At 55.2% G+C, this 204238-nt stretch overlaps 10 protein-coding genes and 1 long non-coding RNA gene across 14 annotated transcripts; 7 read left to right on the top strand and 4 right to left on the bottom strand.

Moving 5' to 3' along the window:
* Nucleotides 1-4943: 4943 nt before the first annotated feature.
* LOC144736284 (uncharacterized) lies at nucleotides 4944-9016 on the bottom strand. Its single transcript, XR_013588750.1, has 3 exons — nucleotides 8704-9016; nucleotides 5633-5656; nucleotides 4944-4981 (listed from the first exon to the last, which is right to left on the bottom strand). It is a non-coding gene; the product is annotated as an uncharacterized LOC144736284 (long non-coding RNA).
* A 9798-nt stretch (nucleotides 9017-18814) lies between these two features.
* On the top strand, nucleotides 18815-32934 carry PIBF1 (progesterone immunomodulatory binding factor 1). 2 transcript variants are annotated; one of them, XM_078619015.1, is made up of 18 exons: nucleotides 18816-19177; nucleotides 20351-20451; nucleotides 21170-21368; nucleotides 21464-21583; nucleotides 21948-22081; nucleotides 22545-22653; nucleotides 24236-24355; nucleotides 24954-25015; nucleotides 25854-25979; nucleotides 26320-26418; nucleotides 26823-26988; nucleotides 27819-27969; nucleotides 28528-28618; nucleotides 29048-29150; nucleotides 29594-29724; nucleotides 30619-30703; nucleotides 31010-31195; nucleotides 31806-32934. In XM_078619015.1, the coding sequence occupies exons 1-18, from the start codon at nucleotides 18956-18958 to the stop codon at nucleotides 31848-31850; spliced, it is 2250 nt and encodes a 749-aa protein (XP_078475141.1). In that variant the 5' UTR covers nucleotides 18816-18955; the 3' UTR covers nucleotides 31851-32934. The 2 variants fall into 2 exon arrangements, with proteins under 2 accessions (XP_078475142.1, XP_078475141.1); XM_078619016.1 differs by lacking the exon at nucleotides 24236-24355 and having other exon boundaries at nucleotides 18815-19177.
* Nucleotides 32935-33888: 954 nt separating this feature from the next.
* On the top strand, nucleotides 33889-44857 carry LOC144736346 (uncharacterized). Its single transcript, XM_078619014.1, has 7 exons — nucleotides 33889-34026; nucleotides 36638-36735; nucleotides 37809-37937; nucleotides 38771-38968; nucleotides 39343-39477; nucleotides 40202-40290; nucleotides 40903-44857. Exons 2-6 carry the CDS (start codon nucleotides 36681-36683, stop codon nucleotides 40243-40245), a joined length of 561 nt encoding a protein of 186 aa, XP_078475140.1. The 5' UTR covers nucleotides 33889-34026; nucleotides 36638-36680; the 3' UTR covers nucleotides 40246-40290; nucleotides 40903-44857.
* Nucleotides 44858-46717: 1860 nt separating this feature from the next.
* On the top strand, nucleotides 46718-52850 carry LOC144736317 (microsomal glutathione S-transferase 2-like). Of its 2 annotated transcripts, none has more exons than XM_078618973.1 (6): nucleotides 46718-46885; nucleotides 48944-49043; nucleotides 49261-49331; nucleotides 50966-51047; nucleotides 52428-52597; nucleotides 52710-52850. In XM_078618973.1, the coding sequence occupies exons 1-5, from the start codon at nucleotides 46819-46821 to the stop codon at nucleotides 52588-52590; spliced, it is 483 nt and encodes a 160-aa protein (XP_078475099.1). In that variant the 5' UTR covers nucleotides 46718-46818; the 3' UTR covers nucleotides 52591-52597; nucleotides 52710-52850. The 2 variants fall into 2 exon arrangements, with proteins under 2 accessions (XP_078475099.1, XP_078475098.1); XM_078618972.1 differs by having other exon boundaries at nucleotides 52428-52611.
* Nucleotides 52851-55883: 3033 nt separating this feature from the next.
* On the top strand, nucleotides 55884-88094 carry LOC144736336 (uncharacterized). Of its 2 annotated transcripts, XM_078618998.1 has the most exons (9): nucleotides 55884-56154; nucleotides 60746-60859; nucleotides 62306-62519; nucleotides 81699-81878; nucleotides 82325-82423; nucleotides 82661-82738; nucleotides 83588-83780; nucleotides 85426-85675; nucleotides 86847-88094. In XM_078618998.1, the coding sequence occupies exons 2-9, from the start codon at nucleotides 60776-60778 to the stop codon at nucleotides 87642-87644; spliced, it is 1896 nt and encodes a 631-aa protein (XP_078475124.1). In that variant the 5' UTR covers nucleotides 55884-56154; nucleotides 60746-60775; the 3' UTR covers nucleotides 87645-88094. The 2 variants fall into 2 exon arrangements, with proteins under 2 accessions (XP_078475124.1, XP_078475126.1); XM_078619000.1 differs by lacking the exons at nucleotides 55884-56154; nucleotides 60746-60859; nucleotides 62306-62519 and adding an exon at nucleotides 69621-69735.
* A 13884-nt stretch (nucleotides 88095-101978) lies between these two features.
* On the top strand, nucleotides 101979-104511 carry LOC144736252 (mitochondrial import inner membrane translocase subunit Tim8 A-like). The gene is given in 4 exon segments (XM_078618874.1): nucleotides 101979-102040; nucleotides 102042-102068; nucleotides 102185-102305; nucleotides 103431-104511. Coding segments are annotated over 4 exon segments (345 nt in total). The 5' UTR covers nucleotides 101979-101993; the 3' UTR covers nucleotides 103581-104511.
* Nucleotides 104512-110012: 5501 nt separating this feature from the next.
* LOC144736289 (gamma-tubulin complex component 5-like) lies at nucleotides 110013-138259 on the top strand. The gene is made up of 25 exons (XM_078618938.1): nucleotides 110013-110259; nucleotides 111747-111904; nucleotides 112010-112063; nucleotides 113127-113235; nucleotides 114114-114210; nucleotides 115440-115513; nucleotides 116457-116595; nucleotides 118105-118222; nucleotides 119233-119322; nucleotides 120068-120161; nucleotides 121165-121266; nucleotides 121796-121901; nucleotides 122042-122331; nucleotides 123348-123463; nucleotides 124352-124587; nucleotides 124727-125069; nucleotides 125539-125784; nucleotides 126676-126852; nucleotides 129365-129449; nucleotides 129792-129912; nucleotides 131212-131438; nucleotides 132645-132770; nucleotides 133726-133814; nucleotides 135187-135287; nucleotides 135750-138259. The coding sequence occupies exons 2-25, from the start codon at nucleotides 111789-111791 to the stop codon at nucleotides 135794-135796; spliced, it is 3303 nt and encodes a 1100-aa protein (XP_078475064.1). The 5' UTR covers nucleotides 110013-110259; nucleotides 111747-111788; the 3' UTR covers nucleotides 135797-138259.
* Nucleotides 138260-142082: 3823 nt separating this feature from the next.
* Nucleotides 142083-164258, top strand: PCF11 (PCF11 cleavage and polyadenylation factor subunit). Its single transcript, XM_078618995.1, is given in 22 exon segments — nucleotides 142083-142387; nucleotides 147213-147338; nucleotides 148338-148526; nucleotides 148950-149078; nucleotides 149410-149708; nucleotides 149839-150613; nucleotides 150615-150862; nucleotides 151311-151586; nucleotides 152061-152256; nucleotides 152613-152819; nucleotides 153361-153798; nucleotides 153997-154177; nucleotides 155298-155629; nucleotides 155631-156866; nucleotides 157455-157641; nucleotides 157969-158088; nucleotides 159056-159215; nucleotides 160657-160840; nucleotides 161825-161980; nucleotides 162144-162236; nucleotides 162462-162497; nucleotides 163020-164258. Coding segments are annotated over 22 exon segments (6243 nt in total). The 5' UTR covers nucleotides 142083-142234; the 3' UTR covers nucleotides 163542-164258.
* A 1933-nt stretch (nucleotides 164259-166191) lies between these two features.
* LOC144736288 (arf-GAP with Rho-GAP domain, ANK repeat and PH domain-containing protein 1-like) lies at nucleotides 166192-180091 on the bottom strand. Its single transcript, XM_078618937.1, has 12 exons — nucleotides 180006-180091; nucleotides 178084-178231; nucleotides 177692-177772; nucleotides 176931-177002; nucleotides 175877-175976; nucleotides 174401-174529; nucleotides 173055-173203; nucleotides 170321-170403; nucleotides 169807-169842; nucleotides 169069-169132; nucleotides 168181-168354; nucleotides 166192-167497 (listed from the first exon to the last, which is right to left on the bottom strand). Exons 1-12 carry the CDS (start codon nucleotides 180089-180091, stop codon nucleotides 167489-167491), a joined length of 1131 nt encoding a protein of 376 aa, XP_078475063.1. The 3' UTR covers nucleotides 166192-167488.
* LOC144736334 (arf-GAP with Rho-GAP domain, ANK repeat and PH domain-containing protein 1-like) lies at nucleotides 175959-186291 on the bottom strand. The gene is made up of 11 exons (XM_078618996.1): nucleotides 186161-186291; nucleotides 184973-185096; nucleotides 183641-184065; nucleotides 182574-182637; nucleotides 181740-181903; nucleotides 180835-181048; nucleotides 180006-180111; nucleotides 178084-178231; nucleotides 177692-177772; nucleotides 176931-177002; nucleotides 175959-175976 (listed from the first exon to the last, which is right to left on the bottom strand). The coding sequence occupies exons 2-7, from the start codon at nucleotides 185044-185046 to the stop codon at nucleotides 180108-180110; spliced, it is 945 nt and encodes a 314-aa protein (XP_078475122.1). The 5' UTR covers nucleotides 185047-185096; nucleotides 186161-186291; the 3' UTR covers nucleotides 175959-175976; nucleotides 176931-177002; nucleotides 177692-177772; nucleotides 178084-178231; nucleotides 180006-180107.
* Nucleotides 186292-187198: 907 nt separating this feature from the next.
* Nucleotides 187199-201274, bottom strand: LOC144736335 (uncharacterized). Its single transcript, XM_078618997.1, has 2 exons — nucleotides 201004-201274; nucleotides 187199-188214 (listed from the first exon to the last, which is right to left on the bottom strand). The coding sequence occupies exon 2, from the start codon at nucleotides 188134-188136 to the stop codon at nucleotides 187297-187299; it is 840 nt and encodes a 279-aa protein (XP_078475123.1). The 5' UTR covers nucleotides 188137-188214; nucleotides 201004-201274; the 3' UTR covers nucleotides 187199-187296.
* Between the last annotated feature and the right edge of the window lie 2964 nt (nucleotides 201275-204238).

Genomic DNA, 204238 nt, shown 5'->3' with positions numbered 1-204238 from the left:
AAGCTCAGCAGCCCCACGTGGATGGAGAGGGCGCGGTCGCACGGCGCCCCGCCGGCCGGGCAGTCGCGATCGTTGTGGACGACGATCTGGAAGGTGTTGTCGGTGCAGTCGCCCGCCAGCAGGAACGAGCAGCGCCCGTCGAAGCGGAAGATGCGCCCGTCGAACGTGCGGTAGTGGTGCTGGCCCCAGCTGGTGCAGTAGCCCGTCATGTAGGGTGGCACCGAGGCGCTCTCGAACACGCCCGACCAGAAGCCGGTGCCCGACGGGACGATGGCGCTCGCCGACACTGTTTTTCACGCGGGATGCACGCGAGCGAGCGTGAGCGCGCGCGTGTGAGCACGTGAGCGAGCACGCGCGGAAGACCGCGTGAGTTTTCGTTTCTCTATCCTGCTTGCCATCGAAGGCCGTCCGAGGCACCGTGGATTGGCTTGGCCAGCGCTCTCCGCCCAGGTGAGAGTTAGGGAGCGTGGACTCTTGATTGGTTTATCAAATTTTTGTTTGCATGTTCACCACAAGTATCTGTGGTTAATGCAGTACCATGATACCTCGCAAAAGGTTTCTGTTTGATGTTTTAACATCTTAACACAACACCTGTTTTATTGAAAGGTTAAAACCTATTGTTATATTTTGACACTGGCACGGTCCCGTATTGGGATCTATAATGTCCACGCACGCGCCCACCGCAGTATTAACCGGTGCCGCCGCCGATCCGGCACCGCGAGCCCTTGCCGCCGCGGCGAGCGGAAAACGCGATAAGAGTACCGATTCGTCGAGGGATAATCGCCGCGTCTCATTCATTGGCAAGCGAACCGATGGGATCGAGTCATCCCATTGGTTGGCGTGACGTGGCGTCGTGTGAAACGCCGCCCCCCCTTCTTTCGCGATTGGCTAATACCCGCCACGATCGGCGACTCGCTTGTGCGGTCCGTCATGGTCGCGTCACGGCGCCAGCAGCGGCAAGAGAGAGACAGAAAGAGGCGGCGGGTACTCACGGACGCAGTCGGGGATGCCGCCGGGTGGGTACCACTGCCCGCTGACGCAGCTGTAGACGGGAGCCACGTAGTAACCCTCGGCGAAGCTGTAGCTGGCGTCACAGCTGCGGAGGGGCAGGGGGGGCGCAGGAGAGGACATTGCTAGGAGGCTCGATCGGGACGCGGGAGCAGTGGAGAGGGAGGAAGGAGATCGCGCGACTCACGTCACCGCTCGAGCCCATCGGCCGACAACGTCGCCGGCGCTCTACGAGATTTCTAGGAGGCTCTACGGGTACGCGGGGAATGTGGGGGCGGAGGAGGGCGGAGGAGGTGTCGGCCGCGCTCACGTGGGGAAGCACTGCTGGAGCCCGTCGGCCGACACGTTGCACGCCATCTGGCCGTTGAGCGGCGCCAGCGGCTGCTCGCACGAGTCGGTCGTGTTGAGGCAGTCGGGGAACGCGGAGGCGTCGCCGGGCAGCTGGGGGGTCCACGCGCCCGTGGCGTGGTCGCACACGTAGACGCGAGAAGATGCCAGGCGGGTGCCGCCGTCGCACGCCAGCGTGCAGATCAGGAAGTCGCCGCCGTCGTCCAGGCAGCTGCTGCGCCCGCCCAGGGGCGAGGACGGCGCCTGGCAGAGCGCGGCTGACGGTGGGAAGAGACGGGGGGGGGCGAAGGACGGGAGAGGAGAGAGCGGGTCAAGCTACGCGCTTCCAAGTCGTCGTAGCCGTCGTACCACACGGCCGAGGAGCGTCAGCTCGTTCGCGCATACGTCAGTGACGCGAGCTTGAAAGCTCGTCTCGCGTGTAGCGGTGCACCGGTGCACTCGTTACGGAGCTGCTGCTCGTGCCGACGCAATGACTGCTGAAATTGTACTCTCCCGGAAGGCCGCGGAGGCCGATGGGTTACGTTAAAAAAAAATGAAGCGTACTTTTTTTCGTTTGTTAAGTTTTGGTTTTACGTGCAGAGACGGACACGAGCGTACACAACGGTCCGCTCATCTCCGACGTCATCCGGCGGGGGGGGGGGGGGGCGAGGTCCCGCGTCGCCGCCGCGCCGCGCTCACCTTTCTCGCACTGCGACCCCTCGAAGCCACGGGCGCACCGACACGTGTCGGGCCACACGCACGTGCCCCCATTCTGGCAGCCGTCCAACGAGCCGAAGCACAACGCTGCCGAGGGGAAGGGGCGGCGGGGTGGGGAGCAGGAGGCGGGGGGGGGCACAGAGAGGGTTGGCACCGTGGTTAGAACCCGTGGTAGGCACCTCGCCAGGATCGTCCATAGATAGGGGGGGGGGTGCGGGGCCCGGGGCAAGCCACACCGCGTGGGCACTCGCTGCTTTAGAAGGTCGCGCTCGCCACACACAAAGCACGACACCTTGGCTGATCTCGTCAAGGAGCGTAAACCATCATCATCATCATCGCGCGCGAACTCCGGTCATCGTCCCAGCGGCAGCGGCTTCTGCCTGGCCGTCGAACAATGACGGCCGCCGGCATCGCCGCGTTTTCAGACGCGCTGCTTCTGCTGGAATGCTCTTCCGCGCACCAACGATTAGCGCGGTTGGCTACGTACGGTGCGATAGAAGTTCAAAATACACACATACTGCCCATAGACTAACACTACCCATTGACTCAACACTGCCCTCTGAAAGCGCGCGTCGTGTCCTTAGTTCGATGGCCGAGCCAAAAGCCGCCACTGCTGCTGCTGCTGCTGCGAGGATGACCGGAGTTTGCGCGATGATGATGATGGTTTATGCTCCTTGACGTGAGTGTGCGTGAGTGCGTGCGTGTGAGAGTGCGTGCGCTTACGCAGGCACGACGGGAAGGTGTCGGATGGGTACCAGACGCCCTCCGCAGTGCGGCACGTGTAGCGCGTGGCGGCCGCGTTGGGGTCCAGCACGAAGCCGGTCCGGCATGCCGGGGAGCACACTCTACAAGGGGCAGCAGGGGGGGGAGGGGGGGGAGTGTAGAGTCCACGAGCACCATCAGCATCGCAACCGCCAGTAGCGCCAGGGGCACCAGATTCAGGTGCAGCAGCAGCAGCAGTGGTTGTCGTCAGGGATGGGACTGTCCATCCGTCCCTCTCTCCAGCCACCCAGCCATGTGTGTGTGTGTGATGCTATGTGTGTGTGATGCTGTGTGTGTGTGATGCTGTGTGTGTGTGAAGCTGTGTGTGTGTGTATGTTTGGCCTCTGTGGAGAAGTCTCGTGAAGGACGCTACTGGGCAGTTGGAGGCAGTCGCCCTCCAACAACAACGGAGGGCGGAGGAGCGACGCTCACAACAACGAGCGGAGCGCCGGGTGGCTAAAGCACAGCAAGTTGGTACAGTAGGGGGCACAGGTGGTGCATCAGCCAGTCATCTCAGTCAGTCGACCCGTGGCACCTGGGTCTGCCCCGTGACCTCCTGCCAGCGGGCGTTCGACACTTCACGTGGCCTCAAGGTGCACATGGCCTGGCACAAGCGTCGTGGTGACGTCACCGCCACTTAGTGGCGAATGGCGGTTGTTGTTGTTGTGCGTGATGGCGTTAGCTGTCAGCTGGAGGTCACTCACTTCTCATCGACAGTGATACGACACTGGACGCTGCCGTTGGAGGGAGGAGCCAGGTTGGGACATGATACGTCGGCTGAAAAGACAGACGGGAGAAGACCACGATGAGAAGGCCGTATCTGGTGTCGGCCAATCAGTTTCAAAGACAATGCATACATTTTTATTTGGGTCTTTCGGTAAAGTCCTCCTGATGACGATTGCTTGTGATCTTGATTTGAAGCTTTAGTGACTGCAGGAATCCAACTCTTTGGTTCTTTCGGTAAAGTCACGTGGGTAGAAGAATAATAGATCATGACGTTTCGATCGCAACACAAGCAATCGTCATCAGGTGGGACAGCCACAGCAGTTTTTGCTTGCTGTGGTAGTCCCACCTGATGACGATTGCTTGTGTTGCGATCGAAACGTCGTGATCTATTATTCTTCTACCCACGTGACTTTACCGAAAAAACCAAAGATGATTGCTTGTGTTGCGACCGAAACGTCGTAGTTTTTTGTTAATTTTTTTATTATATTTTTTTGTTCTACTTGACTTTACCGAAAGACGCAAAGAATATGACTTCCTGCAGTCACGAAAGCTTTAAGTCAAGATTTAATGCAGACATCATCAGAGCATGTCTGTTTGCATGTTCACCACAAGTACTGTGTGGTTAATGCAGACTTGATGCCTCGCAAAAGAGTTCTATTTGGTGTTCGAACATCTTAACACAACTCCTGTTTTATTGCCAGAAAGAGTGAAACAGCTATTCTTGTTATTTCATCAAGAGCAATTTTTTTCGAATTGGGTAAAAAAAAAAACTCAAATATCCAAGACGGTGTCCTTAACGAAGAACGTCGATAAGCGGTCCTTAAAGACACGAGGTCGGCTGTCGCCACCAATATAATCCATAATAAGTTGTTTGTTGTTTGTTGGGTTAGATCGCGTAAATATCAATGCGTCGTTAAACCCACCACCACCCGACACGGCCGAATCGTAAGGTTTGTCACGTAAACAGAACGTGCCCAATTCGTTTCTGGTTCAGCACTACACCAGTTGTGTGTTGGACAGTAAACCCACAACGACATTTACTATTATAGTGTAGTGTATAGTGTAGTGTATAGTGTAGTATACTAGTTCAGCACTAACCGGTTGTGTGTTGGAGAGTAAACCCACAACGACATGTACAATTATAGTGTAATGTATAGTGTAGTGTATAGTGTAGTGTATAGTGTAATATACTAGTTCAGCACTACACCGGTTGTGTGTTGGAGAGTAAACCCACAACGACATTTACAATTCGAGTAGCCGTGAAGTTTTGTGGGTAATTAGCCGCGCGCGGTTTTGGAGTCACGGGATGCCGACCTTCCTGGCTTAGGGGATCGGAGTGAATGAACGGCAAGACCGGAGTGGAACGCAAGAGTTGAGCAGTGAATTCAATTCAGAGTACTCACCACTCTGTAGGGTTGTTGTGGTTATCGTTGTAATGGATCTGCAAGTCACAGAAAATAGCAAACGATGGCAAATTAATATCTGTGGGACCTTTCTCTGCTAGGATCAATGTGATGAAAAAAATGTGTGGCGGACACAGACTTGATGCCTTACAACAGTTATCTATTTGGTATTTTAACATCTTAACACTTCTTCTTGGTTATTTCGGTAAAGTCACGTAGAAGGTAAGTAACGCAAGCAGCCGTCCTCAGGTGAATAATGTTTGTTTTCATTCTTCACCTGAGGACGACTGCTTGCATTGTGGCCGAAACGTTGTGAGAATTATTTTATTATGTTTTATTAGTATTATTTTATTACTTCCCTTCTGCGTGACTTTACCGAAAGAACCAAGAAGATGAATCCCTGCAGTCACGAAAGCTTTAAATTGAAATTTTAACACTTGTTTTATTGCCATGAAGGGTAAAGCCTATTCTTATTTTGTTCAGCAAATTAGTACACCGCTACGTATCATCATCATCATCATCACCCATGGTCAATCGACTGCTGGATGAAGGCTTCCCCAAGCCGCCACCATCTCTCGTCCAGCAGTGCACAAAGAATTGATTATAATGCCGCGTTAATTGCAGCATGGGGCCTTCACTGTGAGTGTTGTGCTGTGAAGGCCACGGTGAATTGTGGCACACGTCCTTACCCAGTGCTTGAAGAAAATGGAATGCTGTAGGGGAGACACGCACACACGCACACAGTGTCAGTGACTGTCATTGCGTAGGGAAATCTGTGGACAAAAGTCTATGGCTTGGTTCATATACACTGCTCGTCTGATTGTCGAACAAGTTAGGATGAGGTGTGATTTTTTTTTTCCATAATAGAGGTTTTTTGGGTTAGATCGCGTAAATATATAAATGTGTCGTTAAACCCACCGCCACCACCCGACACAGCCAACTAGTAAGGGTTGTCACGTAAACAGAACGTGACAATTCGTCACTAGTACAGCACTAACCGGTGTGTTGAAAAGTAAAGCCATAACATTTATAATCTGAGTACGACGTTTCACCAGTAATTACAACCAGCTTCATGTGTTAAGATGTGTGATTTTTTAAGTAAAAACCATTTTTTAAATGCCTGCGGCCTCGCGCACAATATTTATCGCGGAAAAAAAACTCTGCGGAAGAACTAGGGGGGAAAATCCAGAGGAATCTCCCCTGTGCGTTCCTCGCAGCCAGAGACCAGGTAGGGAGTGGGCAAGCGTTCGCTTTGTCCATCACATTAAGACTTGCGGGTAAACATAACGAATTTTTTTATTGCAAACAACTGAAAATAAATTCAAGATTGTCCAGTTACGGTTTGGCCATGTTTGCTTGTTGTAGTACAGAGTTAGACTGATGGCCTTAATCTAAGTTGTCTTGTGGTTGTTGTTGTTTGACTTGCATCCCACTGGGATTTTTGCACACAGTATTGGTGTACGGTGATTTTTCTGCAATATTTTGCTGTCTTTTCTTGGATTTTCTGTTTGCACATAGTCACTTTAAGATGTTTTTTGTTCATGTTTTTGTTTTTTTGTTTGTTGCGGTTGCACCCGATTCAAGAGCCGAATGGCTCACAGGGCTTTACCTAATAAATGAAACTTGAAAATTTGAAACTTGAAACCGAATCTTCAGTGCAGCGACGTGAGCAGTTGAGGCTCAGGCATGGTTCTACCTCCGGTGAGCCACGGCTCGGAGCCCACACCCAACTGGGGACTACGACGCGATATACATCGACACGAGGTGATATTCACAACGTTACAAGTGAAGTCAATTCGCTGCTGCCGACCCTGTCCAAAGGGACGTTCAGTGGGCGGCAAAAGTAATAACCACGTCATACTCTTAGGCTTTTTCGGTAAAGTCACGTAGGTAAAAAATAAAAATAAAATTAATAGAAGTAATAATAGAAATAAAATAAAAAAATCACGACGTTTCGGAGGCAACACAAGTCTCCGTCATCAGGTGGGACCATCACAGCTAAAATTACTGCATCAAGTGATGCAGTCATTTTCACTTGATGCAGTCATTTTAGCTGTGACGGTCCCACCTGATGACGGAGACTTGTGTTGCCTCCGAAACGTCGTGATTTTTTATTTTATTTTATTTATATTATTACTTCTATTAATTTTATTTTAATTTTTTACCTACGTGACTTCACCGAAAAAGCCTAAGAGTATGAATCCTTGCAGTCACGAAAGCTTCAAATCTAGAATTAATAACGACGTCGCCCTTGAGTTACCCGGGAAAGCCTCGTTGAGTCTCGAGACGTGGTTGTCAGGACGGGGTGCTGCTACGTTGGGATCCTTCCCCAAGTTCCATTTAAAGCAAAGCAGAGAAGCCGGAGAAACCCCACGGCGCTGTAACACTCCAGCAATGTCACCTCCTGGCCACACGAGACAAGCGAAGATCGCCCCCCCCCCCCCCCCACGTGTAGCCTAAACAGACTGTTGGGGCAAGTGCTGTTAGCGAGTAGCACCGACGAAGGTCGGCACGGCACACGAGGGGGTGGGTGGCCAGCACCACGGCCGAACCGCCTTTGTTACCCTAGTGATGATGTTTACACACCGCCCCAGGTACTCATTTGAGGCTGAGTCGACCTACGGGAGGGCCCAAGACCGGTTCAGATTATCCGTAATACAGATGTTTTTGTTTGGGTTAGATCGCATAAATATATAGAAGTGTCGTTAAACCCGACGACACCAGACACAGCCAATCAGCAAGGTTTGTCACGTAAACAGAACGTGCCAATTGGTAACTAGTACAGCACACCAGCGTGTTGGAGAGCTGTACTCGTAACGAATTGGCACGTTCTGTCTACGTGACAAACTTTACTCATTGGCTGTGTCGGGCGGTGGCGGGTTTAACGACACTTTTATATATTTTCGCGATCTAACCCCCACAAAAAAACCTGTATTATGGATGATATTGGTCGCGAAAGCCTACTGCGTATTAAACGGTTCAGGTAATAATCGCTGTGTTTTGCTGAAAGTGGGAATCGAACTCGGGTCCTAGACGGCGCTGACAACCTCTGCGCCACCGCTCGGCACTGCTGGCCACACCTGGCAGTGGCCGCACCTGCAACACCTGGTGGTCAAGCCATCCAGGTACGGCTGCTGAGCTTTCGCGATCCCAAGAGACGGGACGCATTCGGGGCGACATGATCATGGGGAACCCTGTCAAATGTCAAGTTTGGCTCAGCTATCGAAGCAAGGATGGTCACCGCCATCGCACGCTTTCCGATGCACTTCTGCGGCCGTCTGGAACGCTCTTCCTTCCGATATTAGGAAGCCACCGAAGCTATGCACTTTTAAGTAATCATCTAGATTGACAAACTCATTTATTTAGAACTGCTTTTTGTGTTTAGCGTTGTTGTCCTTCCGCCGCACCTCCGATTAGCACGGTTGGCTACGCACGGTGCGAAAGAAGTCCAACATACATACAAGTCGAAGTCTGTCTCGAAAACTCGCCTCTGTAAAGTGCCCGTTCACCCTGCGCAGGTTCTGTTTATTTCCTGGCTTTCCATACACGGCGGTGGCGCAACGGTGGGATCTACGGATTAAATGCGCCACCTTACAAACGTAAATTAATATTATTATTAAACTGGCGGGGGGGGAACATTCTCCCTCCTTTCCGATCCAACCTTCGGCTCTCTTGAGGTATAGTCCCTTGGCCAGTGCGTGTGTGTGCGTGTGCGTGCGTGTGCGTGCGTGTGCACGAGCGAGGCCCCTTCCCGTCTCACCTGCCCGAAGCTCTCAGCACGAGCAGCTCCAGCACCAGCCAGGCAATGGTCGCGCCACCGCGGGGCGCCATGGCCTCTTGTCTCGTCGCCTCCTCTCACCCTCTGGCTCGATCGACCTCACCACGTCTTCCAAGAAGGTCACCCGCGCCGGACGATGCTGCCCTCGTAGCTTACGCCTGCTCGCCTTCGCTCGCTCGCTCTCTCTCTCTCGCTCACTTACTCTCACGATTCACCCGACGTGGCAGGCAAGGAGATCCTTCTCTGCCTCGCTGACTTGGGTGCTCATCGCATCGAGGTTTTATACCGGCGCTGGGCAAGGTGGGCTGGCGGGACGATCGGGGGTTGGGCTTGGACCTCGAAGAGCCCTCCCACGCCAACCACGTCGTCTCGAACGTCGATACGGCGATGGCAGAGGGGGGGGGGGGGTCACCACATCCCGGGCCTGCACGCAACGCCCCTCACACGCGGCACATCCTGAAATTGATTTTCGTCAAAAAAACTTTTTTTTTCCATCTTTCCCAATTAACGTTGTCCGTTAAAGGGCCCTCTCGGTTATTCTGAGGGCGCAGAGAGACCTCCAGAGCTCTTCGCAAGTGAACGAGTGCCCTTTCCAGAGTGGATTTGCAAAAGTGCACTTTTTTTGTGTGCGAGGTTAATTGAGGTTGATTGGGACACCAGAGGAAGATAAGATGCTCCGGTCCGTGTTTTTACAGAGTTGGCTCATCCCCGTTACAAACACGGTTGCCTAGCCTGGAGTGTGGAATCACTCACCACAGTTTGCTTTGTCAGTTGTTCTGCCAAACAGCCGATATATCCGCTCAGATGTATCATCATCATCGTCATCAGCAGGAGCAGCAGCAGCAGCAGCCAGGGTCAACCCACTGCTGGATGAAGGGCTCCCAGAAGCCGCCACCACCGCCATATTTCACGATCCAGCGGTGTAATAGTCCAGCCAGTGCCTGCTGCACGCACGAGCTGACCACCACGCTCCATCTCCTGTGGCAGACCTCCCCCAGCAAGCGTTCCATCCCATCGGCAGCCGCTCCGTAATCAATCTGGACATACGCAAGAATAGAGAACCGATTTTTGATTTGTTTAGAGTTGTTGTCCTTCCCCCCCCCGGCACCTCCGATTCGCACCGTTGCCTACGTATGTTGCGAAAGAAGTTCAACATGCGTGCGTAGAATAGGTGGCCACAGATTCCAAGAACACAGGATGGGATGTTACTATCCTTTGTGCAAGCACTTCCAAGAGTTCATGAACAGTGAGCCTGGTGAAATTTGGGGAGCGCATCGTCAGTAGTGAACCTTTGGTTCCTAGGGTGTTCCGGCCTTTCACACTATACACCCTCCCCAAAGGCGGCCAGCGACAGGGTGATCAATCCTATGCTTGCGTCCCATCCCAATTAGTCATAGGAGTTGCCTTGTTGTTGATAGCCAACATCCCATGGGATTAACTTAATAATAATAATTCACAATGTTCATACACTTCACAACATTTTACCTCGGCAAAAAACCCCACTTCACTATATTCTGGACAATGAGATATTATTTCTTTTTGGTGGGCTGTTAAGTTGTTCTCGAATGTACGTTGTAGGGTATCGGGTTGGAAGCTCATGTCCCCCAATTGAGCCGTGCCAAAATAAAAAAAAATCGCAATAATTTTCGTAGTCGAGTCGACTCACGATTATCCGCGTGCAGTTTATCCGATTTGCGGATTAGCCGCGCACCTGAGATTTTTGTACATGAATGAATAACCCACGGATTTTCCCTTCAGCACAATTGAACAATCTAAAAACAATTGTACGTTGTTATTCTTGGAAATGTTTATTAAAAGTCACTGGCTTAAACCGGACAAATATCTTGCATCCGGTTAAACCGAAATCCACGTGATTGCCTCTACAGTACAGTAGTTGCATATCTTTACAACTGTGGGCGCAGTTTGATTGATGTTTGTGGCGTGGCTCTGCTGCTGTCATCAACTTAGCGGTCCGAGTCTTCTGTGCGGGAGCAGGAAAGTGTTATCACTGAACGTGCGCATCGATCGCTCGATTGTTAGTTTTCGTTCTAAATGGAATGAGTACCAATTAAAAATATTTTCCTAACTTAAACAAAATTATCATGGGACTTTTTGCCAGTATCAAAGTATGAAAAGTAAGAATAGATTTTATCCTTCCTGGAAATAAAACAGGTGTTAGGATATTCAAACATCAAGTAGATGCCTTGATTTCCTTGCGAAACACCTCCTGTTCTATTGCCAGAAAGGCTAAAACCTCACCATTGGAACCTCATTTGCCAGTAGCAAAATATGATAATTTTTGTTGCCAGATAAAAGGGTAAAAAAACAATTATCAGGCTAAAACCTATTCTTATTTTTTTTATCTTTGATACTGGCAAAAAGCTATCCCATGATATCGCTGCTCATGCCGAGCTAGAAGTGCTTTGCTCGTGTTGCATGGTCGTTGTGCTGTTCGCCTTTTGGCGTTAGTCTCTGGTCTGACACTGGTGGTGAGACTGGGCCATGAAGGAGGCTGCTCTCTCTGATGTAGGCCAATCAGTCTCAACGACAATGCAAATATTATCAGAGCCACGTGTTTGATTGCATGTTCACCACAAGTAGTTGTGGTTAATGCAGACTTTATTCCTTCCAAATGATTTCTATTCGTCGTTTGAACATCTTAACGCCTCCTGTTTTATTGCCAGAAAGGGTACAACCTATTCTTATTTTTCATACTAAACATCTACATTAGTGTTTTTTGGAATAGAGATCCGCAGAAAACGGTTATATTCTTGGATTATCCGCGATTTTCAATCATCCTCCCCGTCATTAGCACGGATAATCGAGAGTCTGTCTAATTTAAAAATTAAACTTTTTGCACAACAATATAAAAAAAGACAATCTTATGCCTCTATTCCAGGCAAGGTAGTTAACATCTCACCACGGAGAGAGAGAGAGACACGCAAACTCCAAATATACAGCAGCAGGCGTCAGGGTCGGGATCGGACCCACGACCTCCTGTAGACCAGGCGAGGGAGTTACCATCTCGCCACTGCGGCGCTAACTACTTCACAAGCAGGAGAGTCCTGTATTGGGATGTTTAGCCACATGCTGTGAGAGTCAGGCTTCCCCAGAACCCCGAGAAAATGAGACCACCGCAAATACGAGGCGACGCTCAAAGCTCCGCACAGATAGATTCAACAATCCACCGCTACACTGCCATCTCGTGGCCGCACCTCGCAGCCCAAGCGGGCTCAACATCTCACAGGGCGCAACGATCTCTGCGCGATCCGTCAAACCCGGCCCTCCGAAGCATTGATTTAGCGACAAAGCACTCGAAGGTCAACATCACTTTTGAGTGCACTTGAAGATTTCGTAACGAAATGTGCCAAATTAACTTGGGTGCAAGTGAGCCGGCTACACAGTTTCCCCTGTAGGGAAAGTCCTCGCCGAACGCGCGGCGGCATTCACGCTACAACGTGCGGTGTTCGCTCTCACACGCTTCTTCCGCAAGGGAACACGTTTCGCAAAACACAGAGCGCGGGACCCGTGCCGTTATAACGCGTGACGCGCACACCGTTATAACGCAATTTCTGAGCGGTCGTTGACGAACTACTTTCTTAAGCTGCATGGCTGAGCAGTGCTGTGATGCAGTAATGCGGCGGAGTAGAGATTATCATCGTAATCGTGAATGTTGATGGTTAGTACGAACATGAATCCTCACACCCCTAGATTCGATAAATTGTCACGATTTAATTTGATTAATTACTTGTATGCACCTTGAACTTCTTTCGCGCCATACGTAGTCAACCCACCCCCCGTACATGACGCTGCTTCTGTGTGGCCACTCCCACTCTGAACTCCTCTCCTCTCCACGCCCACTGTGGAAACGGACGCCGCTCCGAGCAGCAGCGTCGAGAGGGCCTGATGCTGCCATCCATCCTCATCTCTCCTGACCCTTTGGCTCCTTTTCCTATCCTCGTCTTAGCTCACGTAGATTTATATAGCAGCGCCTTAGTGCAAGGCGCTTTACAAAAAATATAAAATTGTACACAAGATGACAGCGGTGAAAATAAAGAGTGGGGGTTGTTGTTGTTGTGTAGTTGTGGTGACAGTTGTGACGACTGCCTCACATGTCCTATCGGTCTCGTTTGTCCCATCTTGTTCGAACTGTCTCGTTTGTATTGTCTGCCTCGATAATACTGTCAGAATCATTTGTCTAGGCACGTCTAATTTTTTTACCCCATTAGCCTGATAGGTGACATTTGCCCACACCGTAATTTGCATGAATCGTAACGGTACGGACCACAACACACCCGATTTTAATCCACGAAGAAGCAATTCGTCATTACGCGCCTCCTGTCAAAGACATCATCATCGTCTCTGTCAACAACTCCCGTGCCCTGCTACTGATACCGATTCTGCCACCGCTGCCGATGCTGCTGAATTGCTCACACTTCACGCGACTCACGATCCATCTCGAAACAATTTCCACGAGCGGTTGCCGTTTGGCGTGGAGAGGGCATCGCGTGCCACCTCCAAGTGTCGAACGCCCTCGATCGCTCCCGAGGGCCCTTGCCGCGCCTGCCAAGAGCCCTTCGCCCCATCAAGAGGTTGGGGTGAAGACACCCGTACGTGGCCACGAGTGGAAGAGGCGTCTCTGCAAAGTGTCCGATGGACCACCGATCAACAAAGCCCTTGACCCTGGGTGACTCGAAGACACAGAGCTTGCCCGAGTGCATCTTTTAAATGAAGCACCCTGTTTGTTCCGCTTGTGAGCAGGCTGTTGTTTTACGATGCCGCTACGGAGCGGGTGGACTGGGCAATGCTATTAATTATTTATCTGAATCTGTTCGTGCGGCTTTAGATTTACAGCTGGTTTCTTGACTCACCGATTGGTTAAATCTTGATTTAAAGCTTTCGTGACTGCAGGGATTTATATTCTTGGTTCTTTCGGTAAAGTCACGTAGAAGGGAAATAATACAATAATATTTATATAATAATAAAATAATATTAATGTAAAAAAATTATTTTAGTATTTCCCTTCTACGTGACTTTACCGAAAGAACCAAGAATATGAATCACCGATTGGTTTTTAAGTTGGTCGAAAAGTACGCGTGCGTCAACGTTTTTTATTGTTTAAACTCACCTTGGTTTACTTTGGGTTTGCACACGATGTAGAGACACTCTCTCCCCTCTGGGTGTCTCAGCAGGGACACAGAACTCTGGCATAGCAGCAGCGCATCACAGCATGTTAGAGAACACCCCCCCCCCCCCCGCTGAAGCAGATATCACAGAACTACTTCAGAGATTCCTTAAAGTGACCTCTCATTCATTCACACCGCGAGCACTGCACTTTCCCGTACACGTTTGTCTGCAGCTGCTGTGCACTGCGTGTCAGTGAAGCGCAAACAAACACACGTGGTAGGAGGCTTTCGCGACCAATATTAACCATGAGGCTTTTTTGGGTTACATCGCGTGAATATATAAATGTGTCGTTAAACCCGCCACCACCCGACACAGCCGAATTGGTAAGGTTTGTCACGTGAACCAAATTTGGCCAATTCGTCACGAACATTTCCCTTTCACAGCTGACATATTTGCCGAAGTGAAAACCTAAGTAACAAAAATATATATACGTTTGTTTTTTTAATGCAGTTCATTCGTGACCAGGCCGAGTCCATCAACTCGCATACGCTTGAGAACCCAGTTGAATAGGTTAATCACGGGAGACTGAGAACCAAATATCGAACCCAGGAACTAAGCGGTGCTGACTCAGATACCTGGGTAGCAGAGTAGTCGGTGGAGCTACTCCAGTAGTGGGAGAAGTGATGCCACCCACCCATCTGTACCATCACAACACCTTCTCTCATCCGGTATGAACGGTCAACTACTCTAGCCGAGTGATGCCACCCACCCATCTGTACCATCACGACACCTACCCTCATCCGGTACGGATGGTCAATCACCCTAGCTGAGTGATGCCACCCATCCATCTGTACCATCACAACACCTACCCTCATCCGGTATGAACGGTCAACTACTCTAGCCGAGTGATGCCACCCACCCATCTGTACCATCACGACACCTACCCTCATCCGGTACGGATGGTCAACCACCCTAGCCGAGTGATGCCACCCACCCATCTGTACCATCACAACACCTACCCTCATTCGGGACGGACCGTCAATCACCCTAGCTGAGTGATGCCACCCACCCACCTGTACCATCACGACACCTACCCTCATCCGGTACGGATGGTCAACCACCCTAGCCGAGTGATGCCACCCATCCATCTGTACCATCACAACACCTACCCTCATTCGGGACGGACCGTCAATCAGCCTAGCTGAGTGATGCCACCCACCCATCTGTACCATCACGACACCTACTCTCATCCGGTACGGACCGTCAATCACCCTGAGTGATGCCACCCTCATCCGCAGCGCACCCCAGTCTCTGCCCAACTGAAGCCCGCTCGGCCATTCATTTCACGTAAATAATTTCATCCGTGCCACAGATATTGCCCCACCTGTGCCACCACAATCCGCCCACGACGACGATGCTGTCGTTAGCTCCGGCGGGAACACTTTGCACGGACATTCGGGTTCAATTGAAGACTCTGAACGGTTGAATACTGTGACCTTAAAAGGAAACTGATATTTTAAACTGTAAGCGATGATTCAATCTTAACTTAAAAGCTTTCGTGACTGCAGGAATTCATATTCTTTGGGTCTTTCGGTAAAGTCACGTAGATAGGTTCAAAGAAAATATCAAAACACTATGACGTTTCGATCGCAACACAAGCGGTCGTCTTCAGGAAAAGGGGCTAAAGATGACCGCTTGTGTTCCGATCGAAACGTCATAGTGTTTGTTTTTTGTTATTTTCTTTGAACCTCTCTACGTAACTTTATCGAAAGACCCAAAGAATATAAAGCGATGATTGTTTACAACTTTACACACACATACGGTGCGATGGTGGTTGTATGTGTGTTTGTGCGTTGTTAATCGATTAGTTTATGAATGTAGCGATTTGATTAAAAATCGGATGCACGCTTGCGATTTGATTATATAAAGAGCAATTGTGAGGAGCAGTGGAGTTTCGGTTAGCGCTACGAACCCGGCGACCTGAGTTCGATTCACACTCACGGCCAACACCGGTGACGATTATCTGAACCGGTCCTGAGCCTCCCCTAGGTCGACTCGGCCTAAAATGAGTACCTGGTGCGGTGTGTAGTAAACATCGCCACTGGGGAGACAAAGGCGGCCAGATGTGGTGCTGGCCACCCACCCCCTCGTATGCCGTGCCGGCCTTCATAGGTGCTGCTCGCTAACAGCACTTGCCCCGACAGTCTGTTCTTCTTCTTCTTTCGTATGGCATTGTGAAAAGTAACAGTTTTTATTTTTTCTTAATGATCGTCATAAATGAATGCAAAGGTTCCTCATCCAGTCCACTGATGTGGTTGACGCAGTGTGGATTTCAGCGATACCGCCAGAATGTGCATGGATGGAGAGCATTCATCGGTGATGCGCTTGGTGGTTTGGGACTTCTCCACAGTCGCAGTTGGGCAATTCTTTGATCTTCCATTTATTGAACGTGTACGCGCATTTGCCGTGTTGTGTTCGAGCGTGGTACAGCGTGGTCCATAGTCGTCGTGGAAGAGAGAGTCCCGGTACTTCCACCGTCGGATCGCGAATTATGTTTTTGTTTGCCACGTCTGTAGCCGCCCACGATTCAAAGCACCGAGTAGCCGTGTCTTTATTTACGGCTGCTAGAACAGAGGCACGTATCCAGAACGCTTCCCTGGATTTTAGCCTTGGGCAGCGTGGGGGTTCCTTTAGATGTTGAGCGACAGAGTGAAGTTCTTCATTATCTTGTCGTACTCCCGGATCGTCGCATCATCGCCTCGGATGTTTGCCGGAGCGATGTTCGCCAGCAAGGGAAGCCACGGGAGCGGAGTAGACTTTAGGGAACCGCCGATGACACGAAGCGCGTTGTTCATTTCGGCGTCGACAAGGTTCGTGTCAGGGCTTGCACTAGGCCTCGGCAAGGTAAGGTAAATTACCCTTTTACCTTACCTTGCCGAGACCTAGCTTGCACCCCACACCGGGGCACGGTACTCCGCAGTGGAGTGAACAAGAGCCTGCGTCGATATCTTTAACGTGCTGCCATCGCTTCCCCAGGTTGTTCCTGCAAGTTTCTGAATAATATTCACTCGTGCTTTCGTTGTAGCTTTCGCTTGTTTGAGGTGGTGATGGTAGTTAAGCGTCCGATCCAGGGTAACTCCTAGATACCGAGGGTGTTCATCATGCCTTAGCTTCGCCCCGCAGAAGTTAACGTTTTCGAAGCTTGTCTGCTGTTCATGTGGAAGGCAGAGACGACGCTCTTCCATGGGTTTTGGCTTAAGGCGCCAATTCTTGAAGTATTCATCTTCTTGGTTCTTTCGGTAAAGTCACGTAGAAGGGAAATAATAAAAATGTAAAAAATATATATATTTTTTATTTTCTTATTTCCCTTCTACGTGACTTTACCAAAAGAACCGAGAAGATGAATCCTTGCAGTCACGAAAGCTTTAAATCTTGAAGTATCCTTCCAGAGTCTTCAGATCTATTCCGAGGACTGCCTCAGTGGACGATATCGAGTGCGATATCGTCACGAAAGCTTTAAATCGAAATATGGCAATCAAGATGTCGCTGCACTGTCGCTAGTATAGAGACTGAACAGCGATGGTGCAGGACTGTCCATTGTTCAATCTTCGTGTAGCTGCTGGCAGCTTCACCAAGGTGGACGGTGAACCATCGGTTGCTCAGCATTTCGGTGATTCGTCTAATTGTCGGGCGGCAAGGCACGGCTTTCGCAAGCTTCAGCAGAAGTCCCTTCCGCCATACGGTATCATAAGCTGCTGCAGAGATGTCGGCTCGATGAAAGCTGTTGCTGTTTTGAGCTGGCGTTCGAAACCGGCTTCGATGTGACTTGTTAAGGCAAGCACCTGGTCGCAACAATTTCGACCAGATTCTGCTTACTCTTTGGTTATTTCGGTAAAGTCACTTATAAATATAAAATAATAAATTAAATACTAGCATACGACGTTTCGATTGCAACACAAGCAATCGTCATCAGATATAAATGAAATAGAAACACAAATCTAGTATACTTAGAAATGGAATGTAATACAACAGAGAGTCGGATAACATAACAGTCGACACCCTACCTGGTTGATTACGTTCTTCCTGAGAATGCTAAATTTGAGAGAGAATATAACACAGAACCAGAGACATATAGACAGACATATAAGCATACAGATATCACAGAGATACATAGAGAGAGAACAAACATAGGCACACAGAGAAAGCCACGTCTCTGTGTCGAGGCCTTAAAGCAGCAGCAGATCCTGCTTGTTCCCCGGGAACTATTTCATCAAGCGTGGGCATCATCAGCCTCTTGAGAGGAAGCCGCTCCATTCGTTTGTAGCAGACACTGAGTCGGGAGAAAGGGCGGGAGTTTTGAGCGTCCCATGCGTCCATGCCTGGTTCCAGAATGGCTATTATCCTTGCCTCTGTCCACTCCTTGGGAACGATGCTTGTGGAATGGATTAAAGTGAAGAATGTGGCTAGACATTGTCTTGCTCTTGGTCACAAGTTATTGATTAATTCTGGATAAATAGCGTCAAGACCTGAGGCTTTTCCGCATTCAGTCTGTTAAGGCTATACGGTTGATCTGTGTGATGTTAATCGATTCGTTTATAAATGTAGCGAGTCGATTAACATTCGGACGCTTGTTCTCGATTCGATTATTAAAAAAAAAATCGATTATATTTTTATCTTGTGAATGTAGCGGCCTATAATGACCGGCTGAAGGGTTGATCGTTGAACCTATTACAGTGCGAACACGCGACACAAGACGGAGCCGAACTCATCGATTGTAAAACCGCTCGAATCGATTCACGTTATCGATATCAATAATCGACGCCCAACGCTTTCACACTGCGTGTAATCTTCACGACAGTGTTTTGTTGTTCAAAAGCGACGGACGTCGTTTGACTTTACGACCTTTACGGCTGAGGACAGGGGGAGGTGACTTATTTTTTTATATAAATCTTGCTTTACGGCAAACGGTCGCTCGTCAGCTGGCGTGTTGCCCCTGGCAACCCGCGGGCGAGCCAGCGTTTGAAATCCGCGGGCGATCATCCTCGCGGATAATTAACTCGTTAAAGATTAATTAACTCCTAATTAACTCGATTAATTAGCGCGCGAGATGTCGCGCGAGGTGACGACGGCGACCTCGCTGTCGCTGAGCGAGTTCGACTCGGAGGATCTTCTGAGCCTCGAGAGCTCGGGCCCAGTAGCAGCAGCAGCGGAGGCTTCTGCTGCTGCTGCTGCAGGGCCCGAGGTGAGGGCCGCGCTTCAACTGTGCCGCGTGCGGCTCTCTCAGAGCAGGCTGGCGGTGGAGACACTGCAGGCCAGCAGGGACGTGCAGGTGAGGGGCACCACGGGGAGACACGGGGGGACACACGGGGACACGGGGGGGACAGGGATGTGCAAGGTGAAGCCACACGGGGACACGCAGGGAGGTGTAGGTGAGACCACACGGAGACACTCAGGTGAGACACGGGGGAGACCACACGGGGACAGGTGAGACCACACGGGGAGACACGGGGACACAGGTTAGACCACACGAAGACACGGGGACACACAGGTGAGACACGGTGACACACAGGTTAGACCACACGGTGAGACACAGGGACACATGGGGAGGTGCACGTGAGACCACACGGGGACACATAGGTGATACCACACGGGGACACACAGGTGAGACACGGGGAGACACGGAGACAGGTGAGACCACACGGTGAGACACGGAGACAGGTGAGGAGACACGGGGACACACAGGTTAGACCACACGGAGACACGGGGACACACAGGTGAGACACGGGGAGACACGGAGACAGGTGAGACCACACGGTGAGACACGGAGACAGGTGAGGAGACACGGGGACACAGGTTAGACCACACGGAGACACGGGGGAGACCACACGGGGAGACACGGTGGGACACGGAGACAGGTGAGGACACACGGAGACACGGGGACACACAGGTTAGACCACACGGAGACACATGGGGAGGTGCACGTGAGACCACACGGGGACACACAACTGTGCCGAGTGCATCTCTCCTGGAACAGACTCGTCGTAGCGATCCTACAGGTTAGCAGCGACGCACACGGGAGACACGGAGACACAGGGACCAGCAAGTGAGACACAGGGACACACACAGACACGTGGAGATAGGGAGGAGACAGCTGTGCAGAGTGCGATTCTCCCAGAGCAGGCTAGCAGTGGAGACCAAAGACAAAGATCCCCCGTATAGCCTGAACAGACTGTTGGGGCAAGTGCTGTTAGCGAGTAGCACCTGTGAAAGCCTGCACGGCACACGAGGGGGTGGGTGGCCGCCTTTGTCTGCCTAGCGGTGATGTTTACACACCGCACCAGGTACTCATTTTAGGCCGAGTCGACTTAGGGGAGGCCCAGGACCGGTTCAGATAATCGGCTCGCCGGGTTCGTAGCGCAGCGCGCTACCCGCTACAACTAGCACAGTGGAGACCCTACACACACTCACACGCGTGGCTGTTTATCCTCGTTGCATTGTGCAGGTGGAGGAGCTGGAGGAAAAGCTGAGCGATGCACTCAACGAGAAGAAGCTGCTGCAGGCTCGCCTGGAGAGCCAGCTCCAGCTGCAGGAGGAGGAGGCGAGGTACCGTGGTGGAGCGACCTCCTCGAGATCTCCTCCCCCCGCTCGCTGTCGCCCAGCGTCCTTGTGCCCAGTGCTCCCATCCCTACCGCATGGAAGTCCATTCCATGCGTGTGCACCGGGGCAATCTTATAGCATTCGGCCCACGAGAAAACACTCATTAATTGGCAGCTAACATCGTAATGTATCCTGAATGTAGCAGAGCAATAAACTGAACAATTTTTTATTTGAACAGGTAAAGCCTACTGAGCTGTACAGCATAGATCTTTTTCAGAAGCGGCTTGGCCACAAATGATAGTCCAACGAAGTGGCTTATCACGTGGAACTTTATAGCAGCCAAATGCTCACAACGCGTGACGTTGATTTTAAACGTGGAAGGAAAAACCGGAGGAGGACCACGGGTAGAGAGAGCGAGAGAGACATGCAAACTCCAAATATACAATGGGCGTCAGGGGTCCGGATAGAGAGGACCGCAAAGCTTTAGCAATTGTTAGCTCCGTCTCACTGCCTGGCTGCTGCTGCTGCTGTCGCCTTCCTGCTCGTGTGTCGTTCCTCCTCGAGCCTGCCGAGTCGTTCTTCGTACGAGAGCGCCGAGTGAACACCGCACGGCGTAAACGGTGACCTGAAGTCGTTCCAGAAGCGACGGCGTCGCGCCTACCCAACGAGATCCCTCACGCTGGTGCCCGCGCTCGCGCCCCTTCCCCTCCGCCACCCGCCGCAGGGTTCGGCAGGAGCGCACGCAGCGTGAGGTGGACGCCATCGTGACGCGGCTGCGCGAGGTGGAGGAGCGCAACCGCGAGCTGAGCGACCGCGGTGGAGCGCTGCGCCGGGGCCTCGTCGACCTCGAGCTCACCCCCGAGCAGCGCTCGGCGCTCGGAGCGCTGCCCGCCGAACAGCGCAACCTTCGCGAGCACATGCAGGTGCCGAGATGACACCCGCCCTCCCTCCCCACCCTGACGCTGACCGCCGCCGCCCCGACCCTAACTGTGTCGTTGCCCGTCTCTCACGGCGGCAGGTGCTGCTGTTCGACGCGGTTCACCCGCTGCGGGAGGAGTGCCGGAAGCTGAGCGAGCTGAAGAGCCGGCTGGGCGGCGAGCTGGGCGCCTGCCGCGCCGAGGTTTACAGCCTGAGTCAGGTGCGCGCGCGGGCGGGCGCCACGGCGCGCACAGCGGACGCCGCAGGAAGACGGCGGAGATCTATTTGCGTGGGCGGGGGGAGTGGCGGTGCGGCGGTTAACGCTCCACGCTCCGAGCCCGGCGACCCGAGTTTGATTCCCGCTCGCGGCCGATAACGGTGGCTAATATGTAAACTGGCTTTAAGTGAGTATCTGGTGCGGTGCGTGAATGTAAGCGCTGGGGAGACAAAGGTGGCCAGACATGGTATTGGCCACCAACCTCCTTGTGCGCCTTGCCGGCTTTCATAGGTGCTACTCGCAAAGAGCACTTGCCCCAACAGTCTGTTAGAGGCTATACAGGGGATCTGTTTATGTGTGTGGTGAGGGCTTGGAGGATGAGCGGCGTCGCCGTGGCGACCTGGAGACCCGTTGCCAGCGACTACTGTTGGAGCTGGAGGACGCCCGGCAACAGCTGGCCCTCGGGGACCATCGCCGTGACAACTACGACCGTGTCAAGCAGTGAGCACACCTGCATACAAGACAAAGACATAGTTCCCCCGTATAACCTTTAACAGACTTTTGGGGCAAGTGCTGTTAGCGAGCAGCACTTATGAAGGCCGACATGGCACACAAGTGGGTGGTGTGGCCAACCCAGTGGCGATGTTTAGACACCGCACCAGGTACTAATTTCAGGCTGAGTCAACCTTATGAAAAAATAAGCTAATAGCTCTGTTGGCGTTACCTGGTCAAATAAAAAAAATGTTGGAGTTAGTTAGTTGCTTACCTTTTCGATACTTTGCGCTCCTATCGTGTTTTTGTTGTAACTTTTTGACCCGCCCCTACCGTGGACATCTGTGAAAAAGAGCTTCATAGCACGTGGGATTCCTCCTCCAGTATAAGTAAACTTTGTGATGATACTGTGTAGCCGTGTCCGGTGACGCCGTAGCTTCCTCGCGCCGGCGGTGTCGTCCTCTCGTGCCAGCGAGCGGGACGCGCTGGAGCAGGACAGCGAGGCCTCCAAGCGGCGGCTGCAGGAGCTTGAGATGATTTCGGCGGCGGTTACCAAGGAGCGGAGCGAGCTGGCCTCCGAGGTGGGCGTCCCGGCAAGCGGTGCCGTCGTGGGGGGAGGAGGGGGGGGGGGGTCAGGGGGAGACAAATATGGTCGGGCTCCATGTAGTGTTGTCACCTTTCCTGGTTTTCCCAGCATTGCCCAGTTGTCGAGGGCAGCTGCTGTCCCGGGAAATCTCCGCGTGTTTTTCCTAGACCTGGTTTTGCCACCTTCGTATGCACGTACGTACGTTTAACTTCTTTCGCCCCGTACGTAGCCAACCCGTGCTAATCGGAGGTGCTAATCCTTCGCGATAACGACAACAATAACACGCCGCGCCAGACAACTTGTTATCTCCTCTTCCGGTATCGTGAAATATTCTCTCTCTCTCTCTTCCCATGATGCATCCTAGCTTGTAGCTCAGCGGTGGCAACCCTAGCGTTAGTGCTGAGCCTTACCAGCAGGTGTCATGGTGGTGTTCAGTGCCCATGGTTACGGATTGGAGATGCCTGCAGCTTTCCCCTTGCTGCTACGAGATGCTTCCATGTGTAGGCGCTCTTGTCAAGTAGAGTTTATTATTTTTATTCTTGCCTTAGTTGCCATCCTGCTGCTGCAGAAACGTCCGCAGTTTTTGTCCATTTGCTGCAACGCAAATGGATTGGGGGCCGTCCATAAATGACGTCACGCACCTGGGGGGGGGGGGGGTCAGACATTTGTGACGATGTGTGACGAGGGGGGGGGGGGGGTTTGAGAAATGTGACGTCACATCAAAATGCGCAACTTTAAATAAATATAGACAACACATTCTACTTAATTAAATAGACTTTTTAATAAATGTTTTCTCCTACAACATCAGAGTGCAGCGCCACATTAAATACGCACTACAATGACAATAGTTTAAATAGATTTAAAGCATGTTTTATTTTCAAAATGGAAATATGGTTTGGGGGGGGGGCAGAGCTTTGTGACGTCATATTTGAGGGGGGGTCTGACTTTTTGTCACGCCGTGTGATGAGGGGGGGGGTCAAAAATCGTCCAAAATCGCGTGACGTCATTTATGGACGGCCCCTTGTTTGCTATCGCCATTCCCGCCCATCACCTCGGCCGTGCTAGCACCGCTGTGCGCCGTCCGCTGTTCCAAACAACAGCAGCTACTGCTGCTGCCGCCGTACGACTCGCAGACCAAACGAGACGGCACCAACCAGACCAAACGATACCAACGAGACGGACAGCCACCCACAAAGGGGGCGAAAGAGAACCGGTTTTAGAATCCACTCACGACCCTGCGTCGTCACAGGTCATGCCACCTCAGGCGACTGAATCGGCGACCTTTCTCCCACCAGTGCCTGTTCTCAGGCCGACAGCACGGGGGCGATGTTTGTGCCACGTGTGCCTCTGCGTGTGCGCGTCTGCGAGTCGACTCGGCCTCGAAAAAGTACCTGCTGTGCGGTTGTGTAAAACATCGCCACTGGGGAGACAAAGGCGGCCGGGCGTGGCGCTGGCCACCCACCACCCCCTCGTGTGCCGTGCCGGCCTTCATAGGCGCTGCTCGCTAACAGCACTTGCCCTAACAGCGTGCTGAGGCTATACGGGGGGGGGGGGGATCTTGTCTTTGTTGTCTGCAGGTGGCCGCTCTGCGCCAGACGGTCTCGCTGCTGCAGAAAGATAAAGACTACCTGGCGAGGAAAGTGTCGGAGTTGGAGGCACGCAGCTCGGTCGAGTCAGAGCGAGCAGAGAGAGCACAGGCTAGTGCTGGCCATCCATCCTCTATACGCGGGCGTGTGTGTGTGTGTTTATACATCTGCCAGTCATCTCAGTCGGTCAACCCGTGGGAACCTGGGTCTGTCCCATGACCTCTTGCCGGCGAGCCTTCGACACTTAACATGATGGCCTCAAGGTGCACATAGCCTGGCACAAGCGCCGTGTTGACGTCGCAGCCACTTAGTGGCGAATGGCGGTTGTGTTATGCATAAATCTGTTGTGTTATTTTGGTTGTTTATTTAGCAAAGGCATACTGAGTCAACCTGACTCTTTCTGGACGGTCCTGCCAAGTGTTCGCAGTAGTGGCTAATGATTGAGGTGTACATCTTCTTCTAGATTTGAAGCTTTCGTGACTGCAGGGATTCATACTCTTGGGTTTTTTCGGTAAAGTCACGTAGGTAAAAAAAAAAATCACGACGTTTCGGAGGCAACACAAGTCTCCGTCTTCAGGTGTGACGGTGGGTCTATGCAAGTCTGTGGATCTGTCTGCAAGCCTGCGTCCGTGTCCCTGCATAGATACCCATAGACTCGGTGGGCTAATGCCTGTCTCGAAGTCCAACCCTGTGTCTGTCTGCGGTGCAGGCACAGCTGGAGCTGGCAAAGCACGGGCGTGAAGAGGCGTACGAGAAGTACCTGAGCGCCCGGTGGGTGTCCCAGAACCCCCCGGCGCGTGCGCGGTTCGTTAGCCGGCGTCCCGGTGACACCGGGCCCGGAGGGTTTCCCCGGACGTGGGTGTCGCGGCGGCGAGATGTTGACCGCCTCGCCTGGGTGGGGCAGCGCGGGGGGGGGGGCCCTGCTACCCTTCCGCCCCTTTCTCGTGGTTCCGCCGCGCTGCAATAGATGCTTGCGGATTTTTTGTTGTCGTTATGTATCCTGTCGTTGGGACCTTTCGGTGTGGCTTGCCTGTTGAGAAACTGTTATGCGATCGAATCGATAATCGGTTGGTAAAACGATTACTTAAGTTATATCGCAACAACAACAAAAAAGCCTTTAGGGGTGCCACGGTGGCTAGGAGATGTTAACTACCTCGCCTGATATGCAGGGGGTCGTGGGTTCGAGCCCGACCCTGACGAAGCCTGCTGCTGTATATTTGGAGTTTGTGTCTCTCTCTCTCACCGTGGACGCGTGGATTTTTCTCCTGATCCTCGGTTTTTCCGTCCACATTTAGAATCAACGTGCGTTCTGAGTCTTTGGCTGCTGTAAATTACCACGTGATGACAAGCCACTTAGTTAAGCTATCATTTGTTGCCACGTCGCTTGTGAAAAAGAGCTAATAGCTCAATGGGCTTTACCTGGTAAAATAAATTCAAAATTTTTTTTTTGTGGGTCCCATGTTCTTGAAATGCATCCCAGACAGTCCAGGGGAGCTGTCATCGTTGTCATCGTGGTCATCGTTGTCATCATTGTCATCGTTGTCATCGTTATTTCGGCGAACGGGATTTGCCCCGCTGAGGCTGCGCGTGGGCGCGGTGTCGCGAGCAGGGAGCAGTACAAGTCCGAGTACGAGATGAGGCTGCGGGACGAGATGGACGCAGTCCGCGCGCAGACCAACCAGGAGATGGAGCGGCTCAGGCTCAACGGCAAGGAGATCTACGAGCGGGAGAACAGGTGGCCACGCACGCGCGCGTTGTGACGGGAGCGGCCGGATCTTTTGGAACTCGCGCGCAGTGCCGCGTGCCGGCGCTGTCGACGCACGCCATCGATCCCGAGACGGTTCATCGCGGTTGACGTTCGCGTAGCGCTGCCCAAGCGCATCTGCGCCGTCTCCGCGAGGGGGGGAATGGCACGATATCCCTGTGCTCGTGAACACAAATCAGGACTCAAGTCTCCACTTGTACAAGGGCAGCAGCCGAGGCTGAACTGCGCGAGAACGTTCATGCACAAGGTGGTGGTGGTGGTGACTGCTAACCGGGTGTCGTGGTCGACTGTTACGGTTGACGCCCTCCAGGAGCCTGCGGGAGGCTCGTGACGGAGCGATCGCGGAGAGGGACCGGGCGCGCGAGACCGAGAGGCAGGCGACGGAGAAAAACGATGCGCTCATGGCGCGGTACGGAGACACGCACGCACGCACGCACACGCGCACAAGGCAAATACAGAGATCCCCCATGTAGCCTTAACAGATTTTTGGAGCAAGTGTTGTTAGCGAGTAGTGCTTATGAAGGCCGGCACGGTACACAAGGGGGTGGGTGGCCAGCACCACGCCCGGCCGAGTTTGTCTCTACCAAGTAACCATTTCACCATAACCCTCGGAAACGTCCAGAACCATTACAGATTTTCACGATTGTCCACGCACACACGTGTGCGTATGCGTCACGCATGCGATGACACGCGTCCGAGTTTGTGCGCGTGCGTCTCTGCATGTTTTGGGTCACGCACGCGGCTGCACGTGCCCGCGCGCACTGGTCATCGTTACGATCGTACGAGCGTGCACGTGTGTGTGTTTGCAAGCAGCCTGGCGCAGGGGCAGCACGTGTGGGACACCAAGGCGGCGGAGCTGGGAGGGCAGCTCAAGGTGAAGACGTTCGAGGCGGAGAGGGCGCTGCTCGTGCAGGAGGAGACCCAGCGGACGCTGGGCCTCTGCCAGCTGCAGTGCGACAAGTTCCAGGCCAAGGTGGAGGTGGGTGACCAGCGGAGACTAACGACGCTCCGGTCCCCTCTTCAGCCGCACAACCGATCGGCGCACGCTGCTGTTAGCGAGCACCGACTAAGGCCGGCGCGGCGCACGAGTGGGTGGTGGGTGGCCAGCGCCACGCCCGGCTGCCTTTGTCTCCCCGGTGGCGATGTTTACACAGCGCTGCGTCGACCTAAGGGAGGCCCAGGACCTGTTCAGGGCCGGATTAAGGCACGGGGCTTTAGTTGCTGCAGCCCAGGGGCCTCCGCCAGCTGGGAGGCCTCTAGAGATGAAGTGAAAAGTTATTTCATTTGTGAACGCTGAATTTTATTTGTTGTTAGCCTTGTAAAAATTCATTGTATTTTTCTTTAACTTTGTTTTCCTTTTGAAAATATCACTGGGGGCCTCACGGTACCCGTAGCCCAGGGGCCTACACAATCTTAATCCGGCCCTGGATGGTGGCCATGAGCGGGAAATCGAACTCGAGTCGGCGGGTTCATAGCGCAGCGCTAACCGTTGCACTACCGCTCCCCACACACGACACGCCACAAAGACAAAGATCCCTGTATGGCCTTTAACAGACTGTTAGGGCAAGTGCTGTCAGCGAGTAGCACCTATGAAAGTCTCCCTAGTGGCCATGTTTACACCGCACCAAGTACTCATTTCAGACCGAGTCGACCTAGGGGAGGCCCAGAACCCTTTCAGATGATTGTCACCGGTGTTGGCCGTGAGCGGGAATCGAACGCAGGTCCCCGGGTTCGCAGCGCTAAGGGCTCGGCGCACGCACGGCTCACCCGGCCGCCCCCGTCGCCCCGTGTCTGTGCGCGAGCGAGCAGCTGCTTACGAGGGAGTTCTACGCGCTACAGGCCGCCAGCGAGCGGCGCGCCACGGAGCTGAGCTCCCAGAATGCCGAGCTGCGAGCGCGCGTCGACACCTACGAGCGCCTGGAGGCGGAGCTGGACGACGTGGTCATGCAGTCGGCGCAGAGTGCGGCACTCGCACACACGGCACTCGCACACACGGCACTCGCCTGCACTGTGCCACACCGGCACTAGCAGGGGCACTGTGACACTTTCCAATACCGCGCAACACCAGTACTAGCGCAGGCATCATGACACTCGCCAACACTGTGCCACATCGGCACTAGTGCGGGCACCGTAACACCAGCCAAGACCACACCAGCACTAGCACGGCCACTGCTACACTCGCCAACACTGCTCCACACCAGCGCTAGCAGGGGCACCGTAACACCAGCCAACACTGTGCAACACCGGCACTAGCGCGGACACCGTGACACTCGCCAACACCGTGCCAGCGCTAGCACGGCCACTGCTACACTCGCCAACACTGCTCCACACCAGCGCTATCAGAGGCACCGTACACTTGCCAACACCGCAACACACCGGCACTAGCGCAGGCACCATGACACTCGCCAACACCGCGCCACAACCAGCCGACCTTCATAGGTGCTGGCTATGAGCGCTTGCCCCCAACAGTCTGTTAAAGGCTACGCGGGGGATCTTTGTCTTTGTGTGGCGTGCGTAGTGGAGAGCGAAGAGGAGGCGGAGAGGGTTCTCTTCTCGTACGGTTACGGCGCAAACGTCCCCACCACCGCAAAGAGGCGCCTCAAACAAAGGTACGGCACGCACGCCGTGTAGCCTGCGTAGACTGCTGGGGCAAGTGCTGTTAGCGAGCATTTACGAAGGCCGGCACGGCGCACAGCTGCCTTTGTCTCCCCCAGTACCTGATGTTTACACACCGCGCTAAATACTCATTTAAGGCCCGAGTAAACAATGCAGGAAGGCAACGATTGCCGACATCACTAAGATGGAATACAGCACCCAGAGAGAGTGCGAGAGAAAAACCTGAGGGGAGGCCCAGGACCGTTTCGGATAAACTCGTCGTGACCCGGCTAAAATCAATCCTGGGCCAGCGAGCGCGTAGCGCGGTGCGCCGACCGCTCCACTACCGCTCGCGGCAAAACACCGCGGTCGCCACACGGTCGCAGCGGCAGGGAAGGCACGCGGCGGGGGGGATCACCGCTCGGCGTGTTGTTGCGTTGCAGCGTGCACCTAGCCCGGCGCATCCTGGCGCTGGAGAAACAGAACACGCTGCTCCGGAAAGACCTGGAGTCTCACCAGCAGCAAGCGCAGGCCATCGCCAAAGAGGTAACGCGCCGGGACGGAGCGCCACCACCGGCACGCTAGGGGGCGCCGTTCGGCAAGCGTGTATCGTATGTTGTATGTATGTTGAACTCCATGCATACACAAGCGTGTATGCGCGTCGTACGTAGCCAATCGGAGGTTGCGCGACTGGCGTCAGCGACACGGTCCGGCGGTCACGCGCCGCTCGTCGCATCGAAGCCTCGCGGTTCGAATTCGGCGGCCGCCCCTGGCCAGACGCCACGGCGTACAGCAGCGACACGGCGCCGTCTGCTGCGCGGTGGACGTTGGAGATCCGCCCCCCCCCCCCCACGACGTCATTCGCAAGAGGAGGGCATCGTGTGTGCCTGGCGCCACGGTCCACCTTTGTGTCGTCGAGCGCCGTGATCCAGCGGCGTCGTTGCGCGTGTCCCCCCCCCCCGTCCTCCCCGTCCCCCCCACATCGCCAGCTGGAGAGCGCCAACTCGCTGCTGAGCGGGGTCCAGCAGCCGCACGCCTACCTCGTGGAGCGCCTGCGGGAGCGGGACCACCAGCTGCGGGACCTGGCCGACAGGGCGGCCAAGCTGGAGGCGCAAGTCGGGTGCGTGCGGCGTCGGCGGGCAAACTCGGCAGGACGTCTCGCGCCGTCCGGGGGTTTCCGGTTCAGTGTCCAGGGGGTGGAGACTCTTGCGTGTCGTACGCAGGCAACGGCGAGTGTCCGTGTTGCCGCGCAGAGCCGTCGAGGCACCGGGCAGCGCTAGGGAACGGTGGCTGCAGCTGTGCCGATTTTCAGAATCGCCGCAATCGGAATATTTATTTCATACCGGAGGAGGAATCCGATGAGCTTTGCAGGTCTCTTTCGCAGATGTCCAGTAGGGGGCACGAGAGTTAGAACGTTTACATCAATCAACAACGCAAAAATACGATGGGAGTGCAAAGTATAGGAAAGCTAAATAAATCGCTTAAAAATAAATACAAATAATACGAAGTCATGTTTATCTTACCAGGTAAAGGCCACTGAGTTATACAGCTCTCTTTCATAAGCGACCTGGCCACCAATGATAGCAGCTTAACGAAGTGGCTTACCACGTGGAAGTTTATAGCAACCAAATACTCTAAAAGGCGTGATGTTGTTTCTAAATGTGGAGGGAAAAACCGGAGGGACCCGGAGACAAATCCACGCGACCACGAGGCTCGAACCCACGACCCGAGTTCGATTCCCGCTCACGGCCAAACCCAGTGACGATTATCTGAACCGGTCCTTGGCCTCCCCCAGGTCGACACGATGAGTACCCGGTGCGATGTGTAAACATCGCCACCGGGGAGACAAAGGCGGTCGGGCGTGGCGCTGGCCACCCAACCACCTCGTGTGCTACTGTACCGGCCTTCCTAGGTGCTGGCGCTCGCTATAACAGCACTTGCCCCAACAGTCTGTTAAGGCTACACTGGGGTGGGGGGGTGATCGTTGTCTTTGCTTGATGCGCGCGCCGTTCAGTGACCTCCGCAAGGAGCGCGCCACCCTGCAGCGCACGCGGGACCACATGTCGGCCGACCTGGAACGACTGCTCAACCAGAAAGAGGTCGGTGAAGAATTACAAAAAAGATCCACGCACACACCGGGGTCGAACCGGGAACCGGGAGCTCTCCACCCCCGCCTGGGGACGCCAGAACAGACCGCAACAACGCATAACGACGCAACGCTCGGTCCACAGATACCAAGGAGACGTCGCAGCGATGATTCACTCCGGGGCGCCTGCTGACGCAGTTGTCCGACTTGACCACCCGAGCGTGAAATTGTAGTCGTCGTCGCTCTGCATCTACATCAGCAGCCGTACTAACCCGAGCGCTCTTTAAGCCCGTGACCCCTGGCCCCGTGACCCCTGCAGGAGCTGGCCGTGATGCGCCAGGTGGTGCTGGCCCTGCAGCAGCGTCGCGGTGCCGGCGGCGGCGGCGGAGACGCGGCCACCGTCCTCGGCGGCGCGGCGGCGCTGCGGGGGGCCCGACTCTCCGCTCCGTCCGTCTCCAGGGCCGAAGGGCCGTCGTCGCCGCACAAGCCGCGGCCCACGGTGTTTGTGAGTTCCCACGCACGCACGGCGACACCGGTTCACACGCAAGCACAGAGGTGGCCCGACCCGACTTGTACGTACGTAGAACTTCTTTCGCGCCGTGCGTAGCCGACCGTGCGGGGGAAGGGTAACAACGTCGCCTCCCCCAGACGTTTGTCGTCGCCGGCCCGGCGGATGTTTTGTTCCCACTCGTGGATATTTGGACGCCAAGGGTTAGTTGGGTTTGGGGGTTCGTTTTTTGTGACCATGGTTTGTGGTTACTGTTAGCATTAGAAAAGCTGCATTGGTTAGGACGAAGGACCAAACAGATGGTGGGTTTTCTCCGGGCGCTCCGGTTTCCTCCCACGTGTAAACACTCATTAATTGGCCGATAACATCTTACTACATAGAGGACTACAGACCTTGGGCAATCGTTGGTAGCGCTGGGTTCCTCACCACCACATGGCGGCTGCTGCTGCCTTCCTGCTCCACGTCTATGGTTTCTCCTCCCTGCACCGCCGAGTCGTCCTCTCTCTCTCGCTCTCTGAGTCGTCCCCTCACTCCCTCTCTGAGTTGTCCCCTCTCGCTCTCTGAGTCGTCCTCTCTCCCTCGCTCTCTGTGTGTGCGATGCCACCAGACGAAGCCCAGGAAGGCGCCGTCTAAAACAGCACCCACGCTGTGAGCTCCTGCGGCGACCGCCCGCTCCGCCACGCAGCGGAAGCCGTGCGGGGGCTCCCCTTTAAACCCCCGCACACACATACATACACACATACACACACACACATACACACACATACACACACATACATACAAACCCTTGCTGCGTGGAGCGTGGCACGCTCGCAACTCGCCCAGCCGCTAGCGCGGTGGCATTGACGCGGTGGGGTAGCCACTGGTGGTGCCTTACAGCCACAAGAGAGCTGAGTTCGGTTCCTGACCAGGGCGCCTTTTTGTGTGGAGTTTGTTTGTGCTCCCCCTGTTCTACAGTGTGAGTGTGGAGTTTGTATGTTACTCCCTGTTGTACAAAGTGTGTGAGTGTGGAGTTTGTATGTTCTCCCCCTGTTCTACAGTGTGAGTGTGGAGTTTGTTTGTGCTCCCCCTGTTCTACAGTGTGAGTGTGGAGTTTGTATGTTATCTCCCTGTTCTACAAAGTGTGTGAGTGTGGAGTTTGTATTTTCTCCCCCTGTTCTGCAGAGTGTGTGAGTGGAATTGTAATGTTCTCCCGCTGTTCTACAGAGTGTGCGAGTATAGAGTTTGAGTGTTCTCCCGCTGTTCTGCAGAGTGTGTGAGTGTGGAGTTTGTATGATCTCCTGTTCTACAGAGTGAGTGTGTGGAGTTTGTATGATCTCCTGTTCTACAGAGTGTGTGGAGATTGTGTGTTCTCCCCCTGTTCTGCGTGGGTTTCTTCCCATAGCTAAACCCACAAACACAGTGGAACTGGTATTGGCCACAACATCCGCAATGCTGAAACGTGACCTGCAAATCGCTCAATTGGGATTGCACACAGCAGTAGCAGCACCAATCACCGGCCCCTTACTCCGAAAACTTGGCAGGACCCTCCTGAGAAGGAGTCTCAAGGCTCTGCGATGCTTCCCGGGTGGAGCTCAGTGCTTTGTGTGTTACTCGCTTGTGTCGTCGTCGTCGGTAATGTGCTGCATCCGCCGCCTTTGTGCGTCGTCAATTCTCCGTCGTCGATTGCGATGCGTCCTATAATGCACATATTTTGTACAATCGGAATGTAATTTTTTTATTTAATAAACGTGCTTTGTATAACAGAATCTTTTTTAATTTTTTTCTAGTCCACTGTCCCAACAGAGCGGTTTCATTTCAACGTACATTGCAGTTGGAGTTACATTGTCCGTTATTCAACCATCTGGCAAGGCCATTGACGATTGATTGTCGTCGCTTACTTGCACGTTGTTCGCTCCTCACTCTCGACGGGAGAGGACGACTCTGAGAGGCGCCACGAAGAGGAGGGAGGAGGAGCGGCAAGGCGGCACCACCAGCTGCCCAAGCTTTGCGGTCCTCTATATATCAACCCTTTCCCGTTCCGAATGACGGTACGTGTGTGCACATCATCTCAGTCGGTCAACCCGTGGCACCTGGGTCTGCCCTGTGACCTGCCAGCGGGCGTTCGACACTTTACGTGGCCTCAACGTGCACATAGCCTGGCACAAGTACTGCGGTGACGTCACCGCCACTTAGTGGCGAATGGCAATTGTTGTTGTACGTCATCGGAACAGAATCGGAAGGGAAACTAAAATCAAATGACCGTATCGGGGTACGTCTTTGCGTCGGAGGATTAGCACAGGTTGGCTACGTACGGTGCGAAAAAGAAGCTCAACGCACATACGAAGATGTACCGAGGCTCCCACAAGGCCGTGCTGGGTGGGCGTGTTGGTCGAGTTTGGTGCCGGCTATCACGGGGTGAGGTCGTGTCGCTACGGTTCTCTGCGCTGTGTTCAGTTTTGTCGTCCTCTCCGCACCTCCGATTTGCACGGTTGGCTACGTGCGGTGCAGAAGAAGTTCAACACGCAGAGATGATTGCGTCATTTCTCCAAGTTGTTGCTGAAAATGGTCGGCGAAGAGGGGGGGGGGTAAGGGTGGTTGGGAGGGGGGGCGGTGAGTTGCAGTCCTATCACGAAATCGCACTTCTCGGAAAGGAAGCAGAATTAAGCAAGCGATGGCGATAGCGCCATAGGTTGAATTGTTTCCTCTTTGACAAAAACCGCGGGACTGCAGAGTCACCCTCTCTTGAGTGTTGACGCTGCTGCCCGCTGCCGCCACTCCACAACCCTCTCCTCCCGTCGTTCGCCTGCCGTGCGCCGGGCCAGCGCTCGCTCCACATCATCACCCGGGTGAGAAGCTACGCCACAGTCGGTACAACGCCCGGGGAGTGACCCAGCAGCGTCTGTAGCGTGTCGTCTGCAGCTTGACGAGGGATGCGGCACGGCTAGTGTCATTGATGTTTTGCCGGTGAACGAAATCAGTTTCGGTGGCGCGTCCGACGTCGAAACCCTGCTGAAGGCTCAGCAGGGTTTCTTTTTTATTGGGGGACCCTGGATCGTGCTTTGGTGGGTGACCGGCAGCGTGCATGGAAGATCGTGTGATACAGGGTTGGCCCAAAAGTCAGGACACATACGGGTTTTTAATAAAAATTAACTCTTATTATTATTACGTGCTCATGACTGCCGCCAGCACCCAGTGCGTGGTGCGAGTACGGTCGGATTACCCCCAGAAAACAAACCGGCGGCGTCGGGAGACCTTCATCTAGCAGTGGATTGGCGGAATGACTCGATTGAATGTGCATGACTAGTCCTACAATAACTGTGAATATTAACAAAGAGCATGCAGCTAAATGTAGCTGTGTGTGTACTATAAATATAGAGATATGGCAGGTCAACTCACCCTCAAATGAGTACCTGGTGTAGTGGTGTGTAAACATCGCCGCTGGGGAGACAAAGCCGGCCGGGTTTGACGCTGGCCTCCCACCCCATTCGCGTGCCGTGCCGGCATTCAGAGGTGCTACTCGCTACCAGCACTTGTCCCAACAGTATATTGAGGCTATACGGGGGATTTATTTCCCTTTATATCTGCCGGTTATCTGTCAGTCAACCCATGGCACCTGGGTCTGTCCCTTGACCCCGTCCGTGCCAGCGAGCCTTCGACACGTCACGTGGCCTCAAGAATGCACCTAGCCTGGCACGAGCGCAGTCGTCGACGTCACAATCACTTCGTAGTGAATGGCAGCTGCTGCTGCTGTTGTTGTGTCGGTGGCATTTGGAGCAGGGGCGGTTTCTTCATTAGGGCGATTGGGTGACGCACCACCAATGTCATTCAACCACAGAGTCACGCTAGCCGTCACTGTGCCTCTGGATATAGTCCAATCAGCGACATGTCACGTTTTGTGGAGTACCGCCTCTTTTTGGGCGATTTCACTCCGGCTGAGAATCGCCCCGAGTGGCCCCATAGACTTACATTCAAAGATGTTTTTTTTCGAACGGGGGGCGCTGCAATGCATTCTCTATGGCTTCCGGGAGGGCTCGCACTAACGTGCTTACGTCATCATACGTAAGCACGTTTCAGTCAACAATTTTATTTGTCGCCACCTAGTGGAATCTTTAATAAAAGAAACTTGAGTGGATTGTATTAATAGTGAGTATAGAAACAAACAAGATGTATTGTAAGAGTCACTTTATTTTTCATTAATATTAAAGAAGTGAAGTTGCCTTTACATGCTTAAGCTGTTAATTTATCCTTTGCATGGGTGGACCTTATCCTTATAAATCATCCAGACATTTGCCCCCCCTGAGAGATTTAGCAGGAGCCGCCACTGATTTGGAGGAATGGAAATATTTCTTGTTCACGTGCACGGACGTGACTTGGCCTTCATAGTCCAGCAGTGTGTCAACCACGGCTCACGGTGATGGTGGTGGTGATCGTGGTGATGGTGATGATGGTGGTGAAGGTGATGGTGATGATGGTGGTGAAGGTGATGATGATGGTGATGGTGATGATGGTGGTGATGATAGTGGTGATGATGGTGGTGATCGTGGTGGTGGTGATGATGGTGGTGAAGGTGATGATGATGGTGGTGGTGATGGTGATGATGGTGGTGATGATAGTGGTGATGATGGTGGTGATCGTGGTGATGATGGTGGTGAAGGTGATGATGATGGTGATGATGGTGGTGATGATAGTGGTGATGATGGTGGTGATCGTGGTGATGGTGATGATGGTGGTGAAGGTGATGATGATGGTGGTGGTGGTGGTGATGGTGATGATGGTGGTGATGATAGTGGTGATGATGGTGGTGATGGTAATGAAGGTGGTGGTGGTGATGGTGATAATGGTGGTGATGATCGTGATGATGGTGGTGAAGGTGATGATGATGGTGATGATGGTGGTGAAGGTGGTGCAGCGTGGCGTGTGGTTGGTAAGGCCGCGAACACCAGCCGAGTGTAGGTGAGCTGGTGGTGCAAAGTGCTCCGTTCTCAAACACGTTCTGACATAGGAGGAGAGAGGTTGGAGAGTGCGTCGAGGGGAGTAGAGTGAGATAAGAAGGGAGATGTGGGAGAGTGCGTGGAGGGGAGTAGAGTGAGATGAGAGGGGAGAGGTAGGAGAGTGAGTTGAGAGAGGAGAGGTGGGAGAGTGCATGGAGGGGAGTAGAGTGAGGAGAGAGGGGAGAGGTAGGAGAGAGCGTGGTGGGGAGTAGAGTGAGAGGGGAGAGGTAGGAGAGTGCGTGGAGGGGAGTGGCGTGAGATGAGAGGGGAGAGGTAGGAGAGTGAGATGAGAGAGGAGAGGTAGGAGAGTGAGTTGAGAGGAGAGTAGAGTGAGATGAGAGGGGAGAGGAGAGTAGAGTGAGATGAGAGGGGAGACGTTGGCACGGGCTAGTCCCTGGATGATCTTGCAGGCGCTGGGTGAACGCAGCTCCCTCTCTGTGACCTCACCCTGCCTCGCCACGTGCAGGTCCCAGACACTGCCGGTCGACGCGTTGAGGGGGGTTCTTGCGATGTGCGCCCTCGCCCTGCTGCTGCTGCTGCTGCTTCTGCCGCACGAGGTCCCGGGTGAGTTTCTGTGCACGTGAAGGGGCAGGGCTGGCGAAGGGAATGGGTGTTCGAGCCATCGCCACCACCACCACCACCATTGACCGTCACGTGGCACGTGCGTGAAACTGTGATTGGTCGTTACGGCCTTTGTGACGTAAACCGCTTGCTCGGGCGTGAAACCACCAGGCCCCTTCGCCCTCTCACACAGGTCACGACATCCTTGAAGGAGGGGCCAAACTTACGGTCTCATCATCACCAGCGCCATGCGCCACCACCACCACCACCTCCACCATCTGGTTTCAGGGTTTCCCCTTTGTCAGTGGCCTCTGGGTTGCCACTCCGAGGCCTGTCTCAGAGGGTTCACAACGGCCGCGGCCGACCCGACCACTCAGGGCTTCGCTTCAAATGCTGGTTGCTGCCGCCTTCCCAAGCGCGAGAGAATCGATGGACTGAATCGCCCCCACTGACGCAATGGACTGTTAACCGATGCGTACGTACGTAGAGTTGAGCTTTTTTCTCACCGTACGTGGCCAAGGGGCCGTCCATAAATGACGTCACGCACCTGGGGGGGGGGGGGGGTCAGACATTTGTGACGATGTGTTACGAGGGGGGGGGGGGTTGAGAAATGTGACGTCACATCAAAATGCGCAACTTTAAATAAATGTAGAATTGTTATAACAACACTAACTGTTATAACACTCCTACAACATCAGAGTGCAGCGCTACATTAAATACGCACTACAATGACAATAGTCTAAAGCGATTTGAAGCATGTTTTATTTTCAAAATGGAAATATGGTTTGGGGGGGGGGGGCAGAGCTTAGTGACGTCACATTTGAGGGGAGGTCTGACTTTTTGTGACGCCGTGTGACGAGGGGGGGGGCCAAAAATCGTCCAAAATCGCGCGACATCATTTATGAACGGCCCTCAACCGGAAATAGATTCTGAGGCCACGAATATCACCGGATGAGCCTGAAAATAAATCAGAGAACCACGGGGCCGTCTTTGCGATCCCACAACAGTGGGGACAAAGGTCTCTTCCGTGAAAGTAAAAAAAAAAAAATCTTCGTCGATTTAAATGTTTCTTCCAGGCACAGAATCTCCCCCGGCGGTTTGGATGAAGGCCACTTTGACAAATCCCGCTGCAGCTCATACGGACGACCGTGGACGCGGTCGGCCCTCTCCGCCGGCGTCGATGAACCATCGCCACCAGCACGGCGGTAATCGCTTGTCGCGGTCGCTTCGGATATTTGACTCGCTGGGACCGCGCTCCGTCGCTGCGTTTGGCCTCGTTTCTCGGTGGCAGGGCTAAGGGTGCAGAGGCGCTGCTTCTGTGGCCGTCTGGAACGCTCTTCCTTCCAATATTAGGAAGCCAATGGGAGCTTCGCATTTTTAAATCATCATCATCATCTAGATTGACAAACTCATTCCTTGAGAACTGATTCTTGTGTTTAGATTGTTGTCCTTCCCCCGCGCCTCCTTTTAGCGACGTTGGCTACGTACGGTGCGAAAGAACATCAACATACAAACTGTTGTTTCTATTTTAGCACGTCAGGCCCACTGAGCTATTTAGTTATTTTTCAGGAGCGACCTGCCCACAAACGATAGCCCAATTAAGTGGCTTATCAAGTGAAAATGTATACTCTAAACGCGTGACGTTGATTCTAAATGTGGAGAGAAAAATCCACACGGCAACGGGGGAGAACATGCAACCTCCAAATATACAGGTTTGTACACACACGCGTGTCGGTTCGTACGCACACACGTGTCGGTTCGTACGCACACGCGTGTCGGTTCGTACGCACGTGTCGGCTCGTACACACACACACGTGCCGGTTCATACGCACACACGTGTCGATTCGTACACACACACACGTGCCGGTTCATACGCACACACGTGTCGATTCGTACACACACGCGTGTTGGTTCGTACGCACACACGCGTGTCGGTTCGTACACCGGCAGCAACAATGATACCGGGGCGGCCGCACGAGTGATACCAACCACAACCTCTCGGCAAACGCGCCCCACCACGCGGCGATGTCACCACCAGCCCCAGATTTGGACGTGAAAAACGAAGACGATGACGACGAAGTTGAGGAGGAGAAGTTGGACGAGGCGGGCTACGACTATGGCTCTGCTGATGGTTTCAAAGTCCGAACGGACCTTCCTTCAGAGGGTCCCAAAGCAGCTCACGTGCCCTCGTCGCATCCCACACGGAACTCCTCTTACAAACCAGCTCCAGCTGACGGTGGGTATCATTCTACTGCTGCTGCTGCTGGTGATGATACTTGTGGGGAGCGGTGGTGCAGCGGTTAGCGCTACGCTGCGCTCCGAACCCCGGCTACCTGAGTTCGATTCACCGCTCACGGCCAACAACCGCTGACGATTATCTGAACCGGTCCTGGGCCTCCCCTAGGTCGACTCAGTCTTAAAATGAGTACCCGGTGCGGTGTGTAGTAAACATCGCCACTGGGGAGACAAAGGCCACTCACCCCCTTCGTGTGCCGTGCCAGCCTTCATAGGCGCGTCTACTCCGCTAACAACAATTTGGGCTGTCCGGGTGAATCTTTGTCTTTCTGAGTCTCTTGTGTTGTTGTATCGTCTGGCGCTGTGCCCGCAAAGATGGTGGCAGCTGCTGGGGGACTGGCTCCTGCAGGGCCGGCATCGCCACCTTCGTGGCGATCTCCTGCTTCACGCTCCTCTTCCTCCTCGTCTCCGTCACCTTCTGGAGGAGGTGGCTCTGCTTCGGCAACGAAGGTGGCGCGCTTCCCTCGGGCAGTCCCCACTGCAGCTCCACAAGCGACACATTCGGACGAAGGCTGGAATCCTGCCGCCACGGTGGCTTGGAGATGTTAACTCCCTCGCCTGGTGTGCAGGAGGTCGTGGGTTCGGGGATACCTGAGTGGTGGGCGGGGCTACCTGAGTGATGAGCGGTGGCTACGTCACTAGTGGGCGGGGTTACTTGAGTGGTGGGCGGGGCTACGTGCGTAGTGGGCGGGGCTACCAGAGTCATGGCGGGGGGGGGGCTACCTGCGCGATGGGCGGGGCTACCTGAGTGATGAGCGGTGGCTACGTCACTAGTGGGCGGGGTTACTTGAGTGGTGGGCGGGGCTACGTGGGTAGTGGGCGGGGCTACCAGAGTAATGGCGGGGGGGGCTACCTGAGTGGTGTGCGGTGGCTACCTGAGTGGTGGGCGGGGCTATCTGAGTGGTGGGCGGGGCTACCTGAGTGGTGGGCGGGGCTACCTGAGTGGTGTGCGGTGGCTACGTCACTAGTGGGCGGGGCTACCTGAGTGGTGGGCGGGGCTCGTAGTCGAGTGGGCGTGTCCATGTGAGGCAGAGGGAGGGGCTTGCCAGCTGACCGTGTCCAGGTTGAGCCGTCCATGAATTCGGCCGCTTTAGAAGTCCGTTCAGAAATTCGTTTTTTTATTTTTCACGAAATTATCGAACGATGAATTTCCTTCGCTTTGTTTTTGCGCCAGGGAGCTGCGCCGCTTGGAAGCATCGAGGAACAATGGTTGTGTAGCGCGTGGGGACGACGACACCTCTCCATTCATCCCACGTCACTCAGGTACCCGCACACAGACAAAGATCCCCGACCCCCGTGTAGCCTTTAGAGGTTGTTGGGGCAAGTGCTGTTAGCGAATAGCACCTACGAACGCCGGTGACGGCGGCCAGCACCCCGCCTCGGTCACCTTTGTCTCTCCAGGATGATGTTTGCCCGCCGTACTACAAACCTGTCAACCCCTTCTCAGTGCCCCACCTTATTACAGACCAAGTCAGACCTTATTGGTCACCCCGTGCCCCTTATACATCTCAACGTTCATCCCACAAAGTCCCATCACAAGGGAGAAACACAAACAAAGAGACATGTTTGTGCCCGTATTGAAACGGCTGAACGCCGTATGGAGCTGAAAACTCAATTTCCCTGTACAAGAATACGGGGTAAACCGTACGCGTTGACAGGTATGGTACCAGGTACTAATTTAAGGCTACATAAACCTAGGGGACAGCCCAGGATCAGTCCAGATAATCGCCGTGAGCGTCAATCACGACGGTGAATAATCGTCGAAATTGTTGTGGGCGCGTGCCGTGGAGATCCGCGGACGAAACTGCACGTTGGAAAGTGTGACGGGAATCCACGCAAAGGCACGATTTTTCTTCCTCGCTTTTGTTTTTGCAGGTCACGAGTGTGAGCGACGCTGGAGAGAGAAGGGGGGGGCACGGTGCCCCCCACCCAACGCGTCGTCGGATAACGTTCTTGCACTCGCGGTCACGCACGCACACACGCACGTACTCCTGTACGGACACACGCAAGCACACACAGACAAACACGCGCACGAGTACACACATGCACGCACACGTACAGACACACGCACAGACACACGCACGCACACATACGCACACGCACGCACACGCACGCACACGCACGCACACGCACGCACCCACAAGCACACGCAAAGACAAACACGCACACACGCACGCACCTCCGATTAGCTTCAAATCTAAAGTTGAACATAGTATTCACGGTAAAGTTATTTTCCTGGAAAGTCTCACGACTGAGTCTCAAGATTCGAATTCACGAGGGTCTTGCCTTGGGATGTTTGGCACCTTCCATATTTAAATTAAATGCTAAAAAACTCTTTTTAATTTCACCAGGTAATGCCCACGAAAGCTATAGAGCTCTTCTTTTTGAACTGGCCAGAAATTATATCTCAACGAAGTGGTTTGTCATGTGGAAATGTATAGCAGCCAAATACTCTAAACGCGTGATGTTTATTCTAAATGTGGAGGGAAAACCCGGAGGACCCGGATACAATTCAACGCGACCCAGGGAGAGAGACACGCAAACTCCAAATATGCAGCAGCAGGCATCGTCCGGGTCGGGATCGAACCCACGACCTCCTGTAGACCAGGCGAGGTAGTCAACATCTCACCACGGGGAGAGAGAGAGACACGCAAACTCCAAATGTACAGCAGTCGTCAGGGTCGGGATCGAACCCACGACCTCCTGTAGACCAGGCGAGGTAGTCAACATCTCCGAGCCACCAAATGGTGCTGGAGAAAACCCAGCGTACAAAGTGGATGACGCTCAAAAGGTCTGCAGGGATGTGTTTATTTAACCACGTGTCTGTCCTGTCATCGCTGAGCCACCCTGGCGCTTTAATCTTGATGGTTAAAAGTTAAATTGTGTATTTAGGTAACAAAAAAGCGATGTGGATCTTGTGATCATTATGGTCTTCATCAGAATTGGCCACGGTCTATTCACTCCTTCCTCCACACCGGTACCATTGCTCATGGCGAGACTGCAATTGTGTAATCCGTTTCGCGTCCGTGGTTTGGTCGGAGCTAATCTTATCACTCCACAATACCTCGTTTCGCGGGGGGGGGGGGGGGGGGGAATTATGCAAGGTGTAAAGTTAATCTAACGATATGCTAAATATGGCAGGTGGTGGCGGAAGCGGTTTTGCGCAGCGGTTCGTGCACTGCGCCGGGAAAAAACCTCACACGCACGAACCTCTGATGAGCGCGGTGGGTGCTACGCGCGAGAGAAGTCCAACGTGCAGACGCGCGCGCACGTACGAGGAGGGGCAGAAGGGAGCTGGCGCGGAGGAGCGGCGTCGGTTTTCACAGCGGGCCGCGGTGGGGGAGAGGGGGAGGGATTCAGAGTTGGGGGGGGGGGCACATAGGAGTCACGTGGTTTATGGGAGGTTTGAGCTGGTTTAGAGAGAGAGAGATGAGTAGATGAGAGATGTTCAGGGTGGGGGGTGGCTCACACCGAAGTCAAGTGGTTTACGGAAGGTTTTAACTTTTATATACTGTACACTATATATAAATATCATGGGACCTCCTTTGCCAGTACCAACATGTGAGAATAGGGTTCCCCTTTTTATCTGGCAACAAAACAGCTTTGTTAAGTTGTTAAAACACCAAACTGAAACCTTTTACAAGGAATCATGTCTGCATTAACCACAATGCTTGTGGTCAAAATGCAAACAAAAAACATACTCTGGTAATATGATGGCATTGTCTTTGAAACTGATTGGTCCACAACAAAGACAGCTTTCTTTTGAACCTCGTCCTCTGGTCTACGGGCAACACAAACAATGTTTGTGTCTCTTTGTTTGTGTTTCTACCTTGTGATGGGACTTTGTGGGATGAACGTTGAGATTTATAAAGGGCACGGGGTGACTAGTAATGGTCTGAAGCGGTCTCTAATAAGGTAGAGGCACTGATAAGGGGTTGACAGGCATGCGAACTCCGACTATACAGCAGTCGTCAATGTCGGGATCGAACCCACCGACCTCCTGTATACCAGGCGAGGTAGTTAACATCTCCGAGCCACCGTGATGATGATGATGCGAGATTTTTAGGGCACGGGGGTGACCAATATGCAATTGAGTCGTCACACATTGCATGCAATGCACAGCAAGTTCAGAAAACATCGCCCCCTACCGCCGGGCAGCAGACGAACGATTATTATCTGAACCGGTCGGCTGACCCTCCCCTAGGTCGACTCAGCCTCAAATGAGTAGCTGGTGCGGTGTGTAGCAAGGCCGTAGCCATGGAGTCAACATTGGGGGGGACCAAATCTTCCAGGGGGTCTGGGGGTCCCCCCCCAGAAAAAAAATCTAAATTTGAAAACGTATTTCCTGCCTAAAATATTAAAAAAATTCACTAACACATGGGATAGTCTTTTTTTATTTATTTTGTACAATAATGTCTAATAGTGTATTGTATCACATTGCTCTGTTTTTTCTTTTTTTACCTTTTCTTGTTTCATTGTTTGTAATGGCAGAGATTAGGGATGAATAAAGTACAACCATAACCACAATCATATAAACAGCAATCTATGCATTGTTATATGAAGACACGTCCAGATATTGTGGCCAAGGTTTAGCAAATTATTATTTTCATTTACATGGCATAGCAAATTTTTTTTATAGCAATATATTGGGGAGGGGGACATTTTGAGCATATTTGAATATTGGGGTGGGGGGGGGTGTGTCGTCGTCCCCCCATATATATTATGACGGCCTTAGTGTGTAGTGAAATCGCCACTGGGGAGACAAAGGCGGCCGGGACGTGGTTGCTGGCCACCCCCACGCGTGCCACAGTGCCGGCACTTGCGCCAACAGCCTGGTAAAGGCTACACGGGGGATATTTGTCCTTGCGTAGCTCAGGAAGCGTGCCCGTGGTCCATCTGTGAGGAAGTTGATAAGCGTTGGCAGCAGATTTGCGGCGAACAATTGTATATTTATTTTGTATTGTAAGTGTTTATAAAGGCGCAGCAGATCCAACAAAGGGCTTTCACAGTTCCGTACAGAAAGTAAAAAAAAAGCATTTGTAGTTTACTGAACATATCCTAGGAAATAAGAACGAGGGGGGTTTTAGCGGCTTTCTAAACGGGCAGGAATCTCAGCGGAGAGCGTTCCAAATCTGGGGCGCGACAAAAGGCGCTGGAAAAGGGCCGAGCCCCGAAACGTTTAATGTTGTCCCGAAAAGCGGTGACCGACAAGCGGCGCGAGTGACGAATTCTTGAACCGATCCTCGGGTCCCTCCCCCCCCCACCGCCCCCCCTTAGGTCGACTCAGCCTAAAATGAGTGCCCGGTGCGGCGTGTTGTTAAACGTTGCCACTCGGGGGGGGTCCAGGCTCGCTCGTCGTCATGTGCCGGTTCCGGCGGCCTTCAAAGGCGCCGCTGCTATTCGACAACGGCGCTTGCCCCCGCACGGTCTTCGTAGCCCGGGATGGGCAGCAGTTTCCGCAGTAGCAGCCCAGGAAGGGCAGCCCGGGCTGGGCAGCCCAGGAAGGGCAGCCTGGAGTGGGCTGTAAAAGCGTGGTCGAGTTTATCGGTCAAATAAATGTTGGAGGCGATTGCTTGAGCGCGTGCTTTGTGAGTTCAAGCACCGCCATTTTAACTGCACCTCAGGTTCAGGCCAATCGGTTTCAAGGACCACGTGTTGTACATTTGTGTGTGTGTGTGATCTTGGTATCACAATAAATGTGTGGTGAATGCAGACTTGATGTATTTACCTAATTGATGTGTATTTGGTGAATTGCTTGAGGTGCGCCGATGTGTCGTGGCATTTTAAAGCTCTGATTAAAGTAATAATCATTATTGGATTTCCATGAGAACTGGTGAAATCGTGAATCTGTTGTTAGCTACGCTCGCTTGCCCGGGCAGAGCCCTCGCTTACTCTGAAGACTCCTCTTCTTTGCAGCAAGGTCCTGACAAAGTGTTCGCAGTCGTGGGAGGGTGGAAGATGATTTCCTGTGCACCTACGTACGGTGCGAAAGAGGTTCAACGTACATAGCCCTCAGCCCATACGGCTTACTCCGTATTCCTTATTGGTCACCCCGTGTCCCTCATAAATCTCAACGTTCATCCCACAAAGTCCCATCACGAGGGAGAAACACAAAGACATTTGTTTGTGCCCGTATAGAAACGGCTGTACGCCGTGTGGACCTGAAAACTCAATTTCCCTGTACAAGAACACGGGGTAAACCGTGATGGGTTGACAGCTGTGATGATGATGATGATGAGACATCGTCTCTGGCTGAGTTGTGGGATGTCTGTGCAAGCCGGCCGGATGTATCGGCTGCGCCCTGGTCCACTCCCCGAGACAGATTTGCACGAATAAGGTTTTTATTCCTTCTTCCAATTCCTGTTTTAAATAATTAATTGTCTGTGTAATGACGAATTGAGATGGCACTTTATTGAAGACACTTCACTTGACATCAGGCGGAGACTCCATTGCAACAGCCCCGAGTCTCCCACGCATCTCCCTTGTATACCGACCGAGGCCACGCCCCCCTTCTCGATCATTCTCGCCAACTCTGGACGCTCGCTCCACCGGCAGACTCCACCGTCCTCTTCCGTCGCCTGACCACGCCCCCTTCTCGATCATTCCCGTAGCCACCAGTCCCTTCGCATTCACAGCTGACTCCCCTGTCACTACCTCCCGTGGCCACCAGTCCCTTCGCATTCACAACTGACTCCCCTGTCACTACCTCCCGTGGCCACCAGTCCCTTCGCACTCACAGCTGACTCCCCTGTCCTTACCTCCCGTGGCCACCAGTCCCTTCGCACTCACAACTGACTCCCCTGTCACTACCTCCCGTGGCCACCAGTCCCTTCGCACTCACAGCTGACTCCCCTGTCCTTACCTCCCGTGGCCACCAGTCCCTTCGCACTCACAACTGACTCCCCTGTCATTACCTCCCGTGGCCACCAGTCCCTTCGCACTCACAGCTGACTCCCCTGTCATTACCTCCCGTGGCCACCAGTCCCTTCGCATTCACAACTGATTCACCTGTCATTACCTCCCATGGCCACCTCTACCGCCACTTTCGGCACGTGCCCTTGTCCTGGCTTCACCCGGGATTGTTCGTCCACAATGTTGCCCCTGGGGAAGAAGAAAAAAAAACACCAAATCTGTTCAATCTTCCCAGGACGTGAGAAGTGCCGGTGGTTTTTATTTCGTCACCGTAATGACACCGCTCGAGACGATGCATTTACACGTTCGTATTCATGCACCGTATGTGGAACTTCTTTCGCGCCGTACGTCGCCGACCGTGCTAATCGTCTTGTGGCACCGTGAAATATTTCTCCATCCATGGTGTTGCCCTGGGTGGGGGGTGTGGGGTTTGTTCCTTTGTAAATCAGACGTAGGCAACCCTGAACCCCAGGGCCGCCCCGAGCGTGTGGTGGCTGGGCAGCCCAGGTGGTCACCCCACGCTCGCGCTCAAGAGGACCTCGACCCCCAGATTCACCGGCTCTGTCAAACTCGCCGATCTCGTGGTTTGGCTGTGAGGTTCACTCCGAGGATTCTTCTCGTGAGCGCGTGGTGCATTGGCAGCGAGAACATTTCCACGAAACCGAGAATTGGGCAACGCGGGTTGCCGGCATGTGGCCGCCGCAAAATTGACACACGGAGGAAGCGAGCCGGAGCGACACCACCACCACCACCCCCGCCCCGCCCCGCCAGCGATTTTCTGAGATTCGTTAGCGACCAAACGCAGCCCGTCGCAAACCAAGTCGGCTACTCGGTCCGCAGCGGTCGCAGAGCCTCTCTCCCCACCTCGTCTCAGCCGCGATGATCGCGCGGATGGAAGATGTCGCCCTGCTGCTGGCCACGTCCTTGTTGAGCTGCTGGCAGAATGGTGAGGACTGTGTGTGTGTACGTGTGCGTGTGTGTGTGTACGTGTGCGCGTGTGTGTCTGTGTACGTGTGTTTTCTCATTTCTAGTTCAACAATCGAGGGCTTGCGTGCGCTGGGGAGCTCAATGCCCCGGCGTCTGAAAGCGCCTCCCAACCATCACGCCTCGTCCCCTAGGGGACCCCCCCCCCCCCACTAATGGCAGCTGTCCCTGTGCAGCACAAGGTGGAGGTGTACAGGGCACGCGTGTGTGTGTACATTGTACGTGCGTTGAACTTCGTTCGCACAGGTACGTAGCCAACCGTGCCAATCGGAGGTGCGGGAAGGGGGGAAGGACAACAAGCTAAACACAGAAAGCAGTTCTAAAGGAACGAGTTCGTCAATCCGGGTGATGTTTTAAAAGGGTGTGTCTCCAGCGGCTTCCCAACATCGGCAGGAAGAGCGTTCCAGACGGCCGCAGAAGCGCATCTGAAAGCGCCGCGCGACAATATGCAAGAGGTCGTGGGTTGGATCCTGACCCTGACGAAGCCTGCTGCTGTGTATTTGGAGTTTGCGTGTCTCTCTCTCTCATCATCATCACGGTGGCTAAGATATGTTAACTACCTCGCCTGGTACGGAAGAGGTCGTGGGTTGGATCCTGACCCTGACGAAGCCTGCTGCTGTGTATTTGGAGTTTGCGTGTCTCTCTCCCTCCTCATCATCATCTCGGTGGCTAAGAGATGTTAACTACCTCGCCTGGTACGGAAGATGTCGTGGGTTGGATCCTGACCCTGACGCCTGCTGTATATTTGGAGTTTGCGTGTCTCTCTCTCTCCGTCGTGAGATGTTAACTACCTCGCCTGGTATGCAGGAGGTCGTGGGTTCAGTCCTGACCCTGACTAAGCCTGCTGTATATTTGGAGTTTGCGTGTCTCTCTCTCTCTCTCATCGTCATCACGGTGGCTAGGAGATGTTAACTACCTCGCCTGGTACGCAGGAGGTCGTGGGTTGGATTCTGACCGTGACGACGCCTGCTGCTGTGTATTTGGAGTTTGCGTGTCTCTCCCGTTGTCCCTTGCATGTTAGAAACGCGCGTTTCGAGGTATCAATGTCCACGCGGCGGTGAGCTGTCGTTTGTGGCCTGGTCGCTTCTGAATGAGAGCTCCGTAGCTCTGCGTCGCCTTGCGTGGTGAGATAAAAATGAAGAGTTTAGTTTTAAATAATAAATTACATGACAGGTGACGTTTTGGGATGTGGTCCTTCTTCGTTGCACATGATGGAGAAGTGAAAACACCCACGGATGCATCCGTATATGAGCAATGCTAGTCTATGGGCTGTGTTAGTCTATGGGTAGTGTTGAGTCTATGGGCAGTGTTAGTCTATGGGCAATGTCAGTCTATGGTGCAATGTCAGTCTATGGGTAATGCTAGTCTATGGGCAATGGTAGTCTATGGGCAATGTCAGTATATGGGCAATGCTAGTCTATGGTGCAATGTCAGTCTATGGGTAATGCTAGTCTATGGGCAATGTTAGTCTATGGGCAATGTCAGTCTATGGGCAATGTCAGTCTATGGGCAATGCTAGTCTATGGGCAATGATAGTCTATGGGCAATGCTAGTCTATGGGCAATGTTAGTATATAAACAATGCTAGTCTATGGGCAATGTGAGTCTATGGGCAATGTTAGTCTATGGGCAATGTTAGTCTATGGGCAATGCTAGTCTATGGGTAATGTTAGTCTATGGGCAATGTTAGTCTATGGGCAATGCTAGTCTATGGGCAATGCTAGTCTATGGGCAATGTTAGTCTATGGGCAATGTTAGTCTTTGGGCAATGTTAGTCTATGGGCAATGCTAGTCTATGGGCAATGCTAGTATATATATAAAAACAATGCTAGTCTATGGGCAATGCTAGTCTATGGACAATGCTAGTCTATGGGCAATGCTAGTCTATGGGCAATGCTAGTCTATGGGCAATGCTAGTCTATATAAACAATGCTCGTCTATGGCGAGCCGAGCCAACTCAAGCCGAGCCAGCCGCCGGCCCACGGGGATGAGAACGCTCACGTTGTGTCCCCCCCCCACAGCCTACTTCCTCCAGATGGTGGTGAAGATGCGCAGGAAGTACAACATCAAGCATCCCTTCGTGACGGGCAACACCGAGCTGGAGATCGTCTACAGGGCCAAGTGAGCCACCCCCCACCACCACCACTCCACTACCGCCTCCGTCTGCCCCCCCCACCTCCCAACCTCTGCTCTTAGCTCATTATAACAGTGCAGTCTGTTCTCCTATAAAGCTGTCGTTGCGTTCCCGTTGTGGAATAATCGCGTTGTGATGAGTGATAACACGTGGATGTAGGGAGTACAGCACAGCCCGCGATAACACGTGTGTGTGCGTGCGTAGCCAAAACCTGCAAGACTACTACCCCATCTTCCTGGTGACGATGTGGACCGCCGGCCTCTTCACCAGCTCTGGTGCGACCTCCCGACGAGCCCTGACCACCCACAGGGGCACCGAGGCCACGTGCCACACACACCACGACACCACGTGACCACGTGTCACACACACCACGCACACGACACCACGTGACCCACCTGCCACAAACACCACGACACCACGTGACCCACCTGCCACACACACCACGACACCACGTGACCCACCTACCACAAACACCACGACACCACGTGACCCACCTGCCACACACACCACGACACCACGTGACCCACGTGACCCACCTACCACACACACCACGCACACGACACCACGTGGAGGGGTGGGGAACCTTTTTTCTGCCAAGGTCTATTTGGATATTTAGAACATCATTCGCGGGCCATACAACATTATCAACTTCAAAATTAGCCCGTTATATTTGGTCAAACGTTTAATTAACTCGCCCCTAATGCGATGGCTGGAACTGCTTCTCTTTGGTGAGGCGTGATGATGTTAGCTGGTATTGACGATGTTGCTGCTACTCGCAACTGCTTTTCCAGGTTTGCTCCTAGATGTATTGAATTTCGAGTCCCGCCTGCTGTTGCCTTGGCATGGCCACACCAAATGATTTCGCGGGCATTGTACGGCCCGCGGGCCAGACGTTCCCCACCCCTGAGTCGTACGGCAACGCAGTCCGTGCCGGTGTCGTACCAACCCCATGCCCGTGCAAGGGACGTCGCGTCAATGTGTTCTTTTTGCTTGTCGCTTGAGTGATTCGTCTTCGCTTTCCGGATGCTTCGCACTCCGATCGTGTGTTTTGTACCGTTTGTGGTCGTGACCTTCTGACCCGCCCCCCTGCCCCTTCACGTAGCTCATCGGATTCCTCCGGTAGAAATCAAAGTTCCCACTCTGGTTCCATCGTCGCGTTCGCCGCCGTTGTCCGCGGCCGTTCGTGAGTGGGAATCGAACTCGGATCCGGAACCGGGTTCGCAGCTCGGCGCGCTAACCACTGCGCCGCCGCTCCACCGGATCGCTGCGTCGAATGCGTCGCATGCGTCGCGTTGACTGTGAATGGAGGTGGAGCAGAGACTGATTTGGGGAGCGGTGGTGCAGCGGTTAGCGCTACGCTGCGCTACTGAACCCGGCGACGCGAGTTCGATTCCCGCTCACGGCAAACACCGCCGGTGGCGATGATCTGAACCCGTCCTGGGCCTCGCTAAGGTCGACTCTGCCTCAAATGAGCACCTGGTGCGGTGTGTAGCAATCATCGCCACTGGGGAGACAAAGGCGGCCGGGGGTGGTGCTGGCCACCCACCCCCTCGTGTGCCGACCCGACCTTCATAGGTGCTACTCGCTAACAGCACTTGCCCCAACAGTCTGTTAAGGCTACACGGGGGATCTTCATATTTGTTTGCTGGGATTGATGGAAACGTTCATGATGTCCTCCACGTGTTACAAAGCTGACAATTCTCAATAACGTCTTCATTATTATTATATGCCTCCTTGTTTGGTCCCGAGTAAACACGCCAAAGTTGGCACCAACCACATGCCACCAACGTTGGCCAACGTTGGCCCAACTTTGGTGGCATGTGGTTGGTGCCAACGTTGGGGGCATGTGGTTGGTGCCAACGTTGGGGGCATGTGGTTGGCGCCAACTTTGCGTGTTTCCTGTCTGCAGCCGCCGCCGCCTTCATCGGCCTCATGTACATCGTGGCGCGCTACAAGTACTTCAAGGGCTACATGGGAACGGACAACAAGCGGTGAGCGTGCGACACCGCGGCCCCCAACGCACGATCGCCCCAACGTCGGGTCAACGTTGCGGCCGACGTTAAACTCGACGTTCAACGGACGTCAACCCACGTGCCAACGCAAATGACAGCTCAACGGAGCGGCGTATCGTCACCGGTTGGGAATGTTTAACAGCGGCCGCATACTCACTCCTTAGACACGCGGCGTTGATTCTAAATGTGGGAGGGGAAAACCGGGAGAAGAACCCGGAGAAAATCTACGTAACCACCGAGAGAGAGAGACACGCAAACTACAAATATACAGCAGCAGGCGTCAAAGAGGATCGAACCCACGACCTCCTGTAGACCAGGCGAGGTAGTCAACATCTCACCACGGAGAGAGAGAGACACGCAAACTACAATATACAGCAGCAGGCGTCAGAGTCGGGATCGAACCCACGACCTCCTGTAGACCAGGCGAGGTAGTTAACATCTCACCACGGAGAGAGAGAGACACGCAAACTCAAAATATACAGCAGTAGGCATCGTCAGGGTCGGGATCGAACCCACGACCTCCTGTAGACCAGGCGAGGTAGTTAACATCTCACCACGGAGAGAGAGAGACACGCAAACTCAAAATATACAGCAGTAGGCATCGTCAGGGTCGGGATCGAACCCACGACCTCCTGTAGACCAGGCGAGGGAGTTAACATCTCATAGCCACCGCGGCTCACTGCGGTGAACTCATTGGAGGGGGGGGGGGGTATTGAAGTAACTGGACCCCCCCCCCCCATTGTTTTCACAAAACTGCGAGCGCGCCGGGAGTTGGAATCGAACCCGGCCCCCGCTGCCGCCGTGCCACGTGACCGTTGCGTCACAGCGGGAGCTGTCCCTGGGCACGTGGCGAATGATCATGGTCATGATAATCATTTCGACGACGATGATGATGATGTCATCGTGATTATGATTGCACCATCATCATTACGTGTCGGATTTAGCGAAAAAGTCAACGAGCCCACAGGCGGGGAGGCAAAGCTGAGGGCTGCTCGACAGCCCTGGCCCAGACAGGCAGAGGAGGAGGCCTTGAGGTGTTGTGGATATGTTTAGTAGTGTAGTTAATAGTGTAGTGTATAGTGTATAGTAGTGTAGTGTATAGTGTATAATAGTGTAGTGTATAGTGTAGTGTGTATAGTAGGGTAGTGTATAGTGTAGTGTATAGTAGTGTAGTGTATAGTAGTGTAGTGTATAGTGTAGTGTATTGTAGTGTAGTGTATAGTAGTGTAGTGTATAGTAGTGTAGTATATAGTGTAGTGTATAGTAGTGTAGTGTATAATGTAGTGTATCAGATGCCTTGAGATGTTTCTTCAAAGTCCGAGTGTCGTCATCTCCTCCTCCTCCGTCTTCTTGTTGCAGAGTCCCCGGCTATTTCCTGGCCAAGCGGTTGATGTTCTCGCTCTCGGCTCTCTCCGCCGTTGGGCTGCTCAACTTCGCCCTGTGGTGGTACTACCAAGTCAGCCTCCTCGACCACCTGAACCTCGTGGCCAAGGCAGCCTCGGCCCTGCTGCTCTTTGTATGAACGTGGCCTCGACCACGTGGCCTCGACCACGTGGCCTCGACCACGTGGCCTCGACCACGTGGCCTCGACCACGTGGCCTCGACCACGTGGCCTCGACCACGTGGCCTCGACCACGTGGCCTCGACCACGTGGTCGAGTTGCAGAGGTCAGGGCGCTGAGACGCCAACGGGGAGGGCCCGGGTTCGAATCTGGGCGATTGCCTGCGATTAAGGGGCCGTTCGTAAATGACGTCACGCACCTGGGGTGGGGGGGGGGTCAGACATTTGTGACGATGTGTGACGAGGGGGGGGGGGTTTAAGAAATGTGACGTCACATCAAAATGCGCAACTTTAAATAAATATAGTAGGTAGGTAAAAAAATTAAATTAATAAAAGTAAAATAAAAATAAAATAATTTTACTTTTATAAATTTAAATTTAATTTTTTTACCTACGTGACTTTACCGAAAAAACCTAAGAATATGAATCATTGCAGTCACGAAAGCTTCAAATCTAAAATATAGACAACACGTTCTACTTAATTAAACAGACTTTTTAATAAACGTTTTCTCCTACAACATCAGAGTGCAGTGCCACATTAATTACGCACTACAATGACAATAGTTTAAAGCGATTTGAAGCATGTTTTATTTGGGGGGGGGGGGGGCAGAGGTTTGTGACGTCACATTTGAGGGGGGGGTCTGATTTTTTGTGACGCCGTGTGACGAGGGGGGGGTCAAAAATCGTTAAAAATCGCGTGACGTCATTTATGGAGGCCCCTAAGCCGGCTTCTCAAATTGATAGTGAGTTCATGACCTCGGCCTGGTCACGAGTGACTGCACACAACAACAAACAACAACAAACAACAACAACAAACAACAACAAACAACAACAACAAACAACAACAAACAACAACAACAAACAACAACAAACAACAACAAACAACAACAAACAACAACAACAACATATTCGGTGAAATGTAGCCGTGCACTAAATTTGGCTAAATTCCAGCTCTGAGAATGAACAATATCGACAGATTCGACTCTCACGCGACGAACATGACAACATGCACGTGGGCAAGTGCTGCCCTCTGCTGTATGGAGCAGGGATCTCAGACGTAGCTCCTTGGTGTCCACTTCCACTGGCCGCTCTCCGACACGGGAGGAGTGGTGTAACTGCTCTGCGAAAGTTCCAAAAGGTCAAACAATAGAATAATACAATGTAATAATACAAGATAACAATACAATGTAACAAGACAAACAATATAGCAATACAATAGAAGAATAAAATATAACAATACAATGTAATAATACAAGATAACAATAAAATGTAACAGCACAAACGATATAACAATGCAATAGAAGAATGAAATATAACAATACAATGTGATAATACAAGATAACAATACAATGTAACAAGACAAACAAACAAAACAACAATAGATAACATCTAAGCAAATATATATTTAAAGGAATAAAATGTTTCAAATTGAATAAGTGGCTTTTAACCCCAACCCAATGTCCCCTCTCCCCCCACTGATGCTTCGTCACATGACCACGTGGTACGTGTGCCTAAAATAAATAAATAAAAACTCTCAACACGTGTGCTGTGACGACGGTTGTTCTTGGTTCTTTCGGTAAAGTTACGTAGAAGGGAAATAATAAAATTATAAAAATTAAACATAATAAAATACAATTCTCACGACGTTTCGGCCACAACGCAAGCAGCCGTCCTCAGGTGAAGAACAGGTCTGTCGGGAAGACAGCGTCTGAATGAACACCACCAGGCTTGGAGCGTATATTTAAGCTGAGTTGGAGGGGGAAGAGCGCCTTGACAAAAACAGGTCCCTGCGGGGTGGGCTGGTAGGAACGAACAAATACGATACGAAGGGAGAGTTTGAGGCCTAGTTCTAGGCTTTAGGCCTAGCTGTAGGCTTTAGGCCGCTGTGAGTTAATTTTTAATGTCAATGTTTTAATTTAAAACTATCTCAGGGAATTAAAAAACTATCTCAGGGAATTATAAGGGAATGTTACACTTGTTTAGCCAGGAAAGCCTCACTGAGTCTAAAGGTTTTTGTGGGGTCCTGCCAAGTGTTTGCAGTAGGGGGCGATGCTGCTACACCTAATCGGACATCGGACGGACGGACGATATAATCTATTGTAGGCTGGTTCACTTCGTTCCTACCAGTATAATTTGCATCTCTTACCTTATTAGTGAAACACGAAGGTTTTGGCGACCAACATCATCCTTACTAGAGAAGAGCGCACAAGACGTGGTGGTCACCACACCGACGCCTCGATACAAGGCACGAAACAGACGGACTTCTCCACACATCTGGCTGCGGACCTCCTGATGAAGCCGGTTGTGATTGCTGGCGAAACGTCGTACACTCGGATTGCAAATGTTGTGGCGTCGTGTTGTACGAGTAACCAATTTGCCACGTTCTGTTTACGTGACAAACCTCACTAGCTGGCTGTGCAGGGTGGTGGCGGGTTTAACGACACATTTATATATTCACGCAATCTAACCCCCCCCCCCAAAAAAAAAAACAACAACTCTATTATCTTTCGATTTAAAGCTTTCGTGACTGCATGGATTCATCTTCTTGGTTCTTTCGGTAAAGTCACGTAGAATGGAAATAATAAAATAATAAAAATAAAACATAATAAAAATAATTCTCACGACGTTTCGGTCACAACGCAAGCAGCCGTCCTCAGGTGGAGAACAGGTCTGTCGATAAGACAGAGTCTGAATGACACACCCCAGGCTTGGAGCGTCTATTTAAGCTGGGATGGAGGGGGTGCTTGCGTTGTGGCCGAAACGTCGTGAGAATTATTTTATTATGTTTTATTTTTATTATTTTATTATTTTCCTTCTACGTGACTTTACCGAAAGAACCAAGAAGATGAACTCTATTATCTCACTTTTATTAATACATATTTCGAAAGTGATTTGTTTACATATCCTATACTTTGCACTCCTATCGGTTTTTTTTAGTATTGTTGTTTTAACCTCCCGCCCTATCCAGACATCTGTGATCAAGAGCTTCATGGATAATCGGATTTCTTCCTCCAGTATATCATAAATTATGTTAATGAGGCTTCCACCACACATACCATATATGGTAAGGGGGGTCTGATCGCTGCGTCACGAGCCTGCCAGCCAATCAACGCGCGCCGAATTGAACTAGCGGACGAGTCCACTTGGACCGGTAATAACAGGGGCGTTCGCCAAAGTTCAACTCTCTCGTCCGCTTCGACGAAGGCGCTTTGCGGCAATCAATCATCGCTACAAACGCCGTCGTCTTCGGCCGAGGCGGTGCGGGCGAGCGAGCGGTTTCGTGCAAGTCTCGCTCTTCGTTATCAACCTCGCCCGCTACTTGGTATCGCCCGACGCTTGATAAACAACACGGTGATCTGGAGCAAACACCCCCCCCCCGCTCAATGGAGGAGGTGGTATTGCTGCTGCTGTGATGTAAAAAAAATGTCCCTTACGCTGAAACATCATCGCTCATGAATCGCGGCCGCTCCAATCGACTCGTCTAGAAACGCCGCGAGAGAGCTTCACGCAGCGGCGCCGACTCGAACGTAGGTCGAAGCACCACGTCCGTGTTCACGCTGACAACAAGGCGGCGTCTCTCTCTTCAACACCAACACCCCCAACCACCAACACCCACCACCACCTTCACCCCGACCACCCCGGGGTGTGTGTGGTAGTCCTAGTAGGGGGTGAGAGGGGTGTAACAAGGCTCTCCAGTGGCTCTGCGTGGTGTCAAGTGTTGTGAGAGGGGTGGTGGTGGTAGTGGTGGTTAGCGGTGATGGTGTTGTGGCTAAACTGACGTGTGAAAGGGTTTAAAGTGGAGCTTTAAAAGTTAAAAGTTTTGCTCGGAACGGCCTCCTACGCGCCGTGTGCGCTCGCTGGCGACGGCTGCTGCTGCTGCCGAAGGCGCCAGGCCGTGGCGACGTGACGCTCGTGAGAGTTGGAGCGCCGTGGGCTCGGGCCGTGGGCTCGGGCCCTCGGCAAGGCCTGCGCGCTTAGGCCGCGGTCGTGTTGATGATGCGGGGACGGGGGGCGGTCGGCCCCCGGGCTCACGCTCCGGCGGGCGGGGTGGGGGAGGCCTCACGCATTGGGAGTGAGGCCTCATTAAAAGTGAGGCCTCACGCATTGAGGGTGAGACATTGTGAGTGAGGCCTCACGCATTGAGGGTGAGACATTGTGAGTGAGGCCTCACGCATTGGGAGGCCTCATTGTGAGTGAGGCCTCACGCATTGTGAGTGAGGCCTCACGCATTGGGAGGCCTCACGCATTGGGAGGCCTCATTGTGAGTGAGGCCTCACGCATTGTGAGTGAGGCCTCACGCATTGGGAGGCCTCATTGTGAGTGAGGCCTCACGCATTGTGAGCGAGGCCTCATTGTGAGTGAGGCCTCACGCATTGTGGGTGAGGCCTCACGCATTGTGGGTGAGGCCTCACGCATTGTGAGCGAGGCCTCACGCATTGAGGGCGAGGCCTCACGCATTGTGGGTGAGGCCTCACGCATTGTGAGTGAGGCCTCACGCATTGGGAGGCCTCATTGTGAGTGAGGCCTCACGCATTGTGAGTGAGGCCTCACGCATTGGGAGGCCTCACGCATTGGGAGGCCTCATTGTGAGTGAGGCCTCACGCATTGTGAGTGAGGCCTCACGCATTGGGAGGCCTCATTGTGAGTGAGGCCTCACGCATTGTGAGCGAGGCCTCATTGTGAGGTGAGGCCTCACTCATTGTGAGCGAGGCCTCATTGTGAGTGAGGCCTCACGCATTGTGGGTGAGGCCTCACGCATTGTGGGTGAGGCCTCACGCATTGTGAGTGAGGCCTCACGCATTGTGGGTGAGGCCTCACGCATTGTGGGTGAGGCCTCACGCATTGTGGGTGAGGCCTCACGCATTGTGGGTGAGGCCTCACGCATTGTGAGTGAGGCCTCACGCATTGTGAGTGAGGCCTCACGCATTGGGAGGCCTCATTGTGAGTGAGGCCTCACGCATTGTGAGCGAGGCCTCATTGTGAGTGAGGCCTCACGCATTGTGAGTGAGGCCTCACTCATTGTGAGCGAGGCCTCACGCATTGTGAGTGAGGCCTCACTCATTGTGAGCGAGGCCTCATTGTGAGCGAGGCCTCATTGTGAGTGAGGCCTCACGCATTGTGGGCGAGGCCTCACGCATTGTGGGTGAGGCCTCACGCATTGTGGGTGAGGCCTCACGCATTGTGGATGAGGCCTCACGCATTGTGGGTGAGGCCTCACGCATTGTGAGCGAGGCCTCACGCATTGTGAGCGAGGCCTCACGCATTGTGAGCGAGGCCTCACGCATTGAGGGCGAGGCCTCACGCATTGTGGGCGAGGCCTCACGCATTGTGGGCGAGGCCTCACGCATTGTGGGCGAGGCCTCACGCATTGTGAGCGAGGCCTCACGCATTGTGAGGGAGGCCTCACGCATTGTGGGCGAGGCCTCACGCATTGTGAGCGAGGCCTCACGCATTGGGGAGCGAGGCCTCACGCATTGAGGGTGAGACCTCATTGTGAGTGAGGCCTCACGTATTGTGAGCGAGGCCTCACGCATTGTGAGCGAGGCCTCACGCATTGTGAGCGAGGCCTCACGCATTGTGAGCGAGGCCTCACGCATTGGAGAGCGAGGCCTCACGCATTGAGGGCGAGGCCTCACGCATTGTGAGTGAGGCCTCACGCATTGTGAGTGAGGCCTCACGCATTGTGAGTGAGGCCTCACGCATTGTGAGTGAGGCCTCGCGCATTGTGGGCGAGGCCTCACGCATTGTGGGCGAGGCCTCACGCATTGTGGGCGAGGCCTCACGCATTGTGAGCGAGGCCTCACGCATTGTGAGCGAGGCCTCACGCATTGTGAGCGAGGCCTCACGCATTGTGAGCGAGGCCTCACGCATTGTGAGCGAGGCCTCACGCATTGTGAGCGAGGCCTCACGCATTGTGAGCGAGGCCTCACGCATTGGGGAGCGAGGCCTCACGCATTGGGGAGCGAGGCCTCACGCATTGGGGAGCGAGGCCTCACGCATTGGGGAGCGAGGCCTCACGCATTGTGAGCGAGGCCTCACGCATTGTGAGCGAGGCCTCACGCATTGTGAGCGAGGCCTCACGCATTGGGGAGCGAGGCCTCACGCATTGGGGAGCGAGGCCTCACGCATTGGGAGGCCTCATTGTGAGCGAGGCCTCACGCATTGTGAGCGAGGCCTCACGCATTGTGAGCGAGGCCTCACGCATTGTGAGCGAGGCCTCACGCATTGTGAGCGAGGCCTCACGCATTGAGGGTGAGACCTCATTGTGAGCGAGGCCTCACGCATTGTGAGTGAGGCCTCATGCATTGTGAGCGAGGCCTCACGCATTGGGGAGCGAGGCCTCGTGAGTGAGGCCTCATTGGGGAGTGAGGCCTCATTGTGAGTGAGGCCTCCTTGGGAGTGAGGCCTCACGCATTGAGAGCGAGGCCTCAAGCATTGGGAGTGTGGCCTCATTGTGAGTGAGGCCTTGCGCTTTGTGGAGTGAGGCCTTGCGCTTTAGAGAGAGGCTCACTCATTGAGAGTGAGGCCTCACGCATTGGGGAGTGTGGTCCACGCTCATAGACAAGAGGGAGAGGAGACCGGCGCTTCGTGGCCTTCTGTCTTGTAATGGTCACTTGTCAAGGCCTGTGGCTTCAACGTCTTTGGGTCCCCCACTCTTCGTGGTGTGAGATTGACACGCGTGTTGTTGCTGCTGCTGCTTCAATGAAACTCAAGTCCCCGTGGCATTGGCCTGATGTAGATGCAGAGCAACAAGAACGACAATTTCACATTCAGGTGGTCCAAGCCCAGATAACCGCATCAGCAGCGGAGTAGCGTATCGTCATCGCTGCGATGTCTCCTTCGAATTTGTGGATCGGGGCATTGGTCCGTTTACACGTTTCACGGCCCATGTTCTGGATGACCACAACCGGCACACTGCTACTGGAGAGTTTTTAATTTTGCATTTGTGCATCGTCAGGGGTTTACGCATCCGCTGCTACCATGGTTTGTGCAGTGGATGCGGTTTAGGGTGGATCCCAAGGCGTTTCGTGGAAGATCAATCCGCCGGGGATCATCTGCGTTGGGTCTTTCACAACAAGCCGGTGGTTGTTCGCGAGTTTTTTTGAACTCCATTCAGCGCTCCAGGCTTCAACAGGAGGTTGAACTCGTGTTGTTTGAGGTCAAGCGCATTGGTGGTGGGGGGGGTCCAACAGGGCTTTGCGTGACTTGAAGCGATGCCGAGGGGTGTTATCGAGGTCCTGGTGCTCGTGGAGTTGAGACTCGTCGCCGAGTCCCGTGTGGCAGTGACACCCCGCCTGGCCCATGTTGGTGTGGGCCCCTGTGGGTCCCTCTGTGGGAGGGGGAACTTTCAAGGTGATCTCGCGCATTGCATTGCAGCGACTCCTGTCAACAACATCTGTGCCAGAGGCCCCTGCGGGAGATGGCTGTGGGATGTTCACAGCCTCGCCGGGTCTACTGGAGGTTGCGGGTTCGATCCCAACCCTTTGACGCCTGTTGTATATTTGGAGTTTGCGTGTCTCTCGCCCCATGGTCGTGTGTATTTTTCTGCGGGTCCTATGATTCCCCCCCCCCCCCCCTCATTTAGAAACGACGGTGCATTTCCACGTGAGAGAAGCCACTTCCCTGGGCTATTGCTTGTGGCCAGGTCGCTTCTGAAAAAGAGATATATCGCTCGGGGTGGGCCTTACCCATTAAAAAATGTATCTTGTTTTATCTCCGTTCTTACACACGGAGAGGGAGGTTCACCCGTTGTGGAGTGAGACGCCTTGAATTGTGGGTGCTCCTGCCTCGTGCGTGTTGTCGAAGTGATATTAGTTTGTCCCTCGGACTCCCGTGAGAGGAGGAATATCAAGGAAGGCTCTCGGCTATTCTGAGCGGGACTTGCGCATTGTGGTGTCAGTCAATAGTCTAGCTTGGGCTCCTGTGGATTGGCTGCTGCGGGAGGGAAGGCTCAACTCATGCTAGGGGTGCGAGGCTCGGGCATGTATGGCGGGACTCGACACTTGTCAATGTATTATGTAGCTTCTTCCCCTGTGTGTTCCTACTGGCATTTGGATCAAGCCAGCAGTGGATTGATCATGGCTAGGTGCTGATGATGCTGTTGTGGTTGTGTTGCAGTCGTCGCCCGAAGGAGACTGCTGCCCCGAGATGGCGTCAACGTTGGTGGAGCAGGGCAGCCTGGCGTTGGAGCTGCCCAGCTCGGCACCTGCGGTGGCCGCAGAGGAAAAACAGGTTGGTCTCACGCGTTCGCTTTGGCCCATGAGTCCCAACGGGGGTCGGTCGGTACCACCTGGAGTAGAAAATTGGACCAGAGTCGGCCGCGGGCAAAGAGCCTGGCGTCTATACCACCATCAGTTTTATAGAAACATACCCTCTCGTTTCTTTTCACATTCTGCGGATCTTTCGTGTCGCATTCGTTTTCCCCAATAACCGTCCGCCACGGTGACCTTGCCAGCGTGCATATTTTTGTTCGAGAGATCACGTTCCTCGTGAGGGGCATTGTTAGCAGTTTGCCGATCGGCCGTTTGTGGCCCAATGGCCGGCGGACCTTTGTGATCTGGCCGATGCGCCGTGGCGAGTCTGTGCCGACACCAGTGCACGTCTGTCGGCTTCACAGTTAAAATCCGGGCCTACACTGATGAACCTCCAGCCACTGCCCCGGCAGTGTTGTGTATGTATCATGGCAGCCTTTATTTTGCCAGTATCAAAAGTATGAAAAAAATAAGAATGGGTTTGAACCCTTTCTGGCAATAAAACAGGTGTAAAGATTTTGATTTAAAGCTTTCGTGACTGCAGGGATTCATATTCAATTGTTTTATTTGTATTATTTTTATTATTTCCCTTCTACGTGACTTTACCGAAAGAACCAAGAATATAGGTGTAAAGATGATCAAACACCAAATCAAGTCCGCATTAACCACACGTATTCATGGTGAACATGAAAACAAACATGCTCTCATATATGGCAACTGATTGGCCTACACCAGAGACAGCCATCTTCATGGCCTTGTCTCACCAGTGTTAGACCACAGTGTTGTGTCTGTGTTATGCTTTTTGCACTAAACGAAAACCCAAATTTGATCGAGAGCGTCCTTGCCTATAAACAACTAGTAGTTCACCAGCATTTTGGGACAAGAAAGCCTGACCGCTGATGTGAGACACAGAATGTGAATGCCGATCCAGATTTTTCAACAGCATTGGGACAAGCAAGCCTGACCGCTGATGTGAGACACAAAATGTGAATGCCGATCCAGATTTTTCAACAGCATTGGGACACGCAAGCCTGACCGCTGATGTGAGACACAGAATGTGAATGCCGGTCCAGATTTTTCAACAGCATTGGGAACAAGCAAGCCTGACCGCTGATGTGTGAGACTCTGAATGTGAAAGCCGGTCCAGATTTTTGCTTGTGTTGAACCAGTGCCATTGAAATTACGCACTCCCAGAAGGCCGTGTGTGCGTGTACGTTGAACTTCTTTCGCACCAACCGTGCCAATCGGAGGTGGTGGGATGCGGAAGAAATATTTGTGTATTTTTTTTTTTTTACGTGGAGCGACAGGTAAGAGGAGGGTGGGGGGAGGCGTATCTACCAAAATATTAATTTATTTGGAAAAAAAACCATGTAAGGTGGCGCGCACGCTCCGTACCGCGACTCGATCGTTCGTTTTGCTCCCGCAGGACGATTTCCCTGCCGTGGTGGTGGAGGCCCTGCCCACGCTGGACGGGAGTCTGTGCTACGCCGCGTACAGCGGTGGCGGCGGCGGAGGAGGAGGAGGTGGAGGAGTTGAAGGAGGAGGTGAAGGAGGTGGAGGCGACTCGACCATGCCCTGCGGGGAGGCGCTCATCGTGGCCCAGGAGCAGGTCATCGAGGATGCCCTCGTCGTGTGCTGCGGTAGGGACTCGCGAGTCGGCGTGCGGGGAGCCACGAAGCCTCGCTCGGAATCGGCATCTGCCGTTGGTCATGGACAGAGGTCGCAACCGGGTACCCGATACCCGTATCCTACCCGATACCCGGCTGGGTACGGGTACGGGTAGCCGTTTGCGACCCTGGTGCGGCCGGGTACGGGTACGGGTAGGCCGTGAGTCACTGGTGAGTAAATGTTTGTCACTCATTTCGGGTAGGGTACGGGTACGGGTAGGGAACGGGTACCCGTACCCGGTCGGGTACCCGTTTGCGACCCTGGTGCGGCCGGGTACGGGTACGGGTAAGGAGTCAAACCCCGTTTGCGACCTCTGGTCATGGCGAAATCCGATGAGTCCGTGAAGCTCTTTTTCCACGGATTTCCAGTAGGGGTCGGGGTCAGAAAGTTACAGCAACAAATTGGACAAAAACAACACGATGGGAGTGCAAAGTATGGGAACGGTAAGCAAGTCGCAAAAAATAAATACGTAAAATAAAAGAAGTATGTCAGTTCAAATTGCACACCCAATTCCCAAGCTCGCGGCCACCATCATTGGTGACGATTATCAGAGCCGTCCCTGGGCTTTCCCTAGGTCGGCTCGGCCTAAAATGAGTACCTTGTGCGGTGTGCAAATGTCGCCACTGGGGGAGACTAAGGTGGCCCGGGCGTGGCGATGGCTACCCACCCCCTCGTGTGCCACAGTGCCGTCCTTCGTATGTGCTCGCCAACAGCGCTTGTCACAAAAGTCTGTCAACGGCTATACGTGGGACCTCGTGTGTTGCCTGCTTCCTCTGCTATCATTCCACTCGCGTATGGCAGCAATATGTCCAGGGGCTCGATGTCGACGTTGATCGGACTTCAGGAGAGAGAGTTTGTGTCGAACAACGGGCGTCACATCGTCTGCCCCAGCGTGCATCTTGCGCTGGTCCTACTACTCTACTCGTTTCTCGCAACTTGTTTTGAGTATTGTTATTCTATTGTAAGATATATGATGGATTTTTCCATGCGATGTGTATAAAAAAAACTGTTTGTCGCTTTCTCATTTGTGATTGTCATCACCGTCTTGGGGCCAAATATCTTCCATAGGAACGCATCTCCAATTCGGTAACGGAAGTCAATGGGTAAATTTGGGCTCGATAAAAATGGAATTTCACTTTCCAGACAACTTTTCGGGAAGGTATCTTTTGCGTCCACGTCGACGGACGCCCGTATTTGTGCGATCCACCAAACCTTGCCTCCATGTGATTTATTTGTGTGTTGCTCATCAGAATGGCAATATTTATTTCTACTACTGGAGGAATCCGATGAGCCATGAAGCTCTTTGTTGTCACATGATGCTGAAATCAGCCCAACTTTGCGGCCCGATTCAAGTTCTACAGTCATTCCTTGTCGTTAATTTCCATTGGCGTTATTACGTCGGATAAGCAAAAACATGAAACCTTGAATAATAAATAATAATTAGGGGGCTTCGTGCCCCCATGTGTTTGCAAACGACGCAATATTATCGCGTAATTCTGACTTACTGGAGTTTAATTCTTACTTCCGTGATCTTTGTCGTCATGTTTGATGCGGTTTTAAAAATGAGAAGTGTCCGATATCATTGTCAAATTTGACGGTTGTAATTGTTCTCCAGCCCAATAATAATTATCGGCGCGTTAAGCCGCGTGACAATTTCATCTGGGCGCCGTGGTGGCCGGGAGACGTCAACTCCCTCGCCTAGTGTGCAGGAGGGTCGTGGGTTCGATCCCCAACCCTTTGACGCCTCTTGCATATGTGTAGTTTGCGTGTATCTCTCTCCGTGCTTGTGTGTATTTTTGTCCGGGTCCTCGGGTTTTCCCCTCCACAGTTAGAATCAACATCACGGGTTTAGAGTTATTTTGCTGCTAGAAATCTCCACGTGATAAGCCACTTCGTTGAGCCATCGTTTGTGGTGGCCAGGTCGTTTCTGAAAAGAGATTCAAAGTCTTAGTTTTTTTCGGTAAAGTCACGTAGGTATTTAAGAACTTGCATCTTGGAATCCCTGCCTCACTTGATACAGCAAATCTGGCTGTGACGGTCCCACCTGATGATGGAGACTTTTGCTTCCTCCGAAACGTCGTGATTTATTATTGTTTTATTTTTATTAATTTTAATTTCATTGTTTACCTACATGGTGACTTTACCGAAAAAACTAAGAGCATGAATCCTTGCAGTCACGAAAGCTTCAAATCTAGAGTCATAGCTCAGTGGGCCTTACCTGGTCAAATAAAAAGCTTACTAATTTCTAGTTTTCACTACCTCGCCTGGTATACAGGAGGTCGTGGGTTCGATCCCAACTGTGAGGCCTGCTGCTGTATATTTGGAGTTTGCGTCTCCCCGTGGTCACGTGGATTTTTCTCTGGATCCTCCGGTTTTATTCCCCTCCACATTTAGAATCAACATCAACGTCGCGCGTTTAGAGTATTTGGCTGCTTTACATTTCCACATCATAAGCCACTTTGTTCAGCTACCATTTGTGGTCAGGTCGCGTCTGAAAAAGACCTCTATAGCTCAGTGGGCCCTGAACCTCGTCAAAACAATATATAGTTTGGCTGCCGGGTGGCGGGAGAGAGTCTTAACACATATTTTGTCTAAAATCGTTATATCGGTGGCTGCTAACAAAAAAACTGCATGTTAAAGTTTACACGATGTAATGTTTGGTCAAACGTCACGCGATACAATTTTTAGCTGTTCGCAAACAAGAATCGCCTTCTTGCTGTTTACAGAGGCCCTCGGACATTTGTCTTCACCGATGGTCTGCGCTGATAGACGTGCACCACCAATCGACCACTGTCTCTCTCTCTCGCTATACATGGCACACCTGGCGCATGCACAGGATAGCCCGTCCGTTAACCCCCACTGCGTCTGCCACACCCGCCAGTGCAGGTGGATGGGGAGCCACGGAAACACAGCAACGGCACTCGCGCCACGGCTGTGTGGGAATGAGGAATTTCCACCACTCGTTGAGGGCATGCTTGGGAGATCCATGTGTGTATGTGTATGTCTGTGTGTGTTTCTGTGTGTGGGAGCGGTTGTGTCGCGGTTAGCGCGTTTCGCTACGAACCTGGCGGCCCGGTTTCAATTCCCCGCTCACGGCCAACACCGGTGACGATTATCTGAACCGGTCCTAGGTCGACTCAGCCTCAAATGAGTACCCAGTGGCAATGTTTACTGTTCACTGGGGAGACAAAGGCGGCCAGGCACGGGGTTGGCCACCCACCCCCCTTTGTGTGCCGTGCCGGCCTTCATAGATGTTCACATAACAGAACTTGCCCCGACAGCCCCTTAAGGCTACGCAGGGGAACTTTGTCTTTGGCGTGCTGCAGTGAGTGGTCGGTGCACTGTGCTCCAAACCTGGACCCCCAAAGGGTCAAGTTGGTGTCCGCGGCTTGCAGTGGGCGGAAATTTATCTGAAGTGCCTCTGCTGGGTCGACACGGCCCTGAATGAGCGCCCGGTGTCGTGTGTTAATATATCGGCACCGGGGAGACAAAGGCGGCCGGGCATGGTGCCGATCTCACACACACACCTCTCATCTCACATGCAAAAAGATCCCCCGTATAACCTTAACATACTGTTGGGGCAAGTGCTGTTAGCGAGCACCGATGAAGGCCGGCACATCGCACCAGGTACTCATTTGAGGCTAAGTCAACCTAGGGGAGGCTCAGGACGGGTTCAAATAATTGTCGCTGGTGTTGGCCGTGAGCGGGAATCGAACCCGAGTTGCCAGGTTCATAGCGCGGCGCGCTAACCGCTACACTACCACTCCCCACACACGCACACACATCTCTGATCGCACATCTCTCATCGCACACACTTGGACTCTGTTTGCATGTGCAGCCTTATCGCCGCATTTTTGCGATTCGGCAGAAATGTCGAGCGCTGTGCTACATGCTGCAACAGGGCATGCAAACGGTCCACTCGGTCGTATGTGTTTTTGTTGAACTTCTTTCGCACCGTACGTAGCCGGCCGTGCTAATCGGAGGTGCAGTGTTGAGTCTATGGGCAGTGTTGAGTCTATGGGCAGTGTTGAGTCTGTGGGCAGTGTTGAGTCTGTGTAGTTGTTAGTCAATGGGCAGTGTTAGTCTATGGGCAGTGTTAGTCTATGGGTAGTGTTGAGTCTATGGGTAGTGTTAGTCTATGAGTAGTGTTGAGTCTATAGGCAGTGTTGAGTCTATGGGCAGTGTTGAGTCTATGGGCAGTGTTGAGTCTATGGGCAGTGTTGAGTCTATGGGCAGTGTTGAGTCTATGGGCAGTGTTGAGTCTATGGGCAGTGTTGAGTCTATGGGCAGTGTTGAGTCTATGGGCAGTGTTGAGTCTATGGGCAGTGTTGAGTCTATGGGCAGTGTTGAGTCTATGGGCAGTGTTGAGTCTATGGGCAGTGTTAGGTCTGTGTAGTTGTTAGTCAATGGGCAGTGTGAGTCTATGGGCAGTGTTGAGTCTATGGGCAGTGTTAGTCTATGGGCAGTATATGTGTACTTTTTTTCTTTTTTCGCACCATATGTAGACAGCCGTACTAATAGGAGTCGTCAGGATCGAGAATGGTGGTGCGATTCAAGAATGGATTCCTAATCTGCCTTTGTGGTGCATTTAGTGTTATTGAGAAATAAAAATATACTGCAGAATGTATTCTGGTGGTGGGGATTGATAGCATTGGGCAATAGAATGCACAGTGGCGATCATCTTGAACATTTATTCCATAGATTGCACATTGGTCTGAGTCTTTAGCATTGATTATATATAGTGAATATTTGACATTGATTCTATATAATCTACTGCAATGAATATTTGACATTGATTCTATATAATCTAGTGGAGTGAATATTTGACATTGATTCTATATTATCCAGTGGAGTGAATATTTGACATTGATTCTATAGAATCCAATGGAGTGAATATTTGACATTGATTCTACATAATCCAATGGAGTGATTATTTGACATTGATTCTATATAATCCAATGGAGTGATTATTTGACATTGATTCTACATAATCCAATGGAGTGATTATTTGACATTGATTCTATATAATCCAATGGAGTGATTATTTGACATTGATTCTATAGAATCCAATGGAGTGATTATTTGACATTGATTCTACATAATCCAATGGAGTGATTATTTGACATTGATTCTATATAATCCAATGGAGTGATTATTTGACATTGATTCTACATAATCCAATGGAGTGATTATTTGACATTGATTCTATATAATCCAATGGAGTGATTATTTGACATTGATTCTATATAATCCAATGAAGTGAATATTTGACATTGATTCTATATAATCCAATGGAGTGATTATTTGACATTGATTCTACATAATCCAATGGAGTGAATATTTGACATTGATTCTATATAATCCAATGGAGTGAATATTTGACATTTACAGATATTCCCCGAGTTACAACGGTCCGACTTGCGATGTTACGATAGCGATAAAATAGTAAAATATTTTAAATTTCGCGCGGCAGGCAAACGCAGCAGTGTACGAAACTTAGTGAGTACAGTACAGTATGATGCGTTACGATACGTTCAATGCATGCATGATACGTAGCTTTAGCGATTTTATTTTAGGGTTACCACGATACGATACGTTCAATGCATGTGAAAAGTGTTTTTTATACCAGATAGGATTGTTTCCTGAAAAAACGTTCGATTAAATTGCAGTTCATATAGGTGGCCTAAGAATTTACTTTGTTTTTTACTTTAAAATTTACTGTGCAATACAGTATTGCAATTAATAAATACGTACAGTATATAGTTTATATAGTACGGTACTGTAAATTGCTCTGTTTTGCTAAATGATCACCATTCTTTAAGATTCCTGGGTAGGCTAGGCCATCTTCGACTTACGTTATTTTTGACTTACGATGGGGTCGTCGTAACGCATCTCCGTCGTAAGTAGAGGACTACCTGTATTCTATAATCCAGTGCAGTGAATCATTGACATTGATTCTATATAATCCAGTGGAGTGAATATTTGACATTGATTCTATATAATCCAGTGGAGTGAATATTTGGCATTGATTCCATAAAATCCAGTGGAGTGAATATTTGGCATGGATTCTACAGAATGCAATGGGAGTGAATATTCATCATTGTTGCTAAAGAATCGAAACAAGCAAATGTCCCACGCATGAATCGATGATGTCAGTATCTTTAATAATCGATTAATCGTTATATTCCTAGCACAGGAGTTAGCGTATGCAGAGAATATAAACAAATCTCTTAAAAGTATGTGATTGATTGCCTTACGCAATAATATTAATTCGTATGTATTGCTAGAAAATAAACGATTCCTACGCTCACAAATCGGTATCAGAATCGCATGCGGAGATAATCGACGACCGTCGGAATCGAATCGAAACCATCTGTGCGGGAGGCAAAAAAATAAATAAAACCGGTGCGGCGGTGCACTTGGCGGAGCGATACACAAGTCGGAAGTGCGCTCCCATTGGCCGGGCCCCTCGCGCAATGCCGCGCTGTGATAGGTCGTCGCTTCCGGTTGAGCGCGCGCGCGCCCCCCCCGCCCGTCGCCCCCCCCCCCGCCTAACGGAAACGAAGGGGGGGGGGTGCGCGTGCCAACGGGGGCAACAAGAGACAAAGGTCCCCCGTGTAGCCTTTAGCAGACCGTTGGGGGCAAGTGCAACAACAAAGACAAGACAAAGGTCCCCCTCGTAAACCTTTCGCAGACTGTTGGGGGCAAGTGCTGTTAGCGAGCGGCTATGAAGGCCGGAACAGCACACGAGGGGGGGGGGGGGGTGGCCAACACCACGCCCGGCCGCCTTTGCCTCTCTCACCCGGTGGCGATGTTCTACGAACCAAACCGCGTCACCCATTTAAGGCTGAGTCGACCTTAGTGTGGAAGGGCCCCAGGACCGCTTCAGATAATCGTCACCGGCGTCAGGCCGTGAGCAGGAATCGAACTCTGCTCGCCGGGTTGGAAGCGAGCTTTGTGGGGGGGAGGAAGAGGGGGAATGGTGGTTTGGGATTCATTCGCGACGGCGGCGGCTGTGGGTGGTAGTGCTGGTGGGGGGCAGTGGAGGCGGTGACGCGGCCCCGCGCACGCGCACGGATACCGAGCGAGGGAGAGGGAGAGAGTGAGCGCGCGCTGCTGGGGGCAAGATGGCGGCGAGCGTGTCTCGCTGGGCGGGCGGGAACCAACTGGACCTGCTCCTCAAGGCCGGTACGGGGACCTTGGCCGACACTGGCGACCCGAGCGAACCTCGCTCGCTCGCCTCCACGCACACACACACGGGGGGGGGGGGGGGGGGGAGGGGGTCACGACGATATCGACAGCAGCCAAAGCGAGACGCAGCAGTGGGGTACATTGGCTAGCGGCGGCCGCCATAAGTCTTGCATTGCGATCTCAGTGTCGCGGGGTTTTTTCTTGTTGTTGTTGCTGCTGCGAGGGAAGGTGGTGAGGGTGATGGCCATGTTTGTGGTGAAGGCGCAAGGAGGAGAGGCATGGGGGGTGGGGGTGGATCGCGCGCGCGCCATTTGTGGCGCTGCGTGCTTTTCTTTATCCCCGTGCTGCTGCTGCTGTTGTGTTTCGCGTGGTTCTCCGTACGGCGCCGCCGTTGTTGTTATTGTTGATCACCTATGGGGGGGAGCGGGCGGGTAACAGGAATGATTGCTGGTTTAGCTTCCCCCCGCCCGCGCGAACAACCACCACCACCCCATGTGGCAGACGCGTTCGCCGTGTGGACCATGTGGGCCATGTGGTCGCGTGTGCTGCTGCTTCTGGGTTGCTGCTGCTGCTTCTGGGTTGCTGCTCCTGGGTTGCTGCTGCTGCTTCTGGGTTGCTGCTGCTGCTTCTGGGTTGCTGCTGCTGCGTGTGAGAGTGTTTGTGTGTACGGCAGAGCCCAAATAAGCCACGCACAACACTCGCGTTCTGTTACCAAGATGGGTCTGCCCTGCCAGCCGGGACGTTCGACACTTTTAAACTTTACTTGTCCTCCAGGTGTACCTAGCCTGGCACCGAGCGCTGTGGCGACGTCATGTTGTGTGGTCGCGCGCACACACGTGGCGCTTGTGTAAGACACGTGCTCGCGCCTTGTGTGCTCCGTGTGTGTGTGCGCGCTCCTTGCTAGAGTGTGTGTGTGTGCTCCGTGTGTGTGTGTGTGCGCTCCTTGCTAGAGTGTGTGTGTGCGCTCCTTGCTAGAGTGTGTGTGTGTGCTCCTTGCTAGAGTGTGTGTGTGTGCTCCTTGCTAGAGTGTGTGTATGTGCTCCTTGCTAGAGTGTGTGTGTGCTCCTTGCTAGAGTGTGTGTGTGTGCTCCTTGCTAGAGTGTGTGTGTGTGCTCCTTGCTAGAGGGTGTGTGTGTGCTCCTTGCTAGAGTGTGTGTGTGTGTGTTCCTTGCTAGAGTGTGTGTGTGTGTGCTCCTTGCTAGAGTGTGTGTGTGTGTGTGCTCCTTGCTAGAGTGTGTGTGTGTGTGTGTGCTCCTTGCTAGAGTGTGTGTGTGTGTGTGCTCCTTGCTAGAGTGTGTGTGTGCTCCTTGCTAGAGTGTGTGTGTGTGTGTGCTCCTTGCTAGAGTGTGTGTGTGTGCTCCTTGCTAGAGTGTGTGTGTGTGTGTGTGCTCCTTGCTAGAGTGTGTGTGTGTGTGCTCCTTGCTAGAGTGTGTGTGTGCTCCTTGCTAGAGTGTGTGTGTGTGTGCTCCTTGCTAGAGTGTGTGTGTGTGTGCTCCTTGCTAGAGTGAGTGTGTGTGCTCCTTGCTAGAGTGTGTGTGTGTGTGTGTGCTCCTTGCTATAGGGTGTGTGTGTGTGCTCCTTGCTATAGGGTGTGTGTGTGTGCTCCTTGCTATAGGGTGTGTGTGTGTGCTCCTTGCTAGAGTGTGTGTGTGTGCTCCTTGCTAGAGTGTGTGTGTGTGTGTGTGCTCCTTGCTAGAGTGTGTGTGTGTGCTCCTTGCTAGAGTGTGTGTGTGTGCTCCTTGCTAGAGTGTGTGTGTGTGTGCTCCTTGCTAGAGTGTGTGTGTGTGCTCCTTGCTAGAGTGTGTGTGTGTGCTCCTTGCTAGAGTGTGTGTGTGTGCTCCTTGCTAGAGTGTGTGTGTGCTCCTTGCTAGAGTGTGTGTGTGTGTGTGCTCCTTGCTATAGGGTGTGTGTGTGTGCTCCTTGCTATAGGGTGTGTGTGTGTGCTCCTTGCTAGAGTGTGTGTGTGTGTGCTCCTTGCTAGAGTGTGTGTGTGTGCTCCTTGCTAGAGTGTGTGTGTGTGTGTGCTCCTTGCTAGAGTGTGTGTGTGTGTGTGCTCCTTGCTAGAGTGTGTGTGTGTGCTCCTTGCTAGAGTGTGTGTGTGTGTGTGCTCCTTGCTAGAGTGTGTGTGTGTGTGTGCTCCTTGCTAGAGTGTGTGTGTGTGTGCTCCTTGCTAGAGTGTGTGTGTGTGTGCTCCTTGCTAGAGTGTGTGTGTGTGTGTGTGCTCCTTGCTAGAGTGTGTGTGTGTGTGTGCTCCTTGCTAGAGTGTGTGTGTGTGTGTGTGCTCCTTGCTAGAGTGTGTGTGTGTGTGTGCTCCTTGCTAGAGTGTGTGTGTGTGTGTGTGTGCTCCTTGCTAGAGTGTGTGTGTGTGCTCCTTGCTAGAGTGTGTGTGTGTGTGCTCCTTGCTAGAGTGTGTGTGTGTGCTCCTTGCTAGAGTGTGTGTGTGTGTGCTCCTTGCTAGAGTGTGTGTGTGCTCCTTGCTAGAGTGTGTGTGTGTGTGCTCCTTGCTAGAGTGTGTGTGTGTGTGCTCCTTGCTAGAGTGTGTGTGTGTGCTCCTTGCTAGAGTGTGTGTGTGTGCTCCTTGCTAGAGTGTGTGTGTGTGCTCCTTGCTAGAGTGTGTGTGTGTGCTCCTTGCTAGAGTGTGTGTGTGTGCTCCTTGCTAGAGTGTGTGTGTGTGCTCCCTGCTAGAGTGTGTGTGTGCTCCCTGCTAGAGTGTGTGTGTGCTCCCTGCTAGAGTGTGTGTGCTCCCTGCTAGAGTGTGTGTGTGTGCTCCCTGCTAGAGTGTGTGTGTGTGTGTGCTCCCTGCTAGAGTGTGTGTGTGCTCCCTGCTAGAGTGTGTGTGTGTGTGCTCCCTGCTAGAGTGTGTGTGTGTGTGTGCTCCCTGCTAGATTGTGTGTGTGTGTGCTCCCTGCTAGATTGTGTGTGTGTGCTCCCTGCTAGAGTGTGTGTGTGTGCTCCCTGCTAGAGTGTGTGTGTGTGTGCTCCCTGCTAGAGTGTGTGTGTGTGTGCTCCCTGCTAGAGTGTGTGTGTGTGTGCTCCCTGCTAGAGTGTGTGTGCTCCCTGCTAGAGTGTGTGTGCTCCCTGCTAGAGTGTGTGTGTGCTCCCTGCTAGAGTGTGTGTGTGCTCCCTGCTAGAGTGTGTGTGTGCTCCCTGCTAGAGTGTGTGTGTGCTCCCTGCTAGAGTGTGTGTGTGTGTGCTCCCTGCTAGAGTGTGTGTGTGTGCTCGCTGCTAGAGTGTGTGTGTGTGTGCTCCCTGCTAGAGTGTGTGTGTGTGTGTGCTCCCTGCTAGAGTGTGTGTGTGTGTGTGCTCCCTGCTAGAGTGTGTGTGTGTGTGTGTGCTCCCTGCTAGAGTGTGTGTGTGTGCTCGCTGCTAGAGTGTGTGTGTGTGTGCTCGCTGCTAGAGTGTGTGTGTGTGTGTGCTCGCTGCTAGAGTGTGTGTGTGTGTGTGCTCGCTAGAGTGTGTGTGTGTGTGTGCTCGCTAGAGTGTGTGTGTGTGTGCTCCCTGCTAGAGTGTGTGTGTGTGCTCCCTGCTAGAATGTGTGTGTGTGCTCCTTGCTAGAGTGTGTGTGTGCTCCTTGCTAGAGTGTGTGTGTGTGTGCTCGTGTGTGTGTGCTCCCTGCTCGAGTGTGTGTGTGAACGCGTGTATCGCTGCCGAGGGCGCGATTCGCCATTGGGCGCGAATACGGAAGAGGAAGAAGTGGGGTGGTGGGCGACACGCGGCCGTGTTGTTGTTGTCTTTGTGTTGTTGTCTTTGTGTTGTTGTTGTTGTCTTTGTGTTGTCTTTGTGTTGTTGTTGTTGTCTTTGTGTTGTTGTTGTTGTCTTTGTGTTGTTGTTGTCTTTGTGTTGTTGTCTTTGTGGTGGGCGAGGGGTCTACTTGAGCGTGCGCGTCACGTGACAGACTGTCGGGGCAAGTGCTATTCGCAAGCAGCAGCAGAAATCCCTTCTTGTGGCACATTGGGGGGGGGGGGGGGTGGCCAGCACCACGTCCGGGCCGCCTTTGTCTCCCGAATGGCGACGTTTGACGTTGACACGCAGCACCGGCTTCTCGTTTGAGGCTGAGTCGACCTAGGAGGGGGGAGGCCCAGGACCGGTTTGGGTATTCGTCAGCATTTGTTTGAACCGTGAGCGGGAATCTGAGCTTGGGTTCGTAGCGCAGCTATAACCGCTACACTCAACAACAACAACAAGCACCACTAAGTGGCGGTGACGACGCTTGTGCCAGGCTAGGTGCACGTTGAGGCCACGTGAAGTGTCGGAACTCCGGCCGGCAGGAGGTCACGGTGGCAGCAGCCCCAGCAGGTGCCACGGGGCCCCACAGATACACACGGAGTCGTGTTTGTAGACACACACGGTACAAATACCCCTCCCCATGGCATTGGGGATGTGAGCGAACGCCTAATTAGGGACTGCACACGAGGTGGTGAGGTGGCCAGCAATCCGCGGCCGCCTTTGTCTCCCCAGGTGTGCCATGTTCACACGAGGCACCGGGTTACCCACTCGAGGGCTGACTCGACCTAGTGAAGGCCCAGGACCGTGACTCTTTGATTGACTCGCACACTCGGGGCCCGACAAATCCACCACGTGTGAGTGTGTGAGTGAGTGTGGAGCGGTAGTGTAGCGGTTAGCGCGCTGCGCTACGAACCCGGCGACACGGGTTCGATTCTCGCTCACGGCCAACACCAGTGACGATTATCTGAACCGGTCCTGGTCCTCCCCTAGGTCGACTCAGCCTCAAATGAGTACCTGGTGTGGTGTAGTAAACATCACCACTGGGGAGACAAAGGCGGTCTGGCGTGGTGCTGGCCACCCACCCCCTCGTGTACCGTTCCGGCCTTCATAGGTGCTCACTAACAGCACTTGCCCCTACAGTCTGTTAAGGCTACACGGTGGATCTTTGTGGCCACGCGTGCTCTCGACTCGGCATGCTTCCGGTCTGCGCGTGCACTGCCCCGCTCTGCGTTTCTGCACTCGAGATGACTTCCCCTGCAGAGGAGGAGGAGGGAGTCCCCCAGCAGTGTTCACCAAGCCCGCAGTGTTCTCCAAGCACGCATTGTTAGAAGCGTTGTCCTGAAAACCTCATGTGAGACGTTCTTCATCCAGCAATGGATTGACCGTGCTGTACACGCTTGTGTTTGTATACGCGCCATACAGTACCGTCAGTTTAACACGTAGGCTTTCGCGACCAATATTATTATGGGTCAGATCGCGTTATTTATAAATGTGTCGTAACCCTCCACCACCCGACACGGCCAAACAGTAAAAAATGTCACGTTTTTCAAAGGACAAAATAATTCACTTCTTGAGCCCACCGGTGTGTTGAAGAGAGGATCAACAGCATTTTAAGTGAATTATTTTGTCCTTTGAAAAACGTGACACATTTTTTTACTGTTTGGCCGTGTCGGGTGGTGGAGGGTTATGACACATTTATAAATAACGCGATCTCACCCAAAAACCTTTATTACGAATACGGTACCGTGTTGCTTCTCTAACGATGCCTGCTTCTGTCTATTTGGGGTTTGCGTGTCTCTCTCCCCCCCCCCCCCCCCGTGGTCGCATGGATTGTTCTCCGGGTCCTCCGGTTTATTTCTCCGACGTCGCCACGCGTTCCGAGTGTTTGGTTGCGGTGACTGTCCACGCGATGAGAAGCCACTTGCTTGGGCCATCATTGGTGGCCAGGTTGCTTCTGAAACGGAGCTCTATTGCTCAGTGGGCCTTACCTGGTTAAAATAAAAAGTAGTTTTCTAGTTTGATCATTGTAATTGCAGGACTCTAATGATAGTGTGCATGACTGCACTGGAATGATAATGTACACGTGTGTAGGATTGTATGAGCACTGAGGCCGCCCATCAAACTCCCGAGACGGACCGATGTATGAACTGTAGACTCGGTACACGTCTGAAGTGTGTGGTATAGGCACATGCCGTTTGGAGTTTGCGTGTCTCTCTCTCTGGCGAGATGTTAACTACCTCGCCTGGTCTACAGGAGGTCGTGGGTTTGATCCCGACCCTGACGACGCCTGCTGCTGCTGTGTTTTTGGAGTCTGCGTGTCTCTCTCTCTCCTTGGTCGCGTGGATTTTTCTCCGGGTCCTCCGTTTTTTTCCCCCTCCGCTTTTAGAATCGACGTCACCACGCGATTAGAGCGTTTGTCTGCTGCTGTAAATGTCCACGTGATGATGATGATGCTCAGCCACTTGGTTGAGCTGTTAGTTGTGATGGTCACGCCGCGTCTGCACAAGAGCTACACAGCACGGTGGGGTTTACCTGGTGAAGTACAACGCAGTTTAACATAGTTTAGTTGTGTCCTTCACTACACACGTGTTGTGCTGCAGTTGGCCTCCAGTGACGCGTTTCCCTTTGCCTGCACGTTGCACTGCTGTCGGTGCGTGTTGTGGTGTTTGTCGTCGTTGTGACCTGCTGACCCCGTGGGGGGGGGGGCATCGTAGCATATCGGATTCCTCCTCCGCCAGTCTACATAAAGATTCTGGGTCTCTGTGCGAGCCTGTGGGTCTCTGTGCGAGCCTGTGGGTCTCTGTGCGAGTCTGTGGGTCTCTGTGCGAGTCTCTGTGGGTCTCTGTGCGAGTCTCTGTGGGTCTCTGTGCGAGTCTCTGTGGGTCTCTGTACGAGCCTGTGGGTCTCTGTGCGAGTCTCTGTGGGTCTCTGTGCGAGTCTCTGTGGGCCTCTGTGCGAGTCTCTGTGGGCCTCTGTGCGAGTCTCTGGTTGCCAGTGACCTCCCCCATTCCCCTCCACCCCCTGCCCAGCTGCTGCTGCTGCTCGGTCACTGCCTCCCCACCCCACCATGTCTCCCCCCCCCCCCACTTCATCTCCCACCGCCGTCTCTCCTCCCGCTGTCTCCCTCCGCCGCTTCTCTTCCCTTTCCCCCTCTCGGCCTCCTTCCACCCTCGCGAGACGAAACCAACTCCGTGTCTTCTCATCGGCTGTACCCATCGTCTGGTCCCGTGACGCCCGCTCCCCATTTACACACCCGGGCCTCCGTTTGCTTGAACAGCAGCAGCCGTGTCGGTGACCCCACGATCTCTTCATTACGTCTTTTATTTCTTGAGCCATCTCTTCGAGTCTTTCGTCACTTCCGTGCTCGCAGTTAGGACGCAGATTATCATATGAATAATTTCCCATGTGCGGTTGAGTGATTTCCCCTCCCGGTCACGAACGCGGTGAGTGTCACTGCATCACCGCTGTCGTGCCGCATATAAAAAGCCAGCGGTGGGATGTCAAAGGCCCCGGCGTGAGACTGTTTAGCGGCGACCGAGCGCGCAACAACCGCCGGCGACGATTTCAAATGGCTGTGCGCGTGAAGCCGACGCGTACCGCGCGCTGTGTCGCACTCTTCACAGAGGAGGGGGGCTAGGCCGCCGTGCATCTCGATACGCGACGACGACAAAAATGAAACCACTCGGCAAGAAGCACCTTTTGCGTAGCGTTCACAAATGACACGAGCCTCTTGGCTCTTCAACTGGCCCCCCCTGCAAAATATTCACTGTGTAGCGCCTTGTGTATTGGCGAGCCGCGCGTGTTTGTGTGTCGTGGCAAGTGTTTGTGTCGCGTTGGGGCACGCGTGGTGTGGCGGTGGGTTCGCGTAAGCTGCGCCGTCGACTCGGGTTCGATTCCTGGCCACGGCTGACGTGGGTGGCGAGGAGTGATATCTGGACAGGCCCCCCCCGCCCTCGGGCTTACCCTGGGTCCGTGCATGATGAGTAAACATCAGAACTGGGGAGACAAAGGTGCGTGACACTTAACGCAGCGCTCCCACGGGCGTTGTTTCGGCTTTAATAGGTGCTCGCTAACAACACTTACCCAATCATTTATATGCCTCTACAGGGATATTTTCTTTGTTTATATTAGAGCAGCATATTTACGTAGTTTATTTGACGTGTGTGTGCATGATCAAGGGCTTTGTTTATGCACGTTGCTACCTAAACACGTGTGCGCCTAGGTACCACAAAGCGGTGTGTGTGCGAGTGCATGTAGTGTGAACATGAGCGCTTTGGGAGACAAAGGTGGCCTGGCGTGATGGTGGCCACCCACAGGCCTCGTGTGCCGTGACCAACCCTTTTGACAAGTGGCCGCTGAGTAAAACGGCGCTTGCCCCAATAGTCTGTGAAGGGTGTACGGGGGGGGGGGGCGTCTCGGCCTTTCGAGCAGAGCGATATCTGCACGCGCACCACACACGCGCTCCTAGCAGACGACTTTCAAACACAAGGACTCTCACTGATAGAGAGAGAGAGTGCTAAACACGGAAATGTAACACGGAAGTGGATGCCCCCCCCTCCTGCACCCCCCTCCCTGCCTAGCGGGGCCTCTGCTGCCTTTCCGCCCTCCCTCGCCAGGGTGTGCTGTTGACACGTGCTGGGAGGAATGCGCTTGGCTAGCGTGCGGTGGTGGTGGTATTGGTTGGCTAGGATGCGGTGGTGGTGGTAGTGGTTGGCTAGGATGCGGTGGTGGTGGTGGTGGTCGTGATTGGCTAGCATGCGGTGGTACATGTGGTGGTGGTGGTAGTGGTTGGCTAGCATGCGGTGGTGGTGGTGGTTGGCTAGGATACGGTGGTGGTGGTGCCTGGCTAGCATATGGTGGTGGTGTTTGGCTAGGATGCATGCGGTGGTACATGCGGTGGTGGTGCTTGACTAGGATGCATGCGGTGGTTGTTAGTGATGCTTGGCTAGGGTGCGGTGGTGCCGTTACACAACCCTCGATTCACGTTCATAAATCTGTTACAAAGCTCTTCACTTTCGTATAGCTATTACACAGACCTCTTTTCACTTTTATGGAGGCCGATTATGCTGACCTATTCACTATCGTAGATAATTATTCGACGAGTATCTAAAAAGCTTAGCCAGTACAGCATGCGGTCACAAGGCAGTGGTGATCGCAGGGTGTTTCAAGTTCGTCTAATGTGGGTTCATCATGCGGCATTTTCGCACCCCTTGCGTGTGCAGGCAGAGTAGCTGGTGGTGAGTGTGCGTGTGTGTCTGCGTGTGTGTCTGCGTGTGTGTCTGTGTGTGTGAAAGGGAGCGGTAGTGCAGGGGCTGGGCGACGTTGCGCTACGAAACTGTCGATCAGAGTTTGATTCCCGCTCTCGGCCAACACCAGTGACGTTTATCTGAACCGGTCATGTGCCTCCCCTAGGTTGACTCAACCTAAAATGAGTGTAAACATCGCAACTAGGATAACAAAGGCGGCCGGGCGTGGTGCTGTCTACCCACCCCCTCGTGTGCCGTGCCGGTCTTCATAGGTTCTCGCTTAACAGCACTTGCCCCGACAGTCTGTTAAGGCTACACGGGGGATCTTTGTCTTTGGCGTGCTGCAGTGAGTGGTCGGTGCACTGTGCTCCACCCCCAAAGGGTCAAGTTGGTAGCCACGGCTTGCAGTGGTCGACAATTTATCTGAAGTGCTCCTGTGCCTCTGCTGGGTTGACACGGCCCTGAATCAGCACCCGGTGTAGCACCGGGGAGACAAAGGCGGCTGGGCACGGTGCCAATCTCGCACACACACTCACGCGCATACCTCTCATCCGCCTTGCCGGCAGTACGCGCTCGCTCACGGCACTTGCCACGATGGCCTTTGTCGACTGCGCCGGTGGTGGGGGTGGGGCGGTTGATGGCCGCGCCCGCGTCTTTTGTGCGGCGTGTAGCGGGTAGCGTATTCTGCCCATGTGCCCTGAAACAGCCTTTCGTAACGGACGCGCGGGCTTGAGGGTTTACTATCCGTCCCCCCCCCTCCACCCCCCCCCCCCCCCGCGTGTAATTTGTTGTCGTTGTGCTGATTTGTTAATTAGCGCAGGTCGTGTTGGCAGGCCGCGCTTCCGAGTATAAACTGGCATCTTGTTCTCCCGTCGCTCGGAGTTCCCATTGGACCCGAGATTTCTTTTTAACGCTCTTTGGACCAAGCGACCGTGAATGTTGGAACATTTTTTTTTCCCCCGGCGACGCCGCGCCCACCCAGCGTGTCGTTTGGGGGCGGGGGGAGAGGTGACTCTGGGTATGGGAGCGCTCAGCTCGCACCGTTTGAGTCTCTCATCCTCCACTGGTGTGGGTGGAGGTGGTCAATCGATCCTCTTGGCAGAAATGCTGCGTATGTATACTTGGCCTCCGAGCGGTAATTCTGGCTCCAATGAAGTGGCATTTAGCACCGTTTGATAATTCTTCGTAGGAGCACAGGCTGGTGCTAAGACAAGCAAGACGAGGACAAAGATTCTCCCCCACCCATATAGGACCGGGTTGACATATTCGGCGCTGTTATTGGTCGTGAGCGGGAATCAAACCGGGGTTCGTAGCGCACTGGCGCCGATGAACCACTGCGCCACCGTTCGCTGCGTGGTTCATAGACTCACAGCAAACAAACAAAGATCCCCCGTGTATCCTGAGCAGGCTCGTAGGACAAGTGCTGCTAGCGAAAGTCCGGCACGGCACACGAGGGGGTTGGTGACTAGCACCACGCCCGGCCACCATCGTCTCCCCGGTGGCCATGTTTCCTTACACACCGCACCGGGTACTCGTTTGAGGCCGAGTCTGCCTAGTGTAGGAGGCCCAGGACCGGTTTCGGATGATCGTCTCAAAAAGTGTTGGCCAGTTTTTAAAGAGGCGAGTTTTCAAGACGGCACTTAAATCTAGCTCGCGACTCCCGGCGGCCGTACGTCAGCACAGGGCAAAGCGTTTCGGAGCTCGAGAGCTGCACTTGCAAAATGCCCGGTCACCCCGGTTGAACCGTGCCGTGCGCGCGACGCCGGTTTCTTCTATCGCGAAGCCTTGGGAGCTGTTCCCGCGCCGAATGCCCTTCAAGGAGACCTGAAGGGTCTTTAATTATTACTTTTAGGCTGTGATCCAACAAATACACGTGATTAATTGGGTGATATAGCTCGTGTACTTACAACTGAAATTATTGTGTTCGCGAATAATTCGTGGGAAATTTGTGTAACAATTTGTAATGCAGACCGTACGATCGTCACGGAATTAGTATTGTCCGGTTCAACGTAACGCAGCAACCCCGACTCGTCATTTTATTTCGTACCGTACGCTCGTCTTGCTGAACCAGGCAGCAGCCTTCTTTATCAGCGGTTTGGAGTCCACCTTAGTCCACCTGAGCGCACCTGAGTCCACCTGAGCCTGCCGCCAACCGCATCAATAGAGTTGGATGGGGCCGGCGCGGTAGCGCAGAGGTGCGTCGGGCGCCGGTTAAACTTGAGAAAGCGCAAGCGGGCCGCATACACTCCAGCTGCTGCTGCTGTGCAGCTCCCGTCCTGGACGCTTGCCGTTGTCTCGAGAATCGGCCGTGTAAGCGTCGGCACCGCTTCCGTGGAGGCGTGGCACCTTCCGTAGACCTCCGTCGTGTCTACCCGAGGCCAGCTTGTCCGTGAACACTTGCCTGTGAGTTGCTAAGACGACTTGCGGTGTGCGTGACGTTGCCCTCTTGTGTGGGGAGCGGCGGCGTAGCGGTCGACGCGCTGCGCTACGGAGCCCGGCGGCCCGAGTTCGATTCCCAACACCAGTGACGAATGTCTTGAGCCGGTCCTGGGCCTCCCCTAGGTTGACTCGGCCCTGTGAGTACCTGGTGTGGTGTGTAGTAAACATCGCCACTAGGGAGACAGGCAGCCAGGCGTAGCGCTAGCCTTGTGCTGTGCCGGCCTTCATCGGTGCTGCTCTCGCTAACAGCACTTGCCCCTCCTGCGGCCTGTTCAGGCTATATAGGGGATCTTTGTCTGTTACTTGTAACCGTGTATTTCTTGGCATACCCCCCCCCCCTTCAAGCTGTGGGTGTTACTTCACCGTACTTCATGACATCGGGCAGTGCGGATTTTGTAAAGGTGGGGAGCACAGAAGTATGGTGCAACGACGTTCATTGTATGCAGTTGACGATGATGATGATGACGATGATGACGAGGACGATGACAATGACAACGATGACTACAATGATGACGACGATGGTGGCGGTGGCCGGCCGTGTCTCTGCAGTGGAGGTGTCGGCGAGCAGCCCAGAGGGCATGGAGATGAACGACGAGGTGTCCGAGCCCGCCGAGGAGGTGGTGGGCCCGAGCGAGGAGGGCGGAGGAGGTGGCGCCGAGGCTATGGAGGCAGCGGAGACGTTGCTCCACATGGAGGCCCCAGACCCCAACTGCGACGCTCACCACATAGGTGAGTCAGCAGGCGCTGAACAAGGACAACGGACGTTTCCATCGTCGTCATCGACATCATCGTACGTCCATCGCTCCATGCCCGCAGTGGACATCCTGATTCGGCGTCGTTATCTGCTTTAGCATCCACTCCATCGTTAGTCTCGACCCAGCGGCTGTAGTCCTGCCTAGCGACCTGTCAATGACTGAATCGGCATTGCACGCCGCAGCAGTCAACACCCTCGATTGGCAGCCTTCTGACGCTCCAGGTCGCTCTGGCGAATACGAGAGGCTCCCTCCGCGTCTCCCTCGAGTTCTCGCCACGGTTTTAAACAACATCAACCGAAACGACTTGACGGGCGTACGCCTTTCTACGAGTTTCAACCGCGGATTGCAATCGACCGATCGTCACTCTCCGTTCCTGCGTGCCCCCCCCCCCACCCCTCCGTGTCGTCATCGTCGCTGCAGTGGCGGCCGAGGTGGAGGTGTTTGTGCCGCCCGACTCCCCGGGATCGTTCGACAAATCTCCGTTGGACGACGGCGCCCAGTCCCCGCGGAAAAAAAAAGGTGATGCCCCCCCCCCCTTCCCCCACCTGCGTTCATCGACAGCAGTGCGCTTGCTTGCAGTTGCTTCACAGCAGAAAGGCGTTGCCAGTGATGATTGCCCCCAGCGACTGGTCGCCTCTGCAACTGCCCTGGTCGTTCTGCTGGTGTGCCGTGTGTGGTGTGCCGTGTGTGCCGTGTGTGCCGTGTGTGGTGTGCCGTGTGGATGTGGACGTAACGGCCGCGTCTTCGCCGTTTCAGGGCGGAAAATCAGGACGACTTGGCCGTGCTCCCCCTCTCTCAACCCGGACACGCCGGCCAAGAAGAAGTCGCGAGAAGGTAACGAGAGACTTGCAGAAGTTGGGTGCCCGCGATTGCACGTTCGCTCGCCCGATTAGTCGTTACGCCCGCCCGCTGACTCGCCCGCCCGCTCACTCGGTCGCCCGCCCGCTCGATCGCCTGTCCGGTCCGCCCACTCATTCGTTCGCCCCCCCGCTGTGAATGCGTACTTAGACGTCGTCCCCGCCACCGCCCCCCCCCTCCCCGTGCCTTGCCCCGCTTGGCCCCCTGGACCACCTCCTTGGCCCTGTGCCAGGTTCGGGTGCGGCACGTGAGGCCATCGCATCGTCGCGGTCGGGTACGCCCGGCCTGGCTTGGGTTCCTGCCTGACTGGGAAAATAGCCACGTGGGGGTGACCACCCCATTACCACCATACCCTGAGAGTCCTGCGCTGGCTCTCGGCGTTTTTGGAGAAGGGGTTCACGAGTCTCATCGGCACCTCCGCTTTGGCACGGTTGGCTATGTACGGTGCAAAAGAAGTTCAGCGTGTACAGGCCTTTGAAACACAACGCTGCTCTGTTCCCGTGTGTTAGTTATAGGCAAGAGGCATTTCTTAATTTGTTTATACATTTTTTATTTTGCTTGGTAGAAAGTAGTAAGGTTTTTATTTGCTTGGTATGTATGTGTGCGTGCGTGTGTTGGGCTTCTTTCACGCTCTACGTAGCCAACCGCGTGTCCGCATAATGAATGTACAGATTTGTGGGAAAGCCGTTGGCATGAATGATGCTGCTGTCTAAAATGAAAGCGTTTATTTTTGTAAGTGTTATGACCGCCGCGGAACCTCAATGATCGAGCAAACTTGCGCTGACGTGTCGACCCCCCCCCTGCCCGCCCCCCGCCTGCGCGCAGGCCACACCGTGTACCTGTGGGAGTTCCTGCTGTCGCTGCTGCAGAACAAGAGCACGTGCCCACGCCTCATCAAGTGGACCGAGCGAGAAAAGGGAATCTTCAAGCTCGTCGACTCGAAGGCCGTGTCGCAACTCTGGGGCAAGCACAAGAACAAGCCCGACATGAACTACGAGACGATGGGTCGGGCGCTACGGTGAGCCCAGGGTCGGGGGGGGGGGGGTGCCGGTTGATTCTGCCACGTCCCGTGGGCTCGGGGGAGCCTGATGATTGGTCCCGTTGGCTCATGTGGTTTTTGACAGCCGCGCGAGTGTGTGTCCCTGAGACTGCCCGGACGCTAGGCCGAGGTCGCGCAGACGTAACCCTAACCTGCACCTTAAACCCAGTCTCACACAGACTACTCGGCGGCACCACGGAGACACGAAGTTTACTACCTTGCCAGGTATGCAGGAGGTTGTGGGTTCGATCCCGATCCTAACGCCTTCTGTATATTTTGAGTCTGCACGCTCTCTCCGTGGTCGCGTGGATTTTTCTCCGGGTCCTCCGGTTTTTCCCCTCCACATTTAGAAACGACGTCACGCGTTGAGAGATTTTGGCTGCTGTGAATCTCTCCACATGATCGGCCACTTCTTTGAGCTATCGTTTGTGACCAGGTCGCTTCTGAAAAAAGAGCTGTGTAGCTCAGTGGAGCTTATCTGGTAAAATTAATAAAATACTCTGACCCTATCCATATTCTACCCCAAACCTACCCTAATGTTTGTTGTCTTGCCCTGAACCTCCGATTAGCACGGTTTGGCTTCGTACGGTGTGAAAGAAGTTCTACATACATACGTACAGCAACAACACCCGCTATTCGCCACCAAGTGGCGGTGACATCACCACGGCACCTGTGCCAGGCCAGGCGCACTTTGAGGCCACGTGAAGTGTCGAACGCCCGCTGGCAGGAGGTCACGGGGCAGACCCAGGTGCCATGGGTCAACTGAGATGACTGGCCCGATGCACCACCTGTGCCTCCTGCTGTATCAACTTGCTGTGTTTTAGCCGCCCGGCGCTCCGCTCGTTGTGAGCTCCCCACGAACTCTCACACACGCACAACAACGACCGTGGCGAGAACAGCGTCGCGATGTTTTATCGGGACATTCCCCCCCCCCACCCGACCCGCGGTGGTAAACTCACGAGGCAGAGAATAAACGGAGCCACTAGAGGGCATGAGAGCCACTTGGACCGGCACGAGCTTGGTGGGGTTTTCGCTGGGAGCACAAGTCGGCAGAGGGAGTCTCGATCGTGCTCCGCATGCGATGGTGAGGCTAGGCAGCTGCGCCTGCTTTGCTAGTTGGGGGTCAATCCGTTTTTTCTAGCCAATTGGTCAAATCTGTCACGCAAATTAGTTGCTGCTTCAGCACGCCGGCGTTGTTGGAGAGTAAACCCAGCATTTATATTTACTCGGTCTTAACTAACTTTGCAAAGGATAATATTGGTCACGAAAGCCCCAAGTGTTCAACTCCGTAATAACGATCTGGCTGGCTGATTGTGGCGAGTGTTGTGCGGGGAATCGGCGCGATGCCAGCGGCCGTGCCCCCCTCAACTCGCAGCTGATCCCATACTCCACCCACAACCGTACCCCCCTCACCAACAAACCATTCCCCACTCCACCCGCATCTGTGCCCACCTCCACCCGCAGCTGATCCCATACTCCACCCACAACCGTACCCCCCTCACCCACAACCATACCCACCTCCACCCACAACTGTGCCCACCTCCACCCACAACCGTGCGTAGCCCCCCTCTTTTCCCCTCTTTTAACTCGCCCTCCCCCCCCACCTCTCTGTCTGCCGCCGCAGCTACTACTACCAGCGCGGCATCCTGGCCAAGGTGGAGGGCCAGCGCCTCGTGTACCAGTTCAAGGAGATGCCCAAGGGCTTCCTGGACGACCTGGGCGACCCGTCTGACGACTCGGGGCACGAGTCGGTCATCGCCTCGCTGAGCGCCGAGCTGCAGCAGGGCACCCCCCCCGCCGCTGCGAGTCAAGGCGGCGGCGTCTCCCGCCAGGCCCAAGAAGATGGGTGGGACGCCGTGCGTGACGACCGTCCGGTGGGTGGCGCGCGTCGACGGGAAAACTAAAATAATGATAAAAAAAAATGCACGTAATGTGAAAATGTTAATACGTAACACGAGAAGGATTTCTCCGCAAATCTGGCTGTCGCCTGATGAAGCTGGTTGTAATTACTGGCGAAACGTGGTACTCGGATTGTCAATGTTGTGGATTTGCTCTCCAACACACTACTAGTATACTACACTATACACTACTACACTATACACTACTACACTATACACTACTACACTATACACTACTACACTATACACTACTACACTATACACTACTACACTATACACTACTACACTAGTGCTGTACTAGTGACGAATTGGCACGTTCTGTTTACGTGACAACCCTTACTAGTTGGCTGTGTCGGGTGGTGGTGGCGGGTTTAACGACACATTCATATATTTATGCCATCTAACCCAAAAAACCTCTTAAGGACAAAATAATGTAAACTATTAAACTATACATTTTTATTTTGCCAGGTAAGGCCCCCACTGAGCTGTGTTTCTGACACAACGCCCGCCATCACGAATGAGAGCTGGAGGCAGTGGGCGTATCTTCACGTTGGCAATTAACAGCAGCCAAAATACTCTTGGAACGAGTTTAAGTCTTCTAAATGTTTGAGGGAAAAACCGGAGGACCCGGAGAAAAATGGACGCGACCACGGGGTGCAGAAAGAGCGAGAGACTCAAGCTCCAAATGTTCAGCAGGCGTCAGGGTCGTTATTAGACCCCACGACCTCCTGTAGACCAGGCGAGGTAGTTAACATCTCACCACGGAGAGAGACACACAAACTCCAAATATACGGTAGACGTCAGTGTCGTTATCAGACCCCACGACCTCCTGTAGACCAGGCGAGGCAGTTAACATCTCGCCACCGTGGCGGCATGATCACGTGACGTTATTACGCCGCTGCGACACGCGCAGTTTCCGCGTCGCTCCGTGCGTACCCCCCGTCCTTCTCGCGTGTCACCTCGCCGGCCTCATCTCTTCGTGTCGACGAGGGCCGATTCACGGGCCTTCCTCTTGCGGGGGGGGGGGGGGGGGGCGGGGTGGCACGCCAGTTGAACGCCGCCGATCTGCGAGACGTCCCGAGTCGCTGGCACCGTCTCCGATTGTCGCTGACGCGCCGTCGCGCGCCCCGCGCGTTCTCGTCCGCAGCGCGGTGCAGATGCCTTCGGTGATCTCCATCGACACCGCCTACCGGCAGTCGGTAGCGCTCTCCTCCGGCCAAGTCATCAACCTCTCCGGCGGGGGCGGCGGCGGCGCCGGCAGCCCGAGAATCCTGCTGCAGACGGCGGGCGGCGGCGCCCTGCACGACCTGCCGCCCGGGACCGTCATCGCCACGACGTACGTGAGCGACGCGGGCGCCGTCGGCTCGGCCGCCACTCCCGCCATCGCCGTGGGGGGGCAGCATCACCACCAGCAGCACCACCAGCCGCACGAGTACATCCTGGTGCTGACGCCCGTCGCCAACGGGGAGCACGGAGAGGCGACGCAGCTGCTGTTCTCGCTGCCGAGCGAGCAGGCGCAGACGGCGCCCGGCGCCGCCGCTCCGACGGCGAGCGAGGAGGTGCCGCTGCACATCGTGCCGCACTCGGATGTGGTCGTGTCGGAGAGCCCCGAGGTGGAGGTGGTGACTATGAAGGAGGAGAGGGTGTGACGGGTGGTTCGGGGGGATTGGGGGGGGGGCGGCACGGCGCGGCCGCTGAACCCGTCCGCCCCCTTGTCGTCCTCCTCTTCCCGCTACACCCCCCCCCCCCCCTTGACCCCCGCGTGCCCGGCGGGCGTCACGTGGGTGTACATACCGCGAAAGGGATCAAAGTGGACTCGGGAGAATATACAAAACTAAATGACAATCAATTTATATGCTTCTCAAAGAAGAGAGTTGTTGTTTGTTTTGGTTTTCTGTTTATTTTGTTGTTGATTTCTTTCGTTTTATCTTGTTTGTTTTTGTAACTTAAAGCACCGTTGGAGCCCGCCAAAGCTGTCGCTTCCGTCGTAGTAGGTGCCATGACACACGCAGGCCTCCGCCCCCATCGGTTACCCCCCCCCGCCAATGAGGACGGTACCGTCGCCTGTACCGACGGACGTTCTCCCGTAACGAAAACAAGCATCCGCCGCCGCCGCCACCTAGTTTAGACCAAAACAAATGTTTACCCCGCCTCTGGGCAACGGGGAGCGAACGACGTTTTTTTTGCAGTGCATCAAAACACTTTTTTCTTTCTTTTTAAGTGACACGGACTTCCGACCGTTGCCGGGGAATGTTGGCGCAGGTTTTGTCGGCCGCTGTTCATATTGTATAGAGCCTGGTATGTTGAAATTACCAGTATATTTTTGAATTCCCGACGACCCTTCTTTGTCTCGTACCTTATCGGTCGTTTCACGACGGCTTTAAACAAAAACAAACACGTCCTTCCGTTGCGTTATTGCGGCCAGCACCTCGGGCAAAATCAAATTCCCGTGTCCGCCGTTGTACCTGAACACTTATGGCCAGCGGGTGGCAGATGCCCCTCCACTCTGCAGCAGCAACAACAACCAATGTACAAATACACCGCCTCGGGTGCTGAGCGCAATTTTGTGTAATTTTTCTATCGCCCTTTGTGCGTTTTTTTTATCGCTCTCTTGTATCTCTCGCTGGTGTACAAATGCAAACTCAAACACTACTACCCCGGAGTTGCGTAACAGCGGGCTCGATTCACCGTCACTCTCCCCCACCATCTCTCTCTACCTCTGCTACAAATCGAAGAGGAGCTGTTTGTTGCTGTTCCCTCGTCCTCGGCCGCCGTGGTCACACGACCGCCCTCCTCGCCCCCCCCCCTCGCCCTCCTCCGCGTGTCACCGTGTCACCGCGTCCCCCGCGAGCTACGGGGCAGCGGCCACCTTGGCACCGGCGCGACATCCGGGATCGCAAGTCGCCGGTGTCGCTCGCCGGTTAGCAGCCACTGTGGCAACCCCCCCCCACCACCCCGGTGGAGAGTTGGGAAACGTTTTAATAATGCCGATGAAATTTCGGCAAAAATACTCGGGCGTGACCCCCCCCCCCCCGTTGGCTTGCGCAGAGAGAGCGGCTTTGGGTTTGCCCAGCCGCTTGACCCCCGCCCCCCCCCTCCCAAATTAATTTTCTCACCGCCGCTTAAGGTCGCCCGGCACTGCGGTGTCTCGCGTCTCGCTCCCAACGAGTACGCTGTTGAGTGGGCAGGTCCACGCCGATTGTTCGCACTTATAGAAACGTCCGGAGCAATAAACGCAACACGGTTTCTTTTCTTTTACCGAGAAAACGAAGGGAGCTGTCGTGTGGTGGGTGTATCGGTGTTGGCACGCGCTGCATCCAACCAGAAATCTGGGATAACGGCCAACGTAGCTGCGTTGCCTGCTGAAAGATGAAATACATTTTTTGTTTATTAGCTGTCGTGGTAAATAAGAGCCTGGATTTTAATTTGAGATTGGGACCCGGCGAATTTCCATTCGCTCAATTTCTTGTCCTCGCGGAATGCGCCGGCCTCGACCGCTGTGTCCTCGCGTGCCGCTCATTCGGCCGCCTCGCGGCCCTCAAGCAGCTTGGTCGCATCGACGAAGACCAGTTGTTGGTGTGGGGAGGGCCCATGCCACCTCCACCCCCACCCCCCCCCTTGCACGGTCTGTAACAGCCTCAGCCGCCGCCGTCAGACGGTGCACGGCACCTCCAGCAGACGCCGGCGGAGCGAGATGAGCGTGGTGAGGAGCCGTCGTTCGGTCATCGGCGGCGGCCGAAATCATTGATCCGTGACGACGGCGGTTTTGGCAAAATACGCAACCCCAGTCGATTACGCAACCCAATACGAGAAGTAGTGGCATTCCGGACCGTCTTGACGCAAGCGTCATTGAAGCTTCCGATTGAGAAGAAAATTTTACTTTTCAGTGACTCTGGCGAGCCGCCGTGAGTACAGCCTCCTAGCGACACGATGGCGTGGTGGCTTTGTAGCTCGGCTGCTGTGAGTTTCGGGTTGTCGCTGCTGTGCGCTGCTGTGCGCTGCTGTGCGCTGTTGAAGGTGATCTCACGTGCAGCCCTGGGTAAGGTGTCTGTCCGACATCGACTCTACATCCGGTTGGATCTTCGTGATTTAAAGCCTGTCCCTTAAATTTCGATTTAAAGCTTTCGTGACTGCAGGGATTCATCTTCTTGGTTCTTTCGGTAAAGTCACGTAGAAGGGAAATAATAAAATAATAAAAAGAAAACATAATAAAATACAATTCTCACGACGTTTCGGCCACAACGCAAGCAGCCGTCCTCAGTTCATTCAGACGCTGTCTTCCCGACAGACCTGTTCTTCACCTGAGGACGGCTGCTTGCGTTGTGGCCGAAACGTCGTGAGATTTGTATTTTATTACGTTTTATTTTTATTATTTTATTAAAGCCTCTCCCTTCTTTTACCCCCCCCCCCTCTCTGGTCCTTTTTGGTTGCCGATAAACACGAATTTGATGGGGGGACGGACAATAACGCAGTTTAGCGCCGAGCATAACGCGCGGGGTTTTTATGGTTAGAGCGTGAATGTAAGCGTGCCGTTAAACCCGCCACCACCACCCAACACAGCCAATTGGTAAGGTTTGTCGCGTGAACAGAACGTGCCGATTCGTCACTAGTCCAGCACTAACCGGTTGCGTTAGAGAGCAAAGCCACCCAACGTTTACAATCGGAGTCCGACGTTTCGGCAGTAATTACAACCGGCATCATCAGGCGGCAGCCAGACTTGTGGAAAAATCCTCCTCCTGTTTCGTTAGTTAAATAGAGGGATAGATGTGCGACATCTACTCTCCTTACTGATTGGCTGTGTCGGTGTTGGCGGGTTTAACGACACATTTATATTTACGCGATCCAATCTAATAAAAACCTTTGTTTATGGATAATATTGGTCGTGAAGGCCTCTTACTCTCTGCGTGTGGAGCAGACACGCCCTGTCGTCACCCACTGGGTGCTGACCATCCCTGGCCACACCGACGATGACATTGTATGTTTACAATTTCTTTCATTTAAAAAAAACTAAAATTCTTAGTTTTTTAAAGGTTTCTTAAAAGTCACCTTTTTGTGCGTTCACAGCAACCGTATACCCCCCCCCCCCCCCCCCGCGAACTCTTCTTAAAGTGTCCCCGAAGTTTCTAATCGCCGCTCGTTTTCAAATAGGGGTACAAAAACACCCCGCACACGCGAAAACACAACTTGTTGTTCCAGGAGACCTGGGAGGGCGCCGGAGAAATTTATTTTTAAAGTGTCGAAGCGTGCCAGGGAGAGAACTCGTCGCAGATCCTGTACCCCCCCCCCCCCCCCCCCCCCGTATTCCGTGACATTTTCTACCTAATTTTTAAAGGCTCTCAGCGCGGGTAGCGTGGCGCGTGTATCGCAGGCCTCCTAAAACTGTAGATTCGCTATAAATAGCGCCACATATCTACAAACTAAGCCTGGCTGCGTCTACAAACTAGTGAGTGCGCGGAGTGCGCAGTTGCGTAATCCGCGGCAAGACGTACCGCATCGTTATACCGAGCATTGCAGCTGCAGCAACATGGGAGGGAAGAAAGTGGCGACGCCGTTCCAATCCCCACACACCCTTCAGTATGGGATGGAGCTCATCACGACGGAGGCCAATGGCGCGCAGTCCTGTCGTTGCTTGTTCTGTGTTCACCAAGGCCGTGATGTGGTCGAGGTGACGGGCGACTCGGGCCGCAAGCGCAAGAACCGCACCGACATCAAGTACTTCACGAAGCCGTTCCTGCCGCATCAGTACCGCCACCATCTTGAAGGGCAGCACAAGGAATCGTGGATGCTCTACCAGACGCTGTCGCCCGATGAGAAGAAGAGCTACTTCAACGGCATGGCCAAGCGCACCAACACGCTCCACAATTACATGGACCTGTCGACCGCGTCGATCGACTACGTGATCCAGAACAGCATCATTGAGACAATTATCGGGGACTTGTTCTTTCGCGATGACGACGAGGACAGCGGCGACGACGAGGACGCGGCCGCAGCCATCGCCAAGAAGGCCGCCAAGAAGGCCAAGGAGAAGGTCAACGCGATGAAGCTGTTCGTCAAGAAAGTTAACATCGAGACGGGGACGTATACGTACACGGCAACAATCAAGAACGAGATGCGCTTCGAGCTCGCCATGGACCACGTCGGTGTCGGCATGTCGTTCCGTCAAACGGCTGCTGCCATCGATCATGCCAGGATCCGCACCAACACGCCGAAGCTGCAGGGCATGAACGACCTCATCGTGGCACAGTCAGTCCGTGTTCTGGTGGCCGCCGGGCTGCAGATGATCGCCAGGATAATCGACGATCCATCGGTGTGGGCCTCCTCTCTGGCTGGCGACGGCAGTACTCACCGCGGCCAGTCGTTCTTCGACCTGCGCACCCGCGTTTGTTACCGCGGCTTCCTCGTCAATCTGCACCTGGTCGCGATCCCTATGTTCGAGCGTCACACTGCTCAGAACATCTTCCGCATGCTCGTCAAGTTCCTCGACGCGCTGTACCCCAACTGACGCGCCAAGCTGATCGGCTTTTCATCGGATGGCGAGAATACGATGACTGGGCGTCATGGGGGGCTGGTGACGCTCATTGTGAAGGAGGCCGAGAATGACGTCATTCGAATCTGGTGTCCACCTCATCAGATCGATATTGTGGTCAAGAAATCCGCCGAGTGCGTCTTCGATGGCAGCTGGGTGAAGATCGTGTACGACTTTTCGGTGTACCTCCGCGCCCAAAACAACCTGATCATCAAGATGAAGGTCAAGTGCCCCAGGAAGGCTAACCGATGGGCCAATCTCGGGAATGTGCTCAAGTTCTACAAGCAGTACCGCCGAGCATTGATCGAGTACACTACTGAGAACAACCCCGCGAAGCTGCCCACCGCCGATTGGTGGGTTCTTACCTACGCGCTCGCGCCCGCCATCGACGCCATCAACGTCACTATCGTCCAGCTCCAGAGCCAGTCGCTGCTCATCGCGCAGCAGGAGGAGCATATTCAGTCGCTTATCGGGTCGCTCACCGTTTTGTTCAGTGTTGAGGTTGTTGATGGCGTCAACAATCATGATGAGGCGTACGTGTCGTATCATGATCAGTCGATGCGCATCGCGTCTGCCGCGATCATTGCCCACATTGAGGACCAGGGATCGTTTGCGCAGGAGAGCTACGAGGGTCTCAATGAGGTCGACAAGACAAGGATCGTCAAGGAGATCTCGATATATGCGATGACGCTGATCGCGGGTCTCAACGACGTCAAAGCAGAGCGTAACGACGCCAATCGAGCTCTCGACCAGGATGCGGCGCCCGTGATGCCCGCTCAGCTCGTGAAGATGCGTCCTGGTGTGTTCGTGAAGGACGTGCTGGCAGTGCGTCGCGTGCATGTTACGAAATTCTGGTCAGCTGTGAAGGTCGACATGGTCGAGGAGGAGCATCGCCAACTGGTCAAGCTCTACAAGGAGGACACGATCATTCACGACGCCATCAACAAGCACACCAACACGACGACATTCAACGATGCGTGGGATGTGCTGCCGAGTGGTTTCGACAACCTCCGCGCTTTCAGCGGCGGGTTGGCATCGGTGCTCGCCAACACGACGGCGGTCGAGTCGGACTTCTCGATACTCAAGTGGGAACTCGACGAGTTCCGCAGTTCTATGATGCATCTGTCCCTTGAGGGTATCTTCCAGACAAAGCAGCGTCGCCTCCTGGTGTCGTTGCTTCGTTAGCGAGCGTAAATCAATGAAACAATGGGGCTCTATAGATGATCTACATTTATTCTACAAACTAATCCTGGCGGTGTCTACAAACTAAGCTAGTCTGTATAGTTTGTAGATATGCACAGTTTTAGGAGGCCTGGTGTATCGCCTCCGTCGCGACGTGCTGTTTGTGGCGGGGGGACGATCGCGACGCTCGTACGTAGTAAAACCTAAAACGGCAGCGACCACGTGACCGGAGGTTTGTTTTGGGTTGGATCGCGCAGACGTACGAATGCCTCGTGAAACACCGCCACCACCCGCCACGGCCAATTAGTAAGGTTTGTCACGTGAACACAACGTGGCAATTTGTTTAGAGTTCAGCACGCACACCGCTCGTGTGTTGGGAGAGTAAATACCGTGTTGACATTTTCGCCGCTCCGTACAACAGCAGCGGCAGCAGCAACAGCAGCAGCAGCAGGCGGCAGCCAGAGTTGCGGAGAAATCCCTCCCCCTCCTGTTTGAGTGGAAACAAATCCCGGCTTGCTGTACAACAGACCGTGATCTCGAGGAACAGCGCTGTGTGTGTGCGCCCATTCGCCTTTTTGAGCGACGCGAAGTATATTTGACGAGAAAGAGAGACAGAAAAAACTACAAATTTCGGATTTTATTATTTAGACTTTTTGTAAACTCGCAACGTGTTCACCAACCCCCCCCTTCGTCGCGTGCCGACTTCCGCAGATGCACACACGGCCAGAGCTGGAGCCGTGACGTTTAGTTGGAGGGCGCTGCAATTTAACGCGTACTTTCGGTAATATTCACACGGTAATATTCACACGGTAATGTTGGCCGTGTAACCTACGCTTCCAAGATGTAGCAAATGTTCACTTTAGATTTATTGTTCCCCCCCCCCCCCCCCCTCGGCTAGAGGCGACTGTAGAGGTGGGTAGGCGGGGAGGGTAACGCTCGCTCGGATTTTAACAGAAAATTAGAACGGCGTTTGTTCATGCGTCATTTAGTTAGGTTTTAACCAGAGGGGATCCTGGGTAACGTTTGGGCATTGTCCAAAGGTTAACGGAGGTATTCGTCCGTTAATTGATAGCTCAACGAAGTGGCTGATCATCATCACGTGGAAATGTGTCGCGGGCAAATAGTCTGAACGCGCCACGTCGATTCTAAATGTGGAGGCAAAAACCGGAGGTGGACCCGGATAAATATTCACGCGACCACCGGGAGAGAGAGACACGCAAACTCCAAATATGCAGCAGGCGTCAGGGTCGTGGTCGAACCTACGACCTCCTGTAGACCAGGCGAGGTAGTTAACATCTCACCACGGGGAGAGAGAGACACGCAAACTCCAAATATACAGCAGGTGTCAGGGTGGGGATCGAACCTACGACCTCCTGTAGACCAGGCGAGGTAGTCAACATCTCACCACTGCAGAGTTTAGATTTCCCTGTCGCACAACCACTCGCTGGGACGTGGACAAAGCGGCCGCGTGAGCGTGGAGGCGGCTACCCGAGTCCCGATTGTCGAAGCGCCGCAACCTCTTACTCCGCCTGCGAGTTTCGTTCCGTGCCGTCTCTGCGCGTTACACCGCGAGCAGTCCTATGCAACTTTGTTGCTTCGGTGGAGTTTTGAGCTGCGCTTGCTGCCGCTTCCAACGCACGCCGTTCCCTTCACTCTTCTGGCTTCGGCTCGGTGATCGGTTTTGACGCCCTTTGACATTTTTTGCTCCCGACCATTTGGCCAGCGGAGCTCGCCGACACACGAGGGTAAATCCGAGTTGGAGTTCTGCGTCACGGGAGGACCGCGGCTCTTTGGTGAGCCACGCCCAGCTGAGACCGCCAGGGATATCGGCCGAATCGATCTTCTTCTGTTTTGAGCGACGTGACAAAAAACATTTTCACGTGATTTTTGGCCGCGCGTTTTGAGAGTAAGGAATTGGATCGCCGTGCAGTGCTCCCTCGATACTCGCGGAGGATGATGCTCTTCCCGGAAATGCTCGTGAGTAGGACATTTCTGCGGGTAACGATGTTGGCTTTGCGAATATCCTGCGCGGCTAAGTCTGCAGATGCGTCTAAATCTTCGAGAAATTCTCTCTCGCCACGATCTCTCTCCATCTCGTGTCGAGTCTCGGATGCGATTCCCGGATAGCCGAAATCGTGGGGGGCCATGGCAAGTTGGTGAGTAACGAGTTGGGGGTCCTGTTAGGAGGGGAGCCATCGCAGCGTCGTCCTCAATCCCGGCGCACACCGCTCATCGCTTTTGCAGCGGCGGCAGTGGTAGCGGTGCCTGCCCTCGCCTCGACCACCTGGTCCACGGAGCTCGCTCTGAACGCGCGTGGTATTGAGGTGTGTGTGTGCAACGAAAACTTCAAAAAATACTACTCTTGTGGGGGAAAACGCAACTTTTATAAAGAGTGCTGTGCGCTTAAAAAAAAAATAGCAGCGGGTCAGTTTTGTTCATGTGTACTGAAGGTGGTTGGCTTTTATTTTAGCGGGTGAAGCCCACTCGGCTACTGGCTTTTTTTTTCCCAGAGGCGACCTGGCCACGTGTGATGGAAAGTCCAAGTGACTTGCATCATCATCATCACACGTGGGGATTGATAGCAGCAGCCAAATAATATAGATGCAGGTTTCTAAATGTGGAGGGGAGGCAAAACCGGAGGAACCCGGAGATTACTCTACGGGAACATGCTGCAGACTCCACTCACTGACACTACCAACACTCTCACACCCACTCACTACCAACACACTCACTAACAACACTTTCACTCACTCTCACCCTGCCACTCACTCACCCAGCCACTCACTCTCACCCAGCCACTCACGCAGCCACTCACTCACCCAGCCACTCACTCTCACCCAGCCACTCACGCAGCCACTCACTCACCCAGCCACTCACCCACCCAGCCACTCACCCACCCAGCCATTCACTCTCACCCAGCCACTCACCCAGCCACTCACTCACCCAGCCACTCACTCACCCAGCCACTCACCCAGCCACTCACTCTCACCCTGCCACTCACCTAGCCACTCACCCAGCCACTTACTCACCCTGCCACTCTCTCACACAGCCACTCACTCACCCTGCCACTCACTCACCCAGTCACTCACTCACCCAGCCACTCACTCACCCAGCCACTCACCCAGCCAGCCACTCACTCACCCAGCCACTCACCCAGCCAGCCACTCACTCACCCAGCCACTCACCCACCCAGCCGCTCACTCACCCAGCCACTCACCCACCCAGCCACTCACCCAGCCAGCCACTCACTCACCCAGCCACTCACCCACCCAGCCGCTCACTCACCCAGCCGCTCACCCACCCAGTCACTCACCCAGCCACTCACTCACCCACCCACCCACTCACCCAGTCACCCACCCACCCAGCCACTCACCCATCCAGCCATTCACTCTCACCCACCCAGCCATTCACTCTCACCCAGCCACTCACCCACCCAGCCGCTCACTCACCCAGCCACTCACCCACCCAGCCACTCACCCAGCCAGCCACTCACTCACCCAGCCACTCACTCACCCAGCCACTCACTCACCCAGCCACTCACTCACCCAGCCACTCACTCACCCAGCCACTCACTCACCCAGCCACTCAGCCAGCCACTCACTCACTCACCCAGCCACTCACCCACCCAGCCATTCACTCTCACCCAGCCACTCACTCACCCAGCCACTCACTCACCCAGCCACTCACTCACCCAGCCACTCACTCACCCAGCCACTCACTCACCCAGCCACTCACCCAGCCACTCACTCACCCAGCCACTCACCCACCCAGCCATTCACTCTCAGCCAGCCACTCACTCACCCAGCAACTCACTCACCCAGCCACTCACCCAGCCACTCACCCACCCAGCCATTCACTCTCACCCAGCCACTCACTCACCCAGCCACTCACTCACCCAGCCACTCACCCACCCAGCCATTCACTCTCACCCAGCCACTCACTCACCCAGCCACTCACTCACCCAGCCACTCACCCAGCCACTCACTCACCCAGCCACTCTCACCCTGCCACTGAAGAAGACAGCGAGGGCCGGCGTTCCGAGCGCAGAGTCGTCGCCCGCCTACACAACAAACCGTTCCACCGGCGGGAAAGGGTTTTTTTGTTGCGCCCCCTGCAGCTCTCGTTACCGAGTTCCCCTACACGTGCAGTAGCAATATCCACACTAACTAGCCCAAGTAGCCCACCCACACTCCACCTTTGCGTCCGATAGATCGCGCCGTGGGCACGGGGAGTCATTCGGAGGCGGGGGGGGGCGGGTGCTTTTAGAATCTCCGGCGATGTCTGTGGCCTGGACTTTTTAACAATTTCTTATTATTACAGACCCCTTGTCTGCGACACGGCGTGTGTGTGTGTGTACATAGTGTTCAAATGAAAAAAAAATACCGCGTAACATCATTTGCAACATTTAATCCATGGAAAAGGAAGAAAAGTCGGAGGAGAATATATGCCTTAACCGTGTGCTTTTTATATACCTGTGATTATTCATTATCATGAATAAAGTACTTTGTCATAATATGACTCGAACGTTATGCATTTGTACGCTTTATTGAAACGCACTTGTTAACATCCGGGTAAACGTGCGGAGGAGATTCGCCGGACATCCCCGGTGTGGCAGGGACCTCCTGGAAACAATGTCTTGAGACTCTGTGCAACTCCTGGGGAAACACGTGGCATTTGCCAGACGTGGTGTGGATTTATTCAATTAAATTAAACTACATCATAAGACCTCCTTTGCCAGTACCAAAATAGAATAGGTTTTCCCATTTTTTCTGGAAACAAAACAGCTGTGTTAAGTTGTTAACACACCAAACTTTAACCTTTTACAAGGAATCCTGTCTGCATGAACTGGCAAAGTAGGTCCCATGATGTAGTTGCTCACCCCCAGCCCTCATTACTCTGATAGTGCGTTGTCTTTGTGCGGTACGCCTTTGGGCATCCTCTGGTCTCGCACCGTTTGAGACGAGGCTCAAAAGAAAGCTGTCTCTGGTGTGGACAAATCAGCTTCAAAGTCGATGCATTTATTATCAGTGTGGTTTTCGTTTGCATTCTGAGCACAAGTATTGTGGTTAATGCACACGTGATACCCTGTAAAAGGTTTCAGTTTGGTGTTTTAACATCTTAACACATTTAAATTTTGATTTAAAGCTTTCGTGACTGCAGGGATTCATTCTTGGTTCTTTCGGAAAAGTCACGTAGAAGGGAAATAATAAAATAATAAAAATATTAAACAATAAAAATTCTCACGACGTTTCGACTGCAACACAAGCAATCATCATCAGGTGTGAAATCCACAAATTTTCTTGCTGTGAATTTCACACCTGATGATGATTGCTCGTGTTGCAGTCGAAACGTGAGAATTTGTATTATTTTATATTTTTATTATTTTATTGTTTCCCTTCTACGTGACTTTACCGAAAGAACCAAGAATATAAACTATTTGTTATTTTTACCAGATAAGGTCCACTAAGCCATTAAGCTCTTTCGGAAGCGACCTGGCCACAATTGATAGCTCAACAAAGTGGCTCATCATCACGTGGGCATTCATCGCAGCCAAACACTCTAAACGCGTGATGTTGAGAGACACGCAAACTCCAACAAGAAAATTTGTGGATTTCACACCTGATGAAGATTGCTTGTGTTGCAGTCGAAACGTGAGAATTTTTATTGTTTTATATTTTTATTATTTTATAATTTCCCTTCTACGTGACTTTACCGAAAGAACCAAGAATATATATCTTAACACAGTTTTTTGTTGGCAGAAAAAAATGGGAAAACCTATTCTCATGAACTAAACTACGTTTATATTTGAGCAGTTAAGGCTCCACTGAGCTACACAGCTCTTTCAGAAGCCTCCTGGCCACGGATGATACCTCGACGAAAGTGGCTGATCACGTGGAAATGTATCGCGTCCAAATTCTCTTAATCGCATGATGTCGATTCTAAATGTGGAGGGGAAAATCTGAGAGATCCACGCGACCCAGGGGAGAGAGACACGCAAACTCCAAATGTACAACAGACGTCAGGATCGGTATCGAACCCACGACCTCCTGCATACCAGGCGAGGTAGTTAACATCTCCCAGCCACCGTGGTGGATTTATTCCTAGCACGGCGGCGGCTCATGCCCGGGGTTGGCGGATCACGCCGAGATGGAGCCCCGTTAAGGAGCGAGGCACCCACCAACAGTGTGGTGCCTACCACGAGGTAAGGTGGGTGGCCAACACCACGCCTGGCCCTGGCGATGTTGTTACCACACCACACCAGGTACTCCTTTGAGGCCGAGTCGACCTAGGGGGGGGGACGCCCAGCACCGGTTTGGATAGTCGGTGGCCGTGAACGGGGGGAGCACATCGACCCAAGCCGCGGTGGCTGCTCCGGTCCACTGGACACGGGACCCCTTCGGACACGTGACCTGAAACGACTCCACAGAACAGAGAGAAAAACTAAAATATTGGAAAGGTTTTTTTTTTTCTTTTCAGAAGACAGATGCGTAACCGCACTGCCAGGGGGCTTTGGAATAATAAAAACCCCACAAAACTACCCCCCCCCCCCCCCCATGGTTGTAGGAGCGGTCCTGGAGGCGACTCGGGAGAGGTGGTGGCTCCTGGTTTAAACACATTGTCCTGCGGAGGGAGCTGGTAGGAACGTTGGGTCGCTCTGTCAATGGCCAGGGTCAACGGCGGCGTGGTGTATTCCGCAAATATGCCCGACTGTGAGGGCGGGCACAAGCCGGCTTGAGTAGGTTAAACGTTGAGTTTTATAAGGGCACCACGGGGTGACCAGCCCCTCCCCACCCAGCCCCAGCCCTCCCACCCCCCACCCAGCCCTCCCCACCCTCTCCACCCAGCCCCTCCCCACCCTCCCCTCTCCACCCAGCCCCTCCCCACCCAGCCCCTCCCTGCACGACGGACACAATAATCCCCTGTGGGCTGGTGTAACCAGGAGGTTCCTACCAGTAAGAGTTCATGAGCCAGAACAGAAGTGCTGCTCGCGACGAGTGGTGGCAGCAGCGTCTTGGGTGATGGTCACTTCTTAGCGCCCTGAGAACGATTGTTTCAGGGTGCTTTATACGTGTAAATTATTATTCATTATTATTACATAACTGTGTTGGGCGGCTGCTATACATTTCTACATTAATGACAAGCACATTCGTTGAACTATTATTTGCGGCCAGGTCGCTTCTGAAAAATAACTTAACAGCTCGGTAGCCGTTACCTGGTGAAGTAAGATTGTTTAGTTTTATATTCTTGGTTCTTTGGACTCCTGCCGTGAGTGAGTGGCTGGGTGAGTGAGTGGCTGGGTGAGTGAGTGGCTGGGTGAGTGAGTGGCTGAGTGAGTGAGTGGCTGGGTGAGTGAGTGGCTGGGTGGGTGAGTGGCTGGGTGAGTGAGTGGCTGAGTGAGTGAGTGGCTGAGTGAGTGAGTGGCTGTGTGAGTGAGTGGCTGGGTGAGTGAGTGGCTGAGTGAGTGAGTGGCTGAGTGAGTGAGTGGCTGGGTGAGTGAGTGGCTGGGTGAGTGAGTGGCTGGGTGAGTGAGTGGCTGAGTGAGTGAGTGGCTGGGTGAGTGAGTGGCTGGGTGAGTGAGTGGCTGGGTGAGTGAGTGGCTGAGTGAGTGAGTGGCTGGGTGAGTGAGTGGCTGGGTGAGTGAGTGGCTGAGTGAGTGGCTGGGTGAGTGGCTGGACGAGTGAGTGGCTGGACGAGTGAGTGGCTGGACGAGTGAGTGGCTGGACGAGTGAGTGGCTGGGTGAGCGAGTGGCTGGGCGAGCGAGTGGCTGGGCGAGCGAGTGGCTGGGCGGGCGAGTGGCTGGGTGGGCGGCTGGCGTGATGAGTTCCAACATCTCACCTGTTGCACACCCCCCTTCCGACAAACAAGCCGGAATCACGACTCAAGGTAAGTGAAAAACAATTTATTTTCATGTTATTTTATTCTAAGTTTTATTTACAGCATTTATTACAGTATTACGTGCAAATGTACAATATTTATTCTTATTCATGAGTTCAACAATAGCCCCCCCTCCCTTTTTAAACCATAACAAAATATTACAACACTGAGCGCTTTTCTAATTACATTTTGAGTTCCGAGATACGAAAAAATCGACTTACGAACGGTCCCCGTTGGGGGGAGGGTGACGTCACTCCGTTCGTAAGTCGAGGACCGTCCGCAGTCAACGCCAGGGCCGAGACGGAAACGTGCGCGATTGGCGGCCATCTTTGTAAGGGACGACTCCATTGAATCCTTGGGCCACGTGCGTGGTGGGGGGTGCGGGTGGGGGAGCGGTGGTGCAGCGGTTTGCGCGCTGCGTTCCTGAACCTGGCGAGCCGAGTTTGTTCCCGCTCACGGCCAACACCGAGTGACGATTATCTGAACCGCTCCTGGGTCTTCCCTAGGTCGACTCAGCCTCAAATGAGTATCTCATGTGGTGTGTAAAAACATCGCCACTAGGGAGACAAAGGCGGTCGGGCGTGGTGCTGGCCACCCACCCCCTCGTGTGTCGTTCCGCCTTCATAGGTCCTCGCTAACAGCACTTGCCCCTACAGCCTGTTAAGGCTATACGGGAGGAGGTCTTTGTCTGTGTCATTACCCTACGTAAGATGGCCGCCTGATTACTCCGTCGCGTTTCGCGTGACGTCACCCCCCTTTCCACAGTGCCGCTCACGAGCCGCAAGGTGACACGCGCGGGGCCTGTGGAGTTCGTGTCGTTTCGTTCCTTTTCATCGTTCGCGAACGATTAAAATAAAAACGCTCCTCGTCTCGTTTACCCCCCTGTCCCTTGTGTGGACAGGATCGACATGATGGTGGAGGGAGCGCCACAGGCCGACCCTGAGCTGCAGCGGTTCATCGAGAGCGAGACGCAGCGGCAGCGCTTCCAGCAAGTGGTGCACAGCGTGACGGACATGTGCTGGGTGAGACTCGTTCATTCGGTCGTTCACTCGATCGTTCATTCAGTCATTCACTCGGTCATTCATTCACTCGGTCGTTCACTGGGTCGTTCACGTAGTCGTTCACTTACTCGTTCACTCAGTCGTTCACTCGGTCATTCATTCACTCGGTCATTCACTCAGTCGTTCACTTAGTCGTTCACTCAGTCGTTCATTCAGTCGTTCACTCGGTCATTCATTCACTTAGTCATTCGCTCGTTCATTCACTCAGTCATTCACTCGGTCATTCACTCGAGACGCAGCGGCAGCGCTTCCAGCAAGTGGTGCACAGCGTGACGGACACGTGCGCTGCGTGAGCCTCCCACATTCAATCACTTATTCCTTCACTCATTCACTCGCCTTATTCGTTCACCCATTCGCTCGTTCGCGGCTGGACGCAGAGCCGTCGTTGCCAGCAAGTGGGGCGTGCAAGGCCGCAAGGTCACAAGGTCACGGTGCCAGGGCACGTGCGCGCAAAGAAGCCCCCAACATGTCTGTCTTGTTACATCGTGAAGGGACCGTCGGCTGAGCAACTGCGCTGCTCGTTCATTCGTGGAATGAGACCGTCGTAAACATCCACGTGTGGTCACTGATGAATGAAGAACCTTTTCCGAATGTATGTTGAACTTCTCTCACACCGTATGTAGCCAGCCGTGCGAAGTGGGGAGGTGCAGTGTTGAGTCTATGGTGCAGTGTTGAGTCTATGGGCAGTGTTCATTCTGGGCAGTGTTGAGTCTGTGGGCAGTGTTGAGTCTATGGGCAGTGTTGAGTCTGTGGGCAGTGTTGGAGTTTGCGTGTGTCTCTCGCTGTGATTTTTCTCCGGGTCCTCCGGTTTTTCCCTCCACATTTTAGGATCAACGTCACGCGTTTAGAGCATTTGGCTGCTGCGATGAACACCCACACTTCGTTGAGCTATCACTTGTCATAGCCAGGTGGCTTCTGAGCCAAGTACCTCGGTGAGTTTCTGCAAATTAAATAGTGTACGGCGGCGGGAACCTTTTTGTCTGTGCGTGCGTGTGTGTGTGTGCGCGTGTGTGTGCGCGTGTGTGCGTGCGTGTGTGTGCGCGTGTGTGCGTGTGTGTGTGTGTGTGCGTGTGTGTGCGTGTGCAGGAGAAATGCATGGACAAGCCCGGACCCAAGCTGGACAGCCGCACAGAGGTGTGCCTCGTGAACTGCGTGGGAAGATTCATCGACACGAGCAAGTTCGTGCTCAACCGTCTGGAGCAGAACAGCAAGGGGCGGCTGGGCATGGGCGAGTGAAGAGGATCCGATGCTCCGTGCGCGTGCGTGTGTGCGTGTGTGCGTGCGTGTGTGTGCGTGCGTGCGTGTGTGTGCGTGCGTGCGTGTGCACACTCAAGTCACAGCATGCACGTGGGACACGCACGTGGATGCATGCACAGTCACACGTACACACGCACAGGCCGTCCTTGTGATGGGCACGCACGCACAGGCGCTGCATGCTAGCGATCGTACGCATGCAGCGTACGCACGTATGCACGTAGACACGCGCGCACACACGCACACAGCCGTCATGTCTCACTAAGTGGGGGTGACATCACCAGTGCAGCAGTTGTGTCAGGCTAGGTGCACTTTGAGGCCATGTGTACTGTCAAAGGCGCCCGATACAAATACTCGCACGCTCATACGACACTGGTACAGATTCACTCGCTCGCCCGTGCACATGTACAATGCGCCAGAATCCATCGTTGTACTGTATACTATGCTCCCCGTCAGCTGACAAGACCACTGGGATTATATAAGCAGAGGAGAGTGCGGCTGTACAATCATCACGCCTTCGCTCTCATTCCCCCACCACCTTCACCGCACTGAGCAGCTCGGTGAAGTCCGGTCAAACAACCACAACGGTCCCCTCCCCTCCCCACGCCCCTTACGGCTTTGGCGGAGGCCCGGCATCCAGAGAGTGGGCCCACGAATCGAGGCCGCGGGTGAACTTGCGTAACCGCCCGCAAATGGCGCTGCCGTCTTCACGGTTTGTGGGCTCCCCTCGTTTCGGCGCAGAGAGCGACGTCATACCGAAAACCCCGTGGCGTGCCGCCGTGGAGACGGCCATTGTCGACCACGCGGTCCGTCCACGGCCGGCGGACGAAGGCCTTGCGCTGAAACGTCGGCTGCCGCATGCGGAGCCCAATTTTGATCGCCCGATTGATTATTAAAATGGTTTTCCGCTAAATATCTCGCCGCATGACATTTTCTACAGTCTTTCGGTCTGCGAGCCCCGAGCAGACGTTCATCTCGGTTGGTTACGGTACGGTGAGACCCATGTGTCGGAGCTAGGCCTCGGCAAGGTAGGGTAATTTACCCTTTTTACCGGGTTAAAGGGTAAATTGTCGACATGCCAAGGGCTAAGGTAAAGGGTAGGGTAAATGTAGCGTGAAGTATTATCCGGTGAACACGTTGTTTACCGCTCGCTAGAAGCTCCGTGGCGCAGTCCGTGGCCTCCATTTAAAATTGGAATCATCTGGAGTATTCTATATGAGTAAAGCGCTCTACCTCGCATTTAACTGTTATACACCTTTTTCATGTGTAGTAGTACCCCAGTAATTACCCTGTAATCAGGTAATTTGTATGGGGTAATGGTAAAGGGTAGGGTAAAGGTAGGCTCGTTGCTTTTTGACCTGTTACCTTACCTTGCTAATGGTGAAAGCTAAGGGTAGAACGATTGTATTGTGGTAAAGTAAAAGGTAGGGTAAAGGTAGGCTCGTATTTACCTTGCCTTGCCGAGGCCTCGTCGAAGTGGCTTGCAGCGAGTTTTTTTTTTAATTTTTGAATGAAAGACACGAGCCGCTTGTTTTATTCGATCGCGTCATCGCTTTTGACGTCAGGGTCACGTGACTATGACGGAAAGCCATGCCGGTGTTGTGCGCGCGTGCTCTGCAAAGTTGTCTGACGTTTCGGTCGACGTGGTCGAGAGCCGCTTCTTCAGGAGCGATCCAGCTCCCTAAAGACTCGTTCGTTCGCTTTCCCGAAGAATATCCCCAGCACCGTGGATCTGTGACAACCGCGCGGACCTACTCCGTAGCCTCTTAATATTTGCACGTACCCACGCACGTACCCACGCACGTACGCACATACCCACCCACACGTCTGTGCATTGACATAAATCGCTGTTTATTTAAAACAAATATATGGATACCCGAACTCCTACCATGTGCCAGAGTGCCGGACTTTTTTAAATCCTTTATATTAAGTTCGCTTGCTTGCTTACGACCGGGCAAATCTTTCGGTCGTTTTTTAACCCACTTCCCGTGATCCAAACGAGCTGACATTTTCCACACAGACTCGTTGTGCGTGACAATTAATGTTCGTGAAAAATTTTTTCCAAAATTTTACACTTTTTAGGACAAAAATATATTTAATTACCAATTGCTTAATGGTGCAATGCAATCATCTGACCCATAGGTGGCAGCCATCTCAAGCCAGAGGACGAGAGGACTCTAGCCGCCACGCATATAAAGGATTTATAGTGAAAAACTTTGTTTTTACGGGTTATACTTGTTTTAAATGACGAGACGCAGGACCGGTGGTGCCATTGGACAGGACACGAGGCTGTACAACTCTCGCAGTCCGTGTTCCGACGCCGGGAATATCACTCGCCCCTAGTGGTACAGCATGTACCAAAGGGTGGTACGTGTGCACACCACACCTGCGGAAAATGAGAGTTGCGTACGTACGTACGTACGTGCGTGTGTGCGTTTTAACACGTAGGCCTTCGCGAGCAATATCCATAATAGAGGTTTTTTTTTGGGTTCGATCGCGTGAAGATATGAATGTGTCATTAAACCCGCCAGCGCCCGACACGGCCAATTAGTAAGGTTCGGCACGTAAACCGAACGTGCCAATTCGTTACGAGTACAGCACCACCGGTGTGTTGAGAGCCAAGCCACAACATGTACAACACGCAACTGATGTACTGTGTGGGGGCTCACGCCCCCCCCCTGTCCTTGAAGTTGATTGGTCCACACCCGAGACAGCTTTCCTTAGAGCCTAGTCTCACATGGGTTGGACCCAAATATAATAGTCAAGGACAGTGCACATTATCAGAGTTAGGTTTTTTGTTTGCATTATGACTGCAGGTATTGTGGTCTATGCAAATATGACTCCTTGTAAAAAGGTATCAGTTTTGTTGCCAGATAAAAGGGTAAAAAAACATTTATCATACTTTTTACTGGCAAATGAGGTTCCCATGATGTCTGACCAATTTCATGTAATGTGAAAAGATTTTCATAGGCAGAATAAATAACATTTAAATTAGACTGGGCATAAGCGCAATTCAATTGGTTTGGTAATAGCAAGGGAAAATAGAATGAAGTGATCTCCAAAAAGTAAGTACTTTTTGACTGTAAATAAAATTGTAAGGAGTAAAACGTACTTTTTTCCCTAAAAAAATGTAAGTAAAAGTATTGATTTTTATTCGTACTCAAGTAAAGTAAAAATCCCCAAAAATAATACTTAAGTACAGTAATCAAGTAAAATTACTCAAGTACGTTACACCTCTGCCTCTCACCCATTCACCCACACACCCATTCACCCACTCACGCATTCACCTACCCACCCACTCACCTACCCAGCCACCAACCCACTTACCCACTCACCCAACCACTCACCCATTCAACCACACACCCATTCATCCACTCACCCACTCACCTACCCACCCACTCACCTACCCAGCCACCAACCCACTTACCCACTCACCCAACCATTCACCCATTCGCCCACACACCCATTCATCCACTCACCTACCCACCCACTCACCTACCCAGCCACCAACCCACTTACCCACTCACCCAACCATTCACCCATTCGCCCACACACCCATTCATCCACTCACGCATTCACCTACCCACCCACTCACCTACCCAGCCACCAACCCACCTACCCACTCACCCAACCATTCACCCATTCGCCCACACACCCATTCATCCACTCACGCATTCACCTACCCACCCACTCACCTACCCAGCCACCAACCCACTTACCCACTCACCCAACCACTCACCCATTCACCCACACACCCATTCATCCACTCACCCACTCACCTACCCACCCACTCACCTACCCAGCCACCAACCCACCTACCCACTCACCCAACCATTCACCCATTCGCCCACACACCCATTCATCCACTCACCCACTCACCTACCCACCCACTCACCTACCCAGCCACCAACCCACTTACCCACTCACCCAACCACTCACCCATTCGCCCACACACCCATTCATCCACTCACCCACTCACCTACCCACCCACTCACCTACCCAGCCACCAACCCACCTACCCACTCACCCAACCATTCACCCAACCATTCACCCATTCGCCCACACACCCATTCATCCACTCACCCACTCACCTACCCACCCACTCACCTACCCAGCCACCAACCCACCTACCCACTCACCCAACCATTCACCCAACCATTCACCCATTCGCCCACACACCCATTCATCCACTCACCCACTCACCTACCCACCCACTCACCTACCCAGCCACCAACCCACCTACCCACTCACCCAACCACTCACCTATTCGCCCACACACCCATTCACCCACTCACCCACTCACCTACCCACCCACTCACCTACCCAGCCACCAACCCACCTACCCACTCACCCAACCACTCACCCATTCACTCACACACCCCATTCATCCACTCACCTACCCACCCACTCACCTACCCAGCCACCAACCCACCTACCCACTCACCCAACCACTCACCCATTCACCCACTCACCCACTCACCTACCCACCCACTCACCTACCCAGCCACCAACCCACCTACCCACTCACCCAACCACTCACCCACTCACCTACCCACCCACTCACCTACCCAGCCACCAACCCACCTACCCACTCACCCAACCACTCACCCATTCACCCACACACCCATTCATCCACTCACCTACCCACCCACTCACCTACCCACTCACCCAACCACTCACCCATTCACCCACACACCCATTCATCCACTCACCCACTCACCTACCCACCCACTCACCTACCCAGCCACCAACCCACCTACCCACTCACCCAACCACTCACCCATTCACTCACACACCCATTCATCCACTCACCCACTCACCTACCCACCCACTCACCTACCCAGCCACCAACCCACCTACCCACTCACCCAACCACTCACCCATTCACCCACACACCCAACCACTCACCCATTCACCCACACACCCATTCATCCACTCACCCACTCACCTACCCACCCACTCACCTACCCACTCACTCACCTACCCACTCACCCAACCATTCACCCAACCATTCACCCATTCGCCCACACACCCATTCATCCACTCACCCACTCACCTACCCACCCACTCACCTACCCAGCCACCAACCCACCTACCCACTCACCCAACCATTCACCCATTCGCCCACACACCCATTCATCCACTCACCCACTCACCTACCCACCCACTCACCTACCCAGCCACCAACCCACCTACCCACTCACCCAACCATTCACCCATTCGCCCACACACCCATTCATCCACTCACCCACTCACCTACCCACCCACTCACCTACCCAGCCACCAACCCACCTACCCACTCACCCAACCATTCACCCATTCGCCCACACACCCATTCATCCACTCACCCACTCACCTACCCACCCACTCACCTACCCAGCCACCAACCCACCTACCCACTCACCCAACCACTCACCCATTCACCCACACACCCATTCATCCACTCACCCACTCACCTACCCACCCACTCACCTACCCAGCCACCAACCCACCTACCCACTCACTCCCAACCACTCACCCATTCACTCACACACCCATTCATCCACTCACCTACCCACCCACTCACCTACCCAGCCACCAACCCACCTACCCACTCACCCAACCATTCACCCATTCGCCCACACACCCATTCATCCACTCACCCACTCACCTACCCACCCACTCACCTACCCAGCCACCAACCCACCTACCCACTCACCCAACCATTCACCCATTCGCCCACACACCCATTCATCCACTCACCCACTCACCTACCCACCCACTCACCTACCCAGCCACCAACCCACCTACCCACTCACTCCCAACCACTCACCCATTCACTCACACACCCATTCATCCACTCACCTACCCACCCACTCACCTACCCAGCCACCAACCCACCTACCCACTCACTCCCAACCACTCACCCATTCACTCACACACCCATTCATCCACTCACCCACTCACCTACCCACCCACTCACCTACCCAGCCACCAACCCACCCACTCACTCCCAACCACTCACCCATTCACCCACCCACAGAGGCCACTTTAGAGACAGAATTTAGTAGTTTCCTAATCGTAGCCATGGAGTACAAGTTATACACGGCATTGTTAACGCTTGTGTGATGTCACGGTATTACGTCACGCGCTGGCCATCCCCGGCTTTTACACAAAGCAAGGGTTGTCATCGCGCGGCACGGCCGAAAGATCACACGCGGGATGACGTCACGGTCGACGGTTTCACGCGCGGGATGACGTCAAGGCCGACGGTTCTGCTGGCGGGATGACGTCACGGCCGACTGTTTCACGCGCGGGATGACGTCAAGGCTGACGGTTCTGCTGGTGGTATGACGTCACGCCGACGGTTTCAGGCGCGGGATGACGTCGAGGCCGAACGGTTCTGCTGGCGGGATGACGTCACGATCAACGGTTTCACGCGCGGGATGATGTCACCGCGCGAGACGTGGTGACGTCACTAGAAACAACCGTCTCCGTGACGTCACGGCGACATCAAGCACAGTGGATGTACAGTGTGCAGGCGAACGAGACGTGGAGCGAGTGAAAGTTGCGTGTAAAAGTTGCGTGTGAATGTTGCGTGTTCGTGTTTAAAAGCTTCCAACAGAAGGAAGGAATCGGAGTGAACGGGCGCTGCAGGCCAGAGCGTCCAGCCGCGTGGTTTGTAAGTTGCGGGGTTTCTTTATACTTCGCGAGGCTGAAACTTTATTGTTGAAGTCCGTGACGTGTGTCTGTGTGTGTGTCTGTGTGTCTGTCTGTGTGTGTGTCTCTGTGTGTGTATGTCTGTGTGTCTCTGTCTGTGTGTGTGTCTGTGTCTGTGTGTCTGTCTGTGTCTGTCTGTGTGTTTCTGTGTGTGTGTGTCTGTGTCTGTCTGTGTGTGTGTCTGTGTGTGTCTGTCTGTGTGTGTCTGTCTGTGTGTCTGTCTGTGTGTACTCTTTGTTTTTTTCGGTAAAGTCACGTATGTAAAAAATTAAATGAAAAAACAACTAAATGAAATCACGACGTTTCGGAGGCAACACACGCGTTACTGTTGCTTGTGCTGCTGCTACTGCTTCTGGTTACTGACTGTATTCCTATTGCTGCTGCTGCTGCTCCTGCTGCTGCTGCTGCTCCTGCTGCTGCTGCTGCTCCTGCTGCTGCTGCTGCTCCTGCTGCTGCTGCTGCTCCTGCTGCTGCTGCTGCTCCTGCTGCTGCTGCTGCTCCTGCTGCTGCTGCTGCTCCTGCTGCTGCTGCTGCTCCTGCTGCTGCTGCTGCTCCTGCTGCTGCTGCTGCTGCTCCTGCTGCTGCTGCTGCTCCTGCTGCTCCTGCTGCTGCTGCTGCTGCTCCTGCTGCTGCTGCTGCTCCTGCTGCTGCTGCTGCTGCTCCTGCTGCTGCTGCTCCTGCTGCTGCTGCTGCTCCTGCTGCTGCTGCTGCTGCTCCTGCTGCTGCTGCTGCTGCTCCTGCTGCTGCTGCTGCTCCTGCTGCTCCTGCTGCTGCTGCTCCTGCTGCTGCTGCTGCTGCTCCTGCTGCTGCTGCTCCTGCTGCTGCTGCTGCTCCTGCTCCTGCTGCTGCTGCTGCTGCTCCTGCTGCTGCTGCTCCTGCTGCTGCTGCTGCTCCTGCTGCTCCTGCTGCTGCTGCTGCTGCTCCTGCTGCTGCTGCTGCTCCTGCTGCTGCTGCTGCTGCTCCTGCTGCTGCTGCTCCTGCTGCTGCTGCTGCTCCTGCTGCTGCTGCTGCTGCTCCTGCTGCTGCTGCTGCTGCTCCTGCTGCTGCTGCTGCTCCTGCTGCTCCTGCTGCTGCTGCTCCTGCTGCTGCTGCTGCTGCTCCTGCTGCTGCTGCTCCTGCTGCTGCTGCTGCTCCTGCTGCTGCTGCTGCTGCTCCTGCTGCTGCTGCTGCTGCTCCTGCTGCTGCTGCTGCTGCTCCTGCTGCTGCTGCTCCTGCTGCTGCTGCTGCTGCTGCTGCTCCTGCTGCTGCTGCTGCTGCTGCTCCTGCTGCTGCTGCTGCTGCTGCTCCTGCTGCTGCTGCTGCTGCTCCTGCTGCTGCTGCTGCTGCTGCTCCTGCTGCTGCTCCTGCTGCTGCTGCTGCTGCTGCTCCTGCTGCTGCTGCTCCTGCTGCTGCTGCTGCTACTGCTGCTGCTCCTGCTGCTGCTGCTGCTCCTGCTACCTGCTGCTGCAGGTGACGTCCTGCCCAGCTCCGGGAGGCGAGGCACGAGTCCGCATGGCGGGGCGTGAGGCCGAGCGGCAGGCTCGCGAGCTGGTTCGGGCCGTCACGGAACTGGCGCCCGGCACCGCCAACTTCTCCCTGGCCACCAGCTTCGTGGCGTCCACCTTGAGGCGAGTGCGGCTGCGCCGTCTGATCATCTCAGAAGCCTTCGATTACTCGACCTAATTGGCACGTGTAAGCCGATGGTGGTGACTGTTGTTGTTGTTGTTATACAGGTTTCACCGATATCTGGACGTGGACCGACACAAGGTGATCCGTGCAATAGATGGGTGAGTGACGCGTGGCATTTAGCAAAATGAAGTGCAGGGCTAAATTAACGTGAGTGGCTTTGTCTCTATTTTGTTTGTGCGGTCATTGGTTCCCAGGCTGAGATCTCCCAACTCACTTCTAAACTAAACTTAGACACTATTTTTATTATTTTACCAGGTAAGGCCCACTGAGCTATGTAGCTCTTTTTTTCAGAAGCGAGCCGGCCACAAACGATAGCCATACGAAGTGGCTTATCACGTGGAAATTTCTAGCAGGCGAATACTCTAAACGCGTGATGTTGATTCTCAATGCGGAGGGATAAAAACAGAGAAAACCCATGCGACCACGGGGAGAGACACGCATGGAAATTGCAAATATACAACAGGTGTCAGGGTCGAGTTCGGACCCACGACCTCCTGTGTACCAGGCGAGGTAGTTAACATCTTGCCACCGTGTGCGCCTCATTGCTTTGAAGAGCCACTGTAACTGTCCCACTGAAAGATCATTCTCAGCACGCCGCTTTAACGTGGGGTAGAGAGGAGAGAGAGAGAGAGATTTCTTCCGGAAGACTCTGAATTCCCCGGATTATAAGACGTATCTCCAAGCCACTTCAGTGTAAGCCCAGCGCAGGACAGAGGTCGCTATCGGGTACCCGATACCCGTACCCTACCCGATACCCGGCTACCCGTACCCAGCCGGGTATGGGTACCCGTTTGCGACCCTGGTGCGGCCGGGTACAGGTAGACCGTGAGTCACTGGTGAGTAACCGTTTGTCACTCATTTCCCAACGTCTCTTCTCACAATTCAAGTTCCTAGAATCAACCCACCCGCGCCTGCAAAATGGCTTCATCCCAGAGGTCGCAATCAGGTACCCGATACCCGTACCTTACCCGATACCCGGCCGGGTACGGGTAGGGTACGGGTACGGCCGGGTACGGGTACGGGTACCCATTTGCGCCCCTGGTGCGGCTGGGTACGGGTACGGGTAAGGAATCAAAACCCGTTTGCGACCTCTGGCGCAGGAGAGGCCTCCATCACGAGCAAGCTGCCACCCCCCCCCCTCCCCCGCGTGTGCGCACGCAGGATTCATGAGAAGCTGCTGGTGCATTCGGACGGGCTGAAGGCAGGCAGCTGGCGGAGCCTCACCCACGGCTTCCTACACTCTCCCCTCCTCCTCACCACCGAGCACAATGTGAGCCCATCGGCTCGCCGGAGTGGAGTAAACTAAATTAGAAGTAAACTGAGCAATTTTTGTTTTAACAGCTAAGGCCCCACTGAGCTACTTTGTAGCTCTTTGCTCAGAAGCGACCCTGGCCACCACAAATGACAGCTGTACGAAGTCGCGTAGAAATCTACGGCAGCCAAATACTCTAAAAACGCACGTCACGTTGTTCATAAACGTGGAGGCAAAAACCGGAGAAAAATCCACGCGACCACGGGGAGAGCATGCAAACTCGAAATATACAGCGGACGTCAGGGTCGCGATCGCACCCATGACATCCTGTATATGTACGTGTGTACCGTAAGTAGCCGGCCTTGCTAATCGGAGGTGCGGTGTTGAGTCTATGGGTAGTGTTAGTCTATGGGTAGTGTTGAGTCTATGGGCAGTGTTGAGTCTATGGGCAGTGGTAGTCTATGGGTAGTGTTGAGTCTGGGTAGCAGTGTTGAGTCTATGGGTAGTGTCAGTCTATGGGCAGTGTTGAGTCTATGGGTAGTGTTAGTCAATGGGCAGTGTTGAGTTTATGGGTAGTGTTGAGGCTATGGTGCAGTGTTGAGTTAATGGGTAGTGTTGAGTCTATGGGTGGTTGTGAGTCTAGGGGCAGTGTCAGTCTATGGGAGAGAGATTCCCGTTGATTCCGAATTTGTAGTTGCGATCTCCTGTAGGGACCTCCGATGAGCACGATCGGCTACGTACGTTGCGAAAGAAATTGGAGGCGCACACGCACACAGATGTTGACGGCGACGATGACGATGACGACGCCGATGATGACGACGATGACGACGACGATGGTGACGACGTTGATGACGATGACGACGATCATGACGTCGATCGCGTGCGCGCCGTGCCAGACGGAGGCCCACTACGCCGTGCTCTTCCTGCTGCTCGCCTTGTCGGCTTCTCCGTCGAACACCGAGTACACGGAGCGCCCCGTCGCCCAGCCTCCAGGTAACCGCGGCCGCCGCCCTCACCTGTGAAACAAATAGAGCTTCACAACTCATCGGATTCCTCCGGGATGAACAAATGTTGCGATCCTGATCTCGCGTTAGCGCGGCGACAGCTTGCGACAGCTTGCGGCAGCTTACGACAGCTTGCGGCAGCTTGCGGCAGCAGCGGCGGTGATTGTAGCGGAGGTCGCCGTTGCAGTTCGCATCTGGTGGTCAACGCCGGGGGGGGGGGGGTGGGAAGCATGGGGTTGGTGGGGGAGGCGATGGGGGTGGTGGGGGGGTGGTGCAGCGGCGATACTAAAAATGAAGTGACTGCCTCAGTGGGCTTTGCCTGCTAGGATGGGGATGGTTTAGTTTCATTGCTATGCGAGTTGGGTGATTTGTTTAACTTTCTTGTATATTGCACTACTGTTGTAACTGTTGTTGTGACGTTCTTACCCCGTGCCCCTAATTGATATCTGCGAAAAAGAATTGCTTCATTAGCTCATCGGATTACTCCTGCAGTCTAAATAAATATTCTGATTCTGATTGCTAGCATTGCTGAAAGCTTCCGAGTGAACGCCACCGACTGACTGTAAGAGTGGGAAGAGCTTAATCCAGCTGGCGGTGCCGATGTCGAAGCGATTATAGCAGTCGCCGGACGTTGGCGTCGTCGATTGCATGCTACGTACGTACGAATGTTGAGCTTCTTTCGCACCGTACGTAGCCAAACGTGCTAATCGGAGGTGCGGGGGAATGACAACAAACTTAACACAAAATGCAGTTCGAAAGAAAGTCGTTTTCAATGTAGATGATGATGTTGATTTGAAAGTGCATAGCTCCAGTGGCTTCCTAACATCGGAAGGAAAGAGCGTTCCAGACGGCCGCAGAAGGGCATCTGAAAACGCGCGATGATGCGGCGACCACCGTCTTTGTGCGAGGGGTAGCCTAAGCCGCTGCGAGGAATGACCGAAGTTTGCTGGGTGGTTTATGCGTTGCCTTGACTAGACCAGCGAGGTATTGTGGTTCATTTGTGTCAAGCGTTTTGTGTGTAACGAGCGCGACATTTGTAACGCGTTCGATCGGCAACCGGAAGCCTATGCAGCTCGACGAGCACTGGACGGACACGCTCGGATCTTGCGGTACCCGTCACGACGTGGGTACTGCAACATCCGACGTTACGAAGTTAGGCGGAAGGAAGCAAGGAATGACAGAAGGCTGATGACCTCTCGACATTGATCTTTTCGCCAGCGGCGGAGGAGGTGTTTGACTGGGCGAGCTACCTGCGGGAAGACGTCTTCGCGGGACCCTACCCGGACACGCCCGTACGCACGCACACACGCACACACGCACACACGCACACACGCACACACACGCACACACGTACACGCACACACACGCACATGCGCACACACGCACACACGCACACACGCACACACACACACGCACACACGTACACACGCACACACGCGCATGCGCACACACGCATGCGCACACACGCACACACGCACACACGCACACACACACGCACGCACGCGCGCACACGCGCACACGCACACACGCACATACGCACGCACACGTACACACGCACACACGCACGCACGCACACACGCGCATGCGCACACACGCACACATGCGCACACACTACTTTTTTATTTATTTACTAGGATTACTGTTTTACCAGGTAAGGCCCCCACTGAGCTACGCAGCTTTTTTTCAGAAGTCACCTGGCCACAAATGATAGCTTATCACGTGGACATTTATGGCAGCCAAATATTAAAACGCGTGATGTCGATTCTAAATACGGAGAAAGATCCACGCGGCCATGGGATTGAGCGAGACACCGCAAACTCCAAATATACAGTTTAACACGTCGGCTTTTGCGACCAAATATACAGCAGCAGGCATCGTCAGGGTCGGGATCGAACCCACGACCTCCTGTAGACCAGGCGAGGTAGTTAACATCTCCCAGCCAGCGTGGCGGATTTATCCTGAGCGTGGCTGCGGCTCATGCCCGTGTGATCCAGGGTTGGCGGATCACGCCGAGATGGCGCCCCGTGAAGTAGCGAGACCAACAGAGTCTGGTGCCTACCACGAGGCCGTGTCATGGCGCGGGCCGGTGCTGCGGTGACGTCACCAAGCCCTGCCCCCCACCACCTCCCATCCCGCGGCACACGCGTGGCGCCCCAGGGTGGCACGCACGCACGCACCCTCCCGGAGATTTGTCTCGGTTAACGACGTGCGGGGCCACGCTTGCTGTCTGTGCAGGAGTGGTCGGAGGAGGATGAGGAGGAGGAGGATGAGGAAAAGAAAGGATTCCGTCGTGTGGACTCGGGGATTCAGGCCGATCGGAGTCCCGTGCTGCACCCCGGTCCTCCCAAGGGCACGGACGTCTCAAAGCCAGCAGGTTCTTGCTCATCATCGTCGTCGTCGGCAGCATCAGCATCATCGGCATCATCGGCATAATCATCATCGTCAGCATCGTCATCATCGTCATCATCGTCAGCATCGTCAGCATCATCGTCATCATCGTCATCATCATCAGCGTCATCATCGTCGGCATCGTCATCATCGTCATTGTCATCATCGTCATTGTCATCATCGTCATCATCGTCAGTATAATCATCATCGTCAGCATCATCGTCATCATCGTCAGCATCGTCAGCATCGTCATCATCGTCAGCATCGTCATCATCAGCAGCCTCGTCATCATTGTCAGCATCATCATCATCGTCATCATCGTCATGAGCGTCGCCATCTCACCGTGCCGTGATTCCGCCGTCCGTCCCTCGCTCCTGCACGCGAGACCGACCTCGTTGCTCACGTCTCGCGTGCACGGACACCTCGCCGCGGATTAATTGGATCGAAATGGATCGTCGGCTCGTTCCTGCTAGAGTCTGTTCTGTGGTGAGCCGTGGCGTAGCGGTTAGTGCCGCTTCGCGACGAACCCGGCGACCCGTGTTCGATTCCCGTTCACGGCCAACACCGGTGACGATTATCTGAAACGATCATGGGCCTCCCCTAGGTCGACTCAGCCTCAGATGAGTACCTGGTGCGGTGTGGAAACATCGCCACCGGGGAAAGAAAGGCGGCCGGGCGTGGGGCTGGCTGCCCACCCCTTCGTGTGCCGTGCCGGCATTCATAGGTGCTACTCGCTAACAGCACTTGCCCCAACAGCCTGTTCAGGCTGTACGGGGGACCTTTGCCTCCGACAACGTGGTAGTAGTTTGATTTAAAGCTTTCGTGACTGCAGGGATTCATAATCTTGGTTCTTTCGGTAAAGTCACGTATTATTTTATTATTTCCCTTCTACGTGACTTTACCGAAAGAACCAAGAATATGACGTGGTAGTAGTTGCGTTCCTGAAGAACGCCGCGTTCTTGACAAAAAAACGCGTGAAATAACGAATAAATATGCAATGTAGGGGTAAAGCGTCAGCGCGTGAGATGCGTTACACGGGGCTGAACAACGAGCGAGGCGCGTGGGGCAGCATCTGGAAGCATCTCGCAGCATCCCAGTTCCTCGCCGAGGCTGCCGCACGACCGCTTGTTCCGCTCGCCCGATGGAGCTGCATCCGCGCTACAGAAAAAACAAATTTAGCGTTCCCCCGCTACTAACAACGTTCATCGCATTGTTATATCCGCGCTCATCGGAGAACGGGACTGTACGTGCATCGGCGTGGAAGAGTAGGCCAAATCCCCTCCCTCCAGAGAGGTGTCTCCTTTCGAGCTCCGTCCGGTGGGAGCCGGCAGCGGTGATTGGGGTGGTTGGTGGTGACGTTGGTGATGACGTCGGTGGTGACGTCGGTGGTGACGTCGATGGTGACGTCGGTGGTGACGTCGGTGATGCACGTGGTGACATCGGTGATGCACGTGGTGATGTCGGTGGTGCACGTGGCGTGTGTTGTTGTGTTTAGAGAAGGAGAGCTGTGACTATCGCTGGCTCCGTGAGCACCTTGTGCGTCGATACTGGGCTGTCCCGTCTCCCCACTGCCCGTGTAGCGCTCACCTCCACTCCAACTTGGCCAAGGCCTGGTAAGGCCATGAACACAGCACCCTGTTGTATTATGTAAAGACACGGTGTTCACAACTGGTGGGACAAACTTACCCCCTTGTGTGTATTTCGTGATATCTCTCCTAGTATATATACGAGTACAGATTAGACACACACACATATTACGCACGTACACATACACGTGATTACATACGCCTTGCAGCATACCCACATAACAAACAACCACTTACAGACAGACAAACGTACATACATGCTCATGTGCACACACACACCAACAACAATAAGAACACACACAAGAAAAAGATGCCCCACATAGTCTTTACAGACCGTAGGGGCAAGTGCTGTTAGCGAGCAGCACCTATGAAGGCTGGCACGGCACACGAGGGGGTGGGTGGCCAGCACCACTCCCGGCTGCCTTTGTCTGCATCTAGTGGCGATGTCTACACATTGCACTGGGTACTCATGTAAGGCTGAATCGACCTAGGGGAGGCCCAGGACCGGTTCAGTTAATCGTCACCGGTGTTGGCCGTTGGCGGGAACGGGTTCATGGGGCAGCGCAGCGCTAACCGTTGTGCCACCGCTCCCCACACCTTACACAGACAAAGATCCCCCGTGTAGCCTTAACAGACTGTAGGGGCAAGTGCTGTTCGCGAGCACCTATGAAGGCCGGAACGGTACACGAGGGGGTGGGTGGCCAGCACCATGCCCGGCCGCCTTTGGTCTCCCCAGTGGCGATGTTGACGCACCACACCAGGTACTCATTTCAGGCTGAGTCGACCTAGGGGAGGCCCAGGACCGGTTCAGTTAATTGTCACCGGTGTTGGCCGTTGGCGGGAATCGAACCCGGGTCGCTAGTCTCATAGCGCAGCGCGCTAACCGCTGCACCACCGCTCCCCACTCACACACTCACACGGACACATCTGCCCGCACACACGTGGATATGTACGCACGCCCACGTGCCTCCTCCGGCGCCGCCGCCGCCGCCGCCCTGTGTCCACGCGTGACGTCTCTGCTGTGTGTGTGGCGACAGGGAAGGGTTCCTCTGCGAGACGGACGCCCTGTCCGTGCCCCGGGCAGGTGCTGTGCTCACTGAGGCACAGCTGGTGAGGGAGACCCTGTGGTGAGTGGACACCGCACTCTGCCTCGCTCCAAAGACAAAGATCCCCCGTGTAGCCCTAACGGACTGTTGGGGCAAGTGCTGTTAGCGAGCAGCACCTGTGAAGGCCGGCACGGCACTCGAGGGGGTGGGTGGCCAGAACTAAGCCCGGACAGATTTGTCTCCCCAGTGGCGACGTTTCACACGGCACCGGCTACTTATTTGAGGCTGAGTCGACCTAGACGAGGCCCAGGACCTGTTCAGATATTCGTCACTGCTGTTGGCCGTGAGCGGGAGTCGAACTCGGATCGCCGGGTTCGTAGCTCAGCACGCTAACCGTTGTGCCACCGCTCCCCCATCGCTACACACACACGTACATGTGGGTTGGTGTTGTGAGTTAGTGTTGAGCCTGTGAGTTTGTGTTGTGGGTTTGTGTTGAGACTGTGGGTTGGTGTTGTGAGTTAGTGTTGAGCCTGTAAGTTTGTGTTGTGGTTGGTGTTGAGGCTGTGGGTTGGTGTTGTGAGTTAGTGTTGAGCCTGTGAGTTTGTGTTGTGGGTTGGTGTTGGGGCTGTGGGTAGGTGTTGTGAGTTAGTGTTGAGCCTGTAAGTTTGTGTTGTGGTTGGTGTTGAGGTTGTGGGTTGGTGTTGTGAGTTAGTGTTGAGCCTGTGAGTTTATGTCGTAGGTTGTTGTAGGTTCCCGTTGAGGCTGTGAGTTCGTTGTATCACCCGGCGATGTTGAGTGACATTGGCGTGTCCCGTGTTTCCCCCAGGCTACTGATGGGCACCACGAACCTCTTTGCGTTTGAGGTGCATCACGGGAAGGTGACGGTCCGCGAAGGCATAGGCGTCACCCACCTTACTCCGGTAACGCCTACATTGTGTGAGATTATCAAACGAACGAATCGCGTGGCCGCGTGGCCGCGTGCGTGGCTTCCGGGGTCAGACTCACCGGCACCGTTGAGATCCGGCGATCGAACCACCGGCGTCTCGGCTGAGTCCGACGACGGCGGCTGAGTAGCCGCGCAGCGACGGACGCAAATTCGCGGTGGCTTCGCCACGGCGCTTGCGCCAGGCTAGGTGCACCTCGTGAACTGTCGAAGGCTCCCACCCAGCCGCGTGGTGCCCAGCCACGACACCCTCTCTAGCGCCATGGCGGGCCTTCCTAGGTTGCGCACACGCTCGCTAACGGCACTTGCCCCTACGATTGCCTGTCGGGGGGATCTTTGTCTTTGTTGTGTGTGCGCATGTGCGTAGCAGTTAGCTGCGCTGTGCTACGGACCATGCCATCCGAGTTCGATTCCCGCTCACGGAACCCGTCCTGGGCCTTTCCCCTAGGTCGACTCGGCCTCAAATGAGTACCTGTTGCGGTGTGTAGTTAACATCGCCACGAGGGAGACAAAGGCAGCCGGGCGTGGTGCCGGCCATCCAGGTCGTGCCGGCCTTCACAGTTGCTACTCGATTGGAACCTCATTTGCCAGTAAAAAATATGATAATTGTTTTTTTTACCCTTCTATCTGGCAACAAAACTGACACCTTTTTTACAAGGAGTCATGTTTGCATAGGCCACAATACCTGCAGTCGTAATGCAAACAAAAAACATAACTCTGATGATGTGCATACAAACAAAAACGAAAAAACATAACTCTGATGATGTGCATACATCATCAGAGTTATGTTTTTTGTTTGCATTATGACTGCAGGTATTGTGGCCTATGCAAACATGACTCCTTGTAAAAAAGGTGACAGTTTTGTTGCCAGATAGAAGGGTAAAAAAACAATTATCAGGTGCTACTCGCTCACAGCACTTGCCCCAACAGTCTGTTAAAGCTACGCGGTGGGGGGGGATTTTTGTCTTTGTGCGTGCCAGGCGAGTCTGCGAGCGTTGCTGGGCGACGTGTGTGCGTTCGGCGAGGTGACTCTAAGGCTCCAGGCCTTCGTCGAAGACACGACGCGGCCGGCCAGCGACGAGGTGAGGACGGCGGGGGACACGCGGTGACCCCCGTAGCGGGCGAGCGTTTGGCGTGCGTCGGTGGCGCTGGGCGAGGTGGTGTTCTCCGCCTAGCCTCGGCGTAGCTGCGTGTACACGCACGGCTCGCCTTGGTAGTCCCCGGCCTGGGGGTACGCGGGCTACTGGGGGTACGTGGCAATGTTCCAGGGGGTGCGCGAGGCGATTTGTAAAACGCGTGAAATGACATCGTACGTGGGAGGCGTTGGCGAATGACCGCGCTGTATGAATCTCCGTCACGCTCCGTCACCCTCGGTCGCACTCTCCCTAACGCTCCGTCACGCTCCGTCACGCTCCGTCACGCTCCGTCACGCTCCGTCACGCTCCGTCACGCTCCGTCACGCTCCGTCACGCTTCGTCACACTCCGTCACGTTCCGTCGCGCTCTCCCTAACGCTCCGTCACGCTCCGTCACGCTCCGTCACGCTCCGTCACGCTCTCCCTAACGCTCCGTCACGCTCCGTCATGCCCCGTCACGTGGTCACGGCTGGCAGGCTCCGCCGTGCCGCACGCTGCAGGCGTTCGCCTTCTCCCTCGCCGAGTACCTCGGAGCCTTCCGTCGAGAGCTCACCGACGTGGAGCGGCGCGCCATGCGGCAGGGTGAGTTACACGCACCTCACCGCGGGGCGCCGGTAGGCCTCGGCAAGGTAAGGTAGTTTACCCTTTTGACCGCATCACCCAGACACACAGCAGCACGTGTGACGCCGCGTGACGCCCCGGCGTGTCCGCGCATGTCCCAGAGGGCCTGGCGCTCACGCTGTCCGCGCTGCTGGAGGAGCTGCGCTCGCGACGCTCCGGGCTGCTGCAGCTGAGACGCGCACTGGACGAGGGCATCGCACCGCACGGGGGGTCCAGCGGGGGGTCGAGCGGGGGGTCGAGCGGGGGGTCGAGCGGGGGGTCGAGCGGGGGGTCGTCCGCTGCCGCCGTCCTCTGCCCCGCGCCCCCCGCTCACGTGCGCGCGGCCCGGCTCATCAACGCGCTGCACCGTGCGGCGGTGGAGCATCACAACACGGGGCACGCCACGCACACGGTAACAACAACAACGACACGGGACATGCCACGCACACGGTAACAACAACAACAACACGGGGCACGCCACGCACACGGTAACAACATCAACAACGACAACACGGGGCACGCCACGCACACGGTAACAACAACAACGACACGGGACACGCCACGCATACGGTAACAACAACAACAACACGGGGCACGCCACGCACACGGTAACAACAACAACAACACGGGGCACGCCACGCACACGGTAACAACATCAACAACAACAACACGGGGCACGCCACGCACACGGTAACAACAACAACGACACGGGACACGCCACGCAAACGGTAACAACAACAACACGGGACACGCCACGCATCACAGAGACGCAATGCGTCTCTGTGATGCCTGTATGTTGTGCGTGGCGTCTGTGTGATGCGCGTCGTGCGTGCTTGCGTGGTGTCTGCGCGTGCTTCTGTGGTGTCTGTGATGCGTGTCTATGTTGTGCGTGGTGTCTGTGTGGTGCGTGTCTATGTTGTGCGTGGTGTCTGTGTGGTGCGTGTCTGTGTGATGCGTGTCTGTGTGTCTGCGTGCTTGCGTGGTGTCTGTGTGATGCGTGTCTATGTTGTGCGTGGTGTCTGTGTGGTGCGTGTCTATGTGATGCGTGTCTGTGTGTCTGCGTGCTTGCGTGGTGTCTGTGTGATGCGTGTCTATGTTGTGCGTGGTGTCTGTGTGGTGCGTGTCTGTGTGGTGCGTGTCTGTGTGGTGCGTGTCTGTGTGTCTGCGTGCTTGCGTGGTGTCTGCGCGTGCTTCTGTGGTGTCTGTGTGATGCGTGTCTATGTTGTGCGTGGTGTCTGTGTGGTGCGTGTCTGTGTGGTGCGTGTCTGTGTGTCTGCGTGCTTGCGTGGTGTCTGCGCGTGCTTCTGTGGTGTCTGTGATGCGTGTTTATGTTGTGCGTGGTGTCTGTGTGGTGCGTGTCTGTGTGGTGCGTGTCTGTGTGGTGCGTGTCTGTGTGTCTGCGTGCTTGCGTGGTGTCTGCGCGTGCAGGCCCAGCTGCTGCTCACTCTGTTTGTGAGCTCCCTGCGGCCGTCCCTGGAGATGGCCGGTGAGTGCGTGACCCTCGGCCACCTCCACGACCCCGCCGGGGAATTCATCCTGGAGAGGTGAGCGACCCGCCCCATAGACGACACTTTTATATATTTAAAGACCTCTATTGTGGATGATGTTAAACTGACGTAGCAGTAGGTTTTCGCGACCAATGTCATCCATAACGCAGGTTTATTTTTTGGGTTGGATCGCGTGAATATGAACGTGTGGTTAAGCACCGCCACCACCCGACACAGCCGATCGGTAAGGTTTGTCACGTGAACATAACGGGCAGCTCAACCGCTATTGGATACCCATTGTAATTGATATGCATTCATGAATCCCCCTTAGCAAGCGAAGGGCTCGCAAGTGACGCCATCACGTCAGAGGTCGCAAACGGGTTTTGATTCCTTACCCGTACTCGTACCCGGCCGCACCAGGGTCGCAAACGGTTACCCGTACCCGTACCCGGCTTGAAGAGAGGAGCGGAATGAGGTTAAGGAGGAGGACTACTTAATGTACAGGGGCAGTGTTGAGTTTGTGGACAGTGTTGAGTCTATGGGCTGTGTTGAGTCTGTGGCAGTGTTGAGTCTGTGGGCAGTGTTGAGTTTGTGGGTAGTGTTGAGTCTGTGGGCAGTGTTGAGTCTGTGGGCAGTGTTGAGTTTGTGGGTAGTGTTGAGTCTGTGGGCAATGTTGAGTCTGTGGGCAGTGTTGAGTCTATGGGTAACAGTGCTGCTCAATGCGCAAGGGAAGTTGATTCAAGTGGAGGGGTGCAAGGAGGGAGAAGCACCGGGAACGGCATTGGGCACAGGCAGACGTAGGACGAGAGGGCGGGCGCGTGTTGGCGATGCGCCGTTTATGGAAACCGGCTGCGACGCGCGTTCACGTGACGGTTGACCAGTCCTGCGTCGCCATCTCGCCCTGCGTGTGTGAACGCGCCCGCCCGCCTTCCGCGACTCGCGCAGAAACCGCGCGGTCTGCGAGGAGCACGAGGACTTCTGGCAGAAGGCGTTCACGCTGCGCCACTTCCCGCGGGACGGGGGCCGCCGGTCGGCAGACGGGGGGGTCGGAGCAGGAGACGGAGTTCCCTTCCTCACCCCCATCCTGGACAAGCTGCTGCTCGTTGGGAAGTCCTGCGCCCTGCTGCTGAGCCTGCAGGGAGAGCAAACCGCCAACGTCCCCGCTTCGCCGGACCGTGGGGGTACGGCCTTCACGCAGTAGCCCAGTTGGGCCTTAGCTGGTAAATAAAAAAAGAAGAAAGTTTTGACAGAGACGGTGCGGTTGGGTTGATCCCGTGTCCGTTTCTCCCCCCCCCCCCGCCTCTCTCTGTCCGTCACCAGAGCTGGGCAGCCGGAGTCTCTACGACCTCTTCGTGCGTTCTCTCCTCGCGCACCTCGGGGACGGCCACCGCCTCCCCGTGCCGCCGGCGACGCCGACGCCGACGACGACGACGACGCCGCAGCCATCGGCCTCCGTCGCCCTCCCCGTGAACGACGCCGGCACCGGCGCAGAGCGCAGCTCGGCGAGCCGCGGGGGGACCGCGGCCGCGCTGGTGGTGGATGGAGGGGGCGGCAGGGGCGGCGGCGGGGTGAGGCACGTTCTGCACGAGGTGCAGGAGGCCGTAGGGAGGCACCTGCTGGAGCCCGCTACCCACGATCCTCTACTGGCGTACAACTTCTCAAGGTGCGTCGGGCGCACAACTCTTCACCACTGGCACTGCCACCTCTCCTGATTTTCCCTCTTTGTCAAGGTAGCCGGTGAATCGGCAGATTCCGGCGTGGTGGGGTGTAGCGTGGGTTCTCCCACCTCGAGCGAAGACGCGCCGGCTTTGCGTGGAAAGAGTAGGCCAAATGACCCAGTGGCAGGGCTCACTAGAGCTCGCTCGCATGGTGAGTTGAGACCTGGAGGGCGTGAGCGGACGCGCCCGCCCGCCCGCCCGCCGTGCAGGGGGAAGGACAACGAACTTTGATATTCTTTTCACTCCTATCGTGTCTTTGTATTGTTTGTTGTTGTTTGTTGTTGTAACATCCTGACCCCGTGCCCCGACTGGACATCTGCGACAAAACAGCTTCACAGCTCATCGGATTCCTCCAGTATAGATACACATTCTGATAAAGCCTCCCTCTCTCTATCCCTCCTCCCCGACTCCCAGGCTGTACTTTGATCTGACGCCGTCGGTGGCGAGCGACGTGCGGGGGGAGGGGGGCCCGGACCCCGCCGGAGGAGGGGGGGGCCGTGCTGGGATGGGGGTGCCCGGGGGGGAGACGGGCCCCGCCACTCGGAGGGCCGGTGACGCACCCCTCGAACAGATGCTCAGCGATTCCCTGTACCCGCACGTGCAGCGGCAGTACCTGCTCGTGTGCGGGCAGCTCATGGCCATGCTCAAGGAGCGGCACGGGTGTGGAACTCGCGCACGCACCGTCACACACTCACAGTCACACACGCACAGTCACACACACACAGTCACACACACAGTCACACACACAGTCACACACAGTCACACACACACAGTCACGCACACACAGTCACACACGCACAGTCACACACACACACAGTCACGCACGCACAGTCACACACACAGTCACACACACACACAGTCACACACACAGTCACACACACACACAGTCACACACACACACACAGTCACACACACACACACAGTCACACACACACACAGTCACACACACACAGTTACACACACACGAGGAGTCATGTTTACATAGACCACAATACCTGCAGTCATAATGCAAACAAAAAACATAACTCTGATAATGTATGCACTGTCCTTGAAGTTGATTGGTCCAAAAAAAGGTGTCAGTTTTGTTGCCAGATAGAAGGGTAAAAAAAACAATTATCATATTTTTACTGGCAAATGAGGTTCCAATGGTGTAAATGCTTCACCCCGAGCTCTCATAATCTGATGGTGCATTGCCTTTGAGTTTTGCGCCTTTTGGCGTCATCTGGTCCAACCCATGTGAGACTAGGCTCCAAGGAAAGCTGTCTCGAGTGTGGACCAATCAACTTCAAGGACAGTGCATACATTATCAGAGTTATGTTTTTTGTTTGCATTATGACTGCAGGTATTGTGGTCTATGTAAACATGACTCCTTGTAAAAAAAGGTGTCAGTTTTGTTGCCAGATAGAAGGGTAAAAAACCAATTATCATATTTTTACTGGCAAATGAGGTTCCAATGGTGTAGATTGGCGACCTCGCATCGTGTGCACCGGGGATGGGGACACCATCGGCGAGCAGTGGGACTGACCGCCGATGCCGCCGTTGCCGCCGCAGGATGATGGATTGCCTGCAGGCGATGCGCAGCTTCTTCCTGCTGGAGGCCGGGGACGCCATGCGGGATTTCTGCGCGCCGGTGTTTGAGCGAGCGAGGCGACGCGAGTGCTGGCGGGACGTCTCCTTCCTCAACACGGCGCTGCAGGAGGCGCTGCGCCACCACGCGCACGCGCGCAGGTGCGCTCGGCCTGAAACTCAACTAAAACTGTTTTATATTGTATTGGTTCTTTCGGTAAAGTCACGTAGAAGGGAAATAATAAAATAATAAAAATTCAACATTATACAATAATATTATATTTTATTTTATTATGTTTTCTTTTTTTTCTTTCGGTAAAGTCACGTAGAAGGGAAATAATAAAAATAAAACATTATAAAATAATTCTCACGACGTTTCGGCCACAACGCAAGCAGCCGTCCTCAGGTGAAGAACAGGTCTGTCGGAAAGACAGCGTCTGAATGAACTGAGGACGGTTGCTTGCGTTGTGGCCGAAACGTCGTGAGAATTGTATTTTATTATGTTTTATTTTTATTATTTTATTATTTCCCTTCTACGTGACTTTTCCGAAAGAACCAAGAAGATGAATCCCTGCAGTCACGAAAGCTTTAAATCGAAAAATGTTTTATATTTTTTGCATTTTTTTTATTATTATGATCAACTTTTATGTTTTTCGCATTTGTATCATTGTTATTTTTCTTGTAATAATTTCGCAAGTTCTTTTCTATTTTTTATTTTCTAATCTTAATTTTGTGTTACTTTATTATTACTATTTATTTTGTACAAAGACTCCACTACTTGAATATTAGACTTGCGAACTTTCAGAGATATGACCCTATCCGTATGTCCAGTTGCATCTACATCTACATCTACAGAACGTGAAGAACCAGTGGCATCTACATCTACAGAACGTGAAGAGCCAGTGGCATCTACATCTACAGAACGTGAAGAACCAGTGGCATCTACATCTGCAGAACGTGAAGAACCAGTGGCATCTACATCTACAGAACGTGAAGAGCCAGTGGCATCTACATCTGTAGAACGTGAAGAGCCAGTGGCATCTACATCTGCAGAACGTGAAGAACCAGTGGCATCTACATATGTAGAACGTGAAGAGCCAGTGGCATCTACATCTGCAGAACGTGAAGAACCAGTGGCATCTACATCTGCAGAACGTGAAGAGCCAGTGGCATCTACATCTGTAGAATGTGAAGAACCAGTGGCATTTGCATCTGCAGAACGTGAAGAACCAAGTGGCATCTACATCTGCAGAATGTGAAGAACCAGTGGCATCTACATCTGCAGAACGTGAAGAACCAGTGGCATCTACATCTACAGAACGTGAAGAACCAGTGGCATCTACATCTACAGAACGTGAAGAACCAAGTGGCATCTACATATAGAGGATACTACACAACTTTTAAAACCATTCCCCGTGTTTAGTGAACACGCCGTATAACATATTTGGAATCGACAGAAGTAGTTGTTGAACTTATGAACAAATCGACTTATGAACAGTACCTGTGGAACCTAACTAGTTCGTCAGTAGAGGAGTCCCTGTATATATATTTTTTAACCAGGTTAAGGCCCATTGAGCTTTGTTGTTATTTTTTCCCCGAAGCGACCTGGTCACAAATGATAGCTCAACGAAGTGGCTTACAATCGCGTGGACATTTGTTGCGGCAACGTAATCTAAACGTGTGACGTCGATTCTAAATGTGGTGGGGAAACTGGAGGGACCTGGAGAAAAATACACGTGACCACGGGGAGAGAGAGCGACACAAACTCCAAATCTACAGTAGGAATCGTCGGGGTCAGGATCGAACCCACGACCTCCTGTAGACCAGGCGAGGGAGTTAACATCTCACCACGGAGGGAGAGAGACACGCAAACTCCAAATATACAGCAGCAGGCATCGTCGGGGTCGGGATCGAACCCATGACTTCCTGTATACTAGGCGAGGTAGTGAACATCTCCTAACCACCAACGAAGTGGCTTATCACGCAGAAATATATCGCAGCCAAATACTCTTAAACGCGTGATGTTGAGTCTAAACGTGGAGGTAAAAAACCGGGAGGACCCGGAGAAAAATTCCACGCAACCACGGGGAGAGAGAGAGAGAGACACGCAAACTCCAAATATACAGCAGCAGGCGGCGTCAGGATCGGTATGGAACCTGCGAGCCTCCTGCATGCCAGGCGAGGTAGTTAACATCTGCTGGTCATCGCGGCGCCCCAACGGGCCGGTGACACGGGACGCGAGCACGGAGCCAGCACGGATGAACCGACCAGCGGGTTCTGGGCCAACAAGCGTGGCGTCTTTTAAGACAAGAGCCATTTGTCTCGGGGCGGCGGTGTTTCACGACTACGACGAACGGACGATCGCTCGCCAACGGCGCTCGCCCACCGTGCCAAGGCCCACCGTGCCAGCTCTGTCTGACAACTCTGCCAAAAATCGCCCGATGATGCTGGACGTAGTTTCCAGCGAAACGTCGTACTCAAATTGTAAATGTTGTGGGTTTACTCTCCAACGCGCGACCGGTGGGTTGGCTGAACTAGTAACGAATTGGTACGTTCTGTTTACGTGACAAACCTTACTAAGTGGCTGCGCCGGGTGATGGCGGGTTTAACGACACATTTATATATTCACGCGATGTAACCCGAACAAAAACCTCTTGTGGACCGTTTACTGCAGGCTGACTGTGGAGCTCGAGGAGGTTTCTGCCGAAGGTCAGCCTCAGCCAATAAACACGCTCGACGGCCTGACCCTGCACTACGAGGTGGGTCAAGGGCCTTCAGCCGTGTTGCTGTACGTCTCCTCCTGTGTGGTCCAGGCACCCGAGGCTGGCCTGCCCGCTGCTCGAATATCTGGACCATTTCCTAGGCCCGCCGTGGGCCTTAAATGAGTCCCTGGTGCCGTGTGGAAACGTCAGCATTGGGGAGACAAAGCCGGCCGGGCGTGGTGCTGGCCACCCTCCACCTCGTGTGTCGTGCCGGCCTTCATAAGCGCTGTTGCTCACTAACAGCACTTGCCTCAACAGTCTGTTTAGGCTATACGGGGGGGGGGGGGGCGGGGTATCTTTGTCTTTATGTGCGTGTGTGCGTGCGTGTGTGCGATGCAGGCCCCGTGGCCGGTCAGCCTGGTGCTGAGCCCCCCAGCGGAGGCCGTTTACCGCCAGGTGTTCACCCTCCTGCTGCAGATCAAGTGGGTGAAGCACAGCCTGGACACGCTGCGCTTCCAAGGTACGGCGCCAGGGGGGCCGCTGCATTTGGGCCCGCAGGCTAGCGGACTAGCAGGCTAGCAGGCCAGGGAGGCTGGCAGGCCAGGGAGGCTGGCAGACCAAGGTCTGGGCAAATCAATCGGCACATTTGCCCTCGTGACAACTCGATTTAATCGGCTCTGTCGCCGGGTGGTGGAGTGTTCTGGTAACAGGACAATGACATCACACCTACACGGCGCCATCTAGCCAACAAGGGAGACTACGAATCGCGCACTCGCAGAGGTTTATCGAACTGTTCAAGAGACCGTTTACTCACGGCCAACGTCAGCAACGAGCAATACCGGAGCCAGTCTCGGTGTCCCCCCCCCCCCCCCCCCGCTCCTCGCCGCTCCCCAACAACTTCACCGGTGTAATGAATTACGGTCAAACAACCCCCGATCAGATCCGGTGGCATTTAGACCGCTCATTAAATTGAAATCCGAAACATGTATTACTTATTTATATGTAGTCACTTGCTTACCGTTTTCTGTATTTTGCACTCCTCTCGTTAGTTTTCGTCTTGTTTGACGCGTCGGCTTTCGCGGCCAATATTACTCGCGATGGAGGTTTTTGGGTTAGATCGCGCAATTTTAAATGTGTCGGTAACCCGCCCACCACCCAACACAGCCAACCGGTAAGGTTTGTCGCGTAGACAAAACGCACCAATCAGTTACTGCTTCAGCCCCACCGGTTGTGTGCTGGAGAGTAAATCCACAACATTTACAATTTGAGTATCCGTGACGTTTCACCGGTAATTAGCAGCAGCAGCAGCAGCAGCGTCGGGCGATTTTGCCAGAATTGTGACGTTGATCCACTTGCTTCCCATCTTCAATAGAAGAGCAGACGTCGTCACTCCAAAGCTTTATTTTTCGTATTTGTGCTGTTGTCACTTTCTGACCCCGTGTGCCCCTGCTGGACATCTGTGAAGAAAAGAGCTTCGTAGCTCATCGGATTCTTCCTCGAGTCCAAACACAGATTCCTATGATTGTGATTCTGAAATCAGTCGATATTCTGACACTGGCGAACGGGTCCCGTAGGTTTCGATTTAAAGCTTTCGTGACTGCAGGGATTCATCTTCTTGGTTCTTCACCTGAGGACGGCTGCTTGCGTTGTGGCCGAAACGTCGTGAGAAATATTTTATTATGTTTTATTTTTATTATTTTATTTTTTCCCTTCTACGTGACTTTACCGAAAGAACCAAGAAGATGGGTCCCGTAGGGTCGCTGCCGGTTGCTGTAGTCGTCACCGCTGCTGCTGCTGTTGTTGTTGCTCACGGACGCAGCGTTCCCGCGCGGTGAAGACGACGCGCAGGACGGTAACGACGCGGTCCCCGGCGGGCGGCAGGGGCCGGAGCGCAGCAGCAGCAGCAGGAGCAGGAGCAGCAGCAGCAGCAGCAGCAGCAGGAGGCGAGGCCTTGGCCGGCCGTGCCCGCTCGCCCACCGCATGTTCCTGCTGCGCGTCAAGTTCATGCACTTTGTGAACAGCCTGCACACCTACGTGCTCACCCGGGTAACGTGCGGCCCCGTAGGGTCGCGCACGCACGCCTGCTTGGCATATGCACGCAGACGGGAGATGCGGACACACGCACTCAGAGACACGTGCGTGAACACCACAATCAGAAGCTTGATTTTTTAACAGAATCTGAAGCTTGATTTAGGCCGGTGTAATCCGGTGAGCTACGAGGCTTACTAACTATCCAACTATTTTTTTTATTTTACCAGGTAAGGTCCACTGATCTGTACACATATCTTTCAGAAGCGACCTGGCTACCACAAATGATAGCTCAACAAAGCGGCTTCCTTATCGTGTCGAAATGTAAAGCAGCAGCACAAACACTCTTAAGCCCTTTATCACAGATGTCTAGTAAGGGCAGGGTCAACAAGTTACAACACACAATATAAGAAATACACACACACACACAAAGACAAAGCTCCCCCCCGTATAGCCTCATAACACTGTTGGGCCAAGTGCTGTTTGCGAGTCGCACCTTTGAACTCAAAAACCAAAGCGTATGGATCCTTGCAGTCACGAAAACTTCACATCTAGAATCGGCTTAACTCAGCTTTCTTATTAACCAGCTCAACTTCCGCCATCCACCCCCTGCATCATAAAGCCTTAGTTTGAACTCCATGCCATGCCCACCTCCCAGCCCACACCCCGCCCCCACACTCACCCTGGCTCCCCCCCCCTCTCCCCCTCCCCCCGCAGCTATATGATCCCTCGTCACAGGCATCTCTTAGGCGTACTTAAGCGGTTGTTCTCTCGCTGTGTCTGTCCCCACCTGAAGATGGACGCTTGTGTTGCGCCCGAAACGTCGTGATTTAATTGACCGTAGCTGTTTTAATTTTAAATTTATTATATTTTTCGCCTAAGTGACTTTACCGAAAAAAACAAAGATGATGGATCCTTGCAGTCACGAAAACTTCAAATCTAGAACGCACCTATGAAGGCTGGCACGGCACGCACGGGGGGTCGTGGGGGGGGTTGGGTGGCTAGCACCTGAGTCTTGGAGACTCGTGAGGCTTTGCTGGGTGAACTAGCGGAACGATTATGATAATCATAATAAAAAGTTAAAGAGTGACGTGTCCTCGGATCCTGCAGAATCGATGCCGTGCAAATAGGGGTTTCTGTTTGGTGTTTGAGCATCGTCACACCCGCTTTATATTGCCAGAAAGGGTAAATTCCATTGTTTTTTCCCCTCGAATTCCCTCTCAGATCCTGCACAGCACGTGGCTGGAGTTCGGCCCGCGGCTCCACGGGGCCTACGACCTGGACGAGCTGCTGGCGGCGCACGGAGACTTCCTGGCGGCCATTCACGACCGCTGCCTGCTGCGCGACAGGGTGACGCACAAAGACAGAGACCCCCCCCCCCCCCCCCCCCCCCCCGTATAGCCTTCACAATTCTAGATTTGAAGCTTTCGTGACTGCAAGGATTCATACTCTTAGTTTACACGTGCACCTCGTGCTCTCTTTTAGCCCCGCCCCCCCCTCCCGATACGTTCCATTCATTGGCTACCACATTCTGATAAGTCCCCCCGCCCCTCTCCTCCCCCTTAACTTGTATTTAAGAACTTGCATCTTGGAATCCCTGCCCACTTGATACAGCAAACGGTCCCACCTGATGACGGAGACTTGTGTTGCCTCCGAAACGTCGTGATTTTATTATTATTTTATTTTTATTAATTTTAATTTAATTTTTTAGCCTTAACAAACCTGTTGGGGCAAGTGCTCTGAGCGAGGACGTACTAAGGCCGCCACGAGTTGGAGGGTGGCCAGCACCACACCCGGCCGGCTTTGTCTCCCCAATGCTGACGTTTCCACACGGCACCAGGGACTCGTTTGAGGCCCACGGCGGGCCTAGGAAATGGTTTAGATATGTGAGCAGCGGGCAGGCCAGCCTCGGGTGCCTGGACCACACGGGAGGAGACGCACAGCGACACGGCTGAAGGCCCTTGACCCACCTCGTAGTGCAGGGTTAGGCTGTTTAGACTTCACAGACTGTTGGGTCACGTGCTGTTTGGGAGCACTTGCGAAGGCCGACACGGCACACGAGGGGCGATGTTTACACATCGCACTAGGTACTCATTGAGGCTGAGTCGACCTAGGGGAGGCCCAGGACCGGTTCAGATAATCGTCACTGGTGTTTGCACGCTAACCGCTACACTACCGCTCCCCACACACACGCGCGTATACACATAGACACACACACAGTGTGTTCACGTACATTGTTAGTGCTTGCCTGGAGTGTCCCCAGGGCTGAATGTCAGTGCTTCGTGTGTGTGTGTTGCGAGCGCAGGTGAGCTACGTGAAGCAGGCCATCATGAAGGTGTGCAACCTGGCGCTGGTGTTTGCCGATCGCTGGCGAGCCGGCCCCGCCGCTCTGCGGTAACTCCCGCACCGTAGCGCTGCCCAAGCGGTGACGAGAGCGAGCGACCGTGCAGTACAACCTCACCGAGCACCACGCGTCACGTCTCTCTCGTACGACGATGACCTCCTTCGTTCGATCGATCGATGTAGATGCAGAGCTTGGCGACTACAATTTCACATTGGGGTGGTCAAGCCAGATAGCGGTGGCGGCAGGAGCAGCGAAGTAGTTGTCGTCATCATCGTCATCATCGCTGTGACGTCTCCTTCGTGTTTGTGGGTCGGGGCGTTGCGTCGTACGGTGTGTGCTGGATGACCACATTCGCATTTGATGATGACAACGATGACGATGACGACGATGATGACGCCGATGATGACGACGATGATGATGATGACGACGACGATGACGACGATGATGATGATGATGATGACGACGATGACGACGATGATGACGACGATGACGACGATGATGACGACGATGACGACGATGATGACGACGATGACGACGATGATGACGACGATGATGATGATGACGACGACGATGATGATGATGACGACGACGATGACGATTATGACGATGACGACGATGACGACGACGATGATGACGACGATGACCGGAACCTCGTCTCGCGCGAGTGCCCCCAGGCTGTGAAAATAATTTTCCCCGGACGCTCGCTCCGCTGGCTCCCTCCGCCCCAACCTCGCTCGCTCGCTTCTTTTTTTATGGATTTTTTATTCCTATCTCTTGAATAATTTATTTGTTTGAGTTGCGTCCGACTTGGCGTGAGCCTGGCTCAGCGGTCGGCGACCCTGCGGCTCCGTAGCGGCACGCGGCAGTCATTTACCGAGGGACCCGCCCTCTCGCATTCACCACCGAGCATCGGCGGCTCTTGAAATACTGAGTTGGGGTTTTTTTGTTTGTTAAGCTATATTCCGAATTCGAAAAAAAACCAACGGCCCTTCTTGTTACTTTGATTGCCGACCCCTGGGTTAAAGGGGCACCGGTCTATGGAGTGCATGGGGGTGGGGGAGCCTCACACGACTACTTTGGTGCGGTGCGTCGACATCGCCACAAAGGCGACCCCGGGCGTTGTGCCGGCCACCCACCCCCCTCGTGTGCCGCCCTTCATGAGGTGCTCCTCGCTAAAGGCACCTGCCCCAACAGTCTGTTGAAGCTATCGCTGGGTGTGTGTGTGTGTGCGTGCGTGCGTGTGTGTGTGCGTGTGTGTGTGCGTGTGTGTTTGTGTGTGTGTGCGTGAGTGTGTGTGTGCGTGAGTGTGTGTGTGCGTGTGTGTGTGCGTGTGTTTGTGTGTGTGTGCGTGTGTGTGCGTGTGTGTGCGTGCGTGTGTATGCGTGCATGTGTGTGCGTGTGGGCGTGCGTGTGCGTGAGCAGTGCGGACGTGCTTGCGCGTACGGAGGGAGACTTGAAGAGCTGCCACGTGTTCCTCGTCACGATCCTCAACAAAGCCGTGCGGCGCGGGAGCTTCCCACACCGTGAGAACGCACGCACCAACACGCCAACACGCACACACCAACACGCATGCACCAACACGCACACACCAACACGCACACACCAACACGCACGGCCCAACACGCACACAGCAACACCAACACACCAACACGCACACACCAACACGCCAACACGCACACAGCAACACCAACACACCAACACGCACACACCAACACGCACACAGCAACACCAACGCACCAACACGCACGCACCAACAGCAACACGCACCGACACGCACCTACACCAACGCACGCACCGACACGCACGTAAACACGCACACCAACCAAGACAACGATCCCCCGTGTTGGCCTGAACACACTGTGAAGGCCAGCACTGTGCCATCGGCATCACCAGGCGCTCGCTGCCCACACCACCTGCCCCCCCCCCGCCGTGCACCGTACAACGTAACGAAGGGGACCGTTGCCTCTCCGTCTTTGTGTCGGCAGTGGAATCCCTGGCCCTGGCCCTGGCCGCTGGGATGGAGCGCAAGTGACGCCAGGAGGAGGCCGCACAGCTCGCGCTCGCAAACAACGATCGCCCAACGCCAGCGGCCCGCGGTGCTCCCCAGTGCTCCCACCGACCGGCGTGGTGAAGTACGGTCAACGACCCGCGCGGCGGCGGTGGGGGGGGCGGGGGCCTCCCTTGTTATTCCCGGCCTAGTGGGAGCGACGCACGGGCTGCGTGGGTACTGCGCGATCGGTTCCTTGGCAGCAGTCGCGGTTCGCCCCCCCCCACCACCACCCATTGTTGCCCCCGCCCGGCAACCCCAGCAGCGTCTTCCTGCCCACACGGTCGCCCGGTTTTAACTGGCGGCGTAAATTCCACAATCCCCCCCCCCCCCTGTCCCGTTTACCTCCCACGCATTAGAACTTATTATTTTATGCGACGCCAAAGGTTACGATCGACGATGAGCGACGACGACGACAACGGGCGAAACCGGTTGGGGGGCAACCTGCTGTCCCGTCGTGCCCCTGGCGGTGGCCTCCTCCAAGGAGGGGCGCTCACGTGGCCCACCACCTCGTCTGGGTTGCCCACCGCTGGCCAAGCCGACCCCTGAACCGGATGTGAACCGGTGTCCCCGATCGCGAAACCCGGACGGGGACGCAAGCCGGTGTTTCTCACGGCACCGCCGAGGGCGTGGCGGTGGTGCGGTGCCTTCAGCTGCGGTGGTGCAGGGGCTGAGAAACCTCCTGTTCCCCTTAGCCCCTTGCCAAGCAGGAATTACAAACACACTTCGCTTCAACTCCGATCACGCTCGGAGGGCGTGCATATCCACTCTGCAGGCTTCACGTGCAAAGGGGTGACCGAGCGGCCGCTGGCAACCGAAACGCGGTGATGCCAGGTCAGATGCAGCGGTGTTCTCTCACTCTGTGCGCCGGTGGTAGTGGTGGTAGTAGTAGAAGTAGGAGATGCGTTCCGGGCGCAGGACACACAAAGCGAAACCGCACGGGGAGACGGCTGCCTGCTGAGTAGCGTACGCAGTACACACGCAGTACACACGCGGTACACACACACGGTACACACACACGGTACACACACACACAGTACACACACACAGTACACACACAGTACACACACACGGTACACACACGGTACACACACACACACGGTACACACAGTACACAGAGTACACACACAGTACACACAGTACACACACAGTACACACGCGGTACACACACGGTACACACACACAGTACACACACGGTACACACACAAAGTACACACTGTACACAATGTTGTCTCTGTGTGTGTATCTCTGTGTGTATCTCTGTGTGTAAAACAGCTGCTTGCCGAGTCGCGCACACACAGTACACACAATGTTGTCCCACGTCCGACCGCATAGCCGCATGCAGTGAATCCAAACCGCATGAAGCGAATTTTGGATAGCAGTAGGTCAGCAGCGTACAAGCAAAACCGCACAAACCGAACCCGCACAAAGCGGGGAAACCTGTATCTCCAGCCTCGAGTAATGGTGAGGAGTTGGATCTGTCCGCCACTTGAAATGCATGAGCAACTCAAAGTGCCTTTACGTCACTCCCCGTCTGAACAATTGCAATGCCGCTGTGCTGCAGTCGAGCCAAGGGGACTGCAGGGGGCAGCTGTTGCCTATCTATGCGGCACAAGCACTGGCCCACACGTGGGCATGGGTCAGAGGTCGCAAACGGGTTTTGATTCCTTACCCCTCGTACCCGTACCCGGCCGCACCAGGGTCGCAAACGGGTACCTGTACCCGTACGTACCCTACCCGTACCCGGCCGGGTACGGGTATCGGGTACCTGATTGCGACCTCTGGGATGAAGCCATGTTGCAGGCGCGGGTGGGTTGATTCTAGGAACTTGAATTGTGAGAAGAGACAAGACGTTGGGAAATGAGTGACAGTTACTCACCAGTGACTCACGGCCTACCTGGCTACCCGTACCCGGCCGCACCAGGGTCGCAAACGGGTACCCATACCTGGCTGGGTACGGGTAGCCGGGTATCGGGTAGGGTACGGGTATTGGGTACCCGGTTGCGACCTCTGGCATGGGTCTCCCCAGTGGGCATGGGTCTCCCCCAGTTGAAGTAATTTGGAAGTTCGCGTGTTTTTTTTTCCATGGAATTTGGACCGTGCGGCCGAGGCGTACGTTTGTTTTCGAGGGCCGATGGGAAGTTTGGCAGGCCACACGTGTTGCCGTGCAACGCTTGACATGACGACACGTGTCGGACGCGACCCATCGGCTGTGAGCTCACCCCACCACCTCTTCACCCCACCACCTCCTCACCCCACAACCTCCTCACCCCACCACTTCCTCACCCTCTCTGCCCTTCGTGCCTTTCACGTTGTAAAATGTGACGACGCTCAGTGGAGGATGTATCCGAGCAATAACTTCGATGCGCGTCGCGGACTTTTGTACGCGTGTGTTTGTGTGTGTTTATTTTTTACCAGAGCAGCAACGCATTAAATGTCTAATTTAAAGTGAACAGCGCGGTGTTGTTTTTAGCCGGGTCACGGCGGTGGCGGTGGTGGCGGTAGCGGTGAGGACGACGGTGGTGGTGGTGGCGGTGGGGACGAGGGTGGTGGTGGTGGTGGCGGTAGTGGTGGGGACGACGGTAGTTGTGGTGGCTGCTGCATGCGGTTGCGTGTAGTTATCCAGCACCGTATTTGATCATCTTGAACGCCTCCTGTTTATTCTTACTTTTTTTCTACCATTGTCTTGATACTGCCAAAATGGTCCCATAGATATAACTGCTCAGCCCAAGCCATTAATACTTTTAGATTTGCGGTGCCTCTTTGACGTTCTCCGGTCTGACACTGGTGAGACGAGGCCATGAAGTAGGCTGTCCTCTGGTGCAGGCCAATCAGTTTCAAAAACAAATGCTGACATTATTCTCAGGGCCACATGTGTGTCTGCATGTATCATGTGTGGTTGATGCAGACGTGATGCCTTGCAATAGGTACAGTGAGGGAAAAAAGTATTTGATCCCCTGCTGATTTTGTACGTTTGCCCACTGACAAAGAAATGATCAGTCTATAATTTTAATGGTAGGTTTATTTGAACAGTGAGAGACAGAATAACAACAAAAAAATCCAGAAAAACGCATGTCAACATTTTTATAAATTGATTTGCATTTTAATGAGGGAAATATGTATTTGACTCCTCTGCAAAACATGACTTAGTACTTGGTGGCAAAACCCTTGTTGGCAATCACAGAGGTCAGACGTTTCTTGTAGGTGGCCACCAGGTTTGCACACATCTCAGGAGGGATTTTGTCCCACTCCTCTTTGCAGATCTTCTCCAAGTCATTAAGGTTTCGAGGCTGACGTTTGGCAACTCGAACCTTCAGCTCCCTCCACAGATTTTCTATGGGATTAAGGTCTGGAGACTGTTAAAACATCTGTTCAAGCACCCTGTATGTGTTTAACACGTGGCAGGCTTTCGCGACCAATATTATTCATAATCAACGTTTTTGGGGGGGTGAGATCGCGTTATTTATAAATGTGTCGTAACCCTCCACCACCCGACACGGCCAATCAGTAAAAAAGTGTCACGTTGACAAAAGACAAATAGTTCACTGCTTTAGCCCACCGGTGTGTTGAAGCGTGAAACCGATGATGCTGGATGCAATTACCAGCGAAACGTCGTACTCAAATTGTAAATGTTGTGGTTTCGTGCTTCAACACACCGGTGGGCTAAAGTAGTGAACTATTTGTCTTTTGTCAACGTGACACTTTTTTACTGATTGGCCGTGTCGGGTGGTGGAGGGTTACGACACATTTATAAATAACGCGATCTCACCCCCCCAAAAACGTTGATTATGAACCCTGTATGTGTGTTGAACTTCTTTCACACCCTAAGTAGCCAACTGTGCCAATCGGAGGTATTTATCTTCAAGATGGACCGTTAGATCTCGGGACGGTGAGAGAGATGCCGGCGCCTTGGGGAATCCTTCATCCAGCAGTGGACTGATCATGGCCAATGATGATGACGGTGAATATATATAACAGCGATGAGACATTACTTGGGGTCCACGTTGAATAGCCTCTCCAGGCCCTGCCACCTTATTGTTGAGATGCGCCAGCATCAAGAGCGACTGCAAAGACAAGCAACAGCTGTGGATTAAATAATGTACTCGGGGTAGGAGCGTTCGCACCCACTAACTGGGAACGCCTTAATACACAATTACTTTGTAGGTAAAAAAGTGTTTTTATTGTTGTGGTGAGTTTTCGCTCCAACACACCGTTGTGATGAAGTAACCTGCCATGTTATACTGGTAGGAACCTCCTGGTTACACCAGCCCACAGGGGATTATTGTGTCCGTCCGTCGTGCAAGGAGGGGCTGGGTGGGGAGGGTGGGGAGGGAGGGGCTGGGTGGGGAGGGTGGGGAGGGAGGGTGGGGAGGAGCTGGGTGGGGAGGGGCTGGGTGGGGAGGGAGGGTGGGGTGGGGCTGGGTGGGGAGGGTGGGGCTGGGTGGGGGTGGGAGGGGTGGGGAGGGGCTGGTCACCCCGTGGTGCCCTTATAAAACTCAACGTGTAACCTACTCACGCCGGCTTGTGCCCGCCCTCACAGTCGGCCATATTTGCGGAATACACCACGCCGCCGTTGACCCTGGCCATTGACCGAGCAACCCAACGTTCCTACCAGCTCCCTCCGCAGGAATGTGTTTTATTTCGACTGCTGGAGGAATCCGATGAGCTATGAAGCTCTTTAATGTCACGGATGTCCAGTAAGGGCACTGGATAAGAACGTCACAACAACAGTAACACAAACACGATCGTAGTGCAACGTCCAAGAAAGTTAAACAAATCGCCCAAACACTGAAATACAACACTAAATCATCCCCATCCTGCCAGGCAAAGCCCACAGAGTTATTCACTTATTGGTCAGAATTGACAAAAAATGGCCCATCATTTGGACATTTACAGCAGCAAAACTAATCTTAAACAATCTCAATGCACGCTTATGAATGTGGAGGGGGGGAGGAGGAAAAAAGGAGGGAAATGCGTTAATAGCGCAAAATACAACAAAGGTAAATTAATCAAATCAATAGTAAATACATCACTCGAACCACACAAACCATCCCAACCCTACCCACTAAGGTATTAAATAAACATTTCATAACGCTGCCTGGCCACAAACGATAGCTCAACAAAGCGATCGCCAGGTCGCTTCTTGAAAAAAAAGTATTTAAAAAATCTCTCAGTCGGCTTTACCCGGTGGAATTTAAACAAAAAACAACTTTATAGCTTTAATTGATGTGAAAAGTTTTAACGCGTTTAAAATTGCGGCCATCTTAGGTAGGGGGGGTACGTGGCGTGACGTCACCGCCCCCTACCTATGATGGCCGCCGCCCCATAAGTTCATCGATTCCAGGGGGGTAAAATTTGTATTGATTATATTTGTAATATTAACTTTTAAACTCACGATTGAGGGCGAGCGAACTGCGCGTCTCGCTGGTCGAGACCCAGCCATTGTGGACTGCGCTTTAGATGACGTCAATTCCCATTTGTTGTGAGGTTCTTAGGGTTCAACCTACCCACGTGTGAGTGGGCTCGAGAATAGGATTCTTTGTTTAGTTTAACACTTTGTCGTGATACTTAAATCAAGATTTGCTTAGTAGTTACTACTACTACCGGTGTGCTGTACTAGTAACAAAAAAAAAATCTGTATTATGATTGAAATGGGTCGCGAAAGCCTGGCGATGTTCACACACCACACCAGTTAATCGTTTTGAGGCTGAGTCGACCTAGGGGAGGGCCAGGACCGGTGGTGGCCGTGAGCTACAATGCAATGCGTTACGCTTCCACATGCGCGGGTCACGTGACAGATGTGACGTCACAGCTCACTTGCCGTGCAAAAGATCAATGCATTATTGAGCTCCCCCCCCACCCCAAAATAAAAGTGTATTTTAATAATTTGTGCATGGTGTACAGTCTGGAAAGTACCCACATGGCAAATTTGCAGTTTGTTGCATGTCGGGAAGTACGCTAAACATTTTGAACAGACACACAGAGTCACAACTTTGCCTTTTATATGTATGGAGATTAACTGTCCCTTCCTCCAGCTTGATTGTGCCACACTTGGTACAGCCCGCCCCCCGCGCACTTGGTACGGCCCACCCCTCGGTGCACTTGGTACAGCCCACATCGCGCACTTCGTTCAGCCCGCCCCCCCGCGCACTTGGTACAACCCGCATCGCGCACTTCGTTCGGCCCGCCCACTTGGTACAACCCGTCCCTCCAGATTTTCATGACGTCACGGGATTGGAGGCGGGACCTTATATAAGCGGGGTACCGCCCTCTCCCCGGCCATTTTGTGGTGTGCCTCAGACGCAGTTGCTGTGGCAGTTTTTTTTGTAAACCTCGGCCTATCGTCACCTCGCGATAAATTTCTTATTTTTTTTATTTTAGTCGTTCCTTTCTCCCCCCCCTGTTGTGGTTAAAGAGTGAGCCATGGCGGAGGACGTGTGCGAGGAGTACAAGTCGTCGCTGGAAGACTTGACCTTTAACAGCAAGCCGCATATCAACATGCTGACCATCCTGGCGGAGGAGAATCTCCCTTTCGCGTCGCAAATCGTCAAGATTATTGAAGCGCAAATAGCCAAGGTTTTTACAAACTAAACAATGTCATTTTGTCACGCGTGTGAGATTTTTTTGAGGGGGCGGTTTTATTCGTTGGTTGTTTTGGGGGGAAGGAGGTGAGGTGATTTATAATTTTTGCGGGAGGAGGGAGACTTGAAACAAACATGGCCGAACGGCAGAGAGAGGGCCTCTAGTTGGAAAAAAAAACTAACACGAGGGTTTTTTTTACCATTTAAAAAAGCCACCGTCAAATGTTAACTTAACGGCGGCGGTTTCTCACGAAAGCCACGCCATCCACAACGATTTTTTTTGTTTATTTTTTTGTTTAAAAACATCGGCTTGAGGGAGACGCGAAAGTGAAAATCTGGATTCGTAACGTGATCGCGTTAATGTTAAATTGCCCTTGCGGCTTTTTTTGTGCGGGTAAAAAAGTTCGTACGCATTGTGGTTATATCGGCGGACCTTTTGTGAAATCCGCCGTGCCTACATCGTGTTACGCGACCATACTTCGTCACCGCTGATCAGTGCGGGTTTGGTGAATGGTATTCGACCGAGAATAACTAACATTCAAAGGGCGTTGTAGTTTTTTTTTACGATGTCTTTGGTGATGGCGTGTAGTTGTATTTCGTAAAGTATCTTGCTACACATCGTTATGAGTACACATCTGATGTGACTAACATAAAAGTAAATAATTGTGAAATGAACTAGACCTTATAACATTAGGTTAACCATAGAACGCGTTTAACTAATAGTAAATGTCCGATGTTACTAAACATGGCGTTTAATATACAGCCCATTTGGAAATCCACTTGCTGGTTCAGGCCTCGTCTCTTGCGTGATCTTAGTATTAACACGACATTGTTAATTTGGCCGTCTAGTTGAGAAGTGGGCCAGTGGCTATAATTAAAGTTTAATCGCTGGGACATTGTCTTTACGTGTGCAAGTGCTGTGTACAATACAGCACGAGTGATTGCGACTGCTCTTAACGATGCGCCTATTTTAGGGTGAGTCCGTGCATTACAATAATGCTGTACGTAAAACGTAAGCAAATTACACGGCCTATTTTATATCTCGCGTAATGGTAATGAAAGACTTGGTTTCACTAATTTCAAGTTAGGACGCGCCGCATTTTGATTAGTTTAAAGGCGCGCTAAGGTCTTTTATTTTTGAACGTTTTTATAGTTTAGTTGTTAACGTTGTGGCCACGGGGTGGAGCTCACTATCTGGGACGAATCGTTACATTGTACCGCGCTGAGATGGGAGAGAGGGGATCCTTCAATCGACGCCGGGTTTTCAGAGGCCCTCTAAAATTGTTGGTCGTTTTTACCAGGAACGTTTCCCAGTTTCGGCCATTATCTTCCCCACTTGAGTTGACCAATTTACAAACTCGTGACCTCCACACGTGGTTGGGGTGGGGGTGTTGTAATTGTGGCAGATGGTTTTGCGGAAATCGTGGATGGTCGGTAGGGGAGTGATGGGCTGCATTTCAAATTCAATGGCAGTAACTGACAAGGCCGTTTTGACAAGGCCGTTGCTAAGACATTGGTGTTGGGACTTTAAACAAAGGTCTATGAAGTAACTTAATGTTTTAAGACATTTAAAAACATCTCTTTTTTTTCGTAGCACAGACTCGCAACACCTTAAACCGAAGAAGACTTGCCAACAATATCCAATTTGGATATGTATCTGTAAATGTGTACTTACAGATATATATTTATCAACTGTGTTTGCGTGTATGTATGTCTGTAGAGATAGCTAGGGATATGTACAGCCAGTATCGTATATATTGTATACGTTGCACAATAGGCAATCGATATTGACAGCTTTCACAGAGGCGGCGTGATGTAATGACTACGGGCGGGGTGAGTTCGTGTGGCCCCCCCTACCGCTTGCATAACACCACGTGTGGTAGGGCGCTTCGTGTGTTTAAAATTCAACTTACTACAGCACTTGCCACGGGCGTTCAGTATTTAATCTGCGCCTGCGTGACTGGGTTTTTTTTCTGCCTCCCAAAGCAGCCGGTGTGATATTTGAAAAATATTTCCTTTTCTACCTAAAGTCTTATTATGAATTTTTTTGGTTCTAAAGTCAGCGGTTTAAACAAGAAAAGCGCACGTAACGAAGTTTAAAACGACAACAAAAAAAACCTCACGAGCGATAATCGAACAAAAGTATATAGATATTTTGCACTGTGTATGAAATAAAGAAAATAAACCACTGTGGGTGTGTTACTTTCCCTGGGACTCTGGAGCAAACAGTGTCTTTAGAGTCACGGCGGGGGTCGACGTCTGTGCGTGGCCTCACAAAGCCCCTCACCACCCACCACCACCACCACCCCCCCGTGTTAACCGGTCTTAAGTTCCATCTCGCCTCGTGTTGTAGTTGGCAGTGTGCAGCAGCAGCAAGGAGTAGCAATCATTTGAAGAATTTCCATCACCCCCCCCTTTGCCCTCCCCCTGCTACCCACTTCTGCCTGCACTGGATTCGTTGGGCCCCTTCCCTGGCTGGAATCTGCCCAGGATCAACAATTCTTAGGCACCTCCGCCAGCATTTTTTTTTTATTTGTGTGTGTCTCTAATATAGATCCTTACACGCGGCTTTTCCCGGCTATAGGACAGCTATAATCTCGGCCACTGTTTGGGCGACTCGTCGCCGGAGGCTGAGCTCGCGTGGGCAAATGTACAGCATGTTTAAAAGTTGACGTCCCGAGGAGACTGCGTTAATGTGTTCTTAGACCTGAGGCTTTCGGCATGGCAGCCATGCTGACATGGAAGCTGACACCACCCCTCCCTACTCTGCGGAGTAGTAGCCACATTGACCGTGCGTTGGACTCTTAAAGCCCATCGAAATGTGTTGGGATGTGGCAGTTTAAAATTGCCTTGTGGCCACCATTTTCTCGGGCAATTTGAAAACAACACCGTACGATGTGTTTTTGACACACGCAGCGCGTTGGGAACATGCTGTACTTTTGTGTGGTAGAGGGAAGGTCGTCTGCTGACCTGCGTCGTTCCAAGGTTAAATCCACGAATGTGGCTGCGTGAGCAAACCCAACAGCAACAACAAACAATCTCGGGCAAGCGTGCGTGCCACGGCAGCCTACGGCTGGCTGTAACCCCACAGCGTTGAGTGCACACACAGAGGTGAAATTCCCATCGTTGGAAAAAACATTTCCTTGTACTCACGTTAAGCAGTTGGTGTTGTAAACTAATACCTGTGCAAGTAAACTGGTTTAAAAAAAAAATAATTGGAATTTCACCCTGTTTGTGCCAGGGTCGGATTTAACCCAAGAAAAATGGGGCTTTTGTGTATCAATGTTAGTGCAGACATCTTAAAAGCGAGCTTCTCTTCACGGCTGATGGCAGCAGCTTGGCAAGTCGCACTCCCCCCTCATTTCTCAACATCTTGTGGCCACCACCAACTGCCGCCCCTTCCCATACCAACATCCTCTTCCCCTGAAACCTCATCGCGCAGACTACAAAAGGACCCCACCCCTGGCAGTGCCCGAAGACAAAATCAAGACGTTAACCGTGGACACGGCTGAGAAGAGTGGCCCAAAGAAATCCTTGTTGTTCACGGTCGTGACCACTCTCCAAGCTTGGGGCCCATCATCTTTGTAGTTGAGAAATCTTTGTCAAGTTGGGTCGCTCACCATTTTTTTTATGTTGGTGCAGTGACACCGATTTAGACCGGGTCGGTGGGGGGGATACGAAAGGTTTGATCCGCGTGGACCAGTTACAGTTCTGCTTTCTTGCGTCGACCAGCCCACGTGTTGTGATGGTGGTGGTCTGGTTTTTACGAGGGAATAAAAAGCCGGCTGCTCGATGCGAGGAATCTGGGACTGTTTCTGGACCACGCTGCGCGTGGCGTTCATCTCTTTCGTGTTGGGCAATTTGCCTGCGAGCAAAATTGCTTTTGTTTTGCCTGAAACCAAATTTCACGCGTTTGCAAAAATTGCCCCGGATTTTTGCATCGGTGGCTTTACAGTTATCGCAACTGTTGGAAACAATAACTATGAACTTTAAAAAAACATTGTCATTTCAATGTTGGTCTTGAGTTGCCGAGAATTCCGTGTTCAACTTAATTCCAGCCGCGGTTTCTCCTTTCTAAAACGCAATTTTTAGAAAACCGCCGTTTGCAAATTGTTAACAAAAAGGAGGCCTTTTGGAGAGAACCGTGTTTGGGATGTTTGACACTCATGGTATGTGAAGTTGCGATCTTGCTATTTTCACAGGTGGCTGTGAACCCTGGCGTGGGGACGATCTTTTCCCCAACAGCAATGGAGTGTTTGGTTGTGTTTTTGGTTAAATTGTTTAATGGTTTGTTTGCGAAGCGGTTTATGTTTTTTAAATGCTAACAAAAAACTTTAAATTGGAAACTGCTATGCCGATGCATGTTTTTACCGGTTTAATGATTTAAGAGCAACTCCCAAGTGGTTAGTATTGTTCACCTCTCTCCAGTTGGTAACATGCAGCAACCAACAGCATTGCAGTGACCACTGCATTGATGTATTGAATATAAGAGCCTCATCGTTGGGATCCGTCGCTTTAAGTAGTGACAGTGCACCCCCTGCGGATGGTTGACCGACTCAGGCGAACTATTGAAACCATTTGGGGTTTTTTTCGATTGCCTAAGTCAAAGCATTGCTAGTTGGGTGTATGTACTACGTTGAACATCTTTCGCACCGTGCGTAGCCAAACGCAGGGGGCTGGGCCCAAGGACGACCAACTTAAACGCAAAAAGCAGTTGTAATTATTGCGACGGTACGGAGTTTGTGCGCGCGCGCACGGCGAACATCTCTGCGCTCCCACCGGTGTCGCGTCCTCAACGGTGCGAGTTTCTCTGTTTGCAGGCACCAGCAGGGGAGCGTCTTCCCGTGCTCTACCTCATGGACTCCATCATCAAGAACGTGGCCCAGGATTACCTTGCGTTCTTTTCGCACAACATTGTGACGACGTTTACTTGCACTTTTGAAAAGGTATAAATGAAGGGCACCGTCAGCCCGTGAACTGTTACGCGATGAGAATTTTATAAAATTCGGTGAAAGGTTTTTTTTTTTTGGGGCTGGTAGCTGGGGGGTGAGTGGGTTTATTGCGGAACAGGGAAAGAAACCCCCTCAGTAAGAGATACATTTATCCGAGATCTTATCCATTCTGGCGCAACAAAAAAACCACGTCATTCTTATCGGACTTGATTTCTCCCCCCCCCTCAGTTGAATTGGTCAACCAAGATGGAATCCCGAGTCCCCTGAGTTGAATATTGTCAGAATGTGATGTATAACTTTTTTTAAACGACGCCCCAAGTTAATCCTTCAAAAAATAAAACCGCCTCGGTCATTAAACGAGCCGCTTGTTAAAACGTTCCTGGACGTCATTTGGGCTTCGGTTTTCGTGCCGGCTCTTGTATTGTGTAGCGCTCGCGTTTATTGCTCTGTAAAACTTGTCGAGTCTTGCACGCGTTAAAAGTTGCTGTCATTTCGTAAAAAAATACTGCTCTTTTTTTTTACTTGCGTGAAACGGTTGTGAATCTCAACACCGTGATCGCCAACGCGTTCAGTAACGTACAAATCGTCGCTTCTTTATCTCAAATGTGCCGTCGCCAAATTTCTCAACCGACATTTTTCCACGGTTGTGCCGCGCACGGCTCTCCGGCGCGGTTTTTCGGCTTGTGCCGCGGCTTTGTTCGGCGCGACATCCTGACGTTTTGCACCAAGTGCCTCGGTCGGGGGAGGAGGGGCCCAGGAGCCGAGGCGAAAGATGCTCCCGCCAAGAGTGGCGCTTGGCGCGGAACAACGCCGCTGCACGACCCGGACAAAACCACGCCCGGAGAGCCGTCACCACCGCCGCCGCCTTGTATCTTTTCCGTGGCGAGCTGCGTGTAACGGTGCTGTGGCCGGGCGACGTCGGCGGCGGCGCCCCCCTCGCCTCCTGCGGTTCGAGTTTTGTGGTTTGAGCATTTCATCCCCTCTGTCGCGCAGGTGGATGAGAACACGCGCAAGAACATGTTCAAACTTCGCTCCACGTGGGACCAAATCTTACCGCCGAAGAAGCTCCACAGCTTAGACGTGCACGTCAACAAGATAGACCCGGCGTGGCCCATACGGCCTCCGCCCGCCTCCGCTAACACCGGCAGCATTCACGTCAACCCCAAGTTCGTAACCAAGCTGGTGAGTGGGTAGCGCCACCGCTGGCCGGCTGACCTGCGCGCGTGTGTTTGGGTCGTACCGCGTGTTTTGGCGCGTCTTGAGATCTCACGCCGCTTGCTTGGAGCCTAAGTTTTAGCACTAGGCACATGTGGAGCGGCACGTCGGGCAATGCCGAAACGCCCCCACGGTACGAGCCAAAAAACTCATCGGAGAAGCCCCGGCATAAGTTGGGCGTTGGAAGCGTTGGCAAACCACTTCTGCATTCACACTTCTGACGTTTGCTATTAAAAGGTTCGATGTGTCTTGGGTTGCCCAACACCCGGAATTCGGTTTGACGAATTCCGGGTGTTTGGTCATCTCGTTTACACGATCCCCCCTCCCCAATAGAACGGTCGCCGGTGACAGTGGGGGGTTGTTTGACCGCGATTGTCCCCCCCCCCACAGCCCGAGGAGCCGAACCCTCCGGAGGCGGCCGAGGTGATGAGGCAGCAGCTGCTGGCGAAGCAGAAGCAGCTGCTGGAGCTGCAGCAGAAAAAGTTGGAGCTGGAACTCGAGCAGACGAAGGCCAAGCTGGTGAGTGAGCGGCGCCCACCCACGGGGCGGCTCGTTTATTATTTTGGTTTGGAACCCGCGTTCTCTCTCCGGTCGTCAAATCCGCCGCTGGTCTGGTCGCACGGGGACACGGGAGCGCCCACCTCCGCCAACTCGCGTCGCCAGTGAGAGAAGGGCGGGGCCTCGCAGTGCCGGGCGTCGTCGGGTCCGGAATATTCCCCTCCCGAGTGATCCTCGCGTCGACGGACAAAACATCGCGTGCTGATGCTTCCCCTCTGCAGATGTCGCGTGTCATGCCGCATGGTTGTAAACGATCGCTCCGCTCTCCTTCACCTATCCCCCCACCCCGCAGGAGGCTTCTTTGTCTGGGAACATCCCCGGAGCACCCAGGCCCCTGGTTGGCCATCGTCCCCCCTCCGTGCCCGTCCAGGAGATCAAGCCGCAGCCGGCGGCGCCGCTCTCTCACTCGCAGCTTCCCACGAGCGCCGGGGGAGTCCCGGCGGCGCGGCACGGCACGGCCACCGTGATGGTTCACCCGGGGCGCGACCCGCGCACCAACCGCGACCCCCGCATGAACCGAGACCCCCGGCTGCAGATGACGCAGCAGCATCACGAGCAGCAGCAGCTGGCGTTGATGGAGGATCAAGTCAGGTTTGTAGTCTTTTCGAGGGGTTGATAGTCTCATTGGGTTTAGTGCTCTGGGTTCATGGCTGCCTGTGCCGTGGTGATGGATGATTCACGTTCGCGTGCCGTGTGTTTTGTCGTCGATCCTCTCCCCCAGTGATGCGAAGGAGACGTCGCCGGTGCCCGCGGCGCCGTCGCGCTCCTCGCCCTGCCGGGCGACGCCGAGCCCCGCCCCCCGGGCCGAGGGCAGCAGCCCCCCTGAGGCGGCGGCGCCGGCGCGACCGCCCGCCGGAGCGCGGTCATCCCCCGCGTCCAAGCCGGTCGACAAACGGCACGAGGCGCCGGCGAAGGCCGCGGGCAAGCGGAGCGACGGAAAGGATCCGCCGTTCGGCGGCGAGCGGAAGAAGGAACCCTCGTCGGGCGGAGACCGGAAGAAAGGGGGCGACGCTCCCGACCCCAAGAAGATGGGCGACGCGTCCGGCAAGGACGGGCGCAAGGCCCCGCGCGATTCGGCGCGAGCGTCCGCCAAGCAGCGCGACCGCTCCCCGCCGCCCCGGCGGTCGTCCCCGTCGTCGCGCAGGAGGGGTCGGCGCTCGCCGCCCGCCTGGGCACCGGGGAGCGGCCGCAGGAAGACGAGCTCCCCCCTTCCCGCGTCGCACGGCGGCGGCGCGCGCCACAAAAGCCCCACGCCTCCCCAGGCCGGGCCGGCGGGTGCGGCGGCGGCGACGTCGGCCGCGGCGGCGGCTCTGCCGCGGGCGACGGACAAGCGGCGCGCCAGCCAGTCCCCCGCCAAGGCGGCCGACTGGCCGACCAAGCGGAGGAATTTGGACTCTCCGCTCAGGGCCACGGGGAGCGACGCCGGCGCCGGGGGGAGCGGGCGGCGCAAGGGAGGCAGTCCCGGAGCGCCGTCGCGTAGCCGTGCGAGGGAGCGGGGGGGAGCGCGGCGAGAGGGAGCGCGGCGAGGGCGTCCGTGGGAGCCGCTCGCCGATGACGGAGGGGCGGTTGCCGACGAAGAGGCGGAGGAGCCAGTCCCCCAGGTCTCCGCGAGGCCTGGCGCCGGCAGCCGCCGCCGCCCCCGGCGGCGCCGGCTCTAAGAAGACGACGCCCGAGAGAGTGCCGCTGCAGGCCAACCTGCCGGCGCGGGGACCGCACGGCAAGGCCGGGTGGGCGCCCGCTGCGAGGTACGGCACGGTCGCGCTTGGTGCACGTCGCTGTGACGGTTCCGCGACACCACCCATCCCCCAGCGCGTGTTCACGCTCGCTTTGGGCACCTCGCGAGCAATAATCTTGCTTTATATTTATCTCGAGCCGCCTTGGTTCAAGGCGTAGTTTTAAAAGCGGTTGAGTGATTTAGATGGCAGGGGGGTGGTGCTGGGGAATGAGTGAATGGCAAGAGAGGGACACTTTAGCCGGGGGTAGGGGCGGTCACGGAAGGGCTACAGGGGAGGGATGGGAAGGAGTGGAGGGGGGAAGGTAAGAGGGGGGTAGGATTATCCATTAATCAACATCTGGTTGTGGACTCGAGTTTTTCAATGTGAAATTCTGCTGTGCCTGTCCGTCTGAATGCTGCTGTGTGTGTGTTTGTGTGTGTGTTTGTGTGTGTGTTTGTGTGTGTTTGTGTGCACCCAGGGGGGCCGGCTGCGCCCCCCACCCACGGCACGGCCCCGAATGGCGACGCAACAACAAACGCGGTAGTGGTGGTGGTGGTGGTGGCGGCGGTGGCGTTGTCGCCGGCGGTGGGGGGGCCCGGGACAAGCCTCCCGAGGTGGAGAAGGAGCCGGAGTACCTGGGCTCGCCCCAGTTCTCGCCCGAGCCCCCCCCCTCCGAACCCGACACCCCCAACGTTGGCGAGGCCCCCCACCTGCACAAGCGCTTCCGCCGCTCTGCCTGGGAGCAGTTCAAGGGGTGCGCTTTTGACTCCTTTTTACGGTCTTGATCATGCTTGTCGTCAGCTATAGCAGTATAAGTAGCCGACATGGAAGAGGAGGTGTGTGTGCTTGTGCGTTTGTCTTTCTGTATGTGGGTTTGTGAATGTGCGTGTGGTGTAGGATTGTGGGGGGGCGGTAGTGCAGAGGTTAGTGCCACGCTGCGCTACGAAACCCGGCAGAACCCAAGTTCGATTCCCGCTCACGGCCAACAACGGTGATGATTATCTGAACCGGTCATGGGCCTCCGCTAGGTCGACTCGACCTCAAATAATTACGTAGAGCGGCATGCAGTTAGCACCGCCGCTCGAGACGAAGGCGGCGAGGCGTGGTGCTGGCCACCCACCCCCTCGAGTGCCGCACCGGCCTTCATAGGTGCCCGCTCGCTTGACGAGCACTTGCCCCGACAGTCTGTTAAGTTTACACGGGCGGGGGGGACCCTTTGTCTTTGTAGGATCCGCACCGGCCAGGAGAACCAACCGCAGCAGCAGCAGCAGCGGAGGGACTCTTGGGGCGCGGGGGTCAGTGTCCACCGCCGCTTCCCGTTCCCCCGCACGCCCACGCAGCACCACCCTCGGCCCAGCACCGACCCCGAGCTGCACATCCCCAAGGAGATCACGCAGGCCAACAAGCACGAGCTGTTGCGCAAGGTGAGGGGAGGGCGGGGGGTGCCGGGGGGCCTAGGGGACGAGCGAGTTGGGGGTGGGAGGGGGGTGTGCCCACTGTGGCCCACTGTGGCCTTTTGTTGACGCTTCCCAACAGGGAAGGTTGACCCAGCGTCACTGCGCTTGCTCCGTCTGTTACGACGGTTTGACGTAAACCACATTTATTTTTGCCCCGCCCGCTCCGTCTGTCCGTCTACGGCGGTAGCTCTCGTCAAGTACGTACGTTTAACTTCTTCCGCACCGTACGTCGCCAGCCGTGCAAATCGGAGGTGCGGGGGAAGGACAAACTGTTGGCCGTGATCCGTCCGCCGTTGGGTGAAGACCTTGTTGGTTTTTCCCAGGCCGATATGCAGCGCGAGTCCGGCCTCATCACCAACGAGCAGCACATGCAGATGGTGCACCAGCTGAACCAGCTGTTCAAGCTGCGGCCTCGCGGCGACTCGGGCCCGCGGCCCCTCCTGTCCGAGGCCGACATGGCCTACTACCAGCACAAGGCGAGCCTCAAGCAGCAGGGCAAGCGGCCGGCCGGCGTGCACCCGATGGCGCCGGTGAGTGGGGGTTTGGCGCCAGTCTCCGATGGCGGTGGTGGTGGTCTATGTTGTGTCTGTCTCTGTGTCTCTGTGTTTGTGTGTGTCTCTATCTGCTTTTGTGTATGTCTGTGTGTCTCCGTGTCTGTGCTTTGTCTCTCAAATTTAGCAATATTTCGAAGAACGTAATCAACCAGGTAGGGTGTTGACTGTTGTGTTAGCCGACTGTTGTATTGCATTATATTTCTAAGTTTACTAGGTTTTGTTTTTTCTTTCATTCCTACCTGATGATGGTTGCTTGTGTTGCAATCGAAACGTTGTATTCAATTATTTAATTTATTTTCTTTCTATGTGACTTTAACGAAAGAACCAAAGAGTAGGTGGTGGTGGTGTTTGTGTGTAGCTGGTTGTATGTGTGTATGGTGGTGGTGTTGGTGTGTGTGCGCGAGACGTCGCTGTGTGTACGTTCTGCTGTAGTAACTTGTTTTCTGACGAAACGTTTACGGGCTTGGGGGTCGACCGCCGCGTCGCATTTTTAATTCGCTCCGGCACTTTCCCGCAGCACGGGGAGCAGCAGCCCTGCGACGGCCCGCGGTCGTTGCAGACCCCTCCACCGCCGCTCCGCTCCCACGCCGACGGGCCTTGGCACGGCCCGCACGCGGCCGAGTCCAGCGCCTTCGACAAGCGGCCCGGCAAGCAGCCAGTGCCGCTGCCCGCCAGCCCCGGTGGCGTCTCCCGCAAGCCCCTGCTGATGACCCCGACGCTGGGGCGGAGGCCTCCGCTGCTGGGACCGTCGCCGAACCTGCGGAGGGGGGGACCCCAGCCGCCTCCGCCGCCCCCCGTCCCCGTTGCCGCGACCGCCGCCGCCGCTCCTGCGGCCGCCGCCGGCGGCGCGTCGACGGCCGTGGCCGCGGCTGCCGCTGGCGCGGACGAAGCCGCGGTGAAGAGGGAGGGCGAGGAGCGAGGGCCGGCCGACGAAGGCAGCAGGGCGCGCCGGGAGGTGCGTAACGGCGTCTTGCGGTTGTCAGGGTGGCGGAGGTGGGGGGGGGGGGGATGTGTCGGCTGGGGGGATCTTTTTGTCGGTCAGAATTGTGGTTAATTACCGTTACGGTTGCGGCAGCGTAGTCGGCTGAAATGACAATCGTGTTGTGTGTGTGCGCGCGTGTGTGTGTGTGTGTGCGCGTGTGTGTGGCGCCAGCAGCGAGTGGAGCTGCCCAGGGAGGGCAGCGCCGGCCCCCAGGGTCCTGATCCTCCGCGTGTGAGGGGGGGGCAGCGTGGCGAGTGGGGTGGGGGGCCCAGGAGAGTGGGAACCCCCCCCGAGCACTGGGTTCCTCCGCGGGAGGTGGGGGAGCGCAGAGGCAAGTTTGAGAAGCTTCCCGGTGAGTGGACACCCAGACGCGCACCCAGACACGCACACACCCAGACACGCACACACCCAGACACGCACACACCCAGACACGCACACACCCAGACACGCACACACCCAGACACGCACTGCCGCACACACCCAGATTGTAAATGTTGTGGCTTTGCTCTCCAACACACCGGTGTAGTGCTGTACTAGTGTAGAGGTGTAACGGAGGGCTTAACAAACACACTGGGCATGGTTATGACCGTACGCCGAGAGGCGCTTACATCGACGTCCGCACCGCTCAGCCTGGGGGGCTGACACGGAGCTGGGGTCCTCCACGGCCCCACCCCTCGGTGGGGGAGTTGCTATATAAGGCGGTGAGCCGGAGGGCTCGGGGTTCAGTGTTCAGCCTTAACCAGCGAAGCAAGAAGACCTGCTAGATAGGCCCTGGGACTCCCCTGGATCGCTGTCCTTCTCAGGACCGATCAGCGAAACCCAGTGGCGTGGCCCCGAGAGCCCAGAGCCGATGCTCTTGTAAGAGCCGGTCTGGGGACTCAGGGTGCCGTAATCCCAGCTTAACCAGGGCTGGGTTAGCTAGCCTCCCCTAGCCCGGTAGTGGAGGACCTAGGAGTAGGCTAGCTGTGACATAGAGTGTGGATCTCTCAGTTAGACGGGTGAAGGGGCCGATACCCCTTCAAGTGTTGTACATCTTGGCCTGTTATGTACTTTGTGCTTAATAAATAAGTGTGCCTCCAACTACGTCGTCCAAGTCTCCTGGAACCTACTACACTAGTAACGAATTGGTACGTTCTGTTTCCATGACAAACCTTATCAATTGGCATATTTATATTTTCTCTGAGTTTTAGTCGTTGATTCACGCACGCTCACTTTTACACGCACTACTTCTCTCGGAGGATTGTTCCGCTGGATAAAATATTCCCGCGGTTCGCAAGTGCGGATGTGCAAAATAGTCGGGCGCCCGTAAGTCGCGGTGGACTGCCTGCGATAACGATAGTGAGCCCCGGTCTCCTCGGAGTTAATGCCACGCAGACAGCGGACGCGGTGTTCTATCACCGAGGTAACGTGGCGAGGCTCACGGAGCCGCAGGGAATCGCCGGCTCGCTTCAACGTCCTTTGTTTTGCGTCAGGCCCCGGCGTGGAGGAACTGCGGGCACGGCGCTCGCGCGACCCCTCGCCAGCGGTGGACGCCCCCTACGCCTCTCCGCACGGCCGCCCCTTCGACGGCGCCGACGGGTTCGGCCAACGTGGCGGGGCCGGCGGCGGCGGCTTCAACAACAACAGCAGCAGCAACAACAAAGACGACGACCCCCCCGGGTGGTGGCGCGACGAACCGCGCAGCCCTCAGCGCGACGATGAACTCCCTCCACGCCGCTTTGACGGGCCCCCTCACCCGCCCGGCCGGCCCGACGGTCCCGTCGACAGATTTTCCGACGGGCCCCCGGAGAGGTTCGCCGACGGCCCCCCCCCTCGGCAGGTTCCCCGATAGGCCCGGCTCGAGGTTCGACGGACCCCAGGGGCCCGTGTTCGACGGGGGCCAGAGGTTCGACGGGCCCGCCTTGGATGGGCCGAACTTTGACGGACCGCAAGGGTCCCGGTTTGACGGGCCGCAGGGAGGATTCGATGGGCCACAGGGCGGACACAGATTCGACGGGCCGCAGGGCGGACACAGATTCGACGGGCCGCAGGGCGGACACAGATTCGATGGGCCGCAGGGAGGACCCAGATTCGATGGGCCGCAAGGACCCAGATTTGACGGCCCACAGGGTCCCAGATTTGACGGCCCACAGGGTCCCAGGTTCGACGGCCCACAGGGTCCCAGATTTGACGGCCCACAGGGTCCCAGGTTCGACGGCCCACAGGGTCCCAGATTCGACGGCCCACAGGGTCCCAGGTTCGACGGCCCACAGGGTCCCAGGTTCGACGGCCCACAGGGTCCCAGGTTCGACGGCCCACAGGGTCCCAGATTTGACGGCCCACAGGGCATGCGATTCGACGGACCCCAGGGCCCCAGGTTCGATGGGCCTCAGGGTGTGCGTTTCGACGGCCCACAGGGTCCCAGGTTCGACGGCCCACAGGGCATGCGATTCGACGGACCCCAGGGCCCCAGGTTCGATGGGCCTCAGGGTGTGCGTTTCGACGGCCCACAGGGCATGCGATTCGACGGACCCCAGGGTCCCAGGTTCGACGGCCCACAGGGCATGCGTTTCGAGGGACCCCAGGGCATACGATTCGACGGCCCGCAGGGCATGCGTTTCGAGGGACCCCAGGGCCCCAGGTTCGACGGGCCCCAGGGTGTGCGGTTCGACGGGCCGCAAGTGCCCCGATTTGAAGGGCCGCAGGGCGTCCGATTCGAAGGGCACCGCTTCGAGGGGCCTCGCATGCTGCACTTTGAGGGGCCGCAGTCTCATCCGGGGCCACGATTCGATGGGCCTTCGGTTCCTCGGTTCGACGGCCCAGGCGGCGTCGGGGCTCAGTTTGGCGGGCAGCAGCAGCAGCGTCAACAACAGGCCGCGTTTGAGGGGCCGCACGGGGGGCAGCGCTTTGACGGCGGGCCGCAGTTCGTGACGCAGCAGCCGGGCCACCAGACGGGCCCCTTTGGATTCCCGCCGGGTTCCCACCTCCAGGGAATGGCGATGGGGCCCAACGACCACCACATGGGCAACCTCGGCATGGGCATTTCTCAGCACGGCCAGCAGGTGAGCGCGTGTGGCGTTGTGCGTGTGGCGTTGTGCGTGTGGCGTTGTGCGTGTGGCGTTGTGCGTGTGGCGTTAGTGCGTGTGGCGTTAGTGCGTGTGGCGTTAGTGCGTGTGGCCTTAGTGCGTGTGGCCTTAGTGCGTGTGGCGTTAGTGCGTGTGGCGTTAGTGCGTGTGGCGTGCGTGTGTGTGGCGTTGCGTGTGTGGCGTTGCGTGTGTGGCGTTAGTGCGTGTGGCGTTAGTGCGTGTTGCGTGTGTGTGGCGTTAGTGCGTGTGGCGTTGCGTGCGTGGCTTGCCAGCAGCGCTCTGCAGAAGCATCTTAAGGCAGTGGTTTCTCTTAACCTTTAATGCAGGCTTGCATGCCCCTTTGGTACTCAATCGTTAAAAAAAGTAATAGTGTTAATAAATACATAGGGTTTAAGGAAACAAAGTAGTCGTTACTTACGTGCCCGTGCTTAATTTGCGTTTCGGTGATTTACCTCGGAACAAAATTCCTGCCACGTATCGCCGCACCCCCAGGGGATGATGCCTTGATGCACCCAGGTTGATAAGAACCACTGAGCTAAGGCGTTCTGCCTCCTCTCTCCGCAGCTCATGGGCATGGCGCACGTCACGGGACCCCGGCCGCACTTTGGCCCTGGGGGGGGCCAGCCGTTCATGCCGGCCTCGCAGGTGCAGGTCGCCATGATGTCCCAGGCCCTGCAGCACGGCGCCATGATCCGCGGGCCCATGCAGCAGCAGCACCAGCAGCAGCTCATGCAGCACCAGCATCGCATGTGTGAGTGGCTGCTTTCCCCACCACCGCTACCGCTCACCAATGCCACTCGCTACCACGACCACTCACCACCACTCACCAGTACCACTCGCCACCACTACTACGACCACTTACTGCTACTCGCGACCACTCACCACCACTCACCGCCACTACTCGCCACCGATCATCAATACTACGACCACTCACCGCCATTAGCATCTAGTGCTGCGGTGACGTCGCCACCACCTGGTGGCTAACGGCGGCTGACGACGTTGCTTGTGCGCGCGTGTGTGTGTGTTTGCGTGTGTTTGCGTGTTTGCATGTGTTTGTCTGTCTGTGTGCGTGTGGCAGCGATGGGGCTGATGGGATCGGACAACCACATCGGCCAGGTGGACGTGAACTCGCTGTTCTCGAAGCTCGTGGCCTCGGGAATCCTGCAAGTCCAGACGACGACAACCGCCGGCACCGCCGGTGAGTGGAGAAGGCGAACCCCCACACCCCTCGTCGTTTGTACACCACCCCCCCCCCCTCCACGATCTCTTCCCCTCCCGCTCTTGCCACAGACAGTAAATCTTCCGTCGTATGGCGGTCAAACCGATAGTTTAAATTTTCTTGGTTCTTTCGGTAAAGTCAGGTAGAAGGGAAATAAAATAGTAAAATAAAACATAATAAAATAATTCTCACGACGTTTCGGCCACAACGCAAGCAGCCGTCCTCAGGTGAAGACCAGGTCTGTCGGGGAGACAGCAACAGACCTGCTCTTCACCTGAGGACGGCTGCTTGCGTTGTGGCCGAAACGTCGTGATAATTATTTTATTGTTTTATTTTTATTATTGTATTACTTCCCTTTCTACGTGACTTTACCGAAAGAACCAAGAAGATGAATCCCTGCAGTCACGAAAGAAGCTTTAAATCGAAGTTAAAATTTTCACGACTGGCATGCAGCGGCACAGTTGATTTGCAAATCCCGGGCGAACGTGCCGGTGGTGTTCTTGCGCGCTCATCGATGACCATTCTGAGATGATCGATCGACGCAGTTTATCGACGAGCGACCGAGACCCAGATTCGAACCCAGGTTCTTGGCAGTGTCCGGCGGCTCGCCGCGAGGTCACCTCCGAGCAGCCCGGTCACCTCTCGCCCTCCCCCCTCTGACCCCGTTCCGCTCGTTTCTCCCTCTCGCCGCGAGGTCACCTCCGAGCAGCCCGGCCACCTCTCGCCCTCCCCCCTCTGACCCCGTTCCGCTCGTTTCTCCCTCTCGCCGCGAGGTCACCTCCGAGCAGCCCGGTCACCTCTCGCCCTCCCCCCTCTGACCCCGTTCCGCTCGTTTCTCCCTCTCGCCGCAAGGTCACCTCCGAGCAGCCCGGTCACCTCTCGCCCTCTGACCCCACTGCGCTTGTTTCTCTGACCCCGTTCCACTCGTTTCTCCCTCTCGCCGCAGACGACGCTCGCAACGAGAGCAACGCTCGGGTGACGGAGGGGGCGGCCAAGAAAGCAGAGGAGGCCTCCAAAGAGGATGAGGAGGTGGACGAGGAGGAGGAGGAGGACGACGATGTCGACATGCCGGACCTGTCCGGCTTCGCCATCGAAGACCTCAAACAGTGAGCAGCGTCGCGTCGTTAAAACCATCGACCGAGTTTATTTTGCCCCAGATGCGACCTAGCGACACATGATAGCGCAACGGAGGGGTTTATCATTATCACGTGGACATTTATATCAGCAGCCAACCGCTCTAAACGCGTGACGTTGATTCTAAATGTGGAAGGGAAAAAAACCGGATGGCCCGGAGAAAAAATCCACACGCGATCATGGGGATAGAGACACGCAAACTCCAAATATATAGCAGGCGTCATCAGGGTCGGGATCGAACCCACGACCTCGTGTAGACCAGGCGAGGTAGTTAACATCTCACCACGGAGAGAGAGAGACACGCAAACTACAAATATACAGCAGCAGGCGTCAGGGTCGGGATCGAACCCACGACTTCCTGTAGACCAGGCGAGGTAGTGAACATCTCCTAGGTGTTGTGGTCGCTCACACGGCAATGTGGGATGGTGACCCACTGTGTGGCGGGTATAGCAAATATGTTTGCCAATCTTATTTCTACTGATATTTTAATTATTCTGAAAAGTGTGTGTGTGCGCGTGCATATGTATGTATATTTAAGTTCTTTCGCACCGTACGTTGCCAACCATGCTAATCGGAGGTGCGGAAGGATAACAAAGTAAAACACAAAAAGGCATTTCTAAAGAAATGAGTTTGTTAATCTCAACGATTATTTAAATGTGGATAGCTCCAGTGGCTCCCTAATATCGGAATGAAGCGCATCTGAAAGTATGAAGTACGCGCTGCGAGGATGTCTTGCGTGTGTGTGTGTTTAAGTATACTCGAGTGTGTGTGTGTGTGTGTTTAAGTATACGCGAGTGTGTGTGTGTGTGTGTTTAAGTATACGCGAGTGTGTGCGTATTAATCCGGTTGTGTGTGTGTTTAAGTATACGCGAGTGTGCGTGTGTGTGTGTTTAAGTATACGCGAGTGTGTGTGTGTGTGTGTGTTAAGTATACGCGAGTGTGTGCGTATTAATCGGGTTGCGTGCGTGTGTGTGTTTAAGTATACGCGAGTGTGTGCGTATTAATCGGGGTGCGTGTGTGTGTTTAAGTATACGCGGGTGTGTGCGTATTAATCGGGGTGCGTGTGTGTGTTTAAGTATACGCGAGTGTGTGTGTGTGTATTCATCCGGTTGCGTGCGTGTGTGTGTTTAAGTATACGCGAGTGTGTGCGTATTAATCGGGTTGCGTGCGTGTGTGTGTTTAAGTATACGCGAGTGTGTGTGTGTGTGTGTATTCATCCGGTTGCGTGCGTGTGTGTGTTTAAGTATACGCGAGTGTGTGTGTGTGTGTATTCATCCGGTTGCGTGCGTGTGTGTGTTTAAGTATACGCGAGTGTGTGTGTGTGTGTGTATTCATCCGGTTGCGTGCGTGTGTGTGTTTAAGTATACGCGAGTGTGTGCGTATTAATCCGGTTGCGTGCGTGTGTGCGCGAAGGCGCTACGACGGGGTGGTGCAGCGCCTTTACTCAGGCATCCAGTGCTACTCGTGCGGCATGCGCTTCACCGCGCGCCAGACGGACGTCTACGCCGACCACCTCGACTGGCACTACCGCATGAACCGCATGGACAAGGACCTGAGCAAGAAGGTCACCCACCGCCGCTGGTACTACTCGCTCGTGGTAAGCGGCGCTCGCTGAATCGCTCGGTGGCTCGGAGACGATAACTACCTCGCCTGGTATGCAGGAGGTTGTGGGTTCTATCCCGACCCTGCTGAGGCCCGCTGTATATTTGGAGTTTGCGTGTCTCTCTCTCTTCCCCATGGTGAGATGTTAACTACCTCGCCTGGTTATACAGGAGGTCTCCCTCGCATCTCCCTTGTATACCGACCGAGGCCACGCCCTACTTGATCATTCTCGCTGACTCTGGACGCTCGCTCCACCGGCAGACTCCACCGTCCTCTTCCATCACCTGACCACGCTCCCTTCTTGATCATTCCCGTAGCCAGCAGTCCCTTCACACTCACAACTGACTCCCCTGTCATTATCTCCCGCGGCCACTAGTCCCTTCGCATTCACAGCTGACTCCCCTGTCATTACCTCCCATGGCCACCAGTCCCTTCGTACTCACAACTGACTCACGTGTCATTACCTCCCGTGGCCACCAGTCCCTTCACACTCACAGCTGACACCCCCGTCACACCCCCGTCATTACTTCCCGTGGCCACTAGTGCATTCGTACTGTAGGTTGACCTCCGTCATTTCCTCCCATAGCCACCAGTCCCTTCGCATTCACAACTGACACCCCCATCACACCCCCGTCATTACTTCCCGTGGCCACTAGTGCATTCGTACTGTAGGCTGACCTCCGTCATTTCCTCCCATAGCCACGAGTCCCCTCACACCGCATGCCGGCTCTTGTCATTACATGTTGAACTTCTTTCGCACCGTACGTAGCCAGCCGTGCTATGTATGTGTGTACGTTGAACTTCTTTCGCACCGTAACCTCCCCAACCGCGCTAAACGGAGGTGCAGGGGAAAGGACGACAAACTAAACACGCGCAAAAAAGCGCACCTGGCCTGGCACAACCGCACTAATCGGATGTCAAACTCGTTTGCTCGGAGCTCTGTCCAACCCTTGACCTCCCGTCGTTGCCGTCGCCGCAGGACTGGATCGAGTTTGAGGAGATCGCCGATCTGGAGGAGCGGGCCAAGAGCCAGTTCTTCGAGCAGGTGCAGGAGGAGGTGGTCCTCAAGACGCAGGAGGCCACGCGAGAGAAGGAGTTCCTGAGCGTGCCCGCTGGGCCCGCCGGCGTCGAAGAGGTGCGCAGGCGCTCGCGAGGGCGGGGGGCGGGGAGGGGGGGTCATCGTGGGTCGTCGTCGTCGCATTCCGTTCGTTTCATCGCCGTCGTTCATCATGCGGCGGCGTAGTCGCTGTTGCGTACTCCGAGACTAAAGGGGCGTGTGTGCGTGCGCGACTTTCCAGCTTTGCGAGATCTGCCGTGAGCAGTTTGAGCAGTACTGGGACGAGGACGAGGAGGAGTGGCACCTGAAGAACGCCGTCAGGGTGGACAGCCGGGTGAGTTGGCGGTGCCCGATGGGTCGACGCACGCACAAAAACAAAGCTCCCGCGGTGTAACCTTCACAGACTGTTGGTGCTGGTAGCGAGCGCCTGTGAATTGAAAGGGCACACGAGTGATCGGTCAAGGCGCATGCGCCGTGAAACTGATCGTAAACGACCGCGAGGCGCGCGAGTGATGCCCGAATCACCCTGACCCCCCCCCCCCCGTCTCTCGTGTTGCAGACGTTCCACCCGACGTGCTACGAAGACCACAAGGATGTGAGTACACCCACCCCGCCCCGCCCCGCCCCGCCTATCGGGGCGTCTCTACACACACACACCACCACACACCACCACACACACCCACCACACACACACACACCCACCACACACACACACTTCCCACCGCACACACACACACACCACCACACACACACCCCCACCACACACACCCCCGCCACACACACAACACCCCCCCCCCACACACACACACCCCCCCCCCCACACACACACCCCCACCACACACACACACACCCCCACCACACACACACACACGCTTCCCACCACACACACACACCCCTACCACACACACACACCCCACACACACACTCCCCGCTCAAACTCTGCACGGACCACACCGTGTGGACACACCCACCCACACGTGGAGCGCTATGAGAGCTTAGTCTTGCGTTTCGGTCAATGGGAGATGTATTTGGTTGTGCGTTGGGGAGTGATGTGCATCGGTGACCCTCCCCCTCCCTGTCCACCTTCCGTGCCCACCCTCCCTTCCTCCCCCCCCAGTCGTCATTTGACCTCACTCCGACTCCCACGACCTCCACGCAGGAGAACCCGCTCGAGTGCGCACTGAGCGACGCTCGCAAACCCGGCGGCGACGACAACGACGACGGCGGCGGCGGTGGCGCCGTTGCCGCCGACGCTGCCGCCCATTCGGCGTCGTTTGTGGCGTGCGGCTCCCAGGACTCGGCGCTGGGCAGCTCGCTTGAAATCTCCCCGTCGGACTCGGCTCCGCAGGACGCTGCGCCGTCGCGGGAGAGCCGTCCGACCGGGGTCGCGGTGGAAGCCGGTGGAGACGCCGTCCCCGCGCCGGACGGCGCCGACGGGGGCTCCGACCGGGCGGGCGAGCGGCACGCCGACGCCGCGGACGCTGCCGGTAACGCCGCTGGTACCACTGCTGGTACCGCTGCCAGTACCACCGCCGGTGCCGCCGGTGCCGCCGCCACCGCTTCTTCTCCGCCGCCGCCGGGCGGCACCGAGTTGTCGGTGCGACCCGCCGACGTGCAGGTCAAAATGGAGACGGAGTGAACATTGCGGCGTCGCGTGTGACGTGCCAGGCCCGCGTGCCGCTGCTGCTGCTGCTGCCGCCGTGTGCCGTGAGGGCCATCGAATTAAAAATGCGAGGCGGGTGAAAAGCGGTGGTCGGCCGCTATCCTCATCATGCCCGCTTGTGATCTGTTTATCGGCGCGGTTTTTATTTTTTTTCCTCAAAAGAAATGTCTCAAAAGAGTGAGTCGGACCCACCAAACGCCACGCAAGTCTTGCCGCGAGCCGCTGCTGCTTCGGGGTTTCTTTCGGGCCCGTAGGAGGTGGGCACGTGATTTGTTTGAAACGACGTACGCACGCGGACGTCCGTTTGCGTGGCAGTGCGTGACGCGGCTGCCTCGTGCGCGTACGGCGCACTTTACTTGAACCGCCATCTCGGTCTTAAGAAAACATTTTCTTTCGTTAACTCGCCGAGAAGGGATGAAACCATCCCATCTCTCGGGAACGTAGCCCCCTCCCCCCCCCCCCCTTGCTGAACAACTTCCCGCGACTTGGGCAACTTTGCACTGCAGGTCGCGACCTCCTTGCCAAGCGGTCGGGGAGATGTCGAGCCGCGTTGGGGCGTTCATTTCTGTGGGCGGGCAGACTCCTTCCCACCCCAACCCCCACCCCCCGCGACGACTTGTATACATGTGTATATGCGGCAGAAATCTGTAAATTATTATTACCGTTCTGAGAATAAAGATATTTTTGATAACCGCCTGGTGTGAGCGCCCAATTGTCGGCCCGGGTGGGCACGGAGCGAGTGGGTGGCAAATTCGCCTGCTGGTAGCTTCTTTGTTGTGGCTGACACCCCCCTTCCCCCCAGTGTGGCTTGCAGGGGGATCGGTTCATTCGTCCTCTCGAGTGAACACGCAGCGCTAACCCCCCCCACCCCCCCCCCCTTTCGTCCGTGATGGCTCGTGAAGTAATTTAGCCAAAATTGAAGCTGCGAAAATTTTTGTTGTCGTGTTTCTCAAGATGCTTTAATGGAATTTTTAAAAATGATTTGCTCAAATGCCGACTTTGTCCCCCTCCGTGTGTGCGCGTTTTAAGCGTTTGGTTATCGCGTTCTGTGTGCACGCGGCTACGTGGTTTGTGGCGAGTGCGCGAATAGACACCGCTCGGACCCCCCCCCCCTCCCCCAGAGGCGTTTCGAGGCGAACCTTTGGGAGCGATCTGACAGAACGGCGTCCTTGGCGATCGCCGGTGAACGTGGGATGGGAGGGAGACAAACCCAGCGAGGATGTGGTCGTTGCGGAACGCGTGCGCTGTGTGTACTGGTGACTTACGGGAGTCTTGTCGAGGTGTTAATACAGCACCCTTGCTTCGGTTAGCTGTGAGATTTAAGTTTTACGAATTTAAGGTCAACACCAGTGGCGTCGTCGCGCTCCGGACGCGCCATTCGTTTTGAACTCACATTGAAACACCACCACACACCCCCCCCCCCCACCACAGGTTTTCGAACATTGCCGGCGATTCGTGTAAAACACATTCTTCGTTCAATAAAAGTACGCCGAAAGTGAACAACGTCCTTCTCGTGCTTTGTGTGAATGGAGCTGTGAGTGTGCAAGCAATGGGGGAGCCCCCCCCTCCGTGTGCCTCGTAGTGGGCCTGGTGGCCAGAGGTCGCAACCGGGTACCCGATACCCGTACCCTACCCGATACCCGGCTACCTGTACCCGGCTGGGTACGGGTACCCGTTTGCGACCCTGGTGCGGCCGGGTACGGGTAGCCGCACGTGACTCACCTCAACCAATGAGTGAGAAGGCCGTGAGTCACTGGCGAGTAACCGTTTGTCACTCATTTCCCAACGTCTTGTCTCTTCGCACAATTCAAGTTCCTAGAATCAACCCACCCGCGCCTGCAACGTGGCTTCATCCCAGAGGTCGCAATCAGATATCCGATACCCTACCCGTACCCGGCCGGGTACGGGTAGGGTATGGCCGGGTACGGGTACTCGTTTGCGACCCTGGTGCGGCCGGGGTACGGGTAAGGAAACAAAACCCGTTTGCGACCTCTGCTGGTGGCTCACGGCCCGTAGGGGGCCTCAGCGCTTTGTAGGAGACACCGTGTGAGACGAGCTCGCTACCAACCCGTGATTGGAACCTGACGAGAGAGGGGTTTACGACTCGGGTCTGCGCGCTGTAACTAATCGCGAATTGGCCGTGTGCGCGTGGTGGTGAACGAAATCCCTAATTTCGATCTGATCATTGGGGTTTATTAGTCATAAATCGGCATTTTGCGACCCCCACACTGCCACGGTGTAGCATATTATGACGTGCCAGGGACTATGAGATGATAGGACAATAGTACGAGTCCATAATTGGCAAAAAGTAACGGCAAAGCAGTTATAAGTGACTCAGAATTGTGCGAAGTTGAGTATACAGTACACGACTTCCCTGCCTAAATGTTTCCAACCGGCGCAGATGCTCCTTTTAAAGGGGGTCCCCCACGTTTTGCAAGCGTAGAAAAAGGGAAGTCATAACCGTGGCCGAGAAGAGCCGCAGCTTCGTGTGGAGAGACAGGCCGCCGACCGGGCAGCTTCCACACAGCGTTACGCAGCCGAAGAAAAGATAATTCCACCCCCGACTCGCGAGACCTCCCTCCTCCCCCAACTCTCTCCAAACAAACGCCGCACCACGCACGGGGGGGGGGGTCAGAATTCCACCTGGGTGTTTTATTTTCAAAACGCGGCCGCACAAAAAAAGCCACCGTTTTCCCCGGCCTCTCTTGGAAATCACCGCAGCACCGAGGCCCCGGAGTTTAAGTGGAGTGCCGTGTGTGCCGTGGAAGGCGGGGAGAGACGGCACGCCTCTCACCCCCCCCCTCTCGACTCCGCAGTGCCGCTAAACTTTGAACGCAAATGTAAACATCTCTCTCTCTCCCTCCGCGTTGTTCCGCCCCACACGAGTACAGCCGGCGCGGTGGCGATATCCCCCCCAACGCCGTCCCCCTTGCCGACAGCCTGTTGAAGGCTACACGGGGGATCTTTACCTTTGTGGGGTCTCCGTTCCCCCATGGGCGGCACATTCCTGGGACGGGCCCGGCTAGCGTCCTTATCAGAATCCGAGGACGAGTTTTACGCTGGAGAAATCCGATGAGCTATGAAGCTCTTTTCCACAAATGCCCAGTCTTAGACCCCCCCCCCGCCCCCCATCATCATCCCACTCTCCGCTCCAAATTGCTGCTCCATCTCTCCGTTACGGACGCGTCTTGTCGCCAAGAATGTTTGTTTCTTTTTCCCCGACCCGCTGGAGGAATCCCCCCCCCCCCAACGCCGCCATCCTACGCGACAACGAAACTTTCAGCGGCTGTGCAAAAAAAAAAGTTAAAATAATATAGTTACAAAAAAGCGTGTTTTTAACGCCGCGCACGAAGTTGACCTAAGTGAGAATGCACACCACCGGTCCGTGACCGTGGGCCCGCACCTTGGCTAGGAAATGTTGACTACCTCGCCTGGTCTACAGGAGGTCGTGGGTTCTATCCCGAACTGGACACCTGCTCTATATTTGGAGTTTGCGTGTCTCTCTCCCTGTGGTCGCGTGGATTTTTCTCCGGTTTTTCCCTCCACATTGAGAATCAAAGTAACGCATCTCAGAGGATTTGGCTGCTGTTTATACATTTCCACACGATACGTCACTTAGTTTCGCCGTCGTTTGTGACGGCCCTTCTGAAAACGAGCCGTTTAGCTCAGTTGTGTGAAATAAAAAGTGGTTTTCGTTTTTTTTTTTTTTCAAAACAGGCCCCAGGAAAATCGGGGCAGCTCTGCAATACTGGGGCCGTGTGGCCCCGTTTAGAGTTTTTTTTTTACTTTTTTTTATAAAGTATTTCTGAGGTTCACTTGGCGAATTTTTAAATGTTCAGGAGTTGGATAAGACGCAGGTTGAGCGATTGAGATCCAGGGCGGAGGGAGTGAGTCCAGGGATCCAGGGATCTGCATCGTGGTCTTCACGCCTCCTGGTGGAACGGCAGGTAGGGGGTGTGGGAGCAGGGGAGGGGAGGGGGTTAGCAGGAGGGGGGTGAGGTGCGAGTGAATGAGCGAGCGTGCGAGCGAGGGAGTGAGCGGGTGAGCGAGCGAGGGAGTGAGCGGGGTGAGGAGTGAGTGAGTGAGGAGTGAGTGAGTGAACAAACGAGCGAGCTAGTGAGAGAGCATGTTAGTGAGCAAGCGAGTGAGAAGTGAGTGAGTGAACGTGCGAGCGGGGGAGCGAGCGGGGGAGTGAGGAGTGAGTGAATGAACATATGAGCAATCGAGCCAGTGAGTGAGCGAGCAGGTGAACGAGTGAGCAAGTGAGCAAGTATGTTAGCGAGCAAGTGAGCGAGCGAGGAGTGAATTGGCGAGCGAGTGAGCAAGTGAGCGAGCATGTGAGCGAGCGAGGAGTGAGTGAGTGAGTGAACGTGCGAGCGAGCGGGCGAGTGAGCGAGCATGTTAGCGAGCGAGGAGTGAGTGAGTGAGTGAACGTGCGAGCGAGCGGGCGAGTGAGCGAGCATGTGAGCGAGCAAGTGAGCGAGCGAGGAGTGAATTGGCGAGCGAGTGAGCAAGTGAGCGAGCATGTTAGCGAGCGAGGAGTGAGTGAACGTGCGAGCGAGCGGGCGAGTGAGCGAGCATGTGAGCGAGCGAGCGAGCGAGCGGTGCTCCTCACCGGGCTGGCGATGGCGGCGCTGGCGGCGGCGCTGAGTGCCGCGAGGCTGCGCCGGATCTCGCTCTGCTCCCCGCGGAGCGACACGAGCGAGCGCTTGCCCACGCGGCGCACGGCGGCCCCCCGCCCCGCCGCTCCCCCCGCTGCCCGCGCCGCCCCCCACAGGTCCCCGTCGTGCTAGAGTGGGGGGCAGAGTGGGGGGGGGGGGAGAGTGGGGGGTAGAGTGGGGGGTAGAGTGGGGGGGAGAGTGGGGGGCAGAGTGGGGGGGGAGAGTGGGGGGCAGAGTGGGGGGTAGAGTGGGGGGGAGAGTGGGGGGCAGAGTGGGGGGCAGAGTGGGGGGGCAGAGTGGGGGGGCAGAGTGGGGGGGAGAGTGGGAGGGGGAGAATGGGGGGCAGAGTGGGGGGTAGAGTGGGGGGCAGAGTGGGGGGGGGGGGTAGAGTGGGGGGGGGTGGCACGGCGGCGGAAGGTAAGGACGCTGTCGGCAGAGCCAGACTCGCATTGGCGGAAAAAAAAAAAATGTATCGGGGGGGAAGAGGGGGGGATGGGACCAGGGCTGGACGTCTGTGGTAATTACGATTCGGTGGCGGTGAAAACGTCGGATGCGGTCCCGGTTTGCCGTGAGGCTATGCAACGTGCGGACACACACGGCACGCGGTGACCCCCGTGGTGACCCCCGTGGTGACCCCCGTGGTGACCCCCATGGTGACCCCCATGGTGACCCCCGCGGTGACCTCCACGGTGACCCCCACGGTGACCCCCGTGGTGACCCCACGGTGACCCCCGTGGTGACCCCCACGGTGACCCCCGCAGTGACCCCCACGGTGACCCCGTGGTGAACCCCGTGGTGACCTCCGCGGAAGTCGCCTGGGTAGCAAGGTGGGGGCGGCTCACCTGCGTGTGCAAGATGCTCGCGTGCCAGTGAAGGAAGTCCGCCTCATTGTCAAAGCACAGATACCTGGGCAGGACAACAACAACAACAGCAACGACCACCGCCATCGTCAACAACAACAACAGCCATCATTCGCCACTGAGTCTGCGGTGATGTCAGCACGGCACTCGTGCCAGGCTGGGTGCAAGCACTCACTCTCACACCCACTCACTCACTCAGCCACTAACTCATTCACTCACCCACTCACTCTCACACTGACACATTCAAGCACTCACTCTCACACCCACTCACTCAGTCAGCCACTCACTCACTCACCCACTCACTCTCACACTGACACATTCAAGCACTCACTCTCACACCCACTCACTCAGTCAGCCACTCACTCGCACACCCACTCACTCACTCTCACACTGACACACTCACTCACTCAGCCACCCACTAACTCACTCACCCACTAACTCACTCACCCACTCACTCTCACACTGACACATTCAAGGACTCACTCTCACACCCACTCACTCAGTCACCCACTAACTCACTCAGTCACTCACTCACTCTCACACCCACTCACTTAGCCACCCACTAACTCACACCAGCTCAGCGAGTGTGGCGAGTGTGGTGAGTGTGGCGAGTGTGGCGAGTGTGGCGAGTGTGGCGAGTGTGGCGAGTGTGGCGAGTGTGGTGAGTGTGGTGAGTGTGGCGAGTGTGGTGAGTGTGGTGAGAAGTGCGGGGTCACTCACCACTGCTGGCGCCCATGGAACACGGTCACACCAAACCTGCCAGACACATGCAGAGGTCACTCACCCGCTCACCGAGGAACTAATTCGCCCACCAATTCGTGGGCGGGGCTACCCGAGTAGTGGGCGGGGCTAACCGAGTAGTGGGCGGGGCTACCCGAGTAGTGGGCGGGGCTACCTGGGTAGTGTGCGGGGCTACCTGGGTAGTGGGCGGGGCTACCCCAGTAGTGGGCGGGGTTACCTGGGTAGTGGGCGGGGCTACCCCAGTAGTGGGCGGGGCTACCTGGGTAGTGGGCGGGGCTACCCCAGTAGTGGGCGGGGCTACCCGAGTAGTGGACGGGGGCTGCTTGAGATGTAAGGGGGGTGAGGGGGAGGGGTAAGGGGGGGTGAGGGGGGAGGGGTAAGGGGGGTGAGGGGGAGGGGTAAGGGGGGTGAGGGGGAGGGGTAAGGGGGGTGAGGGGGAGGGGTAAGGGGGGTGAGGGGGAGGGGTAAGGGGGGTGAGGGGGGAGGGGCTCACTCAGTGGGGGGTCTCAGCTTCTTGCGAACTCCGCGGTAGACGGTGAGAGAAGACACAGCCCACTCCCTGTCAGCCCGGCTTGCCTGCAACAACCACAACCACTATACCAACAACCACAACAACCACAACAACAACAACCACAACAACAACCACAACAACCACAACCACAACAACCACTACCACTACCACTATACCAACAACCACTATACCAACAACCACAACAACCACAACAACAACAACCACAACAACAACCACAACAACCACAACAACCACAACAACCACTACCACTATACCAACAACCACAATCAACAACCACAACTCATAGTGAGTGTACCCACCTGTGGTGGTGAGCGTGGTGGTGAGCGTCGTGGTGAGCGTGGTGGTGAGCGTGGTGGTGAGCGTCGTGGTGAGCGTGGTGGTGAGCGTGGTGGTGAGCGTGGCGGTGAGCGTGACGGTGAGCATCGTGGTGAGCGTGGCGGTGAGCGTGGCGGTGAGCGTGTTGGTGAGCGTGTTGGTGAGCGTGGTGGTGAGCGTGTTGGTGAGCGTGTTGGTGAGCGTGTTGGTGAGCGTGTTGGTGAGCGTGTTGGTGAGCGTGGTGGTGAGCGTCGTGGTGAGCGTGGTGGTGAGCGTGGTGGTGAGCGTCGTGGTGAGCGTGGTGGTGAGCGTGTTGGTGAGCGTGTTGGTGAGCGTGTTGGTGAGCGTGGTGGTGAGCGTGGTGGTGAGCGTGGTGGTGAGCGTCGTGGTGAGCGTGGTGGTGAGCGTGTTGGTGAGCGTGTTGGTGAGCGTGTTGGTGAGCGTGGTGGTGAGCGTGGTGGTGAGCGTGACGGTGAGCATCGTGGTGAGCGTGGCGGTGAGCGTGGCGGTGAGCGTGTTGGTGAGCGTGGTGGTGAGCGTGTTGGTGAGCGTGGCGGTGAGCGTGTTGGTGAGCGTGGTGGTGAGCGTGTTGGTGAGCGTGTTGGTGAGCGTGTTGGTGAGCGTGTTGGTGAGCGTGTTGGTGAGCGTGGTGGTGAGCGTGGTGGTGAGCGTGTTGGTGAGCGTGGTGTTGGTGAGCGTGGTGGTGAGCGTGTTGGTGAGCGTGTTGGTGAGCGTGGTGTTGGTGAGCGTGTTGGTGAGCGTGGTGTTGGTGAGCGTGGTGTTGGTGAGCGTGTTGGTGAGCGTATTGGTGAGCGTGGTGTTGGTGAGCGTGTTGGTGAGCGTGTTGGTGAGCGTGGTGTTGGTGAGCGTGGTGTTGGTGAGCGTGTTGGTGAGCGTGTTGGTGAGCGTGTTGGTGAGCGTGGTGTTGGTGAGCGTGTTGGTGAGCGTATTGGTGAGCGTGGTGTTGGTGAGCGTGGTGTTGGTGAGCGTGTTGGTGAGCGTGGTGTTGGTGAGCGTGTTGGTGAGCGTGTTGGTGAGCGTGTTGGTGAACGTATTGGTGAGCGTATTGGTGAGCGTGGTGGTGGTGAGCGTGTTGGTGAGCGTATTGGTGAGCGTGGTGGTGGTGAGCGTGTTGGTGAGCGTGTTGGTGAGCGTGGTGGTGGTGAGCGTGTTGGTGAGCGTGTTGGTGAGCGTGGTGTTGGTGAGCGTGTTGGTGAGCGTGTTGGTGAGTGTGTTGGTGAGCGTGGTGGTGGTGAGCGTGTTGGTGAGCGTGTTGGTGAGTGTGTTGGTGAGCGTGTTGGTGAGCGTGTTGGTGAGCGTGGTGTTGGTGAGCGTGTTGGTGAGCGTGTTGGTGAGTGTGTTGGTGAGCGTGTTGGTGAGCGTGTTGGTGAGCGTGTTGGTGAGCGTGGTGGTGGTGAGCGTGGTGGTGGTGAGCGTGTTGGTGAGCGTGGTGGTGGTGAGCGTGGTGGTGAGCGTCTTGGTGAGCGTGGTGGTGGTGAGCGTGGTGGTGAGCGTGTTGGTGAGCGTGGTGGTGGTGAGCGTGGTGGTGAGCGTGTTGGTGAGCGTGGTGGTGGTGAGCGTGGTGGTGGTGAGCGTGGTGGTGGTGAGCGTGGTGGTGGTGAGCGTGGTGGTGAGCGTGTTGGTGAGCGTGGTGGTGGTGAGCGTGGTGGTGAGCGTGTTGGTGAGTGTGGTGGTGGTGAGCGTGGTGGTGAGCGTGTTGGTGAGCGTGGTGGTGGTGAGCGTGGTGTTGGTGAGCGTGGTGTTGGTGAGCGTGTTGGTGAGCGTATTGGTGAGCGTGGTGTTGGTGAGCGTGGTGTTGGTGAGCGTGTTGGTGAGCGTGGTGGTGGTGAGCGTGTTGGTGAGCGTATTGGTGAGCGTGTTGGTGAGTGTGTTGGTGAGCGTGTTGGTGAGCGTGTTGGTGAGCGTGGTGGTGGTGAGCGTGTTGGTGAGCGTGTTGGTGAGCGTGTTGGTGAGTGTGTTGGTGAGCGTGTTGGTGAGCGTGTTGGTGAGCGTGGTGGTGGTGAGCGTGTTGGTGAGCGTGTTGGTGAGCGTGGTGGTGGTGAGCGTGTTGGTGAGCGTGTTGGTGAGCGTGTTGGTGAGTGTGTTGGTGAGCGTGTTGGTGAGCGTGTTGGTGAGCGTGGTGGTGGTGAGCGTGTTGGTGAGCGTGTTGGTGAGTGTGTTGGTGAGCGTGTTGGTGAGCGTGTTGGTGAGCGTGTTGGTGAGCGTGGTGGTGGTGAGCGTGGTGGTGGTGAGCGTGGTGGTGGTGAGCGTGGGTGGTGAGCGTGTTGGTGAGCGTGGTGGGTGGTGAGCGTGGTGGTGAGCGTGTTGGTGAGCGTGGTGGTGGTGAGCGTGGTGTTGGTGAGCGTGGTGGTGAGCGTACCCGTGCGTCACGATACACGGTGGCGACGCCGGCGCTGACCACCAGCAGCTTCTCGTGGAAGCGCGACACAGGCAGCAGCTCCCCGAGGCGCGTGGCCTCCTCACGCAGACGCACCAGCCCCTCCCAGCGCAGCGCCGCACCGCACCGCTCTGCACCACCACCACCACCACCACCACACGCACCACAACCACGTTCACGCAGGCGCACCGAGGGAGTGCGTGGACGGGTGAGCGGATGGGCGAGCGGGTGGGCGGGCGGGTGGGTGAGCGTGCGGGTGGGCGAGTGGGTGAGTGAGGGAGGGAGTGGGAGAGTGGGCGAGTGAGTGGGCGAGTGAGTGGGCGAGTGAGTGGACGGGTGGGTGAGTGAGTGGGTGGCTAAAAGGATGAGTGAGAGGGCCGGTGAGTGGATGGGCGAGCGGGTGGGTGAGCGGGTGAGTGAGGGGGTGGATGAATGGGTGAGTAAGTGGGCGGGTGAGCGGGCGGGTGAGCGGGGTGAGTGAGTGAGCGGGTGAGCGGGTGAGTGGGTGAGTGGGTGAGTGAGTGAGTGGGTGAGTGAGCGGGTGAGTGAGTGGGTGAGTGGGTGAGTGAGTGGGCGGGTGAGTGAGTGAGTGGGCGGGCGAGTGAGTGGGTGAGTGAGTGAGTGAGTGGGTGAGCGAGTGAGTGGGTGAGTGAGTGAGCGGGTGAGTGGGTGAGTGGGTGAGCGGGTGAGTGGGTGAGTGAATGGGTGAGTGAGTGGGTGAGTGAGTGGGTGAGTGAGTGGGTGAGTGAGCGGGTGAGTGAGTGGGTGAGTGGGTGAGCGGGCGAGTCGGTGAGTGAGTGGGTGAGTGAGTGGGTGAGTGAGTGAATGAGTGGGTGAGTGGGTGAGTGAGTGAGTGGGTGAGTGAGTGGGTGAGTGAGTGAGTGGGTGAGTGAGTGAGTGAGTGGGTGAGTGGGTGAGTGAGTGAGTGAGTGAATGAGTGGGTGAGTGGGTGAGTGAGTGGGTGAGTGAGTGGGTGAGTGAGTGAGTGGGTGAGTGAGTGAGTGAGTGGGTGAGTGGGTGAGTGAGTGAGTGAGTGGGTGGGTGAGTGAGTGGGTGAGTGAGTGGGTGAGTGAGTGAGTGAATGAGTAGGTGAGTGGGTGAGTGAGTGAGTGGGTGAGTGGGTGAGTGAGTGAGTGGGTGAGTGAGTGGGTGAGTGAGTGAGTGGGTGAGCGGGTGAGTGGGTGAGTGAGTGGGTGAGTGAGTGAGTGGGTGAGTGAGTGGGTGATTGAGTGAGTGAGTGAGTGGGTGAGTGGGTGAGTGAGTGGGTGATTGAGTGAGTGAGTGAGTGGGTGAGTGGGTGAGTGAGTGAGTGAGTGGGTGAGTGGTACCCAGGTAGTGCTGCATGGCGCTGGCGGCGGGGTGAGGCCGCACGATGAGGTAGTGCGTCTGGAAGTCGGCGTGGAGGCGCCACTGCAGCACCGTGTCCAGCACGCGCTGGCGGTAGTGCAGGGCCCGCTCTGCAGGCACAGGCAAAGGGCACCCAGGTAGCTCGCAAGGGATGTTGCGGAAAGTGGCCCGCTCGCACGCGCACACACGGCATGCTGGAGGATGACAACAACAGCAGCCTTGTCTGTGTGTGTGTGTATCTGCTGAAACTGGAGTGTGCCACTAAGAGGTGGGGCCTTACCATCAGCCCCACCAAAACTAAGCACCTGCCTGGGTATTTTGTACCATCGGACACTCCACCCCCACAACTCCCAATTGGTGATGGGGCAGTTGTGGAGAGAGTGGAGAGTTTCCCATACCTGGGCAGTGTGCTTATGACCGGCTCCAGTTTATCAGCAGAGGTCTCACTCCGAATCAGTCGAGCGGCAATATATTTTCATCGGTTGCGTAACGCTGTGTGGAAGCTACCTGGTCTGTCGCTCCGCACGATGCTTCGAGTCTTTTCGGCCACGGTCGTTCCCTCCCTTCTCTACGCTTGCGAAACGTGGACCCCCCTAATGGAGCATCTTCGCCAGTTGGAAACATTTAGGCTGGCCTGCCTACGATCCATCCTGGGTTTAACCAGGCTCCAACAACAACGGAGGGCGGAGGAGCGACGCTCACAACAACGAGCGGAGCGCCGGGTGGCTAAAGCACAGCAAGTTGGTACAGTAGGGGGCACAGGTGGTGCATCAGCCAGTCATCTCGGTCATCTCAGTCAGTCGACCCGTGGCACCTGCTGGGTCTGCCCCGTGACCTCCCGCCAGCGGGCGTTCGACACTTCACGTGACCTCAAGGTGCACATGGCCTGGCACAAACGTCGTGGTGACGTCACCGCCACTTAGTGGCGAATGGCGGTTGTTGTTGTTGTTGTGTCTGTGTGTGTCTCTATGTGCGGTAGTGTAGCGGTTAGCGCACTGCGCTACGAACCTGACGACCCAGGTTCGATTATCTGAACCGGTCCTGGGCCTCCCCTAGGTCGACTCAGCCTCAAATGGGTACCCGATGCGATGTGCAGTAAACATCGCCACTGGGGAGACAAAGGCGGCCGGGCGTGGTATCGGCCACCCCCCCCCCCCCCCCCCCACCGTCTCGTGCGCACGTGCCGGCCTTCACAGGTCTCGCTCGCCAGCAGCACTTGCCCCTACATCCTGCCGGAGGCTACACGGGGGAGCTTTGTCTTTTGCGAGGCAGCGCGGGGGTCGAGCGCGGGGTCGAGCATAGGGTCGAGCGTGGGGGTCGAGCGTGGGGTCGAGCGCGGGGTCGAGCGCGGGGTCGAGCGCGGGGTCGAGAGCGGGGTCGAGCGCGGGGTCGAGCGCGGGGGTCGAGTGCAAGCGGCCCCCCCCCCCCGACTCACCGAGCTCGCCCCCCGCGATCACCTCGAAGGTGGCCCAGGGCGCCCCCCCCCCCCGTCTCCGCCCCAGGCCTCATCTCCAGCACCTCCTCGGTCAGCTCCTGCGCCGTCATCGCCGCCGACACCTTCGGAGGGAGCGGCACGACACGGCACGGCGTCACGTGGAGCGAGCTTCGCCCGGCTACACCATCCCTCATGCTAGCAGGCGAGGGCCCGACCACGGCTCCGTCCGGAGCGACCCCGGCCACCGCCGATGACGGCTCGGCGAAGCCGCCGCGGCGTGGACGTTCACAGCGGCGGACAGAATGCTCCGCGACTCGCGTGGCGACGTCGATTCTCAACGCGACCGCGGAGAGAGAGAGACACGGAAATATACAGCAGCAGCAGGTGGTGGCGTCATGGTCGGGATCGAAGCGACGACCTCTTGCGTACCAGGCGAGGGAGTTTACATCTCCTAGCTCTCCATGTGTGTGTGAGTGCGGTGTGCTGTGTGTGAGTGTGTGAGTGTGTGAGTGTGTGAGTGTGTGAGTGTGGTGCACTGTGTGTGCTGTGTGTGCTGTGTGTGCTGTGTGTGTGAGTGTGTGAGTGTGTGAGTGTGTGAGTGTGTGAGTGTGTGAGTGTGTGAGTGTGGTGCACTGTGTGTGCTGTGTGTGCTGTGTGTGTGAGTGTGTGAGTGTGTGAGTGTGTGAGTGTGTGAGTGTGTGAGTGTGTGAGTGTGGTGCACTGTGTGTGCTGTGTGTGCTGTGTGTGTGAGTGTGTGAGTGTGTGAGTGTGTGAGTGTGTGAGTGTGTGAGTGTGTGAGTGTGGTGCACTGTGTGTGCTGTGTGTGCTGTGTGTGCTGTGTGTGCTGTGTGAGTGTGCGTGTCAGTGCTGTGCTGTGCTGTGTGTGAGTGTGTCAGTGTGTGAGTGTCTGTGTGCTGTGTGTGTGCTGTGTGTGTGTGAGTGTGTGAGTGCTCTGTGTGTGTGTGCTGTGTGTGTTGTGTGTGTGTGAGTGTGTGAGTGCTCTGTGTGTGTGTGTTGTGTGTGTTGTGTGTGCTGTGTGTGCTGTGTGTGTGCTGTGTGTGTTGTGTGTCAGTCACCTGGAGGCTCAGGCAGCTGTCGCTGTCTTTGTGCAGCAGGTAAACCTCGATAATCATGTCCCCAGCTCGCTCCTGTAAACACACCGTCATCAGCATCATCATCAGCAGCAGCATCATCACCATTAGCATCATCAGCAGCACCATCATCATCATCAGCATCATCAGTATACTAATCATGATCATCACCATTGGCATCATCATCAGCAGCATCAGAATCATCAGCAGCAGCAGGAACAGCAGCAGCAGAATAATCATCATCCCATCATCATCATCATCAGCATTATCAGCAGTAGCATCAGCAGTAGCATCAGCAGTAGCATCAGCAGCAGAATCATCATCATCATACTTATCATTATCATTATCAGCAGTAGCATCAGCAGTAGCATCATCAGCAGCAGCAGGATCATCATCATCATCATCAAACTTATCATCATCAGCAGCAGGATAATCATCATCAGCAGCAGGATCATCATCATCATCATCATACTTATCATCATCAGCAGCAGAATAATCATCATCAGCAGCAGGATCATCATCATCATCAGCGATGGTCCAGGGTGTGTCTCCCACACGAGCCGTCCGACACCCGCTGGCGAAGCGACGCTGACCCCAGGGGCCACGAGGTGAGAGGAGGTGGGGAGGTGAGGGGGAGGTGAGGAGGAGGTGAGGAGGAGGAGGTGAGGAGGAGGTGAGGAGGAGGAGGAGGTGAGGAGGAGGAGGTGAGGAGGAGGAGGTGAGGAGGAGGAGGTGAGAGGCGCTACCTTGCTGAGGCAACTGGAGCTCGTCATCTGCACGATGAGGTCGGTCTCCTGCTGCCGCGCCCGGAGCTGCTCCTCGCTCACCTGCACCCCCACAAAGGCAAAGGTCCCCCGAGTAGCCTTCGCCGGCCGTTGGGAGCAAGTGCCGTTGGGAGCAAGTGCCGTTGGGAGCAAGTGCCACTGGCTTGGAGCGGCATCCAGGCGCGAGGGGGGTGAGCGTGGGGGTGAGCGTGGGGGTGAGCGTGGGGGGTGAGCGTGTGGGTGAGCGTGGGGGTGAGCGTGGGGGTGAGCGTGGGGGTGAGTGTGGGGGTGAGTGTGGGGGTGAGCGTGGGGGTGAGCGTGGGGGTGAGCGTGGGGGGTGAGCGTGTGGGTGAGCGTGGGGGTGAGGCACCCACGTGGAAGAGGGAGGGGTAGTGGGCGACGAGGTGCTCCAGCACGAGCCCCTCGGCGCCGCTCTTCCCCTCCGTGTGGAAGAGCGACGGAGTGAACACGATGGCCAGGTTGTGTGACGTCATGTGGTTCAGGGCGGCGTACGACTGCACGCTGCACACGCACGCACAGGCACGCACACAGGCACACACACACACACACAGGCACACACACAGGCACACACACACACAGGTACACACGCACACGCAGACACATGCACACACACACAGACACACACGCACACACGCGCAGACACACACGCACACACACACAGGTACACACACACACAGGCACGCACACACACAGGCACGCACACACACACACACACAGGTACACACACACACACACAGGTACACACACACACACAGGCACGCACACACACACACACACACAGGCACACACACAGGCACGCACACACACAGGCACGCACACACACAGGCACACACGCACACGCAGACACATGCACACACACACAGACACACACGCACACGCAGACACATGCACACACACAGACACACACGCATGCACAGACACACACGCAGACACACGCACAGACACACACCCACACGCACAAATTATTCAAAGATCTGGACACATTCCCATCAGTGAGCTGCTATCCGGCGGGCAAGGCTGCATGAGCCGAGTCACATCGCCCACATGCTCAGCCACCGCACGAGCGAGCGGGTGAGTCAATGGGCGACTGAGTGGGTGCGTGTGTGTGTGTGTGTGAGACACAGTGTGGGGAGCGGTAGTGTAGCGGTTTGCGCGCTGCGCTATGAACCCGGCGACACGAGTTCGATTCCCGCTCACGGCCAACACCAGTGACGATTATCTGAAGCGGTCCCGGGCCTCCCCTAGGTCGACTCAGCCTCAAATGAGTACCTGGTGCGGTGTGTAAACATTGCCACTAGGGAGACAAAGGCGGTCGGGCGTGGTGCTGGCCACCCACCCCCTCGTGTGCCGTTCCGGCCTTCATAGGTGCTCGCTAACAGCACTTGCCCCTACAGTCTGTTAAGGCTATACAGGGGATCTTTGTCTTTGTCTTTGAGAGACACAGTCCCATCATCAGTGAGCTGCTCCGGCGGGCAAGGCTGCGTTGGCATGCCCAGCCACAGCATGACCAAGCAGCTCCTGTTTGCCCAGATAGAGGGGGCTATACGGGCAAGGCTGCGTTGGCATGCCCAGCCACAGCATGACCAAGCAGCTCCTGTTTGGCCAGATAGAGGGGGCTATACGGGCGAGGCTGCGTTGGCATGCCCAGCCACAGCATGACCAAGCAGCTCCTGTTTGGCCGGATAGAGGGGGCTATACGGGCGAGGTGCGGGCTGGAGCAGAGACGGAGTGATGCGACACGTGGAGCTGAGTGGACTTGTCAACGAGCGCTGGCAAGATGGAGGAGGCTCGTGAAGGACGCTGCTGCTGCTGCTACTGGGCAGCTGGAGGCAGTCGCCCTCCCGCAACAACGGAGGGCAGAGAGGAGCGACGCTCACAACAACGAGCGGAGCGTCGGGCGGCTAAAAAGCAGTCAAAGTGGACACAGCTGAGCTTTCTTATCCCGGAGTTTGTTGAAGGATCTTCAGCTAATCGAGTCTCTCACCTTTCTGAAGAGATGCCGCGACTCTAAGGCGCTCTTCCCCCTCCAACCCAGCAGCTTAAATATACGCTGCCAAGCCTGGTGGTGTTTCATTCAGATGCTGTCTTTCCGACAGACCTGTTCTTCACCTGAGGACGGCTGCTTGCGTTGTAGCCGAAACGTCGTGAGAATGATTTTATTATGTTTTATTTTTATTATTTTATTATTTCCCTTCTACGTGACTTTACCGAAAGAACCAAGAAGATGAATCCCTGCAGTCACGAGAAAGCTTTAAATCGAAAAATTCCTCCTCACCAGTGCAGGTGAGCGATGATCTCGGTGAGTGTGGCTCGATTGACGGGCGGGAGAGCCCCGATGAGCTCGCGGTACCCGTCCAGCATCGCCTCCTCGCACGACTCACCTAGCCACACGCGGGCAAAGGTAAAGGTCCCCCGTGTAGCCCACACACGCCGAATGGCAGCAGTTGCTGCTGTTGTTATTGCCGCTGTTGTACGGTTGAGCGTTCATCACTCGCTCACCCCACTCGCTCACTAATTTCACTCGCACCCACCCACCAACCCAGTCACCCACCCACCCGCCCGCTCGCTCACCTACCCACTCGTCCACCCAACCACCCGCTCACCTACCCATTCACTCGCTCGCTCACTCATTCATTCGCCCACTCGCTGGCTCACTCATTAATTTGCCCACTCGCTCACCAACCCACTCGCCCACGCACCCATCCGACCACTCGCTCACCTACCCACTCGCCCACCCCACCCACCCGCTCACCTACCCATTCACTCGCTCGCTCACTCATTCACCTACCCACTCGCCCACCCACCCACCTGCCCACTCGCTCACCCACCCACCCGCCCACCCACCCACTCGCCCACTCGCACACCTACCCACTTGTCCACCCACCCGCTCACCTACCCATTCACTCGCTCACTCACTCATTCATTCGCCCGTCTGCCCCAGCCCGCATCCCAGACTCGCGTGGGGGACTGACTTGGGGCGACTCACGTGGTGGTGGGGGGTGGTGGTGGTGTTGGGGGGGGGACGAGTCACGTGGTGTGGGGTGGTGGTGGGGGGGGGGACGAGTCACGTGGTGGTGGTGGTGGTGGGTGGGTTAGCGACTCACGAGCGTTGTCCGCCCACCGCTGGCGCAGCTGCGTCGTGAAGAGGCTGGGCTCCACCTCGCGCAGGAAGCGGCGCAGCGCCGTGGGTGACGTCGTCCACGTGGAAGGCGCCGTCCGACAGGCGCACCGAGCGCGCGTCGCCCCGCAGCGCGCTCAGCAGCGCCGCGATGCGCGAGTTCACCCCCGTCTTGCGGTAGACGCCCTCGCACGCCAGCCCTGGGGAAAGCCGTCGGCAGCACCGACGTCACTTGTGCATCGTCGTTGTCATCATCGTCATCGAAGACATCGTCATCATCGTCGTCATCGTCATCATCGTCGTCATCGTCATCATCGTCGTCATCGAAGTCATCGTCATCGTCATCATCATTGTCATCGTCGTCATCGTCATCATCGTCGTCATCGAAGTCATCGTCATCGTCATCATCATTGTCATCGTCGTCATCGTCGTCATCGTCGTCATCGAAGTCATCGTCATCGTCATCATTATTGTCATCGTCGTCATCGTCATCATCGTCGTCATCGAAGTCATCGTCATCGTCATCATCATTGTCATCGTCGTCATCGTCATCATCGTCGTCATCGTCGTCATCATCAGCATCGTCATCATTGTTGTCATCGTCATAATCAGCAACACCGCCACCATCACTTCAGTATCGTCATCATCGTCAGCATCGGCATCATCAGTACCACCATCACCACTGTCATTGCGGCAAAATTGTCATCAGCATCAGCATCATCATCGTCACCGTCACTTCGGCATGGTTGTCATCATCATCATCAGCATCATCAGCACCACCACCACTTTAGCATCGTCATCAGAAGCAACAGCAGCAGCAGTATCATTGCCACATCACCCTCAGCAGTACCATCACCGCTGATGATGCTGCTGATGCCAACGCCGCCGTACCGTACTGCGTGACGTAGGCCAGGCACTTGCTGACGATCACGGGGACGTCGCCGTCCGTGAGCTGCACCAGCGACAGCTCCCCGCTGCGGCCCTCCGAGGCCTTCCGCAGCGCGGCCAGCCAGCCGGCCGAGCAGAGCCGCCCCGACGCACGCACGCACAGCATCCTGCGGGGCGCGGCAAACCAAAGCAGAGTTCCCGCGCCTCCTCCGTCCACGGCGTTGGCCCTGACGTGGCCTGCATAGGCCCTAACGCGGCCTGCGTAGGCCCTAACGCGGCCTGCGTAGGCCCGTGTAGGGCCTAACGCTGCCGGCAGGCGGCACCGACGAAGGCCGGCGTGCCGTTCGCGCTCGGGTCGACCGAGCGGAGAGTTCCCACGACCGTTCCCGGACGCGAGCGGAAACGGAACTCGGGTGTACGACACAAGACGGAGATTCCGCCCTGCATGGCCTGAACACAGACTGGTCGGGGCAGGTGCCGTTAATCAACCACAGTGCCTGCGAAGGCCGGCACGGGGGGGGGGGGGGCAGCACCACACCCCGGCCGCCTTTGCCTCCCCAGTGGCGATGTTTGCAGATCGCATCGGCCACTCAACGTCGTTCCACATCCGGCTAACAGACGCAGACGCACGCAGAGACAGAGATCCCCCATGTAGCCTGAACGGACCGTCGGGGCAAGTGCTGTTAGCGAGAGGATGGGAGTGTGTGGCCAGCACCACGCCCCGCACTAAACACACACCACACAAAGACTAAGTGGCTACACCGCCGCTCCCCACTATGTACACACGGCATCGTGCACACACCACCACCGCCGCCCACCACCGCCGCCACCCATTACCTGCGTCTCTCTCCCAGCACCAGCACCTCCCTCCTGTCCCCCTCTTCACTGGGAGTCATCACACCTGTGGGGGGGAGGGGAGGGGCGTGGGGGACGAGGGGAGGGGGCGGGGGGGTCAGTAGGGATGACGTCACCTACATTGTACACCTGTGCACTGCACGCGCCTTGCAAGCTGCGCGCTTAGCTGCTTGACTCGTTCTTAATCCACGTTAAGCTCCAATAGCCCACATTAGGCCACGTTGGGGTACGTGAGACCACTGTAGGACACATTGTATCAGGTTAGGCCACGTTAGGCTCCGTTAGGCCACGTTAGGCCTTGCTAGCCTATGCGAGGCTAAGTTAGGCTCCATGCTGTTTTTTCCTGGATTTTTCTGTTTGCGCATCGGCACTTTAAGATGTTTTCTTGTTCATGTTTTTGTTTTTTGTTTGTTGCGGTTGCACCCGATTCAAGAGCCAAATGGCTCCTCACAGGGCTACACCTAATAAATGAAACTGAAACTGAATTAGAGGCTACGTTAGTTCGGGCTGACGTTAGCAGCGGGGGGCTGGGGGCTGAGTCACGCTCGGAGATCAATCTCTCGGCCGGGCTTGGGAGTAGGGGGTTATCGACGTAAGGCCCGTCAGCGTGGCCGCCCCCTGCAGTGTTCACGTTCTTATCGCGAGATGGATGTAGCCAAAGGCATTCCGGGAACATGTGTTCCGGCTCACAGTATCCACTGGTCGCGGTTATTTTTCTCGGATTTTCTGTTTGCATATAGTCACTTTAAGATGTTTTCTTGTTCATGTTTTTGTTTTTGTTTCTTGCGGTTGCACCCGATTCAAGAGCCGAATGGCTCACGGGGCTTTACCTAATAAATTAACTTTGAAATTAACTTAGATTTTCTCACTGTTGTAATGAAGACCGGGCGTAGCATTGAGGTGCTTGATAAAGGGCTGTAGCCGTAGGTTTGGCTGTCGGCTCTAGGGCCGGCTGTAGCCGTAGGGGCCGGCTGTCAGCCGTGGCGCCGGCTGTAGGGATCGCTGTGGCGGTCGAGCGAGTCGCTGCGCCGCCAGCGGCCGGATCTTACTGAGCTCGCGGAGTTTGTTGAGGCTGACGCTGTCGAGGCGGCGGGCGCCGCCGCTCTCCTCCTGCCCCTCGGCTCGCTCGCTCGTCCCTCCTCCCGCCGGTGCGACCTCCTCGCTGGCGCTGCGACTTCGCGACGCCGCCGCCGCCGTCGGCTCTGGCTCTTGCCGCTCCGTCTCCACGCCCGACGTCCGCGCCGCTCGCTCCTCCGCCTCCTCCCGCTCGGCGGCGCCGTTCGGCAGAGCGCCGTCCGGCACGGCGGCGGCGGCGTCGTCGGAATCGTCGGGGAGGAAGAAGAGGGAGCAGCGCACGAGAGCGAACCAGCCGCGGCGCCAGCGCTGGCTGCAGTAGCCGTCGCGGAACTCCAGCCGGCCCAGCCGCTCCCACGGCAACGCCAGCAGCGGGTCGGGCGGGGGGGGGCTCGCAGCACTGGGCGCACACGCGGAGAGAGACACACGCACGGACCACGCACGCGCACACACACACACGCACAGACACACACACACACACGCACAGACACACACACACGCACATGAAGATCACTCCCCCGCCGTGTTAGTTTATGGGTCTCTGTGTTAGTCTATGGATCTCTAAGTGAGTCTACTGGTCTCTGTGTTAGTCTATGGATCTCTAAGCGAGTATACTGGTCTCTGTGCTAGTCTATGGATCTCTAAGCGAGTCTACTGGTCTCTGTGTTAGTCTATGGATCTCTAAGCGAGTATACTGGTCTCTGTGCTAGCCTATGAATCTGTGTGCGAGTCCGTGGGTCTTGGTGTGGGCCTGTGGCCAGCACGATGCACGCCCGGTCGCCTTTGTCTCCCTAGTGCTGACGTTTACACACTGCTCTCGGTGCTCATTTAAGGCTGAGTCGACCTAGGTGTATACCACTGTTTGAGTGTGCGTGCCTGTGCATGTTTGCATTGAGGGTGTAGATGTGTCTCTATACACGTCTGTGTGTCCAAATGTGTGTCTGTCCATGTGTCTGTCTCTGTAAATGTGTGTCTGTCTGTATGTGCATACGTGCATATCTGTCTGTCTGTGTGTGTCTGTGTCCATGTGCCTGTTCATCTCCGTGGCCTCGAAGTGCACTTAGCCTGGTACAAGCGCCGTGGTGATGTCACCGCTACTTGGCGGCGAATGGCGGCGGTTGTTGTTGTGTTTATCCACTCGTCCGCGTGTCTAAGCGTCCCGCAAACCTATAACACCTGGCTGCGCCCCCGTGACCCCCCTCCTCCCCCTCCCCCCAGCAACGAGAGCCTACCGCATTCCACGTGACGGCCTCGACGCGCACCTAGCCTGGCACGTGCCGTGTCCCGCGCGCCGTGTGCGGCCTCACCCGTGCCAGCTGCGTGAGCCAGTCGCGGCACGCCTCCTCCGACTCCGCGCCGAACAGGTAGAGGCGCTCGCCATCGCCCCGCTCGCCCTCGGTGGCCACGCACAGCTCAAAGGTGTTCTCAAACCTGCCACAAACACAAAGGGGTCACCACCCCCGCCATGCACAGCTCAAAGGTGTTCTCAAACCTGCCACAAACACAAAGGGGTCACCCTCCGCCACGCGCCGCCGCGTAGCCTCAACGGACTGCCGGTGAAAAGTGACGGTCGGCATCGAGGGAGCGTGGGGTGGGGTGGGGGAGGTCGCGGTGGCACCGTGGGGGGCAATGCCACGGCCACCGTTGTTCCCCCCAGCGGCGATGTTGACACGCCCGGCGTGTCACGGGTGCCGTGTCAGCGTTAGTGCGGCGTCGGCATTAGGGGCCGTACAATAATGACGTCACGCGATTTTGGACGATTTTTGACCCCCCCCCCTCGTCACACGGCGTCACATATAGTCAGACCCCCCCCCCTCAAACATCACAAAGCTCTGCCTCTACCCCCCCCCCCCCAAAACAACATTTCCATTTTGAAAATAAAACATGCTTCAAATCACTTTAAACTATTGTCATTGTAGTGCGTATTTAATGTGGCGCTGCACTCTGATGTTGTAGGAGTGTTGTTAAAACAGTTAGTGTTGTTATAACAATTCTATATTTATTTAAAGTTGCGCATTTTGATGTGACGTCACATTTCTCAAACCCCCCGCCTCGTCACACATCGTCACAAATGTCTGACCTCCCCCCCCCCCCCCAGGTGCATGACGTCATTTATGGACGGCCCCATACGTATGTAGAGCATGTGCGTGTTCTCCCCATGGGATTGTTTTCCTCCCGGGTCCCCCAGTTTTTTCCCCGTCCACATTTCGAATCAACATCAGAGTTTTCGGCTGCTCTAGAATATGATCATTGTTGTTTTTACCATTTTATCTGGCAACAAAACTGACATTTTATCGTATTTTGCTACTGGCAAAGGAAGTTCCAACACTCTAGAATTGTCCACGCAAGCCACGTCGCCTGGAAAAGAGTTATAGAGCTAAGTGCTCTATAGATGGTAATGGCGAGTTTAACACGTAGTCGCAGGATTTCGCGACCAATATCATTCACAATCAAGGTTTAGTTGGCTTCGTTATAGAGGGCCCCTCAGTCCGTACCCGTGCTGCAGAGGGTTGTGCGTGCCACGGGTGCTCAGGCTGCACACCAGGCCGCAGGGCACGCGCCCGTTGGGGGTGGCGCTGCGCTCCCCGTCGTAGTAGCGCAGCTCCCCGCAGCGCAGCTCGCAACGCCGCCGGCTGAACTCTGAGACACGGGAGAGACAGAGGGTCGGCGATGGGCACCGACAGAGATGCACGGGGAGATCGATGGACACGGAGGGACACGGAGGGACACGGAGGGACACGGAGAGCCAGGGACTCGCTACGCCGGCGCTGGCGGCCGTGGCACCGGCGCTCGTACCGTCTCGCGAGCGCCGCTCCACGATGGGCTTGGTGCACGACGGCGTCTTGTACAGGTACCCCTTGAGCAGGGGTCTCGGGGGGGAGCCCCCGGGGGACAGCCCGGGGTCCCGCGGCGACCCCGGGGGCGACGTCGGGGACGTCGGGGATGTCGGCGGCGGGCAGCGCCGGCGGTGCCGAGACCGGCGCGGGCGGAGCGCTGGAGCGCCGCGCGAGCTCCACCGGCGCCGCCCTCTTCTTCTCCTCCTCCTCCTCCTCCTCCTCGTCCGCCCGCTGGCTTCTCTCGCCTCCGTCGGTGAGCGAGCGCACCGGCCGCGGGCTCAGCCGGGCCGCGCCGGCGCCCAGGAAGAACGGGTGGCTGCTGAGCAGCAGCTGGTGCTGCTCCCGCACGCCGGCGCCGTCCATGATCGCCGTGGAGTATCGCGGGCCGAGGCGAGCCGACGCCCGCTCCCTCCGCTCCACGGTGCCACCGGCACCGTCGGCGCCGCCGTCGTCGCGAGGGCGGAGCGACGACGACTCCGGCGGCGGCATCGGCGGGTTCCTCGCCTCGACCGCGGTGCAGCCGGTGCCGTTGGCGTCCCCGGCATTGCCGCCGCCGCCGCCGTGCGCGCAACCCGCGGACGGGGAGTCGAGCCGGGACTTGCAGAGGCTCTGCCGGGGGGGGCGGCACGGGCGGCACAGGCGGCAGCGGCTCAACGCTCCACGCCACGAGCGCCCGGCCCGACATGCGCACGCTGCCCCGGTCCAGCACCGCCGCCTCCGCCTCCTTTCCCGCGTCCCGTCGTCCGCCGCCGTCACCGTCGTCGTCGTCACCGTCGTCGCGATCGACGCCGGACTCACGCGGCAGCCGCTGGCGCCCCCTGGACGGCGCCGGCGGCGACTTCGACTCGGGGGTCTCCGTCCCGGAGGGGGTCCCCATCCCAGAGGGGGTCCCCGTGCCGGAGGGGGGTCCCCATGCCGGTACCGGAGGGGGTCCCCGTACCGGTACCGGAGGGGGTCCCCGTGCCGGAGGGGGCGCCCCCGTCGAGGCGGAGCAGCCGGGCCAGGATCCGCTTGCGGTGTCCGGGCAGCTCCACGCCGAGCCGCGCCAGCGCGGCGTCGTCGCAGCCCACCAGGTCGCCGGCGCTGGCGCAGCCGCGGGCGCCCAGCGCGTCGGCGTAGCGGCCGAGGTGCAGGCGCTGGAGCCACGCGGCGAGCGGCTCCCGCAGCCTCGCCCCGCCCCAGTCCTCACGCCGCGCTCCCGACGACGCCGCCTCCTCCTCCGATCTCCGGCTCGGAAGGTCCTCGGCGTTTGCTCCTGCGCCAGGTGGCTCCTCCGTCGTCCCTCCGCAAGGCCGCTCCTCTATCATCTCCTCCTCCTCCATCGTCCCTCTGGGCGTCTCCACCTCCTCCTCCTCCTCGTCCTCCAGTCGTCTGCTCAGAGGGTCACCAGCGTGACCACCTCCTGAAATTGGCTCCTGCGTCCTCCCGCCGCAAGCCTCCTCCACCCTCCGTCCTCCCGAAGCCTCCTCCACCCTCCCTCCTCCCGAAGCCTCCTCCACCCTCCCTCCTCCCGAAGCCTCCTCCACCCTCCCTCCTCCCGAAGCCTCCTCCACCCTCCGTCCTCCCGAAGCCTCCTCCACCCTCCCTCCTCCCGAAGCCTCCTCTACCCCCCGTCCTCCCGAAGCCTCCTCCATGAGTCTCCCTCTGACGTCGTCCCAGCGCTTGCTCTGCTCGTCGGAGAATCTTCTCGAATGGCCCTACTCCATCATCCCCTTTGTGCAGAGGGGGTGGGGGGGGGGCAGATCGAAGAGGGTGGAGGGGGGGGTACGGTGGAATGTTAATAGCTGTCAACCCACACGGTTTAGCACGCAATCTTGTACGGGCCAAATGGAGCTTTCGGTTCCATATAGCGTACAGCCGTTTCAATACCTGCCACAAACAAATGTCTTTGTGTTTCTCCCTCGTGATGGGACTTTGTCGAGGATGAACGTTGAGATTTATGAGGGGCACGGGGTTAACCATTAAGGTCCGAATTGGTGTGCGACAAGGTCGGGCACCGAGAAGGGGTGGGGGCGAAGGGTGCTAGCGGCACAGACGGCGCAAGCGGGAAGGCCGAAGCCACGGCGTGGTCATGCTTGACAGTTGTTTCTCTATTTGAATCTGAACGCGGCGAGTGTTTACCTCTCGGGAAACGTCTGCGTCGCGTGCAGGCAGGCGAAACCGGTTCCATCTCCTGGAGTTAGCGTCTTTATTTTTGGCCAAATATCACAAAACAGGTTGTGGGGCTTCAGGGGGAACCTGCCTGTGCATGCACAGTGCAGGAGCGGACACGGTGGTGCTTCTGCCGGTCACCTCAGTCTCGACAACCCACGGCACCTGCTGGGTCTGTCCCGTGACCTCCTCCTGCACCTAGCCTGGCACAGCAGTCAAACGACGGCACCTGCTGGGTCTGTCCCGTGACCTCCTCCTACACCTAGCCTGGCACAGCAGTCAACCCATGGCACCTGCTGGGTCTGTCCCGTGACCTCCACCTGCACCTAGCCTGGCACGGCAGTCAACCCACAGCACCTGCTGGGTCTGTCCTGTGACCTCCTGTTACACCTAGCCTGGCACAGCAGTCAACCCACGGCACCTGCTGGGCCTGTCCCGTGACCTCCTCCTCATGCACTTAGCCTGGCACAGCAGTCAACCCACGGCACCTGCTGGGTCTGTCCCATGACCTCCTCCTCATGCACATAGCCTGGCACAGCAGTCAACCCACGGCACCTGCTGGGCCTGTCCCGTGACCTTCTCCTCATGCACCTAGCCTGGCACAGCAGTCAACCCACGGCACCTGCTGGGCCTGTCCCGTGACCTCCTCCTGAATGGAGTCTCCCACACTTCACATGATGGTGCACCTAGGCTGGCACAAGCGCCGTGACGATGTCGCTGCCACTTGGAGAACGTTTTTGTGTGGGCGTGCGTGTGTGTGTGCGCGTGTGTGTGTGTGCGTGCGTGTGTGTGCGTGTGTGTGCGCGTGTGTGTGTGTGCGTGCGTGTGTGTGCATGTGTGTGTGCGCGTGTGTGTGTGTGTGCATGCGTGTGTGTGCGTGTGTGTGCGCGTGTGTGTGTGTGCGCGTGTGTGCGTGTGTGAGAGAGAGTTTTGTGTATGTGGGCACTGTTGGGGCAAGCGCTGTTCAAGCGTAAGCAGCACCTATGAAGGGTGGCCAGCACCACGCCCGGCCGCCTTTGTCTCCCCAGTGGCGATGTTTACTGCACACAACGTCAGGCGCTCATTTGAGGCCGAGTCGACCTAGGAGAGACCCAGGACCGGTTCGGACAATCGCCACTGGGTGATGGTGGCCGTGAACGGGAATCGATCTCGGGTCACCTGGGGTTCAGAATGAGAGTATGTATGTGTAGTGGAGGAATCCGATGAGCTATAAAGCACGTCTCCCACAGATGTCAAGTAGTTGCACCACCACGACCATCACCACCACCCCCACCATCACCACCACGACCACCACCACCCACATCACCACCACCATCGCCACCCCCATCACCACCATCACCACCACCACGACCACCACCACGACCATCACCACCACCATCACCATCGCCACCCCCATCACCACCATCACCAACACGACCATCACCACCCACATCACCACCACCCCCATTACCACCACCACCACGACCACCACCACGACCATCACCATCACCACCACCCCCATCACCACCACCACGACCAACCACCACGACCATCACCACCCCCATCGCCACCCCCATCACCACCATCACCACCACGACCATCACCACCCACATCAACATCACCCCCATTACCACCACGACCATCACCACCCACACCCCCATCACCACCATCGCCACGGCCATCACTGCCGATCAAAGTTCACGCCAGTTGTTTAACAGTGGCGACTCGGTGAGATTGGGGTGCGGGGTGGGTGGGGAGGGGTGGAAAGGGGGATAGCGGGGGGAGGGGGTGGGGGCTAGGGGGGGCTGTCACCACAACCATCACCATCACCACCATCATCACCACCATCACCACCATCACCACCACCATCACCATCACCACCACCATCACCACCACCATCACCATCACCACCACCACACAGTCAACCACAGAATGTACCCAGCAGTGAATGCAGTGCCGGATGAAGCGAGTGTGGGGCCTGTAGCTATGATGTTATAAAGGGGCCCTAAATTAAGTAAAAACACTTAAATATTAAAACACAAATGTTTAACTTGCATAGTAAAGTAATTATATATTTTTTATTTGCTATACAGCCGGATGATAACCACAAATCTCTAACCCTAAACACCCAGTCGTTTGTAAAAGTCGAAGGCGGTATAGTACTATAGTAATAGAGCTAGTGCAGAATCACTGAACCGAAATTGACGGCTTGAAAGCATTTAGCGCGGGGCCCTTGAAAGTGCAGGGCCCGTAGCTACTACTTGTGTAGTAGCTACTACACGTGTAGTAGTAGCTACTACATAGTAGTAGTAGCTACTACATAAGTAGCTACTACTGCTACGACAATCCGGCACTGAGTGGATGATGGCGATGATGGAGATGCTGTGAGCCATTATTGCCAGCCCCAGCAGCGCTCTGCAGGGGCTAGAACCATGGACAAAGAATCCACCTTCACCCTGACCCCCCCTGCCCAACCAGCACGGCAACGAGTCACTTCCTACCCAAGTCCCCGCAATAAAAGCCCCTTAACGACTCTTCACCAGCAATAGGGAGCGAACTTTGCACAGATTCTCGTTTTGCGTGACACAAATGGCCCGGCGTGGTGAAGTATGGTCAAACGATTCCCCCCCCCCAACACCGCCCATCCCCACCACCGTGTGAAGGAGGCATTCATCCAGCAGTGGATAGAACACGGCGACGATGACGATCACGCGGTGAGGACCACGTGGGTTAGAGAACACACGCAGCGGTGAGACAGCGTCACGTGGATGAGTGAGATGAGAGGGGAGAGGCAGGAGAGTGCGTGGAGGGGAGTGGAGTGAGATGAGAGGGGAGAGGCAGGAGAGTGCGTGGAGGGGAGTGGAGTGAGATGAGAGGGGAGAGGCAGGAGAGTGCGTGGAGGGGAGTGGAGTGAGATGAGAGGGGAGAGGCAGGAGAGTGCGTGGAGGGGAGTGGAGTGAGATGAGAGGGGAGAGGCAGGAGAGTGCGTGGAGGGGAGTGGAGTGAGATGAGAGGGGAGAGGCAGGAGAGTGCGTGGAGGGGAGTGGAGTGAGATGAGAGGGGAGAGGCAGGAGAGAGCGTGGAGGAGAGTGGAGTGAGATGAGAGGGGAGAGGTAGGAGAGTGAGATGAGAGGGGAGTGAGGCGAGGTGGGAGGAGTTTTGGGGGAGCTGAGGGGAGGGGGTTTGGGGTCATGGGGTCTCATATCCTCCCAGGAAGCGAGTGAGGAGGTGAGTGAGGAGGGGGTGAGTGAGGGGGTGAGTGAGGGGGGTGAGTGAGGAGGTGAGTGAGGAGGAGGTGAGTGAGGAGGGGGTGAGTGAGGGGGGTGAGTGAGGGGGTGAGTGAGGGGTGAGTGAGGAGGTGAGTGAGGAGGAGGTGAGTGAGGAGGAGGTGAGTGAGGGGGTGAGTGAGGGGTGAGTGAGGGGTGAGTGAGGGGTGGGTGAGTGAGGGAGTGAGGGTGTGAGTGAGGGGTGAGTGAGTGACGAGGGGTGAGTGAGTGAGTGAGGGGGTAAGTGAGTGAGTGAGGAGGGGGTGAGTGAGTGAGGAGGGGGTGAGTGAGTGAGGGGGTGAGTGAGTGAGGAGGGGGTGAGTGAGTGAGTGAGGGGGGTGAGTGAGTGAGTGAGGGGGTGAGTGAGTGAGGAGGGGGTGAGTGAGTGAGTGAGGGGGTGAGTGAGTGAGTGAGGAGGGGGTGAGTGAGTGGGGGGGTGAGTGAGGGGGTGAGTGAGGGGGTGAGTGAGTGAGTGAGGAGGGGGTGAGTGAGTGAGGGGGTGAGTGAGTGAGTGAGTGAGGGGGGTGAGTGAGTGAGTGAGTGAAGCGGTGAGTGAGTGAGGGGGTGAGTGAGGTGAGTGAGTGAGTGAGGAGGGGGTGGGTGAGGGGGGTGAGTGAGGGAGTGAGTGAGGGAGTGAATGAGGGGTGAGTGAATGAGGGGTGAGTGAGTGAGGCGGTGAGTGAGGAGGTGAGTGAGTGAGGCGGTGAGTTAGGAGGTGAGGGGGTGAGTGAGTGAGGGGGTGAGTGAGGGGGTGAGTGAGGAGGTGAGTGAGTGAGGAGGGGTGAGTAGGAGGGTGTCATCATCATCCAAGAACTCACACCGACACACTCCTACACACACACAAGCATGCACAAGCACAAACCCACGAACTCACACCCACACACACAAACACACAAAACCACATCTTATCATCTGCCGGTTTCGCAATCACGTCATCATCAGCAACAACATCAATTCCCATCCGTCTTATCATCATCAAGAGCATCATCATCAGACATTCTCGATCCACTGCTGAATGAGGACTTCCCCAGGACCCCCAAACCCCTCGCGATCCCACGATGTAACGAATCCTCAACTAAAAACGATCCTAAGCTAAGAACGATTTTTTTTTGCTTTGTTTTAGTTTACGAGCCGTGAAGCGCTTGACTTTCACAAACGGCGGCTCAACGAGTTTGGCGGACTTCATGATCGCGTGGAGATTTAGAGCGGCACAAGTCAAACACTCCAAACGGGCGACGTGGATTCTTAAACGCGGAGGGGGGGAAACCCGGAGGACCCCGAGACAAAATCCACGCGACCACGCGGAGAGAGAGAGACACGCAAACTCCAAATATACAGCAGCAGGCGTCAGGGTCGGGGTGGAACCCACGACCTCCTGTAGACCAGGCGAGGTAGTCAACATCTCACCAGGGGTGACGACTTCTCTCCTTCGGCTCTCGCTCCGTGCTGAGTCTCGACCGCCCGGCCACCGACCCCCTGATGACCGAGACGCGTCCTGCACGAGCCCCACTCGCCTCTAATCATCACCACCACCACCGCAGTGGTCTATCCACTGCTGAATGAAGATCAGTGATGATGATTCTAGATTTGAAGCTTTCGTGACTGCAAGGATTCATACCCTTAGGTTTTTTCGGTAAAGTCACGTAGGGAAAAATAAATAATAAAATAATAATATAAATAAAATTATAAATCACGACGTTTCGGAGGCAACACAAGTCTCACTGGTCCCGCCTTTATTAATTTCTACCTACGTGACTTTACCGAAAAAACCTAAGATCAGTGATGATGATGATGTCCTCTACCCTGCGTGTGTTCTCTAATCCACGCGTTCATCTCTCCGTCTCTCAGCGTAATCATCACCGTCGCCGTTGTCTATCCACCGCTGAATGAACGCCTCCTTCTCCACCTCCACCACCCCCCGATATTGCAAGCTCAGCGTGTGTGGGTACGTGATATATTCATTTCCCCCCCCCTCCCCAGCTCTCTGCTAAAGTTATTCATCAAGAGCTCGGGGTGTGGGTGGCGCGACTCGTCGTGCACGGCTCTCGCACCGGAGCGCGCAGTGTGGAATTAGCTGAGCGTGCAGTGTGTCCTTCCCCCGGTCTCCCCAGACATACTCCGCATGCCACAGGACCCAGCTTGGTGATTCACAGGTCTGGAGTTAGCAGCAGCAGCGATAACAAAGACGGTTCTGTCCGTGTGCTCCTGCCACCCGTTGGCGTACTGGAAGTGGGTCCCTCTCGTCGGCTGGGTTTCGATATGCGGTGGTCGGATAATGAGTCGGGCTTGCTTGGAGCAATGCGGGTGAACTGAAAGATGTTTACAGTGGAGGCACAGCTGACTCTGCTGACAAGGCCGATGATGTTATTGTTATCGTCACCACCATCGACAACAACATCACTACCACCAGCATCATCAATCACCACCACCACCATCATTCACCCCTACCAACACCACCACCATCATCATCACCACCACCACCAGCATCACCACCACAACCACCATCATCATCATCACCACCACCATCATCATCATCACCACCACCAGCATCACCACCACAACAACCACCACGACCAATCATCACCACCATGATCAACCCCATCGCCACCACGTCCACCGCCTCGCCAAGAGAAGGCAGTACAGCAAGTAAGACGAACCATCACCTCCATCTGTACGCGTGGGTGGGTGAGGGATAGCGCGTTTCCCCCTCGCGCAGGGCAATGGGTTGTCTCCGGGCGCTCCGCTTTCCTCCTCCCCACGTGAATAGCAAACAACAACAACCACCACCATCATCACCACCACCACCATCATCACCACCACCATCATCATCACCACCACCACCACCATCATCACCACCACCACCACCATCATCATCACCACCACCACCACCATCATCACCACCACCACCATCATCACCACCACCACCATCATCATCACCACCACCACCATCATCACCACCACCACCATCATCACCACCATCATCATCATCACCACCACCATCATCACCACCACCACCACCACCACCATCATCACCACCATCATCATCATCCCCACCACCATCATCATCACCACCACCATCATCACCACCACCACCACCATCATCATCATCACCACCATCATCACCACCATCATCATCATCACCACCACCATCATCATCACCACCACCACCACCATCATCACCACCACCACCACCATCATCACCACCACCACCACCATCATCACCACCACCACCACCACCATCATCACCACCACCATCATCATCATCACCACCACCACCACCATCATCATCACCACCACCACCACCATCATCACCACTACCACCACCACGACTCGCCATGCCATCGGCTGAGCGCGTTGTGCCCATGGACACCGCAGTGTGGCGGCAGTGGCAGCACCACCCCTCCTCCCCCTCTGGCCAGGTGCTGCCTGCAGGCCCTAGGGCCCTGCTGCTGCTGTTGTTACTGCTGCTGCTGTCGCTGATACTGCTGCTGCTGCTCTTGTCACTGCTGCTGCTGCCACTGCTGCTGCTACCGCTGTTGCTGCTGCCCCGTATCGCAAGAGGATGTTTTGCTTACATTTCTGATGACACAAAGTGGCCCTTTTAGTTCTCGCAGGCCCCAAGGCACAGTGCCGACTGTGGTCAAGTGGATAATACGGCCCTGGTGGGTAGGTGAGTGGGTGGCTAGGTGAGTGGCTGGGTGAGTGGGTGGCGAGGTGAGTGGGTGGCTAGGTGAGTGGGTGAGTTAGTGGCTGGGTAAGTGGATGAGTGGCTTGGAGAGTGGGTGGGTGAGTGGGTGGGTGGGTGAGTGGGTGGGTGAGTGAGTGGGTGGGTGAGTGAGTGGGTGGGTAGGTGAGTGGGTGGGTAGGTGAGTGGGTGAGTTAGTGGGTGGCGAGGTGAGTGGGTGGCTGGGTGAGTGGGTGAGTGAATGGGTGGCGAGGTGAGTGGGTGAGTGAGTGGGTGAGTGAGTGGCTGGTTAAGTGGATGAGTGGCTTGGAGAGTGGGTGAATGAGTGGGTGGGTGAGTGGCTGAGTGAGTGGATGAGTGGGCGAGTGGCTGGGTGAGTGGGTGAATGAATGAGTGAGTGGGTGAGTGGGTGAGTGAGCGAGTGGCTTGGTGAGTGGATGAGTGAGCGAGTGGCTTGGTGAGTGGATGAGTGAGTGAGTGGTTGGGTGAGTGGATGAGTGAGGGGGGTGGCGAGGTGAAAGGCTGAGGGAGTGACTGGGTAAGTGAGTGACTGGGTGAGTGAGTGGCTGGGTAAGTGGATGAGTGAGGGGGGTGGCTAGGTGACTGGGTGAGTGAGTGGCTGGGTGAGTGGATGAGTGCGTGGGTGTGTGGATGAGTGAGTGGGTGGTGAGGTGAGTGGGTGAGTGAGTGAGTGGCTGGGTGAGTGAGTGGGTAAGTGAGTGACTGGGTGAGTGAGTGGCTGGGTAAGTGGATGAGTGAGCGAGTGTCTAGGTGACTGGGTGAGTGGCTGGGTGAGTGAGGGGGTGGCTAGATGACTGGGTGAGTGAGTGGCTGGGTGTCTGCGTGAGTGAGTGGGTGACTGCGTGAGTGAGTGGCTTGGTGAGTGAGTAGGCCCCTAGGCACAGAGCCTACTGTGGTCTATTGGATAAGACGACCCTGCCACTAGACTACACGTGGCGACGATGCTGTGAATCGTGACGATGGCGATGATAATGATGACCACGATGAGCACGATGACCATGATGATGATGTTGCTGATCACGATTCCTAAAAATCACCGAAGGTGGAGTGCGGAGGAAGGAGCGGGGGTCGTGGGGGGTCGAGGGGTGGGGGTCGTGGGGGGGTCGAGGGGTGGGGGTCGTGGGGGGGTCGAGGGGTGGGGGGTCGTGGGGGGGTCGGTTGGGGAATGGGGGAAGGGCCGGGGGGGGGGGCAGGAAAGGAACCGGGAGGAGGGGGGGATGGAAAGGACGGAAACGGCCAAAGGAATCCTGGCTCACACGCACGCACACATGTAGACACACACACATGTAGACACACACACACATGTAGACACACACACACATGTAGACACACACACACACGTGTAGACACACACATGTAGACACACACATGTAGACACACACACATGTAGACACACACACACACGTGTAGACACACACATGTAGACACACACATGTAGACACACACATGTACACACACACACACACGTCAACACACACACGTAGACACACACACACACGTAGACACACACACAAAGACAAAGGTCCGCCTTATATCTTCACGAGACGCGCCTGGGGGCAGGTAGTAGTAGCAGCACCTCGGAGGGTCACACACGTGGGGAGTGGGGGGGGGTGACCACTAGCACCGCGCCCGACCGCCTTTGTCTCCCCAGTGGCGATGTTTACTACACACCGCACCAGGTACTCATTTGAGGCCGAGTCGACCTAGGGGAGGCCCAGGACCGGTTCAGATAATCGTCACCGGTGTTGGCCGTGAGCGGGAATCGAACTCGGGTCGCCGGGTTCGTAGCACAGCGTGGCGCTAACCGCTGCACCACCGCTCCTCACACAGACACACACAGACTCACAGAGACACACACACAGATACACACACACAGACACACACACAGACACACACACACACACGCAGACACACACACACACACGCAGACACACACACAGACACACACACACAGACACACACACACACAGACACACACACACACAGACACACACACACACAGACACACACACACACAGACACACACACACACACAGACACACACACACAGACACACACACACACAGACACACACAGACACACACACACACAGACACACACACACACAGACACACACACACACAGACACACACACACACAGACACACACACACACAGACACACACACACACACAGACACACACACACACACAGACACACACACACACAGACACACACACACAGACACACACACAGACACACACACACAGACACACACACATACATACACAGACACACACAGACACACACACGCAGGCTAAAACAAAACATTTCCTCGGTGGTGAGGACGTGGAACAGGACATGAGATAATGCCCATTGAAGAAAAAAAAACCCACACAAAGACAAAGCGACCCGCATAGCCTCAACAGGCTGTAGGGGCAAGTGCTGCTGTTAGCGAGGAGTAGCACCACGTCTAAGAAGGCCGGCACGGCACACGAGGGACTTGGGGGGTGGTCAGCACCACGCCCGGCCGCCTTTGTCTCCCTGGTGGCCAAGTTCACAGATCGCACCAAGTGCTCATTTGAGTCGACATAGGGGACATTCACACACACACACGAATTCACTCACACACACGAATTCACACACACACACGAACTCACTCACACACGAACGCACGAACTCACATACACACACAAACCCACGAACTCACACACACACACAAACCCCCCCACACACACAAACCCACACACACACACACAAACCCACACACACACACACAAACCCACGAACTCACACACACAAACCCCCCCACACACACAAACCCCCACACACACACAAACCCCCCCACACACACAAACCCCCTCACACACACACAAACCCCCACACACACACAAACCCCCCCACACACACAAACCCCCCCACACACAAACCCCCCCACACACACAAACCCACACACACACAAACCCACACACACACACAAACCCACACACACACACAAACCCGCAAACTCACACACAAACACACACACACACAAATCCACGAACTCGCACACAAACCCACACACACACACAAACCCACACACACACACAAACCCACACACACAAACCCACACACAAACCCACACACAAACCCACACACACAAACCCACACACACACAAACCCACACACACACAAACCCACACACACACAAACCCACGAACTCACACACAAACCCACACACACACAAACCCACACACACACAAACCCACACACACACACAAACCCACGAACACACACACAAACCCACCCACACACACACACCCACGAACTCAAACCCACGAACTCACTCACACACCACCACCACCAAACCACAACCCATCCATTGGCGGTTTCACAATTTCGTAATCTGCAACCTCAACCATCCTCCGTCTTATCAACATCTTCAACAACATCCGCGCTCGATCCACTGCTGGATGAATGCCTCCCCAAGCCTCCCCCCCCTCTCTCTCTCTCCTGCTGATGTAGCGATCCGCCCAGCAGCAGCGACTCCCTACACCCCGCGAGGCCAGATCATTCTCGCTCCATCTCCTCCCAAGGGGACGTCGCTCGGACGCGTTCCATTGGCTTCAACTCGCTTGGACAATCGTCACCCATAGCCATCGTCACCCCCATAGCCTCATTCACGTGTTTTATTGCATCAGGATCTGTGTTGATATTTCTCGAGAAATCCGATGAGCTATGAAGCTCTTTCGTCATCGGTGTCGAGTCGGGGGGGGGGGGGGCACGCGGTGAGGACGTGACTACAACAGCCACACAAACACAACAACAACCACACAAACACAACAACAACCACACAAACAACAACAACCACACAAACAACAACAACCACACAATCACAACAACAACACAAACACAACAACAACCACACAAACACAACAACACCCCTACCAACTCCACCACCACCACCATCATCATCACCCCTACCAACTCCACCATCATCACCCCTACCAACTCCACCATCATCACCCCTACCAACTCCACCACCATCATCATCACCCCTACCAACTCCACCATCATCACCCCTACCAACTCCACCACCACACCATCATCATCACCCCTACCAACACCACCATCATTCACCCCTACCAACACCATCATTATCACCCCTACCAACACCATCATCACCATCATTATCACCCCTACCAACTCACCACCATCATCATCACCTCTACCACCACCACCATCATCATGCCTACCAAACCCACCATCATCACCCCTACCACCACCACCACCACCATCAATCACCACCACTATCACCACTACCATCATCACAACCTCCATCAATCACCACCACCACCATCATCACCACTATCACCACCACCATCATTCACCCCTACCAACACCACCATCACCACCACCACCATCATCATCACCCCTACCAACACCACCACCACCACCATCATCATCACCACCACCACCATCATCACCCCTACCAACACCAACACCACCACCACCATCATCATCATCACCTCTACCACCACCACCATCACCACCACCATCATCATTCACCCCCTACCAACACCACCATCACCACCACCACCATCACCCCTACCAACACCACCACCATCACCCCTACCAACACCACCATCATCACCCCTACCAACACACCACCTCATCACCCCTATCAACACCACCACCACCATCACCACCACCACCACCCCCTACCACCACCATTATCACCACTATCACCACTATCACCACCACCATCACCCCTACCACCACCATCATCGCATTAAACGCACGCCTCCTCGGGGTGATGGGAAGACAAAGGCGGCCGGGCGTGGTCCAGGCCACACCTGGCCTTAATAGGTGCTCGCTAACAGCACTCGTCCCAACAGCCCGTGTGGGCTACACGGGGTATCTTTGTCTTTGGTTCATGAATGATGGTGGTGAGTGATGATGCTAACGACGATGTTGATGGTGATGTTAGGATGGTGTTAGTAATGATGATGTTAGTGATGGTGATGTTAGGATGATGTTAGTAATGATGATGTAAGTGATGGTGATGTTAGTGATGGTGGTGTTAGTGATGATGATGTTAGTGATGGTGATGTGATGGTGATGTTAGTAGTAATGATGTTAGTAGTGATGGTGATGTTACTGATGATGATGTTAGTGATGTTGATGGTGTTAGTAGTAATGATGGTAATGTGATGATGATGTTAGTAATGGTGATGTGATGGTGATGTGATGGTGATGTGATGATGTCAATCACGGTGGCGATTGTGCGAGGGGCGTGCGTGATGGCGATGGGGGGAGTTGATCGTCCAGGTTCGATCCACTGCTGCATGAACATCAATGTTATGATGAAGATGTCTCCCCCCCTACGCGTGTAACCGACAGTCATCATGCTCTGCCCACAGCAGGTCTAGCCGAACCCACCTCCAACTGCTGCTGTTGTTGTGGCCGAAGTTGTGCTAGTTGTTGTTGAGTTGTGGTGGTAGTTGCGGTAGGCAGTGAGTGGTTCTTGTTGTGGAAGTTGCTGGGTGGCTGGCCGATGTCGGAGTGTCACTTTGAGACGAAGGCGTTTAGACAAATCCCGGCCTCGCCATCACCTCGCCCATCACCCTCGCCACACTCGCCATCACACGCCAACTCCACACCCATCACACGCCAACTCCACACCCTGCCTCACGCATTCCTCCCCCAGCTCCTCCCCCCACCTCCATCTCCCTCCCTTCCTCCACTCTCCCTCTCTCTCCATCTCCCCCCTGCCCCCCTCTGTCTCATCCTCATCCTCCTCCTCTCATCTCTGCCTCTCTCCTCCCCAACCGCACCCCACACACACACGGACCCCCACCCTGCTCACCAGAGGTCGCAAACGGGTTTTGATTCCTTACCCGTACCCCGGCCGCACCAGGGTCGCAAACGGGTACCCGTTTGCGACCCTGGTGCTCACCCCCTCCCCCCTCTCTCACCCCTCCCCCTCTCACCTCCCCCCCTCTCACCCCCCCCTCTCACCCCCCCCCCCCTCTCAACCCCCCCTCTCACCCCCCCCTCACCCCCCCTCTCACCCCCTCTCACCCTCCCTCTCACCCCCCCTCTCACCTCCCCCTCTCTCCCCCCCTCTCACCCCCTCTCACCCTCCCTCTCACCCCCTCTCACCCCCTCTCACCCTCCCTCACCCCCCCTCTCACCCCCCCTCACCCCCCCTCTCACCCTCCCTCTCACCCCCTCTCACCCCCCTCTCACCCTCCCTCTCACCCCCTCTCACCCCCCTCTCACCTCCCCCTCACCCCCCCTCTCACCCTCCCTCACCCCCCCTCTCACCCTCCCTCTCACCCCCTCTCACCCCCCCTCTCACCCTCCCTCTCACCCCCCTCTCACCCCCTCTCACCCTCCCTCTCACCCCCTCTCACCCCCCTCTCACCTCCCCCTCACCCCCCCTCTCACCCCCCCCCTCACCCCCCCCCCTCACCCCCCCTCTCACCCCCTCTCACCCTCCCTCTCACCCCCCTCTCACCTCCCCCTCTCTCCCCCCCTCTCACCCCCTCTCACCCTCCCTCTCACCCCCCTCTCACCTCCCCCCTCTCTCCCCCCCTCTCACCCCCCCCTCTCACCCCCCTCTCACCCCCCTTTCACCCCCCTCTCACCCCCCCTCTCACCTCCCCCCTCTCTCCCCCCCTCTCACCCCCCTCTCACCCCCCCTCTCACCCCCCTCTCACCCCCTCTCACCTCGCCCTCACCTCCCTCTCTGTCACATCTACTCCCTCCTTGGGGCCGTCCATAAATGACGTCACGCACCTAGGGTGGGGGGGGGTGTCAGACATTTGTGACGTCATATTTGAGGGGGGGGTCTGATTTTTTGTGACGCCGTGTGACGAAGGGGGGGGGGTCAAAAATCGTTCAAATTCGCGTGACGTCATTTATGGACGCCCCCCCTTCCCCCCATGTCCCTCTCCTGCATCTCGCTTGCTCCAGCTCCTCACACGGAACCCCCTTCTCGCCCCCCCTCTCCTCCCTCTCCTCTCCCATCTCTCCTCCCTCTCGATCTCCCTCCACCCTCATCTCCCCCAACCCTCTTCACCTCCCCTGTCTCTCCCATCAATACGTCTCCCCCTCTCCCTCCATCCGCATCTCTGCTTACTCCATCCTGTTTCTCAAAACATTCACCGGCTGAGTTTCAGATATACAACAAGTGTGACAGGGTGGGGTCTCTGTGTGAGTCTGTGGGTCTCTGTGTGAGTCTATGGGTCTGTGTGAGTCTGTGGGTCTCTGTGTGAGTCTGTGGGTCTCTGTGTGAGTCTGTGGATCTCTGTGTGAGTCTATGGGTCTCTGTGTGAGTCTATGGGTCTCTGTGTGAGTCTATTGGTCTATGCTTGAGTCTATGGGTCTTTGTGTGAGTCTATGGGTCTCTGTGTAAGTCTACGGGTCTCTGTGTAAGTCTATGGGTCTCTGTGCGAGTCTATGGGTCTCTGTGTGTGTATAAGGGTCTCTGTGCAAGTCTATGGGTCTCTGTGTCAGTCTATGGGTCTCTGTGCGAGTTTGTGGGTCTCTGTTTGAGTCTACGGGTCTCTGTGTGAGTCTGTGGGTCTCTGTGTGAGTCTATTGGTCTCTGCGTGAGTCTATGGGTCTCTGTGTGAGTCTGTGGGTCTCTGTGCGAGTCTATGGGTCTCTATGTGTGTCTATGGGGCTCTGTGCGAGTCTATTGGTCTCTGCGTGAGTCTATGGGTCTCCGTGTGTGTCCTATGGGTCTCTGTGTAAGTATACGGGGTCTCTGTGTAAGTATATGGGTTTCTGTGTAAGTCTATGGGTTTCTGTGTGAGTCTGTGGGTCTGTGTGTGAGTCTATGGGTCTCTGTGCGAGTCTATGGGTCTCTGCGTGAGTCTATGGGTCTCTGCGTGAGTCTATGGGTCTCTGTGTGAGTCTGTGGGTTTCTGTGTCAGTCTATGGGTCTGTGTGAGTCTATTGGTCTCTGTGTGAGTCTGTGGGTCTCTGTGCGAGTCTATGGGTCTCTGTGTCAGTCTATGGGTCTGTGTGAGTCTATTGGTCTCTGTGTGAGTCTGTGGGTCTCTGTGCGAGTCTATGGGTCTATGTGTGTGTCTATGGGTCTCTGTGTGAGTCTATGGGTCTCTGTGTGAGTCTATGAGTCTCTGTGCGAGTCTGTGGGTCTCTGTGTGAGTCTATGAGTCTCTGTGTGAGTCTATGGGTCTCTGTGTGAGTCTATGAGTCTCTGTGCGAGTCTGTGGGTCTCTGTGTGAGTCTATGGGGCTCCGTAAAGGGGCGTGGAGTGAGGGGTCACGTGACGAGTAAGCCCCGCCCACGAGGCCTAGCTCCGTGCGAAGCCTCAACTGAGACTAAGTCTCACAGACGACACACACAGACAACGATACACAGAGACACACACACACAGACACACACACAGACAACAATACACAGAGGCAACGACACACACAGAGGCAACGACACACACATAGACACACAGATAAAGACACACACACAGAGACACACACACAGACACACACAGAGACAACGCACATCCGGCGCAGCGAGAGACGGTGAGTCTTAAAGAGTGAGGCTCGTTCTATGGGTGTCTATGGGTCTCTGTGGGTCTAAGGGTCTCTATGGGTGTCTATGGGTCTCTGTGAGTCTTCGGGTCGCTATGGGTGTCTATGGG

The sequence above is a fragment of the Lampetra planeri genome, chromosome 60 (genome assembly GCF_965212315.1).
Source record: "Lampetra planeri chromosome 60, kcLamPlan1.2.h2, whole genome shotgun sequence".
NCBI lineage: Eukaryota > Metazoa > Chordata > Hyperoartia > Petromyzontiformes > Petromyzontidae > Lampetra > Lampetra planeri.
This window is presented reverse-complemented; position numbering and strand designations above follow the sequence as displayed.

Coding starts and splice junctions, on each gene's coding strand:
- PIBF1 (XM_078619015.1), top strand. CDS start 18,956: ATGTCGCGCGAGGTGACGACGGCGACCTCGCTGTCGCTGAGCGAGTTC. Junction 25,980..26,319: donor ATCTACGAGCGGGAGAACAG/GTGGCCACGCAC, acceptor GACGCCCTCCAG/GAGCCTGCGGGAGGCTCGTG. Junction 29,725..30,618: donor AAGCTGGAGGCGCAAGTCGG/GTGCGTGCGGCG, acceptor CGCGCCGTTCAG/TGACCTCCGCAAGGAGCGCG.
- LOC144736346 (XM_078619014.1), top strand. CDS start 36,681: ATGTGCGCCCTCGCCCTGCTGCTGCTGCTGCTGCTTCTGCCGCACGAG. Junction 36,736..37,808: donor TCTGCCGCACGAGGTCCCGG/GTGAGTTTCTGT, acceptor TGTTTCTTCCAG/GCACAGAATCTCCCCCGGCG. Junction 37,938..38,770: donor CCATCGCCACCAGCACGGCG/GTAATCGCTTGT, acceptor TGTCACCACCAG/CCCCAGATTTGGACGTGAAA.
- LOC144736317 (XM_078618973.1), top strand. CDS start 46,819: ATGATCGCGCGGATGGAAGATGTCGCCCTGCTGCTGGCCACGTCCTTG. Junction 49,332..50,965: donor CGGCCTCTTCACCAGCTCTG/GTGCGACCTCCC, acceptor TCCTGTCTGCAG/CCGCCGCCGCCTTCATCGGC. Junction 51,048..52,427: donor ATGGGAACGGACAACAAGCG/GTGAGCGTGCGA, acceptor TTCTTGTTGCAG/AGTCCCCGGCTATTTCCTGG.
- LOC144736336 (XM_078618998.1), top strand. CDS start 60,776: ATGGCGTCAACGTTGGTGGAGCAGGGCAGCCTGGCGTTGGAGCTGCCC. Junction 82,739..83,587: donor CAAGAAGAAGTCGCGAGAAG/GTAACGAGAGAC, acceptor GCCTGCGCGCAG/GCCACACCGTGTACCTGTGG. Junction 83,781..85,425: donor ACGATGGGTCGGGCGCTACG/GTGAGCCCAGGG, acceptor CTGCCGCCGCAG/CTACTACTACCAGCGCGGCA.
- LOC144736289 (XM_078618938.1), top strand. CDS start 111,789: ATGGCGGGGCGTGAGGCCGAGCGGCAGGCTCGCGAGCTGGTTCGGGCC. Junction 119,323..120,067: donor CTGGTGAGGGAGACCCTGTG/GTGAGTGGACAC, acceptor TGTTTCCCCCAG/GCTACTGATGGGCACCACGA. Junction 125,785..126,675: donor ATGCTCAAGGAGCGGCACGG/GTGTGGAACTCG, acceptor TTGCCGCCGCAG/GATGATGGATTGCCTGCAGG.
- LOC144736288 (XM_078618937.1), bottom strand. CDS start 180,091: ATGCTGGACGGGTACCGCGAGCTCATCGGGGCTCTCCCGCCCGTCAAT. Junction 177,003..177,691: donor GCTCCAGTTGCCTCAGCAAG/GTAGCGCCTCTC, acceptor GTGTGTTTACAG/GAGCGAGCTGGGGACATGAT. Junction 174,530..175,876: donor CGCCCTGGGCCACCTTCGAG/GTGATCGCGGGG, acceptor CTGTGCCTGCAG/AGCGGGCCCTGCACTACCGC.
- LOC144736334 (XM_078618996.1), bottom strand. CDS start 185,046: ATGGCGAGCGCCTCTACCTGTTCGGCGCGGAGTCGGAGGAGGCGTGCC. Junction 184,066..184,972: donor GGCTCACGCAGCTGGCACGG/GTGAGGCCGCAC, acceptor GTGTGCGCCCAG/TGCTGCGAGCCCCCCCCCGC. Junction 181,049..181,739: donor GGCCTACGTCACGCAGTACG/GTACGGCGGCGT, acceptor GGCTTTCCCCAG/GGCTGGCGTGCGAGGGCGTC.
- LOC144736335 (XM_078618997.1), bottom strand. CDS start 188,136: ATGGAGGAGGCTTCGGGAGGACGGGGGGTAGAGGAGGCTTCGGGAGGA.